Source organism: Brachyhypopomus gauderio, chromosome 9, assembly GCF_052324685.1.
Source record: "Brachyhypopomus gauderio isolate BG-103 chromosome 9, BGAUD_0.2, whole genome shotgun sequence".
Taxonomy (NCBI): Eukaryota; Metazoa; Chordata; class Actinopteri; order Gymnotiformes; family Hypopomidae; genus Brachyhypopomus; species Brachyhypopomus gauderio.
In genome coordinates, this window is record NC_135219.1 from 13,182,262 (window position 1) to 13,429,610 (window position 247,349).

General features: G+C 44.4%; 28 protein-coding genes, 3 long non-coding RNA genes and 1 pseudogene across 43 annotated transcripts; 30 read left to right on the top strand and 2 right to left on the bottom strand.

Moving 5' to 3' along the window:
• Positions 1–7,624: 7,624 nt before the first annotated feature.
• On the top strand, positions 7,625–9,826 carry LOC143522337 (zona pellucida sperm-binding protein 4-like). The gene is made up of 8 exons (XM_077016071.1): positions 7,625–7,943; positions 8,026–8,210; positions 8,296–8,393; positions 8,465–8,622; positions 8,703–8,895; positions 8,964–9,111; positions 9,189–9,268; positions 9,709–9,826. Exons 1-8 carry the CDS (start codon positions 7,634–7,636, stop codon positions 9,824–9,826), a joined length of 1,290 nt encoding a protein of 429 aa, XP_076872186.1. The 5' UTR covers positions 7,625–7,633.
• Positions 9,827–11,551: 1,725 nt separating this feature from the next.
• On the top strand, positions 11,552–13,199 carry LOC143522338 (zona pellucida sperm-binding protein 4-like). The gene is made up of 7 exons (XM_077016072.1): positions 11,552–11,870; positions 11,953–12,137; positions 12,223–12,320; positions 12,392–12,549; positions 12,630–12,822; positions 12,891–13,038; positions 13,116–13,199. The coding sequence occupies exons 1-7, from the start codon at positions 11,561–11,563 to the stop codon at positions 13,197–13,199; spliced, it is 1,176 nt and encodes a 391-aa protein (XP_076872187.1). The 5' UTR covers positions 11,552–11,560.
• Positions 13,200–15,468: 2,269 nt separating this feature from the next.
• On the top strand, positions 15,469–20,167 carry LOC143522339 (zona pellucida sperm-binding protein 4-like). The gene is made up of 11 exons (XM_077016073.1): positions 15,469–15,787; positions 15,870–16,054; positions 16,140–16,237; positions 16,308–16,465; positions 16,546–16,738; positions 16,807–16,954; positions 17,032–17,111; positions 17,552–17,638; positions 19,469–19,632; positions 19,796–19,980; positions 20,066–20,167. Exons 1-11 carry the CDS (start codon positions 15,478–15,480, stop codon positions 20,165–20,167), a joined length of 1,710 nt encoding a protein of 569 aa, XP_076872188.1. The 5' UTR covers positions 15,469–15,477.
• Positions 20,168–20,209: 42 nt separating this feature from the next.
• Positions 20,210–24,094, top strand: LOC143522340 (uncharacterized). The gene is made up of 8 exons (XM_077016074.1): positions 20,210–20,392; positions 20,473–20,665; positions 20,734–20,881; positions 20,959–21,038; positions 21,479–21,565; positions 23,396–23,559; positions 23,723–23,907; positions 23,993–24,094. The coding sequence occupies exons 1-8, from the start codon at positions 20,263–20,265 to the stop codon at positions 24,092–24,094; spliced, it is 1,089 nt and encodes a 362-aa protein (XP_076872189.1). The 5' UTR covers positions 20,210–20,262.
• Positions 24,095–24,136: 42 nt separating this feature from the next.
• On the top strand, positions 24,137–28,021 carry LOC143522341 (uncharacterized). Its single transcript, XM_077016075.1, has 8 exons — positions 24,137–24,319; positions 24,400–24,592; positions 24,661–24,808; positions 24,886–24,965; positions 25,406–25,492; positions 27,323–27,486; positions 27,650–27,834; positions 27,920–28,021. Exons 1-8 carry the CDS (start codon positions 24,190–24,192, stop codon positions 28,019–28,021), a joined length of 1,089 nt encoding a protein of 362 aa, XP_076872190.1. The 5' UTR covers positions 24,137–24,189.
• A 42-nt stretch (positions 28,022–28,063) lies between these two features.
• On the top strand, positions 28,064–31,948 carry LOC143522342 (uncharacterized). Its single transcript, XM_077016076.1, has 8 exons — positions 28,064–28,246; positions 28,327–28,519; positions 28,588–28,735; positions 28,813–28,892; positions 29,333–29,419; positions 31,250–31,413; positions 31,577–31,761; positions 31,847–31,948. Exons 1-8 carry the CDS (start codon positions 28,117–28,119, stop codon positions 31,946–31,948), a joined length of 1,089 nt encoding a protein of 362 aa, XP_076872191.1. The 5' UTR covers positions 28,064–28,116.
• Positions 31,949–31,990: 42 nt separating this feature from the next.
• On the top strand, positions 31,991–33,377 carry LOC143522343 (zona pellucida sperm-binding protein 4-like). Its single transcript, XM_077016077.1, has 5 exons — positions 31,991–32,173; positions 32,254–32,446; positions 32,515–32,662; positions 32,740–32,819; positions 33,260–33,377. Exons 1-5 carry the CDS (start codon positions 32,044–32,046, stop codon positions 33,375–33,377), a joined length of 669 nt encoding a protein of 222 aa, XP_076872192.1. The 5' UTR covers positions 31,991–32,043.
• A 2,540-nt stretch (positions 33,378–35,917) lies between these two features.
• LOC143522345 (zona pellucida sperm-binding protein 4-like) lies at positions 35,918–37,304 on the top strand. The gene is made up of 5 exons (XM_077016078.1): positions 35,918–36,100; positions 36,181–36,373; positions 36,442–36,589; positions 36,667–36,746; positions 37,187–37,304. The coding sequence occupies exons 1-5, from the start codon at positions 35,971–35,973 to the stop codon at positions 37,302–37,304; spliced, it is 669 nt and encodes a 222-aa protein (XP_076872193.1). The 5' UTR covers positions 35,918–35,970.
• Positions 37,305–39,844: 2,540 nt separating this feature from the next.
• Positions 39,845–41,231, top strand: LOC143522346 (zona pellucida sperm-binding protein 4-like). The gene is made up of 5 exons (XM_077016079.1): positions 39,845–40,027; positions 40,108–40,300; positions 40,369–40,516; positions 40,594–40,673; positions 41,114–41,231. The coding sequence occupies exons 1-5, from the start codon at positions 39,898–39,900 to the stop codon at positions 41,229–41,231; spliced, it is 669 nt and encodes a 222-aa protein (XP_076872194.1). The 5' UTR covers positions 39,845–39,897.
• Positions 41,232–43,771: 2,540 nt separating this feature from the next.
• On the top strand, positions 43,772–47,710 carry LOC143522347 (zona pellucida sperm-binding protein 1-like). The gene is made up of 6 exons (XM_077016080.1): positions 43,772–43,954; positions 44,035–44,227; positions 44,296–44,443; positions 44,521–44,596; positions 47,339–47,523; positions 47,609–47,710. The coding sequence occupies exons 1-6, from the start codon at positions 43,825–43,827 to the stop codon at positions 47,708–47,710; spliced, it is 834 nt and encodes a 277-aa protein (XP_076872195.1). The 5' UTR covers positions 43,772–43,824.
• A 42-nt stretch (positions 47,711–47,752) lies between these two features.
• On the top strand, positions 47,753–49,139 carry LOC143522348 (zona pellucida sperm-binding protein 4-like). Its single transcript, XM_077016082.1, has 5 exons — positions 47,753–47,935; positions 48,016–48,208; positions 48,277–48,424; positions 48,502–48,581; positions 49,022–49,139. Exons 1-5 carry the CDS (start codon positions 47,806–47,808, stop codon positions 49,137–49,139), a joined length of 669 nt encoding a protein of 222 aa, XP_076872197.1. The 5' UTR covers positions 47,753–47,805.
• Positions 49,140–51,679: 2,540 nt separating this feature from the next.
• Positions 51,680–53,066, top strand: LOC143522349 (zona pellucida sperm-binding protein 4-like). The gene is made up of 5 exons (XM_077016083.1): positions 51,680–51,862; positions 51,943–52,135; positions 52,204–52,351; positions 52,429–52,508; positions 52,949–53,066. Exons 1-5 carry the CDS (start codon positions 51,733–51,735, stop codon positions 53,064–53,066), a joined length of 669 nt encoding a protein of 222 aa, XP_076872198.1. The 5' UTR covers positions 51,680–51,732.
• A 2,540-nt stretch (positions 53,067–55,606) lies between these two features.
• LOC143522350 (zona pellucida sperm-binding protein 4-like) lies at positions 55,607–56,993 on the top strand. Its single transcript, XM_077016084.1, has 5 exons — positions 55,607–55,789; positions 55,870–56,062; positions 56,131–56,278; positions 56,356–56,435; positions 56,876–56,993. The coding sequence occupies exons 1-5, from the start codon at positions 55,660–55,662 to the stop codon at positions 56,991–56,993; spliced, it is 669 nt and encodes a 222-aa protein (XP_076872199.1). The 5' UTR covers positions 55,607–55,659.
• A 1,725-nt stretch (positions 56,994–58,718) lies between these two features.
• LOC143522351 (zona pellucida sperm-binding protein 4-like) lies at positions 58,719–60,920 on the top strand. The gene is made up of 8 exons (XM_077016085.1): positions 58,719–59,037; positions 59,120–59,304; positions 59,390–59,487; positions 59,559–59,716; positions 59,797–59,989; positions 60,058–60,205; positions 60,283–60,362; positions 60,803–60,920. The coding sequence occupies exons 1-8, from the start codon at positions 58,728–58,730 to the stop codon at positions 60,918–60,920; spliced, it is 1,290 nt and encodes a 429-aa protein (XP_076872200.1). The 5' UTR covers positions 58,719–58,727.
• A 2,334-nt stretch (positions 60,921–63,254) lies between these two features.
• On the top strand, positions 63,255–67,327 carry LOC143522352 (zona pellucida sperm-binding protein 1-like). Its single transcript, XM_077016086.1, has 7 exons — positions 63,255–63,406; positions 63,478–63,635; positions 63,716–63,908; positions 63,977–64,124; positions 64,202–64,277; positions 66,956–67,140; positions 67,226–67,327. Exons 1-7 carry the CDS (start codon positions 63,255–63,257, stop codon positions 67,325–67,327), a joined length of 1,014 nt encoding a protein of 337 aa, XP_076872201.1.
• Positions 67,328–67,369: 42 nt separating this feature from the next.
• Positions 67,370–68,756, top strand: LOC143522353 (zona pellucida sperm-binding protein 4-like). The gene is made up of 5 exons (XM_077016087.1): positions 67,370–67,552; positions 67,633–67,825; positions 67,894–68,041; positions 68,119–68,198; positions 68,639–68,756. The coding sequence occupies exons 1-5, from the start codon at positions 67,423–67,425 to the stop codon at positions 68,754–68,756; spliced, it is 669 nt and encodes a 222-aa protein (XP_076872202.1). The 5' UTR covers positions 67,370–67,422.
• A 2,540-nt stretch (positions 68,757–71,296) lies between these two features.
• Positions 71,297–72,683, top strand: LOC143522354 (zona pellucida sperm-binding protein 4-like). The gene is made up of 5 exons (XM_077016088.1): positions 71,297–71,479; positions 71,560–71,752; positions 71,821–71,968; positions 72,046–72,125; positions 72,566–72,683. The coding sequence occupies exons 1-5, from the start codon at positions 71,350–71,352 to the stop codon at positions 72,681–72,683; spliced, it is 669 nt and encodes a 222-aa protein (XP_076872203.1). The 5' UTR covers positions 71,297–71,349.
• A 2,101-nt stretch (positions 72,684–74,784) lies between these two features.
• Positions 74,785–76,610, top strand: LOC143522355 (zona pellucida sperm-binding protein 4-like; annotated as a pseudogene).
• Positions 76,611–79,150: 2,540 nt separating this feature from the next.
• LOC143522356 (zona pellucida sperm-binding protein 1-like) lies at positions 79,151–83,025 on the top strand. Its single transcript, XM_077016090.1, has 6 exons — positions 79,151–79,333; positions 79,414–79,606; positions 79,675–79,822; positions 79,900–79,975; positions 82,654–82,838; positions 82,924–83,025. Exons 1-6 carry the CDS (start codon positions 79,204–79,206, stop codon positions 83,023–83,025), a joined length of 834 nt encoding a protein of 277 aa, XP_076872205.1. The 5' UTR covers positions 79,151–79,203.
• A 42-nt stretch (positions 83,026–83,067) lies between these two features.
• On the top strand, positions 83,068–84,454 carry LOC143522357 (zona pellucida sperm-binding protein 4-like). Its single transcript, XM_077016091.1, has 5 exons — positions 83,068–83,250; positions 83,331–83,523; positions 83,592–83,739; positions 83,817–83,896; positions 84,337–84,454. The coding sequence occupies exons 1-5, from the start codon at positions 83,121–83,123 to the stop codon at positions 84,452–84,454; spliced, it is 669 nt and encodes a 222-aa protein (XP_076872206.1). The 5' UTR covers positions 83,068–83,120.
• Positions 84,455–86,994: 2,540 nt separating this feature from the next.
• Positions 86,995–90,869, top strand: LOC143522358 (zona pellucida sperm-binding protein 1-like). The gene is made up of 6 exons (XM_077016092.1): positions 86,995–87,177; positions 87,258–87,450; positions 87,519–87,666; positions 87,744–87,819; positions 90,498–90,682; positions 90,768–90,869. Exons 1-6 carry the CDS (start codon positions 87,048–87,050, stop codon positions 90,867–90,869), a joined length of 834 nt encoding a protein of 277 aa, XP_076872207.1. The 5' UTR covers positions 86,995–87,047.
• A 42-nt stretch (positions 90,870–90,911) lies between these two features.
• LOC143522359 (zona pellucida sperm-binding protein 1-like) lies at positions 90,912–94,786 on the top strand. The gene is made up of 6 exons (XM_077016093.1): positions 90,912–91,094; positions 91,175–91,367; positions 91,436–91,583; positions 91,661–91,736; positions 94,415–94,599; positions 94,685–94,786. Exons 1-6 carry the CDS (start codon positions 90,965–90,967, stop codon positions 94,784–94,786), a joined length of 834 nt encoding a protein of 277 aa, XP_076872208.1. The 5' UTR covers positions 90,912–90,964.
• A 42-nt stretch (positions 94,787–94,828) lies between these two features.
• On the top strand, positions 94,829–98,686 carry LOC143522360 (zona pellucida sperm-binding protein 1-like). The gene is made up of 6 exons (XM_077016094.1): positions 94,829–95,011; positions 95,092–95,284; positions 95,353–95,500; positions 95,578–95,653; positions 98,315–98,499; positions 98,585–98,686. The coding sequence occupies exons 1-6, from the start codon at positions 94,882–94,884 to the stop codon at positions 98,684–98,686; spliced, it is 834 nt and encodes a 277-aa protein (XP_076872209.1). The 5' UTR covers positions 94,829–94,881.
• Positions 98,687–98,728: 42 nt separating this feature from the next.
• On the top strand, positions 98,729–102,586 carry LOC143522361 (zona pellucida sperm-binding protein 1-like). Its single transcript, XM_077016095.1, has 6 exons — positions 98,729–98,911; positions 98,992–99,184; positions 99,253–99,400; positions 99,478–99,553; positions 102,215–102,399; positions 102,485–102,586. Exons 1-6 carry the CDS (start codon positions 98,782–98,784, stop codon positions 102,584–102,586), a joined length of 834 nt encoding a protein of 277 aa, XP_076872210.1. The 5' UTR covers positions 98,729–98,781.
• Positions 102,587–102,628: 42 nt separating this feature from the next.
• Positions 102,629–103,461, top strand: LOC143522363 (zona pellucida sperm-binding protein 4-like). Its single transcript, XM_077016096.1, has 4 exons — positions 102,629–102,811; positions 102,892–103,084; positions 103,153–103,300; positions 103,378–103,461. Exons 1-4 carry the CDS (start codon positions 102,682–102,684, stop codon positions 103,459–103,461), a joined length of 555 nt encoding a protein of 184 aa, XP_076872211.1. The 5' UTR covers positions 102,629–102,681.
• A 3,719-nt stretch (positions 103,462–107,180) lies between these two features.
• Positions 107,181–111,974, bottom strand: pex3 (peroxisomal biogenesis factor 3). 3 transcript variants are annotated; one of them, XM_077017305.1, is made up of 12 exons: positions 111,772–111,974; positions 111,005–111,136; positions 110,812–110,893; positions 110,387–110,430; positions 110,180–110,301; positions 110,023–110,089; positions 109,840–109,894; positions 109,531–109,684; positions 108,273–108,343; positions 107,996–108,118; positions 107,816–107,912; positions 107,181–107,671 (listed from the first exon to the last, which is right to left on the bottom strand). In XM_077017305.1, the coding sequence occupies exons 1-12, from the start codon at positions 111,827–111,829 to the stop codon at positions 107,588–107,590; spliced, it is 1,089 nt and encodes a 362-aa protein (XP_076873420.1). In that variant the 5' UTR covers positions 111,830–111,974; the 3' UTR covers positions 107,181–107,587. The 3 variants fall into 3 exon arrangements, with proteins under 3 accessions (XP_076873420.1, XP_076873421.1, XP_076873419.1); XM_077017306.1 differs by lacking the exon at positions 111,772–111,974 and adding an exon at positions 111,521–111,672 and having other exon boundaries at positions 107,996–108,082; XM_077017304.1 differs by lacking the exon at positions 111,772–111,974 and adding an exon at positions 111,521–111,672.
• An 18-nt stretch (positions 111,975–111,992) lies between these two features.
• Positions 111,993–117,613, top strand: adat2 (adenosine deaminase tRNA specific 2). The gene is made up of 6 exons (XM_077017312.1): positions 111,993–112,286; positions 112,385–112,489; positions 112,945–113,095; positions 113,799–113,905; positions 115,952–116,024; positions 116,145–117,613. Exons 1-6 carry the CDS (start codon positions 112,224–112,226, stop codon positions 116,234–116,236), a joined length of 591 nt encoding a protein of 196 aa, XP_076873427.1. The 5' UTR covers positions 111,993–112,223; the 3' UTR covers positions 116,237–117,613.
• A 2,572-nt stretch (positions 117,614–120,185) lies between these two features.
• LOC143523124 (uncharacterized) lies at positions 120,186–122,424 on the top strand. Its single transcript, XR_013133229.1, has 2 exons — positions 120,186–120,544; positions 121,128–122,424. It is a non-coding gene; the product is annotated as an uncharacterized LOC143523124 (long non-coding RNA).
• aig1 (androgen-induced 1 (H. sapiens)) lies at positions 121,934–145,948 on the bottom strand. 6 transcript variants are annotated; one of them, XM_077017307.1, is made up of 6 exons: positions 145,667–145,931; positions 142,895–143,050; positions 140,585–140,686; positions 125,151–125,266; positions 123,915–124,075; positions 121,934–122,551 (listed from the first exon to the last, which is right to left on the bottom strand). In XM_077017307.1, the coding sequence occupies exons 1-6, from the start codon at positions 145,805–145,807 to the stop codon at positions 122,517–122,519; spliced, it is 711 nt and encodes a 236-aa protein (XP_076873422.1). In that variant the 5' UTR covers positions 145,808–145,931; the 3' UTR covers positions 121,934–122,516. The 6 variants fall into 6 exon arrangements, 5 of the variants coding, with proteins under 5 accessions (XP_076873422.1, XP_076873424.1, XP_076873423.1 ...); XM_077017309.1 differs by having other exon boundaries at positions 142,895–143,000; positions 145,667–145,795; XM_077017308.1 differs by lacking the exon at positions 145,667–145,931 and adding an exon at positions 143,097–143,162 and having other exon boundaries at positions 142,895–143,000.
• LOC143523123 (uncharacterized) lies at positions 145,573–153,533 on the top strand. The gene is made up of 3 exons (XR_013133228.1): positions 145,573–146,003; positions 150,847–150,939; positions 153,257–153,533. It is a non-coding gene; the product is annotated as an uncharacterized LOC143523123 (long non-coding RNA).
• Positions 153,534–156,505: 2,972 nt separating this feature from the next.
• Positions 156,506–234,761, top strand: hivep2a (HIVEP zinc finger 2a). 6 transcript variants are annotated; one of them, XM_077017316.1, is made up of 10 exons: positions 156,506–156,912; positions 160,784–160,844; positions 179,054–179,137; positions 209,987–210,152; positions 219,312–224,450; positions 224,702–224,847; positions 227,726–227,901; positions 228,180–228,281; positions 228,686–229,626; positions 232,239–234,761. In XM_077017316.1, exons 5-10 carry the CDS (start codon positions 219,579–219,581, stop codon positions 232,995–232,997), a joined length of 6,996 nt encoding a protein of 2,331 aa, XP_076873431.1. In that variant the 5' UTR covers positions 156,506–156,912; positions 160,784–160,844; positions 179,054–179,137; positions 209,987–210,152; positions 219,312–219,578; the 3' UTR covers positions 232,998–234,761. The 6 variants fall into 6 exon arrangements, with proteins under 6 accessions (XP_076873431.1, XP_076873429.1, XP_076873432.1 ...); XM_077017317.1 differs by lacking the exon at positions 156,506–156,912 and adding an exon at positions 156,930–160,290; XM_077017314.1 differs by lacking the exon at positions 179,054–179,137.
• A 4,030-nt stretch (positions 234,762–238,791) lies between these two features.
• LOC143522843 (uncharacterized) lies at positions 238,792–239,884 on the top strand. The gene is made up of 4 exons (XR_013133144.1): positions 238,792–238,896; positions 239,245–239,301; positions 239,399–239,557; positions 239,852–239,884. It is a non-coding gene; the product is annotated as an uncharacterized LOC143522843 (long non-coding RNA).
• The last annotated feature ends 7,465 nt before the right edge of the window (positions 239,885–247,349 follow it).

Below are 247,349 nucleotides of genomic sequence, written 5' to 3' on the forward strand. Positions count from 1 at the left end.
CCTGGGAGTTTCATGTCCAAATCCGGCCCAAAATTATTTTTCCCTCCCAATCGGCCCAAACTAGAGACTGACATGAGCCGGCCCATCGGGAATCCTCCCGAATCTCCCGATTAGCCACTCCGGCTCTGCCTCAAGGAGTGTATCGACACACTACACAAACTGTGTTGACACAGTATTGACACTGTGTTGGTCACTCAATAGTGACCCCTGCAGTATTTATAATATCATTGCAGGTGAACAAAATGAAAAGTTGAAAAAGCATCCTGAAAACACATCAACTTGTGAAATATTTAATCGACATTTGTTTACTTAAAATATGATCTCATCATTTTATAATTTAATTTGCTCAATTTTTTTTGTCCAGAAGAGTCCAAAATTTGCTTAAAACCTTGTGTAAATGCTCAACCAACTCTGCAAAATATGCAAATTTGTTTAATAAAATTCAGCTAAAATGTGCAACTTGTGTAAGGATTTTCATTAATGAAAAAGAAAAATAATATAAAACACAAAAATGACAAGAAATTCATTAATTAATGTATTTTTATTGAGGAACAAAAGTTTTTGAAGTGTGTTGGCTCCAAGGCGATTTCTCCTCTTAGATACAAGTTCTCCTGCCTTAGAAAAAGTCTTTCACAGGGTACAGACGAAGATGGTGTGCATAAATATCTAAGTGCGATGCAGAGGGGCTGACAGTCTTTGATGATCATGTTGATCACAGCCTCATCCACAGCTTGCTTGTTAGGAACTGTAAGGAAAAAATATTTTGCCTTATTAAAGTACTGACAAGTTTACAAACAATATTACATAGTTACACAAAGCATTTTGTGTGTAATAAACAATTTTAAATTAAAATATTTTAATTTTATTTGAGAATTTTAACACACATGTGGTAGCTATGTGCTGATTCTTCATTGCCATGCCGAACTCTATAATGCCTCAGCAAAGATGAAGTGCTCGTATTGATGTAAGACAGCTCCGTGGAGCAGAGTCGACACTTCACCTACAATAAAATAAAATCAAAAGTGACTTTATCTGAATACAATTAAAAACCCTTACCAGAAAAGAGTACAAACATACATATTTAATAAAAAATAATGTCCAAAGGAGAAACAATACCTTATTTGGCATCAAAAGATCAAAATGATTCCAGACAGTGGAAAATTTCCTGGTTCGATCCGAGGGCAAAAATACAAAATCCAAAAGTAACAGTAAAACTCCATCCAACAAACCCGCGACATGCCGATACAGTTCGTTTCCTTATAAACACAATTTGGCGCGGCACAGCCGAAACACTTCTTGTATCGGTCTCATGGTTTTTGCTTAAAGCAATACACGCACCAATACGGGGTTTCACTCTTGTGCGCTCGGCACAGTGTTGACGCATCAGTATCGTTTGTACCATCACTACCAAGCTGTGGCAGAGAAAGTGGGAAGAGTCCTCAGTGCTTCTGGACGCTCCTTCCACAACGAATTAGCGTCGAGTTCTGGGGTTCTACTGTACTTGGATCCATTGTACATTGCTACTTTTGAAACTTCTAGTGAATGGGTAGGTTGTAGACAGTGTTGGGTAAGTTACTTTGAAAAAGTAATTAGTTACAGTTACAAGTTACCTTGTTTAAAATGTAATTGTAGTGTAACTTTTCTGATTACTTTTGAAAAGTAATGTAACTAATTACTTTTGGATTACTTTTTGATTACTTTACGGTTTAAATGAGTATTGACCCATGATCAACATTTAATTTTTGAGAACTGACAGTGTGAAACTTAAAAGAGTACTAAGCTGAGAGGGAATTGCTGACAGGCAATCACAGGAGGTCCACAAGAAGAGATGCCTGCACCAGACTAACATAAGCAGATTCAGAAACCACTTCTTTCCCACAGCGGTCACCTTATTGAACTCTTCCCAAAGACCATACTTTCCTTCCCCTCTATCCATATCTTACCATCCACACAACATCTGAACAGTGTTCCTCTTCAATCCACATCTGTATAGCCCTATCTACAGTGGTATAGGATAATCTGTATGTTATCTCTGTATGATTCCATCTGTATTTATCACATTTATTTATATCATATATTTTTCTTTGCCCTGTGCATTGCCATACATTACACACACATGCATTTCCCTAGGTAATTTATCTACTCTGCACATATATATTAACCATCTTTACTTACACTAGCTGTAACTAACTGCATTGTATCTCTAAATACTGCATTCTATACAATCTGCACGTGTTGCACTTGATTAGATACCAAACTGCATTTCATTACTTCATACAAATTTAATTTAAATGTATTGCTTGTCGAACTATAGGTCTAAGATAGGTCCAATGATACCAATTGGGTAGGTTAGGTCGTGTCATAGACATCGACAAACGTTTTTCCAACACCAGTCATAAATATCTATTTGATACCGTCTGTCATTGTCTATAATAGTCATGTATGATTTCAACGAATACCTGTTTAGGACTTTAAACAGCTAATTTGGTTAGCCTGTAAATCAAGCTAGCATGCTAAAGGACAAACATATTCAAGTGAATGGTAGTAGCTAGCCCAGCAGGTAGCGAACTATGGAAACCACAGTGTGACGGTCAGCATACCCTGCTGTTAGCTCGCTTACAACCTCAATAGTGGTTGCCTTCTAGGGTTGCCACCAGCCCGGTTTTCCTGGTTTTCACGTCGCTGTCTCGGTTTTCCTTCTTTTTAATATTCGGTCCAGGCAAAAAAAATAATTTAATGTCCCAGTTTTCACTAAGTTAGTTCAAACAACTATTTAGACTGTTTCTGCACACTTTAAATCCATCAGTTTTTTCTCGCTGTGTCCATTTTACGTTCGCCCCCCGTCAACAATTTACGTTCGCGTGTGACAAGAGTGTTCTTGTTTTTTGTCAGACCTAGGTGGCAACCCTTCTGATCGGAAATAAACCTCCAAACTCCGAAATTTACACAAAGGCTTGGCATAATCACAAATAGTTGCCGATGGTGGCACATGGTTCATATTTATTGACAACACGAAAACAAAACAAATGCTCCTTAAATGTCCAGTGCTTGAAGGCGTCTGTCATTATTGCTGCTTGAGCTGAAACTGAACCGCGCGCTTGCTGCTCCAGCACAGAAACAAGCGGAAAACGGCGATATAGGGCGCAAAGCAATAAAAATATCATTAAATATTTCGCAAAGGTTTTTGTTTATACAGTATTTTAAAAATGTAACTAAAATTGTAATTCTTCATTTTTCCAGAAGTAACTGTAACTGAATTATTTCTCATTGTAACTGTAACGAATTACAGTTACACTTTTTTTGTAATTAAATTACGTAACGTCGTTACATGTAATTCGTTACTCCCCAACACTGGTTGTAGAATTGCTTCCCACTGGAGTTCCAGTGTTCCAGTGCAGGCTGGTGTTGACCTGGTGTATTCCAAAGGTGCCCCTACAAGGATGACCGCTACCTGACTCAGTTGGTTCCAGTTGAGGGGTCGTCTGCAGTTCCGTTCCCTACCCATTACAAGCGCTTTGTCCTCAAGATGTTCACCTTTGTGGATCAAACCTCCATGGCTCCCTTGCACAACCAGGTAATGGCTTTAACCTTGTCCCAGCCATTTGTACAATGCCATGTCCGGCCCTTGCTTAGTTGTAATGTTGTTCCCATGTTGCTTATATGGTCTGAACCTTCTCCTTTGCTGCTCACCAGGGAGACATGCGCCAGAAGAATGGGAGGCTCCTCCTGAATCTGCTGTGGTGTCCAGTGGAAGAGTTGTCTTTACAGAAATGGCCTGAAGCTCACCACCTGAGATCAAACCCTAATGCAATAAAGGCTGTGTTCTCAAATGCTTGTTTAGGGGTGGTTATTGCTCTTGCATGTTCTACCTTAGATACTGAAGTGGGCATTCTTCCAGATTATACTTAAACACAGGATAAGATGGTGAAATATCCTATGCCACTCCCATACTCCTCACAAGGCCCTACCGCCCATCTTCTCTCCAACAACCATAACCGTGCATGTTATTAACCAACCAACCACTATTAGAACACTGCAACATCTACAAACTGATACTGGCTCGGCAAGGATCCAGAAGCACAGCGTTGCTTCAACTGCCAAGTACTCAGATCATCACATCAACCTGGACTGACCTTCAAACAAAGCAACAACGACATCCTAAACACACACCAGTTGTTTGAGCAGAACACAACAACAGCTACAATCTGATACTGGCTCGGCAAGGATCCAGAATCACAGCGTACTATGTTCATGGTCACTTGCCTCAACTGCCAAGTACTCAGACCACAACACAGCCCTAGACAGACCTTCACGCAAAGTAACAGCGACGCCCACAACCACTTACAAGCTCTTCACTGGGGTCATCAGGTGGGCAGCTCCCTTCGTTGGTGTTTCATTGATTTGAGCCCACAACACCTCCAGGAGGCTCAACGGTGAGGGCTGGCGTCCCAGCCTCACCCCCCTCAAAGCTTGCTGTTCAACCACCTTTTATGTTACCCATTTCACCTTCCCAACGTCTCACTCATAAGACCGGTCAAGCCACCTTTATGGGACATGCCCCCAAGTAGTCTGTGCCCTCTTAATCCACAGCCATTGGCTAGCTCTTTCAGCTACCACCGACAGCTCCTTCACAGCTGATCTTAACTTTCTCCCTCTAAGGCAGAACTGTGTTAACAACGATGTCATAGATTTAGCCACAAAGCCCCTAGCACCTACTTCTACTGGTCTTATGTGCGCCTGCCATCCGCGTTCTCGCACATTAGCCACAAAGTCAGCGTATTTTAACTTTTTCCTCTCAAAGGTTTCATCAACCGCGTCTTCAAACGGAACCGTTAATTCGATAAAGTAAACAATCCGTTTACTTTCCGAGTACAACACCATATCGGGCCTCAATGAAGTTACTGCTATGCACTCCGGAACCTGTAGTTTTCTCCCTATATCTACTAGAAGTTTCCAATCTCGTGCTTCACCCCACCTACCAACATCAACGGCACAATCGCGTTCTCCTGCACATTGACCCTCCCTCACAAACCTACTTGCGTACCGATTACCAACACTAGTCAATGCATTAACCTCTAAGCACTTCTTATCAAATAAACACGCTAGCACACTTAGAACTTGATTATGCCTCCATGTATATCGCCCCTGTGACAAACTAACATGGCATGCGTTAAATGTGCTTTAACGAGCCAACTCCCATGCACAACTTACATTTAGGATCTTCACCTACCCACTGTGCGAGGTTTTGAGGAGTTGGAAGGACGTCATATGTTGCTCCAAGTAGAAACTTGATGCGCCCCGCGTCCATCGCCCAAATTTCCTGCCAGGTGAGCCGCCTATTTTCTACACTCTGCCATCGAAGCCATTGGACTTGTTTTGCCTGAGACGCTGCTACTGCACGTCGAGCATCTTCTTCCTGTTCTCTTATAAAACTCACTACCATTTGCCTTCTCTCTGGTGACGTGGCCTTATTAAATGTTTTCCATGAGTCACCTGATCCAAAGCCCGCTTTTCCACATTGGACATAGCCTACTATATCGCGCAACACTAACGCGCTTTCGGCCGCTTACGCCGCTACCCGTGAATTCCACTTCCTCCCTACCTTAGCCACTGATGCTGCTGTTCTAATTTAATAACTACATTGCTGGATTATCTAGCAAACAATGACACTTTGCAGGAGCTATGCAGTTGTGATGTGTATAAGGCACATGGATGTCATTAAAGAAATTGGGGAGGGCACTTTACTGGTAGTGTGTGGCACCATCCACTATGTGTACCTAGGTGTCACAGCCAAGCCAATGGCTCTCTGAAGTGGCAGGGGAGGTGTAAGTTCTCGCTACCTTGGATCCGTAAATGGGAGGAAGAAGGGTCAGAGGGTGTGGCTGATGGGAGCATATAGCCTTTTGACCTTGTGGTTGTGGTGTCCTTCAGGTCATACTCTTGCACTGTCTGTTTTTTAGAATGTCCTTTTTGCTTTATACTTTGCATCCTATATGATGGAAGCAATGTCATTCCCTAGCTCTGACATGCACTTGGAACAGCTGACGACCATAGAGGACAGGTTGATTTGAGGTACTAGAATGCAGTTCTCCATAACTGATCGATCAAAAGCCTGAACCCACTGGAGAAAGGGCAACCCAGGTTTTATGATCCATGAGAACCAGAGTTCCTTCACCATGAATTCATCTATCCAGATTTTACTGTTAAATGTTATCGCAGTCCAGAACTATACAGCTAAATATGAAGTGTACACAAGGCTATAATATTTTTGAACTGTAATATTTAGGCCATTTTTGCCAAACCAAGCACAATGTTATCAAGCAAATAAGTAATGTTATTTCCTCTTCTATCAACTATGAAAGCTGCATTCATAAATGATTAAATATTTAATTGCTATCTACATAAATCATGCTACCTTGTCATACTTCAATTATTGTACAGTAGAACCCCGGAACTCGACATTTTCGGAGTTCGAATTTTGAGAAAAGTTCGTCTCGGAGCATCGAACAAAACTTCGGAATCCGACCCGCCTCGCATAACTTTTGTAAACAACATACAGTTTGTGCTTCGGTCACATGCCGTTAGTTGGCCTTGTTGTTCAATGGGTTTTAAACCATTTTGAGGCTGTGCTCCAAGCGTTTGCTGTATTTTTGTTTTTTTGTACTGTTTTAGACAAAAACATGGGAGAAAAGCAGAAGCGGAAATGATAAGAACCAATAAAGTTGAAAAATGCCTTCGTGTGCCGGACTTAGCATTGGAATTCAACTTGATGGTTGAGAACAGATTAATCCGTTTTCAGTTATTTCTTATGGGGAAAATTCATTCGGAACTCGACTGCATCGCTTCTCGACGCTCCTTCCACAACGAATTAGCGTCGAGTTCTGGGGTTCTACTGTACTTGGATCCATTGTACCTAATGCTAATGTCTCAAAACGGCAGATATAGGCCGAAGCCATTCACAGGCAACAGTCATGACACTGACTGTGTAAAGGACATTACAGACGAGACTAACTGTGTAAAGGACATTAAATTAAGTTGCCGTATTGGAAATTAAAGATATTTAATCTAAATGAAAGTGCTTTTACCTTGATGTGTGAACACATAACATTACTACAACAGCCTACTTTCATCAACGCAGGTTGGCTAAGCTAAGGCCTGGCCAATACTATACACAATGTGAGAGATTATATACATGTAACATATACATGTTTTGTCCTCTGTGGTCTGTCAGTCAAACTCTCCACCCTACATTTTCTTAAAATGAAAAACCACACACTCTTTGAAACTCTTTGAGTCGCTGCTTAGCAAAAGTCCAAACCAATGAGAACCTTTCAGAATTTTATGAATAACATGATCAAAACAAAAACGGTAGGTGTCAGTGAGCCAATGTGCCAGCACTGTGAGTGTCCAAATGATTAAAATGTCACATGCATATCACACAACAGTCCTAAACATGTGTCCTAAACATGAGTGTTTAGTAGTCAGCACAGAGTTCATGATTGCACTCGGCTGGCAAATAATTAATAGCTAACAAAATAGGGGGAGGGCTTGGTAACAATTTTTAGCATAGGCAAAATAAAAAGATCACAGAGTGGGATAACAGTTACTTGCAGATCTCTGCAGTTCAGAGGCTATGGCAGGAGAGTTGGTCACTGTTGTGCTTGTGGGTCTTTGTGTCTCCTTGACTTGTTGCACTAGTGAAGCTGCATCTCAATGGAGTTTCCAAGATAATAAACAATTGGCCAGAAACTCTCAGCTCCTGCAGCACCATGTTCCTGAGGTACATGACCAACAGCAACAGATGACCAAAACTGTAGTTTCTGAGAAATGTAATGTAGATGGGTCTGTCAAGATTGCCTGTGGTGAGTCTGGCTTAAATGCTACCCACTGTGAAGCTATAAACTGCTGTTTTGATGGACAACGCTGCTACTATGGAAGAACAGGTAAGGGTTTGAATGTGTTTAGCCTTGCTACTTTTGAAACTGGGAGTTGAACCTGGCCTGCTTTTCTCCCTGATGTTGTCAGTGACTGTCCAGTGCACAAGAGATGGCCAGTTCATATTGGTGGTGGCCAAGGATACAACCCTGCCTAGGCTGAGCCTGGATTCAGTCAGCCTATTGGGAGAAAATGGACCCTGTGGGCCAATTGACTCCAATGCAGCTTTTGCTATCTACCAGTTTCCCGTTGCTGCCTGTGGTACCCGTGTGATGGTTAGTGCTTGGGGCTTCTACATTGGGTTAGATGTGGGCTGTGTTGGAATGTAATTGTACTACCTTGCGACCTCCTTCATTCCAGGAGCTGGGTGACTACTTGGTGTATGAGAACAAGATGACCTCTTCCTATGAAGTTGGATTCGGTCCCCTTGGAGCAATCACAAGAGACAGCTACTATGAGTGAGTTGACCATGATTGCATGGCACAGTTTCATGCAGGGTTTGTGCTCACTTTTGTATTCCTTGTGCAAGACTTTACTTCCAGTGTAGGTATTACGGTATGAGCGTTGCAACACTGCCTATTCAGCACTATGCCAACGAGCCCCCTCTACCTGTAGTTGCTCCTGGACCCCTCAGGGTAGAGCTAAGAATAGCTAATGGTCAGTGCACCACAAAGGGGTGTGTGGAAGGTGAGTATCGTCATTCTGGATGCTAGTATGAGCTTTGTTTATGAAGGGCTTCGAAAACCACTTTGCCTGTCTGCTGACAGCACGGGCAGCCTACACCTCCTACTACACGGATGCTGATTACCCTGTGACCAAGGTGCTGAGAGAGCCGGTCTATGTGGAAGTGCGTATCCTGGACAGGTCTGACCCCAATATTGTCCTGACCCTGGGACGCTGCTGGGCAACCTCTTCCCCTAACCCCTTCAGCCTTCCCGAGTGGGACCTTCTAGTGAATGGGTAGGTTGTAGAATTGCTTCCCACTAGTGTTCCAGTGCAGGCTGGTGTTGACCTGGTGTATTCCAAAGGTGCCCCTACAAGGATGACCGCTACCTGACTCAGTTGGTTCCAGTTGAGGGGTCGTCTGCAGTTCCGTTCCCTACCCATTACAAGCGCTTTGTCCTCAAGATGTTCACCTTTGTGGATCAAACCTCCATGGCTCCCTTGCACAACCAGGTAATGGCTTTAACCTTGTCCCAGCCATTTGTACAATGCCATGTCCGGCCCTTGCTTAGTTGTAACGTTGTTCCCAGGTCTATATCCACTGCAGTACAGCCGTGTGTCATCCAAGTGCAACAGACAGCTGTGAACCAAGCTGTGGCAGAGAAAGTGGGTAGAGTCCTCAGTGCAGGTCCCTTGTTTCCCATGTTGCTTATATGGTCTGAACCTTCTCCTTTGCTGCTCACCAGGGAGACATGCGCCAGAAGAATGGGAGGCTCCTCCTGAATCTGCTGTGGTGTCCAGTGGAAGAGTTGTCTTTACAGAAATGGCCTGAAGCTCACCACCTGAGATCAAACCCTAATGCAATAAAGGCTGTGTTCTCAAATGCTTGTTTGGGGGTGGTTATTGCTCTTGCATGTTCTACCTTAGATACTGGAGTGGGCATTCTTCCATACATTATTTAATAACTACATTGCTGGATTATCTAGCAAACAATGACACTTTGCAGGAGCTATGCAGTTGTGATGTGTATAAGGCACATGGATGTCATTAAAGAAATTGGGGAGGGCACTTTACTGGTAGTGTGTGGCACCATCCACTATGTGTACCTAGGTGTCACAGCCAAGCCAATGGCTCTCTGAAGTGGCAGGGGAGGTGTAAGTTCTCGCTACCTTGGATCCGTAAATGGGAGGAAGAAGGGTCAGAGGGTGTGGCTGATGGGAGCATATAGCCTTTTGACCTTGTGGTTGTGGTGTCCTTCAGGTCATACTCTTGCACTGTCTGTTTTTTAGAATGTCCTTTTTGCTTTATACTTTGCATCCTATATGATGGAAGCAATGTCATTCCCTAGCTCTGACATGCACTTGGAACAGCTGACGACCATAGAGGACAGGTTGATTTGAGGTACTAGAATGCAGTTCTCCATAACTGATCGATCAAAAGCCTGAACCCACTGGAGAAAGGGCAACCCAGGTTTTATGATCCATGAGAACCAGAGTTCCTTCACCATGAATTCATCTATCCAGATTTTACTGTTAAATGTTATCGCAGTCCAGAACTATACAGCTAAATATGAAGTGTACACAAGGCTATAATATTTTTGAACTGTAATATTTAGGCCATTTTTGCCAAACCAAGCACAATGTTATCAAGCAAATAAGTAATGTTATTTCCTCTTCTATCAACTATGAAAGCTGCATTCATAAATGATTAAATATTTAATTGCTATCTACATAAATCATGCTACCTTGTCATACTTCAATTATTGTACAGTAGAACCCCGGAACTCGACATTTTCGGAGTTCGAATTTTGAGAAAAGTTCGTCTCGGAGCATCGAACAAAACTTCGGAATCCGACCCGCCTCGCATAACTTTTGTAAACAACATACAGTTTGTGCTTCGGTCACATGCCGTTAGTTGGCCTTGTTGTTCAATGGGTTTTAAACCATTTTGAGGCTGTGCTCCAAGCGTTTGCTGTATTTTTGTTTTTTTGTACTGTTTTAGACAAAAACATGGGAGAAAAGCAGAAGCGGAAACGATAAGAACCAATAAAGTTGAAAAATGCCTTCGTGTGCCGGACTTAGCATTGGAATTCAACTTGATGGTTGAGAACAGATTAATCCGTTTTCAGTTATTTCTTATGGGGAAAATTCATTCGGAAGTCGACTGCATCGCTTCTCGACGCTCCTTCCACAACGAATTAGCGTCGAGTTCTGGGGTTCTACTGTACTTGGATCCATTGTACCTAATGCTAATGTCTCAAAACGGCAGATATAGGCCGAAGCCATTCACATGCAACAGTCATGACACTGACTGTGTAAAGGACATTACAGACGAGACTAACTGTGTAAAGGACATTAAATTAAGTTGCCGTAATGGAAATTAAAGATATTTAATCTAAATGAAAGTGCTTTTACCTTGATGTGTGAACACATAACATTACTACAACAGCCTACTTTCATCAACGCAGGTTGGCTAAGCTAAGGCCTGGCCAATACTATACACAATGTGAGAGATTATATACATGTAACATATACATGTTTTGTCCTCTGTGGTCTGTCAGTCAAACTCTCCACCCTACATTTTCTTAAAATGAAAAACCACACACTCTTTGAAACTCTTTGAGTCGCTGCTTAGCAAAAGTCCAAACCAATGAGAACCTTTCAGAATTTTATGAATAACATGATCAAAACAAAAACGGTAGGTGTCAGTGAGCCAATGTGCCAGCACTGTGAGTGTCCAAATGATTAAAATGTCACATGCATATCACACAACAGTCCTAAACATGTGTCCTAAACATGAGTGTTTAGTAGTCAGCACAGAGTTCATGATTGCACTCGGCTGGCAAATAATTAATAGCTAACAAAATAGGGGGAGGGCTTGGTAACAATTTTTAGCATAGGCAAAATAAAAAGATCACAGAGTGGGATAACAGTTACTTGCAGATCTCTGCAGTTCAGAGGCTATGGCAGGAGAGTTGGTCACTGTTGTGCTTGTGGGTCTTTGTGTCTCCTTGACTTGTTGCACTAGTGAAGCTGCATCTCAATGGAGTTTCCAAGATAATAAACAATTGGCCAGAAACTCTCAGCTCCTGCAGCACCATGTTCCTGAGGTACATGACCAACAGCAACAGATGACCAAAACTGTAGTTTCTGAGAAATGTAATGTAGATGGGTCTGTCAAGATTGCCTGTGGTGAGTCTGGCTTAAATGCTACCCACTGTGAAGCTATAAACTGCTGTTTTGATGGACAACGCTGCTACTATGGAAGAACAGGTAAGGGTTTGAATGTGTTTAGCCTTGCTACTTTTGAAACTGGGAGTTGAACCTGGCCTGCTTTTCTCCCTGATGTTGTCAGTGACTGTCCAGTGCACAAGAGATGGCCAGTTCATATTGGTGGTGGCCAAGGATACAACCCTGCCTAGGCTGAGCCTGGATTCAGTCAGCCTATTGGGAGAAAATGGACCCTGTGGGCCAATTGACTCCAATGCAGCTTTTGCTATCTACCAGTTTCCCGTTGCTGCCTGTGGTACCCGTGTGATGGTTAGTGCTTGGGGCTTCTACATTGGGTTAGATGTGGGCTGTGTTGGAATGTAATTGTACTACCTTGCGACCTCCTTCATTCCAGGAGCTGGGTGACTACTTGGTGTATGAGAACAAGATGACCTCTTCCTATGAAGTTGGATTCGGTCCCCTTGGAGCAATCACAAGAGACAGCTACTATGAGTGAGTTGACCATGATTGCATGGCACAGTTTCATGCAGGGTTTGTGCTCACTTTTGTATTCCTTGTGCAAGACTTTACTTCCAGTGTAGGTATTACGGTATGAGCGTTGCAACACTGCCTATTCAGCACTATGCCAACGAGCCCCCTCTACCTGTAGTTGCTCCTGGACCCCTCAGGGTAGAGCTAAGAATAGCTAATGGTCAGTGCACCACAAAGGGGTGTGTGGAAGGTGAGTATCGTCATTCTGGATGCTAGTATGAGCTTTGTTTATGAAGGGCTTCGAAAACCACTTTGCCTGTCTGCTGACAGCACGGGCAGCCTACACCTCCTACTACACGGATGCTGATTACCCTGTGACCAAGGTGCTGAGAGAGCCGGTCTATGTGGAAGTGCGTATCCTGGACAGGTCTGACCCCAATATTGTCCTGACCCTGGGACGCTGCTGGGCAACCTCTTCCCCTAACCCCTTCAGCCTTCCCGAGTGGGACCTTCTAGTGAATGGGTAGGTTGTAGAATTGCTTCCCACTAGTGTTCCAGTGCAGGCTGGTGTTGACCTGGTGTATTCCAAAGGTGCCCCTACAAGGATGACCGCTACCTGACTCAGTTGGTTCCAGTTGAGGGGTCGTCTGCAGTTCCGTTCCCTACCCATTACAAGCGCTTTGTCCTCAAGATGTTCACCTTTGTGGATCAAACCTCCATGGCTCCCTTGCACAACCAGGTAATGGCTTTAACCTTGTCCCAGCCATTTGTACAATGCCATGTCCGGCCCTTGCTTAGTTGTAACGTTGTTCCCAGGTCTATATCCACTGCAGTACAGCCGTGTGTCATCCAAGTGCAACAGACAGCTGTGAACCAAGCTGTGGCAGAGAAAGTGGGTAGAGTCCTCAGTGCAGGTCCCTTGTTTCCCATGTTGCTTATATGGTCTGAACCTTCTCCTTTGCTGCTCACCAGGGAGACATGCGCCAGAAGAATGGGAGGCTCCTCCTGAATCTGCTGTGGTGTCCAGTGGAAGAGTTGTCTTTACAGAAATGGCCTGAAGCTCACCACCTGAGATCAAACCCTAATGCAATAAAGGCTGTGTTCTCAAATGCTTGTTTGGGGGTGGTTATTGCTCTTGCATGTTCTACCTTAGATACTGGAGTGGGCATTCTTCCATACATTATTTAATAACTACATTGCTGGATTATCTAGCAAACAATGACACTTTGCAGGAGCTATGCAGTTGTGATGTGTATAAGGCACATGGATGTCATTAAAGAAATTGGGGAGGGCACTTTACTGGTAGTGTGTGGCACCATCCACTAGGTGTCACAGCCAAACCAATGGCTCTCTGAAGTGGCAGGGGAGGTGTAAGTTCTCGCTACCTTGGATCCGTAAATGGGAGGAAGAAGGGTCAGAGGGTGTGGCTGATGGGAGCATATAGCCTTTTGACCTTGTGGTTGTGGTGTCCTTCAGGTCATACTCTTGCACTGTCTGTTTTTTAGAATGTCCTTTTTGCTTTATACTTTGCATCCTATATGATGGAAGCAATGTCATTCCCTAGCTCTGACATGCACTTGGAACAGCTGACGACCATAGAGGACAGGTTGATTTGAGGTACTAGAATGCAGTTCTCCATAACTGATCGATCAAAAGCCTGAACCCACTGGAGAAAGGGCAACCCAGGTTTTATGATCCATGAGAACCAGAGTTCCTTCACCATGAATTCATCTATCCAGATTTTACTGTTAAATGTTATCGCAGTCCAGAACTATACAGCTAAATATGAAGTGTACACAAGGCTATAATATTTTTGAACTGTAATATTTAGGCCATTTTTGCCAAACCAAGCACAATGTTATCAAGCAAATAAGTAATGTTATTTCCTCTTCTATCAACTATGAAAGCTGCATTCATAAATGATTAAATATTTAATTGCTATCTACATAAATCATGCTACCTTGTCATACTTCAATTATTGTACAGTAGAACCCCGGAACTCGACATTTTCGGAGTTCGAATTTTGAGAAAAGTTCGTCTCGGAGCATCGAACAAAACTTCGGAATCCGACCCGCCTCGCATAACTTTTGTAAACAACATACAGTTTGTGCTTCGGTCACATGCCGTTAGTTGGCCTTGTTGTTCAATGGGTTTTAAACCATTTTGAGGCTGTGCTCCAAGCGTTTGCTGTATTTTTGTTTTTTTGTACTGTTTTAGACAAAAACATGGGAGAAAAGCAGAAGCGGAAACGATAAGAACCAATAAAGTTGAAAAATGCCTTCGTGTGCCGGACTTAGCATTGGAATTCAACTTGATGGTTGAGAACAGATTAATCCGTTTTCAGTTATTTCTTATGGGGAAAATTCATTCGGAAGTCGACTGCATCGCTTCTCGACGCTCCTTCCACAACGAATTAGCGTCGAGTTCTGGGGTTCTACTGTACTTGGATCCATTGTACCTAATGCTAATGTCTCAAAACGGCAGATATAGGCCGAAGCCATTCACAGGCAACAGTCATGACACTGACTGTGTAAAGGACATTACAGACGAGACTAACTGTGTAAAGGACATTAAATTAAGTTGCCGTAATGGAAATTAAAGATATTTAATCTAAATGAAAGTGCTTTTACCTTGATGTGTGAACACATAACATTACTACAACAGCCTACTTTCATCAACGCAGGTTGGCTAAGCTAAGGCCTGGCCAATACTATACACAATGTGAGAGATTATATACATGTAACATATACATGTTTTGTCCTCTGTGGTCTGTCAGTCAAACTCTCCACCCTACATTTTCTTAAAATGAAAAACCACACACTCTTTGAAACTCTTTGAGTCGCTGCTTAGCAAAAGTCCAAACCAATGAGAACCTTTCAGAATTTTATGAATAACATGATCAAAACAAAAACGGTAGGTGTCAGTGAGCCAATGTGCCAGCACTGTGAGTGTCCAAATGATTAAAATGTCACATGCATATCACACAACAGTCCTAAACATGTGTCCTAAACATGAGTGTTTAGTAGTCAGCACAGAGTTCATGATTGCACTCGGCTGGCAAATAATTAATAGCTAACAAAATAGGGGGAGGGCTTGGTAACAATTTTTAGCATAGGCAAAATAAAAAGATCACAGAGTGGGATAACAGTTACTTGCAGATCTCTGCAGTTCAGAGGCTATGGCAGGAGAGTTGGTCACTGTTGTGCTTGTGGGTCTTTGTGTCTCCTTGACTTGTTGCACTAGTGAAGCTGCATCTCAATGGAGTTTCCAAGATAATAAACAATTGGCCAGAAACTCTCAGCTCCTGCAGCACCATGTTCCTGAGGTACATGACCAACAGCAACAGATGACCAAAACTGTAGTTTCTGAGAAATGTAATGTAGATGGGTCTGTCAAGATTGCCTGTGGTGAGTCTGGCTTAAATGCTACCCACTGTGAAGCTATAAACTGCTGTTTTGATGGACAACGCTGCTACTATGGAAGAACAGGTAAGGGTTTGAATGTGTTTAGCCTTGCTACTTTTGAAACTGGGAGTTGAACCTGGCCTGCTTTTCTCCCTGATGTTGTCAGTGACTGTCCAGTGCACAAGAGATGGCCAGTTCATATTGGTGGTGGCCAAGGATACAACCCTGCCTAGGCTGAGCCTGGATTCAGTCAGCCTATTGGGAGAAAATGGACCCTGTGGGCCAATTGACTCCAATGCAGCTTTTGCTATCTACCAGTTTCCCGTTGCTGCCTGTGGTACCCGTGTGATGGTTAGTGCTTGGGGCTTCTACATTGGGTTAGATGTGGGCTGTGTTGGAATGTAATTGTACTACCTTGCGACCTCCTTCATTCCAGGAGCTGGGTGACTACTTGGTGTATGAGAACAAGATGACCTCTTCCTATGAAGTTGGATTCGGTCCCCTTGGAGCAATCACAAGAGACAGCTACTATGAGTGAGTTGACCATGATTGCATGGCACAGTTTCATGCAGGGTTTGTGCTCACTTTGTATTCCTTGTGCAAGACTTTACTTCCAGTGTAGGTATTACGGTATGAGCGTTGCAACACTGCCTATTCAGCACTATGCCAACGAGCCCCCTCTACCTGTAGTTGCTCCTGGACCCCTCAGGGTAGAGCTAAGAATAGCTAATGGTCAGTGCACCACAAAGGGGTGTGTGGAAGGTGAGTATCGTCATTCTGGATGCTAGTATGAGCTTTGTTTATGAAGGGCTTCGAAAACCACTTTGCCTGTCTGCTGACAGCACGGGCAGCCTACACCTCCTACTACACGGATGCTGATTACCCTGTGACCAAGGTGCTGAGAGAGCCGGTCTATGTGGAAGTGCGTATCCTGGACAGGTCTGACCCCAATATTGTCCTGACCCTGGGACGCTGCTGGGCAACCTCTTCCCCTAACCCCTTCAGCCTTCCCGAGTGGGACCTTCTAGTGAATGGGTAGGTTGTAGAATTGCTTCCCACTAGTGTTCCAGTGCAGGCTGGTGTTGACCTGGTGTATTCCAAAGGTGCCCCTACAAGGATGACCGCTACCTGACTCAGTTGGTTCCAGTTGAGGGGTCGTCTGCAGTTCCGTTCCCTACCCATTACAAGCGCTTTGTCCTCAAGATGTTCACCTTTGTGGATCGAACCTCCATGGCTCCCTTGCACAACCAGGTAATTGCTTTAACCTTGTCCCAGCCATTTGTACAATGCCATGTCCGGCCCTTGCTTAGTTGTAACGTTGTTCCCAGGTCTATATCCACTGCAGTACAGCCGTGTGTCATCCAAGTGCAACAGACAGCTGTGAACCAAGCTGTGGCAGAGAAAGTGGGTAGAGTCCTCAGTGCAGGTCCCTTGTTTCCCATGTTGCTTATATGGTCTGAACCTTCTCCTTTGCTGCTCACCAGGGAGACATGCGCCAGAAGAATGGGAGGCTCCTCCTGAATCTGCTGTGGTGTCCAGTGGAAGAGTTGTCTTTACAGAAATGGCCTGAAGCTCACCACCTGAGATCAAACCCTAATGCAATAAAGGCTGTGTTCTCAAATGCTTGTTTGGGGGTGGTTATTGCTCTTGCATGTTCTACCTTAGATACTGGAGTGGGCATTCTTCCATACATTATTTAATAACTACATTGCTGGATTATCTAGCAAACAATGACACTTTGCAGGAGCTATGCAGTTGTGATGTGTATAAGGCACATGGATGTCATTAAAGAAATTGGGGAGGGCACTTTACTGGTAGTGTGTGGCACCATCCACTATGTGTACCTAGGTGTCACAGCCAAGCCAATGGCTCTCTGAAGTGGCAGGGGAGGTGTAAGTTCTCGCTACCTTGGATCCGTAAATGGGAGGAAGAAGGGTCAGAGGGTGTGGCTGATGGGAGCATATAGCCTTTTGACCTTGTGGTTGTGGTGTCCTTCAGGTCATACTCTTGCACTGTCTGTTTTTTAGAATGTCCTTTTTGCTTTATACTTTGCATCCTATATGATGGAAGCAATGTCATTCCCTAGCTCTGACATGCACTTGGAACAGCTGACGACCATAGAGGACAGGTTGATTTGAGGTACTAGAATGCAGTTCTCCATAACTGATCGATCAAAAGCCTGAACCCACTGGAGAAAGGGCAACCCAGGTTTTATGATCCATGAGAACCAGAGTTCCTTCACCATGAATTAATCTATCCAGATTTTACTGTTAAATGTTATCGCAGTCCAGAACTATACAGCTAAATATGAAGTGTACACAAGGCTATAATATTTTTGAACTGTAATATTTAGGCCATTTTTGCCAAACCAAGCACAATGTTATCAAGCAAATAAGTAATGTTATTTCCTCTTCTATCAACTATGAAAGCTGCATTCATAAATGATTAAATATTTAATTGCTATCTACATAAATCATGCTACCTTGTCATACTTCCATTATTGTACAGTAGAACCCCGGAACTCGACATTTTCGGAGTTCGAATTTTGAGAAAAGTTCGTCTCGGAGCATCGAACAAAACTTCGGAATCCGACCCGCCTCGCATAACTTTTGTAAACAACATACAGTTTGTGCTTCGGTCACATGCCGTTAGTTGGCCTTGTTGTTCAATGGGTTTTAAACCATTTTGAGGCTGTGCTCCAAGCGTTTGCTGTATTTTTGTTTTTTTGTACTGTTTTAGACAAAAACATGGGAGAAAAGCAGAAGCGGAAACGATAAGAACCAATAAAGTTGAAAAATGCCTTCGTGTGCCGGACTTAGCATTGGAATTCAACTTGATGGTTGAGAACAGATTAATCCGTTTTCAGTTATTTCTTATGGGGAAAATTCATTCGGAACTCGACTGCATCGCTTCTCGACGCTCCTTCCACAACGAATTAGCGTCGAGTTCTGGGGTTCTACTGTACTTGGATCCATTGTACCTAATGCTAATGTCTCAAAACGGCAGATATAGGCCGAAGCCATTCACAGGCAACAGTCATGACACTGACTGTGTAAAGGACATTACAGACGAGACTAACTGTGTAAAGGACATTAAATTAAGTTGCCGTATTGGAAATGAAAGATATTTAATCTAAATGAAAGTGCTTTTACCTTGATGTGTGAACACATAACATTACTACAACAGCCTACTTTCATCAACGCAGGTTGGCTAAGCTAAGGCCTGGCCAATACTATACACAATGTGAGAGATTATATACATGTAACATATACATGTTTTGTCCTCTGTGGTCTGTCAGTCAAACTCTCCACCCTACGTTTTCTTAAAATGAAAAACCACACACTCTTTGAAACTCTTTGAGTCGCTGCTTAGCAAAAGTCCAAACCAATGAGAACCTTTCAGAATTTTATGAATAACATGATCAAAACAAAAACGGTAGGTGTCAGTGAGCCAATGTGCCAGCACTGTGAGTGTCCAAATGATTAAAATGTCACATGCATATCACACAACAGTCCTAAACATGTGTCCTAAACATGAGTGTTTAGTAGTCAGCACAGAGTTCATGATTGCACTCGGCTGGCAAATAATTAATAGCTAACAAAATAGGGGGAGGGCTTGGTAACAATTTTTAGCATAGTCAAAATAAAAAGATCACAGAGTGGGATAACAGTTACTTGCAGATCTCTGCAGTTCAGAGGCTATGGCAGGAGAGTTGGTCACTGTTGTGCTTGTGGGTCTTTGTGTCTCCTTGACTTGTTGCACTAGTGAAGCTGCATCTCAATGGAGTTTCCAAGATAATAAACAATTGGCCAGAAACTCTCAGCTCCTGCAGCACCATGTTCCTGAGGTACATGACCAACAGCAACAGATGACCAAAACTGTAGTTTCTGAGAAATGTAATGTAGATGGGTCTGTCAAGATTGCCTGTGGTGAGTCTGGCTTAAATGCTACCCACTGTGAAGCTATAAACTGCTGTTTTGATGGACAACGCTGCTACTATGGAAGAACAGGTAAGGGTTTGAATGTGTTTAGCCTTGCTACTTTTGAAACTGGGAGTTGAACCTGGCCTGCTTTTCTCCCTGATGTTGTCAGTGACTGTCCAGTGCACAAGAGATGGCCAGTTCATATTGGTGGTGGCCAAGGATACAACCCTGCCTAGGCTGAGCCTGGATTCAGTCAGCCTATTGGGAGAAAATGGACCCTGTGGGCCAATTGACTCCAATGCAGCTTTTGCTATCTACCAGTTTCCCGTTGCTGCCTGTGGTACCCGTGTGATGGTTAGTGCTTGGGGCTTCTACATTGGGTTAGATGTGGGCTGTGTTGGAATGTAATTGTACTACCTTGCGACCTCCTTCATTCCAGGAGCTGGGTGACTACTTGGTGTATGAGAACAAGATGACCTCTTCCTATGAAGTTGGATTCGGTCCCCTTGGAGCAATCACAAGAGACAGCTACTATGAGTGAGTTGACCATGATTGCATGGCACAGTTTCATGCAGGGTTTGTGCTCACTTTTGTATTCCTTGTGCAAGACTTTACTTCCAGTGTAGGTATTACGGTATGAGCGTTGCAACACTGCCTATTCAGCACTATGCCAACGAGCCCCCTCTACCTGTAGTTGCTCCTGGACCCCTCAGGGTAGAGCTAAGAATAGCTAATGGTCAGTGCACCACAAAGGGGTGTGTGGAAGGTGAGTATCGTCATTCTGGATGCTAGTATGAGCTTTGTTTATGAAGGGCTTCGAAAACCACTTTGCCTGTCTGCTGACAGCACGGGCAGCCTACACCTCCTACTACACGGATGCTGATTACCCTGTGACCAAGGTGCTGAGAGAGCCGGTCTATGTGGAAGTGCGTATCCTGGACAGGTCTGACCCCAATATTGTCCTGACCCTGGGACGCTGCTGGGCAACCTCTTCCCCTAACCCCTTCAGCCTTCCCGAGTGGGACCTTCTAGTGAATGGGTAGGTTGTAGAATTGCTTCCCACTAGTGTTCCAGTGCAGGCTGGTGTTGACCTGGTGTATTCCAAAGGTGCCCCTACAAGGATGACCGCTACCTGACTCAGTTGGTTCCAGTTGAGGGGTCGTCTGCAGTTCCGTTCCCTACCCATTACAAGCGCTTTGTCCTCAAGATGTTCACCTTTGTGGATCAAACCTCCATGGCTCCCTTGCACAACCAGGTAATGGCTTTAACCTTGTCCCAGCCATTTGTACAATGCCATGTCCGGCCCTTGCTTAGTTGTAACGTTGTTCCCAGGTCTATATCCACTGCAGTACAGCCGTGTGTCATCCAAGTGCAACAGACAGCTGTGAACCAAGCTGTGGCAGAGAAAGTGGGTAGAGTCCTCAGTGCAGGTCCCTTGTTTCCCATGTTGCTTATATGGTCTGAACCTTCTCCTTTGCTGCTCACCAGGGAGACATGCGCCAGAAGAATGGGAGGCTCCTCCTGAATCTGCTGTGGTGTCCAGTGGAAGAGTTGTCTTTACAGAAATGGCCTGAAGCTCACCACCTGAGATCAAACCCTAATGCAATAAAGGCTGTGTTCTCAAATGCTTGTTTGGGGGTGGTTATTGCTCTTGCATGTTCTACCTTAGATACTGGAGTGGGCATTCTTCCATACATTATTTAATAACTACATTGCTGGATTATCTAGCAAACAATGACACTTTGCAGGAGCTATGCAGTTGTGATGTGTATAAGGCACATGGATGTCATTAAAGAAATTGGGGAGGGCACTTTACTGGTAGTGTGTGGCACCATCCACTATGTGTACCTAGGTGTCACAGCCAAGCCAATGGCTCTCTGAAGTGGCAGGGGAGGTGTAAGTTCTCGCTACCTTGGATCCGTAAATGGGAGGAAGAAGGGTCAGAGGGTGTGGCTGATGGGAGCATATAGCCTTTTGACCTTGTGGTTGTGGTGTCCTTCAGGTCATACTCTTGCACTGTCTGTTTTTTAGAATGTCCTTTTTGCTTTATACTTTGCATCCTATATGATGGAAGCAATGTCATTCCCTAGCTCTGACATGCACTTGGAACAGCTGACGACCATAGAGGACAGGTTGATTTGAGGTACTAGAATGCAGTTCTCCATAACTGATCGATCAAAAGCCTGAACCCACTGGAGAAAGGGCAACCCAGGTTTTATGATCCATGAGAACCAGAGTTCCTTCACCATGAATTCATCTATCCAGATTTTACTGTTAAATGTTATCGCAGTCCAGAACTATACAGCTAAATATGAAGTGTACACAAGGCTATAATATTTTTGAACTGTAATATTTAGGCCATTTTTGCCAAACCAAGCACAATGTTATCAAGCAAATAAGTAATGTTATTTCCTCTTCTATCAACTATGAAAGCTGCATTCATAAATGATTAAATATTTAATTGCTATCTACATAAATCATGCTACCTTGTCATACTTCCATTATTGTACAGTAGAACCCCGGAACTCGACATTTTCGGAGTTCGAATTTTGAGAAAAGTTCGTCTCGGAGCATCGAACAAAACTTCGGAATCCGACCCGCCTCGCATAACTTTTGTAAACAACATACAGTTTGTGCTTCGGTCACATGCCGTTAGTTGGCCTTGTTGTTCAATGGGTTTTAAACCATTTTGAGGCTGTGCTCCAAGCGTTTGCTGTATTTTTGTTTTTTTGTACTGTTTTAGACAAAAACATGGGAGAAAAGCAGAAGCGGAAACGATAAGAACCAATAAAGTTGAAAAATGCCTTCGTGTGCCGGACTTAGCATTGGAATTCAACTTGATGGTTGAGAACAGATTAATCCGTTTTCAGTTATTTCTTATGGGGAAAATTCATTCGGAACTCGACTGCATCGCTTCTCGACGCTCCTTCCACAACGAATTAGCGTCGAGTTCTGGGGTTCTACTGTACTTGGATCCATTGTACCTAATGCTAATGTCTCAAAACGGCAGATATAGGCCGAAGCCATTCACAGGCAACAGTCATGACACTGACTGTGTAAAGGACATTACAGACGAGACTAACTGTGTAAAGGACATTAAATTAAGTTGCCGTATTGGAAATGAAAGATATTTAATCTAAATGAAAGTGCTTTTACCTTGATGTGTGAACACATAACATTACTACAACAGCCTACTTTCATCAACGCAGGTTGGCTAAGCTAAGGCCTGGCCAATACTATACACAATGTGAGAGATTATATACATGTAACATATACATGTTTTGTCCTCTGTGGTCTGTCAGTCAAACTCTCCACCCTACATTTTCTTAAAATGAAAAACCACACACTCTTTGAAACTCTTTGAGTCGCTGCTTAGCAAAAGTCCAAACCAATGAGAACCTTTCAGAATTTTATGAATAACATGATCAAAACAAAAACGGTAGGTGTCAGTGAGCCAATGTGCCAGCACTGTGAGTGTCCAAATGATTAAAATGTCACATGCATATCACACAACAGTCCTAAACATGTGTCCTAAACATGAGTGTTTAGTAGTCAGCACAGAGTTCATGATTGCACTCGGCTGGCAAATAATTAATAGCTAACAAAATAGGGGGAGGGCTTGGTAACAATTTTTAGCATAGGCAAAATAAAAAGATCACAGAGTGGGATAACAGTTACTTGCAGATCTCTGCAGTTCAGAGGCTATGGCAGGAGAGTTGGTCACTGTTGTGCTTGTGGGTCTTTGTGTCTCCTTGACTTGTTGCACTAGTGAAGCTGCATCTCAATGGAGTTTCCAAGATAATAAACAATTGGCCAGAAACTCTCAGCTCCTGCAGCACCATGTTCCTGAGGTACATGACCAACAGCAACAGATGACCAAAACTGTAGTTTCTGAGAAATGTAATGTAGATGGGTCTGTCAAGATTGCCTGTGGTGAGTCTGGCTTAAATGCTACCCACTGTGAAGCTATAAACTGCTGTTTTGATGGACAACGCTGCTACTATGGAAGAACAGGTAAGGGTTTGAATGTGTTTAGCCTTGCTACTTTTGAAACTGGGAGTTGAACCTGGCCTGCTTTTCTCCCTGATGTTGTCAGTGACTGTCCAGTGCACAAGAGATGGCCAGTTCATATTGGTGGTGGCCAAGGATACAACCCTGCCTAGGCTGAGCCTGGATTCAGTCAGCCTATTGGGAGAAAATGGACCCTGTGGGCCAATTGACTCCAATGCAGCTTTTGCTATCTACCAGTTTCCCGTTGCTGCCTGTGGTACCCGTGTGATGGTTAGTGCTTGGGGCTTCTACATTGGGTTAGATGTGGGCTGTGTTGGAATGTAATTGTACTACCTTGCGACCTCCTTCATTCCAGGAGCTGGGTGACTACTTGGTGTATGAGAACAAGATGACCTCTTCCTATGAAGTTGGATTCGGTCCCCTTGGAGCAATCACAAGAGACAGCTACTATGAGTGAGTTGACCATGATTGCATGGCACAGTTTCATGCAGGGTTTGTGCTCACTTTTGTATTCCTTGTGCAAGACTTTACTTCCAGTGTAGGTATTACGGTATGAGCGTTGCAACACTGCCTATTCAGCACTATGCCAACGAGCCCCCTCTACCTGTAGTTGCTCCTGGACCCCTCAGGGTAGAGCTAAGAATAGCTAATGGTCAGTGCACCACAAAGGGGTGTGTGGAAGGTGAGTATCGTCATTCTGGATGCTAGTATGAGCTTTGTTTATGAAGGGCTTCGAAAACCACTTTGCCTGTCTGCTGACAGCACGGGCAGCCTACACCTCCTACTACACGGATGCTGATTACCCTGTGACCAAGGTGCTGAGAGAGCCGGTCTATGTGGAAGTGCGTATCCTGGACAGGTCTGACCCCAATATTGTCCTGACCCTGGGACGCTGCTGGGCAACCTCTTCCCCTAACCCCTTCAGCCTTCCCGAGTGGGACCTTCTAGTGAATGGGTAGGTTGTAGAATTGCTTCCCACTAGTGTTCCAGTGCAGGCTGGTGTTGACCTGGTGTATTCCAAAGGTGCCCCTACAAGGATGACCGCTACCTGACTCAGTTGGTTCCAGTTGAGGGGTCGTCTGCAGTTCCGTTCCCTACCCATTACAAGCGCTTTGTCCTCAAGATGTTCACCTTTGTGGATCAAACCTCCATGGCTCCCTTGCACAACCAGGTAATGGCTTTAACCTTGTCCCAGCCATTTGTACAATGCCATGTCCGGCCCTTGCTTAGTTGTAACGTTGTTCCCAGGTCTATATCCACTGCAGTACAGCCGTGTGTCATCCAAGTGCAACAGACAGCTGTGAACCAAGCTGTGGCAGAGAAAGTGGGTAGAGTCCTCAGTGCAGGTCCCTTGTTTCCCATGTTGCTTATATGGTCTGAACCTTCTCCTTTGCTGCTCACCAGGGAGACATGCGCCAGAAGAATGGGAGGCTCCTCCTGAATCTGCTGTGGTGTCCAGTGGAAGAGTTGTCTTTACAGAAATGGCCTGAAGCTCACCACCTGAGATCAAACCCTAATGCAATAAAGGCTGTGTTCTCAAATGCTTGTTTGGGGGTGGTTATTGCTCTTGCATGTTCTACCTTAGATACTGGAGTGGGCATTCTTCCATACATTATTTAATAACTACATTGCTGGATTATCTAGCAAACAATGACACTTTGCAGGAGCTATGCAGTTGTGATGTGTATAAGGCACATGGATGTCATTAAAGAAATTGGGGAGGGCACTTTACTGGTAGTGTGTGGCACCATCCACTATGTGTACCTAGGTGTCACAGCCAAGCCAATGGCTCTCTGAAGTGGCAGGGGAGGTGTAAGTTCTCGCTACCTTGGATCCGTAAATGGGAGGAAGAAGGGTCAGAGGGTGTGGCTGATGGGAGCATATAGCCTTTTGACCTTGTGGTTGTGGTGTCCTTCAGGTCATACTCTTGCACTGTCTGTTTTTTAGAATGTCCTTTTTGCTTTATACTTTGCATCCTATATGATGGAAGCAATGTCATTCCCTAGCTCTGACATGCACTTGGAACAGCTGACGACCATAGAGGACAGGTTGATTTGAGGTACTAGAATGCAGTTCTCCATAACTGATCGATCAAAAGCCTGAACCCACTGGAGAAAGGGCAACCCAGGTTTTATGATCCATGAGAACCAGAGTTCCTTCACCATGAATTCATCTATCCAGATTTTACTGTTAAATGTTATCGCAGTCCAGAACTATACAGCTAAATATGAAGTGTACACAAGGCTATAATATTTTTGAACTGTAATATTTAGGCCATTTTTGCCAAACCAAGCACAATGTTATCAAGCAAATAAGTAATGTTATTTCCTCTTCTATCAACTATGAAAGCTGCATTCATAAATGATTAAATATTTAATTGCTATCTACATAAATCATGCTACCTTGTCATACTTCAATTATTGTACAGTAGAACCCCGGAACTCGACATTTTCGGAGTTCGAATTTTGAGAAAAGTTCGTCTCGGAGCATCGAACAAAACTTCGGAATCCGACCCGCCTCGCATAACTTTTGTAAACAACATACAGTTTGTGCTTCGGTCACATGCCGTTAGTTGGCCTTGTTGTTCAATGGGTTTTAAACAATTTTGAGGCTGTGCTCCAAGCGTTTGCTGTATTTTTGTTTTTTTGTACTGTTTTAGACAAAAACATGGGAGAAAAGCAGAAGCGGAAACGATAAGAACCAATAAAGTTGAAAAATGCCTTCGTGTGCCGGACTTAGCATTGGAATTCAACTTGATGGTTGAGAACAGATTAATCCGTTTTCAGTTATTTCTTATGGGGAAAATTCATTCGGAACTCGACTGCATCGCTTCTCGACGCTCCTTCCACAACGAATTAGCGTCGAGTTCTGGGGTTCTACTGTACTTGGATCCATTGTACCTAATGCTAATGTCTCAAAACGGCAGATATAGGCCGAAGCCATTCACAGGCAACAGTCATGACACTGACTGTGTAAAGGACATTACAGACGAGACTAACTGTGTAAAGGACATTAAATTAAGTTGCCGTATTGGAAATGAAAGATATTTAATCTAAATGAAAGTGCTTTTACCTTGATGTGTGAACACATAACATTACTACAACAGCCTACTTTCATCAACGCAGGTTGGCTAAGCTAAGGCCTGGCCAATACTATACACAATGTGAGAGATTATATACATGTAACATATACATGTTTTGTCCTCTGTGGTCTGTCAGTCAAACTCTCCACCCTACATTTTCTTAAAATGAAAAACCACACACTCTTTGAAACTCTTTGAGTCGCTGCTTAGCAAAAGTCCAAACCAATGAGAACCTTTCAGAATTTTATGAATAACATGATCAAAACAAAAACGGTAGGTGTCAGTGAGCCAATGTGCCAGCACTGTGAGTGTCCAAATGATTAAAATGTCACATGCATATCACACAACAGTCCTAAACATGTGTCCTAAACATGAGTGTTTAGTAGTCAGCACAGAGTTCATGATTGCACTCGGCTGGCAAATAATTAATAGCTAACAAAATAGGGGGAGGGCTTGGTAACAATTTTTAGCATAGGCAAAATAAAAAGATCACAGAGTGGGATAACAGTTACTTGCAGATCTCTGCAGTTCAGAGGCTATGGCAGGAGAGTTGGTCACTGTTGTGCTTGTGGGTCTTTGTGTCTCCTTGACTTGTTGCACTAGTGAAGCTGCATCTCAATGGAGTTTCCAAGATAATAAACAATTGGCCAGAAACTCTCAGCTCCTGCAGCACCATGTTCCTGAGGTACATGACCAACAGCAACAGATGACCAAAACTGTAGTTTCTGAGAAATGTAATGTAGATGGGTCTGTCAAGATTGCCTGTGGTGAGTCTGGCTTAAATGCTACCCACTGTGAAGCTATAAACTGCTGTTTTGATGGACAACGCTGCTACTATGGAAGAACAGGTAAGGGTTTGAATGTGTTTAGCCTTGCTACTTTTGAAACTGGGAGTTGAACCTGGCCTGCTTTTCTCCCTGATGTTGTCAGTGACTGTCCAGTGCACAAGAGATGGCCAGTTCATATTGGTGGTGGCCAAGGATACAACCCTGCCTAGGCTGAGCCTGGATTCAGTCAGCCTATTGGGAGAAAATGGACCCTGTGGGCCAATTGACTCCAATGCAGCTTTTGCTATCTACCAGTTTCCCGTTGCTGCCTGTGGTACCCGTGTGATGGTTAGTGCTTGGGGCTTCTACATTGGGTTAGATGTGGGCTGTGTTGGAATGTAATTGTACTACCTTGCGACCGCCTTCATTCCAGGAGCTGGGTGACTACTTGGTGTATGAGAACAAGATGACCTCTTCCTATGAAGTTGGATTCGGTCCCCTTGGAGCAATCACAAGAGACAGCTACTATGAGTGAGTTGACCATGATTGCATGGCACAGTTTCATGCAGGGTTTGTGCTCACTTTTGTATTCCTTGTGCAAGACTTTACTTCCAGTGTAGGTATTACGGTATGAGCGTTGCAACACTGCCTATTCAGCACTATGCCAACGAGCCCCCTCTACCTGTAGTTGCTCCTGGACCCCTCAGGGTAGAGCTAAGAATAGCTAATGGTCAGTGCACCACAAAGGGGTGTGTGGAAGGTGAGTATCGTCATTCTGGATGCTAGTATGAGCTTTGTTTATGAAGGGCTTCGAAAACCACTTTGCCTGTCTGCTGACAGCACGGGCAGCCTACACCTCCTACTACACGGATGCTGATTACCCTGTGACCAAGGTGCTGAGAGAGCCGGTCTATGTGGAAGTGCGTATCCTGGACAGGTCTGACCCCAATATTGTCCTGACCCTGGGACGCTGCTGGGCAACCTCTTCCCCTAACCCCTTCAGCCTTCCCGAGTGGGACCTTCTAGTGAATGGGTAGGTTGTAGAATTGCTTCCCACTAGTGTTCCAGTGCAGGCTGGTGTTGACCTGGTGTATTCCAAAGGTGCCCCTACAAGGATGACCGCTACCTGACTCAGTTGGTTCCAGTTGAGGGGTCGTCTGCAGTTCCGTTCCCTACCCATTACAAGCGCTTTGTCCTCAAGATGTTCACCTTTGTGGATCAAACCTCCATGGCTCCCTTGCACAACCAGGTAATGGCTTTAACCTTGTCCCAGCCATTTGTACAATGCCATGTCCGGCCCTTGCTTAGTTGTAACGTTGTTCCCAGGTCTATATCCACTGCAGTACAGCCGTGTGTCATCCAAGTGCAACAGACAGCTGTGAACCAAGCTGTGGCAGAGAAAGTGGGTAGAGTCCTCAGTGCAGGTCCCTTGTTTCCCATGTTGCTTATATGGTCTGAACCTTCTCCTTTGCTGCTCACCAGGGAGACATGCGCCAGAAGAATGGGAGGCTCCTCCTGAATCTGCTGTGGTGTCCAGTGGAAGAGTTGTCTTTACAGAAATGGCCTGAAGCTCACCACCTGAGATCAAACCCTAATGCAATAAAGGCTGTGTTCTCAAATGCTTGTTTGGGGGTGGTTATTGCTCTTGCATGTTCTACCTTAGATACTGGAGTGGGCATTCTTCCATACATTATTTAATAACTACATTGCTGGATTATCTAGCAAACAATGACACTTTGCAGGAGCTATGCAGTTGTGATGTGTATAAGGCACATGGATGTCATTAAAGAAATTGGGGAGGGCACTTTACTGGTAGTGTGTGGCACCATCCACTATGTGTACCTAGGTGTCACAGCCAAGCCAATGGCTCTCTGAAGTGGCAGGGGAGGTGTAAGTTCTCGCTACCTTGGATCCGTAAATGGGAGGAAGAAGGGTCAGAGGGTGTGGCTGATGGGAGCATATAGCCTTTTGACCTTGTGGTTGTGGTGTCCTTCAGGTCATACTCTTGCACTGTCTGTTTTTTAGAATGTCCTTTTTGCTTTATACTTTGCATCCTATATGATGGAAGCAATGTCATTCCCTAGCTCTGACATGCACTTGGAACAGCTGACGACCATAGAGGACAGGTTGATTTGAGGTACTAGAATGCAGTTCTCCATAACTGATCGATCAAAAGCCTGAACCCACTGGAGAAAGGGCAACCCAGGTTTTATGATCCATGAGAACCAGAGTTCCTTCACCATGAATTAATCTATCCAGATTTTACTGTTAAATGTTATCGCAGTCCAGAACTATACAGCTAAATATGAAGTGTACACAAGGCTATAATATTTTTGAACTGTAATATTTAGGCCATTTTTGCCAAACCAAGCACAATGTTATCAAGCAAATAAGTAATGTTATTTCCTCTTCTATCAACTATGAAAGCTGCATTCATAAATGATTAAATATTTAATTGCTATCTACATAAATCATGCTACCTTGTCATACTTCCATTATTGTACAGTAGAACCCCGGAACTCGACATTTTCGGAGTTCGAATTTTGAGAAAAGTTCGTCTCGGAGCATCGAACAAAACTTCGGAATCCGACCCGCCTCGCATAACTTTTGTAAACAACATACAGTTTGTGCTTCGGTCACATGCCGTTAGTTGGCCTTGTTGTTCAATGGGTTTTAAACCATTTTGAGGCTGTGCTCCAAGCGTTTGCTGTATTTTTGTTTTTTTGTACTGTTTTAGACAAAAACATGGGAGAAAAGCAGAAGCGGAAACGATAAGAACCAATAAAGTTGAAAAATGCCTTCGTGTGCCGGACTTAGCATTGGAATTCAACTTGATGGTTGAGAACAGATTAATCCGTTTTCAGTTATTTCTTATGGGGAAAATTCATTCGGAACTCGACTGCATCGCTTCTCGACGCTCCTTCCACAACGAATTAGCGTCGAGTTCTGGGGTTCTACTGTACTTGGATCCATTGTACCTAATGCTAATGTCTCAAAACGGCAGATATAGGCTGAAGCCATTCACAGGCAACAGTCATGACACTGACTGTGTAAAGGACATTACAGACGAGACTAACTGTGTAAAGGACATTAAATTAAGTTGCCGTATTGGAAATGAAAGATATTTAATCTAAATGAAAGTGCTTTTACCTTGATGTGTGAACACATAACATTACTACAACAGCCTACTTTCATCAACGCAGGTTGGCTAAGCTAAGGCCTGGCCAATACTATACACAATGTGAGAGATTATATACATGTAACATATACATGTTTTGTCCTCTGTGGTCTGTCAGTCAAACTCTCCACCCTACATTTTCTTAAAATGAAAAACCACACACTCTTTGAAACTCTTTGAGTCGCTGCTTAGCAAAAGTCCAAACCAATGAGAACCTTTCAGAATTTTATGAATAACATGATCAAAACAAAAACGGTAGGTGTCAGTGAGCCAATGTGCCAGCACTGTGAGTGTCCAAATGATTAAAATGTCACATGCATATCACACAACAGTCCTAAACATGTGTCCTAAACATGAGTGTTTAGTAGTCAGCACAGAGTTCATGATTGCACTCGGCTGGCAAATAATTAATAGCTAACAAAATAGGGGGAGGGCTTGGTAACAATTTTTAGCATAGGCAAAATAAAAAGATCACAGAGTGGGATAACAGTTACTTGCAGATCTCTGCAGTTCAGAGGCTATGGCAGGAGAGTTGGTCACTGTTGTGCTTGTGGGTCTTTGTGTCTCCTTGACTTGTTGCACTAGTGAAGCTGCATCTCAATGGAGTTTCCAAGATAATAAACAATTGGCCAGAAACTCTCAGCTCCTGCAGCACCATGTTCCTGAGGTACATGACCAACAGCAACAGATGACCAAAACTGTAGTTTCTGAGAAATGTAATGTAGATGGGTCTGTCAAGATTGCCTGTGGTGAGTCTGGCTTAAATGCTACCCACTGTGAAGCTATAAACTGCTGTTTTGATGGACAACGCTGCTACTATGGAAGAACAGGTAAGGGTTTGAATGTGTTTAGCCTTGCTACTTTTGAAACTGGGAGTTGAACCTGGCCTGCTTTTCTCCCTGATGTTGTCAGTGACTGTCCAGTGCACAAGAGATGGCCAGTTCATATTGGTGGTGGCCAAGGATACAACCCTGCCTAGGCTGAGCCTGGATTCAGTCAGCCTATTGGGAGAAAATGGACCCTGTGGGCCAATTGACTCCAATGCAGCTTTTGCTATCTACCAGTTTCCCGTTGCTGCCTGTGGTACCCGTGTGATGGTTAGTGCTTGGGGCTTCTACATTGGGTTAGATGTGGGCTGTGTTGGAATGTAATTGTACTACCTTGCGACCTCCTTCATTCCAGGAGCTGGGTGACTACTTGGTGTATGAGAACAAGATGACCTCTTCCTATGAAGTTGGATTCGGTCCCCTTGGAGCAATCACAAGAGACAGCTACTATGAGTGAGTTGACCATGATTGCATGGCACAGTTTCATGCAGGGTTTGTGCTCACTTTTGTATTCCTTGTGCAAGACTTTACTTCCAGTGTAGGTATTACGGTATGAGCGTTGCAACACTGCCTATTCAGCACTATGCCAACGAGCCCCCTCTACCTGTAGTTGCTCCTGGACCCCTCAGGGTAGAGCTAAGAATAGCTAATGGTCAGTGCACCACAAAGGGGTGTGTGGAAGGTGAGTATCGTCATTCTGGATGCTAGTATGAGCTTTGTTTATGAAGGGCTTCGAAAACCACTTTGCCTGTCTGCTGACAGCACGGGCAGCCTACACCTCCTACTACACGGATGCTGATTACCCTGTGACCAAGGTGCTGAGAGAGCCGGTCTATGTGGAAGTGCGTATCCTGGACAGGTCTGACCCCAATATTGTCCTGACCCTGGGACGCTGCTGGGCAACCTCTTCCCCTAACCCCTTCAGCCTTCCCGAGTGGGACCTTCTAGTGAATGGGTAGGTTGTAGAATTGCTTCCCACTAGTGTTCCAGTGCAGGCTGGTGTTGACCTGGTGTATTCCAAAGGTGCCCCTACAAGGATGACCGCTACCTGACTCAGTTGGTTCCAGTTGAGGGGTCGTCTGCAGTTCCGTTCCCTACCCATTACAAGCGCTTTGTCCTCAAGATGTTCACCTTTGTGGATCAAACCTCCATGGCTCCCTTGCACAACCAGGTAATGGCTTTAACCTTGTCCCAGCCATTTGTACAATGCCATGTCCGGCCCTTGCTTAGTTGTAACGTTGTTCCCAGGTCTATATCCACTGCAGTACAGCCGTGTGTCATCCAAGTGCAACAGACAGCTGTGAACCAAGCTGTGGCAGAGAAAGTGGGTAGAGTCCTCAGTGCAGGTCCCTTGTTTCCCATGTTGCTTATATGGTCTGAACCTTCTCCTTTGCTGCTCACCAGGGAGACATGCGCCAGAAGAATGGGAGGCTCCTCCTGAATCTGCTGTGGTGTCCAGTGGAAGAGTTGTCTTTACAGAAATGGCCTGAAGCTCACCACCTGAGATCAAACCCTAATGCAATAAAGGCTGTGTTCTCAAATGCTTGTTTGGGGGTGGTTATTGCTCTTGCATGTTCTACCTTAGATACTGGAGTGGGCATTCTTCCATACATTATTTAATAACTACATTGCTGGATTATCTAGCAAACAATGACACTTTGCAGGAGCTATGCAGTTGTGATGTGTATAAGGCACATGGATGTCATTAAAGAAATTGGGGAGGGCACTTTACTGGTAGTGTGTGGCACCATCCACTATGTGTACCTAGGTGTCACAGCCAAGCCAATGGCTCTCTGAAGTGGCAGGGGAGGTGTAAGTTCTCGCTACCTTGGATCCGTAAATGGGAGGAAGAAGGGTCAGAGGGTGTGGCTGATGGGAGCATATAGCCTTTTGACCTTGTGGTTGTGGTGTCCTTCAGGTCATACTCTTGCACTGTCTGTTTTTTAGAATGTCCTTTTTGCTTTATACTTTGCATCCTATATGATGGAAGCAATGTCATTCCCTAGCTCTGACATGCACTTGGAACAGCTGACGACCATAGAGGACAGGTTGATTTGAGGTACTAGAATGCAGTTCTCCATAACTGATCGATCAAAAGCCTGAACCCACTGGAGAAAGGGCAACCCAGGTTTTATGATCCATGAGAACCAGAGTTCCTTCACCATGAATTCATCTATCCAGATTTTACTGTTAAATGTTATCGCAGTCCAGAACTATACAGCTAAATATGAAGTGTACACAAGGCTATAATATTTTTGAACTGTAATATTTAGGCCATTTTTGCCAAACCAAGCACAATGTTATCAAGCAAATAAGTAATGTTATTTCCTCTTCTATCAACTATGAAAGCTGCATTCATAAATGATTAAATATTTAATTGCTATCTACATAAATCATGCTACCTTGTCATACTTCAATTATTGTACAGTAGAACCCCGGAACTCGACATTTTCGGAGTTCGAATTTTGAGAAAAGTTCGTCTCGGAGCATCGAACAAAACTTCGGAATCCGACCCGCCTCGCATAACTTTTGTAAACAACATACAGTTTGTGCTTCGGTCACATGCCGTTAGTTGGCCTTGTTGTTCAATGGGTTTTAAACAATTTTGAGGCTGTGCTCCAAGCGTTTGCTGTATTTTTGTTTTTTTGTACTGTTTTAGACAAAAACATGGGAGAAAAGCAGAAGCGGAAACGATAAGAACCAATAAAGTTGAAAAATGCCTTCGTGTGCCGGACTTAGCATTGGAATTCAACTTGATGGTTGAGAACAGATTAATCCGTTTTCAGTTATTTCTTATGGGGAAAATTCATTCGGAAGTCGACTGCATCGCTTCTCGACGCTCCTTCCACAACGAATTAGCGTCGAGTTCTGGGGTTCTACTGTACTTGGATCCATTGTACCTAATGCTAATGTCTCAAAACGGCAGATATAGGCCGAAGCCATTCACAGGCAACAGTCATGACACTGACTGTGTAAAGGACATTACAGACGAGACTAACTGTGTAAAGGACATTAAATTAAGTTGCCGTAATGGAAATTAAAGATATTTAATCTAAATGAAAGTGCTTTTACCTTGATGTGTGAACACATAACATTACTACAACAGCCTACTTTCATCAACGCAGGTTGGCTAAGCTAAGGCCTGGCCAATACTATACACAATGTGAGAGATTATATACATGTAACATATACATGTTTTGTCCTCTGTGGTCTGTCAGTCAAACTCTCCACCCTACATTTTCTTAAAATGAAAAACCACACACTCTTTGAAACTCTTTGAGTCGCTGCTTAGCAAAAGTCCAAACCAATGAGAACCTTTCAGAATTTTATGAATAACATGATCAAAACAAAAACGGTAGGTGTCAGTGAGCCAATGTGCCAGCACTGTGAGTGTCCAAATGATTAAAATGTCACATGCATATCACACAACAGTCCTAAACATGTGTCCTAAACATGAGTGTTTAGTAGTCAGCACAGAGTTCATGATTGCACTCGGCTGGCAAATAATTAATAGCTAACAAAATAGGGGGAGGGCTTGGTAACAATTTTTAGCATAGGCAAAATAAAAAGATCACAGAGTGGGATAACAGTTACTTGCAGATCTCTGCAGTTCAGAGGCTATGGCAGGAGAGTTGGTCACTGTTGTGCTTGTGGGTCTTTGTGTCTCCTTGACTTGTTGCACTAGTGAAGCTGCATCTCAATGGAGTTTCCAAGATAATAAACAATTGGCCAGAAACTCTCAGCTCCTGCAGCACCATGTTCCTGAGGTACATGACCAACAGCAACAGATGACCAAAACTGTAGTTTCTGAGAAATGTAATGTAGATGGGTCTGTCAAGATTGCCTGTGGTGAGTCTGGCTTAAATGCTACCCACTGTGAAGCTATAAACTGCTGTTTTGATGGACAACGCTGCTACTATGGAAGAACAGGTAAGGGTTTGAATGTGTTTAGCCTTGCTACTTTTGAAACTGGGAGTTGAACCTGGCCTGCTTTTCTCCCTGATGTTGTCAGTGACTGTCCAGTGCACAAGAGATGGCCAGTTCATATTGGTGGTGGCCAAGGATACAACCCTGCCTAGGCTGAGCCTGGATTCAGTCAGCCTATTGGGAGAAAATGGACCCTGTGGGCCAATTGACTCCAATGCAGCTTTTGCTATCTACCAGTTTCCCGTTGCTGCCTGTGGTACCCGTGTGATGGTTAGTGCTTGGGGCTTCTACATTGGGTTAGATGTGGGCTGTGTTGGAATGTAATTGTACTACCTTGCGACCTCCTTCATTCCAGGAGCTGGGTGACTACTTGGTGTATGAGAACAAGATGACCTCTTCCTATGAAGTTGGATTCGGTCCCCTTGGAGCAATCACAAGAGACAGCTACTATGAGTGAGTTGACCATGATTGCATGGCACAGTTTCATGCAGGGTTTGTGCTCACTTTTGTATTCCTTGTGCAAGACTTTACTTCCAGTGTAGGTATTACGGTATGAGCGTTGCAACACTGCCTATTCAGCACTATGCCAACGAGCCCCCTCTACCTGTAGTTGCTCCTGGACCCCTCAGGGTAGAGCTAAGAATAGCTAATGGTCAGTGCACCACAAAGGGGTGTGTGGAAGGTGAGTATCGTCATTCTGGATGCTAGTATGAGCTTTGTTTATGAAGGGCTTCGAAAACCACTTTGCCTGTCTGCTGACAGCACGGGCAGCCTACACCTCCTACTACACGGATGCTGATTACCCTGTGACCAAGGTGCTGAGAGAGCCGGTCTATGTGGAAGTGCGTATCCTGGACAGGTCTGACCCCAATATTGTCCTGACCCTGGGACGCTGCTGGGCAACCTCTTCCCCTAACCCCTTCAGCCTTCCCGAGTGGGACCTTCTAGTGAATGGGTAGGTTGTAGAATTGCTTCCCACTAGTGTTCCAGTGCAGGCTGGTGTTGACCTGGTGTATTCCAAAGGTGCCCCTACAAGGATGACCGCTACCTGACTCAGTTGGTTCCAGTTGAGGGGTCGTCTGCAGTTCCGTTCCCTACCCATTACAAGCGCTTTGTCCTCAAGATGTTCACCTTTGTGGATCAAACCTCCATGGCTCCCTTGCACAACCAGGTAATGGCTTTAACCTTGTCCCAGCCATTTGTACAATGCCATGTCCGGCCCTTGCTTAGTTGTAACGTTGTTCCCAGGTCTATATCCACTGCAGTACAGCCGTGTGTCATCCAAGTGCAACAGACAGCTGTGAACCAAGCTGTGGCAGAGAAAGTGGGTAGAGTCCTCAGTGCAGGTCCCTTGTTTCCCATGTTGCTTATATGGTCTGAACCTTCTCCTTTGCTGCTCACCAGGGAGACATGCGCCAGAAGAATGGGAGGCTCCTCCTGAATCTGCTGTGGTGTCCAGTGGAAGAGTTGTCTTTACAGAAATGGCCTGAAGCTCACCACCTGAGATCAAACCCTAATGCAATAAAGGCTGTGTTCTCAAATGCTTGTTTGGGGGTGGTTATTGCTCTTGCATGTTCTACCTTAGATACTGGAGTGGGCATTCTTCCATACATTATTTAATAACTACATTGCTGGATTATCTAGCAAACAATGACACTTTGCAGGAGCTATGCAGTTGTGATGTGTATAAGGCACATGGATGTCATTAAAGAAATTGGGGAGGGCACTTTACTGGTAGTGTGTGGCACCATCCACTATGTGTACCTAGGTGTCACAGCCAAGCCAATGGCTCTCTGAAGTGGCAGGGGAGGTGTAAGTTCTCGCTACCTTGGATCCGTAAATGGGAGGAAGAAGGGTCAGAGGGTGTGGCTGATGGGAGCATATAGCCTTTTGACCTTGTGGTTGTGGTGTCCTTCAGGTCATACTCTTGCACTGTCTGTTTTTTAGAATGTCCTTTTTGCTTTATACTTTGCATCCTATATGATGGAAGCAATGTCATTCCCTAGCTCTGACATGCACTTGGAACAGCTGACGACCATAGAGGACAGGTTGATTTGAGGTACTAGAATGCAGTTCTCCATAACTGATCGATCAAAAGCCTGAACCCACTGGAGAAAGGGCAACCCAGGTTTTATGATCCATGAGAACCAGAGTTCCTTCACCATGAATTCATCTATCCAGATTTTACTGTTAAATGTTATCGCAGTCCAGAACTATACAGCTAAATATGAAGTGTACACAAGGCTATAATATTTTTGAACTGTAATATTTAGGCCATTTTTGCCAAACCAAGCACAATGTTATCAAGCAAATAAGTAATGTTATTTCCTCTTCTATCAACTATGAAAGCTGCATTCATAAATGATTAAATATTTAATTGCTATCTACATAAATCATGCTACCTTGTCATACTTCAATTATTGTACAGTAGAACCCCGGAACTCGACATTTTCGGAGTTCGAATTTTGAGAAAAGTTCGTCTCGGAGCATCGAACAAAACTTCGGAATCCGACCCGCCTCGCATAACTTTTGTAAACAACATACAGTTTGTGCTTCGGTCACATGCCGTTAGTTGGCCTTGTTGTTCAATGGGTTTTAAACCATTTTGAGGCTGTGCTCCAAGTGTTTGCTGTATTTTTGTTTTTTTGTACTGTTTTAGACAAAAACATGGGAGAAAAGCAGAAGCGGAAACGATAAGAACCAATAAAGTTGAAAAATGCCTTCGTGTGCCGGACTTAGCATTGGAATTCAACTTGATGGTTGAGAACAGATTAATCCGTTTTCAGTTATTTCTTATGGGGAAAATTCATTCGGAAGTCGACTGCATCGCTTCTCGACGCTCCTTCCACAACGAATTAGCGTCGAGTTCTGGGGTTCTACTGTACTTGGATCCATTGTACCTAATGCTAATGTCTCAAAACGGCAGATATAGGCCGAAGCCATTCACAGGCAACAGTCATGACACTGACTGTGTAAAGGACATTACAGACGAGACTAACTGTGTAAAGGACATTAAATTAAGTTGCCGTAATGGAAATTAAAGATATTTAATCTAAATGAAAGTGCTTTTACCTTGATGTGTGAACACATAACATTACTACAACAGCCTACTTTCATCAACGCAGGTTGGCTAAGCTAAGGCCTGGCCAATACTATACACAATGTGAGAGATTATATACATGTAACATATACACGTTTTGTCCTCTGTGGTCTGTCAGTCAAACTCTCCACCCTACATTTTCTTAAAATGAAAAACCACACACTCTTTGAAACTCTTTGAGTCGCTGCTTAGCAAAAGTCCAAACCAATGAGAACCTTTCAGAATTTTATGAATAACATGATCAAAACAAAAACGGTAGGTGTCAGTGAGCCAATGTGCCAGCACTGTGAGTGTCCAAATGATTAAAATGTCACATGCATATCACACAACAGTCCTAAACATGTGTCCTAAACATGAGTGTTTAGTAGTCAGCACAGAGTTCATGATTGCACTCGGCTGGCAAATAATTAATAGCTAACAAAATAGGGGGAGGGCTTGGTAACAATTTTTAGCATAGGCAAAATAAAAAGATCACAGAGTGGGATAACAGTTACTTGCAGATCTCTGCAGTTCAGAGGCTATGGCAGGAGAATTGGTCACTGTTGTGCTTGTGGGTCTTTGTGTCTCCTTGACTTGTTGCACTAGTGAAGCTGCATCTCAATGGAGTTTCCAAGATAATAAACAATTGGCCAGAAACTCTCAGCTCCTGCAGCACCATGTTCCTGAGGTACATGACCAACAGCAACAGATGACCAAAACTGTAGTTTCTGAGAAATGTAATGTAGATGGGTCTGTCAAGATTGCCTGTGGTGAGTCTGGCTTAAATGCTACCCACTGTGAAGCTATAAACTGCTGTTTTGATGGACAACGCTGCTACTATGGAAGAACAGGTAAGGGTTTGAATGTGTTTAGCCTTGCTACTTTTGAAACTGGGAGTTGAACCTGGCCTGCTTTTCTCCCTGATGTTGTCAGTGACTGTCCAGTGCACAAGAGATGGCCAGTTCATATTGGTGGTGGCCAAGGATACAACCCTGCCTAGGCTGAGCCTGGATTCAGTCAGCCTATTGGGAGAAAATGGACCCTGTGGGCCAATTGACTCCAATGCAGCTTTTGCTATCTACCAGTTTCCCGTTGCTGCCTGTGGTACCCGTGTGATGGTTAGTGCTTGGGGCTTCTACATTGGGTTAGATGTGGGCTGTGTTGGAATGTAATTGTACTACCTTGCGACCTCCTTCATTCCAGGAGCTGGGTGACTACTTGGTGTATGAGAACAAGATGACCTCTTCCTATGAAGTTGGATTCGGTCCCCTTGGAGCAATCACAAGAGACAGCTACTATGAGTGAGTTGACCATGATTGCATGGCACAGTTTCATGCAGGGTTTGTGCTCACTTTTGTATTCCTTGTGCAAGACTTTACTTCCAGTGTAGGTATTACGGTATGAGCGTTGCAACACTGCCTATTCAGCACTATGCCAACGAGCCCCCTCTACCTGTAGTTGCTCCTGGACCCCTCAGGGTAGAGCTAAGAATAGCTAATGGTCAGTGCACCACAAAGGGGTGTGTGGAAGGTGAGTATCGTCATTCTGGATGCTAGTATGAGCTTTGTTTATGAAGGGCTTCGAAAACCACTTTGCCTGTCTGCTGACAGCACGGGCAGCCTACACCTCCTACTACACGGATGCTGATTACCCTGTGACCAAGGTGCTGAGAGAGCCGGTCTATGTGGAAGTGCGTATCCTGGACAGGTCTGACCCCAATATTGTCCTGACCCTGGGACGCTGCTGGGCAACCTCTTCCCCTAACCCCTTCAGCCTTCCCGAGTGGGACCTTCTAGTGAATGGGTAGGTTGTAGAATTGCTTCCCACTAGTGTTCCAGTGCAGGCTGGTGTTGACCTGGTGTATTCCAAAGGTGCCCCTACAAGGATGACCGCTACCTGACTCAGTTGGTTCCAGTTGAGGGGTCGTCTGCAGTTCCGTTCCCTACCCATTACAAGCGCTTTGTCCTCAAGATGTTCACCTTTGTGGATCAAACCTCCATGGCTCCCTTGCACAACCAGGTAATGGCTTTAACCTTGTCCCAGCCATTTGTACAATGCCATGTCCGGCCCTTGCTTAGTTGTAACGTTGTTCCCAGGTCTATATCCACTGCAGTACAGCCGTGTGTCATCCAAGTGCAACAGACAGCTGTGAACCAAGCTGTGGCAGAGAAAGTGGGTAGAGTCCTCAGTGCAGGTCCCTTGTTTCCCATGTTGCTTATATGGTCTGAACCTTCTCCTTTGCTGCTCACCAGGGAGACATGCGCCAGAAGAATGGGAGGCTCCTCCTGAATCTGCTGTGGTGTCCAGTGGAAGAGTTGTCTTTACAGAAATGGCCTGAAGCTCACCACCTGAGATCAAACCCTAATGCAATAAAGGCTGTGTTCTCAAATGCTTGTTTGGGGGTGGTTATTGCTCTTGCATGTTCTACCTTAGATACTGGAGTGGGCATTCTTCCATACATTATTTAATAACTACATTGCTGGATTATCTAGCAAACAATGACACTTTGCAGGAGCTATGCAGTTGTGATGTGTATAAGGCACATGGATGTCATTAAAGAAATTGGGGAGGGCACTTTACTGGTAGTGTGTGGCACCATCCACTATGTGTACCTAGGTGTCACAGCCAAGCCAATGGCTCTCTGAAGTGGCAGGGGAGGTGTAAGTTCTCGCTACCTTGGATCCGTAAATGGGAGGAAGAAGGGTCAGAGGGTGTGGCTGATGGGAGCATATAGCCTTTTGACCTTGTGGTTGTGGTGTCCTTCAGGTCATACTCTTGCACTGTCTGTTTTTTAGAATGTCCTTTTTGCTTTATACTTTGCATCCTATATGATGGAAGCAATGTCATTCCCTAGCTCTGACATGCACTTGGAACAGCTGACGACCATAGAGGACAGGTTGATTTGAGGTACTAGAATGCAGTTCTCCATAACTGATCGATCAAAAGCCTGAACCCACTGGAGAAAGGGCAACCCAGGTTTTATGATCCATGAGAACCAGAGTTCCTTCACCATGAATTCATCTATCCAGATTTTACTGTTAAATGTTATCGCAGTCCAGAACTATACAGCTAAATATGAAGTGTACACAAGGCTATAATATTTTTGAACTGTAATATTTAGGCCATTTTTGCCAAACCAAGCACAATGTTATCAAGCAAATAAGTAATGTTATTTCCTCTTCTATCAACTATGAAAGCTGCATTCATAAATGATTAAATATTTAATTGCTATCTACATAAATCATGCTACCTTGTCATACTTCAATTATTGTACAGTAGAACCCCGGAACTCGACATTTTCGGAGTTCGAATTTTGAGAAAAGTTCGTCTCGGAGCATCGAACAAAACTTCGGAATCCGACCCGCCTCGCATAACTTTTGTAAACAACATACAGTTTGTGCTTCGGTCACATGCCGTTAGTTGGCCTTGTTGTTCAATGGGTTTTAAACCATTTTGAGGCTGTGCTCCAAGCGTTTGCTGTATTTTTGTTTTTTTGTACTGTTTTAGACAAAAACATGGGAGAAAAGCAGAAGCGGAAACGATAAGAACCAATAAAGTTGAAAAATGCCTTCGTGTGCCGGACTTAGCATTGGAATTCAACTTGATGGTTGAGAACAGATTAATCCGTTTTCAGTTATTTCTTATGGGGAAAATTCATTCGGAAGTCGACTGCATCGCTTCTCGACGCTCCTTCCACAACGAATTAGCGTCGAGTTCTGGGGTTCTACTGTACTTGGATCCATTGTACCTAATGCTAATGTCTCAAAACGGCAGATATAGGCCGAAGCCATTCACAGGCAACAGTCATGACACTGACTGTGTAAAGGACATTACAGACGAGACTAACTGTGTAAAGGACATTAAATTAAGTTGCCGTAATGGAAATTAAAGATATTTAATCTAAATGAAAGTGCTTTTACCTTGATGTGTGAACACATAACATTACTACAACAGCCTACTTTCATCAACGCAGGTTGGCTAAGCTAAGGCCTGGCCAATACTATACACAATGTGAGAGATTATATACATGTAACATATACATGTTTTGTCCTCTGTGGTCTGTCAGTCAAACTCTCCACCCTACATTTTCTTAAAATGAAAAACCACACACTCTTTGAAACTCTTTGAGTCGCTGCTTAGCAAAAGTCCAAACCAATGAGAACCTTTCAGAATTTTATGAATAACATGATCAAAACAAAAACGGTAGGTGTCAGTGAGCCAATGTGCCAGCACTGTGAGTGTCCAAATGATTAAAATGTCACATGCATATCACACAACAGTCCTAAACATGTGTCCTAAACATGAGTGTTTAGTAGTCAGCACAGAGTTCATGATTGCACTCGGCTGGCAAATAATTAATAGCTAACAAAATAGGGGGAGGGCTTGGTAACAATTTTTAGCATAGGCAAAATAAAAAGATCACAGAGTGGGATAACAGTTACTTGCAGATCTCTGCAGTTCAGAGGCTATGGCAGGAGAGTTGGTCACTGTTGTGCTTGTGGGTCTTTGTGTCTCCTTGACTTGTTGCACTAGTGAAGCTGCATCTCAATGGAGTTTCCAAGATAATAAACAATTGGCCAGAAACTCTCAGCTCCTGCAGCACCATGTTCCTGAGGTACATGACCAACAGCAACAGATGACCAAAACTGTAGTTTCTGAGAAATGTAATGTAGATGGGTCTGTCAAGATTGCCTGTGGTGAGTCTGGCTTAAATGCTACCCACTGTGAAGCTATAAACTGCTGTTTTGATGGACAACGCTGCTACTATGGAAGAACAGGTAAGGGTTTGAATGTGTTTAGCCTTGCTACTTTTGAAACTGGGAGTTGAACCTGGCCTGCTTTTCTCCCTGATGTTGTCAGTGACTGTCCAGTGCACAAGAGATGGCCAGTTCATATTGGTGGTGGCCAAGGATACAACCCTGCCTAGGCTGAGCCTGGATTCAGTCAGCCTATTGGGAGAAAATGGACCCTGTGGGCCAATTGACTCCAATGCAGCTTTTGCTATCTACCAGTTTCCCGTTGCTGCCTGTGGTACCCGTGTGATGGTTAGTGCTTGGGGCTTCTACATTGGGTTAGATGTGGGCTGTGTTGGAATGTAATTGTACTACCTTGCGACCTCCTTCATTCCAGGAGCTGGGTGACTACTTGGTGTATGAGAACAAGATGACCTCTTCCTATGAAGTTGGATTCGGTCCCCTTGGAGCAATCACAAGAGACAGCTACTATGAGTGAGTTGACCATGATTGCATGGCACAGTTTCATGCAGGGTTTGTGCTCACTTTTGTATTCCTTGTGCAAGACTTTACTTCCAGTGTAGGTATTACGGTATGAGCGTTGCAACACTGCCTATTCAGCACTATGCCAACGAGCCCCCTCTACCTGTAGTTGCTCCTGGACCCCTCAGGGTAGAGCTAAGAATAGCTAATGGTCAGTGCACCACAAAGGGGTGTGTGGAAGGTGAGTATCGTCATTCTGGATGCTAGTATGAGCTTTGTTTATGAAGGGCTTCGAAAACCACTTTGCCTGTCTGCTGACAGCACGGGCAGCCTACACCTCCTACTACACGGATGCTGATTACCCTGTGACCAAGGTGCTGAGAGAGCCGGTCTATGTGGAAGTGCGTATCCTGGACAGGTCTGACCCCAATATTGTCCTGACCCTGGGACGCTGCTGGGCAACCTCTTCCCCTAACCCCTTCAGCCTTCCCGAGTGGGACCTTCTAGTGAATGGGTAGGTTGTAGAATTGCTTCCCACTAGTGTTCCAGTGCAGGCTGGTGTTGACCTGGTGTATTCCAAAGGTGCCCCTACAAGGATGACCGCTACCTGACTCAGTTGGTTCCAGTTGAGGGGTCGTCTGCAGTTCCGTTCCCTACCCATTACAAGCGCTTTGTCCTCAAGATGTTCACCTTTGTGGATCAAACCTCCATGGCTCCCTTGCACAACCAGGTAATGGCTTTAACCTTGTCCCAGCCATTTGTACAATGCCATGTCCGGCCCTTGCTTAGTTGTAACGTTGTTCCCAGGTCTATATCCACTGCAGTACAGCCGTGTGTCATCCAAGTGCAACAGACAGCTGTGAACCAAGCTGTGGCAGAGAAAGTGGGTAGAGTCCTCAGTGCAGGTCCCTTGTTTCCCATGTTGCTTATATGGTCTGAACCTTCTCCTTTGCTGCTCACCAGGGAGACATGCGCCAGAAGAATGGGAGGCTCCTCCTGAATCTGCTGTGGTGTCCAGTGGAAGAGTTGTCTTTACAGAAATGGCCTGAAGCTCACCACCTGAGCTCAAACCCTAATGCAATAAAGGCTGTGTTCTCAAATGCTTGTTTGGGGGTGGTTATTGCTCTTGCATGTTCTACCCTTAGATACTGGAGTGGGCATTCTTCCATACATTATTTAATAACCTACATTGCTGGATTATCTAGCAAACAATGACACTTTGCAGGAGCTATGCAGTTGTGATGTGTATAAGGGCACATGGATGTCATTAAAGAAATTGGGGGGAGGGCACTTTACTGGTAGTGTGTGGCACCATCCACTATGTGTACCTAGGTGTCACAGCCAGCCAATGCGCTCTGAAGTGGCAGGGGAGGTGTAAGTTCTCGCTACCTTGGATCCGTAAATGGGAGGAAGAAGGGTCAGAGGGGTGTGGCTGATGGGAGCATATAGCCTTTTGACCTTGTGGTTGTGGTGTCCTTCAGGTCATCCTCTTGCACTGTCTGTTTTTTAGAATGTCCTTTTTGCTTTTATACTTTGCATCCTATATGATGGAAGCAATGTCATTCCCTAGCTCTGACATGCACTTGGAACAGCTGACGACCATAGAGGACAGGTTGATTTGAGGTACTAGAATGCAGTTCTCCCATAACTGATCGATCAAAAGCCTGAACCCACTGGAGAAAGGGCAACCCAGGTTTTTATGATCCATGAGAACCAGAGTTCCTTCACCATGAATTCATCTATCCAGATTTTACTGTTAAATGTTATCGCAGTCCAGAACTATACAGCTAAATATGAAGTGTACACAAGGCTATAATATTTTTGAACTGTAATATTTAGGCCCATTTTTTTGCCAAACCAAGCACAATGTTATCAAGCAAATAAGTAATGTTATTTCCTCTTCTATCAACTATGAAAGCTGCATTCATAAATGATTAAATATTTAATTGCTATCTACATAAATCATGCTACCTTGCTTACCTTCCATTATTGTACAGTAGAACCCCGGAACTCGACATTTTCGGAGTTCGAATTTTGAGGAAAAGTTCGTCTCGGAGCATCGAACAAAACTTCGGAATCCGACCCGCTCGCATAACTTTTGTAAACAACATACAGTTTGTGCTTCGGTCACATGCCGTTAGTTGGCCTTGTTGTTTCAATGGGTTTTAAACCATTTTGAGGCTGTGCCTCCAAGCGTTTGCTGTATTTTTGTTTTTTTTGTACTGTTTTAGACAAAAACATGGGGAAGAAAAGCAGAAGCGGAAACGATAAGAACCCAATAAAGTTGAAAAATGCCTTCGTGGTGCCGGACTTAGCATTGGAATTCAACTTGATGGTTGAGGAACAGATTAATCGTTTTCAGTTTATTTCTTATGGGGAAAATTCATTCGGAAGTCGACTGCATCGCTTCTCGACGCTCCTTCCACAACGAAATTAGCGTCGAGTTCTGGGGTTCTACTGTACTTGGTTCCATTGTACCTAATGCTAATGTCTCAAAACGGCAGATATAGGCCGAAGCCATTCACAGGCAACAGTCATGACACTGACTGTGTAAAGGACATTACAGGACGAGACTAACTGTGTAAAGGACATTAAATTAAGTTGCCGTATTGGAAATGAAAGATATTTCATCTAAATGAAAGTGCTTTTTACCTTGATGTGTGAACACATAACATTACTACAACAGCCTACTTTCATCAACGCAGGTTGGCTAAGCTAAGGGCCTGGCCAATACTATACACAATGTGAGAGATTATATACATGTAACATATACATGTTTTGTCCTCTGTGGTCTGTCAGTCAAACTCTCCACCCTACATTTTTCTTAAAATGAAAAACCACACACTCTTTGAAACTCTTTGAGTCGCTGCTTAGCAAAAGTCCAAACCAATGAGAACCTTTCAGAATTTTATGAATAACATGATCAAAACAAAAACCGGTAGGTGTCAGTGAGCCAATGTGGCCAGCACTGTGAGTGTCCAAATGATTAAAATGTCACATGCATATCACACAACAGTCCCTAAACATGTGTCCTAAACATGAGTGTTTAGTAGTCAGCACAGAGTTCATGATTGCACTCGGCTGGCAAATAATTAATAGCTAACAAAATAGGGGGAGGGCCTTGGTAACAATTTTTAGCATAGGCAAAATAAAAAGATCACAGGAGTGGGATAACAGTTACTTGCAGATCTCTGCAGTTCAGAGGCTATGGCAGGAGAGGTTGGTCACTGTTGTGCTTGTGGGTCTTTGTGTCTCCTTGACTTGTTGCACTAGTGAAGCTGCATCTCAAGGGAGTTTCCAAGATAATAAACAATTGGCCAGAAACTCTCAGCTCCTGCAGCACCAGGTTCCTGAGGTACATGACCAACAGCAACAGATGACCAAAACTGTAGTTTCTGAGAAATGTAATGTAGATGGGTCTGTCAAGATTGCCTGTGGTGAGTCTGGCTTAAATGCTACCCACTGTGAAGCTATAAACTGCTGTTTTGATGGACAACGCTGCTACTATGGAAGAACAGGTAAGGGTCTACTATGGAAGAACAGGTAAGGGTTTGAATGTGTTTAGCCTTGCTACTTTTGAAACTGGGAGTTGAACCTGGCCTGCTTTTCTCCCTGATGTTGTCAGTGACTGTCCAGTGCACAAGAGATGGCCAGTTCATATTGGTGGTGGCCAAGGATACAACCCTGCCTAGGCTGAGCCTGGATTCAGTCAGCCTATTGGGAGAAAATGGACCCTGTGGGCCAATTGACTCCAATGCAGCTTTTGCTATCTACCAGTTTCCCGTTGCTGCCTGTGGTACCCGTGTGATGGTTAGTGCTTGGGGCTTCTACATTGGGTTAGATGTGGGCTGTGTTGGAATGTAATTGTACTACCTTGCGACCTCCTTCATTCCAGGAGCTGGGTGACTACTTGGTGTATGAGAACAAGATGACCTCTTCCTATGAAGTTGGATTCGGTCCCCTTGGAGCAATCACAAGAGACAGCTACTATGAGTGAGTTGACCATGATTGCATGGCACAGTTTCATGCAGGGTTTGTGCTCACTTTTGTATTCCTTGTGCAAGACTTTACTTCCAGTGTAGGTATTACGGTATGAGCGTTGCAACACTGCCTATTCAGCACTATGCCAACGAGCCCCCTCTACCTGTAGTTGCTCCTGGACCCCTCAGGGTAGAGCTAAGAATAGCTAATGGTCAGTGCACCACAAAGGGGTGTGTGGAAGGTGAGTATCGTCATTCTGGATGCTAGTATGAGCTTTGTTTATGAAGGGCTTCGAAAACCACTTTGCCTGTCTGCTGACAGCACGGGCAGCCTACACCTCCTACTACACGGATGCTGATTACCCTGTGACCAAGGTGCTGAGAGAGCCGGTCTATGTGGAAGTGCGTATCCTGGACAGGTCTGACCCCAATATTGTCCTGACCCTGGGACGCTGCTGGGCAACCTCTTCCCCTAACCCCTTCAGCCTTCCCGAGTGGGACCTTCTAGTGAATGGGTAGGTTGTAGAATTGCTTCCCACTAGTGTTCCAGTGCAGGCTGGTGTTGACCTGGTGTATTCCAAAGGTGCCCCTACAAGGATGACCGCTACCTGACTCAGTTGGTTCCAGTTGAGGGGTCGTCTGCAGTTCCGTTCCCTACCCATTACAAGCGCTTTGTCCTCAAGATGTTCACCTTTGTGGATCAAACCTCCATGGCTCCCTTGCACAACCAGGTAATGGCTTTAACCTTGTCCCAGCCATTTGTACAATGCCATGTCCGGCCCTTGCTTAGTTGTAACGTTGTTCCCAGGTCTATATCCACTGCAGTACAGCCGTGTGTCATCCAAGTGCAACAGACAGCTGTGAACCAAGCTGTGGCAGAGAAAGTGGGTAGAGTCCTCAGTGCAGGTCCCTTGTTTCCCATGTTGCTTATATGGTCTGAACCTTCTCCTTTGCTGCTCACCAGGGAGACATGCGCCAGAAGAATGGGAGGCTCCTCCTGAATCTGCTGTGGTGTCCAGTGGAAGAGTTGTCTTTACAGAAATGGCCTGAAGCTCACCACCTGAGATCAAACCCTAATGCAATAAAGGCTGTGTTCTCAAATGCTTGTTTGGGGGTGGTTATTGCTCTTGCATGTTCTACCTTAGATACTGGAGTGGGCATTCTTCCATACATTATTTAATAACTACATTGCTGGATTATTTAGCAAACAATGACACTTTGCAGGAGCTATGCAGTTGTGATGTGTATAAGGCACATGGATGTCATTAAAGAAATTGGGGAGGGCACTTTACTGGTAGTGTGTGGCACCATCCACTATGTGTACCTAGGTGTCACAGCCAAGCCAATGGCTCTCTGAAGTGGCAGGGGAGGTGTAAGTTCTCGCTACCTTGGATCCGTAAATGGGAGGAAGAAGGGTCAGAGGGTGTGGCTGATGGGAGCATATAGCCTTTTGACCTTGTGGTTGTGGTGTCCTTCAGGTCATACTCTTGCACTGTCTGTTTTTTAGAATGTCCTTTTTGCTTTATACTTTGCATCCTATATGATGGAAGCAATGTCATTCCCTAGCTCTGACATGCACTTGGAACAGCTGACGACCATAGAGGACAGGTTGATTTGAGGTACTAGAATGCAGTTCTCCATAACTGATCGATCAAAAGCCTGAACCCACTGGAGAAAGGGCAACCCAGGTTTTATGATCCATGAGAACCAGAGTTCCTTCACCATGAATTCATCTATCCAGATTTTACTGTTAAATGTTATCGCAGTCCAGAACTATACAGCTAAATATGAAGTGTACACAAGGCTATAATATTTTTGAACTGTAATATTTAGGCCATTTTTGCCAAACCAAGCACAATGTTATCAAGCAAATAAGTAATGTTATTTCCTCTTCTATCAACTATGAAAGCTGCATTCATAAATGATTAAATATTTAATTGCTATCTACATAAATCATGCTACCTTGTCATACTTCAATTATTGTACAGTAGAACCCCGGAACTCGACATTTTCGGAGTTCGAATTTTGAGAAAAGTTCGTCTCGGAGCATCGAACAAAACTTCGGAATCCGACCCGCCTCGCATAACTTTTGTAAACAACATACAGTTTGTGCTTCGGTCACATGCTGTTAGTTGGCCTTGTTGTTCAATGGGTTTTAAACCATTTTGAGGCTGTGCTCCAAGCGTTTGCTGTATTTTTGTTTTTTTGTACTGTTTTAGACAAAAACATGGGAGAAAAGCAGAAGCGGAAACGATAAGAACCAATAAAGTTGAAAAATGCCTTCGTGTGCCGGACTTAGCATTGGAATTCAACTTGATGGTTGAGAACAGATTAATCCGTTTTCAGTTATTTCTTATGGGGAAAATTCATTCGGAAGTCGACTGCATCGCTTCTCGACGCTCCTTCCACAACGAATTAGCGTCGAGTTCTGGGGTTCTACTGTACTTGGATCCATTGTACCTAATGCTAATGTCTCAAAACGGCAGATATAGGCCGAAGCCATTCACAGGCAACAGTCATGACACTGACTGTGTAAAGGACATTACAGACGAGACTAACTGTGTAAAGGACATTAAATTAAGTTGCCGTAATGGAAATTAAAGATATTTAATCTAAATGAAAGTGCTTTTACCTTGATGTGTGAACACATAACATTACTACAACAGCCTACTTTCATCAACGCAGGTTGGCTAAGCTAAGGCCTGGCCAATACTATACACAATGTGAGAGATTATATACATGTAACATATACATGTTTTGTCCTCTGTGGTCTGTCAGTCAAACTCTCCACCCTACATTTTCTTAAAATGAAAAACCACACACTCTTTGAAACTCTTCGAGTCGCTGCTTAGCAAAAGTCCAAACCAATGAGAACCTTTCAGAATTTTATGAATAACATGATCAAAACAAAAACGGTAGGTGTCAGTGAGCCAATGTGCCAGCACTGTGAGTGTCCAAATGATTAAAATGTCACATGCATATCACACAACAGTCCTAAACATGTGTCCTAAACATGAGTGTTTAGTAGTCAGCACAGAGTTCATGATTGCACTCGGCTGGCAAATAATTAATAGCTAACAAAATAGGGGGAGGGCTTGGTAACAATTTTTAGCATAGGCAAAATAAAAAGATCACAGAGTGGGATAACAGTTACTTGCAGATCTCTGCAGTTCAGAGGCTATGGCAGGAGAGTTGGTCACTGTTGTGCTTGTGGGTCTTTGTGTCTCCTTGACTTGTTGCACTAGTGAAGCTGCATCTCAATGGAGTTTCCAAGATAATAAACAATTGGCCAGAAACTCTCAGCTCCTGCAGCACCATGTTCCTGAGGTACATGACCAACAGCAACAGATGACCAAAACTGTAGTTTCTGAGAAATGTAATGTAGATGGGTCTGTCAAGATTGCCTGTGGTGAGTCTGGCTTAAATGCTACCCACTGTGAAGCTATAAACTGCTGTTTTGATGGACAACGCTGCTACTATGGAAGAACAGGTAAGGGTTTAAATGTGTTTAGCCTTGCTACTTTTGAAACTGGGAGTTGAACCTGGCCTGCTTTTCTCCCTGATGTTGTCAGTGACTGTCCAGTGCACAAGAGATGGCCAGTTCATATTGGTGGTGGCCAAAGATACAACCCTGCCTAGGCTGAGCCTGGATTCAGTCAGCCTATTGGGAGAAAATGGACCCTGTGGGCCAATTGACTCCAATGCAGCTTTTGCTATCTACCAGTTTCCCGTTGCTGCCTGTGGTACCCGTGTGATGGTTAGTGCTTGGGGCTTCTACATTGGGTTAGATGTGGGCTGTGTTGGAATGTAATTGTACTACCTTGCGACCTCCTTCATTCCAGGAGCTGGGTGACTACTTGGTGTATGAGAACAAGATGACCTCTTCCTATGAAGTTGGATTCGGTCCCCTTGGAGCAATCACAAGAGACAGCTACTATGAGTGAGTTGACCATGATTGCATGGCACAGTTTCATGCAGGGTTTGTGCTCACTTTTGTATTCCTTGTGCAAGACTTTACTTCCAGTGTAGGTATTACGGTATGAGCGTTGCAACACTGCCTATTCAGCACTATGCCAACGAGCCCCCTCTACCTGTAGTTGCTCCTGGACCCCTCAGGGTAGAGCTAAGAATAGCTAATGGTCAGTGCACCACAAAGGGGTGTGTGGAAGGTGAGTATCGTCATTCTGGATGCTAGTATGAGCTTTGTTTATGAAGGGCTTCGAAAACCACTTTGCCTGTCTGCTGACAGCACGGGCAGCCTACACCTCCTACTACACGGATGCTGATTACCCTGTGACCAAGGTGCTGAGAGAGCCGGTCTATGTGGAAGTGCGTATCCTGGACAGGTCTGACCCCAATATTGTCCTGACCCTGGGACGCTGCTGGGCAACCTCTTCCCCTAACCCCTTCAGCCTTCCCGAGTGGGACCTTCTAGTGAATGGGTAGGTTGTAGAATTGCTTCCCACTAGTGTTCCAGTGCAGGCTGGTGTTGACCTGGTGTATTCCAAAGGTGCCCCTACAAGGATGACCGCTACCTGACTCAGTTGGTTCCAGTTGAGGGGTCGTCTGCAGTTCCGTTCCCTACCCATTACAAGCGCTTTGTCCTCAAGATGTTCACCTTTGTGGATCAAACCTCCATGGCTCCCTTGCACAACCAGGTAATGGCTTTAACCTTGTCCCAGCCATTTGTACAATGCCATGTCCGGCCCTTGCTTAGTTGTAACGTTGTTCCCAGGTCTATATCCACTGCAGTACAGCCGTGTGTCATCCAAGTGCAACAGACAGCTGTGAACCAAGCTGTGGCAGAGAAAGTGGGTAGAGTCCTCAGTGCAGGTCCCTTGTTTCCCATGTTGCTTATATGGTCTGAACCTTCTCCTTTGCTGCTCACCAGGGAGACATGCGCCAGAAGAATGGGAGGCTCCTCCTGAATCTGCTGTGGTGTCCAGTGGAAGAGTTGTCTTTACAGAAATGGCCTGAAGCTCACCACCTGAGATCAAACCCTAATGCAATAAAGGCTGTGTTCTCAAATGCTTGTTTGGGGGTGGTTATTGCTCTTGCATGTTCTACCTTAGATACTGGAGTGGGCATTCTTCCATACATTATTTAATAACTACATTGCTGGATTATCTAGCAAACAATGACACTTTGCAGGAGCTATGCAGTTGTGATGTGTATAAGGCACATGGATGTCATTAAAGAAATTGGGGAGGGCACTTTACTGGTAGTGTGTGGCACCATCCACTATGTGTACCTAGGTGTCACAGCCAAGCCAATGGCTCTCTGAAGTGGCAGGGGAGGTGTAAGTTCTCGCTACCTTGGATCCGTAAATGGGAGGAAGAAGGGTCAGAGGGTGTGGCTGATGGGAGCATATAGCCTTTTGACCTTGTGGTTGTGGTGTCCTTCAGGTCATACTCTTGCACTGTCTGTTTTTTAGAATGTCCTTTTTGCTTTATACTTTGCATCCTATATGATGGAAGCAATGTCATTCCCTAGCTCTGACATGCACTTGGAACAGCTGACGACCATAGAGGACAGGTTGATTTGAGGTACTAGAATGCAGTTCTCCATAACTGATCGATCAAAAGCCTGAACCCACTGGAGAAAGGGCAACCCAGGTTTTATGATCCATGAGAACCAGAGTTCCTTCACCATGAATTCATCTATCCAGATTTTACTGTTAAATGTTATCGCAGTCCAGAACTATACAGCTAAATATGAAGTGTACACAAGGCTATAATATTTTTGAACTGTAATATTTAGGCCATTTTTGCCAAACCAAGCACAATGTTATCAAGCAAATAAGTAATGTTATTTCCTCTTCTATCAACTATGAAAGCTGCATTCATAAATGATTAAATATTTAATTGCTATCTACATAAATCATGCTACCTTGTCATACTTCCATTATTGTACAGTAGAACCCCGGAACTCGACATTTTCGGAGTTCGAATTTTGAGAAAAGTTCGTCTCGGAGCATCGAACAAAACTTCGGAATCCGACCCGCCTCGCATAACTTTTGTAAACAACATACAGTTTGTGCTTCGGTCACATGCCGTTAGTTGGCCTTGTTGTTCAATGGGTTTTAAACCATTTTGAGGCTGTGCTCCAAGCGTTTGCTGTATTTTTGTTTTTTTGTACTGTTTTAGACAAAAACATGGGAGAAAAGCAGAAGCGGAAACGATAAGAACCAATAAAGTTGAAAAATGCCTTCGTGTGCCGGACTTAGCATTGGAATTCAACTTGATGGTTGAGAACAGATTAATCCGTTTTCAGTTATTTCTTATGGGGAAAATTCATTCGGAAGTCGACTGCATCGCTTCTCGACGCTCCTTCCACAACGAATTAGCGTCGAGTTCTGGGGTTCTACTGTACTTGGATCCATTGTACCTAATGCTAATGTCTCAAAACGGCAGATATAGGCCGAAGCCATTCACAGGCAACAGTCATGACACTGACTGTGTAAAGGACATTACAGACGAGACTAACTGTGTAAAGGACATTAAATTAAGTTGCCGTATTGGAAATGAAAGATATTTAATCTAAATGAAAGTGCTTTTACCTTGATGTGTGAACACATAACATTACTACAACAGCCTACTTTCATCAACGCAGGTTGGCTAAGCTAAGGCCTGGCCAATACTATACACAATGTGAGAGATTATATACATGTAACATATACATGTTTTGTCCTCTGTGGTCTGTCAGTCAAACTCTCCACCCTACATTTTCTTAAAATGAAAAACCACACACTCTTTGAAACTCTTTGAGTCGCTGCTTAGCAAAAGTCCAAACCAATGAGAACCTTTCAGAATTTTATGAATAACATGATCAAAACAAAAACGGTAGGTGTCAGTGAGCCAATGTGCCAGCACTGTGAGTGTCCAAATGATTAAAATGTCACATGCATATCACACAACAGTCCTAAACATGTGTCCTAAACATGAGTGTTTAGTAGTCAGCACAGAGTTCATGATTGCACTCGGCTGGCAAATAATTAATAGCTAACAAAATAGGGGGAGGGCTTGGTAACAATTTTTAGCATAGGCAAAATAAAAAGATCACAGAGTGGGATAACAGTTACTTGCAGATCTCTGCAGTTCAGAGGCTATGGCAGGAGAGTTGGTCACTGTTGTGCTTGTGGGTCTTTGTGTCTCCTTGACTTGTTGCACTAGTGAAGCTGCATCTCAATGGAGTTTCCAAGATAATAAACAATTGGCCAGAAACTCTCAGCTCCTGCAGCACCATGTTCCTGAGGTACATGACCAACAGCAACAGATGACCAAAACTGTAGTTTCTGAGAAATGTAATGTAGATGGGTCTGTCAAGATTGCCTGTGGTGAGTCTGGCTTAAATGCTACCCACTGTGAAGCTATAAACTGCTGTTTTGATGGACAACGCTGCTACTATGGAAGAACAGGTAAGGGTTTGAATGTGTTTAGCCTTGCTACTTTTGAAACTGGGAGTTGAACCTGGCCTGCTTTTCTCCCTGATGTTGTCAGTGACTGTCCAGTGCACAAGAGATGGCCAGTTCATATTGGTGGTGGCCAAGGATACAACCCTGCCTAGGCTGAGCCTGGATTCAGTCAGCCTATTGGGAGAAAATGGACCCTGTGGGCCAATTGACTCCAATGCAGCTTTTGCTATCTACCAGTTTCCCGTTGCTGCCTGTGGTACCCGTGTGATGGTTAGTGCTTGGGGCTTCTACATTGGGTTAGATGTGGGCTGTGTTGGAATGTAATTGTACTACCTTGCGACCTCCTTCATTCCAGGAGCTGGGTGACTACTTGGTGTATGAGAACAAGATGACCTCTTCCTATGAAGTTGGATTCGGTCCCCTTGGAGCAATCACAAGAGACAGCTACTATGAGTGAGTTGACCATGATTGCATGGCACAGTTTCATGCAGGGTTTGTGCTCACTTTTGTATTCCTTGTGCAAGACTTTACTTCCAGTGTAGGTATTACGGTATGAGCGTTGCAACACTGCCTATTCAGCACTATGCCAACGAGCCCCCTCTACCTGTAGTTGCTCCTGGACCCCTCAGGGTAGAGCTAAGAATAGCTAATGGTCAGTGCACCACAAAGGGGTGTGTGGAAGGTGAGTATCGTCATTCTGGATGCTAGTATGAGCTTTGTTTATGAAGGGCTTCGAAAACCACTTTGCCTGTCTGCTGACAGCACGGGCAGCCTACACCTCCTACTACACGGATGCTGATTACCCTGTGACCAAGGTGCTGAGAGAGCCGGTCTATGTGGAAGTGCGTATCCTGGACAGGTCTGACCCCAATATTGTCCTGACCCTGGGACGCTGCTGGGCAACCTCTTCCCCTAACCCCTTCAGCCTTCCCGAGTGGGACCTTCTAGTGAATGGGTAGGTTGTAGAATTGCTTCCCACTAGTGTTCCAGTGCAGGCTGGTGTTGACCTGGTGTATTCCAAAGGTGCCCCTACAAGGATGACCGCTACCTGACTCAGTTGGTTCCAGTTGAGGGGTCGTCTGCAGTTCCGTTCCCTACCCATTACAAGCGCTTTGTCCTCAAGATGTTCACCTTTGTGGATCAAACCTCCATGGCTCCCTTGCACAACCAGGTAATGGCTTTAACCTTGTCCCAGCCATTTGTACAATGCCATGTCCGGCCCTTGCTTAGTTGTAACGTTGTTCCCAGGTCTATATCCACTGCAGTACAGCCGTGTGTCATCCAAGTGCAACAGACAGCTGTGAACCAAGCTGTGGCAGAGAAAGTGGGTAGAGTCCTCAGTGCAGGTCCCTTGTTTCCCATGTTGCTTATATGGTCTGAACCTTCTCCTTTGCTGCTCACCAGGGAGACATGCGCCAGAAGAATGGGAGGCTCCTCCTGAATCTGCTGTGGTGTCCAGTGGAAGAGTTGTCTTTACAGAAATGGCCTGAAGCTCACCACCTGAGATCAAACCCTAATGCAATAAAGGCTGTGTTCTCAAATGCTTGTTTGGGGGTGGTTATTGCTCTTGCATGTTCTACCTTAGATACTGGAGTGGGCATTCTTCCATACATTATTTAATAACTACATTGCTGGATTATTTAGCAAACAATGACACTTTGCAGGAGCTATGCAGTTGTGATGTGTATAAGGCACATGGATGTCATTAAAGAAATTGGGGAGGGCACTTTACTGGTAGTGTGTGGCACCATCCACTATGTGTACCTAGGTGTCACAGCCAAGCCAATGGCTCTCTGAAGTGGCAGGGGAGGTGTAAGTTCTCGCTACCTTGGATCCGTAAATGGGAGGAAGAAGGGTCAGAGGGTGTGGCTGATGGGAGCATATAGCCTTTTGACCTTGTGGTTGTGGTGTCCTTCAGGTCATACTCTTGCACTGTCTGTTTTTTAGAATGTCCTTTTTGCTTTATACTTTGCATCCTATATGATGGAAGCAATGTCATTCCCTAGCTCTGACATGCACTTGGAACAGCTGACGACCATAGAGGACAGGTTGATTTGAGGTACTAGAATGCAGTTCTCCATAACTGATCGATCAAAAGCCTGAACCCACTGGAGAAAGGGCAACCCAGGTTTTATGATCCATGAGAACCAGAGTTCCTTCACCATGAATTCATCTATCCAGATTTTACTGTTAAATGTTATCGCAGTCCAGAACTATACAGCTAAATATGAAGTGTACACAAGGCTATAATATTTTTGAACTGTAATATTTAGGCCATTTTTGCCAAACCAAGCACAATGTTATCAAGCAAATAAGTAATGTTATTTCCTCTTCTATCAACTATGAAAGCTGCATTCATAAATGATTAAATATTTAATTGCTATCTACATAAATCATGCTACCTTGTCATACTTCAATTATTGTACAGTAGAACCCCGGAACTCGACATTTTCGGAGTTCGAATTTTGAGAAAAGTTCGTCTCGGAGCATCGAACAAAACTTCGGAATCCGACCCGCCTCGCATAACTTTTGTAAACAACATACAGTTTGTGCTTCGGTCACATGCCGTTAGTTGGCCTTGTTGTTCAATGGGTTTTAAACCATTTTGAGGCTGTGCTCCAAGCGTTTGCTGTATTTTTGTTTTTTTGTACTGTTTTAGACAAAAACATGGGAGAAAAGCAGAAGCGGAAACGATAAGAACCAATAAAGTTGAAAAATGCCTTCGTGTGCCGGACTTAGCATTGGAATTCAACTTGATGGTTGAGAACAGATTAATCCGTTTTCAGTTATTTCTTATGGGGAAAATTCATTCGGAAGTCGACTGCATCGCTTCTCGACGCTCCTTCCACAACGAATTAGCGTCGAGTTCTGGGGTTCTACTGTACTTGGATCCATTGTACCTAATGCTAATGTCTCAAAACGGCAGATATAGGCCGAAGCCATTCACAGGCAACAGTCATGACACTGACTGTGTAAAGGACATTACAGACGAGACTAACTGTGTAAAGGACATTAAATTAAGTTGCCGTAATGGAAATTAAAGATATTTAATCTAAATGAAAGTGCTTTTACCTTGATGTGTGAACACATAACATTACTACAACAGCCTACTTTCATCAACGCAGGTTGGCTAAGCTAAGGCCTGGCCAATACTATACACAATGTGAGAGATTATATACATGTAACATATACATGTTTTGTCCTCTGTGGTCTGTCAGTCAAACTCTCCACCCTACATTTTCTTAAAATGAAAAACCACACACTCTTTGAAACTCTTCGAGTCGCTGCTTAGCAAAAGTCCAAACCAATGAGAACCTTTCAGAATTTTATGAATAACATGATCAAAACAAAAACGGTAGGTGTCAGTGAGCCAATGTGCCAGCACTGTGAGTGTCCAAATGATTAAAATGTCACATGCATATCACACAACAGTCCTAAACATGTGTCCTAAACATGAGTGTTTAGTAGTCAGCACAGAGTTCATGATTGCACTCGGCTGGCAAATAATTAATAGCTAACAAAATAGGGGGAGGGCTTGGTAACAATTTTTAGCATAGGCAAAATAAAAAGATCACAGAGTGGGATAACAGTTACTTGCAGATCTCTGCAGTTCAGAGGCTATGGCAGGAGAGTTGGTCACTGTTGTGCTTGTGGGTCTTTGTGTCTCCTTGACTTGTTGCACTAGTGAAGCTGCATCTCAATGGAGTTTCCAAGATAATAAACAATTGGCCAGAAACTCTCAGCTCCTGCAGCACCATGTTCCTGAGGTACATGACCAACAGCAACAGATGACCAAAACTGTAGTTTCTGAGAAATGTAATGTAGATGGGTCTGTCAATATTGCCTGTGGTGAGTCTGGCTTAAATGCTACCCACTGTGAAGCTATAAACTGCTGTTTTGATGGACAACGCTGCTACTATGGAAGAACAGGTAAGGGTTTGAATGTGTTTAGCCTTGCTACTTTTGAAACTGGGAGTTGAACCTGGCCTGCTTTTCTCCCTGATGTTGTCAGTGACTGTCCAGTGCACAAGAGATGGCCAGTTCATATTGGTGGTGGCCAAGGATACAACCCTGCCTAGGCTGAGCCTGGATTCAGTCAGCCTATTGGGAGAAAATGGACCCTGTGGGCCAATTGACTCCAATGCAGCTTTTGCTATCTACCAGTTTCCCGTTGCTGCCTGTGGTACCCGTGTGATGGTTAGTGCTTGGGGCTTCTACATTGGGTTAGATGTGGGCTGTGTTGGAATGTAATTGTACTACCTTGCGACCTCCTTCATTCCAGGAGCTGGGTGACTACTTGGTGTATGAGAACAAGATGACCTCTTCCTATGAAGTTGGATTCGGTCCCCTTGGAGCAATCACAAGAGACAGCTACTATGAGTGAGTTGACCATGATTGCATGGCACAGTTTCATGCAGGGTTTGTGCTCACTTTTGCATTCCTTGTGCAAGACTTTACTTCCAGTGTAGGTATTACGGTATGAGCGTTGCAACACTGCCTATTCAGCACTATGCCAACGAGCCCCCTCTACCTGTAGTTGCTCCTGGACCCCTCAGGGTAGAGCTAAGAATAGCTAATGGTCAGTGCACCACAAAGGGGTGTGTGGAAGGTGAGTATCGTCATTCTGGATGCTAGTATGAGCTTTGTTTATGAAGGGCTTCGAAAACCACTTTGCCTGTCTGCTGACAGCACGGGCAGCCTACACCTCCTACTACACGGATGCTGATTACCCTGTGACCAAGGTGCTGAGAGAGCCGGTCTATGTGGAAGTGCGTATCCTGGACAGGTCTGACCCCAATATTGTCCTGACCCTGGGACGCTGCTGGGCAACCTCTTCCCCTAACCCCTTCAGCCTTCCCGAGTGGGACCTTCTAGTGAATGGGTAGGTTGTAGAATTGCTTCCCACTAGTGTTCCAGTGCAGGCTGGTGTTGACCTGGTGTATTCCAAAGGTGCCCCTACAAGGATGACCGCTACCTGACTCAGTTGGTTCCAGTTGAGGGGTCGTCTGCAGTTCCGTTCCCTACCCATTACAAGCGCTTTGTCCTCAAGATGTTCACCTTTGTGGATCAAACCTCCATGGCTCCCTTGCACAACCAGGTAATGGCTTTAACCTTGTCCCAGCCATTTGTACAATGCCATGTCCGGCCCTTGCTTAGTTGTAACGTTGTTCCCAGGTCTATATCCACTGCAGTACAGCCGTGTGTCATCCAAGTGCAACAGACAGCTGTGAACCAAGCTGTGGCAGAGAAAGTGGGTAGAGTCCTCAGTGCAGGTCCCTTGTTTCCCATGTTGCTTATATGGTCTGAACCTTCTCCTTTGCTGCTCACCAGGGAGACATGCGCCAGAAGAATGGGAGGCTCCTCCTGAATCTGCTGTGGTGTCCAGTGGAAGAGTTGTCTTTACAGAAATGGCCTGAAGCTCACCACCTGAGATCAAACCCTAATGCAATAAAGGCTGTGTTCTCAAATGCTTGTTTGGGGGTGGTTATTGCTCTTGCATGTTCTACCTTAGATACTGGAGTGGGCATTCTTCCATACATTATTTAATAACTACATTGCTGGATTATTTAGCAAACAATGACACTTTGCAGGAGCTATGCAGTTGTGATGTGTATAAGGCACATGGATGTCATTAAAGAAATTGGGGAGGGCACTTTACTGGTAGTGTGTGGCACCATCCACTATGTGTACCTAGGTGTCACAGCCAAGCCAATGGCTCTCTGAAGTGGCAGGGGAGGTGTAAGTTCTCGCTACCTTGGATCCGTAAATGGGAGGAAGAAGGGTCAGAGGGTGTGGCTGATGGGAGCATATAGCCTTTTGACCTTGTGGTTGTGGTGTCCTTCAGGTCATACTCTTGCACTGTCTGTTTTTTAGAATGTCCTTTTTGCTTTATACTTTGCATCCTATATGATGGAAGCAATGTCATTCCCTAGCTCTGACATGCACTTGGAACAGCTGACGACCATAGAGGACAGGTTGATTTGAGGTACTAGAATGCAGTTCTCCATAACTGATCGATCAAAAGCCTGAACCCACTGGAGAAAGGGCAACCCAGGTTTTATGATCCATGAGAACCAGAGTTCCTTCACCATGAATTCATCTATCCAGATTTTACTGTTAAATGTTATCGCAGTCCAGAACTATACAGCTAAATATGAAGTGTACACAAGGCTATAATATTTTTGAACTGTAATATTTAGGCCATTTTTGCCAAACCAAGCACAATGTTATCAAGCAAATAAGTAATGTTATTTCCTCTTCTATCAACTATGAAAGCTGCATTCATAAATGATTAAATATTTAATTGCTATCTACATAAATCATGCTACCTTGTCATACTTCAATTATTGTACAGTAGAACCCCGGAACTCGACATTTTCGGAGTTCGAATTTTGAGAAAAGTTCGTCTCGGAGCATCGAACAAAACTTCGGAATCCGACCCGCCTCGCATAACTTTTGTAAACAACATACAGTTTGTGCTTCGGTCACATGCCGTTAGTTGGCCTTGTTGTTCAATGGGTTTTAAACCATTTTGAGGCTGTGCTCCAAGCGTTTGCTGTTTTTTTGTACTGTTTTAGACAAAAACATGGGAGAAAAGCAGAAGCGGAAACGATAAGAACCAATAAAGTTGAAAAATGCCTTCGTGTGCCGGACTTAGCATTGGAATTCAACTTGATGGTTGAGAACAGATTAATCCGTTTTCAGTTATTTCTTATGGGGAAAATTCATTCGGAAGTCGACTGCATCGCTTCTCGACGCTCCTTCCACAACGAATTAGCGTCGAGTTCTGGGGTTCTACTGTACTTGGATCCATTGTACCTAATGCTAATGTCTCAAAACGGCAGATATAGGCCGAAGCCATTCACAGGCAACAGTCATGACACTGACTGTGTAAAGGACATTACAGACGAGACTAACTGTGTAAAGGACATTAAATTAAGTTGCCGTAATGGAAATTAAAGATATTTAATCTAAATGAAAGTGCTTTTACCTTGATGTGTGAACACATAACATTACTACAACAGCCTACTTTCATCAACGCAGGTTGGCTAAGCTAAGGCCTGGCCAATACTATACACAATGTGAGAGATTATATACATGTAACATATACATGTTTTGTCCTCTGTGGTCTGTCAGTCAAACTCTCCACCCTACATTTTCTTAAAATGAAAAACCACACACTCTTTGAAACTCTTCGAGTCGCTGCTTAGCAAAAGTCCAAACCAATGAGAACCTTTCAGAATTTTATGAATAACATGATCAAAACAAAAACGGTAGGTGTCAGTGAGCCAATGTGCCAGCACTGTGAGTGTCCAAATGATTAAAATGTCACATGCATATCACACAACAGTCCTAAACATGTGTCCTAAACATGAGTGTTTAGTAGTCAGCACAGAGTTCATGATTGCACTCGGCTGGCAAATAATTAATAGCTAACAAAATAGGGGGAGGGCTTGGTAACAATTTTTAGCATAGGCAAAATAAAAAGATCACAGAGTGGGATAACAGTTACTTGCAGATCTCTGCAGTTCAGAGGCTATGGCAGGAGAGTTGGTCACTGTTGTGCTTGTGGGTCTTTGTGTCTCCTTGACTTGTTGCACTAGTGAAGCTGCATCTCAATGGAGTTTCCAAGATAATAAACAATTGGCCAGAAACTCTCAGCTCCTGCAGCACCATGTTCCTGAGGTACATGACCAACAGCAACAGATGACCAAAACTGTAGTTTCTGAGAAATGTAATGTAGATGGGTCTGTCAATATTGCCTGTGGTGAGTCTGGCTTAAATGCTACCCACTGTGAAGCTATAAACTGCTGTTTTGATGGACAACGCTGCTACTATGGAAGAACAGGTAAGGGTTTGAATGTGTTTAGCCTTGCTACTTTTGAAACTGGGAGTTGAACCTGGCCTGCTTTTCTCCCTGATGTTGTCAGTGACTGTCCAGTGCACAAGAGATGGCCAGTTCATATTGGTGGTGGCCAAGGATACAACCCTGCCTAGGCTGAGCCTGGATTCAGTCAGCCTATTGGGAGAAAATGGACCCTGTGGGCCAATTGACTCCAATGTAGCTTTTGCTATCTACCAGTTTCCCGTTGCTGCCTGTGGTACCCGTGTGATGGTTAGTGCTTGGGGCTTCTACATTGGGTTAGATGTGGGCTGTGTTGGAATGTAATTGTACTACCTTGCGACCTCCTTCATTCCAGGAGCTGGGTGACTACTTGGTGTATGAGAACAAGATGACCTCTTCCTATGAAGTTGGATTCGGTCCCCTTGGAGCAATCACAAGAGACAGCTACTATGAGTGAGTTGACCATGATTGCATGGCACAGTTTCATGCAGGGTTTGTGCTCACTTTTGTATTCCTTGTGCAAGACTTTACTTCCAGTGTAGGTATTACGGTATGAGCGTTGCAACACTGCCTATTCAGCACTATGCCAACGAGCCCCCTCTACCTGTAGTTGCTCCTGGACCCCTCAGGGTAGAGCTAAGAATAGCTAATGGTCAGTGCACCACAAAGGGGTGTGTGGAAGGTGAGTATCGTCATTCTGGATGCTAGTATGAGCTTTGTTTATGAAGGGCTTCGAAAACCACTTTGCCTGTCTGCTGACAGCACGGGCAGCCTACACCTCCTACTACACGGATGCTGATTACCCTGTGACCAAGGTGCTGAGAGAGCCGGTCTATGTGGAAGTGCGTATCCTGGACAGGTCTGACCCCAATATTGTCCTGACCCTGGGACGCTGCTGGGCAACCTCTTCCCCTAACCCCTTCAGCCTTCCCGAGTGGGACCTTCTAGTGAATGGGTAGGTTGTAGAATTGCTTCCCACTAGTGTTCCAGTGCAGGCTGGTGTTGACCTGGTGTATTCCAAAGGTGCCCCTACAAGGATGACCGCTACCTGACTCAGTTGGTTCCAGTTGAGGGGTCGTCTGCAGTTCCGTTCCCTACCCATTACAAGCGCTTTGTCCTCAAGATGTTCACCTTTGTGGATCAAACCTCCATGGCTCCCTTGCACAACCAGGTAATGGCTTTAACCTTGTCCCAGCCATTTGTACAATGCCATGTCCGGCCCTTGCTTAGTTGTAACGTTGTTCCCAGGTCTATATCCACTGCAGTACAGCCGTGTGTCATCCAAGTGCAACAGACAGCTGTGAACCAAGCTGTGGCAGAGAAAGTGGGTAGAGTCCTCAGTGCAGGTCCCTTGTTTCCCATGTTGCTTATATGGTCTGAACCTTCTCCTTTGCTGCTCACCAGGGAGACATGCGCCAGAAGAATGGGAGGCTCCTCCTGAATCTGCTGTGGTGTCCAGTGGAAGAGTTGTCTTTACAGAAATGGCCTGAAGCTCACCACCTGAGATCAAACCCTAATGCAATAAAGGCTGTGTTCTCAAATGCTTGTTTGGGGGTGGTTATTGCTCTTGCATGTTCTACCTTAGATACTGGAGTGGGCATTCTTCCATACATTATTTAATAACTACATTGCTGGATTATCTAGCAAACAATGACACTTTGCAGGAGCTATGCAGTTGTGATGTGTATAAGGCACATGGATGTCATTAAAGAAATTGGGGAGGGCACTTTACTGGTAGTGTGTGGCACCATCCACTAGGTGTCACAGCCAAGCCAATGGCTCTCTGAAGTGGCAGGGGAGGTGTAAGTTCTCGCTACCTTGGATCCGTAAATGGGAGGAAGAAGGGTCAGAGGGTGTGGCTGATGGGAGCATATAGCCTTTTGACCTTGTGGTTGTGGTGTCCTTCAGGTCATACTCTTGCACTGTCTGTTTTTTAGAATGTCCTTTTTGCTTTATACTTTGCATCCTATATGATGGAAGCAATGTCATTCCCTAGCTCTGACATGCACTTGGAACAGCTGACGACCATAGAGGACAGGTTGATTTGAGGTACTAGAATGCAGTTCTCCATAACTGATCGATCAAAAGCCTGAACCCACTGGAGAAAGGGCAACCCAGGTTTTATGATCCATGAGAACCAGAGTTCCTTCACCATGAATTCATCTATCCAGATTTTACTGTTAAATGTTATTGCAGTCCAGAACTATACAGCTAAATATGAAGTGTACACAAGGCTATAATATTTTTGAACTGTAATATTTAGGCCATTTTTGCCAAACCAAGCACAATGTTATCAAGCAAATAAGTAATGTTATTTCCTCTTCTATCAACTATGAAAGCTGCATTCATAAATGATTAAATATTTAATTGCTATCTACATAAATCATGCTACCTTGTCATACTTCAATTATTGTACAGTAGAACCCCGGAACTCGACATTTTCGGAGTTCGAATTTTGAGAAAAGTTCGTCTCGGAGCATCGAACAAAACTTCGGAATCCGACCCGCCTCGCATAACTTTTGTAAACAACATACAGTTTGTGCTTCGGTCACATGCCGTTAGTTGGCCTTGTTGTTCAATGGGTTTTAAACCATTTTGAGGCTGTGCTCCAAGCGTTTGCTGTATTTTTGTTTTTTTGTACTGTTTTAGACAAAAACATGGGAGAAAAGCAGAAGCGGAAACGATAAGAACCAATAAAGTTGAAAAATGCCTTCGTGTGCCGGACTTAGCATTGGAATTCAACTTGATGGTTGAGAACAGATTAATCCGTTTTCAGTTATTTCTTATGGGGAAAATTCATTCGGAAGTCGACTGCATCGCTTCTCGACGCTCCTTCCACAACGAATTAGCGTCGAGTTCTGGGGTTCTACTGTACTTGGATCCATTGTACCTAATGCTAATGTCTCAAAACGGCAGATATAGGCCGAAGCCATTCACAGGCAACAGTCATGACACTGACTGTGTAAAGGACATTACAGACGAGACTAACTGTGTAAAGGACATTAAATTAAGTTGCCGTAATGGAAATTAAAGATATTTAATCTAAATGAAAGTGCTTTTACCTTGATGTGTGAACACATAACATTACTACAACAGCCTACTTTCATCAACGCAGGTTGGCTAAGCTAAGGCCTGGCCAATACTATACACAATGTGAGAGATTATATACATGTAACATATACATGTTTTGTCCTCTGTGGTCTGTCAGTCAAACTCTCCACCCTACATTTTCTTAAAATGAAAAACCACACACTCTTTGAAACTCTTTGAGTCGCTGCTTAGCAAAAGTCCAAACCAATGAGAACCTTTCAGAATTTTATGAATAACATGATCAAAACAAAAACGGTAGGTGTCAGTGAGCCAATGTGCCAGCACTGTGAGTGTCCAAATGATTAAAATGTCACATGCATATCACACAACAGTCCTAAACATGTGTCCTAAACATGAGTGTTTAGTAGTCAGCACAGAGTTCATGATTGCACTCGGCTGGCAAATAATTAATAGCTAACAAAATAGGGGGAGGGCTTGGTAACAATTTTTAGCATAGGCAAAATAAAAAGATCACAGAGTGGGATAACAGTTACTTGCAGATCTCTGCAGTTCAGAGGCTATGGCAGGAGAGTTGGTCACTGTTGTGCTTGTGGGTCTTTGTGTCGCCTTGACTTGTTGCACTAGTGAAGCTGCATCTCAATGGAGTTTCCAAGATAATAAACAATTGGCCAGAAACTCTCAGCTCCTGCAGCACCATGTTCCTGAGGTACATGACCAACAGCAACAGATGACCAAAACTGTAGTTTCTGAGAAATGTAATGTAGATGGGTCTGTCAAGATTGCCTGTGGTGAGTCTGGCTTAAATGCTACCCACTGTGAAGCTATAAACTGCTGTTTTGATGGACAACGCTGCTACTATGGAAGAACAGGTAAGGGTTTGAATGTGTTTAGCCTTGCTACTTTTGAAACTGGGAGTTGAACCTGGCCTGCTTTTCTCCCTGATGTTGTCAGTGACTGTCCAGTGCACAAGAGATGGCCAGTTCATATTGGTGGTGGCCAAGGATACAACCCTGCCTAGGCTGAGCCTGGATTCAGTCAGCCTATTGGGAGAAAATGGACCCTGTGGGCCAATTGACTCCAATGCAGCTTTTGCTATCTACCAGTTTCCCGTTGCTGCCTGTGGTACCCGTGTGATGGTTAGTGCTTGGGGCTTCTACATTGGGTTAGATGTGGGCTGTGTTGGAATGTAATTGTACTACCTTGCGACCTCCTTCATTCCAGGAGCTGGGTGACTACTTGGTGTATGAGAACAAGATGACCTCTTCCTATGAAGTTGGATTCGGTCCCCTTGGAGCAATCACAAGAGACAGCTACTATGAGTGAGTTGACCATGATTGCATGGCACAGTTTCATGCAGGGTTTGTGCTCACTTTTGTATTCCTTGTGCAAGACTTTACTTCCAGTGTAGGTATTACGGTATGAGCGTTGCAACACTGCCTATTCAGCACTATGCCAACGAGCCCCCTCTACCTGTAGTTGCTCCTGGACCCCTCAGGGTAGAGCTAAGAATAGCTAATGGTCAGTGCACCACAAAGGGGTGTGTGGAAGGTGAGTATCGTCATTCTGGATGCTAGTATGAGCTTTGTTTATGAAGGGCTTCGAAAACCACTTTGCCTGTCTGCTGACAGCACGGGCAGCCTACACCTCCTACTACACGGATGCTGATTACCCTGTGACCAAGGTGCTGAGAGAGCCGGTCTATGTGGAAGTGCGTATCCTGGACAGGTCTGACCCCAATATTGTCCTGACCCTGGGACGCTGCTGGGCAACCTCTTCCCCTAACCCCTTCAGCCTTCCCGAGTGGGACCTTCTAGTGAATGGGTAGGTTGTAGAATTGCTTCCCACTAGTGTTCCAGTGCAGGCTGGTGTTGACCTGGTGTATTCCAAAGGTGCCCCTACAAGGATGACCGCTACCTGACTCAGTTGGTTCCAGTTGAGGGGTCGTCTGCAGTTCCGTTCCCTACCCATTACAAGCGCTTTGTCCTCAAGATGTTCACCTTTGTGGATCAAACCTCCATGGCTCCCTTGCACAACCAGGTAATGGCTTTAACCTTGTCCCAGCCATTTGTACAATGCCATGTCCGGCCCTTGCTTAGTTGTAACGTTGTTCCCAGGTCTATATCCACTGCAGTACAGCCGTGTGTCATCCAAGTGCAACAGACAGCTGTGAACCAAGCTGTGGCAGAGAAAGTGGGTAGAGTCCTCAGTGCAGGTCCCTTGTTTCCCATGTTGCTTATATGGTCTGAACCTTCTCCTTTGCTGCTCACCAGGGAGACATGCGCCAGAAGAATGGGAGGCTCCTCCTGAATCTGCTGTGGTGTCCAGTGGAAGAGTTGTCTTTACAGAAATGGCCTGAAGCTCACCACCTGAGATCAAACCCTAATGCAATAAAGGCTGTGTTCTCAAATGCTTGTTTGGGGGTGGTTATTGCTCTTGCATGTTCTACCTTAGATACTGGAGTGGGCATTCTTCCATACATTATTTAATAACTACATTGCTGGATTATCTAGCAAACAATGACACTTTGCAGGAGCTATGCAGTTGTGATGTGTATAAGGCACATGGATGTCATTAAAGAAATTGGGGAGGGCACTTTGCCGGGAATGTGTGGCACCATCCACTATGTGTACCTAGGTGTCACAGCCAAGCCAATGGCTCTCTGAAGTGGCAGGGGAGGTGTAAGTTCTCGCTACCTTGGATCCGTAAATGGGAGGAAGAATGGTCAGAGGGTGTGGCTGATGGGAGCATATAGCCTTTTGACCTTGTGGTTGTGGTGTCCTTCAGGTCATACTCTTGCACTGTCTGTTTTTTAGAATGTCCTTTTTGCTTTATACTTTGCATCCTATATGATGGAAGCAATGTCATTCCCTAGCTCTGACATGCACTTGGAACAGCTGACGACCATAGAGGACAGGTTGATTTGAGGTACTAGAATGCAGTTCTCCATAACTGATCGATCAAAAGCCTGAACCCACTGGAGAAAGGGCAACCCAGGTTTTATGATCCATGAGAACCAGAGTTCCTTCACCATGAATTCATCTATCCAGATTTTACTGTTAAATGTTATCGCAGTCCAGAACTATACAGCTAAATATGAAGTGTACACAAGGCTATAATATTTTTGAACTGTAATATTTAGGCCATTTTTGCCAAACCAAGCACAATGTTATCAAGCAAATAAGTAATGTTATTTCCTCTTCTATCAACTATGAAAGCTGCATTCATAAATGATTAAATATTTAATTGCTATCTACATAAATCATGCTACCTTGTCATACTTCCATTACTGTACAGTAGAACCCCGGAACTCGACATTTTCGGAGTTCGAATTTTGAGAAAAGTTCGTCTCGGAGCATCGAACAAAACTTCGGAATCCGACCCGCCTCGCATAACTTTTGTAAACAACATACAGTTTGTGCTTCGGTCACATGCCGTTAGTTGGCCTTGTTGTTCAATGGGTTTTAAACCATTTTGAGGCTGTGCTCCAAGCGTTTGCTGTATTTTTGTTTTTTTGTACTGTTTTAGACAAAAACATGGGAGAAAAGCAGAAGCGGAAACGATAAGAACCAATAAAGTTGAAAAATGCCTTCGTGTGCCGGACTTAGCATTGGAATTCAACTTGATGGTTGAGAACAGATTAATCCGTTTTCAGTTATTTCTTATGGGGAAAATTCATTCGGAACTCGACTGCATCGCTTCTCGACGCTCCTTCCACAACGAATTAGCGTCGAGTTCTGGGGTTCTACTGTACTTGGATCCATTGTACCTAATGCTAATGTCTCAAAACGGCAGATATAGGCCGAAGCCATTCACAGGCAACAGTCATGACACTGACTGTGTAAAGGACATTACAGACGAGACTAACTGTGTAAAGGACATTAAATTAAGTTGCCGTATTGGAAATGAAAGATATTTAATCTAAATGAAAGTGCTTTTACCTTGATGTGTGAACACATAACATTACTACAACAGCCTACTTTCATCAACGCAGGTTGGCTAAGCTAAGGCCTGGCCAATACTATACACAATGTGAGAGATTATATACATGTAACATATACATGTTTTGTCCTCTGTGGTCTGTCAGTCAAACTCTCCACCCTACATTTTCTTAAAATGAAAAACCACACACTCTTTGAAACTCTTTGAGTCGCTGCTTAGCAAAAGTCCAAACCAATGAGAACCTTTCAGAATTTTATGAATAACATGATCAAAACAAAAACGGTAGGTGTCAGTGAGCCAATGTGCCAGCACTGTGAGTGTCCAAATGATTAAAATGTCACATGCATATCACACAACAGTCCTAAACATGTGTCCTAAACATGAGTGTTTAGTAGTCAGCACAGAGTTCATGATTGCACTCGGCTGGCAAATAATTAATAGCTAACAAAATAGGGGGAGGGCTTAGTAACAATTTTTAGCATAGGCAAAATAAAAAGATCACAGAGTGGGATAACAGTTACTTGCAGATCTCTGCAGTTCAGAGGCTATGGCAGGAGAGTTGGTCACTGTTGTGCTTGTGGGTCTTTGTGTCTCCTTGACTTGTTGCACTAGTGAAGCTGCATCTCAATGGAGTTTCCAAGATAATAAACAATTGGCCAGAAACTCTCAGCTCCTGCAGCACCATGTTCCTGAGGTACATGACCAACAGCAACAGATGACCAAAACTGTAGTTTCTGAGAAATGTAATGTAGATGGGTCTGTCAAGATTGCCTGTGGTGAGTCTGGCTTAAATGCTACCCACTGTGAAGCTATAAACTGCTGTTTTGATGGACAACGCTGCTACTATGGAAGAACAGGTAAGGGTTTGAATGTGTTTAGCCTTGCTACTTTTGAAACTGGGAGTTGAACCTGGCCTGCTTTTCTCCCTGATGTTGTCAGTGACTGTCCAGTGCACAAGAGATGGCCAGTTCATATTGGTGGTGGCCAAGGATACAACCCTGCCTAGGCTGAGCCTGGATTCAGTCAGCCTATTGGGAGAAAATGGACCCTGTGGGCCAATTGACTCCAATGCAGCTTTTGCTATCTACCAGTTTCCCGTTGCTGCCTGTGGTACCCGTGTGATGGTTAGTGCTTGGGGCTTCTACATTGGGTTAGATGTGGGCTGTGTTGGAATGTAATTGTACTACCTTGCGACCTCCTTCATTCCAGGAGCTGGGTGACTACTTGGTGTATGAGAACAAGATGACCTCTTCCTATGAAGTTGGATTCGGTCCCCTTGGAGCAATCACAAGAGACAGCTACTATGAGTGAGTTGACCATGATTGCATGGCACAGTTTCATGCAGGGTTTGTGCTCACTTTTGTATTCCTTGTGCAAGACTTTACTTCCAGTGTAGGTATTACGGTATGAGCGTTGCAACACTGCCTATTCAGCACTATGCCAACGAGCCCCCTCTACCTGTAGTTGCTCCTGGACCCCTCAGGGTAGAGCTAAGAATAGCTAATGGTCAGTGCACCACAAAGGGGTGTGTGGAAGGTGAGTATCGTCATTCTGGATGCTAGTATGAGCTTTGTTTATGAAGGGCTTCGAAAACCACTTTGCCTGTCTGCTGACAGCACGGGCAGCCTACACCTCCTACTACACGGATGCTGATTACCCTGTGACCAAGGTGCTGAGAGAGCCGGTCTATGTGGAAGTGCGTATCCTGGACAGGTCTGACCCCAATATTGTCCTGACCCTGGGACGCTGCTGGGCAACCTCTTCCCCTAACCCCTTCAGCCTTCCCGAGTGGGACCTTCTAGTGAATGGGTAGGTTGTAGAATTGCTTCCCACTAGTGTTCCAGTGCAGGCTGGTGTTGACCTGGTGTATTCCAAAGGTGCCCCTACAAGGATGACCGCTACCTGACTCAGTTGGTTCCAGTTGAGGGGTCGTCTGCAGTTCCGTTCCCTACCCATTACAAGCGCTTTGTCCTCAAGATGTTCACCTTTGTGGATCAAACCTCCATGGCTCCCTTGCACAACCAGGTAATGGCTTTAACCTTGTCCCAGCCATTTGTACAATGCCATGTCCGGCCCTTGCTTAGTTGTAACGTTGTTCCCAGGTCTATATCCACTGCAGTACAGCCGTGTGTCATCCAAGTGCAACAGACAGCTGTGAACCAAGCTGTGGCAGAGAAAGTGGGTAGAGTCCTCAGTGCAGGTCCCTTGTTTCCCATGTTGCTTATATGGTCTGAACCTTCTCCTTTGCTGCTCACCAGGGAGACATGCGCCAGAAGAATGGGAGGCTCCTCCTGAATCTGCTGTGGTGTCCAGTGGAAGAGTTGTCTTTACAGAAATGGCCTGAAGCTCACCACCTGAGATCAAACCCTAATGCAATAAAGGCTGTGTTCTCAAATGCTTGTTTGGGGGTGGTTATTGCTCTTGCATGTTCTACCTTAGATACTGGAGTGGGCATTCTTCCATACATTATTTAATAACTACATTGCTGGATTATCTAGCAAACAATGACACTTTGCAGGAGCTATGCAGTTGTGATGTGTATAAGGCACATGGATGTCATTAAAGAAATTGGGGAGGGCACTTTACTGGTAGTGTGTGGCACCATCCACTATGTGTACCTAGGTGTCACAGCCAAGCCAATGGCTCTCTGAAGTGGCAGGGGAGGTGTAAGTTCTCGCTACCTTGGATCCGTAAATGGGAGGAAGAAGGGTCAGAGGGTGTGGCTGATGGGAGCATATAGCCTTTTGACCTTGTGGTTGTGGTGTCCTTCAGGTCATACTCTTGCACTGTCTGTTTTTTAGAATGTCCTTTTTGCTTTATACTTTGCATCCTATATGATGGAAGCAATGTCATTCCCTAGCTCTGACATGCACTTGGAACAGCTGACGACCATAGAGGACAGGTTGATTTGAGGTACTAGAATGCAGTTCTCCATAACTGATCGATCAAAAGCCTGAACCCACTGGAGAAAGGGCAACCCAGGTTTTATGATCCATGAGAACCAGAGTTCCTTCACCATGAATTCATCTATCCAGATTTTACTGTTAAATGTTATCGCAGTCCAGAACTATACAGCTAAATATGAAGTGTACACAAGGCTATAATATTTTTGAACTGTAATATTTAGGCCATTTTTGCCAAACCAAGCACAATGTTATCAAGCAAATAAGTAATGTTATTTCCTCTTCTATCAACTATGAAAGCTGCATTCATAAATGATTAAATATTTAATTGCTATCTACATAAATCATGCTACCTTGTCATACTTCAATTATTGTACAGTAGAACCCCGGAACTCGACATTTTCGGAGTTCGAATTTTGAGAAAAGTTCGTCTCGGAGCATCGAACAAAACTTCGGAATCCGACCCGCCTCGCATAACTTTTGTAAACAACATACAGTTTGTGCTTCGGTCACATGCCGTTAGTTGGCCTTGTTGTTCAATGGGTTTTAAACCATTTTGAGGCTGTGCTCCAAGTGTTTGCTGTATTTTTGTTTTTTTGTACTGTTTTAGACAAAAACATGGGAGAAAAGCAGAAGCGGAAACGATAAGAACCAATAAAGTTGAAAAATGCCTTCGTGTGCCGGACTTAGCATTGGAATTCAACTTGATGGTTGAGAACAGATTAATCCGTTTTCAGTTATTTCTTATGGGGAAAATTCATTCGGAACTCGACTGCATCGCTTCTTGACGCTCCTTCCACAACGAATTAGCGTCGAGTTCTGGGGTTCTACTGTACTTGGATCCATTGTACCTAATGCTAATGTCTCAAAACGGCAGATATAGGCCGAAGCCATTCACAGGCAACAGTCATGACACTGACTGTGTAAAGGACATTACAGACGAGACTAACTGTGTAAAGGACATTAAATTAAGTTGCCGTAATGGAAATTAAAGATATTTAATCTAAATGAAAGTGCTTTTACCTTGATGTGTGAACACATAACATTACTACAACAGCCTACTTTCATCAACGCAGGTTGGCTAAGCTAAGGCCTGGCCAATACTATACACAATGTGAGAGATTATATACATGTAACATATACACGTTTTGTCCTCTGTGGTCTGTCAGTCAAACTCTCCACCCTACATTTTCTTAAAATGAAAAACCACACACTCTTTGAAACTCTTTGAGTCGCTGCTTAGCAAAAGTCCAAACCAATGAGAACCTTTCAGAATTTTATGAATAACATGATCAAAACAAAAACGGTAGGTGTCAGTGAGCCAATGTGCCAGCACTGTGAGTGTCCAAATGATTAAAATGTCACATGCATATCACACAACAGTCCTAAACATGTGTCCTAAACATGAGTGTTTAGTAGTCAGCACAGAGTTCATGATTGCACTCGGCTGGCAAATAATTAATAGCTAACAAAATAGGGGGAGGGCTTGGTAACAAGTTTTAGCATAGGCAAAATAAAAAGATCACAGAGTGGGATAACAGTTACTTGCAGATCTCTGCAGTTCAGAGGCTATGGCAGGAGAGTTGGTCACTGTTGTGCTTGTGGGTCTTTGTGTCTCCTTGACTTGTTGCACTAGTGAAGCTGCATCTCAATGGAGTTTCCAAGATAATAAACAATTGGCCAGAAACTCTCAGCTCCTGCAGCACCATGTTCCTGAGGTACATGACCAACAGCAACAGATGACCAAAACTGTAGTTTCTGAGAAATGTAATGTAGATGGGTCTGTCAAGATTGCCTGTGGTGAGTCTGGCTTAAATGCTACCCACTGTGAAGCTATAAACTGCTGTTTTGATGGACAACGCTGCTACTATGGAAGAACAGGTAAGGGTTTGAATGTGTTTAGCCTTGCTACTTTTGAAACTGGGAGTTGAACCTGGCCTGCTTTTCTCCCTGATGTTGTCAGTGACTGTCCAGTGCACAAGAGATGGCCAGTTCATATTGGTGGTGGCCAAGGATACAACCCTGCCTAGGCTGAGCCTGGATTCAGTCAGCCTATTGGGAGAAAATGGACCCTGTGGGCCAATTGACTCCAATGCAGCTTTTGCTATCTACCAGTTTCCCGTTGCTGCCTGTGGTACCCGTGTGATGGTTAGTGCTTGGGGCTTCTACATTGGGTTAGATGTGGGCTGTGTTGGAATGTAATTGTACTACCTTGCGACCGCCTTCATTCCAGGAGCTGGGTGACTACTTGGTGTATGAGAACAAGATGACCTCTTCCTATGAAGTTGGATTCGGTCCCCTTGGAGCAATCACAAGAGACAGCTACTATGAGTGAGTTGACCATGATTGCATGGCACAGTTTCATGCAGGGTTTGTGCTCACTTTTGTATTCCTTGTGCAAGACTTTACTTCCAGTGTAGGTATTACGGTATGAGCGTTGCAACACTGCCTATTCAGCACTATGCCAACGAGCCCCCTCTACCTGTAGTTGCTCCTGGACCCCTCAGGGTAGAGCTAAGAATAGCTAATGGTCAGTGCACCACAAAGGGGTGTGTGGAAGGTGAGTATCGTCATTCTGGATGCTAGTATGAGCTTTGTTTATGAAGGGCTTCGAAAACCACTTTGCCTGTCTGCTGACAGCACGGGCAGCCTACACCTCCTACTACACGGATGCTGATTACCCTGTGACCAAGGTGCTGAGAGAGCCGGTCTATGTGGAAGTGCGTATCCTGGACAGGTCTGACCCCAATATTGTCCTGACCCTGGGACGCTGCTGGGCAACCTCTTCCCCTAACCCCTTCAGCCTTCCCGAGTAGGACCTTCTAGTGAATGGGTAGGTTGTAGAATTGCTTCCCACTAGTGTTCCAGTGCAGGCTGGTGTTGACCTGGTGTATTCCAAAGGTGCCCCTACAAGGATGACCGCTACCTGACTCAGTTGGTTCCAGTTGAGGGGTCGTCTGCAGTTCCGTTCCCTACCCATTACAAGCGCTTTGTCCTCAAGATGTTCACCTTTGTGGATCAAACCTCCATGGCTCCCTTGCACAACCAGGTAATGGCTTTAACCTTGTCCCAGCCATTTGTACAATGCCATGTCCGGCCCTTGCTTAGTTGTAACGTTGTTCCCAGGTCTATATCCACTGCAGTACAGCCGTGTGTCATCCAAGTGCAACAGACAGCTGTGAACCAAGCTGTGGCAGAGAAAGTGGGTAGAGTCCTCAGTGCAGGTCCCTTGTTTCCCATGTTGCTTATATGGTCTGAACCTTCTCCTTTGCTGCTCACCAGGGAGACATGCGCCAGAAGAATGGGAGGCTCCTCCTGAATCTGCTGTGGTGTCCAGTGGAAGAGTTGTCTTTACAGAAATGGCCTGAAGCTCACCACCTGAGATCAAACCCTAATGCAATAAAGGCTGTGTTCTCAAATGCTTGTTTGGGGGTGGTTATTGCTCTTGCATGTTCTACCTTAGATACTGGAGTGGGCATTCTTCCATACATTATTTAATAACTACATTGCTGGATTATCTAGCAAACAATGACACTTTGCAGGAGCTATGCAGTTGTGATGTGTATAAGGCACATGGATGTCATTAAAGAAATTGGGGAGGGCACTTTACTGGTAGTGTGTGGCACCATCCACTATGTGTACCTAGGTGTCACAGCCAAGCCAATGGCTCTCTGAAGTGGCAGGGGAGGTGTAAGTTCTCGCTACCTTGGATCCGTAAATGGGAGGAAGAAGGGTCAGAGGGTGTGGCTGATGGGAGCATATAGCCTTTTGACCTTGTGGTTGTGGTGTCCTTCAGGTCATACTCTTGCACTGTCTGTTTTTTAGAATGTCCTTTTTGCTTTATACTTTGCATCCTATATGATGGAAGCAATGTCATTCCCTAGCTCTGACATGCACTTGGAACAGCTGACGACCATAGAGGACAGGTTGATTTGAGGTACTAGAATGCAGTTCTCCATAACTGATCGATCAAAAGCCTGAACCCACTGGAGAAAGGGCAACCCAGGTTTTATGATCCATGAGAACCAGAGTTCCTTCACCATGAATTCATCTATCCAGATTTTACTGTTAAATGTTATCGCAGTCCAGAACTATACAGCTAAATATGAAGTGTACACAAGGCTATAATATTTTTGAACTGTAATATTTAGGCCATTTTTGCCAAACCAAGCACAATGTTATCAAGCAAATAAGTAATGTTATTTCCTCTTCTATCAACTATGAAAGCTGCATTCATAAATGATTAAATATTTAATTGCTATCTACATAAATCATGCTACCTTGTCATACTTCAATTATTGTACAGTAGAACCCCGGAACTCGACATTTTCGGAGTTCGAATTTTGAGAAAAGTTCGTCTCGGAGCATCGAACAAAACTTCGGAATCCGACCCGCCTCGCATAACTTTTGTAAACAACATACAGTTTGTGCTTCGGTCACATGCCGTTAGTTGGCCTTGTTGTTCAATGGGTTTTAAACCATTTTGAGGCTGTGCTCCAAGTGTTTGCTGTATTTTTGTTTTTTTGTACTGTTTTAAACAAAAACATGGGAGAAAAGCAGAAGCGGAAACGATAAGAACCAATAAAGTTGAAAAATGCCTTCGTGTGCCGGACTTAGCATTGGAATTCAACTTGATGGTTGAGAACAGATTAATCCGTTTTCAGTTATTTCTTATGGGGAAAATTCATTCGGAACTCGACTGCATCGCTTCTTGACGCTCCTTCCACAACGAATTAGCGTCGAGTTCTGGGGTTCTACTGTACTTGGATCCATTGTACCTAATGCTAATGTCTCAAAACGGCAGATATAGGCCGAAGCCATTCACAGGCAACAGTCATGACACTGACTGTGTAAAGGACATTACAGACGAGACTAACTGTGTAAAGGACATTAAATTAAGTTGCCGTAATGGAAATTAAAGATATTTAATCTAAATGAAAGTGCTTTTACCTTGATGTGTGAACACATAACATTACTACAACAGCCTACTTTCATCAACGCAGGTTGGCTAAGCTAAGGCCTGGCCAATACTATACACAATGTGAGAGATTATATACATGTAACATATACACGTTTTGTCCTCTGTGGTCTGTCAGTCAAACTCTCCACCCTACATTTTCTTAAAATGAAAAACCACACACTCTTTGAAACTCTTTGAGTCGCTGCTTAGCAAAAGTCCAAACCAATGAGAACCTTTCAGAATTTTATGAATAACATGATCAAAACAAAAACGGTAGGTGTCAGTGAGCCAATGTGCCAGCACTGTGAGTGTCCAAATGATTAAAATGTCACATGCATATCACACAACAGTCCTAAACATGTGTCCTAAACATGAGTGTTTAGTAGTCAGCACAGAGTTCATGATTGCACTCGGCTGGCAAATAATTAATAGCTAACAAAATAGGGGGAGGGCTTGGTAACAAGTTTTAGCATAGGCAAAATAAAAAGATCACAGAGTGGGATAACAGTTACTTGCAGATCTCTGCAGTTCAGAGGCTATGGCAGGAGAGTTGGTCACTGTTGTGCTTGTGGGTCTTTGTGTCTCCTTGACTTGTTGCACTAGTGAAGCTGCATCTCAATGGAGTTTCCAAGATAATAAACAATTGGCCAGAAACTCTCAGCTCCTGCAGCACCATGTTCCTGAGGTACATGACCAACAGCAACAGATGACCAAAACTGTAGTTTCTGAGAAATGTAATGTAGATGGGTCTGTCAAGATTGCCTGTGGTGAGTCTGGCTTAAATGCTACCCACTGTGAAGCTATAAACTGCTGTTTTGATGGACAACGCTGCTACTATGGAAGAACAGGTAAGGGTTTGAATGTGTTTAGCCTTGCTACTTTTGAAACTGGGAGTTGAACCTGGCCTGCTTTTCTCCCTGATGTTGTCAGTGACTGTCCAGTGCACAAGAGATGGCCAGTTCATATTGGTGGTGGCCAAGGATACAACCCTGCCTAGGCTGAGCCTGGATTCAGTCAGCCTATTGGGAGAAAATGGACCCTGTGGGCCAATTGACTCCAATGCAGCTTTTGCTATCTACCAGTTTCCCGTTGCTGCCTGTGGTACCCGTGTGATGGTTAGTGCTTGGGGCTTCTACATTGGGTTAGATGTGGGCTGTGTTGGAATGTAATTGTACTACCTTGCGACCGCCTTCATTCCAGGAGCTGGGTGACTACTTGGTGTATGAGAACAAGATGACCTCTTCCTATGAAGTTGGATTCGGTCCCCTTGGAGCAATCACAAGAGACAGCTACTATGAGTGAGTTGACCATGATTGCATGGCACAGTTTCATGCAGGGTTTGTGCTCACTTTTGTATTCCTTGTGCAAGACTTTACTTCCAGTGTAGGTATTACGGTATGAGCGTTGCAACACTGCCTATTCAGCACTATGCCAACGAGCCCCCTCTACCTGTAGTTGCTCCTGGACCCCTCAGGGTAGAGCTAAGAATAGCTAATGGTCAGTGCACCACAAAGGGGTGTGTGGAAGGTGAGTATCGTCATTCTGGATGCTAGTATGAGCTTTGTTTATGAAGGGCTTCGAAAACCACTTTGCCTGTCTGCTGACAGCACGGGCAGCCTACACCTCCTACTACACGGATGCTGATTACCCTGTGACCAAGGTGCTGAGAGAGCCGGTCTATGTGGAAGTGCGTATCCTGGACAGGTCTGACCCCAATATTGTCCTGACCCTGGGACGCTGCTGGGCAACCTCTTCCCCTAACCCCTTCAGCCTTCCCGAGTGGGACCTTCTAGTGAATGGGTAGGTTGTAGAATTGCTTCCCACTAGTGTTCCAGTGCAGGCTGGTGTTGACCTGGTGTATTCCAAAGGTGCCCCTACAAGGATGACCGCTACCTGACTCAGTTGGTTCCAGTTGAGGGGTCGTCTGCAGTTCCGTTCCCTACCCATTACAAGCGCTTTGTCCTCAAGATGTTCACCTTTGTGGATCAAACCTCCATGGCTCCCTTGCACAACCAGGTAATGGCTTTAACCTTGTCCCAGCCATTTGTACAATGCCATGTCCGGCCCTTGCTTAGTTGTAACGTTGTTCCCAGGTCTATATCCACTGCAGTACAGCCGTGTGTCATCCAAGTGCAACAGACAGCTGTGAACCAAGCTGTGGCAGAGAAAGTGGGTAGAGTCCTCAGTGCAGGTCCCTTGTTTCCCATGTTGCTTATATGGTCTGAACCTTCTCCTTTGCTGCTCACCAGGGAGACATGCGCCAGAAGAATGGGAGGCTCCTCCTGAATCTGCTGTGGTGTCCAGTGGAAGAGTTGTCTTTACAGAAATGGCCTGAAGCTCACCACCTGAGATCAAACCCTAATGCAATAAAGGCTGTGTTCTCAAATGCTTGTTTGGGGGTGGTTATTGCTCTTGCATGTTCTACCTTAGATACTGGAGTGGGCATTCTTCCATACATTATTTAATAACTACATTGCTGGATTATCTAGCAAACAATGACACTTTGCAGGAGCTATGCAGTTGTGATGTGTATAAGGCACATGGATGTCATTAAAGAAATTGGGGAGGGCACTTTACTGGTAGTGTGTGGCACCATCCACTAGGTGTCACAGCCAAGCCAATGGCTCTCTGAAGTGGCAGGGGAGGTGTAAGTTCTCGCTACCTTGGATCCGTAAATGGGAGGAAGAAGGGTCAGAGGGTGTGGCTGATGGGAGCATATAGCCTTTTGACCTTGTGGTTGTGGTGTCCTTCAGGTCATACTCTTGCACTGTCTGTTTTTTAGAATGTCCTTTTTGCTTTATACTTTGCATCCTATATGATGGAAGCAATGTCATTCCCTAGCTCTGACATGCACTTGGAACAGCTGACGACCATAGAGGACAGGTTGATTTGAGGTACTAGAATGCAGTTCTCCATAACTGATCGATCAAAAGCCTGAACCCACTGGAGAAAGGGCAACCCAGGTTTTATGATCCATGAGAACCAGAGTTCCTTCACCATGAATTCATCTATCCAGATTTTACTGTTAAATGTTATTGCAGTCCAGAACTATACAGCTAAATATGAAGTGTACACAAGGCTATAATATTTTTGAACTGTAATATTTAGGCCATTTTTGCCAAACCAAGCACAATGTTATCAAGCAAATAAGTAATGTTATTTCCTCTTCTATCAACTATGAAAGCTGCATTCATAAATGATTAAATATTTAATTGCTATCTACATAAATCATGCTACCTTGTCATACTTCAATTATTGTACAGTAGAACCCCGGAACTCGACATTTTCGGAGTTCGAATTTTGAGAAAAGTTCGTCTCGGAGCATCGAACAAAACTTCGGAATCCGACCCGCCTCGCATAACTTTTGTAAACAACATACAGTTTGTGCTTCGGTCACATGCCGTTAGTTGGCCTTGTTGTTCAATGGGTTTTAAACAATTTTGAGGCTGTGCTCCAAGCGTTTGCTGTATTTTTGTTTTTTTGTACTGTTTTAGACAAAAACATGGGAGAAAAGCAGAAGCGGAAACGATAAGAACCAATAAAGTTGAAAAATGCCTTCGTGTGCCGGACTTAGCATTGGAATTCAACTTGATGGTTGAGAACAGATTAATCCGTTTTCAGTTATTTCTTATGGGGAAAATTCATTCGGAACTCGACTGCATCGCTTCTCGACGCTCCTTCCACAACGAATTAGCGTCGAGTTCTGGGGTTCTACTGTACTTGGATCCATTGTACCTAATGCTAATGTCTCAAAACGGCAGATATAGGCCGAAGCCATTCACAGGCAACAGTCATGACACTGACTGTGTAAAGGACATTACAGACGAGACTAACTGTGTAAAGGACATTAAATTAAGTTGCCGTATTGGAAATGAAAGATATTTAATCTAAATGAAAGTGCTTTTACCTTGATGTGTGAACACATAACATTACTACAACAGCCTACTTTCATCAACGCAGGTTGGCTAAGCTAAGGCCTGGCCAATACTATACACAATGTGAGAGATTATATACATGTAACATATACATGTTTTGTCCTCTGTGGTCTGTCAGTCAAACTCTCCACCCTACATTTTCTTAAAATGAAAAACCACACACTCTTTGAAACTCTTTGAGTCGCTGCTTAGCAAAAGTCCAAACCAATGAGAACCTTTCAGAATTTTATGAATAACATGATCAAAACAAAAACGGTAGGTGTCAGTGAGCCAATGTGCCAGCACTGTGAGTGTCCAAATGATTAAAATGTCACATGCATATCACACAACAGTCCTAAACATGTGTCCTAAACATGAGTGTTTAGTAGTCAGCACAGAGTTCATGATTGCACTCGGCTGGCAAATAATTAATAGCTAACAAAATAGGGGGAGGGCTTGGTAACAATTTTTAGCATAGGCAAAATAAAAAGATCACAGAGTGGGATAACAGTTACTTGCAGATCTCTGCAGTTCAGAGGCTATGGCAGGAGAGTTGGTCACTGTTGTGCTTGTGGGTCTTTGTGTCTCCTTGACTTGTTGCACTAGTGAAGCTGCATCTCAATGGAGTTTCCAAGATAATAAACAATTGGCCAGAAACTCTCAGCTCCTGCAGCACCATGTTCCTGAGGTACATGACCAACAGCAACAGATGACCAAAACTGTAGTTTCTGAGAAATGTAATGTAGATGGGTCTGTCAAGATTGCCTGTGGTGAGTCTGGCTTAAATGCTACCCACTGTGAAGCTATAAACTGCTGTTTTGATGGACAACGCTGCTACTATGGAAGAACAGGTAAGGGTTTGAATGTGTTTAGCCTTGCTACTTTTGAAACTGGGAGTTGAACCTGGCCTGCTTTTCTCCCTGATGTTGTCAGTGACTGTCCAGTGCACAAGAGATGGCCAGTTCATATTGGTGGTGGCCAAGGATACAACCCTGCCTAGGCTGAGCCTGGATTCAGTCAGCCTATTGGGAGAAAATGGACCCTGTGGGCCAATTGACTCCAATGCAGCTTTTGCTATCTACCAGTTTCCCGTTGCTGCCTGTGGTACCCGTGTGATGGTTAGTGCTTGGGGCTTCTACATTGGGTTAGATGTGGGCTGTGTTGGAATGTAATTGTACTACCTTGCGACCTCCTTCATTCCAGGAGCTGGGTGACTACTTGGTGTATGAGAACAAGATGACCTCTTCCTATGAAGTTGGATTCGGTCCCCTTGGAGCAATCACAAGAGACAGCTACTATGAGTGAGTTGACCATGATTGCATGGCACAGTTTCATGCAGGGTTTGTGCTCACTTTTGTATTCCTTGTGCAAGACTTTACTTCCAGTGTAGGTATTACGGTATGAGCGTTGCAACACTGCCTATTCAGCACTATGCCAACGAGCCCCCTCTACCTGTAGTTGCTCCTGGACCCCTCAGGGTAGAGCTAAGAATAGCTAATGGTCAGTGCACCACAAAGGGGTGTGTGGAAGGTGAGTATCGTCATTCTGGATGCTAGTATGAGCTTTGTTTATGAAGGGCTTCGAAAACCACTTTGCCTGTCTGCTGACAGCACGGGCAGCCTACACCTCCTACTACACGGATGCTGATTACCCTGTGACCAAGGTGCTGAGAGAGCCGGTCTATGTGGAAGTGCGTATCCTGGACAGGTCTGACCCCAATATTGTCCTGACCCTGGGACGCTGCTGGGCAACCTCTTCCCCTAACCCCTTCAGCCTTCCCGAGTGGGACCTTCTAGTGAATGGGTAGGTTGTAGAATTGCTTCCCACTAGTGTTCCAGTGCAGGCTGGTGTTGACCTGGTGTATTCCAAAGGTGCCCCTACAAGGATGACCGCTACCTGACTCAGTTGGTTCCAGTTGAGGGGTCGTCTGCAGTTCCGTTCCCTACCCATTACAAGCGCTTTGTCCTCAAGATGTTCACCTTTGTGGATCAAACCTCCATGGCTCCCTTGCACAACCAGGTAATGGCTTTAACCTTGTCCCAGCCATTTGTACAATGCCATGTCCGGCCCTTGCTTAGTTGTAACGTTGTTCCCAGGTCTATATCCACTGCAGTACAGCCGTGTGTCATCCAAGTGCAACAGACAGCTGTGAACCAAGCTGTGGCAGAGAAAGTGGGTAGAGTCCTCAGTGCAGGTCCCTTGTTTCCCATGTTGCTTATATGGTCTGAACCTTCTCCTTTGCTGCTCACCAGGGAGACATGCGCCAGAAGAATGGGAGGCTCCTCCTGAATCTGCTGTGGTGTCCAGTGGAAGAGTTGTCTTTACAGAAATGGCCTGAAGCTCACCACCTGAGATCAAACCCTAATGCAATAAAGGCTGTGTTCTCAAATGCTTGTTTGGGGGTGGTTATTGCTCTTGCATGTTCTACCTTAGATACTGGAGTGGGCATTCTTCCATACATTATTTAATAACTACATTGCTGGATTATCTAGCAAACAATGACACTTTGCAGGAGCTATGCAGTTGTGATGTGTATAAGGCACATGGATGTCATTAAAGAAATTGGGGAGGGCACTTTACTGGTAGTGTGTGGCACCATCCACTATGTGTACCTAGGTGTCACAGCCAAGCCAATGGCTCTCTGAAGTGGCAGGGGAGGTGTAAGTTCTCGCTACCTTGGATCCGTAAATGGGAGGAAGAAGGGTCAGAGGGTGTGGCTGATGGGAGCATATAGCCTTTTGACCTTGTGGTTGTGGTGTCCTTCAGGTCATACTCTTGCACTGTCTGTTTTTTAGAATGTCCTTTTTGCTTTATACTTTGCATCCTATATGATGGAAGCAATGTCATTCCCTAGCTCTGACATGCACTTGGAACAGCTGACGACCATAGAGGACAGGTTGATTTGAGGTACTAGAATGCAGTTCTCCATAACTGATCGATCAAAAGCCTGAACCCACTGGAGAAAGGGCAACCCAGGTTTTATGATCCATGAGAACCAGAGTTCCTTCACCATGAATTCATCTATCCAGATTTTACTGTTAAATGTTATCGCAGTCCAGAACTATACAGCTAAATATGAAGTGTACACAAGGCTATAATATTTTTGAACTGTAATATTTAGGCCATTTTTGCCAAACCAAGCACAATGTTATCAAGCAAATAAGTAATGTTATTTCCTCTTCTATCAACTATGAAAGCTGCATTCATAAATGATTAAATATTTAATTGCTATCTACATAAATCATGCTACCTTGTCATACTTCAATTATTGTACAGTAGAACCCCGGAACTCGACATTTTCGGAGTTCGAATTTTGAGAAAAGTTCGTCTCGGAGCATCGAACAAAACTTCGGAATCCGACCCGCCTCGCATAACTTTTGTAAACAACATACAGTTTGTGCTTCGGTCACATGCCGTTAGTTGGCCTTGTTGTTCAATGGGTTTTAAACCATTTTGAGGCTGTGCTCCAAGTGTTTGCTGTATTTTTGTTTTTTTGTACTGTTTTAGACAAAAACATGGGAGAAAAGCAGAAGCGGAAACGATAAGAACCAATAAAGTTGAAAAATGCCTTCGTGTGCCGGACTTAGCATTGGAATTCAACTTGATGGTTGAGAACAGATTAATCCGTTTTCAGTTATTTCTTATGGGGAAAATTCATTCGGAACTCGACTGCATCGCTTCTTGACGCTCCTTCCACAACGAATTAGCGTCGAGTTCTGGGGTTCTACTGTACTTGGATCCATTGTACCTAATGCTAATGTCTCAAAACGGCAGATATAGGCCGAAGCCATTCACAGGCAACAGTCATGACACTGACTGTGTAAAGGACATTACAGACGAGACTAACTGTGTAAAGGACATTAAATTAAGTTGCCGTAATGGAAATTAAAGATATTTAATCTAAATGAAAGTGCTTTTACCTTGATGTGTGAACACATAACATTACTACAACAGCCTACTTTCATCAACGCAGGTTGGCTAAGCTAAGGCCTGGCCAATACTATACACAATGTGAGAGATTATATACATGTAACATATACACGTTTTGTCCTCTGTGGTCTGTCAGTCAAACTCTCCACCCTACATTTTCTTAAAATGAAAAACCACACACTCTTTGAAACTCTTTGAGTCGCTGCTTAGCAAAAGTCCAAACCAATGAGAACCTTTCAGAATTTTATGAATAACATGATCAAAACAAAAACGGTAGGTGTCAGTGAGCCAATGTGCCAGCACTGTGAGTGTCCAAATGATTAAAATGTCACATGCATATCACACAACAGTCCTAAACATGTGTCCTAAACATGAGTGTTTAGTAGTCAGCACAGAGTTCATGATTGCACTCGGCTGGCAAATAATTAATAGCTAACAAAATAGGGGGAGGGCTTGGTAACAAGTTTTAGCATAGGCAAAATAAAAAGATCACAGAGTGGGATAACAGTTACTTGCAGATCTCTGCAGTTCAGAGGCTATGGCAGGAGAGTTGGTCACTGTTGTGCTTGTGGGTCTTTGTGTCTCCTTGACTTGTTGCACTAGTGAAGCTGCATCTCAATGGAGTTTCCAAGATAATAAACAATTGGCCAGAAACTCTCAGCTCCTGCAGCACCATGTTCCTGAGGTACATGACCAACAGCAACAGATGACCAAAACTGTAGTTTCTGAGAAATGTAATGTAGATGGGTCTGTCAAGATTGCCTGTGGTGAGTCTGGCTTAAATGCTACCCACTGTGAAGCTATAAACTGCTGTTTTGATGGACAACGCTGCTACTATGGAAGAACAGGTAAGGGTTTGAATGTGTTTAGCCTTGCTACTTTTGAAACTGGGAGTTGAACCTGGCCTGCTTTTCTCCCTGATGTTGTCAGTGACTGTCCAGTGCACAAGAGATGGCCAGTTCATATTGGTGGTGGCCAAGGATACAACCCTGCCTAGGCTGAGCCTGGATTCAGTCAGCCTATTGGGAGAAAATGGACCCTGTGGGCCAATTGACTCCAATGCAGCTTTTGCTATCTACCAGTTTCCCGTTGCTGCCTGTGGTACCCGTGTGATGGTTAGTGCTTGGGGCTTCTACATTGGGTTAGATGTGGGCTGTGTTGGAATGTAATTGTACTACCTTGCGACCGCCTTCATTCCAGGAGCTGGGTGACTACTTGGTGTATGAGAACAAGATGACCTCTTCCTATGAAGTTGGATTCGGTCCCCTTGGAGCAATCACAAGAGACAGCTACTATGAGTGAGTTGACCATGATTGCATGGCACAGTTTCATGCAGGGTTTGTGCTCACTTTTGTATTCCTTGTGCAAGACTTTACTTCCAGTGTAGGTATTACGGTATGAGCGTTGCAACACTGCCTATTCAGCACTATGCCAACGAGCCCCCTCTACCTGTAGTTGCTCCTGGACCCCTCAGGGTAGAGCTAAGAATAGCTAATGGTCAGTGCACCACAAAGGGGTGTGTGGAAGGTGAGTATCGTCATTCTGGATGCTAGTATGAGCTTTGTTTATGAAGGGCTTCGAAAACCACTTTGCCTGTCTGCTGACAGCACGGGCAGCCTACACCTCCTACTACACGGATGCTGATTACCCTGTGACCAAGGTGCTGAGAGAGCCGGTCTATGTGGAAGTGCGTATCCTGGACAGGTCTGACCCCAATATTGTCCTGACCCTGGGACGCTGCTGGGCAACCTCTTCCCCTAACCCCTTCAGCCTTCCCGAGTGGGACCTTCTAGTGAATGGGTAGGTTGTAGAATTGCTTCCCACTAGTGTTCCAGTGCAGGCTGGTGTTGACCTGGTGTATTCCAAAGGTGCCCCTACAAGGATGACCGCTACCTGACTCAGTTGGTTCCAGTTGAGGGGTCGTCTGCAGTTCCGTTCCCTACCCATTACAAGCGCTTTGTCCTCAAGATGTTCACCTTTGTGGATCAAACCTCCATGGCTCCCTTGCACAACCAGGTAATGGCTTTAACCTTGTCCCAGCCATTTGTACAATGCCATGTCCGGCCCTTGCTTAGTTGTAACGTTGTTCCCAGGTCTATATCCACTGCAGTACAGCCGTGTGTCATCCAAGTGCAACAGACAGCTGTGAACCAAGCTGTGGCAGAGAAAGTGGGTAGAGTCCTCAGTGCAGGTCCCTTGTTTCCCATGTTGCTTATATGGTCTGAACCTTCTCCTTTGCTGCTCACCAGGGAGACATGCGCCAGAAGAATGGGAGGCTCCTCCTGAATCTGCTGTGGTGTCCAGTGGAAGAGTTGTCTTTACAGAAATGGCCTGAAGCTCACCACCTGAGATCAAACCCTAATGCAATAAAGGCTGTGTTCTCAAATGCTTGTTTGGGGGTGGTTATTGCTCTTGCATGTTCTACCTTAGATACTGGAGTGGGCATTCTTCCATACATTATTTAATAACTACATTGCTGGATTATCTAGCAAACAATGACACTTTGCAGGAGCTATGCAGTTGTGATGTGTATAAGGCACATGGATGTCATTAAAGAAATTGGGGAGGGCACTTTACTGGTAGTGTGTGGCACCATCCACTAGGTGTCACAGCCAAGCCAATGGCTCTCTGAAGTGGCAGGGGAGGTGTAAGTTCTCGCTACCTTGGATCCGTAAATGGGAGGAAGAAGGGTCAGAGGGTGTGGCTGATGGGAGCATATAGCCTTTTGACCTTGTGGTTGTGGTGTCCTTCAGGTCATACTCTTGCACTGTCTGTTTTTTAGAATGTCCTTTTTGCTTTATACTTTGCATCCTATATGATGGAAGCAATGTCATTCCCTAGCTCTGACATGCACTTGGAACAGCTGACGACCATAGAGGACAGGTTGATTTGAGGTACTAGAATGCAGTTCTCCATAACTGATCGATCAAAAGCCTGAACCCACTGGAGAAAGGGCAACCCAGGTTTTATGATCCATGAGAACCAGAGTTCCTTCACCATGAATTCATCTATCCAGATTTTACTGTTAAATGTTATTGCAGTCCAGAACTATACAGCTAAATATGAAGTGTACACAAGGCTATAATATTTTTGAACTGTAATATTTAGGCCATTTTTGCCAAACCAAGCACAATGTTATCAAGCAAATAAGTAATGTTATTTCCTCTTCTATCAACTATGAAAGCTGCATTCATAAATGATTAAATATTTAATTGCTATCTACATAAATCATGCTACCTTGTCATACTTCAATTATTGTACAGTAGAACCCCGGAACTCGACATTTTCGGAGTTCGAATTTTGAGAAAAGTTCGTCTCGGAGCATCGAACAAAACTTCGGAATCCGACCCGCCTCGCATAACTTTTGTAAACAACATACAGTTTGTGCTTCGGTCACATGCCGTTAGTTGGCCTTGTTGTTCAATGGGTTTTAAACCATTTTGAGGCTGTGCTCCAAGCGTTTGCTGTATTTTTGTTTTTTTGTACTGTTTTAGACAAAAACATGGGAGAAAAGCAGAAGCGGAAACGATAAGAACCAATAAAGTTGAAAAATGCCTTCGTGTGCCGGACTTAGCATTGGAATTCAACTTGATGGTTGAGAACAGATTAATCCGTTTTCAGTTATTTCTTATGGGGAAAATTCATTCGGAACTCGACTGCATCGCTTCTCGACGCTCCTTCCACAACGAATTAGCGTCGAGTTCTGGGGTTCTACTGTACTTGGATCCATTGTACCTAATGCTAATGTCTCAAAACGGCAGATATAGGCCGAAGCCATTCACAGGCAACAGTCATGACACTGACTGTGTAAAGGACATTACAGACGAGACTAACTGTGTAAAGGACATTAAATTAAGTTGCCGTATTGGAAATGAAAGATATTTAATCTAAATGAAAGTGCTTTTACCTTGATGTGTGAACACATAACATTACTACAACAGCCTACTTTCATCAACGCAGGTTGGCTAAGCTAAGGCCTGGCCAATACTATACACAATGTGAGAGATTATATACATGTAACATATACATGTTTTGTCCTCTGTGGTCTGTCAGTCAAACTCTCCACCCTACATTTTCTTAAAATGAAAAACCACACACTCTTTGAAACTCTTTGAGTCGCTGCTTAGCAAAAGTCCAAACCAATGAGAACCTTTCAGAATTTTATGAATAACATGATCAAAACAAAAACGGTAGGTGTCAGTGAGCCAATGTGCCAGCACTGTGAGTGTCCAAATGATTAAAATGTCACATGCATATCACACAACAGTCCTAAACATGTGTCCTAAACATGAGTGTTTAGTAGTCAGCACAGAGTTCATGATTGCACTCGGCTGGCAAATAATTAATAGCTAACAAAATAGGGGGAGGGCTTGGTAACAATTTTTAGCATAGGCAAAATAAAAAGATCACAGAGTGGGATAACAGTTACTTGCAGATCTCTGCAGTTCAGAGGCTATGGCAGGAGAGTTGGTCACTGTTGTGCTTGTGGGTCTTTGTGTCTCCTTGACTTGTTGCACTAGTGAAGCTGCATCTCAATGGAGTTTCCAAGATAATAAACAATTGGCCAGAAACTCTCAGCTCCTGCAGCACCATGTTCCTGAGGTACATGACCAACAGCAACAGATGACCAAAACTGTAGTTTCTGAGAAATGTAATGTAGATGGGTCTGTCAAGATTGCCTGTGGTGAGTCTGGCTTAAATGCTACCCACTGTGAAGCTATAAACTGCTGTTTTGATGGACAACGCTGCTACTATGGAAGAACAGGTAAGGGTTTGAATGTGTTTAGCCTTGCTACTTTTGAAACTGGGAGTTGAACCTGGCCTGCTTTTCTCCCTGATGTTGTCAGTGACTGTCCAGTGCACAAGAGATGGCCAGTTCATATTGGTGGTGGCCAAGGATACAACCCTGCCTAGGCTGAGCCTGGATTCAGTCAGCCTATTGGGAGAAAATGGACCCTGTGGGCCAATTGACTCCAATGCAGCTTTTGCTATCTACCAGTTTCCCGTTGCTGCCTGTGGTACCCGTGTGATGGTTAGTGCTTGGGGCTTCTACATTGGGTTAGATGTGGGCTGTGTTGGAATGTAATTGTACTACCTTGCGACCTCCTTCATTCCAGGAGCTGGGTGACTACTTGGTGTATGAGAACAAGATGACCTCTTCCTATGAAGTTGGATTCGGTCCCCTTGGAGCAATCACAAGAGACAGCTACTATGAGTGAGTTGACCATGATTGCATGGCACAGTTTCATGCAGGGTTTGTGCTCACTTTTGTATTCCTTGTGCAAGACTTTACTTCCAGTGTAGGTATTACGGTATGAGCGTTGCAACACTGCCTATTCAGCACTATGCCAACGAGCCCCCTCTACCTGTAGTTGCTCCTGGACCCCTCAGGGTAGAGCTAAGAATAGCTAATGGTCAGTGCACCACAAAGGGGTGTGTGGAAGGTGAGTATCGTCATTCTGGATGCTAGTATGAGCTTTGTTTATGAAGGGCTTCGAAAACCACTTTGCCTGTCTGCTGACAGCACGGGCAGCCTACACCTCCTACTACACGGATGCTGATTACCCTGTGACCAAGGTGCTGAGAGAGCCGGTCTATGTGGAAGTGCGTATCCTGGACAGGTCTGACCCCAATATTGTCCTGACCCTGGGACGCTGCTGGGCAACCTCTTCCCCTAACCCCTTCAGCCTTCCCGAGTGGGACCTTCTAGTGAATGGGTAGGTTGTAGAATTGCTTCCCACTAGTGTTCCAGTGCAGGCTGGTGTTGACCTGGTGTATTCCAAAGGTGCCCCTACAAGGATGACCGCTACCTGACTCAGTTGGTTCCAGTTGAGGGGTCGTCTGCAGTTCCGTTCCCTACCCATTACAAGCGCTTTGTCCTCAAGATGTTCACCTTTGTGGATCAAACCTCCATGGCTCCCTTGCACAACCAGGTAATGGCTTTAACCTTGTCCCAGCCATTTGTACAATGCCATGTCCGGCCCTTGCTTAGTTGTAACGTTGTTCCCAGGTCTATATCCACTGCAGTACAGCCGTGTGTCATCCAAGTGCAACAGACAGCTGTGAACCAAGCTGTGGCAGAGAAAGTGGGTAGAGTCCTCAGTGCAGGTCCCTTGTTTCCCATGTTGCTTATATGGTCTGAACCTTCTCCTTTGCTGCTCACCAGGGAGACATGCGCCAGAAGAATGGGAGGCTCCTCCTGAATCTGCTGTGGTGTCCAGTGGAAGAGTTGTCTTTACAGAAATGGCCTGAAGCTCACCACCTGAGATCAAACCCTAATGCAATAAAGGCTGTGTTCTCAAATGCTTGTTTGGGGGTGGTTATTGCTCTTGCATGTTCTACCTTAGATACTGGAGTGGGCATTCTTCCATACATTATTTAATAACTACATTGCTGGATTATCTAGCAAACAATGACACTTTGCAGGAGCTATGCAGTTGTGATGTGTATAAGGCACATGGATGTCATTAAAGAAATTGGGGAGGGCACTTTACTGGTAGTGTGTGGCACCATCCACTAGGTGTCACAGCCAAGCCAATGGCTCTCTGAAGTGGCAGGGGAGGTGTAAGTTCTCGCTACCTTGGATCCGTAAATGGGAGGAAGAAGGGTCAGAGGGTGTGGCTGATGGGAGCATATAGCCTTTTGACCTTGTGGTTGTGGTGTCCTTCAGGTCATACTCTTGCACTGTCTGTTTTTTAGAATGTCCTTTTTGCTTTATACTTTGCATCCTATATGATGGAAGCAATGTCATTCCCTAGCTCTGACATGCACTTGGAACAGCTGACGACCATAGAGGACAGGTTGATTTGAGGTACTAGAATGCAGTTCTCCATAACTGATCGATCAAAAGCCTGAACCCACTGGAGAAAGGGCAACCCAGGTTTTATGATCCATGAGAACCAGAGTTCCTTCACCATGAATTCATCTATCCAGATTTTACTGTTAAATGTTATCGCAGTCCAGAACTATACAGCTAAATATGAAGTGTACACAAGGCTATAATATTTTTGAACTGTAATATTTAGGCCATTTTTGCCAAACCAAGCACAATGTTATCAAGCAAATAAGTAATGTTATTTCCTCTTCTATCAACTATGAAAGCTGCATTCATAAATGATTAAATATTTAATTGCTATCTACATAAATCATGCTACCTTGTCATACTTCAATTATTGTACAGTAGAACCCCGGAACTCGACATTTTCGGAGTTCGAATTTTGAGAAAAGTTCGTCTCGGAGCATCGAACAAAACTTCGGAATCCGACCCGCCTCGCATAACTTTTGTAAACAACATACAGTTTGTGCTTCGGTCACATGCCGTTAGTTGGCCTTGTTGTTCAATGGGTTTTAAACCATTTTGAGGCTGTGCTCCAAGCGTTTGCTGTATTTTTGTTTTTTTGTACTGTTTTAGACAAAAACATGGGAGAAAAGCAGAAGCGGAAACGATAAGAACCAATAAAGTTGAAAAATGCCTTAGTGTGCCGGACTTAGCATTGGAATTCAACTTGATGGTTGAGAACAGATTAATCCGTTTTCAGTTATTTCTTATGGGGAAAATTCATTCGGAAGTCGACTGCATCGCTTCTCGACGCTCCTTCCACAACGAATTAGCGTCGAGTTCTGGGGTTCTACTGTACTTGGATCCATTGTACCTAATGCTAATGTCTCAAAACGGCAGATAAAGGCCGAAGCCATTCACAGGCAACAGTCATGACACTGACTGTGTAAAGGACATTACAGACGAGACTAACTGTGTAAAGGACATTAAATTAAGTTGCCGTAATGGAAATTAAAGATATTTAATCTAAATGAAAGTGCTTTTACCTTGATGTGTGAACACATAACATTACTACAACAGCCTACTTTCATCAACGCAGGTTGGCTAAGCTAAGGCCTGGCCAATACTATACACAATGTGAGAGATTATATACATGTAACATATACATGTTTTGTCCTCTGTGGTCTGTCAGTCAAACTCTCCACCCTACATTTTCTTAAAATGAAAAACCACACACTCTTTGAAACTCTTTGAGTCGCTGCTTAGCAAAAGTCCAAACCAATGAGAACCTTTCAGAATTTTATGAATAACATGATCAAAACAAAAACGGTAGGTGTCAGTGAGCCAATGTGCCAGCACTGTGAGTGTCCAAATGATTAAAATGTCACATGCATATCACACAACAGTCCTAAACATGTGTCCTAAACATGAGTGTTTAGTAGTCAGCACAGAGTTCATGATTGCACTCGGCTGGCAAATAATTAATAGCTAACAAAATAGGGGGAGGGCTTGGTAACAATTTTTAGCATAGGCAAAATAAAAAGATCACAGAGTGGGATAACAGTTACTTGCAGATCTCTGCAGTTCAGAGGCTATGGCAGGAGAGTTGGTCACTGTTGTGCTTGTGGGTCTTTGTGTCTCCTTGACTTGTTGCACTAGTGAAGCTGCATCTCAATGGAGTTTCCAAGATAATAAACAATTGGCCAGAAACTCTCAGCTCCTGCAGCACCATGTTCCTGAGGTACATGACCAACAGCAACAGATGACCAAAACTGTAGTTTCTGAGAAATGTAATGTAGATGGGTCTGTCAAGATTGCCTGTGGTGAGTCTGGCTTAAATGCTACCCACTGTGAAGCTATAAACTGCTGTTTTGATGGACAACGCTGCTACTATGGAAGAACAGGTAAGGGTTTGAATGTGTTTAGCCTTGCTACTTTTGAAACTGGGAGTTGAACCTGGCCTGCTTTTCTCCCTGATGTTGTCAGTGACTGTCCAGTGCACAAGAGATGGCCAGTTCATATTGGTGGTGGCCAAGGATACAACCCTGCCTAGGCTGAGCCTGGATTCAGTCAGCCTATTGGGAGAAAATGGACCCTGTGGGCCAATTGACTCCAATGCAGCTTTTGCTATCTACCAGTTTCCCGTTGCTGCCTGTGGTACCCGTGTGATGGTTAGTGCTTGGGGCTTCTACATTGGGTTAGATGTGGGCTGTGTTGGAATGTAATTGTACTACCTTGCGACCTCCTTCATTCCAGGAGCTGGGTGACTACTTGGTGTATGAGAACAAGATGACCTCTTCCTATGAAGTTGGATTCGGTCCCCTTGGAGCAATCACAAGAGACAGCTACTATGAGTGAGTTGACCATGATTGCATGGCACAGTTTCATGCAGGGTTTGTGCTCACTTTTGTATTCCTTGTGCAAGACTTTACTTCCAGTGTAGGTATTACGGTATGAGCGTTGCAACACTGCCTATTCAGCACTATGCCAACGAGCCCCCTCTACCTGTAGTTGCTCCTGGACCCCTCAGGGTAGAGCTAAGAATAGCTAATGGTCAGTGCACCACAAAGGGGTGTGTGGAAGGTGAGTATCGTCATTCTGGATGCTAGTATGAGCTTTGTTTATGAAGGGCTTCGAAAACCACTTTGCCTGTCTGCTGACAGCACGGGCAGCCTACACCTCCTACTACACGGATGCTGATTACCCTGTGACCAAGGTGCTGAGAGAGCCGGTCTATGTGGAAGTGCGTATCCTGGACAGGTCTGACCCCAATATTGTCCTGACCCTGGGACGCTGCTGGGCAACCTCTTCCCCTAACCCCTTCAGCCTTCCCGAGTGGGACCTTCTAGTGAATGGGTAGGTTGTAGAATTGCTTCCCACTAGTGTTCCAGTGCAGGCTGGTGTTGACCTGGTGTATTCCAAAGGTGCCCCTACAAGGATGACCGCTACCTGACTCAGTTGGTTCCAGTTGAGGGGTCGTCTGCAGTTCCGTTCCCTACCCATTACAAGCGCTTTGTCCTCAAGATGTTCACCTTTGTGGATCAAACCTCCATGGCTCCCTTGCACAACCAGGTAATGGCTTTAACCTTGTCCCAGCCATTTGTACAATGCCATGTCCGGCCCTTGCTTAGTTGTAACGTTGTTCCCAGGTCTATATCCACTGCAGTACAGCCGTGTGTCATCCAAGTGCAACAGACAGCTGTGAACCAAGCTGTGGCAGAGAAAGTGGGTAGAGTCCTCAGTGCAGGTCCCTTGTTTCCCATGTTGCTTATATGGTCTGAACCTTCTCCTTTGCTGCTCACCAGGGAGACATGCGCCAGAAGAATGGGAGGCTCCTCCTGAATCTGCTGTGGTGTCCAGTGGAAGAGTTGTCTTTACAGAAATGGCCTGAAGCTCACCACCTGAGATCAAACCCTAATGCAATAAAGGCTGTGTTCTCAAATGCTTGTTTGGGGGTGGTTATTGCTCTTGCATGTTCTACCTTAGATACTGGAGTGGGCATTCTTCCATACATTATTTAATAACTACATTGCTGGATTATCTAGCAAACAATGACACTTTGCAGGAGCTATGCAGTTGTGATGTGTATAAGGCACATGGATGTCATTAAAGAAATTGGGGAGGGCACTTTACTGGTAGTGTGTGGCACCATCCACTAGGTGTCACAGCCAAGCCAATGGCTCTCTGAAGTGGCAGGGGAGGTGTAAGTTCTCGCTACCTTGGATCCGTAAATGGGAGGAAGAAGGGTCAGAGGGTGTGGCTGATGGGAGCATATAGCCTTTTGACCTTGTGGTTGTGGTGTCCTTCAGGTCATACTCTTGCACTGTCTGTTTTTTAGAATGTCCTTTTTGCTTTATACTTTGCATCCTATATGATGGAAGCAATGTCATTCCCTAGCTCTGACATGCACTTGGAACAGCTGACGACCATAGAGGACAGGTTGATTTGAGGTACTAGAATGCAGTTCTCCATAACTGATCGATCAAAAGCCTGAACCCACTGGAGAAAGGGCAACCCAGGTTTTATGATCCATGAGAACCAGAGTTCCTTCACCATGAATTCATCTATCCAGATTTTACTGTTAAATGTTATCGCAGTCCAGAACTATACAGCTAAATATGAAGTGTACACAAGGCTATAATATTTTTGAACTGTAATATTTAGGCCATTTTTGCCAAACCAAGCACAATGTTATCAAGCAAATAAGTAATGTTATTTCCTCTTCTATCAACTATGAAAGCTGCATTCATAAATGATTAAATATTTAATTGCTATCTACATAAATCATGCTACCTTGTCATACTTCAATTATTGTACAGTAGAACCCCGGAACTCGACATTTTCGGAGTTCGAATTTTGAGAAAAGTTCGTCTCGGAGCATCGAACAAAACTTCGGAATCCGACCCGCCTCGCATAACTTTTGTAAACAACATACAGTTTGTGCTTCGGTCACATGCCGTTAGTTGGCCTTGTTGTTCAATGGGTTTTAAACCATTTTGAGGCTGTGCTCCAAGCGTTTGCTGTATTTTTGTTTTTTTGTACTGTTTTAGACAAAAACATGGGAGAAAAGCAGAAGCGGAAACGATAAGAACCAATAAAGTTGAAAAATGCCTTCGTGTGCCGGACTTAGCATTGGAATTCAACTTGATGGTTGAGAACAGATTAATCCGTTCGGAAAATTCATTCGGAACTCGACTGCATCGCTTCTCGACGCTCCTTCCACAACGAATTAGCGTCGAGTTCTGGGGTTCTACTGTACTTGGATCCATTGTACCTAATGCTAATGTCTCAAAACGGCAGATATAGGCCGAAGCCATTCACAGGCAACAGTCATGACACTGACTGTGTAAAGGACATTACAGACGAGACTAACTGTGTAAAGGACATTAAATTAAGTTGCCGTATTGGAAATGAAAGATATTTAATCTAAATGAAAGTGCTTTTACCTTGATGTGTGAACACATAACATTACTACAACAGCCTACTTTCATCAACGCAGGTTGGCTAAGCTAAGGCCTGGCCAATACTATACACAATGTGAGAGATTATATACATGTAACATATACATGTTTTGTCCTCTGTGGTCTGTCAGTCAAACTCTCCACCCTACATTTTCTTAAAATGAAAAACCACACACTCTTTGAAACTCTTTGAGTCGCTGCTTAGCAAAAGTCCAAACCAATGAGAACCTTTCAGAATTTTATGAATAACATGATCAAAACAAAAACGGTAGGTGTCAGTGAGCCAATGTGCCAGCACTGTGAGTGTCCAAATGATTAAAATGTCACATGCATATCACACAACAGTCCTAAACATGTGTCCTAAACATGAGTGTTTAGTAGTCAGCACAGAGTTCATGATTGCACTCGGCTGGCAAATAATTAATAGCTAACAAAATAGGGGGAGGGCTTGGTAACAATTTTTAGCATAGGCAAAATAAAAAGATCACAGAGTGGGATAACAGTTACTTGCAGATCTCTGCAGTTCAGAGGCTATGGCAGGAGAGTTGGTCACTGTTGTGCTTGTGGGTCTTTGTGTCTCCTTGACTTGTTGCACTAGTGAAGCTGCATCTCAATGGAGTTTCCAAGATAATAAACAATTGGCCAGAAACTCTCAGCTCCTGCAGCACCATGTTCCTGAGGTACATGACCAACAGCAACAGATGACCAAAACTGTAGTTTCTGAGAAATGTAATGTAGATGGGTCTGTCAAGATTGCCTGTGGTGAGTCTGGCTTAAATGCTACCCACTGTGAAGCTATAAACTGCTGTTTTGATGGACAACGCTGCTACTATGGAAGAACAGGTAAGGGTTTGAATGTGTTTAGCCTTGCTACTTTTGAAACTGGGAGTTGAACCTGGCCTGCTTTTCTCCCTGATGTTGTCAGTGACTGTCCAGTGCACAAGAGATGGCCAGTTCATATTGGTGGTGGCCAAGGATACAACCCTGCCTAGGCTGAGCCTGGATTCAGTCAGCCTATTGGGAGAAAATGGACCCTGTGGGCCAATTGACTCCAATGCAGCTTTTGCTATCTACCAGTTTCCCGTTGCTGCCTGTGGTACCCGTGTGATGGTTAGTGCTTGGGGCTTCTACATTGGGTTAGATGTGGGCTGTGTTGGAATGTAATTGTACTACCTTGCGACCTCCTTCATTCCAGGAGCTGGGTGACTACTTGGTGTATGAGAACAAGATGACCTCTTCCTATGAAGTTGGATTCGGTCCCCTTGGAGCAATCACAAGAGACAGCTACTATGAGTGAGTTGACCATGATTGCATGGCACAGTTTCATGCAGGGTTTGTGCTCACTTTTGTATTCCTTGTGCAAGACTTTACTTCCAGTGTAGGTATTACGGTATGAGCGTTGCAACACTGCCTATTCAGCACTATGCCAACGAGCCCCCTCTACCTGTAGTTGCTCCTGGACCCCTCAGGGTAGAGCTAAGAATAGCTAATGGTCAGTGCACCACAAAGGGGTGTGTGGAAGGTGAGTATCGTCATTCTGGATGCTAGTATGAGCTTTGTTTATGAAGGGCTTCGAAAACCACTTTGCCTGTCTGCTGACAGCACGGGCAGCCTACACCTCCTACTACACGGATGCTGATTACCCTGTGACCAAGGTGCTGAGAGAGCCGGTCTATGTGGAAGTGCGTATCCTGGACAGGTCTGACCCCAATATTGTCCTGACCCTGGGACGCTGCTGGGCAACCTCTTCCCCTAACCCCTTCAGCCTTCCCGAGTGGGACCTTCTAGTGAATGGGTAGGTTGTAGAATTGCTTCCCACTAGTGTTCCAGTGCAGGCTGGTGTTGACCTGGTGTATTCCAAAGGTGCCCCTACAAGGATGACCGCTACCTGACTCAGTTGGTTCCAGTTGAGGGGTCGTCTGCAGTTCCGTTCCCTACCCATTACAAGCGCTTTGTCCTCAAGATGTTCACCTTTGTGGATCAAACCTCCATGGCTCCCTTGCACAACCAGGTAATGGCTTTAACCTTGTCCCAGCCATTTGTACAATGCCATGTCCGGCCCTTGCTTAGTTGTAACGTTGTTCCCAGGTCTATATCCACTGCAGTACAGCCGTGTGTCATCCAAGTGCAACAGACAGCTGTGAACCAAGCTGTGGCAGAGAAAGTGGGTAGAGTCCTCAGTGCAGGTCCCTTGTTTCCCATGTTGCTTATATGGTCTGAACCTTCTCCTTTGCTGCTCACCAGGGAGACATGCGCCAGAAGAATGGGAGGCTCCTCCTGAATCTGCTGTGGTGTCCAGTGGAAGAGTTGTCTTTACAGAAATGGCCTGAAGCTCACCACCTGAGATCAAACCCTAATGCAATAAAGGCTGTGTTCTCAAATGCTTGTTTGGGGGTGGTTATTGCTCTTGCATGTTCTACCTTAGATACTGGAGTGGGCATTCTTCCATACATTATTTAATAACTACATTGCTGGATTATCTAGCAAACAATGACACTTTGCAGGAGCTATGCAGTTGTGATGTGTATAAGGCACATGGATGTCATTAAAGAAATTGGGGAGGGCACTTTACTGGTAGTGTGTGGCACCATCCACTAGGTGTCACAGCCAAGCCAATGGCTCTCTGAAGTGGCAGGGGAGGTGTAAGTTCTCGCTACCTTGGATCCGTAAATGGGAGGAAGAAGGGTCAGAGGGTGTGGCTGATGGGAGCATATAGCCTTTTGACCTTGTGGTTGTGGTGTCCTTCAGGTCATACTCTTGCACTGTCTGTTTTTTAGAATGTCCTTTTTGCTTTATACTTTGCATCCTATATGATGGAAGCAATGTCATTCCCTAGCTCTGACATGCACTTGGAACAGCTGACGACCATAGAGGACAGGTTGATTTGAGGTACTAGAATGCAGTTCTCCATAACTGATCGATCAAAAGCCTGAACCCACTGGAGAAAGGGCAACCCAGGTTTTATGATCCATGAGAACCAGAGTTCCTTCACCATGAATTCATCTATCCAGATTTTACTGTTAAATGTTATCGCAGTCCAGAACTATACAGCTAAATATGAAGTGTACACAAGGCTATAATATTTTTGAACTGTAATATTTAGGCCATTTTTGCCAAACCAAGCACAATGTTATCAAGCAAATAAGTAATGTTATTTCCTCTTCTATCAACTATGAAAGCTGCATTCATAAATGATTAAATATTTAATTGCTATCTACATAAATCATGCTACCTTGTCATACTTCAATTATTGTACAGTAGAACCCCGGAACTCGACATTTTCGGAGTTCGAATTTTGAGAAAAGTTCGTCTCGGAGCATCGAACAAAACTTCGGAATCCGACCCGCCTCGCATAACTTTTGTAAACAACATACAGTTTGTGCTTCGGTCACATGCCGTTAGTTGGCCTTGTTGTTCAATGGGTTTTAAACCATTTTGAGGCTGTGCTCCAAGCGTTTGCTGTATTTTTGTTTTTTTGTACTGTTTTAGACAAAAACATGGGAGAAAAGCAGAAGCGGAAACGATAAGAACCAATAAAGTTGAAAAATGCCTTCGTGTGCCGGACTTAGCATTGGAATTCAACTTGATGGTTGAGAACAGATTAATCCGTTCGGAAAATTCATTCGGAACTCGACTGCATCGCTTCTCGACGCTCCTTCCACAACGAATTAGCGTCGAGTTCTGGGGTTCTACTGTACTTGGATCCATTGTACCTAATGCTAATGTCTCAAAACGGCAGATATAGGCCGAAGCCATTCACAGGCAACAGTCATGACACTGACTGTGTAAAGGACATTACAGACGAGACTAACTGTGTAAAGGACATTAAATTAAGTTGCCGTATTGGAAATGAAAGATATTTAATCTAAATGAAAGTGCTTTTACCTTGATGTGTGAACACATAACATTACTACAACAGCCTACTTTCATCAACGCAGGTTGGCTAAGCTAAGGCCTGGCCAATACTATACACAATGTGAGAGATTATATACATGTAACATATACATGTTTTGTCCTCTGTGGTCTGTCAGTCAAACTCTCCACCCTACATTTTCTTAAAATGAAAAACCACACACTCTTTGAAACTCTTTGAGTCGCTGCTTAGCAAAAGTCCAAACCAATGAGAACCTTTCAGAATTTTATGAATAACATGATCAAAACAAAAACGGTAGGTGTCAGTGAGCCAATGTGCCAGCACTGTGAGTGTCCAAATGATTAAAATGTCACATGCATATCACACAACAGTCCTAAACATGTGTCCTAAACATGAGTGTTTAGTAGTCAGCACAGAGTTCATGATTGCACTCGGCTGGCAAATAATTAATAGCTAACAAAATAGGGGGAGGGCTTGGTAACAATTTTTAGCATAGGCAAAATAAAAAGATCACAGAGTGGGATAACAGTTACTTGCAGATCTCTGCAGTTCAGAGGCTATGGCAGGAGAGTTGGTCACTGTTGTGCTTGTGGGTCTTTGTGTCTCCTTGACTTGTTGCACTAGTGAAGCTGCATCTCAATGGAGTTTCCAAGATAATAAACAATTGGCCAGAAACTCTCAGCTCCTGCAGCACCATGTTCCTGAGGTACATGACCAACAGCAACAGATGACCAAAACTGTAGTTTCTGAGAAATGTAATGTAGATGGGTCTGTCAAGATTGCCTGTGGTGAGTCTGGCTTAAATGCTACCCACTGTGAAGCTATAAACTGCTGTTTTGATGGACAACGCTGCTACTATGGAAGAACAGGTAAGGGTTTGAATGTGTTTAGCCTTGCTACTTTTGAAACTGGGAGTTGAACCTGGCCTGCTTTTCTCCCTGATGTTGTCAGTGACTGTCCAGTGCACAAGAGATGGCCAGTTCATATTGGTGGTGGCCAAGGATACAACCCTGCCTAGGCTGAGCCTGGATTCAGTCAGCCTATTGGGAGAAAATGGACCCTGTGGGCCAATTGACTCCAATGCAGCTTTTGCTATCTACCAGTTTCCCGTTGCTGCCTGTGGTACCCGTGTGATGGTTAGTGCTTGGGGCTTCTACATTGGGTTAGATGTGGGCTGTGTTGGAATGTAATTGTACTACCTTGCGACCTCCTTCATTCCAGGAGCTGGGTGACTACTTGGTGTATGAGAACAAGATGACCTCTTCCTATGAAGTTGGATTCGGTCCCCTTGGAGCAATCACAAGAGACAGCTACTATGAGTGAGTTGACCATGATTGCATGGCACAGTTTCATGCAGGGTTTGTGCTCACTTTTGTATTCCTTGTGCAAGACTTTACTTCCAGTGTAGGTATTACGGTATGAGCGTTGCAACACTGCCTATTCAGCACTATGCCAACGAGCCCCCTCTACCTGTAGTTGCTCCTGGACCCCTCAGGGTAGAGCTAAGAATAGCTAATGGTCAGTGCACCACAAAGGGGTGTGTGGAAGGTGAGTATCGTCATTCTGGATGCTAGTATGAGCTTTGTTTATGAAGGGCTTCGAAAACCACTTTGCCTGTCTGCTGACAGCACGGGCAGCCTACACCTCCTACTACACGGATGCTGATTACCCTGTGACCAAGGTGCTGAGAGAGCCGGTCTATGTGGAAGTGCGTATCCTGGACAGGTCTGACCCCAATATTGTCCTGACCCTGGGACGCTGCTGGGCAACCTCTTCCCCTAACCCCTTCAGCCTTCCCGAGTGGGACCTTCTAGTGAATGGGTAGGTTGTAGAATTGCTTCCCACTAGTGTTCCAGTGCAGGCTGGTGTTGACCTGGTGTATTCCAAAGGTGCCCCTACAAGGATGACCGCTACCTGACTCAGTTGGTTCCAGTTGAGGGGTCGTCTGCAGTTCCGTTCCCTACCCATTACAAGCGCTTTGTCCTCAAGATGTTCACCTTTGTGGATCAAACCTCCATGGCTCCCTTGCACAACCAGGTAATGGCTTTAACCTTGTCCCAGCCATTTGTACAATGCCATGTCCGGCCCTTGCTTAGTTGTAACGTTGTTCCCAGGTCTATATCCACTGCAGTACAGCCGTGTGTCATCCAAGTGCAACAGACAGCTGTGAACCAAGCTGTGGCAGAGAAAGTGGGTAGAGTCCTCAGTGCAGGTCCCTTGTTTCCCATGTTGCTTATATGGTCTGAACCTTCTCCTTTGCTGCTCACCAGGGAGACATGCGCCAGAAGAATGGGAGGCTCCTCCTGAATCTGCTGTGGTGTCCAGTGGAAGAGTTGTCTTTACAGAAATGGCCTGAAGCTCACCACCTGAGATCAAACCCTAATGCAATAAAGGCTGTGTTCTCAAATGCTTGTTTGGGGGTGGTTATTGCTCTTGCATGTTCTACCTTAGATACTGGAGTGGGCATTCTTCCATACATTATTTAATAACTACATTGCTGGATTATCTAGCAAACAATGACACTTTGCAGGAGCTATGCAGTTGTGATGTGTATAAGGCACATGGATGTCATTAAAGAAATTGGGGAGGGCACTTTACTGGTAGTGTGTGGCACCATCCACTAGGTGTCACAGCCAAGCCAATGGCTCTCTGAAGTGGCAGGGGAGGTGTAAGTTCTCGCTACCTTGGATCCGTAAATGGGAGGAAGAAGGGTCAGAGGGTGTGGCTGATGGGAGCATATAGCCTTTTGACCTTGTGGTTGTGGTGTCCTTCAGGTCATACTCTTGCACTGTCTGTTTTTTAGAATGTCCTTTTTGCTTTATACTTTGCATCCTATATGATGGAAGCAATGTCATTCCCTAGCTCTGACATGCACTTGGAACAGCTGACGACCATAGAGGACAGGTTGATTTGAGGTACTAGAATGCAGTTCTCCATAACTGATCGATCAAAAGCCTGAACCCACTGGAGAAAGGGCAACCCAGGTTTTATGATCCATGAGAACCAGAGTTCCTTCACCATGAATTCATCTATCCAGATTTTACTGTTAAATGTTATCGCAGTCCAGAACTATACAGCTAAATATGAAGTGTACACAAGGCTATAATATTTTTGAACTGTAATATTTAGGCCATTTTTGCCAAACCAAGCACAATGTTATCAAGCAAATAAGTAATGTTATTTCCTCTTCTATCAACTATGAAAGCTGCATTCATAAATGATTAAATATTTAATTGCTATCTACATAAATCATGCTACCTTGTCATACTTCCATTATTGTACAGTAGAACCCCGGAACTCGACATTTTCGGAGTTCGAATTTTGAGAAAAGTTCGTCTCGGAGCATCGAACAAAACTTCGGAATCCGACCCGCCTCGCATAACTTTTGTAAACAACATACAGTTTGTGCTTCGGTCACATGCCGTTAGTTGGCCTTGTTGTTCAATGGGTTTTAAACCATTTTGAGGCTGTGCTCCAAGCGTTTGCTGTATTTTTGTTTTTTTGTTTTAGACAAAAACATGGGAGAAAAGCAGAAGCGGAAACGATAAGAACCAATAAAGTTGAAAAATGCCTTCGTGTGCCGGACTTAGCATTGGAATTCAACTTGATGGTTGAGAACAGATTAATCCGTTTTCAGTTATTTCTTATGGGGAAAATTCATTCGGAACTCGACTGCATCGCTTCTCGACGCTCCTTCCACAACGAATTAGCGTCGAGTTCTGGGGTTCTACTGTACTTGGATCCATTGTACCTAATGCTAATGTCTCAAAACGGCAGATATAGGGCTGTAACAATTTATTGTGTATTTATCACCTGAGCATATTACTGGGATGTCTAGTTTTGGTTTTCATTTCTATGCAGACACAAGTAGTAAGGCAATGACCACCCTAGCTAATGCTGATGCTAACTTGAATACTGAGTACTTGTTTGCCCTTAAGAAGAAAGACCAGAACCAAATTGAAAACTAACATGTCAAACATGCATGTTACCATGACAGTATTTGTGCCCTAATCCCTTATACCAATAATGCTCCAACTTTCAGTTTCTTTTAGGTCAAATAAGAATTCTCTTATGTATGAAAATGCAAAACACTGCATACTGTAGCTTTGCTCAGGACTATGCATCTGATTTTGAGTCTGACAGTCTACCAAGAGAAAGCAAGCTAGCAAGAGTAAGCTAACCAGAAAGTACTGGCAGACATGTGTATATGCAGGTTTGAATGAACCCAAGTCTACCTTCTTACACCACTGTGTAGTTCTGGTAAACGAGGCTCTGAGCCTTCAACCATGGCCAGTTACAGATAAAATGCACAGCAGTACTCTACTTCCACTTTCTGGTGGAAGTTCTGAATAGATGACGTCACACGTTTGACATGCACTACTCACAGAAAGTGTTTGGCTTTCAGGTGATATTGATGGATAACGTAAAACGTTCATGCAACAGTAACATCATGAAAGTAGGCCATTTAAGTAGAAACATGCAATTGTGATTTCCTCATCTCCAACAATTTATTGAAACAAAAGCCAACAACAGTGGTGGGCATACCCCAACAAAAAGTGTCAGTTTATAAATAACTTGCCATATGCCCTTGAGCATCAATTATAGCTTGACAGCGTCTCATGCTGTTCACAAGTTGATTTATTGTCTGCTGAGTCATGGCATCCACCTCTTCTTGAAGGGCGGCCCTCGGGTCTTTGAGGTTCTGTGGTACACAGTTACAAGACTCAGCTAATCCTGCAGGGTTTCTATGGGATTCAGGTCTGAAGAAGGTGCAGGCCACTCTGTCTGTGGCACTCCAGCAGCCTAATGATGCGATTTCGATGAGCTGGAGCATTGTCATCCATGAAGATCAAATTTGGCCTGTGTTGTTCATGCAGAGGCACACTGACTGGATTGATGATGTTATTCAAGTAGTATGGGCTTGTCACAAAAGTGTAGGGCGATTCTGTATTGACTAGACACACCTACCCACACTGCAATACGAAGACCATTAAAGGTTTGTCTGGTGACAACAGTGGCTGATGCCTAGCACTCTACTTGACGTCTCAAACATTGTTGACAGCCATGGTTTCTGCTCACAGAGAAGAGGTGAGGTGTTCTGAGACTGCCTGCTAGGTATTTTCACCAAGACTGCCAAAAGCTTGCTGCTCAGACTGCCGTTGATCATGCATTCTCTACTCATTTCATGTGGAAAGACTACACTGTTTATCTGTTAAAATGCAATCTTTATTAGTTTGGTCGGTAAATCACAACTTATTCTGCCTCCTTTACTGAGGACACTAAGGGGCTGGGGCACGTCAATCTCACTGATGCACTGTACAACTAGCCAGACAATTATAAAAGCAAAATATCTCTTTCCCATATTTCCAACACAGTAATTTAAGATCTACAGTGCCTTGTGAAAGTATTTGGGCCCCTTGAACTTTTCAGTTTTTTATTTGTTAAAAGAAGTTTAAAAATATTCAATACATTTCACTTCACGATTGTGTCCCACTTGTTGATTCTTCACAAAAAAAAAAAAAAAAAGATATTTGTTTGAAGCCTGAAATGTGGCAAACGGTTGAAAAGTTCAAGGGGGCCGAATACCTTTGCTTTTATTATTCTTTTTTATATAACGGCATATTACCTATATAGGCTGTGGTAGGGTGTGTTTCACCAGTGAGATCACTCCAACAGCAAAAATTCCTCATGTTCCTTTCTCTTATGGAGTCTGCAAGACTTTGTTTAAATATTTTGGTTATCACTTAATTTGTTCAAGAAGAAATAAAAGAATACTTTGACATGTCATCTATCATTTCAGGTTTGTTAAAAAAAAAAAAAAAAAAAAAAGTAATGTGCACCGCATTGATCATCTGAGAACTAATAAACTAAGACGCTAGCGTAGCGTCTAGACCAGCAACCCACCAACCAACACGACCAAGGAGGAAGCCTAGTTTAATTCAGTCCCTTGATGGTTAAAGGGCATGGAATACTTGCCATCTGGGATAGCTGGAGTATGGAAAGATCAAGTGTGTATATATCTAGAGTCCTCAAGAACACATCTTAGTAGTTTAGACTCAACTATAAGGAAACCTGGGTTTAAAATGACAAGCAACTGGTAAAAGGTCCCACACCTTAACAAGTCTGTACTGTGAACTGCAACCGGGTAAAGCCCAAACCGTTTTTCTGAACCCTGTTCGTCCTATCAGACAGCTATGAGCAGTTCGTGAGACAACACTACCATTCCGATGCTCACGAGTTGACGGTGTGTGAAGATGGGAATGTTGTTGTGCTGTGATGCTCTCTCAGATTCTTCGGGAGCCCACAGTAAACTCAATAGTAGTGTTACTTCTGCAGTTCATGGTCACTGCTAAATGTCTCGTAAACGTTGGCGGCAAACTCTTTTACTTGGTCTATCATCAGGAGATCCTGAAACACAGCAGTGAGAGGAGTCATTAGGGATTACACATTAAAGGCTCAGGATCATTTTGACTCCAGATTTCCAATGGACTGAATATCCAAACATTACGTATATTCATAAGAGAAAGAGTGAAAACAAAAGAGGGAACTTACCTGAACAAAGTGACTTGGAATTTCACTGCATATAGAGTGAACCTGTCCGTTGGCGATAGGAATTATTTTGGCGAGTGGTAGACTTACATGTGAGAGACTATAAGACAGCAAGGGTAAAAATTAATAACAATACAGATGGCCTTAATGAGAAAAACTGGAAATTCATAAATTAAAACCAACCTATCAGGTGAGCTGCAAGGGGTTAAGTCTCCCTGGGGGGGCTGGAAGAATTCTGCCATATTGTCAAGGAAACGGCTGAAACCTCGGCTTAAGCAAGTGTTGAGAACAGTACTGAAATCTGGACTGGAGGAATAATCACCAATAATCAAAATAGACAGCAATCAACAACACAGACACCAACAGAATGGCAGTGCACAGAGTGACCACAGTCATTTTGACTACATAGTTATTTACATATTTAAATGCAGTTACTATTATTATTATTATTATTGTTTACCTATCAAGCATGTCCCTGGTTTCATTCAGGAGCTTTATTGTCGTGATGTCACTTCCTGTGAGACCACATGCCTATAAAACAAATATGTCCAGATTTATGTTCAGTCAATCTGTGTTTTAAAGAGTCAAATGCACATCTATAGTATAGAGTCCAAACCCTAGCCAGCATGAACATCTACACAAGATCTGCCCAGACAAACATCAGGAACTGTACAGGTTTATCTGGTATGTGCAGCTCTAAACGGAGCTCCATTTCAGTGTGAATACTTCATAACATACACTCACCGTCCACTTTATTAGGTACACCTTGCTAGTACCGGGTTGGAAGCCCCTTTGCCTTCAGAACTGCTGTTTTATCAGCCCAAACCAGTCTGGCTATTCTCCTCTGACCTCTGGCATCAACAAGGCATTTGCACCCACTGAACTGCCGCTCACTTGATATTTTCTTTTTTGGACCATTAGAAATGGAAGAAATGACAGTAGATCAACAGTTTCTGAAAAACTCTGACCAGCCCGCCTGGCACCAACAACCATGCCACATTAAAAGTCACTTAAACCACATTTATTCCCCATTCTGATGCTCGGTTTGCACTGCAGCAGATCGTCTTGGCCATGTCTACATGCATTGAGTTGCTGCCATGTGATTGGCTGATTCAACATTTGCATTAATGAACAGTTGGACAGGTGTACCTAATAAAGTGGCTGGTGAGTGTACTTCATAACTGAAGAAGTGCTGAAAACTAACAGTAAGTGCAACAGCATATGAAGAACATGTCAGACAGAAAGTTAAACTACTGCAAGATTACTACATTTGTGCAAATATGTTTTTGCATTTTTGGTGGCGATTCACAATATACAAAGTCATGCATTCTTTGAAATGGACACTGTTGGCCTCTACCAGGTGTTGCTGCCCTTAAATGGAGGAGTGGATGATAACATCTGGCAAGTTAGGAGCCAATGTTCCACTCAGAGCTCTCATGCCCCTTCAGCTGATTAAGGACGAGGGAACCACAGGACACTGATCCTCCCATAGCACATGACTGGCAACTCATACACAAAACTGCAACTCTAAGAATTTGGATTTCTTGGAAACTACAAATTCCCCAATTAGGAATTAAAAGTTGAAGGACTGTAAAAGTGAACTGTTTCTACTCTGAATCTTCTGTCTGTTCCCACTTAGTTATGAGTGCAACACACACAATAAGCTCCAATGTTTACTCACATTCAGGTCACACATTAGTTCTTCAGCCAACAATTACCTGAGCAGCCAGAGTGTTCTCCTCGTCGGGCATCATGTACAAGGAGAGTGGTCTGTGATTGGACGAGCCATGGTTCTCCCCCTCCACCAGCTGTCTGACCTGCAAGACCTGCTGCTCAAGCTCCTGCAGGGACAGACTCTGTTTCAGAGAGACCCTGACAGCAAAGATGGAGAGAGGCTGTAGTTATTGTGCAGAACAGAATAGTACAGACATGGTAATATGCCAGTACATGATTTTACACACACACACACACACACACACACACACACACACACACACACACACACACACACACACACACACACTTACGGTCCTAAAACTTCCTGCACAGCTTTCTTTACCACAGTTATCAGTTCAATAAGTCCTGTAGAAAGAGAAAAAAAATCACACAAGTGTAAACAAAACAAAAACTAGTGTCCACTTTCAAAACCATTTCATTAGCCAAATATAAAAATAAGTAAATAAAAGGATCCTATTGCAACATGCTCTCACCATCTCCCAGAAGGTGCTGAATACTCGACAGGTACTGCTGCTGGACGTCAGGGGGAGCCAGAGGAGTCTAAGTGTCAACATATGAAAAGCTTGAACTCCTGCAGCTGAAAGCAAAAGACGAGTTCATCGGATGACAAACAAAACAAACAGGACTTACTGTTCCATTTTTAGTCACAGAGTTGTCCAGATACAAGTAGCCACCAATGATGTTGAGTTGCACACGAAGCAATACCACCAGCATGCAAGCACTGTAAACCGCCACAATGCTTCGAGTGAAACCTGATGGGAGAAGGACAGCAACTGTACATCAAACCTGTACAAAACCTTAAATCCTGCTGCCGTCCATATGGGTAACAGAACTTACTGATTATTTTAAGATCCTCCCAAATCTCAACCTTGTTTGCTGGCCTATGAAAGACATTCAGGTTAGTCAGAGCATTTCTGGTAAAGGTTCCCGTGTACATCTAGCATTAGTGTTAGTATTAGTGATATGAAAAATTTATGAATGCATGATTAGACTTTTATCGTAATGGTCATCCCTGCTTGTTAGGTAGGAAAAGGAATGTGTTAGGATCAGACTACAGAAGCATTAAAGAGCAAATAACATATTTGGAACTATTGACACACACACTCTCATGAACACCTGTACAGGTGTCTTGTGTATAATGGACAAGTCCCCACATTCTGCCTTGATGAGATTGTGAACTGCCCAGTGTTTTCATAACATGGGCTTGGTTTACAAACAGATCCAAAATGTCAATTCTCATGTGTTTTCCAAGAAAGACTCACTTGGTCTTCAAGAGTGTTGTGAGGCTCTCTGAGTGCAGGTGGTGTATGATGGCCTCTCTCAGGGTAGGGAGCATCGACAACACTGCAAGTATAGACACATTTCTTTTTTAACGGGGAGGGAAATAACCCTACTTCCAAACGTGCAGCCCAATATGTTCGGTGAAGACGTTCAGAACACGTGGAGCTGTCGTACCCGTCATGTTACACGTCCTCTGGTTGCTCTCGAAGTGCAGCTGGCGACGCGCCTGCGCGATGTACGCCGCTGCGTCGCGCTCCTGAAGCTCCTGGAGTTTAGCTTGCGCGTATTTACCAAGCAGGTACACACCTGGAGTATAAACGTTTGACTTTACGTTAGTGTGACAAGCATTATAAATGAGAATCCCAGCAAAGACTATGTAGTTAAAGCCAAACACAGAATGAAAGGCCTTGCTGACACCATCAGCTGAACTGTGCAATGCTGAGAACAGGTTATAAAACGTAGACCTAACAGACCTGCCTTAACTTGTCGCTATAAAACAATTATACCAACAAATCTTATCCGAAATACAACAAACTGAGATCATAACTAATGACGTCCAGAAGTATTCCTGGCTTCACTAGCGGACCTGGTTTAGCTAGAACACGGGTCTGCTAGCTAGCTGAACACAGCCACTAGACTCTTAACACGAGCTGTTAAGTTTGAGATTTAGGCTATTTCAGAGTGTGCTACCTCCAACGAAACAGCCGGTGAATATAAATGTCCTCTTATGGCGTTTAATAAAGTTCCACGCGGAAGACAACATTTTACAACACACTGAGAGACATAAAAATTTTAGAGTGTCATAGATTAATGGCTTGCTGTTCAGACAGAACTAGCAGATATCCGACTACTGTTGTACAGCGTCACCATTTTGGTTGCCAGATGCCGATAAATTCCATTTAACAAATGTGCATTGTTGTCAGAAAGTATAATACAAATACCAATTGTAGTGGCACACTGTTCCGTTGTCAGAAATACAGCTGGAGCATTAAACTGCATGTACCATCAATGGTTTGTGGTATGACTCAAATGTTTTAACTTTGAAAATACAATTTCGTCGTATTCAGGGATATTCTCAGCGAGGAAAGGTTTTCTATGAGTCGCAGGTTTTCGAATCGATAGATCGATGATGTTGTTTCGTTTAACTGGTCTGACTGGTCCCTCTTCTATTATGTCCCCCCACAGTGTGAACACGTTAACCGGTGCGTTCACCAACCAGCCAGCTCTCCAGGAGGACCGAGCATTTTCTTTGCTATCTAGACGCTTGTTCTATCATTAACACGCACCGTTGTCAGGTTTGCCAGTGCTAGTAAGAAGTAACAGTCTATAGTCGCATATTACAGAAAGTACAAGAGATGCCAACGAGTAGATAGTTCCGAAAATGAACTTATAAATGGAGTTTTTGCAGCCTTCAGACAGTGAGATCGGGAGTTGGATGGCAAAAGCATTCGATTTGGTATTGATATTGGTATTGCTATCTATAACAGGAATACTGTAGGCCTAAAGTCTTTTTTCAATAGTTATTTAGTTAAACATGTATAATGTATTTAATAGGCAAAGGATGCTCTTGAAAACGGTGAAGTACCTGTGGGATGTCTTATGGTGTACAACAATGAGGTGTTGGGGAAAGGAAGAAATGAAGTAAATGAAACAAAAAATGTAAGAAAATTTACCTCCCATAGACTAACGCTGCTAAACTCGGGCACATACGAAACTAAAACCAGAGAAGTATATTATACGTGTTCGCTGCAGTTCCATATGATAGATGTACCACATTCTTACTACTACATACACTCAATAACCGTAACATATACGCAATGTTTGAACAGCATCTCAATAGAATAAGATAACTGATGGCAGACCGATAATCTGAATAGAGTTTATTTTCCAACATTATAGTGGCAGGTGCTCCACAATGCCTCCTCTGTGTGATTTCATTGCACGGGCAACCCAGGGATTGACATTGCTTGCAATTATGCTTAGACAAATTAAAAGCATTGGACACAAAATGTTATTTCATAAATGACATATGACACCAGTGTAATTTTGTAAATCCAGCATTGCTCAAAAAAAAAGAAAGACAACAATCTTGAGTCTGTACTCTTTTGACCAAGGCCACTCGCCATGCTGAGATGACCGCACTGGATCAGGTGTTGCAATGGTGCTGTCTCAGACATCTGGAACCGAAGGAGGTCTGTGAGCAGACTGTTCTGTATGTGACTGTGGAGCCCTGCGTGATGTGTGCGGCTGCACTACGCCTCCTACGTATCCTTGATAGTTCTCTTATGATTTATTTTTAAAAAAAGAAAATGTTTATGTTCAGATCGGTCACATCGGTTCAACTCTTTTTATGAGAAGGCCCTTTTTATTTAAGTTCAAGTAAGTTCAATGTATCAAGTCCAGGACGCCTAATGACAATAGTTTGTTTGGTGGATGCAGGCTATGCTTCATGGATTCATGCTGTTGTACGACACATGACTCAGTACTCCCAGAAAGTCTTTGGCAGGAATACCAGAAGAGCCAATCACAAGTTACTGGTGGATAAAACAGTCACTCGAGACTGTAAGACCAGGTAGACCAACCTGTGCTCCGCCTGGATGGAGTAAACGAAAGCCCATGATTCAACCCCATACATGGATCCTTGACCGTTTGAGGCTGTATATCAGCATGAGTCTAACCCTTCATCAAGAACCCAGTGGGCTGTAGAAGACAACCCTAGAGGCTAACTAGGGTCAATCGTGACATCAAGTGTGTCTATGGAATGTGGCAGAATTATAGTTTTAATATTTATTGAGATAAAACAAAATGGAAATGGCTCTAAATGTTTCAAATTTTTCATAAAGTAAAATAAAAAAAACATGTAATGAATGATGTTTTCCCTTTTAGGTAATCGATAGTAACATTTGGAGTTAAGAACAAACACTGCTTCCCAGCAGTCTGAAGCTGTACTCCCTTGACTTAAACACAGACATACCGCTCGTGGTGTATGGGTGTAGGAACGAGCGGTTTGGAGGCTGCGGTTCAGTGTTGGATATTTCCACAGATGATCTGCCACACACTGGAGTGCCCTTCAAGGTAACAGCCATATTCTCATATGTGCTAGTCTTCTCATCTAGGGTTATATAGAACATGTTAATAACACAACAAAGAACAAAACAACCAGTCCTGGCTAGCACAGGTGATAATAATACTAACTCTAACACTCAGGTTTACTTTGGTTTGCTCTGGCCACATCCCCACTGGTTGAAGTGGGCTGACGTTGCCTGATACTGGATGCCACTGCTGGAATTCTTTTGACTGTTGATTTATTCAGTAGCATTTCAGAACCCCAAGATTACAATCTAGAGGCGTGGTTGTCAACCTTATACTGCAAAAAACAAACGTAAAGTTAAGCGAGGCAGTGAGAAGAGAGTTAGAGTAGGATTAGGGTTTAGGGTGTTGGGGGTTAGGGTGCTTAGGGTTATGTTGTGGTAGGGTTAGGTTAGAGTGTTAGGGTGTTTAGGTTTAAGGTGTTGGGTTAGGGTTTGATTAGGATTTGGGTAGGGATGGGTTAGGGTAGGGTTAGGTTTACGGTTAAGGTTACAGGGTAGGGTTAGGTTAGGGTTAGGATACATCAGAGGTGGGGACTCGAGTCACATGACTTGGACTCGAGTCAGACTCGAGTCATTAATATTAAGACTTTTGACTTGACTTGAAAAAATATTCAGAGACTTAGACTTGACTTGGACTTTTACACCAATAACTTGGGACTTGAATTGGACTTGAACCTGTTTACTTGCAAAGACTTGATTTTTTTTTACCCCAAATCTAAATTTTAAAACGCATATTAATATTTATAAAGTGCGCCCCATTAATTTAATTTCCGTCCTTCTGACGCAGACCAGTCCTCTGCTTTTCCACACTCTGTACGTGTGTGTGTGTGCATGAGCTGCAGCACAACCAATCAAATGGGGGGTTGGCGAACGTAAATTTTTACCGGGCGGGGTGTAAAATGGACACAAATTAAGTATTATATCGCGATCGATCGATCGCCAGTGGTTGGTGCCAGAGCGAACTAGTAACTCATTGAATCATAGATGTGGATCAGAGGTAAATAAACTAGATTTTTTTCCGGCGTGAGAAATCGGATGTGTGGCGTGAGAGCGTGTGAAGACGGTCAAATGCGTGTGTCTCACGCTCAATGCGTGAGAGTTGGCAACCCTGGGTTCTGTATCTGAACTCGGGGAAGAGAGCCTCTCTCTGTCACCATCATAATATCCAGTTCTATCTCAGCATGGATTGTGTATTTGAAGACATCTACGTCGAGAAAAAAATATATTGACAAAAGTGGAGCGAGTTTTCAGCTATGGGGACATCATTCATCGTGCACAAATGACATACAGACTTTTGGCCAGCAAATGCAATGCAGAATAGTTTACTGAAATGTCTAAAGTTGCAGATTCCTGTTAATTGTTCAGTTCTTTTATTTGTTTGTCTTGTGTCACTCACACATGTTCTCCAAGAAACCAGATAAGAGAAGAGAGGGAAAATGCTGTTATGGTTCTTTGTATTGTACTGTGAAAATATCAGCACTTTTTATTTGAACATGGAGTTCTACTTATGACTTTTTCACAGAATATTTATTTCTGGAAAATTGTAGTTTAAAGTATGAATATTTTTGCAGCTAAGTTTAACAAATTGAACTGTGCAATAAAGAGGTGTAATCTTAATTTTTTTTATACTTCGTGTTTTCAGTTGCACATGTTTTATCAAGATTTGAGAAAAATACAGATTTAAAAAAGAACGCATGTCTATTATTTACATTTAAAATATACCTGCAACATTGGTAAAAAAAATAAAAAAAAAGACTCGAAAGGACTTGAAATTCCAAGTTTCAGACTTGGGACTTGACTTGACTGTTGCCTGTCTTGACTCGAGACTTGACTTGAGTGTCTTTGCTTGAGACTTGACTCGGGACTTGAGGTATAAAGACTTGGACTTACTTGAGACTTGCAAAACACTGACTTGGTCCCACCTCTGGGATACATACATTTTATATGTAGTGCAGAGATACACTACATATAAACATGTATAAACATCAGCAGCAGTTATAAGGTTCCTTTATGTGCTGTACTAATACAGTGTATCCAAGGACACCGAGCAGAGGAGGCTGTGACAATGCTGAAGACCTTTTACAAGCAAGAGAATCCCAGTGGTGAGTGAACCAGTGAACTGCTAAGCATATTTTTCTAAAAGATTTTGTAACTGTTTAAGGTTTATTGTTTTTTTTTTTTCTTTTTTCCCTTCATCGATTGGCGCATTGTGTATATTTTAGCTCCAAAGCCTAAAGTGCGGAAATATGGAGTCTCACCAGCAGAGGGCTCTGTTGTTATGCGAAAACAAGTCCCTGAGGAAGATGGACTTTAAAATGGCGACTTCACACTGAAGGGGAAAACCTTTTGTCTGTAACTGAAGTTGCACCAGTATCCAGACTGTTGTGACTTTTCATTTTGTTTGTTTTTTTTTAATAGTAATAATCCATATTTTTTGTGCTGGAACGTTTTGCAGCGTCTTGCAGTTTTGTGCAGGTTTTAGTGGGCACTCATCATGATCACACTTGGTAAAACATGATCACACTTGATAAAACATGATCACTCTTGGTAAAACATGATCACACTTGGTAAAACATGATCACACTTGGGTCACACTTTGTCATTTTTGGTAAAAAGATTTTTGCTAGGCTAGCCTCTCCCGTGGCTGTCCCGGGCAGTGGTGAGGCTAGCTGTTAGCTCTTGCTTTGATTGTTAGCAGCATGCAGCACATCTCAGACGCCGGGGGGCGGCCTGCTCCGTGTTAAGGCCTGCATTCCTCTCCAGCCTACCGCATGTCCTCATGTACCCCAAGCCCTGCCCCAGTGCCCTGTGTGAGTGGCGGTGCTGCTGTGGGAGCAGGTGCTGCACCTCGCCCAGAGGGGGGTTTCCCCTTCGTGCGCTAAATGACAGATTCTGTCAGAGTCTCCCCACCTTGCATGTTTTGGTAATGTTATATGTTCGTAAGGCTATATGTCAGTGTCACTTAATATAGCGCCTGGACTACCTCTGCACAGATGCTGATAACCTGCTATAATTACCAAGCCCTTTGTTGGCTTATAGTGGGTGTGCTAGAGGAGGCTGAACTCTAAAACATGCAGGCTGGGGGGAAACCAGGACCAGGCCTGAGAAACGTCTACGTGGTGATGAGAAGGGGCTAAAGCAGACATTCCTGGTCAGCCTGCTGCAGTTGAAGGCTCCTGGGGTATGTTGTGGGGGGTAGAATTCTTTCTTCTGGCTGTGTCATAAAACACAGACTTGCACCAAGTGGTAGGCGACGTTTTTCAGTGAGACAGGTTTCCTTTTGGGTGTGTTTGTGTAAAACGTCTCCGATGTTTAAGTTTTCTGTTCCAAGTTGCATTTTAAGTCTCATGCGTTACACTCATTAGTTTTGCACAAGGGCACGTGTTTTATTAGCTTGTGATGAATGATTTTGCAGTGAGCTGGGTGTCGTTTCTGTTTGGTTAGTGAGCACAGGTTGATTACTAGTTTCAGGGGTTAGCGGTGTGAACACGTGGCTACTCTCCTGTGGTTTAAAGGCTGCCGGGCACACCAGTGCCTGCTCCAGACACTCACAGCTATTGTACCCAGAAGTGAGTCAGCATGGAGAAGGAACACAGCGTCATAAAACAAACCCAAGACACCCACGCTGTTCTAGCTCGCTGTGAGAGACTCAGCAACTGTTTTGCCCATAAATAAAAGTGTTTGTAGGAAACTGAAATGTTTGAGATTTATATACTTTGGCTTTGTGTATAAATAAAAATCTATTTGCAGACTTGTAAGCATGGTGCATTAAAAAAGTTACAAGGTACATGTGCAAAAGTAGGCAAATATTTTGAGCAGACTGACTTCATTAATGACATGACATTTAAATCAGTGATTATTGAGATGATTGAAGGATTTCATTTTTGTTTGTTTTTTGTGCATTTCTGTAAATTATTATGAGGCCAGGCAGCTGACTGCTTTAATGTCATTTCTTACCATTACTCTCTTCATCCTGCTTTGTCGTGCAGTGTGAGAGACGAAGGTGTCGCTCTGCACTGCTGTCACTGAGTCCTCACCTGCGTACCTGCTGAAGCTCGTGTCTGACACTCTGATTTCATGATCATCGACGGAAGGCAGCCTGTCTAGGTGTGCCGGAGCAGTGCTGCAAACTGCTCCTTGGAACATTTCGATTAGACAGCCCTTAAAAAACATTCTTTAACCTCTGCTAGAAGAGTTGGCACAAAGATTCAACATGATTACTGTGCTACTGCAGGATTACTATGCTAATGTAGATAATCTTTGGCATGGGTTCCGCTTGTCACTTCCGTGTAAGGGAATGACACTATTCGTGAGGACAACAGTGTCATTATGCAGCCAATGCACTGATGGAAAAAACAGAATAACATAGAAAAGTTGTACAGTAATGAATGCTCCTGGCATAAAAATAAAATTTTCAGAATACATTTTGAAAGGGCACATGCGAACCAACCATACATACTATAATATCCAGCAGTCTCATCTCAAACCTCTGATTTACATTTCCATAATGACTCTGCATAAGTTTAAATGACTTTTTCGAGTAGGCCACCCAGGACTTTTAATTTGAAAACTTCCTATCTTAAGTCTTTTTTTTTTCAGTATTTTCATATTATTTACCTTCATTGGCAAGAATTCTTCCTACATTTATGTAAAAAGTTATGCTGTCATGAATACTATATTTTCCAGATGAAAGCAGAATTGGTACTTTATGGGTTGTAATTCTAATTAGTACTGTGTTTATATCATTGGAATGTAAATTCATTCTTAACATGATAAACACATTAATATAAATTCACCTATTAAACATTCTTGGTCTATAACCGGGTGAAGATGATCCTGTTTTTCTGGAATTCTTCTGCTATTCAGTAAACAATATTTAGATGTCAGTACCTCATCCAAACAAGAGAATAGAACAATTGAACAAAATAATAGGACGAGAATATAACAACAGAAAAAAACAAGAGAATAGACCGATACATTAATTTCTCCCCCTCCCCACCTCTCTCCCTCTTCCCACCTCTCCTCTCCTCTCTCTCCCTTTAGGTTTAGGGTTGGGTCAGGGTTAGAGTTGGATTCGGATTACGGTTAGGCCAGGATTAGGGTTGGGTCAGGGTTTCCACAAGATGTTTTATAACTTGTCATTTTATGTTTATTACTTTAAAAGTAAAAGGTGCAACTGCTGTTCACTTGTGCATACATTTTCTAGTCTTCTCTGATTAAATATTTTCTGGCTCTACTGGCTAGCTAGTAGTCTGACTCAATCCAGCAGTCGGACTCTGCTTCCTAGCTAAAATTACTTTCTTTTCTCTTTTGAAATATTTATTTTTTAACATTTTGCTTGCTAGATTTGCCCTTCAATTGACAAAATCAAATAAAGCAAATAAGGTGACTGATTTTATTTTGGCAAGCTGGTAAATCGTGTAATTTTAAATTGAGTATTAGTTTTAAATGGTATAGCTGATCCTGACTGTTTATACACACAGTGAAATCACAAGGTTACAGGTTACAGTCTGACACAAACTTTGGGTGCATTTACAATTTTTTAAACAAAAATACATCATATTTTGAGAAACCTGTTATTTATAGAAAACAGGCACACAAAAACTTTGGTTCTATCACATACTCATAACAACTGGGAAATCAATGCAAATCTGTGAGACATTAATTCCACGGAGATGTAGCGGCTTCAGGAATGCGCCCTCTGCTGGTTGCATAGAGCTAATATTTGGTAAAACCAGGGACCGTATAGCCTGTGGCCTGTTTATGTAGGTCAGGCGTACTCAACTAAATTTGTCCGCGGTCCAATTTTGGCAGATACCTGTGACCCGAGGTCCGGTGCGGGCGGGGGTGGCGAACGTAAGTTGTTGAGCGGGGGGTGGCGAACGTATCACTCGTGACGGAGTGTTTTTTCAATAGCCCTGAAATAAATGCTACGGTTTTGTTTTGGTCCGTATCCAGTTAATCAGGAATGAGATTGGGTCCGGACAGGACTGCGTTCGGGTCCGGATCCGGACCGCGGTCCGCCAGTTGAGTACCCCTGATGTAGGTCATTTACATAAGGTTACATACAGGTTTTCTTTCTTTGTAGTAAGGTGTTTGCCGATTCTGGCATGGTATACAGAAATATGACGTTATGACAGCACACTAACTTTATGGCCATTATCTATATATATATATATATATATATATATATATATATATATATATATATATATATATATATATAAAAGGCCTGGTTACTTGGGCCTGGTTATTTGGACACATCCATCCAGACGGGACTGTTCTAGTCTTGCTGAGCTCAGTTCTGTCCTCCTCAGCCATGTGTGTGTTTCTCATTAAGAGAAAGTCCAGTGCTGCACGCAGGGGCTGTTATGCTTGGGCAGTGCCTCCGTCTGCCACAGCAAAAGCAAGAAGGCCAGAAAAAATACGACCCAAACATTAAATCATACCGGCAGCCATTTTTTCCCTTAATTGAATGGCTGGTGTGCTTTTTGCCAGGGAGCTCTGGGGGTTAGGGGGTTATGTGCCTGGCTGAGGAGAGAGGCAGGAAGAGAGAAGCTCTAGCAAAACACCACATTCACAGCCATTTTCATCTGCTCTGGAAAACTCACGTCTCCTGTTGGTAAGACCATCAGTCACCGAGTCTGATGCTGAATTCGATCTCGTTTTTTATTTGCAAATAAACAAGCGTGCATACACATAGGCTGTTACCATGTCCCTGCGTTTAGTCATGTCCCTGTGTTTAGTTGTGTCCCTGTGTTTAGTCATGCCCCTGTGTTTAGTCATGTCCCTGTGTTTAGTCATGCCCGTGTTTAGTCATGCCCGTGTTTAGTCATGTCCCTGTGTTTAGTCGTGTCCCTGTGTTTAATCGTGTCCCTGTGTTTAAATCGTGTCCCTGTGTTTAATCGTGTCCCTGCGTTTAGTCGTGTCCCTGCGTTTAGTCGTGTCCCTGTGTTTAGTCGTGTCCCTGTGTTTAGTTGTGTCCCTGTGTTTAATTATGCCCGTGTGTTTGAAGCATTTGCAGAGAGGAAGAGACTATGAGGATTAAGGTCTCTTCACTATCTAACAAATAATCAATGTGTAGAATTCCTGTTAAAATACTTAAAATTCTTTAATTACTATTACAATACTAAGAAGACATTAGGGTCCTGGTCAGGACGTCATTAGCATCAGACTCATGTTTGTGGGCTTTGCTTTCTGCACAGGAACACATGGATCTTGAACGTTGCCATCTGATGAGGACTGACTCCCTGGGAGTTTGCCGATGTCTCAAGCTGCAAATGTGACTAAGAAACATGTGACTTAGGGCTGAGAAATGTCATACTAATGCTGATTGGCTGATGGCACCAACAGGATCATTGACAACAGCCAGGTTTGGTTATGAGCAGCAGTGGTGATTGGCTGGTGGAGTACAGCTGGTGATTGGCTGGTGGGATTCAGCTGATTAGCTCCACTCACACATGAGCCATACAGCACAAGCCAGAACACAGGAGAAAGACAACAGAGAAATGTGCCTTGATACAAATGATTAAATAATTACTTAAACATAAACAAATTTAGGCTGAAATACAATTTGAAAAGAAAAAAAAATAGAAAGAGCTGCTAATTTGGAATAAAAGTCAATAGAGAAATACGAACACGCACACACACACACACACACACACACACACACACACACATATATATATAGGGGGAAAGGTGTACAGTGAACACCAAACACAGGGGGGAAAGGTGCAGTGAACACCAAACATGGGGTAAGATGTGCAGTGAACACCAAACACAGGGGGCAAGGTGTGCAGTGAACACCAAACGGGGAAAGGTGTGCAGTGAACACCAAACACAGGGGGAAAGGTGTGCAGTGAACACCAAACACAGGGGGAAAGGTGTGCAGTGAACACCAAACGCAGGGGGTAAGGTGTGTGGTGAACACCAATCACAGGGGGAAAGGTGTGCAGTGAACACCAAACACAGGGGGCAAGGTGTGCGGTGAACAAACACAGGGGGAAAGGTGTGCAGTGAAGTCAAAGTCAAATTTATTTATAAAGCGCTTTTTACACCGCATGTCACAAAGCAGCTTTACAAGCGCATGGGTCCAGAACCCTAATGAGCAAGCCAGGGGCGACAGTGGCAAGGAATAACTCCCTAGGTGGGGTTTAGGAAGAAACCTTGGGAGAACCAAAACAACTGGTGAACACCAAACACAGGGGGTAAGGTGTATAGTGAACACCAAACACTACATTAACCCTCTGCAGAGACAGTGATTACTACAGTAATACGTGTGAGGTATTTAGGACATACCCTCCTGGAGAGTCACTGAGCTTGTCTAAAAGAACTGTGCTTTCTTAACCTTGAGTAGCTGGAGGGGACAGTCTGAGGGGCTTGAATAAAACAGGGAAAAGTGAAGAATTGCTGTATGTCCAGTAGCATATTTTATTGTTCGCTGATTATCAATCACCTTTCCTGAGTCAGATACGCTGCTCAGAGTCCAAACAAAGAGAGGGTCTAAGGTGAGAAAACTCCTCACGTCCCCACTCTCACGTTTCCACTCTCACGTTTCCACTCTCACGTTTCCACTGCTCACTGGGGACACACGTTCAGTCCATTTTGTCTTTGTTGGAGTCCATAGCACCTAGGAAGAAAACAGAGAGGAAGCAGATTATTATTATTATTATTATTATTATTATTATTAGTAGTAGTAGTAGTAGTAGTTTGATGATGATTATTATTACTATTGTAATTATTATTATTACTATTATAATTATTTTGGGGGTTATTATTGATGTTAGTATTATTGCTATTATTATTGTTGTTGTCATTATTGTTGTATAAGTGTGTGGGTACTGTGGAGGTGCTGTATAGGTGTTTAGCTGCTGTGTAGGTGCTGTGTAGATGTATGTAGGTGTGTGTAGGTACTGTGTAAGTGTTGTGTAGATATGTGTAGGTACTATGTAGGTGCTGTGTAGGTGTGTGTAGGTACTGTGTAGTATTAAGAGTGCTAGATATCTCGCTTCAGTGTGGAGGAGATGTGATGACATGAACAAGGTTTATTTTACTCATATGGTGGTAGGTTCACAAAATTTGTTTTGAGATGTCTGGACTAGATATTTCCAGCTAGAACTACAAGCAGGTCAAAGTAATGTATTCAACTAACCATATATTAATTATTAACTACATATTAACCATACATGAATTATTAACCACATATGAACTGTATTAATATCACATACTAATATCATACACTCTCTCGCTTTAGGAGTCTTTGAGTCTTCCTTCAAATGCTGTCCTGTGTGGTCCTGGAGTGTGTGTAGGATATCACACTATAATCTCACCCTCCATCCCAGTGGAAGAGGTGAATAAAGGTCACCACACCTTCACATTAAAGCAGTGATTACAAGTGAAATGCATTTCACTTCATCTTGTCATTCATGAAATCACTCCTGAATTTGAGCATATGGGAGTATTTTTATATTGGAATCATAAAGACCAGGGTTTGAGTCAGAGTTACAGCACATCAAAGGCTGATATATATTAAACACACAAGTAAACTCAGAGCAGCAGTAGTGAGTGTGTGTTTAGTTCTGTGAGTGTGTGTATGTTTGTGCGCTTGTGTGGGTTAGTGCTGTGCAGGTGGGAGGCAGAGACTGCCCTGCCTCCCGCTGTAGTCATGCTCCACCTGTTATGCACCGCCCGCTGTAGTCATGCTCCACCTGTTATGCACCGCCTGTGGCAGCACAATGCCCACAACGCTCCACTCCGCCTGTGTGCTCCCAGACTAATGATGCTAATGGACTATAATGTGTGTGGAGGAGTCGGAAGTAGGGGGGGTGGTGTAGCATCCGGGGGAGTGATGTATGCAGAACAGTACACCACGACAGAATGGACAGTAATTACCAGTTTACAGCAACCACTGGGATCCAGTGCCTTATTGTCACCTTACAGCACAAGATACCATGTTGCAGGTGCAATGAAGACAAGCAGACGCACACACTTACTCCTCGAGTCCCAGATGTAGCTGTTTAGAACCTCTCCCAGGACGTAGTAGAGGCTAACGAGTCCGGTGAGGCCGCTGAAGAAGAACAGTCTGGAGCAGGGCCCGGCGTGCTCCAGCAGCGGGTACACCCAGAACCCTGTCACGCTGTGCACCCAGCACATCCTGACACACACGGGCAGAACAGGAGGTCGGCACCACTCATACTCGCACCCACGGTCTGTCTGTGACTGTTTGTCCTTCTGTCTGACCAACATGCCATATGAAGAACTGCAGATGTAGTCAGCGGAGTGGATGTGTCTACCAGACGTTCTTCAGATCTACACACACTGCTCGTATTGTCTCTCTTAAAGATGTTCTTACGCACTGCAATGTTAAAAACAGATGTCTGTACAAAAATGATTTAGATTGTTTTTTTTTTTTTGCTGATTATTGCTGACATTGCAATGTTAATTTCGAGTAGTTCTATCAATCTTTTTTATCTATCTGTTTCTTAGGAGTAGATTTCAATACTTTTGCAGGGAAACTATGAAATGTAAATGTCAAGCAGTCCTCATATCATTAATCTACATAAGGTAGAAGACAATGTTCACTAAAATCCTTTGTGTGTAAAATCTCATCGTAAAAATCACTGCCTCACTTTCACCCACTGAATGTCTAGAGTGAAGTGTGTGGGAGTGTCTGACTGTAAAACACAGATTACAGATTTACACATTATCTGATGTATGCATTTACCATGCTTTGAGTTCTCCCCAAGCTCCCTCTCAGAGAGAACTTAAAGAATGCCTCTCTCTCTCTCTCTCACACACACACACACACACACACACACACACACGCACACACACACACACACACACAGAGTAATGTAAAATGTGTCCTATGGATTTAAGCCCCATTGTGCCAACAGAACCCAGCCTAAGTTCCTGGCGTAATAAAGTATGACTAATCTACTTAAATTAGTGACATAGAAAGTGAGTGAAATACACAACTGCTGTGGGCTGAAGTTAATTCTGAATCTACCTGTATAGCAAGGACCTGTGTACTTACATGCAAATGTATAGGATGTGATTGATTACCTGAACACACCTGCATAGTGTATAGCAGGGGCCTGTATACCTGAATGTAAATGGTTGGATTTACTGCAGTACTGCACACACTCCCACTAGGTGCACAGGTTACAGTACCAACAGGGTGTCAGTCATGCATTAACCCACAGCAATTCTGACCAAAAGATAGTTACCAAAGAATATAGCCAACAGCAAAGCTGCACACAGCCAACAGTCCGCAGAGTCTGGTGGGGTATTGATGGTGTGTCGTTCTCATCTCAATTATGATGAAAGGGAGCACCGTTGTATGCTGGAGAGCAGAAAGAGACAGATTAGTTTCACAAGAAGTAAAATAACAAATCTGTTACATGGCTATTTTGTCTGGTTGGACAGAGTCTTCTTGAAGCTTGCCAGATGGGACAGAGTCTTATTGAATGTTGTCTGGAGGGACAAAGTCTTATTGAATGTTGTCTGCAGAGACATAGTCTTATTGAAGCTTGTCTGGAGGGACAGTCTTATTGAAGCTTGTCTTCTGTTCTGAATACCCTTGCAGATTAACATATTTTAGATGACATACAACCTCTTCAGCTGGGGACTGACTGATTCCATTTGTGCTTGCGGTTACTCATTGGTTGTTCTTGGTGAAGATCCTGGGTGGTTCAGTAACTGGAGAGGTTTCTGGGAAGTCTAATTACTAAGACACCTGTGTTCTCCAACACATTTTGTCAGTTCAAGTATTTTTAAGATGACCATAAATGCCCAATAGTGATTAAACAATGCAAATGAAATGAAAGTGAGACACTAGAAACGAGAAACAGGACAGTTACTCAAATACAGGCCAACAACAGGTTAAAGCTGGTACAATCATAGCAGGGCCCTGGTTCCAAAAGCCTGTGGGCTGAACAGTGGACCTGGCCATGACATTTTCAGAGCTGCTCCGCCATTTGCTAGAGAGTGGGAGTGAAGGAGCGCCCCCTGTGGTGGTTACTGGCATCACAGCATGGACTCCAGTCAAACAATGGCCTTGCTGGTTGAGAAAGCTTTACATAAAGCAGATAACATTTTTTCACAATATTACATCCTGTGTAATGAATGTTGATGTTAATTTTAACATATATGGATTTCATGACTGTACCACTATCTGTTCCCTGTGTTCTTCTAAGAGGGTGAAGGTTTTAGGAGTTGGTCATGTGGATTGGGTGAGACGGGGTATAAATAGGAGTAGAGCAATACACTACGATTATACAGTACACTACACCATTATATAATACGATACATGATGATACAATACACTACATGATTATACAGTACACTATACAATTATACAATACACTACATGATTATACAATACACTACATAATTATACAATACACTACATTATATAATACATTATACAATTACACAATACACTACATGATTATACAATATACTACACAATTATACAATACATTACTCTCAGGTGATTTGTAACTACAAATATTGAACTGTGTAAATGTTTCCTGTCACATTCTAACCTTGCAGAACCAATTAAACATAATTTTTGCTCCTTGTTTTTCCTCAGCTGTATTGGCAAAATACATCAAACTGCACAGATGTAGGCCTAATCTTAATTTGAAGATAACATGCAGTGAGTAAGTCAATTGCAGTTCTCTGATAATCCCTACACATCAGACTCTGTAAGCACCGTATTCTTTGGTCTTTTTAAATAGACCAAAGATGATATAATCTTACTTTATCATTTATCATTTTAATCTTCATTATTCTTCAAGTGAACACACCTGCATAAATGAGCCATGTTCAGCATCCACTCATATCACAGCCTTCATTTATTACATCCTTTTCATCCCCATTTCAACTCTACACATTTATATACCTTTTTTTCAAATAATTTTATTTAAAATCGAATGTGATACAGTATTAGGCCTTATGGACTGGATGGTATGTGGAACCCTAGAGGCATAAGCCAAAAGGTTTAAATACGCCAGCTCTCCAAACCCCTCCAGCTGCTTGTGTTAATGACAGTTTTGGTGCTTACACTGATTAAAAGTCAATTAACATGATGGGAAAATCCCTGTATAAATCAAGAGAAGAATGCCTTCTGGGACTGAGGGATTTGTCTTGACATGCTTGTAACAGTTAAGTGTGCCGCGTTAAGCTTAGACACCCACTCCCTAGACATTGTCTGCCAGTACAGCGTGGGCACACTACTAAATCTACTCTCACTCTTTTCAAAATGGTACTTAACAGCGATGGAGAATTGTCACTATAGAGGAAGCTGTGTGGGATTTGCACTTTTCTACCAAGAGTTCACTATGACATAGAGAAAGATGCTCTGATGTCAGTGGACAAGAGACTGAGGTAAGTGGTCTCTAATGTCCACTAACACAGGACACGCTACGTGCTACAGGTACAGCTCCTAACAGACTTTTTCACTGTTTATAAATGTCTTCCACTGAGACACCAGTTAATGGTAGTTGAATTAGAATTAACTCTCAGAATACGTGCACTTATCTAGGAATTGTTTATCTACATAATCCTTAGGAATATGTTCATACAATCTTGAGGGACCTGTTCCTAAATTAGATTTATTACTCAGAGATGCTTAATTAACAAGGGCAAGTCTTCATGACCTGCCTTAGTCAGATAAGCCAACCTCCCTGTTGTCATGATAATGGTTCTCAATCCATCTGAAATACACCCCACATGAAATCCCAATCTTTCTGAAATACACCACACATAAAACCTCCATCCATCTCAAAAACACCACGCATGAAATACCCATCTGTCTGAAACACACCACACATAAAATCTCGATCTATTGAAACAGACCACACGTAAAATCAAAGCTCTTTCTCATATTTCTGCTATTTCCTAAAGAAAAAATAAAAGCGAAGCTTCTCTGAAACGGAGCTTGGCTAGGCCGACTCCAACGATCCGCTCTGAAACACGGCACCTTCATTCCTCTGGTCTTCTCTGTCAGGAACGACGACCGTGGAATGCTTGCACACATACATTATGACTCTGGATGTGGAAGCGGTCCAGACAGAAAAGGTACACACTGCATGACCAACCCTACTCCATTACCGTGCACTTTATATTCACACACCATATAAAAAGCGAGATCTGCTTATCTTTGGCAAGATTTTATTTTATGCTGTTTGACACACCTACCTATTTTGTGGAGATTGGTAAAGGTTCATTGGCAAGACTGTAGTCCACCACTCAAAACCTTTAGGAGGCCAACATTATCCCCCTCACCACAAACTCTTTGGAATGGTCTTGAATGTGGCATGAGTACAGATTTTATAGCTGGAGTCTGGAAACTGCGGCCCTAGCTACTGCCACACTGGTTTCCATTTTTTTCTGCAGCTGTGTCCGTGAAGTAAGGTCACCCTACCCGTCCATGACCATCACAGGGAAAATAAGCAGTATTCACTGCCCTTGCTACAGTGCTCTAATGTGCCATTCATCTTATAACAGAAGCAGCAGTTTAAGGATGTGGGATTAATATATTACACAACTGTAAATCCCATGTAATCTGCCTCCAAAACTTAATAACCAGAATTTACCCAGGTATGTTTTATGTTGCAGGTGAGAGGGTCGGGGTTAGTAACAGCAACCTAAAACCTAACCCACATACAGATGCTTTGTTTGACAAGGGTTCGTAAGGTCTAGTCTCTTTTCTAGCATATGTGTTCCAACCATCAAGAACATAACCATTGTTACTGAACCAAAATGTATTGAGCTAAAACCATCCATCTGTCCAAGCAGCCCTACAGGTCTGAGACTCACAAAGCTGCTTTCCAACTGCAGCATGGCTAACTAGAACTGGAGTTAATGAGTGAAAGTCATATTTGTGCAATGACATCGCAGTTTTCGTGACTTATCTGTGAAGGGTGGTTTCAGCCTGGTCATAGCCTGGTCTCACCTAGGTTTCAGTTTCAAGGCGGCCTTTGAGCAGACCTTAACCTAGTCTAACCAGCCTAACCAGTCTAAACACTCTGAGTTATGGCCTGCAAATACCAGCAGAATCCGAGCCGTGCCTATGTGTGTTAAGAGTAGGCTTGTTAAGCTGGTAGAAAGGCCCCAGAGGGGATACAGTGTCAGGGAGAGTGTTCCCAAGGTCAGGCATTGTGTTTCCCTCCCTGGCCCCCCCAGACTGACCCTGACACACTGCCACAAAGCCCCAATCAGCAGGGGGACTGCAAGACCCAGCAGCCCCTCTGTCCTGTCACATGACCCCTCTCTCCCTGTCATGTATCCCAGCAGCCCCTCTCTCCTGTCACATGACCCCTCTCTCCCTGTCACATGGCCCAGCAGCCTCTCTCCCTGTCATGTATCCCAGCAGCCCCTCTCTCCCTGTCACGTATCCAAGCAGCTCCTCCTCCTGTCACATGACCCCTCTCTCCCTGTCACATGACCCAGTAGCCCCTCTCTCCTGTCATCAATGAATCTTTGCTAAATACCTCTAGATGGGTTGGGGTTGGGCTGCACAAATGTGCAGCACCATAAGAAGCGCCTGCTCACATCCCCCACTTGGCAAGACCGCTGCGAGAGGTTTGGCCAGCTGGTGAAGTTTGATGTCTTGAAGCAGGCTCAGATATGACCCCTACCCAGGGTTTGCTGTTTTTTAAGTATGCATTTGAGGACTCTGGTCTTAAATGAAAGTGGTAGGTATTTATGTGACCACCAGGCAGAGAAGATCTTGAGGTTTTGGACAGCTCACCAGGGCAAACTGTGGAAAATCCCCTCGTACAAAACAGCACAACTTACAAATATAAGACCATCATTCCACTTTTCACAGTGATGACTGGGAAACATTCACCTCAATAAGGTGATCTGGAAAATGCTGCAGTCCCTTTGCTTTATAAACATGGATGGAGCAGGTGGTATTTAAATGAACAACACACACTGTGCAGAAAATGAGTCAGATACAGAAAATGTAGTTTTGCCTTTTCCTTCTAGACTATAATTGCATCAGCTCGATATAAAACACGTGTTGTGACATCATAGACTCGCTCTGCATCACACTTCACCAGAGCTACATCAGTGTGAATGCAGATGTTACCACGGTTTCCACTGCAATCAAGGAGTTACACGTGTGCATAAGATCCCGTAACTCCAAGCTTGAGAACCAATCACTTTACAGCGACACCAAGTCCAGCTTTAGGAACGATGGACAAAAAAGCCGGCGGAGAAACAGCCCACTGGGTTGGGAAGAGTAAATATTTTCCCAGTTGTCAAGGATGAGCTAGTGGTCCAGCTATGAGTCCATCTTAATGGCAGGTTTGGACACCTAACCCTAGTAACTTTTCCAGGCTCAGCTTAGCAACTCAGTCATGATTGCACAGATGACATTGGACACTGCCAAACACCAGAATACAGATAAATATTAGCACGACACAAAAACGCACCTGCAATATTCAAATTATTGATCTTGTTAAGTTATTCTCCAGCACTCTAATAAAAGCACAGGAAGCAGCTAGGTGGAGAACACTTCACATGGAGAAGACTCTTGTTTTCCTGGGAACTATATAGTTGAACATCCTCTTTTTTCACCATAGTCTGGTTGGGAATTGAGGTTTATTTCTATCTGCTAATCACATTGTTTTCTGCCCTTTGTGAAGAACACATCTGTCTCCCCTGCTCCACATAGAACTAGCCTGAGTCAGGTATAATCACGTCTGTGAGCTGGCTCTGTCCCATTTCTACCCAGTGCTGCACATTTGCACGGCTAAGTGTCCTTCAGGGACCTGAAAAATGAGTGAAGTCTCTGTTTTCACTTAGAAAGGTCAAAGAAAGGCCTGGCTTGCAGTAGACTCAGTGCCAGAGTGCAGCCTTTTGGTAATTAGAAAATCATGTCATGCCAAGAAATGACAAATTATCTCAGAATGTGTGTGTGTGTTGGTCATTAACACTGCAGTCCATGGAACTAGCCTATGAAAAGCCCCCTGGTGGAAGTCCCTGGTATAGGCCCACAGTTGGCATGATGGAGAATATATTGGCAGCCCTCACTGCAAGCAGGTCATGACCCCTGACAGAACAACCAGCACAGTGCTGATGAAAGCTGATCGGGGAGCTTGCGTCCTGTGATTAGCTGAGCAGCTATAAACACCTGTCAGTTGTCACCTGTCACCTGTTACTTGTCCCTGGCTCTCCATAAATGCGGGCTATGTAGTAAGACCTTTGCCAAAAATAAACCAGAATGCCTCACTTACAGCAGCAGTTCACAGCAGTTCACAGTTCAAGTGCCAAGGTGGCTATGGTTCTAGACCAATAACCACTAATTGGCATATATTGTGAATTTCCCCCAATGTGGGACTAAGGATTCTTATCTTATCTTATCTGATCTGATTTTATCTGATCTGATCTTGTCTTGTCATACCTTTTTTCATTATTGACAGTTTCTGATAAAGCGGTGCCTTTAATGCCTCCTGATCTGTCAGTATTTTCTGACAGATAGTAATGGACTATCTCTGTAACAGAGCAGTAACCTTTACCATACATCAAATACAACAACCAGCTGTCTCTTCCAGCTATCGTGCTATATCTATATCTGACCCCTTCTGCACATGAGCCCACACGCATCCCTGATCTGCTAAAACATGCAGTAAACATTCTGACTACCATATTGCTACTTCTGATTTTAATGTTATCGGTTCATAACATTAACTGCTCCCTTTACAAGTCATGCAGGGAGACTTGAAGTGAAATTAGTGTGAACAGAGACACCCTGATTTGCAGACATAAAAGTCTGGCTAGCATGTTCTGTTGTAAATTAGTCGGGGTTACGGTGAGAAGCCCACCGTCCCACTGCTGAAAGATCACACAAGAGTTCATGTTCCTGAGCTCCAGAAACAACATTGTTTCACTACCCCAACACTATTCCAGCAGCACACCATCAGTAGTCTACCACCACAACACAATCCCAGCAAATATCCCAACACTATTCTCTCACTCCAACATAATCCCATGACCACACTATTACTATTCTTCCAGCACCCCTTTCCCAACACTATTTCACCACCCTACACTACACCACTACCCTAGCACCTCCAATCACCAACATTCCAACATATTATTTGAGTTTGAGGGAAAAGCATCTTAACACAAGCGGTTACATCATGCTGAACATGCTGACATATCTGAACCTAAAACCGGTCCTTGAAGTGTGAATCAGCGTCTCCAACATAACAAGTTGTGGAGCTGATGCGATTGCCTTTGTTTTGCAGAAGCTATTATCTAGGAGACAAGCAGTGTGCTAAGGCTGAAGCAAATTGCAGTGAAACAACTGTTCTCAGGCATGTGAAGGGACTTAAATGTTCTTCAGCCAAGGGACTTAAGTGTTCTAACAGTGATGAAAACATAGATGGTCAATTTTACTGGGTCCTGTGCAGCAGCGCTGCAAAAACAAAATCTGAACCTGAAGCAGCTGCCATTTTTGTGATTGAGGATGTGAGGATGTGTTTTCTGCTGGAGTTCAAAGATGAGAAGAAGCTTCTCCAGCATGGCGTCTGCTGGCAGTCTTGGGAGGAGATGATCTCTCGTTATGACAGGCCGGTCTGGCTGCATGTACCTGGCACTGCTGCTGGGCCTCTTTCTGACAGACCGGATACAAGGCAGGGTGTGACACAGAATGGGTCTTTTGTTTCCTGTGCCATGAAATGTGTGTGTGTGGGTGTGTGTGCATGTGTTGAGTGTGAGTGTGTGCATATGTGTGTGTGTTTGTGGGTGGGTGTAATCCAGTTGAGCCAAGCTCTGACCTCTGACCTGTCACGTGTTAAGTACTGCATGACAGCACATCTGAGTGCTAAAGCCAGAGCACATTCCCACAAGCACGCTATCCACAAGGACACCCCAGGACCCAGATTTATCCCTGCCCTCAGTGTTATGAAATCTTCTGCTAAATGATTCACAACCTACCAAACCTTAGACTCAATTGTGAAAGACACCAACACCCCATGATGAGCACTTATTACCTAAGAAAAGGTTATTGACTGTAGGCCTAGAGTGTTTCTGCTGCAAATTTTTACTATGAGTCTCTCTCTAATCATAAGCATTGCAGTACCCTGTGTAAGCATTGCAGTACCTAACCCTAAACCTAAATCCTGACCCTAACCCTGACCATAACCCTGTGTAAGCACTGCAATACCCTGTGTAAGTGTTGCCGTAGCCTGAGTAGTACAGTATGTCCTTTGGGCTGGTGACTTGCCAGCCACAACAATGAGATGCCATCTGTCAGCTGAGCAGTCGAGAGCGAGGAGCTGTTGCCATGCTGACAGATCCCTCGAACACTGATACACCTGACAGAACAAAACAGAAGCCATCCTTCTCTCTTATGAAATAAAGAGCTGTGCGGTTAGCACATATAGGGTAAAGCATGTATTCCTGTTAGCTTGAGGGTCTGTTAGCACATATAGGGTAAAGCATGTATTCCTGTTAGCTTGAGGGTCTGTTAGCACATATAGAGTAAAGCATGTATTCCTGTTAGCTTGAGGGTCTGTTAGCACATATAGGGTAAAACATGTATTCCTGTTAGCTTGAGGGTCTGTTAGCACATATAGGGTAAAGCATGTGTTCCAGTTAGCATGAAGGACGGCAGCTCTGCGTATACAAACAGAAAACTCTCAATGGTAGCGAAAGCTACAATAGAGTGAAAACACACCATTCCAGCACTTCTACAGAGAGGGATCATCCCATTTTACCTCCCGGTTACATATTGCAGGATGTTTAAACACACATTGAAACCTCCATGGCTATAACAGAGGACAACATATAATTTAAACCATTCTGCATCTTACAGGTACCTGGGGAATTACACTGTCTAGTAACACCCAGACCCAATACTGAGATTGGCAGTGACCACCAGGTGGCAGTCTGTCAACAGCCAGATTTATAAGCTATCAGAGCCTCTAAGAACACGCCAAAACATCTAAAATCGTCCTGCCTGGACATATTGTTTTCTCAAGACTGTATGAAATAATACGCTAATGACCTCAACAGTGCCCAGTGGAAATGTCTACTGTGGTGCATAAATGACTGTTCTCGTCAGTCAGCTGGTTTTAGGTTATTAGAAAGCAGACCGGGCTTGTTTGTAATGGAATGGCTGTTAGCATCAGCTTGTGAAGTTAAGCCAGAGCAAGACTTAATTTAAAGTGTGTGTATTATAAAGTCCATATGAGTTTGGATAACAACTGAAATGCACAAACACATCTGGTTCTCATCTTATCAGCATCCTAACAGGAGCCTCGGCTTGCACCACTGTATACATGCACACACAATTCCTCTAGACCCAGTATGGTTCATCTAACAGCACTGGACCAAACATTATTAGCTAGAAACATTTTTTTTTCAAACGAGAACCTGTTTATCACCTCTGTTTGGGGTGCTTGATTTGAACTACATACATCTGTATGAGCACTTAACTGGAGCAGGGCTTCTTCAATGCTCTAAAAAAACTCTGAGCATATTGGAGTCCAGTAAGAGAAGCTCATCCCAAAATGACCTGTGAGGACAGATATGTTCCGCTCTAAACAACAGCCTGACATACAGGAGCAGGAACTGTGAGGAACCAGTACCCACAGGTCAGAGACAGTTTAAGAGCAGGGTTATGAAGCACGTTAATGTGATGAAGCTTTACTAACACACGGAAAACGATGAAGATTGCTACAGGCCAAAGGAAACTATTAGGTTGTTTAATCATTGGAGCCTGTTACAAAATCCTAGGGTGTCTGGTTACAAGAACTGGTTGTGCCAAAATCAGTCCCTCTGCAGAGCTGAAGACTTTTCTGTAAATTGTCATACTAACTTGTACAGTTACGATACCTATATGCAAGCTGTGCTCCAACGTGAGCACTACAAAAGTTCAAAAAGCACCCTATGAGTAAGCACCAGAGAAACAGAGAAGCCCAACGAAGTGAAGGAGCAGAGGACAGGAACACATGCTCTCCTGGTCTCACCCAGGCCCATGAATAGTTGATGGTTGGGGGGGGGGGGGGGGGGGGGGGGGGGTCTGCAGGCGCGGACGGGCTTCTGTACTGGATCACGTTGGTCTCCTCTGTTTCCAGCTCACAGCCCAACAAAGAGCTGTCGGAGAAATAGGGGTTGTTTACCTCAGCTAATCAGTCATAAAAGCCCCTGAACACAATGAGCTCCATGCCATGGCCTGGAGTCATTTAAAGCTCCCCTGAATCGACCTGCTGAATTAAATATGACTGTATCTGACCAAGCTCTCACCAGGAGGAGGCGCTGCCTGGTGTAAATGGGGCGGTGCCCAGAGACAGAGATGTCACTGAACATCCCCTCAGCGGGGAAAGTGACAGCTGTAGTCTGTCCTCTCCTTTTGGGGTTTTGCTGTGGGACACTGTGATGGTGAGCTGGGACGTTTGAGTCGGTCAAACTCTTCAGGGACATGTGAGAAGTTTATTGGTGGTGTGTTCCACCAGTACACTGATTCAAGCATGACCGGCACAGCCGGTCCTGTGCAAAGCAGTTCTGTGAAGCCTGGCTCAGGAGTGACACAGGTACACTGCCTCCTGGGTGCGCTTCCTCCTGGCATTACCATGACAGAAGCCTCTTCAAGTACTGATAAAGAGACTCCACCCTAATTCCAGTACTGCTGAAGAGACATATGCCCTAATTTTACACCCTAACATTGCAGTTTCTAGGCCGATGGCATCTTAAAAATCCACTGATGAAAGGGTCATGCTCCTATTCCCCAATCCACAGTAACATCTTTCAAAAATTTTATTTCAGCTATTGTGGGTCTCGTGATGTTAGGTCTGTACCCTGTGTGACGGCTTTCAAGAAACACAGCTGTCTAATTATTATTCACAAATATTTAAATTAGACCGCATAGATAATTTTGGAAAGCTTGAGAGGGCTTTGCTGTGATGCCCTCCCTCCACATGGGCACCACACTCATCTACAGAAGACCTGCATCCTGGCAAGTCAGATTCAAATAAGATTTTAAAAAGTACAAAAAAGTTCCTCTGCTCTTCAATGTTATGACAACACTTTTCACTTTATGACAACACTGTTCACTTCAGTCAAAATCTCGCAGTTTTCTCAAGAGCAGGCACCTCGCTCTACCGGTGGAGCGGAGAGAAGTAGTTGTGTTGCCCCGTTGTGCAGGTTAGCTCACTGAGCCTGAGGTAAGATTTCTGCAGGCAGAATCCCAGCGATGGCGTGTCGTCACTCTTCTGCCCGGCAGTAACAGCCACTGATTCGTCCTCGGAGCGGACGGTGGGAGCGGAGGACGGTTGCCGTGGAAGTGCTGATCAACAAACAAATGCGGTACCATGGAATGCGGCAAAATATTTACGACGGAGTAACCCTCCAGCGGCCGCTGCGACGCCGACCTCCTCAACTTCGCATATTATTATGATTATGATGATGTTCTCAGCTGTGCCGAACTTCTCACTGCTGGGTTTACCCTGAACAGCCCACTGCAGTGGTGACCACAAGGGCCCGAAGGCTGGCGTCGGTCTGCTTTTGCAGGAGTGGTCATGATTTACACATTTGCTTACATATTCCATTTTGTTTAGAGCCAATTTGTCTGATCCACTCAAGTGAGTGTTGGGTGAAACATAGCAACACATATAGAAAATGCTGACAACGATGTGTATTAAAAATGCACACAACAACGCACTTGCAATGCTGCAGATGTCAATCTGAGGTAACAACCTCTGTGAAGTGAGTCTGACTCTCCCAACACATGGAGAAATTTCCCGGTGGCCTAATTTATCTTTCATGACAAGGATGACAAAAACTCATATATAAAAGTGTCTCATCCACTTAGTAAAACTTCATAATTCCAGCAATTATAAAATTATATGATTTGGCTTTTAACCCAAAGCCTCTGGATTGTTTTGGGATAATATCTGTGGCACAAGGTCCCGAGGCATGGCAAGTGAACTGGGTTAGGCTAATAACATGACCAGTGAACTAGGTTGGGGTTAGGTTAAGGTTAGGGTTAGCATTAGACTTAAGGGTTAGGGTTAGGGTGAACTAGCCTGTGTAGGTAGCAGATGTATTTGAGGGGAAACAATCTTACCAGGATTTTAAGCTTCTTTTGTCTTGGGAGAAAGTAACAAACCTTTCATAAGGATTAGGGTTAGGGCTAAGTGTTATGTTAAGAGTTGGAGTTAAGGATTAGGGTTAGGTTTTTCAAACAATGGGTCTGAAACCTTTAGGTGCACCGGCTCACCAACTCCTTCCCAAAAGGAAGGGTTTGGATTTAAGGTTAGGGTTAAGGATTACAGTTATGGTTAGGCTTGAGGATTAGGTCAAAGGTTTAAGTATAGGGTTAGAGTTAGGGTTAGGCTTGAGGATTAGGTGTTAGGGTTAAGGTTAGGACTAGGCTTAAGGATTTGGATTAAGGTTAGGGTTAAAGATTACAGTTATGGTTAGGCTTGAAGATTAGGTCATAGGTTTAAGTTTAGGGTTAGGAATATGGCTAACACTAATCATAGAACCAGGCACTACTATAGTGAATCACAACTAACTGGTCTGTTACTGTAGCTCATCCATATAGGCTGTCTTCCCTAACCCAAAAGTTAATTATAAGTTAAAATATATACGGCTGAGTAGCATAGTCCATTACTACACCATTGGTATGATATAGCTACTTAGCTTATGAGATGTGAGCTAGCTACTTACATTTGAAAGCAATTAATTTATGATGTTTAAAAATACAACAATGCCTCGTTTATCTTCATTCAACTATAGGACATTTTGGCTAAATAGTGATGTGTTTATGGCACTTTTGCACTTAGCTGAGTGCACCATAGAGGGGACTGTAGGGAGGACCAAAGAGCGGACTGTAGACTTTTGGTGTGAGGACTAAGTAAACCCATACTCTAAACAGCTGTGGTAAGACAGCCCAACATCTGTAGGATTTGGCCAAGAGGAAGCATGTATAATTTTAAAAGAGCAGCCCAAAAATTTAACCCTACGGCACACCATAGGTCACCAGCATTTGTTCAGAAACATTATTTTCTAATTCGACAAAGTCATTTCTGCCTTCCAGATATGAACTGAACCATTTTAAGACTGTTCCTGAGAGCCCAACCCACTTATCATGGCTATTAGCCCCTTCTCCACCAATGGGAAATGGGTTCCTTTCTGGTTCACACACCATTCTGGTTTGTGCTTCTGAGAACCTTGGAGCTATTCAGATAACCAGCCCATGATTTCACAGATTGTTGTTGGAACCAAGGATGCATCATCAGGGTGTGTCAAAGTGCACAAAGAGTATGTCCAAAAGAGCAAGCACAGATCAACTGGTGATTTTAAGATGGATAATAATTATGGATAATGAAATAAAAGATGATGAATAATGTTAATATAATGAATATATCAATATTAAATAGTCATGGAAACACACACACAGGCTAACACACTCATGGAAACTACAGACAGGCTACGCAGTCATCTGGATTGCTGGTCTGTTTCCCAGCGCTTCATCGAGCATATTACCCATCCAGTTCTGCTGTGATGACGTATTCTCTACTACTTGACATGCCCCCACATGTCCTCATGCTTCCTGCACTTCCTGGTCCCAGCTGGGAATGAACTTTGGGGGTTCCAGGACCTATTTCTTTTGATAAAAATACACCAAACGTTTCAAAATGAGGTGGGCGAACCGGAATGTAACCCGCTTCACGTAGGTAGAAAACATGAGAATGTTCTGGCAAATGGTTTGACAATCTGCACTGAGATTAAACAGTACTATAACTGATATTTTCCCAGTGTCTGCATCTAAATAAATGAATTACTTTAATTAGAGAGGTCTCTATACCATTAGTAGGCTGAAACCCTGACACAAATGTGTCTAGAAAGCTATTTGAATATGATTTTCTACATGATTTTTCAAATTAAAGTTTAGAGTGTCAATGGGATTGTAATTGCATAACAGTTATCAAAGTCACTACTATATCTTAAGTGTTTCAGATCTAACTACACTAAGAACACAGCGGAAATCTGTATGTCCTGCCGTGTGTTATATCACTGGACACTAAGGTTACAGTATGTCAGTACTGAGATCAATATGCAATGGTGCTTAGAATGGAATACTACATTGACATAGTTGAATAAGGAGAGTTTGGTACTTCGAACTGACATACTATTAACCTCCAAAACTGATGCACTTTGCTTCCTTCAAATTTAAGTCCCATAAGCAAAACTATAAAGTTAAACAGACCAGTTCCAAAGGTCCTGGACTATCACATAATAGTCTTAACCCATTAATATTCATTCCCCCTACATTTGCATACATCAGCCTATATTCTAGACCAGGCATCATGCTGTTTGACACACACAGCCAAACCTTCAACAGTCCTGCAGGTACTGCAAAGAACAAAACAACAACAATATGCATGTATGTGTGTGTATGTATCTACAAGGGATATCAGTAGTTTTTATACCTTCTCAAGGCACCATAGGCGTTATGTTCCAAGCTACTAAATAGCAGCTAATGACCGCCTAGTGTTTTCACCTGTGTCCAATTCACAGAAGCACTCTATGTTGTCACATACGTCAGCTATGTCATTTTCAAGTAAATTTCTAATTTACATTTCATCAAGACAACTCAGTAGCTGGCTAGCTAGTTCAGCTGCACAGTGATATCCACTCTTAACGTTCAAGATAATAGTAGTTTCTCACTGAAGTGGAAGGGATTATCATGTCACTGGATATCTACTCATTCCGTAAGAGTTTTGTTTGAGAACAGAGATATCCTGAGATGTTCCGAGTTCTCCACAGGCCCCGAGGCAGCTGCGTGTGGCGGTGCTTGTGCACGGGACGTGTTCTTTATGTTTGACTTGTCATTGTCTTTGATCTCACCAGGCATCCTTCAGGTGGGGTGTGTATGTCTGAGGTGTGTGTGTGTGGGGTGTGTGTATGTGTGGGGTGCGCTATGCCTTCTGTGCTATGCCTTATTGTGTGGGTGTATGTGTGTGTGTATATGTGTCAAAAAAGTCTTTACATTCCTTTCTGTGGGTCATATTGGCTTTTTCAATCCATTAAAATGACTAAACCTAGTTGTGATTGGGTAACCGGACAACTGCACTGTCATGCCCTTTATTTGATGCAGGAACTACCAGACATAGACACAGACACAAATATTAATTATCCAAGTCAGTCACCAGAAACCCCCGTAATGAAACTCCCTCTGATGGTGCAAGCATGTGTGCTTTGCTCCACCTGACTGAAATTATTGCACAACCATTTGTTATTGTTTTTACATATCATCAATATAGCCTAAAAGATTGGCGGGTACAAAATGTGCTTTTCACTCTGTACTGCAGAACTTCAGGACCTGTGTAATGTCATTTGGGGGCAGTCATGGCCTGGTGGTTAGGGAACTGGTCTTGTGACCGGAGGGTCGTGGGTTCGATCCCCAGGCTTGATGCCATGACTGAGGTGCCCCTGAGCAAGGCCCTTAACCCTCAATTGCTCACTTGTATAAAAATGAGATAAAAATGTAAGTCGCTCTGGATAAGAGTGTCTGCCAAATGCCGTAAATGTAAATTTGCCTTTCATTTGCCCTTTAGTGCAGTACTTTGGTGGTGTATGTTTGCTCTATGTTAATACACCAGCATTAAGAAGAAAGCAGTCCAGTTCTTACCATTCCGTGATTGAGCCACTGAGGTATGAAACTGTCCAGCAGTCTTGGGTACACCAGGTCTCTGTCATACACGTACAGACTCCAGAACATGGTCACAACAAACTGTAACACAAAAGCCATTTATGGGAATTAAAATATGTTTTTGTTGTCTTTGTCTCAAGGATATGTTTGTTTATGACTGCAGCCAATTGTAAATGACTAAAGTACATGTCTAGTGTATCATGAGGGCACATGAATACTTTATAGTCTTGAGTTTGACTTAATTATGTCTTGGTTAAATTGCTTTCATGTCCTTGCTTATCCACCTATTAAATTCCCATTGTCTGCTGCTGGTTTCATACCTGTTCTTATAATGACAGCAGAGAGGCACATTCTGCCCTGTGCACAGGTAATGCTACAGGTGTGCCTGCTTTTCTCTTACGTTCCCCATTGTGTGTTCCACACTGTATCACGGTGTTCGCCTCTGTGTCTGACGGCGTGTCCCACTGCGATCTGCAGTGACTCCCACAGTGAGTCCTATGGTGTGTTCCATGGTCTTCCATAGTGTTCTGCGGTCTGTCTGGCCGTGTGTCCTGAAGTGTGTCCTCCAGCGTGTCCCGCACCATGTTTGGTCCTGCTCTCTGTCCCACAGTGTGTCTCGGGGTTCCACGGTGAGTCATGCAGTGTGTCCTGCGGTGTGTTCCACACCGTGTCATGTGGTGTGTCTCACAGTGTGTCTTGCCCCTGGCCCTCCTGCTCCCACGGCCAGTGTTTCGGCACAGAGAAACACCCCTGGTCACCTGACTCATGCTCTTACCACCTCCCTTCTCCAGGAAAAGAGTTAGTACTTTACAAAGACTCTGGAAAAAAACAGCCACCAACAGGCTCAGAGCCAGTGTCTTCACATCAGTAGCCACATTTAATCCCCAAGAAGAGGCTTATCACACCACTCATCACACCACCCTTATCCGTCACCATCTTGGAGCTGTAGATGTCTTCTGAAATAAGGACAATGGTAAGCTGAGGGTGAGCTCAAGCGTAGGCCTCGTGAAGAAGAATTCAGGACCTGCTCCTTCATCATCTGAACATGGTGCAGTATCTGTATGGTCTGTTTTGAATTAATGAACGTTATTTATGGGCATTGCTTATCCTGCAGGGACTGGTTGTGATTTTGTTGACTCTTCAGGCTCCTGGTCTCCAGTAAGGCTCAGGTGATGGTCATGTGGTCACATATGATATGTGCAAGAAGAAGTCATCCATGTACATGTGGCCACAGTTTCACAGAGAGCTTACATTTCCTCCACCTTCCCCCTGTGTCATGTGATCCTGAAAAAAAATCTCCAGCCAGCTGACTACAAAGCAAGACATGTGCAGGCGTCATGTAAATATTTCCCATGCAGCTATCTGATGGCCATTATGCCTGCTGTGCATACAAAAGCACGACAAACATGCTGCTTCCTGCTCTGGCCCCTGCACATGTCCTTGCTCCCAGCCAATCGCTACAGAGTTGGGTCATGCCATCCAGAAGACAGATGACGGGAATTTGCAAGGCAAATGGCTCTGTACATTACAGACAATGTGCATCGGTGTCGCTACTCTCAAAGGGGTTTGTGAGACCGAAGCCCAGATCGGCATTGGCCAAAAGAACATACAATGCCTTTCTCTCAGGACAAGTGTGGGAGCCTTCCGTACACTGCTTCCCCCAAATCCTTGACATTAGATGTGTGACATGATTTAGGTTTTGTATAACCACAAAAAATACCCCACACGATTACCAAAAAATACCCCACAGGGCCTGCGGGCTCCATTCACATCTGTCCAAATATATACAACTTTTTTTTTTGCTCTAGGGCACAACTGTTGCCTTTGCTAAGAAGAGTCATGCAGGAAGAACAGTTTAAAGCGATCGTGGAGGACATGAGTCAAACGACAATAGTGTGGTCAGGCTAAAGATGTTTGGCTGGTTGAATCCAGCATGCACATGCTGGATGGCTGCCTGAAATAAGGTTTGAATAGTTGCCACTGTTTTCGTGTCAAACTGTACGGTTTCATAATGTCAGTGACATAAGTGTGGAAGAAAGGAACTCTTGACAATGTGGTTCATTCATGACTGTGTACAGTCTCTTTGCCCCATGTTAACACAGCGACGCCTTACAGTGACTTTAGCACTTAACATAACATAATTCCATTACCATGAGTTATTTCTAATATGAGCTTTTATATAAAGGACCATTAGGGCTCCATTATCAGTTAAACAAAAACATTACTTTCAATCAATCCGAATGACTTAAAAAAAAAACTCTTTTCCATCGTCATGGTGAAGGCACTTACCACTCCCACAGGGAAGGCTAGCACAGCCATCATCCAATCACGCAGGCCAATCAGCTTCCGTAACTGCCTTTCCTGTTCCCTGCTGGCAGCACCTTTGGTCAAGATGCTGGAGAGATCCGTCAGGACACACACACCAAAGAACACAGCCTGTATGAACTGGAGAGACCACAGAGCACCGTTTGGCCATGCAGTGTGTGTTTACCTGCTTAGCGATATTTAAGAAACAGCAACTCTTTTGCTTCTGCTATCTGCATATCTGCAGTACATTCTGGGAAAGAAGAATTGCTAATTAAATTCAAATGTGGTGTAAAAAACATTTGAATGCTCCTAATTTTATGTAAACATAGTTTACATACTTCATTCTGCGTCATGGGAAGTAACTATATTTTAAGTAGCAACGATACAGACATTCACAGCAGTAAGAGAGCAGAAAGCTATTACACAATTGAATTAACACGATCAATTATATACTACTTCATATACAGATAGAACACTTAGACTACTTCATATTATTATATTTGCTTTTAACCTAAGCCATTTTCATTTTCAGTTAACTCAACAGTGATATCAGCAGCGAAATCAGCAGTGATACCAGAAGAGATATCATCGGGAAGAGATTCATAAGCGGTGTGTGCATTATTCACACTCTTTTTTCTCATCCAAAGAAATCCAGTACATGAAAAACTGTTCCTTTGAATCTCGTTAATTCACTGTTTCATTTTTTATTCCTCATTATCCTCCCAGTTGGAAAATTGCTTTCTTACGTTTGAGTTGAGGACTGTCACAGTATACTACTGCTACCGCTGCTACTATTACTACTACTACTACTACTACTACACACACACACACACACACACACACACACACACACACACACACACACTTTTCACTCTTGTCTTCAGTTATGGGATAAGAATCACGTTCTCCTGATGCCAGGAGACTCACTGGTTTGAGCTGCAGGCCCAGTCTATATAACATGCATGACATCATTTACTAGCATGGCATTGTCTTAAAAACGGTTTTGTTTTGAATTTAGAAATAACCATAATGATTTTTGTTTGCACTGAGACACACGCCCCTGTGAGGTCTGTGGATTAAGTGTTGAGAACCTCTGGTCCTTATTAAACAGAAGCCTCTAAAACACACCAGGCAGCTGCACAAAGGATTTTCCATGAGTAAAAGTGCTAGTCATGAATAATACTGGTCAGTTATGCTTTATATAATATATACCTTCAGGTTGCATGGTTTAGCCAGGAATGCTATTTGCTGTGATAATGTCATTATCTCAGATTAGTACATACGAGTCTGAGCACCTGCATGTGTTCAGGGGAACAGCTACGATTTATTGGGGACTCGTGGTCCATACAACAGTGTGTGGCCAAAGGTGTGTAGGGGCCCCATACTGCACCTCGTCCTACGAGTGCCCAATAGGAACTCAGTGAACAAAGCTCCTTCAAAACAAAACTCACAGCCAACAGAATCCCTGTGGACACATAACCCTGTTATTATTATTATTATTATTATTATTAGAAGAAGAAGAAGAAAAAGAGTGGGTAAAGATGACAACTGTGTTGAAGACTTCTAAGAGTCTAGGTACTGCAGCCAGACTCACCCAGATTCCCCAGGGAAAGGGACTGTTTGTCCTAGAAAAGATCACAAGTTGTGCCAAAAAGTGATGTGCTTCTGTGCTAATGCGTCTTCACTGTCTGCTCTAATAATAGTTCACACACAGTGGGAAGACACCAAAGAGAACACATCAAACAGTGACAGTTTCCACAAGTTACTGGGGTCACAATAAATTACCAAATATTCCACACTTATCAAAAGTTATATATTCCTGACAGGTGTAGTGAAGGAACTTCATCAGGTTTTCGTTTGTAGTTCAGTTGATTTAAGCTGTTTTGTTAATGCATGCACGTGTCCATCAGAAAACCTACACCAACTTATGTTAAAAGACTTATGTTAAAAGGCTTTTTTTATTATTATACTCAGAGGTAGATCGTGTAGTCAACTGCTACAGTGCTTTTTAGAAAACTTTACTTTTTGAGAATAACGTGTAATTTGGGGGTGCGCATGTCAACACGCTCACTTATCTACATAGCTCTGTGTGTCTATACACCCGCGCAAGCTTCAAACGCACTCACAAACTACAGAGCCTATAGCACAATACGTGAACGTGTTTTTTTTTAGAATGAAGTGCCAAAATAAGAGAATAACAAAACAACTTTATTGCTGGTTCACATTCAGCGCTATTTCTATTAAAATCACGATTAAACGGGAAGTAAAACGAGCTGTTTACGTGGAAAACGTGACTCAACGGCTCGCAGACGGACAGTACACGCGCCAGTGTGTGTGCGCGCGTGCGCTGGATAAACTACAAGCACCTGATGTGACCCACAGCTGTTTCTACACGCAAGAAACACTGGGAAATGGTTAAGACATATCTCATATTTATCCAAATAACTGGAAAAAGTAAAGACGCGTTGTATTTGTTTAACTTAATATAAACCTTTTACTGTGAGCCATTGGAAATAAGATGTTAAGTTCATTGTGTTGATGATCTTATCACAAAATGATCCAGCATATTATTTTGTGACTCACAGTGGAAGGACAGTTCATATGGTATCAAGAATATTAGTACAGATATTTGCACAAGCTAATTCGTTGTGATTGCGTTTTAGCTGGGGCCTGCCCATGATATCAGGTTGTGACGACAGGCCTACATTTCGCTCTCAAATAAATAATCAGCCGTCGATTGCGATGAACACTTACCAAATTTATGAACGTTAGAAACTTCCAGCTACCACCGTATGTCTGATGCGCGGGCATGTCTATGGCTTTATAATTGCAGATGATGGAGAAATATGACAAGAGTATCGCTACTCTTAGGATCTGGGACGGAATGAGCGCCATTTTCCCCGCTGTGTGTCCGCGAGAGGGAATATCCTGTTATTCTGAGGATGCTGTGTCGGTGGGGAGGAAGAGGTCGAACCGCGCGACGAGATGCTGGAGGAGGTGGCGTAAGAGATGTGCGCGAGAGTGTGGCCAGGAAAGGGGGAGGTTGTTGCCATAGTAACTGCCTCCACAGCGGTCTATTCGTGCCGATTATGTAAGTGTGCGTTATTTTTATGCTGCAAACAGCAAAGGAAAAAAAACAGTAGGGTAGAAGCTAGTTCAGGTTTAAATAAATATCCGGATGAAACGCTAAAAATCATTCCGCTATTGTTTCTAGTTGCGTTTGAATTTACATCATTGTCTATTTTAGTCTATTGAACAAGAAGAGATTGAAAGAATGTAATGACCTCCAGATTGAATCTGGAAAACGTATTTCTTGTCAAATGTCAAAATGTAACAACATTATGTAAGCGTATTGAAACAGTCACACTAATTTACTGATTCTTTAAACATGTAAAATAAAAAAAAATATCTGAAGGAGTGATATGGTCATAGTGAAAATATCAACTGCACAGAGAACATCTATGCAGAGGAAGGTGTTTGTGATTGCCTTTTTCAGTCTTCGCTTGTTGAGAAGTGGCAACAGTCTACACCCATGTCAATCATTACAATCAGTATTAGGTCAAGAAAAGGCCAGATAGGATTATGCTGTGGAAAGTCCCTCCCCACCAGCAGACAGGTGGAGTTGAGTTGCTGTAGTTGGAGGCTGGAGATAAGCACTGGAGCTCCAGCCTGTGATGTATGGTCAGCACAGCCTGTGATGCATGGTCAGCACAGCCTGTGATGTATAGCACAGCCAGTGATGAATGATCAGCACAGCCTGTGATGTATGGTCAGCACAGCCTGTGATGTATGGCCAACACAGCCTGTGATGTATGGTCAACACAGCCTGTGATGTATGGTCAGCACAGCCTGTGATGTATAGCACAGCCAGTGATGTATGGTCAGCACAGCCTGTGATGTATAGCACAGCCTGTGATGTATGGCCAACACAGCCTGTGATGTATGGTCAACACAGCCTGTGATGTATGGTCAGCACAGCCTGTGATGTATAGCACAGCCAGTGATGTATGGTCAGCACAGCCTGTGATGTATAGCACAGCCAGTGATGTACGGTCAGCACAGCCTGTGATGTATGGTCAGAACAGCCTGTGATGTATGGTCAGCACAGCCTGTGATGTATAGCACAGCCAGTGATGTATGGTCAGCACAGCCTGTGATGTATGGTCAGCACAACCTGTGATGTATGGTCAGCACAGCCTGTGATGTATAGCACAGACAGTGATGTACTGTCAGCACAGCCAGTGATATATGGTCAGCACAGCCTGTGATGTATGGTCAGCAAAGCTTGTGATGTATGGTCAGTGGTCAGTGTAGGCTTCACACTGTCTGACTGCATGGCCATCTGCCCTGTGGTGTTTACAGCTGCAACTCAAATAAGTCAAATGATGCTAGTACCATGTGCTGGTTTCCAGTGGGCTGTGTGTGAGTTTCCAGGGCTCAGGTACACCTATATCACACGCAGACACTCACACACACACACACACACACACACACACACACACACACACACACACACACACACACACACACACACACACACACAAATACACACACAAATACACACAAATACTATACATTCAGATGCACACAAATAAATCTATTGTTGTGGGATAAGGCTGAAAACAGTGCATCAACAATGGAATAAGAGGCATTTACACATATGGTGCTTATGCATATTGTCATATGGTCATACTGTGTCATATGGTTCTTATACATGTTGTCATATGGTCAAATGGTGTAATATGGTCATACGGTCATATACACCATATGGTCGTATAGTGTCATGTGTCGTTTGGTGTTATACGTTATACGTGCTATATGGTCATAAGGTGTCATATGCATTGTTGGGAACGTTACTTTAAAAAAGTAATTAGTTATAGTTACTCACTACTTGTTCAAAAAAGTAACTGAGTTAGTAACTGAATTACTCTATAATAAAAGTAACTCATTACCAGGGAAAGCAACTATTTGCTTTCCCTGGTATTACACTGTACACTATTTGTACAGTTAAAAAAAAGTTATATGCCAATGAATAAGGATTTTTTGAAAAAAAAAAAAAGCAAAAGTAAACAGTTACACTATATAAAGTTGTCACGTTGAGGACCCCGGCCCCTCCCTTTTGGGCATGTGTTTACGTTGTCCACGTGCATCATCTGCATCTGTGGATCTACATGATTATGGTTATGTCTTGTGATAATCTGTCTCACCTGTGACTCGTCTCGTAATCACGTGGGGCTAATGTGGTTTGTCTATTTAATGTGCGCTCGCGCAGTGTCCTGTGCTCGTCGTTGTCTAAAGTTTAAAACGTCTCTGTGTGCTGTTTGTGTTCTGAAAATGAAATGAAATGTGCCATATTTTGTCAATTGTGAATTAAATTAAATTATCTCAACCTGAGACAACTGGTTTGTTCACAACAGAAGTAAACTTCACAATAAAACCTCTATTCCTAATTAAATAAATCAAATACCCAGTCTGGTAGACATTCAGGAACTTCAAGTATTTTCTTAAATAATGTTTATATCGCCACCTTGAAAATGCAAATTTTTCTTCAGCTTGCTCTTGACTCACCATTTCTGCCTCTTCTCCATTTGTGTCGTGTGTCACTGGTGTGCTTCGGCACGCGTGTAAAATCACTGGCTCTGATTGGCTACCATAACGCTGCCTTAGCCAATCGCTTACTGACTTGTTAAGTTAAACAGGTGTTACACCGAGAACTGTGACCTATCGAGATCTGTTACTCCTCACTAGCCTGGGCAGCGGTCCGCTCGCATTACTGTTTATATATCAATATATAGTAACGCACCGCTTTTAATGACCAGTAACGTCAACGGCGTTGTAACGAAAAGTAATTAATTATATTATCCCGTTACTGACAAAATTACGCCGTTACCTAACGCCGTTAAAAATAACACTGGTTATTCACAACACTGGTCATATGTAATCAGCTTCACATTGGAGAAATAAGGATAAGGCTTGCTGATTGCTCTGTTGAACACCTTTGGACCACAAGAATTAAGGATCTGCCCAGTGGCAAACTATTTTAATAGTAATGGACATTGTATTAATGATTCTATTTTTTGCAATGTTAGTTGTTGCTATGGGAACATTGAAGTAAAGAAATTTGCATATAAAGAACTGATCTACACTTGGAATTTGAGAAACCCATGGAATGAATGCTATAATTTAAACACCTGCATTTTCATATATAAACTGGGTCTTCCAGCTACGAATTCAGAAGCACTTTGCTGAAATGCATTGCTCTAAAAATCAGGCTTATTTCCATTAAATGATTAGTTCATATTCCTGTTAGGAAAATGCAACCTTCTGGAATTATCTGAATCTGCATAAATGGCTCCTTAAGTCAAAATAATGAAAGCAGTTTTATTTAGTCAATTAAACGTAATAGTTTTTCTTTCTATATTGAATAATAATTTGCTTTCTGAATAATAATTTACTTGATGCAGAAGTATGCCTATACTTACCCTCATTAGGAATCCAAATTCTGTGAATATGAAAACTGGACACACCCAGAATATTAGAAAGTTGCCCACCACCTTTTATACTGGTGTAATAACAGGACAAGTGAATAAGGAGTCGGAGTGGTGTTGTTCAACATTTACTACAGACAGATGTGTCTAATTAGTGTATTTAATTAGCATACATTTTCTCCCTATTTATTGCTAATTATAAGAGTAAATATGCTGGTCAGCAACTTCTCAGAAAGCCAATGAACATCACATTGGGGCCCAGACTAAGACCACTCCCCACAAAACCCAAAGCAAGGCCACAGTGCTCAAGACCCAGATCACCCCCAAAAACTGAAGATCAAGACCTCACCCCAAAACCCATACAAATACCTCACCACAAAACTCATACAAAGATCAAAAGGTTAGTCTAATTAATCAGTCTAATGGCCTCAGTCACAAATGTCCATCAGACCACCCAACAGCGAGGACAACAGTAACCATGGCCACAAGGCAGCATGAAAAACATGTAATGATCATTAATAATGGATCATTAAATATGGCTCATTAATAATGGATCATTAATAATAGATAATTAATAATGGATCATTAACAATAGATCATTAATAATGGATCATTAATAATAGATCATCCTTGCTTAAGGTTTGATTGTTGTTTGTCACTGTTGACTGTAACTGTCCTGAGTGGAAGTCCAAAATGTTTAATAACTTTTCTGAAATATTCTTTAATTTTCATATTTTTTGTTTTCCTCAAACCAGATTATCAGGTTTAAATTGTACTGAACATAAATAATTAGGAAAAAAATTATAACATACATTTCCAAGAATTAATCAATTTGACATGGAAGTAGTCCATGCTAGTGCCCTAGTTACCTCCCCACTCACTAGTGCCCTAGTTACCTCCCTTCTCATTAGTGCACTAGTTACCTCCCCACTCACTAGTGCAATAGATACCTCCCCGCTCACTAATGCCCTAGTTATCTCCTCACTCACTAGTGCTTTAGTTACCTCACTCACTAGTACATTAGTTACCTTCCCACTCACTAGTGCCTTAGTTACCTCCCCTCACAAATCACATACATATATTGCATGCAGGCTGTGTCTGGCTGTGTCTGGTGGTTTCTGGCTGTGTCTGGCTGTGTCTGGATCCTCATTCCAGTGTGGGTTAATAGTCCCAGAGGGCTTTGATGCCTGACTCTGTAGCTCAAACCTGTTTGGAAGCATCAGAGTTTAGATAATCAGTCCAATGATGAGGGAAGAAGGATCCACATTTGGCTGCCTGCTTGTCTGGTGCTTGGCTTGGTCATAATTAGATGTAGACTCGTGAAAAGCTCCCCATGCTAATTTGGTCCAATAATGAGACCCAGTATGTATTCATCCATGGCAATTGCCTCCAGATTTGATCTGGTAGCAAGTAAACTTGAACCATCCCCCACTCTCCATGTCCTAGCTGAAGGCACCACCTGGCATTGAGGAGGGACCCGCTCAGGACAGGGAGCTCTTAGAGAGCATGTGCAGGACTGCACAAACAATTGCAATCGGGGTAAGATATAATCTAAGATATAGTATAATCTCAGATAAGGTATAATCCTAGACAAGACATAACCACTACTGCATTAAAATCTAGGCAGTAACCCTAGCTTTAAAGCCCTTTGCAGCTCTTCTGAATCTGCTGAAATGTCACACAGTATCAGCATTAATCACCAGGTTTGTAAAGTCTTACAGTATCAGTATCAATCACCAAATATGAAAACAATTTCTACTCTCAAGCAAGACCGGTCATAACTGTCTGCTTGTCTGGCTGAGAGCTGAAGTAATGTTGTTGCATGTGGTAAAAGAAACCCTAGACGGTTAATAATCCTGCTGGCACTAACATTCTGCCCTAGCACGCTCTGTACTGATTACCGCTATAACATACTGCCCTAGCACGTTCTGTACTGATTAACGCTATAACATACTGCCCTAGCACGCTCTGTCCTGATTAACGCTATAACATACTGCCCTAGCACGCTCTGTACTGATTACCGCTATAACATACTGCCCTAGCACGTTCTGTACTGATTAACGCTATAACATACTGCCCTAGCACGTTCTGTACTGATTAACGCTATAACATACTGCCCTAGCACGCTCTGTACTGATTACCGCTATAACATACTGCCCTAGCACGTTCTGTACTGATTAACGCTATAACATACTGCCCTAGCACGTTCTGTACTGATTAACGCTATAACAGTGGGGAACCGTCAGGGCCCTCTACGCCCTCTCAGAGGGCCTAAAATATTCTTAAATAATTATCCAATTTTATTTTACCTACTTACAGTTTGACAATCGACATCTAAACAATTACAAGAATATAAGCAAATAAATTATTCAATCGTGTCTATTCAATCTGTGTTGGAAGGTGAGGGGTTAAGTGGAAGCCTGTGAGCCTGTGTCTCCCCCTATCAGGACGCCTGCTGTTCGTTTACAGAGGGCCTGGCAGTTATAATTCAGCGCAATACCAGTTTCAAATGACAGCAAAATTGACCAATCATATCTTCTCTCTTAGTGGGCGGGCTTAACTGTATGATAATTTCCGCCCGCTGTGGTGACGCTAGCTGTCGTTAGCACCACCGCTAGCTAGTTTCGATTCATCCCTTTGACGTCCTCGTGCGCGCTGTTTACATATTCCGCTTCCGAGAACCACGTGAACCTTTTTTTGTTTGGAAACTTATTTTGCTTAAGACGTTATCTAGTACAGATATTATTGTTTATTCCGTTTTTAAAGCTGTACTGTCGTCTGTTTTTCTTTATTCTTTATTGCAGTTTAGTAAGAAAGGAAACAATTTTTTTCGGGGGGGGGGGGGGGGGGGGTAGCGGGCCCAGGTTTAAAGGTCACGGTTCGCTACTGCGCTATAACATACTGCCCTAGCACGCTCTGTACTGATTACCGCTATAACATACTGCCCTAGCACGCTCTGTACTGATTAACGCTATAACATACTGCCCTAGCACGTTCTGTACTGATTAACGCTATAACATACTGCCCTAGCACGCTCTGTACTGATTAACGCTATAACATACTGCCCTAGCACGCTCTGTACTGATTAACGCTGTAACATACTGCCCTAGCACGCTCTGTACTGATTAAAGCTATAACATACTGCCCTAGCACGCTCTGTACTGATTAACGCTGTAACACTCTGCCCTAGCACACTCTGTACTGATTAACGCTGTAACATACTGCCCTAGCACACTGTACTGATTAACGCTATAACACACTGCCCTAGCATGCTCTGTACTGATTAACGCTGTAACATACTGCCCTAGCACACTGTACTGATTAACGCTGTAACACTCTGCCCTAGCACACTCTGTACTGATTAACACTGTAACATCCTGCCCTAGCACACTCCTACTGATTAACGCTGTAACATCCTGCCCTAGCACACACTGTACTGATTAACGCTGTAACATCCTGCCCTAGCACACACTGCATTGACTAAAGCTGTAACAGGTTCTGCCCTAGATCCCATCCTCCATGAAGCATCACGTAGGTTAGCTCATACACACATGCACATGTGTACACACATGCACCATGTGCACATGCACACACACACACACACACACACACACCCACACACCCACACACACACACACACATCCAAGGGCTTGTTCAAAATGACTGAGCATACAGATCATGCTAGGGCACATGCACACACACACACACACACACACACACACACACACACACACACACACACACACACACACACACACACACACACACACACACATCCAAGGGCTTGTTCAAAATGAACAAAATCAGTAGTTATTTATTTAGTAGTCATTTATTTTCTATTCCCTCCATCGATCAGGATGGTATCCAGTTGGGGTCCAGTCATGGGGTCCAGTCATGGGGTCCATTCATTAAGTCCAGTCATGGGGTCCAGTCATGCAGCGAAGAAAGGCTACAGAACATTGAGAACTCCTTCTGCTGTGATACCGGCGTGCTGTGATACCAACATGTGTTGTTATACATTACTGTAAATCACACTGGTGAACTTTTGATGTGATGATGTGAAAGTTCAAGACTTGAAAAGACTTTTGTTAGTTTGACCATTTAGACAGCATAATTTTGCACAATTAGCTTAATTCAGCTGCAGAACATTATTCTGAACTGATTGGTTATGATGTTCACAATAAAATGTGAAATTTGTTAGAATTTGTATTTGTCCATTTCAATACTATACAATGTATGCAATGTTTCATTAATGGAATTACTGGTGCTATGGACAGATTGAACATCTGGACAGCAGACTCGTTGGGTCCATAGATTTCCAGTCTTTCCCTAATATGAATATTTCATGTCATGACAGTTGACATATGAATATGCAAAAACAAGTCTACGGCAGGACCTGCAGGACACTACCTTGTCCACTACCTTGTGCAGGATGTCTACCTCCAGAAGTAGCATTCATCAGCAGGGATCCCCTAGGAGAGGTACCTTCTCTGCAGGAGACTCCCGTGTCAAGAAATGTGTCCATTGTTGCTCTCTGAACTGAGAGCATGCAGTCAGCAGCAATCCCCGCGGAGCCGACAACAGCTGCTTTAATCAACAGATGTGACGTTTAACCTGTCAGCTCTCAGAGACCAAACAACAGGCCCAGCTGAAGGCAGCAGACCTCATCACTGTCACACTGTGTTTCTGCTCTCTGTCACTCGTTCAACTTCAAACACCCCAAATGTTCCCACAGGACATACGAGCTAGCACTTGGGCTTTCAACTCAGGAATATGAAGAGAACTCTGCCTCCACACATCTGCCCCAATATATGAAGGTCATATACACTAAGATAGTTGCCCTGCTCAAGGCCGATAGGATACAGCCTGCCTGATCAATCGTCACAGTGATCCCAGCTAATATGAAAACAATCTAACATTTATTAATTATTTTTTATCAACTCAGATGCTCTTATGAAAAAAATTAACACTGTAATAAAAAAATATTACAATATCAAGAGTTAAACAATACATGAAAGCCAATTCAATACAATCATGTGAATTGATCAACCTGCAATTTCTCAGTCAGGGTTAATCAGTCCTCACAAATATTGTTACGTTGTCGCTGTTCAGCCACTAGAGGGTCTTTGTTCCAGATTTAAATGGAATATAAAACAATACAGGGTAAAGGGGGAGGTGCTTAAAAATATTTGATTCATGCGATGGTCTCTTTCGTTGTGTTGTCCTAAAGATAAATAGGTCAGTCCCAGCTCACCCTTCTGGGACCTATGTCCCACCCACAATACCCTGCGCCCATCCCCAAACCCCCTCACCTTGCCTTGTGTCCCCATGTCTCCATACCCTGCACCAAGCACCCAATCCCATAGCTTTATGCTCCTCCCCCTTTGCCCTCATGCCCCGCCCCCTGTGCCTTTGACCTGAGAGTGACCTCTGTGTCTGTGTCATTTCAGCGCTGGGTATTCAGGTCCTCAGGTGTGTCTCCCTGTCCTCCCTGTCCTTCAGACACAAAAGGCCAGGATTCACCGTCAAGCCTCATTACCTGTCCACCTTATAGCTGAGACAGAACAGTCCTTTAGAACATGCTCTGATGTCATTTCCTGGAAAGAAGCTGAGCGGACAGATCCTGGGATTCCTGACAGTGACGCGGTGGTGAGGGTGAGGTTACTCACAGGCATGTGAGGGCCTTTCACAGACAGCAGATTACTGTGGGGAACAAAAACAAGAACTGGATAAAGCGAAAGGAGTGTCTGCTCTCAATGAGTAAGCAGCGTGTTGTGTGTGTGTGTGTGTGTGTGTGTGTGTGTGTGTGTGTGTGTGTGTGTGTGTGTGTGTGTGTGTGTGTGCGCAAGTGAGATAGAGTAGTGAAAGACCTCTCAGAGTTGAGGCATGGCAGGAAGTGAGCACCAGGGTTGGAGGTACGCTGGTGTGTGTGTTAGTCTGGGCATGCCTTTGATTCCTGATAAGCCTGTGCCTCTACAGAAAGGCGCATATTAAGATCCATGACACTTGAGGAGATTGCTTGTTACTACACGAACAAGGAGTGTATCTTAAATATATGTAACCTTACATGATTCTTTGTGATGTATTCTTGCCAGTAAGACATTAATTCAGATCACTTTGAGTCGTATCCTAATCCAGGTTTGACTAATTGCAGTGATATAGTTCCTCAACTGTGCAGGTACTTCCAGTGCAGATCAGAGTGGCACTTGCACAGTCCATGGTGTGATAACAGCTATCGCCACTGCCAGAGGTCACATTTACTCTGCTGGTGATTACTGGAAAGGGGAGTCTGCCTCTATAGAATACCTGCGTTGTGCTCTAAAGAACAGCCCTAGAGAACAGCCCTAACGTGTGCTCTAGAGAACCACCATGAAGTGGTTGCCCAGTTGATGTGATCATAGACATGTTGCTGGAAACATAAACCACTTTGGCCATAATCCACTTAGTACAATAGACAGTGCAGTTCAAACACACAGGCCTAAGCTCTCCATGAAGCTGCCCTTCAGAATAAAAGCTCATTTAAACATCTTTTCAAACAAACCCTTCCACCTACTTATGCTAAGTGGCTGCTGAGAATGTTAGTTAATCCGTCTTTTGTTGTGCATTTTCTATAAATCATGTTTTTTAATGTGCAGTGTCTTAAAGCAGGAAGGCCCTTTTAATCCAAGAATTCTGTCCTGGTTTGTTTTATTTTTGGAACAGATTGCAGTCTTTGGGGCCGTGTAATCCTGGGCTAAGAACTCTCAAAAAGACAAATCTAAATCTGGAGAAACAAAACGACCATATTTACAAACGAACTTCATGACTGCAGGCATGCATATTAAAAATATGCAGTCATATAATGGCGTCCCTACGGTTAAAGCTGTGGCTCCGAGACTTCAGTCGCGTCTGGCTCTGGTGAACTCCGGCCAGGGAGTTCCCTTCCATCGGGGAGTACTGTAGGTGAGCAGAGGCCGAACGGTCTCGGTTACACCACCCCCCGGGCCGGCCCCGCCCCCCGCCGCCCCCCCTCACCCTGCCCCGCCCCCTCCCACCGCTCGCTGCACGGGATCAGCCTCTCTCTGGGACACGCTGGGGGATCCGATGACGTCACGGGCCAAACACTACACGCTCGCCTTTTACTGTCGCTCTCTCTCTCTCGCGCGCGCTCTCCCTCTCTCTCTCTCTCTCTCTCGCGCGCCGCTTTTCTATTCTGGGAAGTGGTGCCAGGAATAACCCTGTCTGTCCCCCATCGCAAACTCCATGTCTCGCTTCTGCGTTCAGAAGCAGGAACAAGCCGCAACGAACAGGACTATTTACCCTGAACACTCCAGGAACGAGACGCAGAAGCGACGCGCGAGCGCTTTCGTGTCACTTGGTTGACTTTTGCAAACGCGTTATCTCGCGGTGTCATTTTATTCATCTCATCAGACGTCTGACCGGGCGAGGAAGCGATCGTTACTGAGTGAAGAAGACTGACATTCCTCAGGATGTTGTGGACGGGTTTGGATGCCCGAAAGGTTATGTGACACGGTAAGGGACTCCGCGTACGTCCGTCTAACAGGAACCGAAATCGTGCCGTTGTTCTGTGGATCGGGAATTGCGAGCGATGATCTCGTGCTTGCTGACATTTGTGGGGAATACCCAGCTGCCTGCCTGCCGATCGGGAATGTTGCGTAATCTACTGAAGAATCCGCACAGCCCGTGCAGAGCGCGTGATATGTGTACGTTCAATGCACCGTGGCGGCATTTACGGGTTACAGTTATTCCACACGGTTGCGTTCGGTGAAGCTGTCGTATGGTGTGTGAGGTGCCGCGATCCCTGTATCGGTGTAGCTCGCCAGCACCTCTCCGTGCGCGTGTGTGTGTATGTGTGTGTGTGTGTGTGTGTGCGAGGGAGAACGTGGGTGGGACGTTGGCCCGTTCCGGGAATGTTCCATGACGTGTTCTCCGTCACCGGAGGCTCTCTAACAGCGGCGGGCCATGCACGCAGAGTCCTTGCGGAACATGTAATGTTTTGAAACTGAGAACATTGTGTTTTTTTCCCATATAGCTTGTTGTTTACTGTGCAATAGTAAAATATTTATATATATAAACTCGGCTGGTAAAGCATTGTCTACTCTAGTCTAATAAACGACTTAGGTTGTTTGTTAAATCATTCTGAAGTATCCTGGATCCTGACCTTTTTAACGGAAGGACATTATGAGAGAGATATAATGAGGATAATAGTTGAGAAACATAAAAATCTAAATCAACTGCTGAAAATCATCATTTGTTTTTACATATGTGGCCTAAATATTATCGTGAATATTTTATATAAGTTTGTTAAGAATCTACGAACCTGGAACATATTCTGTCAAAATATGCAAGAAATGAAGTGCAGGCGTTTTTAAAGGTTGTTGTCAGATCCGTTAATTTACTATCTTGATTAAACATCTAGACTGCAACCAGGATATCAGCTCAAAACCATTTCTCCAGTGTCGTGTTTACATAAGTGTAGCACCTCTAGGTTAGGCTACATGACAATGACAGTATATGACAGGGGCTGTTCTCTTCTCTGCATTACGGGTATGTGTGCTGTATGGCACAGATAATCCTGATGATGTCATTCTAAAAATGTACAGAGCAGTAGAATACATCAGGGGTGTCCACATGTTATTTAAAGTCCACTTTGTGAATTATTTTGACTCTGGGTAAGAGTTGTGCTGCTGTTCTTAACTGGAGGTATATTTATCTCTGGCATAGCTGGCAAAAACAGCAACACTTCAGAACCACCCATCTAGAAACCACTGAGGTGAAGGGCAGCCCTGATGGGCACCTTTAATACACCAGGCCTGGTGGGCACCTTTTAATACATCAGGTCTGATGGGCACCTTTAATACACCCGGCACAAATCATCATTCAATTGACAAGTAGCATTGGTAGTTTGTCTATAAAAATAACTGATGTTTCTGATGTTTGTGATGGCATTTGTGATGCTTAGTGACCATACAGTTGCACTGTAAATTCAGCAAGACATATAAACAGATCTTCATTAATGTCACTAAGTTAATATCTGTGACACATGAGCTTTTGGCAGCATTGCTGTGAGTTAATTTATCATAAGGCCCAGTTGCGTGACAAAGGGAAGCCTCCTTAGTACTATGCCTTTCCTTCAGGAGACAGAAGTTTCTGTGTAGCACCTCGTAAATATAACACCCTCTCTACATACACGTGGGCTGTCCTGGCTCACTGTCTCCCGGCAATGGGGTGTCCTCACTGGCCAGCGCTGAGGTCTCTTCCTGAGCTCTGGAATGTGATCCAGATACAGTGGGCTTCCCTTTAGTGCCGTGTTAAGTTCTACAGGGCGCCGTCCTGCATGGCGTCCTGCACACAGGCCGGGGTGGCGTCCTGCATGCCGTTCTGCTCCACGGCTCAGTAACACTGATGGATTTGCATTGCACTTTGCATTCTGCTTCTGCTTCTGCATTTGTGTTGGACGTGTTTGTGCGAAGGCTGCACACCCGTCTGCAGAGCAAAACACACCCAGAGTGCCGTGCTGCACCAGTTGTGGTTAACTTTGCTAAACGGTGCAGCAGTGCTGCGTTGACACGAGAGGCTTGGTGAGCTGGAAGCTCTGTATGGCGTCCTGCATACAGGCCAGGGTGGCGTCCTGCATGGCGTCCTGCATACAGGCCAGGGTGGCGTCCTGCATAGCGTCCTGCATACAGGCCAGGGTGACGTCCTGCATGGCGTCCTGCACACAGGCCAGGGTGGCGTCCTGCATACAGGCCAGGGTGGCGTCCTGCATGGCGTCCTGCATACAGGCCAGGGTGACGTCCTGCATGGCGTCCTGCACACAGGCCAGGGTGGCGTCCTGCACACAGGCCAGGGTGGCGTCCTGCATGGCATCCTGCACACAGGCCTGGGTGGCGTCCTGCATTACTTGAGCATACCCGTTGCTGTTTGGAAAGAAAATGTAGTGTATATATGAACGTAGGGTGACCGGTAGAATCCACAAGTAACACAATAACAAATCGAACAGTTAGATCTTGAACAAGTGAACTGATCTTACATTAGTATAGAAACCCATGACACCCAACAACCTTCTCTTTTTTTAATACAGGTATAATAGCACATTGTGAATTCTTATATTTTATACCAAAGCTATTTGAAATCTTGAAACCTTATGCCTAGCTAATCTTAGTTTGAACCACACAGGGAGTCAGGCCGAGCTGACAGAGTAGGTGAACTTGTCCCGCTCTGCGAATGTGTCTGAACTGAGATCTTGCCAGATTGTGCTGTATGTGACGTCTGTGCTTGCCTCAGCTGCACAACAGGAAACACTCGCGGCCTCCCCTTCTTCCTGCTTTCAAAAAGAGGCACTCTCTCTCTCTCTCTCTCTCTCTCTCTCTCTCTCCCCCTCCCTCTCTCACTCAGCCTTCTTTCCTCTCACTCTGCGGCGGCAGGGACAGCTGAGACCTACTTTACTGTCTCTGCTTTTCACTGTAGCCACTGCCTGCCTGCGTTTCCCACGACTGACGCCTCCCCCCACTAACTGGCCAATCGGAGCTTGACTGCTTATGCTGAAGAAACGTGATGATCATCTTTTCCCTCCTCTCGCTGTGCTGCTTTCTCTGAGCATGCGAGGTTATCTGGAGAGAACGAAAGAGAGAGTAAGAGCGTAAGAGGGAGAGAGAGAGAGAGAGAGAGAGAGAGAGGGAGGAGAGAGAAAGGACAGAGAGAGAGGGAGGGCTGCATACAGTAGGTGGGGAATATCTCTCTGTACAGAGCGTGAGGGGATATCGGTCTGGCACTACAGACTTTCGTACGACTGACACAGCAGAGCAGAGATTTGGACCCCTCTGGCCCCCCAGGATCCCCTCACTGGAGCAGGGAGGTGGAGCAGGGAGGTGGAGGATGCTGTGTCAGGTGGGCAGCTGGTCTGGGAAGGGCTGGGTACAGACGTAGCTGAGGAAAAGAAGGAGAGAGGGAGAGGGAGAGAGAGAGAGTGGGCAGAAGGCAGGCTGTCAGGAGACTGGATGACTTTCAATTCTTGTCAGAGCCTCTCTCTCTCTCTCTCTCTCTCTCTCTCCCTGTGGCGTGTCATGGAGCAGGGCTTCAGTGAAGGGGGCTTTCACGTGGGATCAGGGGGGCGGAGGACAGAGGGAGACAGAGCAATGGTGGACGCTCTCATCGTCGCCACCTGAAGGGCTGGGAGTGCTACTGTTGATATGCTGGAACAGGCTCAGGCAGTCACTGCCTCTTCAGTGTTGACAATGTAAAGAACCTAAAGAGAAGCCCATGGCTGCCACTTCCTCTAGAGGTGTATGTGTTGTTTGTTTGTGCATGTGCGCTCGTGTGTGGGTGTGTGTGTTTGTGCTAATTTGTTTAATATAGTCTCTTCCATCTCTCTCACAAACAGGGTGTGTGAGGAGTGTGTCTATCTGGATAAACACACGGACCACTGAGAGAAGAAGGCACAGGTACTGTATCTTATATTATTAGATTATTATCATGTACAGCAGAAGTTCTGGGGCTTTGTTGCACCCTACATTGCCAGTGATGGTGTGACAGTAAGCAGGAATCATGTAAGAACTGGCTCATGGCATCTTCCGTGCCTCTGTTATACTGCGGGTTACACTGTGGTTTCTAAGCTTTGTTAATAGAACTGAATAATTCATAATGAGGTAATTGGTCTAAGGTAATTATTCAAAACGAGAATGATGAATACCACGCCAGCAGCTTGTGTCATGGGCTGGTGTTCCTGCTGGTGAATGGGTGGTTAAAGCAAGATTTCTCTCAGGACTCTAAAACCTTCTCTCAAGACTCAGTTCACTAAGTTCACTTCTAAACATTGTTAGAAATCATTAAACTTTTTTAACAATGCGAGAGGCTCTTGGTGACACAAAATGGAGCAAAATAGTGAGAGACAGGAGAGGGTGTCTGTCTGTGGAGAGAGACAGGAGAGGGTGTCTGTCTGTGGAGAGAGACAGGAGAGGGTGTCTGTCTGTGGAGAGAGACAGGAGAGGGTGTCTGTCTGTGGAGAGAGACAGGAGAGGGTGTCTGTCTGTGGAGAGAGACAGGAGAGGGTGTCTGTCTGTGGAGAGAGACTGGAGAGGGTGTCTGTCTGTGGAGAGAGACAGGAGAGGGTGTCTGTCTGTGGAGAGAGACAGGAGAGGGTGTCTGTCTGTGGAGAGAGACAGGAGAGGGTGTCTGTCTGTGGAGAGAGACAGGAGAGGGTGTCTGTCTGTGGAGAGAGACAGGAGAGGGTGTCTGTCTGTGGAGAGAGACAGGAGAGGGTGTCTGTCTGTGGAGAGAGACTGGAGAGGGTGTCTGTCTGTGGAGAGAGACAGGAGAGGGTGTCTGTCTGTGGAGAGAGACTGGAGAGGGTGTCTGTCTGTGGAGAGAGACAGGAGAGGGTGTCTGTCTGTGGAGAGAGACAGGAGAGGGTGTCTGTCTGTGGAGAGAGACAGGAGAGGGTGTCTGTCTGTGGAGAGAGACAGGAGAGGGTGTCTGTCTGTGGAGAGAGACAGGAGAGGGTGTCTGTCTGTGGAGAGAGACAGGAGAGGGTGTCTGTCTGTGGAGAGAGACAGGAGAGGGTGTCTGTCTGTGGAGAGAGACTGGAGAGGGTGTCTGTCTGTGGAGAGAGACAGGAGAGGGTGTCTGTCTGTGGAGAGAGACTGGAGAGGGTGTCTGTCTGTGGAGAGAGACAGGAGAGGGTGTCTGTCTGTGGAGAGAGACAGGAGAGGGTGTCTGTCTGTGGAGAGAGACAGGAGAGGGTGTCTGTCTGTGGAGAGAGACAGGAGCGTGCGTGTCCCTCTCTGAGGAGCTCTGTGCAGCAGACGTACTGGTGTTCATACCCAGTGCTGAGTCCTCTTCTGTGAGGTTTTGATGAGTGAGGTTTGCAGTGTAGCTGTGTACCAAAATAGACATGCAAATCGCTGATAGCTATCAGGCCCCGAGGGCAAGAATGGCCGAGCACACACACCTGTGAGTGGTTCATCACTACAGAGGAAGTGTCCTCTTTTTCATGAGTGTGTATGCGTTCACACAAATGCATGTGTGCGCCCGCTTGATCATTTCAGAAAGTTAAGCAAGCGTGTGGGGCTGTGCTGTATGGTGGAGGGTGTGTGTTTGTGTGGGACAGACAGAGCTGGTGAGGTGGCTAGTGTCGGCCTGGACAGGAGAGAAGGAGACTTCAAACCCTGAACTGTCTCCGTTGTTCCGGGACGCTCTGTGTTGTTATACCTTCAACACTGACACTGTGCAAACATTCACCGTCTCCTGGAAATGTTACTGAGAGAACAAGTAACTTAATGTTGATCTACAAATCAAGTCTGATTATCTGATTAACATGTAACATGTTTGCTGAGTGCTAAATGGATCCTTCAGCGTTAAGGTTAAGTTATGCCTACACAGGAGACAATAATAATAATAATAATAATAATAATAATAATAATAATAATAATAATAATAATAATGTTAATAATAACCTAATAATGTTATAAAAAATAAGAAAAAGGAGGCAATGTATCTGTGAAGACGCTCTTGTGTTTGTCCTCTGTTGGGTAAGGATGCTACATTTCTTGTGTGCTGCTGGGTTTATCTGAGCCGAGTCATGTACCGTGGAGAACCTTCTGGATATTGTACGGACTGATTTGAACATGAACCTTCTGGACATGTTGTGCCCCTTGCTAAGTGGAGCATTGCTCACCCCTCTGCTGGAAAGGCAACTGTACAACAGTACAACAGTCCGCTGTGGCTGCCAAAGACCTCCTCTGTTCTCTGTGTATATTTGTGTCTGTTAGTGTCTTTGTGTGTGTGTGTGTGTGTGTGTGCGTGTGGACAAGAGCCTGTGTGTATGTGTATGTGTGTGTGTGTGTGTGCATGTATACACAAGCCAGTGGGCCTGTGTGTGTGTGTGTGTGTGTGTGTGTGTGTGTGTGTGTGTGTGTGTGTGTGTGTGTGTGTGTGTGTGTGTGTGACTGTGCATGCACACAATCCTGTGTGTGTCCTTGCCTGCACCAGGGAACACGTGGGGTGTCATGCTTTTGGAGGTTAGAAGTGGTCCAGGCGATGTTCTGGGAGTGTGTGAGTCATATATGGGTCAGCATGGTAGGCCGGATGAGCAGCGGCCCGGCAGCGTATGTCACCGCCCTGCGTCCCACAGCCCCGCTGTGTGCACCAGCCTGTGGAAGACCAGGCCAGTTCCGCAGCACACGCTGACCTGCTGTAGCATTCAGCCCTCAGCACGCTGGATGTGTGGCAGCTATGAAACGGAGGAACTGGTTCAGTGTGCCAGGGTGTCTGAATACGTATTTCAACGAGAGAAAATAGCAACATGTCATAATGCCGCACTTCAACAGAGGAAACACTGGAAAATACAAACAACACAAACAAACAAACAGACAAAGAAATGTAAGAGCAGCCGTTATACAGTTTGTTACCATTCCACTATAGTGGAATGAATATATCCTGTACATTATCTACACTGGAACACGTCCGAGTGCACCATCACTGATCTAGCCCACACTGGTCTGGCTGTGTGGCTTTGTTTGGGGCTGACGTGCAGGATGTGTGTGAGCACAGGGCAGGCTTTGTGTCGCGGTCGTCTCGTGCTGAGCGACACACTGCCTGGCCCTGTCACCCACTCTGACCAGCAGGGCAGGGTCACGCACACCAGTTAAAGGAGCACTTCACCACCCAGCTCCCCCAACGTCTCTCGGGCTCACATCGATAACGAATGCGTCCACTCACCACGCAGTATCGCTGCTAACCCGCCTACTACTGGGCTTCTGGCTTTTTTAGGTGTGTATATTTAGAACTGGGTGATGACTATTGTGGAAGAGAAAGGTGTCCAGAACACCAGAACCTCAGAAATCATTTAGGAAGGTGACCATGTTTGGACAGTTGAGAGTTAGGAATTAGGGGATAGGTAAGGTTAGGTTAGGGTTAAAGGTTAGGGTTAGGGTGGTTAGGATTAGGGTTAGGGATAGATGTGTTCTTGCCAAGAATATTACACACACACACACACACACACACACACACACACACACACACACACACACACACACACACACACACACACACACACACACACACAGTCTCACTTAAACCTTGACCTCTAAAAAGTCTGCAATGTTCAGCTTTAATATTTATGAGTGTTTGTGTATATTGTATTTATATCATGTAAAACCAGTACAGTTCAGATAATACTGCCTCTTGTTCTGGTTATAAATCCCTGAAGGCTTATAAGAGAATTGCTGGTGTTCGATGTTTCCACAGTGAATGGATTCCAGTTATGTAGAAAAGGATGTTCCAAAGACAGTGGTGTCCTTATGGACATACGTGCCTGTGTGTGTGCATGTGTACACATATGTGTGCAGTTGTGGGTATGGGTGTGTGTATGTGTTCGTGCATGTGTGTGTACATTTGATTGCATGAATGTGTATGTTTGCCTTTGATATATAAGGGAAAAGCGGTTGTGGACTCCTGAAATCTCCCGTGATTGTTTGTACCTCTGGATGTGAAAAGTGTGTCTTCCAGCCTTTTTGGTGAGGGTCATAAGCGTGCGTGTGCGTTAGCAGCTTGGCCACACACAGAATGAGGTATTGGAGGAGCCGCCTCAGGTTGATACCAAGTCAGTTAACGAGGTAACTCCTCTACGGCAGGGGCAGCGGGCGAACACCGTCTGAACCGCTGCAGGGATTCCAGAGGCCGTCATTGGACTGAGGGGGGAGCGGGTGATGCGTGCTATTGGTCAGCTCTTGAGGGGGGAGGGGGTGACGCGTGCTATTGGTCAGCTCTTGTCTTTTGTGCAGCCCCACGGTGCAGACAATGCACTAAAACCGCCCTAAAGTAGCAACACATATTCTGTTACTATGGGAACCCTCTTGAAACTGTGCGCTTTGTCCTTGACAGAATCAAATGGAGAATAGAGCTGTACTAGTATAGCAGAGAGGATAGAAAGAGAGAAAAATGAAGGACTGAAGTGAGAGAAAGAAGAGAGAGGGAGAGAGGAGGAGGAGGACTATGGCTGAGGGCAATATCTATATGGTTATAGATGCAGAGGACAAATATTTCTGCATATGGAGTGAGCTGCCATAACACTGTACACTAGACTTCTGGGAACCCAGGGAGAGTGTGGTGTCCTAGGGTCAGGGAGAGGTCATAGGGTCAGGGAGAGGTCTTAGGGTCAGGCAGAGGTCCTAGGGTCAGGGGGAGGTCTTAGGGTCAGGGAGAGCATGATGTCCTAGGGTCAGGGAGAGAGCCTAAGGTCAGGGAGAGATCTGGGAGAGGTCTTAGGGTTAGGGTCAGGCAGAGGTCTTAGGGTTAAGGTCAGGCAGAGGTCTTAGGGCTTGGGTGATGTCCTAGGGTTAGGTTAAGGTCCTAGGGGTAATGTGAGGGTGAGATTTTGGAGGAGGGGGTCTTCAGGTGAGAGTTGGGGTGAGGTCATTCCAGGCCAAAGCACAGATATATTTGTTAATCTACAACAGTTCTGCCTCTCTCGTTTTCCTCTCATTTCTTCTCTTGATTCATCCATATTGATCTCATGTATTTTTGCTCTGTAGCAGGACCATTGACCTGGTTTAGTGCTTCACACAAGTCTGTGGATAATGGCTGCTGCTCACTGACTAATTATCAGCAAAGGCAAAAAGGAAGTGGATGTGGTCAGGGCAGAAAAGGGAAGAGAGTCAGGGGTTGCCGTGGCACACAGTCACCTAGGTGACGGAGGCGGGCAGGGGCCCAGTGGCCCTCATCTCCCCCGCTGAACAGATGCGCTGGCAGGTGAAGTCTGAGAGGGAATATAAGGTGCAACCCTGAGCAAAATGCCTGGTATTGTACACACACACACACACACACACACACACACATGCATGCATACACACACACACACACACACACAAACACACACACACACACACACACACACACACACACACACACGCATGCATACACACTCACACACAAATACATGCGCACACACACACACACACACACACACACACACACACACACACACACACACACACACACACACACACACAAAGACAAACATGCTCATTCATCCATGCCCAAAGGCAACAGCTGAGCAGGTACTGTAACACACATTCTGCCAGTTTTCCTATGCCATCATTGTTCTAGGTCATCATCGGGTTAGGTCATCATTGTGTTAGGTCATCATTGTTTTAGGTCATCGTTGGGTTAGGTCATCATTGTTCTAGATCATCATCGAGTTAGGTCATCATTGTTCTAGATCATCGGGTTAGGTCATCATTGTTCTAGGTCATCATTGTTTTAGGTCATCGTTGGGTTAGGTCCTCATTGTTCTAGATCATCATCGAGTTAGGTCATCATTGTTCTAGATCGGGTTAGGTCATCATTGTTCTAGGTCATCATTGTTTTAGGTCATCGTTGGGTTAGGTCCTCATTGTTCTAGGTAATCATTGGGTCATCATTGTTCTTGTTCATCATCGGGTTAGGTCATCATCGGGTTAGGTCATCGTCAGGTTAGGATATCATTGGGTTAGGTCATCATTGAGTCAGGTCATCACCAGATTAGATCATCGTTGTTCTAGGTCATAATTAAGTTAGGGGATCATTGGATTATGTCATTAGGTTAGGTCATCATTGGGTTCGGGGATCATTGGGTTAGGTAAACATTGGGTTAGGTCATCATTGGGTTAGTTTATCATTGGATTAGGTCCACTCAAATTAGGTTTATCATTGGATTAGGTCCACTTACCACTCAAATGGGTGGTGAACGTAACACTCGTCTGAAAATAAATTCTCCGGTTTAAAATATAGTCTCCCGTTAAAATTTTTTTGGCATTTGGGTCCGTATCCAGTTAATCAGGAATGTGATTGGGTCCGGACAGGACGGCGTTCGGGTCCGGATCCGGACCGCGGTCCGCCATTTGGTGATACCTGTTCTAGATCATCATCGAGTTAGGTCATCATTGTTCTAGATCAGGGGTACTCAACTGGCGGACCGCGGTCCGGATCCGGACCCGAACGCAGTCCTGGCCGGACCCAATCTCATTCCTGATTAACTGGATACGGACTAAAACAAAACCGTAGCATTTATTTCAGGGCTATTGAAAAAACACTCCGTAACGAGTGTTACGTTTGCCACCCCCGCTCAACAACTTACGTTCGCCACCCCCCGCTCAACAACAAGCCTGCCTGGTTGACGCTTCGCGAGCGGCGCGAGGGCCCGCGCGGCGAAAATGACGTAATCGCTGTGGCTCCGCTTGTGCGCGAGTGCCTCGCGCGCTGTCGGTTCGCGAGGTCGTGCACCTCTCGAATTTTGTAACTTCGCGCCGCGCTTCAGCGTAATGAACAAAGTCACGTTTTCAGGGTTCATACACCTTTATAAGGTGGAATTCAAGCACTTGTACGCCACTTTCAAGGTTCATTTCAATATTTCCCAGCATGTTAAACATAATTAAGTTAAAAGTACTTAAACCTAAATTCCAGCACTTTTCAAACCTGAAACATATAGCAACATTAAAATTGGTCAGGTAAATGTTCATTTTTCTGTTTTGAGGGGTGTTTCTACCACATATCGTTTCGGACAAAACGCCTATCGTTTAGGACAAAACGCTCGCGAAAGTATAAACGCCTCCACCGTTCGCGCACCGTTCGACCCCCCCCCCCCCCCCCCCCCCCGTTCGCCACCCCCCGCCGCACCGGACCTCAGGTCACAGGTATCTGCCAAAACTGGACCGCGGAAAAATTTAGTTGAGTACGCCTGTTCTAGATCATCAGGTTAGGTCATCATTGTTCTAGGTCATCATTGCTTTAGGTCATCGTTGGGTTAGGTCCTCATTGTTCTAGATCATCGGGTTAGGTCATCATTGTTCTAGGTCATCATTGTTTTAGGTCATCGTTGGGTTAGGTCCTCAATGTTCTAGGTAATCATTGGGTCATCATTGTTCTTGTTCATCATCCGGTTAGGTCATCATTGGGTTAGGTCATCATTGAGTCAGGTCATCACCAGATTAGATCATCGTTGTTCTAGGTCATAATTAACTTAGGGGATCATTGGATTATGTCATTAGGTTAGGTCATCATTGGGTTCGGGGATCATTGGGTTAGGTAAACATTGGGTTAGGTCATCATTGGGTTAGTTTATCATTGGATTAGGTCATCATTGGGTTAGGTCATCATTGGGTTAGTTTATCATTGGGTTAGGTCATCATTGGGTTAGTTTATCATTGGGTTAGTTTATCATTGGTTTAAGCCATCATTAGGTTAGGTCATCAATAGGTTAGTTTATCATTGGGTTAGTTTATCATTGGGTTAAGTCATCATTAGGTTAGGTCATCATTAGGTTAGTTTATCATTGGGTTAGTTTATCATTGGGTTAGGTCATCATTGGGTTAATTTACCATCGGGCTAGGTCTCTCTCACACACACACACACACACACACACACACACACACACACACACACACACACACACACACACACACACACACACACACCGACACACACACCACTCTCTCTTTCAGTCCTTCTCTTATACTCTCAGTCTCTCTTTCATCCTCATTCGGCCGCTGATAACAGCCGTGTTTGAAAGTGAGAGGCACCGGGTCAGGTAGTATGTGCCCTTCCGGCCGCTGCCCCCAGTAGGCCTGGAGGTGCAGCGTGTGTCTGTAGTCAAAGCACATGGAAAGCAGCGAGGAGAGGTGAGGGAGAGACGCCCAGCCTGAGCAGGAAGTATCTTCTCTCCCAGCACATCTCACTTCCTCCTCTCCGAGCCATGCAAATGACAGCTAGCCAAGAGCAGCTGGGGTACTTCCCGCTGGGGTGAGAGTGTGTGCGTGGGCGTGCACGTGTGCACATGTTGGTGTGTTCAAGTGTGTGTGCATCAATGTGTGCATACATGTGCATGCATGTACAAGCTGTTGCAAGCGTGTGTGTTTGTGTGTGGGTGTGTGGGTGTGTGTGTTCACAGGCTTGCAGGTGTGTCTGTGTGCGCACACACACACACACACACACACACACACACACACACACACACACACACACACACACACACACACATGGAGGCGTTGACTACTGTCTCTAATGGCATGCAGCATCAGACGTAGGAAGACATTTGTCTGAATCATGACTGCAGTCACCTGCACACATGCACAGGGCCCACAGGGCCAACACCTCTCAGAACACACAACCCTGATCAGATGTAGCTTCAGATACATAAAGCAACACTTCCTGTGCTCATTATTCCTTCTTAAGAGGGATCTGAGATTTGTTGTCGCTCTTGTTAGAACGTCATGTTATGTAACGAAACGTTATTCAAATAAATCATCATCAAGGAATGGAATATAACCAACTGGAAATCATTTATGGAGATTTGACATATCATGTCAGGGTATGTAACACAACAGAAAATCATACCACAGAATACAGCTTAAGATAGATGGGATATTGTATCATAGAGTGTTACATAAGGCAGATAGTATATCATATTACAATCATCACACTCCACACGCTCATGTTTACTCTTAACCCCTGATGTGTCAATTAACTGTAGGAAACTTGGTGGAAAAAAAGGCCCTCAGGTAGCAGGAGCGAGGAACTTCTCCCCCTCCCTTCTCTCTCTTTCTCTCTCTCTCTCTCTCTCTCTCTCCCTCTCTCTCTCTCTCTCTCTCTCTCTCTCTTCCTCTCGCTCTCTCTCCTTCCTGTTGCCTGTTTTGGTGGTGGAGCAGGTGGTGTGCTGAGCTGGGGAAGGCGGGCAGCAGTTGCTTGGCGCTTCGTATGTGCTCGAGTCGAGTGGTGAAGGGTTGCTGGCGGGAAGCAGCAGCTGGCGACGAGCCGCTCCTTCCTGCCCACACGCCGCCCCCGCGCCTGGAGAGCTCAGCGGGCCACTCCTGCCTCGCACTCTCACCCCACACAGGTCTGGGGAGAGAATGGAAAAGATTGGTGCAATTTGAACGACTGCAGCATTAAAAAAGACGGTGTGGAAAAGACTCTGTGAATGAAAGGCACCGTTCCGAACGGCAGACACGCTTCCGCACCATCGAGTGCAACTTGAAGAACCCAGAGCATCTTCGTCTCAGCGTTGCCCACATGGTATCAGTTATCTTACTTGACATCACTGCTGCCTACATGACATCATTACTCCAAATGCGATCTCAATGTGTTCAAATTGGTCTCACTACTGCCTACATGACATTACTCCTGCCTACATGACATTACTACTCCAAATATGAACTCAGAATCCTCAAATTGATCTCACTACTGCCTACATGACATCAGAGATCTTGATATGACCTCAGTGTCCTCTGGTTGATCTCAATACTTTCTATGACTATCAGTGATCTCCAAATCAAATCAGAACTATCCACATGGCATCTGTACTTACTACATGACATTAATACTCCACATAACCTCTGGACATGACATCTGTATTCTCAACATGATCTCTGTATTTTCCACATGACAATAACACTCTCCTGTGACTGATTTCTTCAGCCACTGAAGAGCACTGTAAAGCAACTGTAAAGAGCACTGTAAAACGACTGTATAGAGAACTGTAAAGTAACCATAACGAGGGCTGTAAAGTTATTATGAAGAGGACTGTAAAGTGACTGTAAAGAGGACTGTAAAGAGCTCAATAAAGCTACTATAAAGAGGATTGTAAAGCGTATGTAAAGAAGACCGTAAAGTGACTCTAAAGTGACTGTAAAGAGGATTGTAAAGCAACTTTAAAGAGGACTGTAAAATGTCATCAGTCATTTGTCTCATTTCCCAGTCAATATCATTCTTTTCATTTATCATTTGGTTTCATTGCTTTTAAAAGGCAATAAGAAAGCGATTTAGCCATGTTTCACATATTCACATGATTAAGATCCTGTTTGTCCAGCTACATCCCCTCCTGTCAGACATATCAACAGTGTTCATTTGTGTGCATGAACTGCTGTAGGTGTTAAATCAGCCAATACCACTTTCTTTGCTATTAATGAAGATGGTGCCAATGACTGTAGGGATTGATAACCACACCCCCTCTCTGGGAGGCTTGCAGTGACCCCGCCCCATCCCACTGGGAGATCTGCAGTGACCTCAGGTCCTTTCACTGAGGTGCCTGCAATTTATTATAGAGGGGTTATTCCTAGATGGGATGTTTACTAGAGAGGGTGTTTACTAGAGAGGGTTGTTTACTAGAGATGGTGTTTACTGGAGAGGGTTGTTTATTGGAGAGGGTTGTTTACTAGAGATGGTGTTTACTAGAGAGGGTGTTTACTAGAGAGGGGTGGAGTTAGTGAGAGGAAAGCAACACCTTAACTACACCTCTAAATCAAGTCTTCCGCCCTCATGGTGGTGTTTCGTGTATCATAAAGCCTTTAGCCCCTAATGCAGCGTGTTCAGTTACCCTCGTCTTTCATTTATCCATGGCCAGAGGTGGCGGAGTTTGATTGTTGAGGGGATTTTAAGAGGCCTTAGATATCTGTAATGAATGTGAAGGGACAGTCCGGCGTTGTCCGTCCCTGTCTGCTGGAGAGGGGAAGGGCGGCGTGTTTCTGAGCTCTCAGCAGGCTGCTCTGGGATGTTGTTATTAAAGAGTCAGGTGAAGAACGACCTGCCTCATCTGTGCTGGGATTCATCTCCCTGCCAGGATTAATGGTAGGTGAGGGTTAATTATGGCACACATATTAAGCCTCATTGTTCTTGCTGAGCCGCAGAGGAAGGTGGCTACAGGTTCTCTGACATCGTATGTATCAAAGTCTTGGCATGAAGCTTTTCAGCGGAACCAAATGATCCTGGGCTTATTTAAACCTTCCCTTTGTAACTTAAATATTAGAATTATCCTTTAGAAAATATCCGTGAAAATGCTTCAGTTTTGTGATTTCAGGAACATGTTGGAGGGTTATCGTTTTTAGGCAGATGCTCTGAGGGTCACAAACCTCCTCACAGTTTCCCCTTGTTCTTCTCACATGGAGAAGTGGGGGAGGATGTTTTGCCATTGATGTTCATACCATCCTTGGTCAGAGTTTGTACCACGAAAAAACTGTTAGCAAACGTTATTGTATAGCAAACGAATCGATAATCCGTAGTGATTTTAGTTTTGAAAAAAAGTAATGTTAAAGAAGTAAATACATGAACAGTCTGTAAGTAGCAAACAGAGCCAGCTCCGCTCAGTACCATGCTGAGATCTCTTCTCACAGCACTCTGCTGTTGACAAGCAGTCCACTCATTTCTGCTCTCATATGTCTTGGATTCAAGCGCTCGCCCCGCTCAGTCACGGGGGGGCAGAGGGCGGTTGGACTGTGATCTGGTGGACGCTGCTCAATCGTTGAGCTGGTGTTGCTCCATCATGAGGCTCTGACTTGTGCTCCAGCTGCCTCTGTGCTCCTCTGTCTGCCTCTTTATGTCTCTGTCTGCCTCTGTATGTCTCTGTCTGCGTCTGTCTGCCTCTGTATGTCTCTGTCTGCCTCTGTCTGCCTCTTTATGTCCCTGTCTGCCTCTGTATGTCTCTGTCTGCCTCTGTATGTCTCTGTCTGCATCTGTATGTCTCTGTCTGCCTCTGTATGTCTCGGCACATTCATTCCCTCCCACCCTTCACCAACCAAACCGTACAACAGTAAAGCAGACAAGCCCCTGTCATGACGTGTGTCAAAATATACTTTGCCGCACGAGAAACGATGCTTTAAAGAAGACAAAGAGCAGAGGGGGGGAGTGACGGAAAAGAACGAGGCTACGCAGCACGTTTGAACATCCCCGGCTGTGATCGCTAGTTTCCTGCATGCCGCGCGATCACTCAGACACGCCAGGGCCACTGCGGGACAGGAAACCACGCAAACACAGACATCATTTCAGTGACAGTGCGACGGCAGGAGCAGCGGGCTCAGGTGAGGCCTGTCAGTGCTGCTATGGCGATGAAAGCCACCGGTGCCCTCACAGTGGTGAGGTGTCATTCAAGTGTGTTTACTCGTTCTGATCCGTCTGGTCCACTTCACAATGTGACACCATTAGCATGTTTTTGTTTTACGAGCGGCGCTCCTGCCAGTGCCCGTGGCTGTTCGGGGTGGAAGGGCTGTTGGTGCGTCTCTTTCTCAGAAATTATGATATTAAAAAAACCAAAGTGGAATTTCAAAGGGGTTTAAAGGAAAAAATCTGAAATGCTCATCTGGACTCTGAAATGCTAATCTGTGCATGTGAATGGCGCACCCAGATGACTAATGAAAAGGTTGGTTTAGAGGATCGTCTTCATTTCGTGCTGTTTTTCCCCTGATCTTGGTTTCCTCGTGCGAGAGGGCTGCCACCTGCTCACTGTCATGCCGGTACAGTCTCTCCCTTCCTTCACCGTGTGGTGTGATGTGGTGTGATGCCGGGCGACTGAGTGAGAGGAGGTGTTGCTGGTGCTTTTGCTTGTGCATACACACACACTCACACATGCACACATGCGTGTTCGTATACACACACACTCACACTCACACTCACACTTACACACACACACAAACACACACACACACAGAACAGAGAAGGCTGAGGAAGTGTGAGATGCTAGTGTCACTGCTCCCAGCGGCCCACGCTACAGACACTCCGCTTCCTGCCTGAGCCTGCAATCTGCTCTCTGCTGCCATTCCTGGATGGGCATGTGTGTGTGTGTGTGTGTGTGTGTGTGTGTGTGTGTGTGTGTGTGTGTGTGTGTGTGTGTGTGTGTGTGTGTGTGTGTGTGTGTGTGTGTGTGTGTGTGTGTGTGTGTGTTTGTGTGTGTGTGTGCGAGTGAGTGTGCATGTTTGTGAGAGTGTGTCTGTCTGTGTAAGAGCGTCTGTGTGTCCGTGTGTAGATAATAAAGTCATCCAGGTGTGAACTGGCAAACCTTCCTGATGAGAATTTCGGCCTCCTGAAGAGGTGAAGGGGCGAAGGGGTGAAGGGGTGAAGGGCTGAAGAGGTGAAGAGGGGAAGAGGTGGTGTTGGTGGTGTTGGTGGTGGAGTCACAGCAGGGAGGACAGGAGGCCCAGCAGCTCCTTCTCTCCAGCGCTTCTCTTTAGAGAATTTGTAAACCGAAATAACTCCGCCCACATACACTCTCCCCTGTTACACCCTCTGGCCAAAACAGATTGTGCAGCAGTGCGGGACTGTTTCCAGCGTGAGAGAAGCACTAATCCTGAAGGAGAGGCTGCTGGCACCGAGGCGGGACGGAGGGGCGTGTTTTACTTCATCTTAATTCTGTCCCTTTCTTCGTCCCATCTGCGCTGCTGGCTCTGCTCCTCGCCCAGATCACCTTCTAAATTCAGCCCCTCTACCCGCCCAGGGATGACGAGCATATCCGCGCGGCCCATTTCCATGGCGCTCAGGGCTAGCTCTGCTGCGGTTCGCCAGTTTGCGTGCATTGCCAGTGCTCCTCCCCCTGGGGGGCGGAGCTGTACGGCCACCCTGTACGCACAGAGGGGAGGACGGAGCTCCTTCCGTGAGCAGGAGTGACGGAGGTGTGCAGTGTGCTCCGTGAGTGCGCCCGCGTTCTGCTGGAATGAGCTGATACCATTGCTGGTCTTTATCCTAAAGGATAATGGTAGCTTGATAATTGTAATTCTATGGCTGTGTACCAACTATGACTGTGTACACATTATGGCTGTGTACCATCTATGGATGTGTACCAACTATGACTGTGTACGCACTCTTACTGTGTACCCACTATGGCTGTGTACCAACTATGACTGTGTACACATTATGGCTGTGTACCATCTATGGATGTGTACCAACTATGACTGTGTACGCACTCTTACTGTGTACCCACTATGACTGTGTACCAACTATGACTGTGTACCCACTATGACTGTGTACCAACTATGACTGTGTACCAACTATGACTGTGTACCCACTATGACTGTGTACCCACTATGACTGTGTACCAACCGTGTACCATACAAAATAAAACAGCAGGACTGTAGTCCTGTTGTCCTGTAGTCCTGTAGTCCTGCAGTCCTGCAGACATTTGGATCTCTTATTTTTGTTTGATTATTTCAGTAGCAATAATAATGGAAGGCTTGCATTGATTACCACATAGATCTAGTTTCATTCATTAAATTTCATTCCAAAAAGCAAACCAAAAACGTTCACTATGACCCAGTAACTGCCTGGCACTATGACCCAGTAACTGCCTGGCAGTGAGGGCCGGAGAGAGGTGGCTGAAGTGGTCTCTTATGGCAGGAAGCCATCATGGGCCAAGGGATTACACACATGACCATTATTTGAGCTCTAGGGTTAGGCTTCACTTTGCATCCGAGGTGTTCATGTCTCCTAATGTTGTGGACTGTCCCTGTAGGACGTGTCTGTCCTACAGGGGCGGGTGTGCTTTGACACATTAAGTTGGTGTTGTGGCAAATGACATTTGCATGCTTTATTTTCAAACCGTACTTTAAAAATTATCCTTGCAAATTAACTTAATGTTGTTGATCTCTGAGTTTCAGAATTCAAAGCATTTGTTGATGTTTCTATTTGGAAATGTAAGTGTTGCTATGCAGTTATCCTGTACAGTATATTTGTTGTTGAGATGCATCCCACCAGGAGCCAGGGTTCTTCTGGTTGAAGGTTCTAGGTTCTGAGTTCTGGGTTCTGGTTGAAGGTCCTGAGTTTATGGCCCAGGACTCAGAACTGCCTCCAAATTCAAGGGTGTAATTGAAGTCTTTTTGGTTTCTATCGGTGAAGTAGCTATGGGAGTTGGGTGAGAGGGGCAAACACTGAACCAGTGAGTTTCTCTGCGTAAGGCTGTAATCCTGTCACAAACTGCTGACATTTCGTTTTCTCTCTTTTTTGTTTTCAAAGCATGAGTTTATTTATGGCGGCAACTGAGTGCTTGTGGTCAGTATTTAAGCATGTCACAGAGGGCATTGCTGGGAAGGCTGTGCGAGCCAGTTCTCCTACGCGCACACACCCGTACTGACTGGCCAACAGCAGGAGACGTTTGAGTATCATTGGCTTTGTAGATACATAAAACGTTCCTCTCAGAGAACAGAGTTACGTGGATGATGTTTACTATTAAATATGATGTTTGTTTACTGAACTGTCAAATTGGATTGGTTTGGTTGGACTGGACGCAGGAGAGTTGTTGAGGGCTCAGTGGGTGGACTCGGCCACGTCTCCTGCTCCTTGTAGAGTGCTTTATCAGTTCGGCTGATCTGCACAGTGTAAACGTGGACCAGGAGTTCTGGTCCCCCCCCCCCCGCCATGTCCTGCAGAAGTTATTTTGTTTCTATTCCATGGACCTGCATATATTTTTCCCCAGCCACCTAATGTCATATGCTGATATTGGTGAGAGAGTGGAAGGGCTTGTGGAGAGCACACGCCGGGTGAGCACTGGCGTGAGCACCGGCGTGAGCACCGGCGTGAGCACCGGCGTGAGCATTGGCGTGAGCACCGGCGTGAGCACCGGCGTGAGCACCGGCGTGAGCATTGGCGTGAGCACCGGCGTGAGCATTGGCGTGAGCACCGGCGTGAGCACCGGCGTGAGCACCCGGCGTGAGCACCCGGCGTGAGCACCCGGCGTGTGCACCGGCGTGAGCACCTCTGCGCATTACTTCATTAGCTCATCCCCAGGGAGCTGCGCTTGATGGATGTATTATATAATGGGTTTTATAGTTCAGTGCATATTTGATGTGCAGAGCCAGTCATGCTGGGGGGTGGGGGGGGGGGGTGGTTGGCTGGGTATGGCATTCCTAACCTCCAGACCAAGACTGGTACTAAATACAGTAGATCTGGCCTAATTACAGCTTGTATCACCATGACTGTAGTGGCAGTTCACCACAGGATTTCTGCAGAACAGCAAAACACTGTTCTATGTATTTAACTGCCCTTCATCAGTTCATGATGCAGAATGATCACAGTTCAGGACAGTTCGGGACAACACATGCCCTGACCAAGCGCCCTCTGACCCTTGATTATTTGAACAATTACTGGAGCACACAATGAATCAATGAATCAATTATGAGGAGTCCTGTGGAGGAGCAATTGGGGGTGTGGCCTGGTAAGGGGTGTAGCCCGATGAGGGGTGTGGCCAGATGTGGACTGACAGGGACACTTTAGCTGAGAGCTACTGTAGCTTTACTGACAGTGCCTGACCAGTCCCCCCTTCCTCCTGCGCACCATCGTTACACCTTACAGAACTATTAGACCTGGCAGCTGTGCCCCATCTGTGGGTTATAGGCCTCCAAAACTTTAACTGCATAACTGCTGTGACCTTTATGATTTAGGTTTGTGTGTTAAACTATCACTTACCAAGTGACCACAGCAAGTTCTTATAGAGAATATTAAACAGCAAAAATGTTGAGGTGCCATTTTCCACAGATCAGTACATTCTGGATATCCTCATGATGTAGATATGTGTTGTAAATACCATATGACAGTTGTCATACAGGTTTAGAGGCTGAGAACAGGCGTAGCTGCTTCTTTAGGGAACTTTCCAGAACTCTGCTTCTGGAATGATGGGGAAGTCCATGGGGCAGTCCACAGTATTTTTAGAATAGGCCAGACATCGTCCTTCAGCGCTCGGCCAGGACTGGCGGCTTGTCACTACATGTCAATCCCAGAGCACAGTGTCCAGCACAACAAGGGCCAGAGTCATTCTCCACAGAGACATTCTCCACAGAGACATTGTCCACAGAGTCATTCTCCACAGAGACATTGTCCACAGAGTCATTCTCCACAGAGTCATTCTCTGTCATTCACAGAGTCATTCACAGAGTCATTCACAGAGTCATTCACAGAGTCATTCACAGAGACATTATCTGTCATTCTCTGTCATTCACAGAGTCATACTCCACAGAGACATTCTCCACAGAGTCATTCTCCACAGAGTCATTCTCCACAGAGACATTGTCCACAGACTCATTCTCCACAGAGACATTGTCCACAAAGTCATTCTCCACAGAGACATTGTCCAAGAGTCTTTCTCTACAGAGTCTTTCTCTACAGAGTCATTGTCCACAGAATCATTGTCCACAGAGACATTCTCCACAGAGACATTCTCCACAGAGACATTGTCCACAGAGTCATTCTCCACAGAGTCATTCTCTGTCATTCTCTGTCATTCTCTGTCATTCACAGAGTCATTCACAGAGTCATTCACAGAGACATTCTCCACAGAGACATTCTCTGTCATTCTCTGTCATTCACAGAGTTATTCTCCACAGAGTTATTCTCCACAGAGTCATTCTCCACAGAGTCATTTCCACAGAGACATTCTCCACAGAGTCATTCTCCACAGAGTCATTCTCCACAGAGACATTCTCCACAGAGTCATTCTCCACAGACATTCTCCACAGAGTCATTTTCCTCAGTGTATTAGAGCTCAGTGGATTCAGATGTTGAAAGCATGTTTTGTTAATTGTTGAACTTGCATTTCAATAAATAATTATAATATAATTTCTTTTTCTTATTTTTTTTACATTTGATAGTTTCTGCACTAATTGGCAGACAATAAAAGATCACAAATCCCAGATTATGTTAATCTGCTGTAAAATGATATTGCTCAGTGTTAAAGTTCCATTCAGTCGTTTGTGTTCAAGCCTGTGATTCAGTTTCCTTTTGGTTCATACAAGGCTCCAGCATGTTGTCAGACTGACTGAGCTAATTCTGTCCACTAATGGTCTATTTGCTATAATCGCTCGGAAGTGGAAAAATAGAATTTGTCAAATTACAATAAATTATATCTGAATGTCATTTTGATTTTCCCTGACAGATCTGCCACTGTTTGGTACCCTGCTGGGGAGCGTGTGAGCACTGAAGGGGGTCAGCTCGTCCCACGCTGGGCCGCCAGCACCGGGTGAGGGGTTAGGGTTAGACATTAATGGGATGGATGTCTCTTCGGGTTTATGGGACATTAAGGGTGGAGTCGTGTGTTTGGGAAGCCTCGGTTGCTTGTTCCCTGACCTCAGCTGGTAGGACTCAATGCCAGGGCTCAAACTGCCAGTTGCCTGGCTGATGGTTGATTGTCATTGAGTGATGAAACACACTGGGGTGGAGGGGTGGGTTGGGGGGGGGTGGTGGGGCTGTGGTCTGCCAGGCATTGCCCCCACCCCTCTCCTCCTCACCCCTTCGAGCATCCACAGTAACAGGTGCTGCACTGGCACACAGCACAGCATGGAATGATGGGAATGTTTGGGGGTCTGGGGGGAGCACGGAGGGGCAGAATGTTCTTTTGCTTTTTCTTCTCTATTTTTCACACATGTAGCTGGAATGAGGGTCGGCTACGGGCGAGCGGAGGGGGGCAGGCGAAGGGGCCGGAGGCAGCAGGCGAACGTGGCTAACCCGTCGGCTTGGAGAGGGACGCAAGTCTCTTCCTTGTCCTCCGTTTTTGCATTTGTATGCTGTTTGTGCAGTTGTGCATAGAGTGCCATAGAGCCTGGTTGTGTTGGAGTGGCTGATGGGTGTTTTCATCAGTGCTCAGCTGCCTCAGACCCCCTCAGACCCCCCAGGTTTCCCCCTAGGAGGCCAAGCTGTCCATAACGCCAGCCCACATCAGCATCAGTAAATAACAGCAATTACTATCTGCAGATTGAAAACTAATCTTTGTTATTCATCCTGTCATCCACCTCCGCTCTGGCACCGTTGACTGAGAGAGTTAGAGAGTGTGTGCAGGTTCTGTGGTAGGTGGGGCATTCGCTGCTAACTGGATTCAGCTGTATATGAACTCGTTTTACTCATTGCGAGGGTCGCACACGAGCAGTCGTGGGTTCCTCAGTCTGTCGACAAATCCTCCTGTCAGACTGCCATGTGTCTTTGTGTGAGCATGTGCATGTGTGATGATGCAACCATGTGGGCGGAGTCTCGTTTCAGGCACCTGTAGCCCCGCCTCCCGCTGTTGAGTATCAGTACCAGCATGGGCTGGGTCCCGGACGGTTCTGCTCCGTCTCCGTTTTCCTCTCCCTTGCCCTCAGCCTCTGTATTCTCTGCAAGTAATAAATACACAAAATCCAACACAAAGAGCTGTACCAGGATTTATGTGCTTCTGCCATTGATGTATGTGCATTTAAATGCTGGTTTTTCTGCTCACACGACAGCCTCAGTACTACAGGATGAATGACTCCTGTGGGCACTTCCTGGTTGGACACCACTGCACAGAATTGCTTTTAACTTTATTCCCGTCCATTGAAAACACTCACAGTCGTTTTAATGACGACTCCCCAAATAGGTTCAAAAGAATACATTTCCAGCAGTCACATCATGCAAGGACTTCATTACCCAGGAATGTTTAATTATTCAGCATTAATACGAAACCACTTTGATAGAGATATCAGAAGGTTGCTTTTCTTTCCCTTATGCACCTCAGAGGGAATATAATACTTCTAGCAATACTTAAGATTAAATATTGATGCAGCAAAGATGTACTGGAGAGGGATTAAAAGGCCCCAATTAACATCAGGTCTGTTTGCTCCGAGAACTGATAGGTCTGTTACCCTGGACTGAGTGTGAGCACCGACTGGCGAGGCAGTGATGAGGTGAGGTAGTGATGAGGTGAGGTAGTGATGAGGTGAGGCAGTGATGAGGTGAGGTAGTGATGAGGTGAGGTAGTGATGAGGTGAGACAGTGATAAGGTGAGGTAGTGATGAGGTGAGACAGTGATGAGGTGAGACAGTGATAAGGTGAGGTAGTGATGAGGTGAGACAGTGATGAGGTGAGACAGTGATAAGGTGAGGCTGTGATGAGGTGAGGTGAGGTAGTGATGAGGTGAGGTAGTGATGAGGTGAGACAGTGATAAGGTGAGACAGTGATGAGGTGAGACAGTGATAAGGTGAGGTAGTGATGAGGTGAGACAGTGATGAGGTGAGACAGTGATAAGGTGAGGCTGTGATGAGGTGAGGTGAGGTAGTGATGAGGTGAGGTAGTGATGAGGTGAGACAGTGATAAGGTGAGGCTGTGATGAGGTGAGGTGAGGTAGTGATGAGGTGAGGTAGTGATGAGGTGAGGTAGTGATGAGGTGAGGTAGTGATGAGGTGAGACAGTGATAAGGTGAGGTAGTGATGAGGTGAGACAGTGATGAGGTGAGACAGTGATAAGGTGAGGCTGTGATGAGGTGAGGTGAGGTAGTGATGAGGTGAGGTAGTGATGAGGTGAGGTAGTGATGAGGTGAGACAGTGATGAGGTGAGACAGTGATGAGGTGAGACAGTGATAAGGTGAGGTAGTGATGAGGTGAGACAGTGATGAGGTGAGACAGTGATAAGGTGAGGCTGTGATGAGGTGAGGTGAGGTAGTGATGAGGTGAGGTAGTGATGAGGTGAGGTAGTGATGAGGTGAGACAGTGATGAGGTGAGGTAGTGATGAGGTGAGACAGCGATGATGAGGTGAGGCAGTGATGAGGTGAGACAGTGATGATGAGGTGAGGCTGTGATGAGGTGAGGCAGTGATGAGGTGAGGTAGTGATGAGGTGAGGCGTGCTGGGATTAGCGATGATGCTGGAGTGTTCCCTCACACAAGGACTATGTCTTCAGGTCCCACTAATGATCTGTGGTGAAATGTAGCGCAGGAGATTACATTGCTTAGTTATATATTTGAATCCTTCTTTAAAAGGTTCTGGTGAAAGATCCATTTGATCCTCAACTTTCCTCATCGTCGATGCTCATATTCCAGTATGTACGCGTACATGGGAGAGTGGCACACACCTCACAGCAGTTAGAAGCCTGTTAGTCACATTACTGCCGTTAGCAGGATGAGCAGTTATTGTTATGATAATGATACTGTAATGATTCTAATCATTTGTACCCAGGGAAGGGTGAGTGGTAGGGGAGGAGTGAGTGATGGGGTAGGGGAGGGGTGAGTGGAGGGGGAGTGGGAGGAGTGAGTGGTGGGGGAGTGGGAGGAGTGAGTGGTGGGGGAGTGGGAGGAGTGAGTGGTGGGGTAGGGGAGGGGTGAGTGGTGGGGGAGTGGGAGGAGTGAGTGGTGGGGTAGGGGAGGGGTGAGTGGTGGGGTAGGGGAGGGGTGAGTGGTGAGTGATGGGGTAGGGGAGGGGTGAGTGGTGGGGTAGGGAAGGGGTGAGTGGTGGGGGAGTGGGAGGGGTGAGTGGTGAGTGATGGGGTAGGGGAGGGGTGAGTGGTGGGGTAGGGGAGGGGTGAGTGGTGGGGGAGTGGGAGGGGTGAGTGGTGAGTGATGGGGTAGGGGAGGGGTGAGTGGTGGGGGAGTGGGAGGGGTGAGTGGTGAGTGATGGGGTAGGGGAGGGGTGAGTGGTGGGGTAGGGGAGGGGTGAGTGGTGGGGGAGTGGGAGGGGTGAGTGGTGAGTGATGGGGTAGGGGAGGGGTGAGTGGTGGGGTAGGGGAGGGGTGAGTGGTGGGGGAGTGGGAGGGGTGAGTGGTGAGTGATGGGGTAGGGGAGGGGTGAGTGGTGGGGGAGTGGGAGGAGTGAGTGGTGGGGTAGGGGAGGGGTGAGTGATGGGGTAGGGGAAGGGTGAGGGGTGAATGGTGGGGGAGGGGAGGGGTAAGGGGTGAATGGTGGGGGAGGGGAGGGGTGAGGGGTGAATGGTGGGGGAGGGGAGGGGTGAGGGGTGAATGGTGGGGGAGGGGAGGGGTAAGGGGTGAATGGTGGGGGAGGGGAGGGGTGAGGGATGAGTGGTGGGGGAGGGGAGGGGTAAATGGTGGGGTAGGGGGAGGGTAAGGGGTGAATGGTGGGGGAGGGGAGGGGTGAATGGTGGGGTAGGGGAGGGGTAAGGGGTGAATGGTGGGGGAGGGGAGGGGTGAGGGATGAGTGGTGGGGGAGGGGAGGGGTGAGGGGTGAATGGTGGGGTAGGGGAGGGGTAAATGGTGGGGTAGGGGGAGGATCCTTAATTTCCCTTGCTGTCCTTTGAACCACTGCCTGTAAATGTGAGTAGCACTCAGGGTCTGGCATGGGTCCAGGTCCCCCCATTAACATGATCTCATTCAGCTCAGGTACCGGCTGGTAGCACCTTCTTTCCCTGTAGTACTCAGAGCTCTGTGTATTCACGTTGGTCCCAGGGCTCTGTGTCTTCACGTTTGGCTTGGCTACTGAGAACAGCACAAAGGTTTCCAATCACATAAATAAAACACCCCTTTCCATTAAACAGCTCATAACCAGAAGAGGTCTATAGCTGTGGTGATGAATGGGAGCTAGAATATTGTGTGTTGGCAATATACAGTGTTGGCAACAGGAGCAGCAGGAGTCAGGAGGGTTAGGATTAAGGTTAGGGTTAGGATTAGGATTACGGTTAGGGTTATGGTTAGATGCTGTGTGTCTAAATCTCTGTGTGTCTAAATGCCTGGGCCTCAGTCCAGGTGCTCTAATGTTCTGTGTTTGAGTGCGGAAGCAAACAGGTCCATAGTTCCTTGTTGGTGCACAGAGTATAAACATACAGCTGCAGGAGAAACAGTCGACAGCCCATAGAAACATTAATACAATGACCGCTGCTTAGCTTCAAAGTACTGAACACTCAGTTTTATGTACAGTACATGCATTGTTTCTTGGCTTTTGCTTGTGTTTCAGTATAGTTACACAGGCAGGGTATAGTTGGAAGAGTATGTTTGGTTGTATTTGGTTGATAGAATACAGTTGATAGAATGTGGTGGATAGAGTATGGTTCATAGAATATGGTTGGTAGACTATTGTTGGTTGTATTTTATTGATACAGAATGGTTGACGGTGTTGTGTCTTTACTCCAACATAGTAAATATCCATTTTATATACTACAGACAGCGTGTGATAGAGTTGATTGTATGGTTGTATTAGGTTGGTAGAGTGTGATTGGTTGTATTAGGTTTATAGAGTGTGATTGGTTGTATTAGGTTGGTAGAATTTGATTGGTTGTATTAGGTTGGTAGAGTGTGATTGGTTGTATTAGGTTTGTAGAGTGTGATTGGTTGTATTAGGTTGGTAGAGTTTGATTGGTTGTATTAGGTTGGTAGAGTTTGATTGGTTGTATTAGGTTGGTAGAGTATGATTGGTTGTATTAGGTTGGTAGAGTATGATTGGTTGTATTAGGTTGGTAGAGTATGATGGATTGGTTGTATGCGGTTGGTATAACATGGATGGGGCTACCAAATGTTCAAATCACACAGCTACTCTTCTCCATACAGACCCCATGGACCACTGCTCACTGCTCAGCAAGGATCCCCCATGAGACTTGCAACCTTTATGGAGTGTCACATAATAGAAGATGGATGTGTAGAACACTTACATTTAGTTTTCCATTTTCTGAATTGCTGCGTGGATTTATACTGTGAAAATTGTTCTTTTGGAATGCCTAAAACACACAATTGCTGGGTTTCAGGTTAAAAACACATAAATGCTCAGTTTCAGGTTAAAAACACACAAATGCTCAGGTTCAGGTTAAAAACACAACCATCAAAGCATGGAAGCAGTACTGTATGCAGTATGCTCACCAGTACTGATTATTCCTCTTGCAGTGAATGTGAATGACTTTATGCTAACTTCAACAGTGTTTACATATGTATTGATCCTTGTTTTCAAACTCTTTTTCCAGCCCTCCTCCATGGTCTTCTTTAGAAAGCAATAATGCACTGCTAAAATGGCTTCCCTTCTTTTAGAGAGGTCATGTTTCCAACGCCCTTTTCCGAAGCCTATACCATAATAACACGAGGAACCTCCGCACAGATCTCATGCTTGTTTGTAGCGTCCTTTGCCTCAGGGTGTTGTTTACACTAGAGCTTGTTCAGGCAGTGAACCCGAGTCCTACAGGATCAGGTCTCCGTCTGCTGGTTGCCACCCCTCAGGTCTGGTGTGGGAGATTCCGTGGGGAATCACAGCATCTTGGCTGGCATCATTCCACGTTGGTTACGGAGCTCTTTCATGGGGGTCAACGGAAGATGAACTTGTTTAGGAACACAGATTGGCTTGTATGAGAAGGTCAACACCTGTGTAACTGCAAAGCAGGCCTGCGCAGCTGATGGGCAGATAGCAGTGTCTGTCTGCATGTGTCTGCCCGTGTGTGTCTGCAGTGATCTGTGGGGCAGTGCATCTTGTGCAGGGCAGATGTGCAGCTGTCGAGAGTGAGTCAGGGTGACCCTCTGAAATGCTGCAGTCCTGTCAGTCATGACACAACACCACAGTTCAGCGCGTTAGCATATAGGTGCGTTCGTGTCCTCTGCATTAGCATAAAGGTGCGTTCACGTCCTCTGCAGTGAAACGCCGCTAGAACTCTTCACCTTTCTCAGGATCCGCGCATGCAAGCTGTCGCAGTGCTGCACTAACCCAACGTCACTGACCACATCCTGTTTCTTTATTATTTTTTGTGGCAGTAATTCCCTCCCACACACATACACAGAGACGCAAAGACGCATACAAACCTAAGGAGATCCACACGGCTATCATATCACTGCCCAGCCAGACAGGAATAGAAAGAACAACACTCATTTGTGGAGGGATTTTGCAAGAATTAACTCAGTGAGCTATTAATAGCCCTGCCGGGGGTGGGGGCATGGGGGAAGGCTCCATGGAGAATCCCCAGGTCAATGGTGGTCAGGTCAGAGCCCAGTTAAAACACTGCCTGATAACACACTGCCATTAAACACACATGCACGTGCGCGCACACACACACACACACACACACACACACACACACACACACACACACACACACACACACACACACACGCACGCACACACACATGCACAGACACACGCACATACAGACAAACACACACCAAAGGGATAAATACATAAGGTGCAAACACACACGCGCACACACACACAGACACTCACACACATAGACCAAATAATTACTCAAAACACAAAAACAGCCACACAACACTCCCTGACTCACTCAAAAACACACACACATGGAACCTAGACCTACAAACAGACCCACATACCAAAGGCACAATCCTGCAAACCAAAGACACACATGCACACACACACACACACACACACACACACACACACACACACACACACACACACACACACACACACACACACACACACACCAAAGACAGCCTGGTGTGCATTTCACACACTTACTCCTGCCTCACTCCTGACCTTCTATTTGTGGTCATGTCTCGCATCGGAAAACGTAAACTTCATTTGTGAGAGAGCAAGCACAGCCCCAGGGCGCTGAAAGAGCCTCTTCGTGTAGACTGTTGAATAATCCCTTTGGGGGCCCCGGTGCTATTTTTGTTCCTGGATATGCGTCACGACTGGGTATTTTCTCTGGTGACTAGCTTACATCAGTAGGTCTCCTAGCACACTCTATCACTGAGGGTCTACAGATCGATGGGAGTTTCACTGTTTTGGCATTTGTGTTCGTGACCTCCTAGAAATGGACACGGGGACTTGCAGCCCAGAGGAATGCAGTGGGTGACAGAGGAACTGCTGGAGCCAGGTCTGTCTGCAGGTCTGTCTGCAGGTCTGTCTGCAGGTCTGCCTTATCCCTCTATTCTATCCTTTCTGCTGTGTCCTCCCCTCTCCTGTCTGGTTCTTCGTGCCATGCTGCTCTAGGTGCTGTGTGTGTCAGAGAGCTGACAGGCTAGCATGAGAATTCTCAGGGAGCGGCAGAGGTGAAGGGAAGGTGTGTGTGTGTGTGTGTGTGTGTGTGTGTGTGTGTGTGTGTGTGTGTGTGTGTTGTAGACGGTGTCCCTGCTCACCGTCACACTTGCACAGCTATACCCCCGCCGTCCCATGCCTGAGACTCGACTAAGTCCACCGTTGTCTCTCTCTCTCTCTTTCTCTCTGTCTGTCTCTCTCCTTCTCTCCCTCTCTATCCTTCTCTTCCTCTCTCTCTCCCCTTCTCTCCCTCTCTTTTTCTCTCTCTTTCTCTCCCTCTCTCTCCCTCTCCTTTGCTTTCTCTTTCTTCTGTCTCTTTTTTGCCATTCTTCTGTGAAGAGATGGTACAGCTGGTTTTTTGGAGGAGCTGTCAGACTTTAGATTCGCTGTGCTGTGTACCCAGTATACTGGTTAACTCGCCTGCAGTGGGACAGGGGCAGATACTGCTGCGCTACCCAGCCCCCCACGCCACCCCCCCTCCACCCGTAACCCCCAGCCAGCATCAGCCTGAAATAGCTGGTTATATGAGAGGATGGTCCTGTGGAGGATGACCGAGGAAAACACCTCATATTCTGGCCACTGAACCATGTCTCTATCTCTCTGTCTAGATAATGCCAGCCAACAAACACCCCTACTCCCTATACGCGTACACACACACACACACACACACACACACACACATATGTGTATATATATATATATATATATATATATATATATATATATATATATATATACTGGCCACCAGTTCAAAGATGCATATTTTTTTCTTAGAAGCTTATCTTGTCTGCTTATATGTGCAGTTTTTTCTCTCTCTCTCACCCACCCACACACACATGTACACCCTCTGACAACACACACACACACACACACACACACCCTCACGTGCACAGACGCACACACACAGATGTAATCTTTCATGAGTTTGGGGCAGCCCTGGCTCTGAGATTCCAGTGACCTTGAGACCAGCCCCTGGTGCAGATATCAGTAGTGTTTCAATGTTCTGTGACCTCCCCCACCTCCCCCACCCTGTGTGTCTGGGAGAACCAGTGTACTCCTTTTCCTTTTCCATTCACAAATTCACCGCCACTGCTCTGGCACTGTGACTTGGACCACAAGGTTCAAAGGTCAAGTGCACCACATCTCTAAAACGCAGGGGCTGCAGGCTTTTCATCTTTGAGTGTCTTGCTGCTCAGTCTCCTCTGTTTGGGTGAAGCCTTCTGTGGGGCGATGGGGAGAGGATCCCAGTCAGGTGGGGCGGAGCCACTGAGGCTGGGCGGAGCCACTGAGTCTGAGCAGGGTTCCCTGTGTCAGGGCCAGGTCTCTGGGTCAGGGCCAGGTTCCTGAGGTGGGACCAGGTTCATGCTGCATGCTGACCTCCTACCTGGGGTGATGTACAGACTGACCATTAGTGAGATCACCCATGCAGGTCTTGATGTGCCCGGTGAGCTGTAAAGCTGAAAGCACAAGGCCTTACTATGTACACACACACACACACACACACACACACACACACACACACACACACACACAGCAGGACAGAACTGTGAGCAGGTCCACACACAGTCCATGTTGCAGCGCAGTACTTAAAGCAGTAAACAGACTCTAGCACTTACTCACTACTGTTGTCACTGAAGTCCTGACAGCATGTTGTTGTACGTACAGCCCACCATGCAGAACACAGCAGGTGAAGTAGGTGATGCTGCTGAAACTCTCTCATCGTTGCAGATCTAATGCTGGGTGCTTATGAAACCATAAATATTTGGACATGGGTTATAGACCCAGGAGAAATGAGGGAGACAGGAGAGACATGAGGGGTGGGAGAGACGGGAGGGATTAGAAAGACAGGAGAAATGAGAGAGACAGGGATGAGAGAGACAGGAGAAATGGGAGAGACAGGGATGAGAGAGACAGGAGAAATGAAAGAGACAGGGTTGAGAGAGACAGGAGAAATGAGAGAGACAGGGATGAGAGAGACAGGAGAAATGAGAGAGACAGGGATGAGAGAGACAGGAGAACTCGTGCCCATGTGCAGGAACATATCAGTATATCAACATATCAACATATCATTGGCTGAGGAAGAGATAATTAACACATCTTTTTAAAATCAACCTTCTCTGTTTCTCAATACTCTGTCTGTTCCCATGACAGCTGTTCCCATGACAGCTTGTGCTGAGTGACTTTGAGCTCTCAGATCTGAGATCAGAACCCTCATACCTCATGCCATAAGATACAGAGAGCACCAATATGGACAGAGGTATATCTGACACTAGTCCACCTTATTAGCACTGAACAATAACCTTGACCTGGTAATCCTAACCAGATCAATAATGTCCACATTGCATTAATCACCGATCTGCTGTGGTTTAGATATCAGGGAGGTGTGTGGAGGCGTGTGTTGAGGTGTGTTGAGGCATGTGGAGGTGTCTGGCGGTGTGTTGAGGCATGTTGAGGTGTGGGGAGGTGTGTTGAGGCATGTGGAGGTGTGTTGAGGTGTGTGTTGAGATGTGTGTTAAGGCGTGTGGAGGTGTGTTAAGGCGTGTTGAGGCATTTGGAGGTGTGTTGAGGTGTGTGTTAAGGCGTGTTGAGGTGTGTGGAAGTGTGTGGAGGTGTGTTGAGGTATGTTAATGCGTGTTGAGGCATGTGGAGATGTATGGAGGCGTGTTGAGGCGTGTGGAGGTGTGTGGAGGCGTGGGGAAGTGTGTTGAGGCGTGTTGAGCCGTGTTGAGGCGTGTGGAGGTGTGTTAAGGCGTGTTGAGCCGTGTTGAGGCGTGTGGAGGTGTGTTAAGGCGTGTAGAAGTGTGTTGAAGCTTGTTGAGCCATGTTGAGGCGTGTGGAATTGTGTTGAGCCGTGTTGAGGCGTGCGGAGGTCTGTTGAGGTGTGTGGAGGTGTGTTAAGGCGTGTTGAGGCGTGTGGAAGTGTGTTGAGGCGTGTGGAAGTGTGTTGAGGCGTGTTGAGCCGTGTTGAGGCGTGTGGAGGTGTGTTAAGGCGTGTTGAGGCGTGTGGAAGTGTGTTGAGGCGTGTTGAGGCATGTGGAGGTGTGTGGAGGCGTTTGACTGCCTGGACAGCCCTGGTCCCCGTCCCTCTCTCCGTCAGAGGCCGTGTCTGCTGGGCTCAGTCCTTTGCTCCTTCTGTCGAGCCCAGATCTGTGCCAGCGGGCAGGACAGGGAAGTGGGCCGAAGCACCCGAGTGCGCTCATCCCCCTCCAGGCAGGGACAGTGCTGCTGGGTGCAGGAGAGACATCCTGGGTTCATGTGATCGTTCTGTGCAGGTTTGTGATGGGTTACAGTGACTCAGTGAGTGGCAGTGAGTTCTGGAGTTATCAGTGGACTGGCCAGAGGCCCATACACTTTTTGCCTGCGTTGCACTGCTGACGTTGTGTGCAGTATGTGCAGTGATTGTGTTGTGTTCTGTGCTGTCAAGTGTGTGTGTGTGTGTGTGTGTGTGTGTGTGTGTGTGTGTGTGTGTGTGTGTGTGTGTGTGTGTGTGTGTGTGTGTGTGTGTGTGTGAGCGTACATTTGTGTTTGAGTGTGTGTGTGTGCGTTTATGGAGCAGACCCAGAGTGTGTGTGTGTGTGTGTGTTTATGGAGCGAATCCAAAATGTGTGTGTGTGTGTGTGTGTGTGTGTGTGTGTGTGTGTGGGTTTATGGAGCAGACCCAGAGTGTGTGTGTGTGTGTATGTGTGTGTTTATGGAGCAGACCCAGAGTGTGTGCGTGCATGTGTGTGTGTTTATGGAGCAGACCCAGAATGTGTGTGTGCGTGTGTGTGTGTGTGTGTGTTTATGGAGCAGACCCAGAATGTGTGCGTGTGTGTGCGTGTGTGTGCGTGTTCGTGTGTGTGTGTGTGTGTGTGTGTGTGTGTGTGTGTATGTGTGTGTGTGTTTATGGAGCAGACCCAGTGTGCGGGCTGAGCTCAGCTAGTAGGCAGGCAGGCTTGTGGCTTACTGCCACAGGCCCAGGGCTTCTATCACAGATGGCCCAATGACACTGGTCCCAGCTTCAGCTCACTGAGCACTACACAGAGAGAGGGAGGGGGAGAGAAAGAGAGATAGAGAGAGAAAGACAGAGATGAAAAGAAAGAATGAAAAACAGCCTCTTCCCTTGATGAGGTGGAGTCATAGAGGGAGTCGTCTGGCTTCTGCTCAAGTTGGAGGGGTTTCTGCGCACTCTGGCAGCCGCTCGCTCAGAGGAAGATGAGCTGGACTCAGAGAGGTGGACTGCAAGCGATTCCATGCAGAGGTGTGAGAGTTTCCAAGAGCAGCCAGGAGGATGGAAAGCTCTTTCCATGGCGTAACACTTGAACAGGTGAGACCTCCTGTCTCCACTGCTCTGGACCACTCGTGTTTCTGGCAGCCTCCAGACCCCAGAAAACCTGCTCACTACAGTGTAGAGTGAACTACCAGCTCACTACAGTGTAGAGTCAACTACCTGCTCACTACAGTGTAGAGTCAACTACCTGCTCACTACAGTGTAGAGTCAACTACCTGCTCACTACAGTGTAGAGTCAACTACCTGCTCACTACAGTGTAGAGTCAACTACCTGCTCACTACAGTGTAGAGTCAACTACCTGCTCACTACAGCGTAGAGTCAACTACCAGCTCACTACAGTGTAGAGTCAACTACCAGCTCACTACAGTGTAGAGTCAACTACCTGCTCACTACAGCATAGAGTGAACTACCTGCTCACTACAGTGTTCCAGGTTCCAAGTTTCATGTTCAGCTAATCCTACTTAAGACATGAAATTCATTCAACTGCAAAATCACACATGTAGTCACCTGTCAGAAACCCAGAAACAAAGTATAACTTGAAATACATGTTTGATGACGCACCCTGAACGCTCCCTTGCTGTGCATACGCCGCACGTCTGATAGCTGACTGAATGTAGCCTTACACCACAAGCCACTATTGTTTATTTTACTCTCCCACACTCTCACACAACCTCAGACAATCTCACACACTCTCACAAAGACTCAAACACACTCACACACTCTCACACACACTCACACACTCTCACACAGACTCACACACTCACACACTCTCACACAGACTCACACACTCTCACACTGCTCCTTTTTTGGGTTCCCACTCAGCTCCACCTCACCGTCTTAGCATGGCTGGGTTGCCGTCTGCTCCTCACCTATCACAATCTTACCTCCAGAACCTCTGCAGCCAATCACTGAGGATGACCTTGAATCTGGGCGGGGCTTTCTCACCAGGCCGGTGGCCTGTGTTGTAAACCTCGAACACTCTGGGACCACATGACTCCCTCTTCTCACAGTGCTGTCGTAACTCTGTCAGAGCGAGAGACTGTTACCACTGGATCCCACTCCTGCAGCTTGACGGCAATAATTCCGTTTTTTTTTTCTCTCCACAACTTTTTTAATGATTTCTCACCTTCCAGAAGGAGGCAGGAGAGAGACTCGTGCTAGCACCCTGCAGTGGGAGACAGCAGCGTTCACACATGCACATAGAGGATGAGCTGGAATGGCTTCTCACCTCCACATAGCTCCAAACGTAAAGAGGAAGGAGGAAGAGGAGCACTCGGTTGCCTTCAGTACATGCCTGCTACTGGGGTAGCAGGGTGGAGCAGGGTGGAGCAGGGTGGAGCAGGGAGGAGTAGGGAGGAGTAGGGAGGAGTAGGGAGGAGTAGGGAGGAGTAGGGGGGAGTAGGAGCTTGTAGGGTGGGCAGGGTGGAGTAGGGTGGAGTAGGGGGGTCAGGGTGGAGCAGGGGCTGAATATTTTTGTCGCGGTGTGAGGAGTCATTGGCACAAGGGCAGCTGGAACAAAGACTGAGCCAAGATGGAGGGAAGGAGGCAGGACAGGAGCAGAGGAGGAGGAGGAGGGGAGAGGAGCTGAGGTGAAGATTGGTATGCACGGTGAGAGAGAGATGGAGGGTGTAAGTGAGTGGGGGAACAGAGAGGAGGAAACAGGAAACCACCGCTAGCATGGTACTTCTCACTGGTGCCATCCGCTCTGACCACACACACAAACACACACATACACACACACACACACACACACACACACACACACACACACACACACACACACACACACATACACACACATACACACACACATACACACACATACACACACACACACACACACACACACATACACACACATACACACACACACACACACACACACACACACACACACACACACACACACACACACACACACACACACACACAGTGTACACCAGCCTGGCCACATCATGACACTGCGCTTCCTCTCTGGATGAGGAACCACCATATTCCTGGTCTTGAGAGCACCCCAGTGACATCATTCCTCCACAACGCTGGCTATGCACAGACATTCGTTCCCATCCCTGTCACTCAGTCTTCTTACGTTCAAGCTATGTGAGGCCTGTCAGATGGTCCCAGAGATGTAGATCATGGTAAAGGAGTCATTAATAGCCAACTGACATGGGAATCGCTCAGAATCTCCCACTTTCACATGACACAGACACAGTACACAGCATGCACAGCCATTAGAGCAATAATGCTTCTTGAAATTCCAGTTCTGTCACATCACATGATGGTGAACAACACACACATTTCTGTACAGTGTGTTATAGGCTTGCACCTGCTTTCAAATGCATGAGGAGGTGATGAATTGAATTTTAGTCAGCCCCTTAAATACTGACGTGGGATCGTGTTGTATTTAAAGCTGAATCAGAGGCCAGACATACAGTCCCCTCAATCCCAGAGAGTAAACAGGAGTGAGATTATAGACCGTGAGAGAGAGACAGTGAGAGGGAGAGAATGAGAAAGGGAGAGAGAGACAGAAAGAGAGAATGAGAGAGAGAGAGAGACAGAGAGGGGGGGGGGGGTGGGTGGGGAGGTCTGGTGCTCGTCTGTCTGCAGTATCCCAAACACACATGCCAAACAAAGACGGCGCAGGAAGCTGTTTGGCGGCTGCCAGTAACCGGATCTTTATTTGGTTTCCGTGACCGTTTATCACCCGTGGAAACGGCCAAGACCGGCCAGGCTGCATGCAAGACGAGTCACCTCAGAAGAGATGGAGAGTTGTTGGGAGAGATGGGGAGATGGAGATTTGTGGGGCAGCGGTTCTGTCTGGGCCGGGCTGATGCGACAGGCCTCACGTCTGTGCTGACACACATGAGAAAACAGCATTCTGGATGAAGGGGTGTTTTTAGAGGCTGATGAATAAATCATTTTCAGGGCAGCTGATTGTATCTATGCACTCAATACATGAGGAACCTCAGAGAACGTAAGGAGAATGATTTGGATAAACAGCTAACACATGGGGTCCTGCCCTCACTGGGGCTGCCCCTACAGCAAATAATGCCAAGAACAATTTTCATAGGACATATATCCTGATATATAAGCAAAGCCATCAGTGCAGAAAGTCTACACACAGTACTCATGAAAAGCAAACACACATTCACTTTCACACACACATGCACATACACACACAAACACACATGCACATTCATACACACACAAAACACACATGCACATACACACACAAACAAACATGCACATACATATATACTCACAGACACACATATAGATAAAAACACATACACGTATGTACACCATATGCACACACAAGCTTACACACATACATATACACACACACACACACACACACACACAAGCTCACACACATACATGCACACACACACACAGGGTCATACACATACAAGTACACACACACAAAAGCTCACACACATACATGTACACACACACACAAGCTCACACACAGACATGTACACACACAGGCTCACACACATACACGTACACACACACGCACACACAAGCTTACACACTTACATGTACACACACACAGGCTCACACATACACGTACACACACACACACAGGCTCACACACTTACATGTACACACACACACACACACACACACACACACACACACACACATCTTGGTGAGCAGATGTGGGCGTGCATGTCTGGCCCTCCAGCAGTGAGGAATGTGGAACCCTCGTAAGGTTCCTGGGATTTCTGGGATGTTTCCATTCCTGCTGCGCACACGTCCCATTATCAGTTTATATGAACACTGGAACCTCTTTCAGCAGGGCAGCTGCAGGCCCAGGGGCTGCTGGCCCCTCTGTGTGTGTGTGTGTGTGTGTGTGTGTGTGTGTGGCCCCTCTGAGTGTGTGCATGGTCCCTCTATGTGTGTGTGTGTGTGTGTGTGTGTGTGTGTGTGTGTGTGTGTGTGTGTGTGTGTGTGTGTGTGGCCCCTCTGTGTGTGTGTGTGTGTGTGTGTGTGGCCCCTCTGAGTGTGTGCATGGTCCCTCTATATGTGTGTGTGTGTGTGTGTGTGTGTGTGTGTGTGTGTGTGTGTGTGTGTGTGTGTGGCCCCTCTGTGTGTGTGTGTGTGTGTGTGTGTGTGTGTGTGTGTGTGTGTGTGTGGCCCCTATGTGTGTGTGTGTGTGTGTGTGTGTGTGTGTGGCCCCTCTGTGTGTGTGTGTGTGTGTGTGTGTGTGTGTGTGTGTGTGTGTGGCCCCTCTGAGTGTGTGCATGGTCCCTCTGTGTGTGTGTGTGCATAGTCCCTCTGTGTGTGTATGGTGTGTGTGTGTGTGTGTGTGTGTGTGTGTGTGTGTGTGTGTGAGGCCCCTCTGAGTGTGTGCGTGGTCCCTCTGTATGTGTGTGTGTGGCCCCTCTCTGTGTGTGTGGATCCTCTGAGTGTATGCATGGTCCCTCTGTGTATGTGTGTGTGTGTGTGTGTGTGTGTGTGTGTGTGTGTGGCCCCTCTATATGTGTGTGTGGATCCTCTGAGTGTGTGCATGGTCCCTCTGTGTATGTGTGTGTGTGTGTGGCCCCTCTGTGTGTGTGGATCCTCTAAGTGTGTGCATGGTACCTCTGTTTGTGTATGTGGCCCCTTCGTGTCTATATGTGGCCCCTCTGTGTGTGTACAAGGTCCCTCTGTGTGCATAGTTCCTGTGTGTGTGTGTGTGTGTGTGTGTGTCCCCTCTATGTGTGTGTGTAAGTGGCCCCTCTGCACCAGACCGGAAACACCACAATTAAGCACACAGAGTGCTAAACTGGGTTAAAATGGGCTTGAGCTCTGCTCGGCCAAAGTGAGATTATCAGGGATGTTTGAGGAATGTTTAGTTGATCCCTTCTATTTTGAGTTCAAACTCTCTGTGTTTGGTGCAGTCGAGACGGTCCCTACAGAGCAGGTCCCTACAGAGCAGGTCCCCACAGAGCAGGTCCCTACAGAGCAGGTCCCCATAGAGCAGGTCCCTACAGAATTGGTCCACACAGAGCAGGTCCCCACATAGTAGGTCCCCACATCAGAACAGTACAGACCGGGACTCCACAAATGCTGGACGGGGTCTCTGGTGGATATGTAATCAGTCAGTGTGCGGAGTCTCCACCTTCTCATGGAGCAGCTTCACCCATTAATGGAAGCAGTGATGTCAGCTGCCTCCTCCTTCAGAGCACCACAGGCAGCCCTGATTAGTTTCTTCAGGAATGAGTATACAAACAGATGTGTGTTTGCACATAACAACACCCATGTAGAGTGGGAAGAGGGTCTCTATACACATTACATTCATGGTCACTCAAGTTCACACAGTCCATGTGATGCATGCACACATACACACCGAGGTGCAGATGATGCGTGCGCACGCACACACACACACAGACACACACACACTGATTCCCTGTAGACTGTATGCGCCCCTCTGCTCCAGTAAGACAGCACAACAGCTGCTGCAGTTATGTAAGAGCTGTCAAAACACTTAAGCACACTTCTCTGGACACTCTCGCTCTCTCTCTCTCTCTCACACACACACACACACACACACACACACACACACACACACACACACAAACACACACACACAAACACTTATAGCTTAGCAGTATGACCCAGTGTTACTTAGTCCCTCCCTCTTAAAGGAGGTTCCCGTTGTAGAAAACACCCACTAGGGAGGATTCCAGGGTGTTATGTAACAGCTTTTCCTTCTCATGATTTTGCTGGACTGGCCCTGTCATGGTTCCGCTGGCCTTGAGCAGCTGGACGAGAGAATGGATATTAAGGCCTCTGCAAACGCAGCTGCGTCTGTAATCGATGAAGTGTCTGCAGACACTGGAGACTCACTCAAACTCAAAAATGATGGACTGTGTGAAAGCGTAAAACAGCTAAGTGACTTGTGTCAGTGGTGTGATATTAAAACAGCTAAGTACATGTGTGACATGTGTAATACATGTGTGACGTGTGTCAGTGGTGTGATTTTAACCTGCTCCACAGGCAGTTACAGCTCCTTGACTTCTGTGGGTCAGGTTTGAGTGGTGTGTGTATATGTGTTTTTGTGGGTCATGTTTGAGAGGTGTGTTTGTGTGATCGTGGGTCAGGTTTGAGTGGTGTGTGCATGTGTGTGTGTGCATGTGTGTGTGCGCATTATTGTTGGTCAGGTTTGAGCGGTGTGTGTATGTGTGTATGTATTTTGAGGGTCAGGTTTGAGCAGAGTGTGTGTGTGTGTGTGTGTGTGTGTGTGTGTGTTTGTGTGTGTGTGTGTGTGTGTGTGTGTGTGTGTGTGTGTGTGTGTGTTTCTGTGTTGTGTGTGTTTCTGTGGTCCAGGTTTGATTAGTTAGCACAAGGCCTTTTGGTCCACATCACCAGCCAGTCAGTCCCTGACAGAAAAGACTCCAACATGGGCTGTTAGTGCAGAGCCATCGACGACCATGTTAATCAGACACTTCCCAAATCAGACCAGGCACTTCAAAGCCGGCCTGGTTTGATCCCAGCAGTCCACAATCATCATACGCAATTCCAGGGGTCTATAAAAAAAAAAAAAACAGACCGAGACAGGAATACAGCGGCAGTGGAGAATGCACGATGGAAACAAACAGCAGTAGAAGCCGCATCATATGGAAAAACAATTATCCCTGAGGTTCTTATTAAGAGGAATGACGGGTGTGTGGTGTGGTGTGTGGTGTGGTGTGGGGTGTGTTACTGTTTATAAGGCTCAGTAAGACCTGAATGAGAGCTCTGCCCCCTCCTCAAACAAACTCCACTGTCAAGCACTGTCAATTACAATTCAACATGTTGTAAAGTGTGTGTGAAGGACACGTGAAGGACGCATGAAGGATGCATGAAGGACACGTGAAGGATGCATGAAGGACATGTGAAGGATGCATGAAGGACATGTGAAGGACGCATGAAGGACATGTGAAGGACATGTGAAGGACGCATGAAGGACATGTGAAGGATGTATGAAGGACACATGAAGGACACGTGAAGGGGAAAAGCAAATGTGATACCATGGGTATTCTCTGCTTGTGGGGATAGATGGGACAGGTTCATGGTGAGCATGTTGTTGTGAGAACAGAACAGGAATCCGAGCAACTTTCTTCTAGTGGAACCCAGTTTCCAGGCCCGAGGGGCCCAGCTTGTGTTCACTCAAAGCCTGAGTGAGAGATTAGAGGCAGGCGCCTGCTCACAGCCAGGAAACGTTTAGAGATTAGAGCCAGGAAATGTTAGACTGAGAGAACACGAGCTGCTGAGAATGACCCCAGCCAAAGGCACAGGTTAGGGTTAGGGTTAGGATTAGGGTTAGGATTAATGCAAGGAGATGTGAAACTCATGATTAATGCAGTTAGATATGAAACTCTTTAATTATAGAACAAAACCAGCAAATAAGAGAGAACTAAACACTATTCAAATCTAAATGAACACATGAATTTACACTATACAATCTTCCCCCAAAAATAAGTGCAATGCCAATCTTTTGTTCTTTACGGTAACCTGTATTAGCCTGTTATCGTCAGAAACCCAGGTGTTGGTAAGCACTCACTCCGTTCATGGCCACCCTGCCTATGAACATGCACATATTTGCTTTAAGAGAGTGAGACTCTGAGAAGATCTCAATCTTCTCCTCGTGCTTCTTCCCTCCAAGCATGAGTGATCAGACAGCTCTGAGGCCTCTGCCTCTACCATCCTGCTGCCTTTGCCGTGTTTCCCAGCATGCAATATTCTGCCACACATACTCATTCTGGGAGTTTAATAAACTCCAGCCGTGCCTCAAACTCTGATGCAGAGGGCAGGTGGTGAATCAGTGCTCTGGCTGTCGGCATTAGACACAGCATCAGCAGAGGAAGACCTTCACTGTGGCCCGTTGGAGCTTTTCTCCACAGTTTCGGTTAACAGCCTGTTCCTTTCCAGCTCCCTAGGCCAGCAGTGTCTCGGAGGTCCAAGGCCATGTGGGACGAGTGGCCTTCCATGTGCTTGAGGTTGTTTCCAGACAGATTTAGATAAGAAGACAGAGTTATTGTATTGTTGTCTGCGACCCCCTCGCTCACATCTCAAATATTGTTGCAGCTGCTCTGTGGAAAGATGTTATTAGAATTATTTCAACTAGCACATTAACCCCTTCAGAGCCCTTGGAACAGAACTTGGAAATGACAGCAAGACATCAGTCAGGCTTACATGTATATGGAGTTGGGGTAGAGGTGGTGGGGGAGGGTTATGTTGCTTTATGTAGATTTATGTTGTGCATTAGTGCAGACTCCTGGCAGTGGGGGGGTGGGGGGGGGTGTTACAGAAGCCACCATCTTTGACTAAATCTCTTAAGCGCGGTTCAGACCTGTACATTAACATGGAATGTGTACAGGAGGGAGACTTGTTAAAGGCGTAGCTGAGTTAGTGACCTGGAACACACACACACACACCCACACACCCACACACACACATACTCTCTCTCTAGTATAGGAATGTCTTGTTGCACAGTAGTGTAGGTCATTCAGGGATAGTGACAGCTCTGCAGTAATATTTGGCACCTCAAGCAGACGTAGAAGACCAGGGTTCCAGGAAGCACTGTCCAAACGCTCTTAAAAGTCCTGTTAAATGAGTGGCTGTTAAACTAATCAGTTTGCGTAGAAGGCCATGCTCAAATAAAGAATTACTGTACTCAGGCTAATTGCCTTTGGATTGCCCTATAACTGTGGTCTTATTGGGACACCGACTGACTGATTCAGCTACTCATGTGATAAAACATAACACTGTGATTATGATCCCTGGGAAGGTTGGCGCTTGACCAGCGTGCTGAGCTGTGATTGGGCGGTTATTGCCATTCTGGGGACAGTGACTGCTTTATAAGCTCTTCCCACAGCCGTGTCGCAAAGAGAGGCCCTTGTCCTGTCTCCTGTCCTAAAACCCCTGATACAGCAAAGTGCTTTTGTTGGCAGAGGTAGTAACTTGACCTCCGGATAAACCTTACCTCCGTATTACCCTGACCAATGAATCAAACGTGTAATAGATTATTAGAATTATTGAGGGCTTCCTCTCTCTCTCTCTCTCTCTCTCTCTCTCTCTTTATCTCTCTATCTCTGTCTGACTCCCATTGTTTCACTGTCTCTCTTTCTGTCTGTCTCTGGCTGACACTCATTCCCCCTTTCTCTCTTTCTCTCTCTCTCTCTCTCTCTCTCTCTCTCTCTCTCTCTCTCTCTCTCTCTCTCTCTCTCTCTCTTTGAGCACTGCTGATATAAAGTCTGGCCACCGGGCTGGTCTGAAGTGGGTCACTTTGGCCATGTGCTTTAATGCTCTTGCATTAGGAGGTGTCTGGAGACATTGTTATTATCCTCAGAGCATGATCGTCTCCTGCCGAGTGGCGGTTGAAGGTACAGGGCGACACGCAGCGGAATGTGTCGAGGTGCCGCTGTTGACCCTGAAGGTTTACACACCTCGCCTTCCCTCCAGGGTTAGTGGCAGTGAGTGGCGTTCAGTTAAAAATCAAAATCTAGCATGTTAAAGGAGGGTGTTTCACTGTGCATCCGTGTACCACATATGAAAATGTGCCGGTTGTCTTTAAAGAGGGTGCATGGGCTTGAGGCTGTTTGAGGAGTTTGCAGCACTGTGCGTGCCAGCGGCCTACGTCTGCTCAGAACACAGAACCCCTACAGCACCCCTGCAGCAGTGTGTCACTGCCAGTGTGTCAGCGTGTCAGCATGTGTCAGTATGTCTGTCAGTGGTTGTCATTGTGTCAGTGTGTCAGTATGTCTGTGTGTGTCAGTGGTTGTTAGTGTGTCAGTGCATGTCAGTGTGTCAGTATGTCTGTGAGTGTCAGTGGTTGTTAGTGTGTCAGTGTGTGTCAGTATGTCTGTGTGTGTCAGTGGTTGTCAGTGTGTCATGTGCTATTCATTATAGCTGAGAAAAGCAGAGAATTGTTGGTAAAAGTCATGCTGACTAATGTTGTTTTGTCTCTTGGAGTCACCATGACCTTTGACCTTGTGATACCATGTGACAGACACATAAGTTCTGTGTCTCTCTGTGTTCTTGTTTTTGCTGTGTTTACACGAGGACTCCTGACACCAGACGTGATGCAGGCTATTCCTTAGGATTTCTTTAATTAACCCCTGTTTGTACAAGGTTGAACAACTCTAGGCAAAACTGACTTATTCTGTTCATATGAACCACTGATGTGACACACTCTGATGTGACACACTCAAAGGTGAGATACTCTGATGTGACACTCTAGTGACACTCTCTAATGGGAAACTCTGATGTGACACACTCAAATGTGAGATACTCTGATGTGACACTAGTGACACTTTCTAATAGGACACTCTCATGTGACACTCTAATGTGACACTAGTTACACTCTTAATATGACACTCTGATGTGACACTTTAATATGATGCTCTGCTGTGACACTGATGTGACAATCTTTAATAAGACATGTCTATCTGTGACATTTTCAGCAGTCACACCTGTTTCCTGTTCAGAGAACGCGAGGTCACACTCCCACGCTTAGAGCGCCACACCTGTAGCCCCACCCGAGCAGCACCTGTCTGCTATATCACAGTATGACCGCAGTATGACCACTGTATGACCACTGTATGACCACCATAAGACCACTGCACCATGACTGCATGAGTAGTAAATGTTGAATGAACTCAATATTTTATTTTATTTTATTTTTTATTAAGAGATTGGAGACATAATTAGTTGCTGACACCACAGCACAATGGACGCATGACTGTCTAATACTCTTTTTACTGAGTGCCATTTTGCTTTGTGCTAATTTCAGGACATTTCATCATAAATCAGGTTTATGAAGACATACTGGGATACAATGTGTGGTCCTTTATTACTGTACTGAAATACAGGAAGTGGTGATAGGCTATGAGACTGAGACTGAGGGTTGTTGTTCTGATCAGTAACGAGCTGGTGAAGGTCCTGAACTGTCCTGAACTGTCCATGCGCAGAGTCCTGCTTTTAGCTCACAACCTTAGTGCAATTTAACGAGGAACCTTATGGCAATCGCAAATATTTATTCCAAAAAAAGAACTGCATCTTGTCCGACACTGATTGAAACTGTCCAGTTGGATATTCTGTATTCACACACCCATCGTTTTCGAGTTTTGAAAGACTGAAATATTGGAATTTGTGTCTGTGTGGCGTGATGTCCATCCTGATTGGGTGTTAATTTATGGTCGTGGTGCCACTCCTGAATGGGTGCTAATTAAAGAGGCATGGTGCAATTCCTGATTTGGTGTTAATAAATGGGTGTGGTGCCATTCCTGATTGGGTGTTAATATATGGGCGTGGTGCCATTCCTGATTGGGTGTTAATATATGGGCGTGGTGCCATTCCTGATTGGGTGTTATTGTAATATATGGGTGTGGTGCCACTCCTGAATTGGTGTTAATTAAAGGAGCACAGTGCCATTTCTGATTGGGTGTTAATAAATGGGTGTGGTGCCACTCCTGATTGGGTGTTAATAAATGGGCGTGGTGCCACTCCTGATTGGGTGTTATTAAATGGGTGTGGTGCCACTCCTGATTGGGTGTTAATAAATGGGCGTGGTGCCACTCCTGATTGGGTGTTAATAAATGGGCGTGGTGCCACTCCTGATTGGGTGTTAATAAATAGGCGTGGTGCCACTCCTGATTGGGTGTTAATAAATAGTCGTGGTGCCACTCCTGATTGGGTGTTAATAAATAGGCACGGTGCCACTCCTGATTGGGTGTTAATAAATGGGCGTGGTGCCATTCCTGATTGGGTGTTAATAAATGGGCGGGGTGCCACTCCTGATTGGGTGTTAATAAATAGGCACGGTGCCACTCCTGATTGGGTGTTAATAAATAGGCGTGGTGCCACTCCTGATTGGGTGTTAATAAATGGGCGTGGTGCCACTCCTGATTGGGTGTTATTAAATGGGTGTGGTGCCACTCCTGATTGGGTGTTAATAAATAGGCACGGTGCCACTCCTGTTTAATAAATGGCCATGTGTAATGTTTCCGTGCTTCCTCCAGCCTCACTGTCATTTAGCATGTTTCCGGAGGGACCCTATAAAAAGGAGCACTCGTCTCCTACAGGATATGGCAGTGTTGCCGCTGGGATGCCTTGGCCTGTCAATTACACTGCCATAAAGCTCTCATTTCCAGCTGCAGAGCTCCGGCACGGATCTGTCAGGATGTCAGTGAAGCGCCTGGCCGCTCCTACAGCCCTGCTGTAAAAGAGCACTATGTAAAAAAGAAGAAATTGGGAAGGGGGCATATTAGAGAGCAAAGCAGTGGAAACTGAACAGACGGATGTCTTTTACACACTGACTCACAGAGCTGCACACTGCCAGGTCCTTTGCCTTGTATAATAGCCTGAGATTGGCACGGGTGGCGTAGTCTTGACTCACAGTGCTATCATGCAGAGTCTGGTCTTGTTTTTATGCAGAGGAGGTAAGAGAGGAGGAGTGGGAGGAGGTGTGGGAGGACCCACACGGCTAAAGCAGTGAACTTCATGACCTCGGGAAAACTCTTCAAGATGAGGATCTGGTGAACAACAGTGTGAACAACAGGGGCGATACAGACGCTGCGCTGGCCATTCTTACATTAGGGCGGAGCCATATCAAAGCTCCGCCCTTTGATCATGGGGTGTCCTTGACCAGAATTTCACTTAAGTCAACTGCCTTAACCACTTGGGAAAATGACAAATCTCTTGAGAAAAGGATTCAACCTTTAGCAAAAGGATTCAGTGTTTAGGAAAAGGATTCACCACTTGGGAACAACTCCAGTACATCCTGGTCTGTAGGCTGGGAGACATGTGAAGAAAAGTGTTGATTCTGAGCAGTGATGGGCCAGAACGGATCGGATCCTCACCCCCTGACGCACATGATACTCCCCCTTCAGTCTGGCTCGTGGGCCCGAGCTGCAGTGGCAGAAGTGATAGAGGGGGTGGGGGGTGTGAGAAGATGACACTGATTAGCTCGCCCGGGTGGAGGCCCAACAGGCCTTGCTCAGAGCCGGCGCCGCCCTCTGAGATGAATGCCCATTAAACACCATGTGGCTCCAATTTGTCACAGGCCAAATCCTGTTTCCCAGTGTGCTGATTACAGAGCACTCGCCCCGATCTCCACACCTGCTGGACACAAACGATCCGCGTCTGCCCTGCGTGGTCATGTAGCATCACTGCCGTTTGTGAGGACAGTGTGAATTAGAGCGCTTCCCCACAAAAAGCCCTGCATCTGTGTGTGTTCAGACTCTGATACGACCTTCTTCAAAAGTACATTATATCATTTTTTATATCATATATTTTTGTCTTTGTATAATGATTTTTTTCATGTGACCTGTTAGACCATAAAATACACTTTATAGTGAGTAGGCAAAGCCACCATGACTATCAGATCTGTTGTATTTCTGTGCTTTGATTTAACACAAATGTGGATTGTACAGACTAGAGCAGGGGTACTCAACTCGCGGACCACGGTCCGGATCCGGACCCGAACGCAGTCCTGTCCGGACCCAATCTCATTCCTGATTAACTGGATACGGACCAAAACAAAACCGTAGCATATATTTCAGGGCTATTGGAAAAACACTCCGTCACGAGTGTTACGTTCGCCATCCCGCTCAACAACTTACGTTCGCCACCCCCGCCGCACCGGACCTCAGGTCACAGGTATCTGCCAAAATTGGACCGCGGACAAATTTAGTTGAGTACGCCTGGACTAGAGCATCCTGCTCTGTAATACCTGCAGACAGTGTCCTGCTCTGAAAGAGCAGGGATTATATCAAATGGGATTATATCAAGTGGGATTATATGAGGTTATATTTGTATGGAGTCGAAGATTCCAAAGTAGGTGAATCTGGATTATTTTCTGATAGGGATTTGCTCTCTTCTGTCAGGGGGAGTGGGATCCCATCCCATCTTTTTGGAAGATCACATGAATTCTCCTACTGATCCTGATATTTTATTTTGATTTAAAAAAAACAGCCAGTGCCATCAAGAGATCCATTTAACCTGTCACCATGGGTAATGAGACAGGGAACACCGGCCAACAGGGGAAATCTCACCCCAGTAACAATGTAATATGGTCATGTGATGTAACACACCCCTCAGAGGAGTGAGAGAGCTTCCTCCCCTCAGAGGAGTGAGAGAGCTGTCACACCTCAGGAGTGAGAAAGCTGTCACCCCTCATAGGAGTGAGAGAACAGTCACCCCTCATAGGAGTGAGAGAGCTGTCACACCTCAGGAGTGAGAAAACTGTCACCCCTCAGAGGAGTGAGAGAGCAGTCACCCCCCAGAGAAAAGTGAGAGAGCTACAACCCCTCAGAGGAGTGAGAGGGCTGTCATGTCTGGGCTATGCCTCAGAGACAGAGGAGTGAAACTGGCATCGGCCAGAGGAGGATGGGTTCCCCCCCTGAGTCTTGGTTCCTCTCAAGGTTTCTTCATCATGCCCTTAGGGAGATTTTCCTTGCCACTGTCGCCCTTGGATTGCTCACTGGGGGCTTGGACTGGGACACTTGTAAAGCTGCTTTGTGACAACAACTGTAAAAAGCGCTATATAAATAAAATTTGATTGATTGATTGAGTGAGAGAGCTCTGACCCCTCAGAGAAGTGAGAGAGCTGTCACCCCATTGCTCAAATGCACTATTCAGTTTCCCTTCATAAAAGTTTCAGTCGGCCCATTAAATGTGAGGTAATTGTCTCTGTAGAATGCCTGAAGCTGTGACCCTTATTAAAGAGCCACAGAGAGTTTTAGAGTATTTATTAAGAAGACTTATATTAATTATGAAGAAGAAGGAGGGGGTGAAATGAAGGATAATAACAGGACAGCGCTGGGCTGGTGGGGGGAGTCAGTCTAGGGGGATCACAGAACACCTGATCCACACAAGCTTTGTTCATTTAGACCTTTTAGGTTAAATTTGTAATGTTGTTAGCATTATCGGCTGTTCTGCATTATCTCTCACTAGCATGTTCATGATCATTCATGTTAGCCTCATTGGAAGACAAATGTTTGAGGAACACAAAACAACTGTAGCAGAAGAAACAGGGAGGTAAAAGTGAGGGAGGGAGAGAGAGAGAGAGAGAGAGAGAAAAAGAGACAGAAAGCAAACAGAGAGACAGACAGACAAACAGAGACAGACAGAGAGAAAGAGACAGACAGAGAAAAACAGAGAGACAGAGGGGGGCAGAAAGCATGAGAGGGAGAGACAGACTGACAGAGAGAAAAAGTCAGAGAGAGACAGATATACAGAGAGAGGGAAAGACAGAGAGAGAGAAAGAGAGAAAGCATCAGAGGGAGAGACAGACTGACAGAGACAGACAGAGAGAAAGAGATAGACAGAGATACAGACAGAGAATGAGATAGACAGAGAGTGAGACAGGTAGATAATGAAGCAGACAGAGAAAGACGCCATTGCGAGGGCGTTGGAGGTGTAAAGCGGGAGCAGGTGCACCTGACGAGCCACGCTCCGTTCCCATGGTAGCAGCAGTAGGGGGAGACAGGGTGATGACAGGGCAGCTCGCCCCGGGGGTCTTCCTGCTCCGTGATACATTTAGCTTCTGAATACCACCTCAAATGATCTCACTAACTTTCCTGTATCACTTCCCATGAAACTTTTATCAGTCTGAATAATGCTGTGGACAAGAGACAACGTTAGCACCTTGATAAATTTCAGCATCACAACGACTTGACTGACAGTCTGACCACATTTAGTGTCTTTAAAATAGCAGATGCAGTATTTTAAGTCAAGTGTTTGTCAGTCAAGTGTCCTTGACAGCTCACTACACATTACAACGTAAGGACTATCGCCCCAGGTGATGGTGCTTCCTGATGGTTTTACACCACGGCTGGATTTGCTCAGAATAGAAATTGTGTTTGTTACAGAAAAGTAAAAAGGAAGAAATGAAGGTGCTAACATAATAAAAAATCATAATTTTGACGGAGGGTAAAATCTTCTTCAGCCCCAAAGAGTGAGAGATTGATGGAGTGAGAGAACAAGAGTGAGATATTAAAAGAGTGAGAGATGTGTAATTAAGTGAAGGGATTCGACAGATGCAGCGCGTTCGTCTCGGACTGCCGCTCACACACTGTGGGAGTATATAAGTTCCTGAGAAATGTTTTTCAGAAATAAGCCAGATCGTCAGAACGGAAAAAAACCCCTTGCATTCATCCGTCATCTCTTAACGTTTCAATCTCCCAGACCAATCCCACCGCACGTCGTGCAAGAGAGCTTTTAACAAAATGTGCCACATGTCCTCAAGTATTTCGAAATCGCAGTTCCGAGCGTGCGGCGCAGGCGTGTGTAATTACGCAGTTATTTATACCGCTCATATCTCTTCATCATCCGGCAAACGGTCCAGCACTGCGCCTGCGTGCGGGGCTGCTGAGCGAGGTTTGGCAGGGATGAACCCCTTCCTTCCTTCTGGGATGCGGGTGGTAAGAACAACTCCTGCTGAAACTCGCCCACAAAGCGTCAGTCATCTGAACACCCCGCTTCAGATCCCACTTCAGACCCTCACCACGGGACTCCACGGTTGAAGAGCACATGGGGTCCTCACAGAAGACGGACCGTCACGACTCAATGTGGCTCAACACAGGAAAAAAAAATCAGCGAGTTTCATTCTGTCTTTTTGAATTAATTCACATAATTGAAATCAGGCAGAGACTCGTTAATTCACATAATTGAAATCAGGCAGAGACTCGTTAATTCACATAATTGAAATCAGACAGGGACTCGTTAGTTCACATAATTGAAATCAGACAGAGACTCGTTAATTCACAAAACTGAAAACAGGTGGAGACTCGTTAATTCACATAATTGAAATCAGGCTGAGACTCTTTAATTCACATAATTGAAATCAGGCGGATACTCTTTAATTCACATAATTGAAATCAGGCAGAGACTCACTTATGTGGTACTCCGCTTCTTCATGGGCGTTTATACATCAAATCAGATCCATGCCAACTGTAGAAAAAAAGGTTGTGTTAAATTAATTTTTATGTAGTTCACAGACACATGTTGAGCTGTGGTCCAGACATGCTTGAGTTGTGGTCCAGGCATGTGGTCCAGGCATGTTTGAGCTGTGGTCCAGACATGTTTGAGCTATAGTCTAGGCCTGTTTGAGCTGTGGTTCATGTTTGACCCGTTCATACGGCCTTTCAGCCTGTGCTATATGAGAAGTGAGGCGTAAGATTTTTGCGCGCTTGATAAATCCATTTCCCGTGTTTACATTTGGTAAGCGCTGGCACAGATTGTGATGCAACTCCACAGTAATATCTTGTTTTTCTGGGTTAGCTGTGCTGGCCTGATGGTGCTCATAAGATCTCGGGCGCATGGACGGGCTGTTCTCAGTGCCCCAGAGCTGAGCTTCAGATGGGTCCAGGCTTTCGGCCCGCTGGGCGTGTGTACAACAGCTCTCTGGAGCTCTCAGCTCTCGAAAGGTTTAGAGCCCAACTAAATGACCAATATCGGTGGTCCACCTCAGTGACTAAACTCACTGTCTCACCTCACTGTCTCACCTCACTGTCTCACCTCACTGTCCCCCTCACTGTCCCCCTACACTTCCCTCACTTCACTGTGGGGAAGTTATTTACATGCACTGTTGACTGCAGGCTATTTGGAAACCACCTATCCTGTCATTTTTCTTTCAGCCATCTCAGTTCAGTCTTTCAGTGCCATGAAGTTCACTTCCCTTTGGTATTAAATCAGGAGAAGGTCCCTATTTTCCCTCCTCTCCCATCTTCCCACGTTCCTGCGTCCCAGACAGCAGTGTGGACCTCAGAGCCCCCCGTCTCTGTGGCTCCAAGGTTCAGTGCCACATTCTTTAAAATTGTATTTAATATCTGTGATTTGTCAGCAAGGCCTATGGATCAGGTGTAGTTTTTCACCCTGTCCTGCAAATGAAAAGGGAAATGTTATTCTGTTAAGAGCTCCCCTAATTAGGTTTTGAACTACCATGAGGAGGATTAGATCAGGAGGAGGATTTTGAGAAGGAGGATTATGAGGAGGAGGATTAGATCAGGGGGAGGACTAAATCAGGAAGAGGATTATGAGGAGGAGGATTAGATCAGGGGGAGGACTAAATCAGGAAGAGGATTATGAGGAGGAGGATTATCAGGAAGTGGATTATATCAAGAGGAGGATTTTGAGAAGGATTAAGAGGAGGATGATTATCAGGAGGAGGATTAGATCAGGAAGTGGATTATATCAAGAGGAGGATTTTGAGAAGGATTAAGAGGAAGATGATTATCAGGAGGAGGATTAGATCAGGATGAGGATTAGATCAGGATGAGGATTCTCATGAGGAGGATTATCAGGAGGATTATGAGGATGAGGATTATCAGGAGGAGCATTAGATACATTTCTCAGATACTGTCAGCCTCAGGAAACACAGTGAGGGAATTTAGATTACAGAACAAAGGGGAAAGATCATCAGGAGGAAAAGTGTGTGTCCAGGTGTACCTGAACTCCAGGTGTACCTGAGCTCTAATAAGGAGGAAATTTGTCTCAGGATACTGTAGATGACTTCCCAGTATTATACATGGACATCACATTTATTTCTCTTAGATGTACACTTACCCCATTTTGGAAAAATATTTCTTCTGTGCCATGTTTGAGCCTGAGGAAATGATCTCCACCACAGGCCTCTCACGTGTCCCCACAAGCCTCTCACGTGTTCCCACAGGCCTCTCACGTGTCCCCCTGCAGAAGGGCTCCTCACTGCAGCCATGGGTGATGCCTAAGGCAGGATGAGATCAGGACCCTCAGTGCTCAGTTCAAGTTCATGTCATCCACACCAAGTGCTCTGGCATCACACAGAGCCTCTTGTAACCAGACCAAAAGAATACTGCTCCTCCTTTATACTAACCCTTCATACTTCTATAATACTCCTCTTTTATAACTCCTATAATATGTCTCCTTTTCTCCTCTCTCTTCACAGTGGTCTGCGTAGACTCAGCACCCTGGCTGGGGGGACCCTCTGAACACATCGCCGGGCCCTGTTCCTCCGTCTGACCTGGCTGTGGAGAGGAGGTTCAGAGCTGAGCATCTACCACCCAGATCTTCATCATCTTCATCATCTTCATCATCGTCATCATCATCGCTGGGTGAGTCCAAGCTACTGCTCCTCACACAAGCCCACATGGCCACCCTGCCTGCACCCACAGTCTACAGTGGTGTAGATCAAGGCTTGCGCTCTGGTCTGGGTGGTTGCGAGACAGGGGTGAGGGAGGGGCGGGAGTGAGGGGCAGTCGCAAGATAAAAGGGCATCACTGATGATGTCTGATTTACTGTTACTAATAAAACTGCTGATCAGGTTGCCATCAGTCTACTTTAAATAATCCCTATCTGCAGTGTGGATCTACATTTAATAATCCCTCACTGCAGTGTAGATCTACATTTAATAATCCCTATCTGCAGTGTGGATCTACATTTAATAATCCCTCACTGCATTGCGGATCTACATTTAATAATCCCTCACTGCAGTGTTCATTACTGCCCATCCAGATGGCCTCATATCTGCATATCCTCTCATACTCTCTTTGGTCATTTTGTTTTTGTCTCTCCGGAGGGAAGGATGGTGTGATGGAGGCCGTCACTTAGGGTTGTGCCAGGGAGCTCTTGGGTCTGTTGGTCAAAGCTCCTGTTTACCTCCTTTCGAACCTGGGTTTGACTCCTGGTTATGGTGGTTGCCTTCATTACAGTTTTATTTCATGCTTGTTTTTCACATTTTAACAGAAGAAAGTCTTGAATCTTGAATCTAGGAATTGTTTAATGGCAGTAGTTAGAATTTCTTGGGTTTTGTTGAATTATCAGGATGTGTGTATGAGGCTGTACATTTATGTACAGTTGCTTAGTACTGTCACTTTGTTTTGAAGACTTAACAATCCCATTACAAGATTACTTAGTAAGCCATCTTTCAGTCAGATTCAGTATCTTGGTGAACTGCCCAGAATCTGTTTTATTGGATGTAATTTTAATGTCTGAGTTTCATCTGCATACGAGCTCTCGCCTTCCAGCATACATTTCTGCCTCATTTGAAGTATATGCTACCAATGTGAGTGTTGTGGCATCAAAGCTAGAGATGAAAGAGGTGGAGGACTCTTATTTCGCCTGATGTTTTGTCCAGAAATTATGTGCATTATTTGAATCTTGGCTGTTCTGTGCTGCAGAGGTGTGCACCTCTATTTTGCCACTGAATGCCACTGAATGCAGCGACAGTGGTCCAAATCAGACTCTTATTTTGCCTACCCCTCTGTGCAGCAATGGTGTGCAGCACTGGGCTTTTATTTTGCCTGATGCACCGAGCAGTGTTGGCAGCTGCTGTGCTCTCATCTGCTTGCCAGCCAGATCTGAGCTGTTAACCTTGGACTATGACTAGAGCCATTTATTTGGTCTACTCCGGGAAGCCAGGCCACGCCGCTGGCAGATGCTCCAGGTCTTTCAGTCAGGATCATGGCCCACACACGGGTTCCCTCTTCCCAGCTGAGGGAGTTATGAGGGATTCTGAATCAGCGTGTTTTGGCTGCGTTGCAGTGTGGCCTTTGTCTCTGAGGATGATGGCATTCTGGACTCCAGAGGAGTAAAAATGGAGATGAATGCGGGATTATAGACTGACTGTAAGAATGGAGATGAGTACGGGATTATAGACTGACTGTAAGAATGGAGATGAGTGTGGGATTATAGACTGACTGTAAGAATGGAGATGAGTGTGGGATTACAGACTGCCTCTTAGAATGGAGATGAGTGTGGGATTATAGACTGTAAGAATGGAGATGAGTGTGGGATTATAGACTGACTGTAAAAATGGAGATGAGTGTGGGATTACAGACTGACTGTAAGAATGGAGATGAGTACGGGATTATAGACTGGCTGTAAGAATGGAGAAGAGTGCAGGATTACGGACTGACTGTGTTCAAAGAAGGAACAGCTAAGTTATCCCTCTGAGACTTTTCGCCCCTTTACAACTAGTTTGCAACTGGTCAGAGGTTTAAACTATATAAGGAGTTCGACTCACCTCCAGACCTGGTTACTAGGTAAGAAGGAAAAACCCAGGATCCAGAAAGATAATGAATCTATGTCTACAGCTGCTTCCTGACATTTCTGCAAAATGTTGTGGAAAATGTAATGAAGGCTAGCTTCGTAATGGTTCCAAGCTTACCCAGTGGAAAATATGACAGTCTTTCCGTAGACAATTAAGACCAACACGAAGCCCCTTTTTCCTGGAGTTTTTCTCCTTCATTCCTCATCCTTCCTTTAGTATGGTGATGCTGTGTGCTTAAGGGGACCATGTACACTAAATAGGGTTTAAGGGAGCGTGTTCACTAAAAATTCGAAAACATGTACACTAAGCAGGAACTAAGGGAGCCTGTACACTAGACAGGAATTAAGGGGAGCATTTACACTAAATGGGGCTTAAGGGGAGCATGTTAACTAAAACACTCAAACATGTACACTAAACAGGGATTAAGGGGAACATGTACACTAAACAGCTACAGATTACCACACTGCCACAAGGCCAGTGTTGCTCGTTCATCACACTGCAGAATAATCTGATAATAATAAAAACAATAATCTGAAGTGCACTGAGTGTGTGTGCCTGTTTTAAAGTCACCACCTACAGGACACGGTCATGAACATCCTCCCTCCAAACCAATGAGACATTCCGGTTGCGAGATACGAAAAAGAGAGAGATAGGGGGAGAGAGAGGAGAAGAAGAATGGAGGGAAAGATGGGAGACAGGACAAAACAAACACTCAAAGAGGAGAGAGAGGTTAACAAACACTCGAAGAGGAGACAGAGCTTAACAAAAACTCAAAGAGGAGGTTAACACTCAAAGTGCAGACAGGAGAGAGAGGTTAACAAATGCTCTGAGGAACTTCATTGTTTCTTCTTGCATGGGTTGAACCACCAACCTCATGGCCCCACGTTTGTGACACTAACCCCCAGGCCACCTAGAAAAAGAATGGTGGTTCTTTGAGCTACAGGCTCTGTGCAGCTGTGGTTAATGTATTATCTAATGTGTAATGTTATGGCTGAGTTGAATTTTAGCACGCAGCAGTCTATTGAAGGAACTGTACAGTTAGTTGTCATTATTCAAAACATTCTCCACTGATATAGTTATGGTGACAGGTGAATGGTTAATGTGATCCTGCTCTGCTTTGTCTGCACACTAATTACAGCGAATACATCTCTCTACTTCTCCTTCCGTGGGAATAGACTGACGTAGAGTCTTCAGGAAAGCAACTGCCTGTCATTTGCCTGCTGATGGGACGCTTTTTCCGGCACATTCACTCCCTCTGCCTCCTTCCAATAACGGGCATTGCAGCTGCGGGATAATTGCGTGTTGGGCTGTGCGTGTCGGAGGGGACGGTGGGGCGCGTCTGCTCGTGTGCAGTGGCTGTCCTGCTCAGACCTCCAGCAGCACTGCACTGAGTCACCCGCACCCCCTTCCCCAGAACACGGTTCCACGGCTCCATAACCCTGCATGGCTCTGCCATCGTCTGTCTCACATTGTCTCTCTCTCCCGTCATCTCTCTTCCTCTCTCTCTCTTCCATTCTCTCTCTCTTTCTCTCTCCTGTCTCTCTCTCTCTCTCTCTCTCTCTCTCTCTCACGTCCCACGCTGGACCTGTCACCCACGCTCCTCACCCTGTCTCAGGATGGCTGTGGCTGCTTCCCACGCATGCTTTCTCTTTCCAGCACTTGTACATCAGCCACACACACACACACCACACACACACACACACACACACACACACACACACACACACACACACACACACACACACTCAACCTCTCCTGTCCATAGCGTTAAAAATACCTCTGCTCTTATTTAATTGCTTCCTCTCTGCTCCAGATATTTTTTATTTTTTTGCGTCTGCTTCTTTGTGTGAGAGGAAAGAGCACTGTGAGTGTGGCACGCTCACCTTCGCCTGTGTTCGGGCTGTCATGTGGAAGCCTTGGGCCACTGGAATGCATAATATAAATATAAAGCTGCCTGTGTCTTCCTCTGCTGACCATATGGACGTGACCGGAGCCGCCTCGACACGCCGCTCCGGCCTCTCAGCTGCCGTGAGAGCTGAGATCAGCCACTGGGCCGGGCTGTGCTCCATCATGGGCGCCTAATGAGGAGGCAGCAGGACCCTCCAGGGGGGTGATACATCCCCCAGACCTGCTAACGCAGGCCAAAAAGAAGGGGGGAAAAACACACTATGGAAAGTTGCTGGGTGAGCAAAAAAAAAGAGAGAGAGAGAGATAGAGAGAGGAATCGTTTGGCAGGAGGAAAAGCCGAACTGCGAAGAAAGTTCTGAGTAAAACAGAAGAAGGAGGTGATATAAGGATAATGTGAATGGGTCATTACTCAGGGTCTCAGAAATGTCCTGAGGACCGATGCCTCTCCTCTGTACAGCTACTGGAGATGAAATGATAGTTATTGAGCTTGCATTGTTTTTACAGAATGTACTTGAATGATTGGTGGTGAGAGCAGCAGGCCAGCTGCATGTGAGAACACCGCACTGCACTGTGGGATTTATCCCCCTGTCGGCTTCTCAGTCTTCTCTGTGCCAGTTGATAAAACCAGTTGGAGTTGTAAAATTTCCCTCTATCACTAATGAGCTGGAATAGTTGGAGCATGAATGTAGGAAAATCCACATAGCACAACCTCCCTGTCCATCCATGTCCTGAAAACACACTTAGAGTAGCATTTTTCAACTTGAAGCTAAGAAACAAACAAACAAAAAAAAAGCTTAGATCAACAAACAACTGCAAGAGGAACAACAACAAGAATGTGTTCTCCTGAGGTAAGGTATGATGACCACGGTAAGACCATGATGAATCCCAAAGGGAACTCTGTTACGATAAACTTTGGAATTACTGAATGGAAACAATTAGCAAATGGTTGAATTATTCAGGGTCTGCCATGCAAAAGGCAACAGAACAAAAATGTTTTGGCTCTGCTCAGAGTACACGTCCCTTTTATCATGGCTTGACGTCATTTAGAGAGCAGAGAAAAGATGCAACCCGATATCTGGAACCTGCGCATCAAGAAGTACTTCATCTCCATCCATGACCTAGTAACACCATCGTTAGCCTCTGACTCTGTTTGAGCACTCATGCAAATCCTCAGTTCACGGAGTCCTGATTCTGCTCTCTGGAGGGGCATAAAACCAGATGCCCAGGTGTGTTGGGTCCATAGCTGCATGTCACAACACTCCACTTTTTTGAATAGCAACAACAGCTCTTTAAACATGGAAAGAGCTACAAACAGAAGGCTTGATTGAATGACCTTTATTTATTTGCAGTTATGGCTGTTGCACTTTGGCCAGGTACCAGGTTAATAGGAGTGTGATTTTAAAATAGTGTGATTCCGCAGTCGTGGCCTGGCGGTTAGGGAACTGGTCTTGTGACCGGAGGGTCGTGGGTTCGATTCCCAGACAGGCCATGACTGAGGTGCCCTTGAGCAAGGCACCTAACCCCAACTGCTCCCCGGGCGCCGGGCTAGGGCTGCCCACCGCTCTGGGCACGTGTGATCCACAGCCCCCTAGTAATCACTAGTGTGTGTGTGTGTTCTGACTGCACAGATGGGTTAAAAGCGGAGGACTAATTTCGATTGGGGTGTAAAAATCACAATTGACAAAAATATGGCACATTTCATTTCATTTAAAATACCTCAGGAATATGCTTTAGCAAAAGTGTTAGATATGTTTGTTTAGTTCCTTATATAAAGGTTTATTAATTTAAAAGTGAAAGCAAAAATTTTCAGTCCTGTGTTTGGTGCAGATGGTACAGAATGTGATATTATTCCTGTCATAAACCCCTTTATACCTGTCATAAATCCCTTTAGGGGTGGTGCCACATTCATTGTCATATAGACCCAAGGTTAGGGTTAGGAGAACCTTCATCTCCTCACAAGGCTCACCAAGTCAGCGTGTCAAATGCCTCAGCTCCATATGAGGTTAGGAAGAGTGTTTTATGAGGTCAGGAAGAGTGTTTTTATGAAGTCATGAATGGTGTTTTTATGAGTTTAGGAATAGTGTTTTTATGAGGTCCGGAAGGGTGTTTTTATGAGGTTAGGAAGGGTGTTTTTATGAGGTTAGGACTGGTGTTTTTATGAGGTTAGAAAGTGTTTTTATGAGGTTAGGAAGGGTGTTTTTATGAGGTTAGGAAGGTGTTCCTGGCCGTATAAGGCCGTATAAGGGTGTTTTTATGAGGTTAGGAAGGGTGTTTTTATGAGGTTAGGAAGGTGTTCCTGGCCGTATAAGGCCGTATAAGGGTGTTTTTATGAGGTTAGGGAGGGTGTTTTTATGAGGTTAGGATTAGTGTTTTTATGAGGTTAGGAAGGGTGTTTTTATGAGGTTTGGAGTGGTGTTTTTATGAGGTCATGAAAGGTGTTTTTATGAGGTTAGGAAGGGTGTTTTTATGAGGCCAGGAAGGGTGTTTTTATGAGGTCATGAAGGGTGTTATTATGAGGTTAGAAAGTGTGTTTTTATGAGGTCAGGAAGGGTGTTTTTATGAGGTTAGGAATGGTGTTTTTATGAAGTCAGGAAGGGTGTTTTTATGAGGTCATGAAGGGTGTTATTATGAGGTCAGGAAGGGTGTTTTTATGAGGTTAGGACTGGTGTTTTTATGAGGTTAGGAAGGGTGCTTAACATGAGGTTAGGAATGGTGTGTTAATTAGGTCAGGAAAGGTGTTTTTATGAGGTTAGGAATGGTGTTTTTATGAGGTTAGTAATAGTGTTTTTATGAGGTTAGGAATGGTGTTTTTATGAGGTCAGGAAAGGTGTTTTTACATTGGCTTTGGAGCTGTTGTGAGAACGTTGTTCTTTTCCCCAATCACTAAGGTGGTGTATGTGATGATGGTGCTGGTAATGCCTCATACACTGGAGACGCAAAGTGGTGTGTGGATGCACAGTGGTGTGTGGATGCAGTGTCTCCCTGATATTGTCCACATATATGGACATATATGGAGATAACAGGAACAGACTGAAATGTGTTTTGGAGGATGTATCTGTGTATGCATGCATGTGTGTGTGTGTGTGTGTGTGTGTGTGTGTGTGTGTATCTGTGTGTGCGATGTGTGTGTGACAGGTCCCCAGCATGATATAAAGACCACATGATATATATGAGATTTTTTTATTTATTCCTCTTTGGTTTATGTAATTGGACTTAGTCATTGTTTCAATGTGGAGTGAATGAAGACTGTGTGGGATGACTGCTCGTGTTGACAGTGTGTGTATATTTCACTCACACAGACTCATCCGGATAATACATCCTTTCATAAAAAGTGTGTCCCAAATATATTTTTGTCCTGCCTTGAAGAGAAAAAAACAAATGTTTTCTTATTTCTGTAGAAAAGATTATGTGTTAAAAATCTCTATTGAATCACAGTTGATGTGGGTGGTGCTGCAGGGCCTTGCGTGAGAGTCTTCAGGAATTTGACGTCGCATCTTTCATTTCAATGGAGATGGGGTCAAGGGTCAGTCTTGATCAGGGTCAAGAGTTCATCGCCCAGCCTTGACCTGACAATGGCCACACTAAGAAAGTCGCCTGGCTTGGTGTGTGTGATGTACGAAACTGCCCAGTATCACACATCACCTTCCTGTGTGCCATGGAGCCTCTCAGACACCGTCACTCCTAGTGTCACTGCTGACCTTTGATTCATTGATGAAAAGCATCAGAAGGATGAACAAAAAGGGCAGGATGATACAGCAGAAAACCTTAGACACACACACACACACACACACACACACACACACACACACACACACACACACACACACACACACACACACACACACACACAAGACTATCTGGACTGTCTGTTTAGAGTTTAGAGTAGAATGTTCATATTTTAAAATGAGAGCCTATATTTTGTAGATTTCAATTAATTCCCCCATATTCTAACCACTGTGACATTAGACATAAGCATAAAGTACAGAATGACATTATGAAGAAACCTATGGGGATCTGTCTATTCACACCCTATGTTATGGTATTATAAACTATTCTGTTTCTTTCGCATGAATGAATGTGAACATGAATGTAGCTTTCTACTTCGAAAGGTAACTAAATAATATTTTATCTATATGACGTGTTTATTTACAGTTTTAAAATATTCTGAATCTGTTAATGACAAACACGGTTGACTGTGCGAGCAGTGCTTAGCAAAACATGTAACACTATGGCAAACACTTTGGACTCACAAAAACGAACACGGGACAAGACTAACTCACACAATATATACTTAACACATAACGAGCACTGCATGTAACACATTGGACTAACGAGATGGGTGAACACATACACAAACTGCCACACCCACAGGAAGTACATATATAGACACGGACTAGACATACACACATAGGGGTCAGGGGCTGTAATGTGACAAACAGCTTTGTCCGATATGCCTCAGATTCTTATGACGTTAAACCCTTTTACATGAAAATTATTTGTCTTGGTTTGTGCATGTTTTCCTGTGGAACAAAATGAAATCAAAATGAACCAAAAGTGAATGTCTCAGGTGCTATAAACACCAGCGGTGTTTCTGCTGTTTTTAGATTTCACACTGCCTTCCACACATCAGCATCACAGTTTCCTCACTGAGGCAACATCGTCGATTGCAATCAGGTCTGAGATCAGGAAATACTTTACACAGAATTTTACCATCAGGTCGGAGATCAGACAGTATATTACACGGAGGATATGTTCACAATCTTACCATCACAGACACTAAATCTACAGTCTTTTGGTTCCATACAGTGTCAAGGCTTTATAGTAGACTCAACCACATATGTATTTCGCATCTTTTAGTGTTGATGCATTTAACAGCAGAACGATACACAGGAAAGAAAAAAAGTCAATAGTTTCTTCATAGCCCTTTACACGCCCACACACGTGTGACGTGTAGTTTCTTCATAGCCCTTTACACACCCACATACATATGACGTTGAATGCCACTTGCGTTCCACATGCTATTTTTACACATCTATGTCTTTTTAGGAACTGAGTGGGTTTGGTTGCTACTGGTGATTCATGGGCTGAGAGAGGCTGCTACCTCCTCTGCTTCAGTTCATTGAAAAGTCTTGACATGCTCTCTGGACTATGAAATACTTCTCTTTGTTTTTTAACATTTATATAATACACTAGGTTTATCATTTTTTTCCAAAACATTTAAATGTTTTGTATTTGAAACATAATCCTTTTTAAATGCTGAGGTCAACTAAAAATTGTTAATCTAAAATTGTTCTCATTGTATCTTTTTTTATAGATAACAAGGGGATACAGGGGGATTAAAGAGAAGAAAAAAGTGGATGAAACAAGGGTCTGATGAACAGAACCATGCCAAGAGGAAAGCACATGCACTAATAATTACTGAAATATTTTGGAAATTCAAATGTGGAGCAACTCTTAAAAAATGGAAAGTGAGGACTTTTTGTTTAGATGTCATTGTTAGTCGTTGACCTGGCATGACTATATACTTGAATGCAATTTAATAAACAGCACCTTGAGAAAACCCATTTGAAAAATAGGAAAAATGGAGTCACGTGGAACAGCTGCTGGTCCAAGATGCAGTAAAGAACCACGTGAGAAGAACCCTTTACAAAGAAAGTGGGTCTCTGAGCCCTCTGCTGGTACAAAAAGAAGCACTTATGTTGAACCAGAAGGTAAAAGACATTTGCATCACGAAGGCCCACAGAGTGCTGTCAGTGGGACAGGTATTGCAGGCTCTGGAAAGATGCTTTTAAGTGGTGCGTCTCCGTCATCTCAAGAAAGTCAGTTCTTTCCTCGGTCATATCCCTACCAGTTACCACATTCATACCCACAGCAACCCATGCAAAAGCCTTTTTTGACTGGTACAAAGCCACAACCTGGCTTGGAGGCCCATGCCTGGACTTTCCCAGGGCAACTACAGTCTCTGCCACCTGATGATATGTTTCCTGTTCACGCCCGCTCTCATGGAGTTTTTCCCCGCCAGAAATCTCCAAGTTTACCCAGTGGATTTGGCCACTATTCCCAGTCAGGCTCTGAACAGCAGGAAGAAGGACATAAGAAGGAACAGAAACCCAAGAAGCCAGGGAAGTACATTTGCCAGTACTGTGGAAGGGCATGTGCTAAGCCCAGTGTGCTTAAAAAGCACATCCGGTCTCACACAGGGGAGCGTCCCTATCCCTGTGGCCCATGTGGCTTTTCTTTCAAAACCAAGAGCAATTTATATAAGCATAGAAAATCTCATGCTCATGCTATTAAAGCAGGACTTGTTCCATTCTCTGAACTGGCTACTCGTGCAGACATCGATCAGGCATCTTCAGTTGGTGAAGCAGAGGTACACTCTGATGGAGAGCAAAGTACAGATACTGATGAAGAAACTGCTGAAGGCGCAATGTACCCTGAAAAGAGTAGTCCTGTACCCCAAATATCATTTGAATCTGACAAAGGCACAATGGAAAAGGGTAGAGAGCCTGCATATGCAGATTCAGCAGAAGAACTGGCCATGGCATCTATGAAAGTGCCTATCTTAATTGTCCCAAAACAGGGACTTCCATCAGCAGCCATAGAGTGTACGCAGTTCACTGAAATCAAAGGATCTCATATCGGAGGACAAATGGTACGAGGAGATGAGTCACATACTATCAAACAGAGACTCGCTTTAAGACTCACTGAGAAAAAGGGACAGGACTCAGAGCAGTCTCTAAATCTGCTGAGTCCTCATAGCAAAGGCAGCACTGACTCTGGGTATTTTTCCCGCTCAGAGAGTGCTGAACAACAGATTAGCCCGCCTAACACCAATGCAAAGTCGTATGAGGAGATCATGTTTGGAAGAACGTGGTACTACAGGCCGAACTCCAGATCTCGACAGCCTGTTACAGTTGGTATGGCTCTTACCGCCAGTCAAGACCCTCACATTAAGTCTGGTGCCATGATAGAATTGGACATGAGAAAGATATCAGATGATCATATATTTTTCAGAGAGGGTTCTGCAGATTCCCAAATGGTTTCAGGGTGTGACCCCAAGCAGTATCCCGGAGGCCCTTGCCAAAGCAATTCTGGGCTCCTGGAAGCTCCTTCTGAATCTGGGCCTCTCATAAGAAGTAACTCAATGCCTACACCTTCCCCAGCTAGTCTGAATGTTCCACCAGGTCTTAGAGGGAGTCACTCGTTTGATGAGATGATGTCTCCAGATGATGTGTTTTATCCCGGAGCTGCTGGACTGAGGAGACTGAGGAGACAAGCTGCTTTTGAGCATGGGGAATCTGAGAGCTATGGGAAGATAACAGGTTCAACAATGAAACCAGCTGAGAGAGGACAATTGATGCCTGAGTTTAAAGGTTCAGGATCAGAGCTTGCTTGTCCTGAAATACGCACAGCATATGGACCCTACTGTACCAAAGTTGGAATGTCAGAGATGACCACAAGGAAGCGTCGCAAAGAAAAGAGTGTTGGTGATGAGGAGGACTGCCCTGGACAGTATGATGACACTCGAAGTGGCTCTGTTGAGACAGCTGGGGACTATGATCTAAAACAAGGAAGTCAGGAATCTTCAAGATCCACTCCCACTGGTAAAGGATCTATGTTTAGCTGTTATAGTCCATCCGAAAGTTTTGATAAAGGTCCAGAAGATGTGGTTCTCGTTCAAGATGCCGACAGAAAGGCAGCTGGCAATGTAATATCTGTTATTCAACATACTAACTCACTTAGTAGACCAAGCTCATTTGAGAAGTCAGAATCAATTGAACATCAATCTTATCAGCCAGAAAAAGTTACTGGTCAACTGTCTGAACAATCTGACACAGAGAACATTGATGACCTGCAGAGTCCTGACTCTCTTTTTAGGTCTGAAAGCATGGAACACCAGCAGCAGAGTGACAGTGAAGCAGCATCTATTTCACCCGGCCAGCAATATCAAATGCCCCACAAACTTGTACGGCAACCTAACATTCAAGTGCCTGAAATCAGGGTAACAGAAGAACCTGATAAACCAGAAAAAGAACCAGAGGTGCCAGCTAAAGACCCAGAAAAACATGTGGAGGAATTCCAGTGGCCACAGAGGAGTGAGACTTTGTCCCAACTCCCAGCAGAAAAACTGCCCCCAAAGAAAAAGCGTCTGCGTCTAGCAGACATGGAGCACTCATCCGGAGAATCAAGTTTCGAATCGACCTGCACAAGCCTTTCAAGGAGCCCAAGTCAAGAGAGCAATCTGTCCCATAGCTCAAGTTTCTCAATGTCATTTGATAGAGAAGAGAGCATGAAATCAGTGTCACCAACTAAGCAAGATGAGTTTAGCAAACAATCAGAGTTTCTAACTGTCCCAGGGAGTGGTCATTCTCTGTCCATACCAGGTCATCACCACAAAGAGATGCGCCGCTCCTCATCAGAACAAGCACCTTGTGCTTTACCTACTGAGGTTCCAGAAATTCGTAGCAAGTCATTTGACTATGGCAGCCTTTCAACATCTTCAAGACAAGGGGAGGTTTATGCCAGTGCTTCATCCATGAAAGAGCGTAGGCGTGGATACCTGGTTAGACAGGCATCCTTAAGTGTCTACCCTGAAGCTGTGCTTCAAGAGCAAAGCTCTGAGTTGAACATCAAGCAAGAATATTCTGACCAACATGGTACCAATTCAGTTTGGCAAGCATCCTCAGCTCTAACAGGTGCATCTCATTCTGTGTGTAACAGTGATGTAATAAGACCCAAAAGAGCACAGCCAGTTCCTGGATCACATCGCTTGCTTCAGCAGAGCATCAGTGAAGACAGCCAATCAGAAGACTTACTGCAGAGGTCACCTCGCTTGCCAGGTCAGCTTTCCACAGACAGTGAGGCTTCAGTACATGAGCACATGAGCCAGGATGCAGTGCAACTTTCCTCACTTCAGAGCAGTCTAGCATCGTCTGCATTTTTGCCATTCCAGTCAGTCCTCTGGCATCCTGAAGCCTCACAACTACCCAAACAGCAACCAGCTTTCCAAACAAATCAGCTGCAGAAACAGCATATCAGGCAGCCAAATGTACAGCCTATGCTGCAAAAATCACACCACCCTCTTCATCAAATCCAGGGACAAAGTGACTCAAAGACTGATGGGGCAGGACACAATTATCCATATCCCTCAAGAGCTTCTACACAGAATATTGGCACCTCGAAGGTGGTCACTACAAGTTCGGTTTTCTTACAACAAGTTCAGCCAGTTTTTGCCACTCAGGCTGTTGGTTCACAGCCATCTCTCCCTGGAATGCTTGTCCCTGTTAGGATACAAACCAATGTGCCATCGTATGGTAGTGTTATGTACACAAGCGTTTCACAAATTCTAGCTACTCATGCTCAGAGCACTACATCTATACGACTAATATGCTCAGACAATGTACCTACTAATTCACTTACAGGAATGTCCTCAAAACACCCAATAGGATTCAGTTTATCCAAGATATTAGGTAACCAAGAAGGATCTTTCCAGTATCCTCTTTGGAAAATTCCAGAACCATTACCTGGACGACTGAATACAGGCATTCCCTTGTCTTTAACATCAGGAACCATCTCAACAACAGATGCATCCTCTAGCATCGGAGGTAGTAAGAGAATGTTGTCTCCAGCCAGTAGCCTTGAGCTCTTTATTGAAACCAAACAGCAGAAACGGGTCAAGGAGGAAAAGATGTATGGCCAAATAGTGAAAGAGCTTAGTGCAGTTGAGCTGAGTAACTCAAGTGCACCAAAAGATACTGACACATCGCCACAGCCTGAACTTTTAAAGAGAGATGACTCAGCAGATGATCAGGAAAGGATGTCCTCATCCCCACCTGCTAATTTTCCAGCATCAAAGTTCTCTGTACGTCCCTCTGCATCTCACTTACCTGATGTGCCACCTGCAGACAGCTTTACCCCTCCTCTACAAATTGTTACCAACACTTCTAAAAGAACAGACTCCCCAGAGGAGCTTGACATAGATGATTCTACTCCTGAAACCACCTCAAGCCCACAGTCAATGGTCTCCTCAGGTGATACTCAAGAAGAACTAAAACAGACCATGGGCAGTAAGATACCTGTTAACATGCTGGTGCAACTTGCTGCCAGTCAGAGTGGTGGTGTGGTTGGGAACACTCTCCTGCTCACCGACTTGGCAGATGTTCAACAGTTCTTTCAGTTCCCTAGTCTTCGCACAACAACGAGCGTCAGCTGGTGCTTCTTAAATTACACAAAGCCAAACTACGGTCAGACAACTCCCTCAACCTCTGTTTATGGCTCTTGGTGTGTCAGTTCCTACAATCCCAACCCCCTTAGCCTCAGCACCCGGGCATCCTTGGCTCTGCTTTGCTCCAAACAGAGGAAGAACACAGAAACGTATACAATGGCTGCTATGTATCAGCCAGGGACTGGAAAACTTGTGTCATCCCTCTTGTGGAAGCAGAAGTTTGAGCAGGTAATACAACTAGCTCACAAAGTAAATACAAATCAAAAGCAAAGCAAAATACACCTAATGGCTAAGATCCCATCTATTAATGTATTCTTTCCAGAATTAATATGTACAAGTTAATAGTTATTAGTTAACTATTAATATTTAATAGTTCATCTAGTTCATCTGTCATAGAGTTCATACCTATTTCACTTATGTTCTCTCATGTTTACAATTCAGCATATCACAATATATTTTCTTTTTTATTATTATTTTAGATTAAACCTGAACTCATGCAGCTGGATGTTGGCAAGTTTGGGAAGAAAATGAAGGGGGTAAACTCACGAGGGAAAGAGGACCATGGAGACAAGGAAGCTTCCTCAAAGCAGACTGAGCCTACCCGCATTAAAATATTCGAAGGAGGGTATGTAAAGATATATGTAATTATTTATGTATCTACACTGAATTCTTGACTGAAAACTGTTGGATTGTGTTTGACTCCCATTTTGAAGGAATTTCTAATGTGGTGAAACTCATATTTAAGGAGAGCAAGACTGGTCCTTTTAAGCATACTATACATAATACATAAAAATATATGGAATTGCAGTTTGATTTTGAAGAGCTTGAAAGTATAAAACCTTAAAAAGGCAACATAGTCAAAATGGATTTAAAACTGTAAGGCTCTTTTGTCATTTTATACATATTTTGTCTGTGCATTTCAAGTCACTAATGTGAATACTGAATAACAACCTGTACAGTGTTAGCAATTATTTGAATCAGTAGCCTTGCAGGTAATAGCCTACATGATATCTCATACAGTAAGTCATAAAAAAGAAATGAAAAACTTAAATAGGCTCAGCTGGGTAAATATTTTCCTTCAAAATAGTGTGTTCAAATGAGTTTGGCATGAGAGTCATAATCCCTTGAAGCAAGACATGTACTTAATGAAAGAGCAGCCTTTATATATATATATGAGAGAGAGAGAGAGAGAGAGAGAGAGAGAGAGAGAGATAGAGAGAGAAATGATGTTAAGACAATGTCCATTAGTATTAAAATGCCTTGACACTTGACACTGGAATTGACATCTTTAATCCTGATGGTCCAAAGGTGTTCAGCAAACCGATCAGCAAGTCTTCTCTTGGTTTCTCCAATGTAATGCTGATTACATCTCTTTCAAGAAATGCAATAGACAACTCCTGCTGTGGTGCATGAGAATGAATGAGTGATAATTGTTCCTTTTGTGCCAGTTATTTTATCTGAATGGTTAATTAAATCATTCTTGACGAGCATGTCTTTAATGTCCTCGCCTCGTCTTTAAGAAATGAGTGGAGGATCCTTAAAAAGGGGGATGTAGTCTGTACCTCATCCTGGAGGATCTTGAAGTGTCTATATTATTAGTCACTGTTTTGTTTGTGGAATGATAAGTCAGCACCAAAGGAATTACAACAATTTTTAATATCTCTACTTATCTTACCTAAGTACACAGCAGTCACTTACCTGCTAATCTTCTTTTACCTTTTACCCTCTACTTATATACTGTGTGTATATATATATATATATACACACACATACACACACAGTAGGGAAAATAAGTATTTAGTATTTAGTCAGTCACCAATTGTGCAAGTTCTCCCACTTAAAAAGATGAGAGAGCCCGGTAATTGACATCATAGGTAGACCTCAACTATGAGAGACAAAATGTGAAAAAAAAAATTGAGAAAATCATTTTGTCTGACTTTTAAAGAATTTATTTGCAAATAATGGTGGAAAATAAGTATTTGGTCAATAACAAAAGTTCATCTGAATACTTTGTTGTATATCGTCTGTTGGCAATGAGAGGTCAAACGTTTTCTGTAAGTCTTCACAAGGTTGGCACACACTGTTGCTGGTATGTTGGCCCATTCCTCCATGCAGATCTCCTCTAGAGCAGTGATGTTTTGGGGCTGTCCGCAGGCAACACAGACTTTTAACTCCCTCCAAAGGTTTTCGATGGGGTTGAGATCGGGAGACTGGCTAGGCCACTCCAGGACTTTGAAATGTTTCTTACGAAGCCACTCCTTTGTTGCCCTGGCAGTGTGCTTGGGATCATTATCATGCTGAAAGACCCAGCCACGTTTCATCTTAATTGCCCTTGCTGATGGAAGGAGGTTTGCACCCAAAATCTCACAATACATGGCCCCATTCATTCTTTCATGTACACGGACCAGTCGTCCTGGTCCCTTTGCAGAGAAACAGCCCCAAAGCATGATGTTGCCACCCCCATGCTTCACAGTTGGTATGGTGTTCTTTGGATGCAACTCAGCATTCACTGTCCTCCAAACACGACGAGTTGTGTTTTTACCAAATAGTTCTACTTTGGTTTCATCTGACCATATGACATTCTCCCAATACTCTTCTGGAACATCCAAATGCTCTCTAGCAAACTTCAGACGTGCCTGGATATGGACTGGCTTAAGCAGGGGGATACGTCTGGCACTGCAAGATTTGAGTCCCTGGCGTCGTAGTGTGTTGCTGATGGTAGCCTTTGTAATGTTGGTCCCAGCTTTCTGCAGGTCATTCACTAGATCCCCCCTTGTGGTTCTGGGATTTTTCCTCACCGTTCTTGTGATCATTTTGACCCCACGGGCTGAGATCTTGCGTGGAGCCCCAGATCGAGGGAGATTAGTAGTGGTCTTGTAGGTCTTCCATTTTCTGATTATTGCTCCCACAATAGATTTCTTCACACCAAGCTGCTTGCCTATTGCAGATTCAGTCTTCCCAGCCTGGTGCAGGTCTACAATTCGGTTTCTGGTGTCCTCTGACAGCTCTTTCGTGTTCACCATAGTGGAGTTTGGAGTGTGACTGTTTGAGGTTGTGGGCAGGTGTCTTTTATACTGTTAACGACTTCAAACAGGTGCCATTAATACAGGTAATGAGTGGGGGAAAGAGAAGCCTCTTAAAAAAGAAGTTACAGGTCTGTGACAGCCAGAAATCTTGCTTGTTTGTAGGTGACCAAATACTTATTTTCCACCATTATTTGCAAATAAATTCTTTAAAAGTCAGACAAAATGATTTTCTCAATTTTTTTTTCACATTTGTTTCATAGTTGAGGTCTACCTATGATGTCAATTACAGGCCTCTCTCATCTTTTTAAGTGGGAGAACTTGCACAATTGGTGTCCGACTAAATACTTATTTTCCCCACTGTATATATATACATATATATATATATATATATATATATATATATATATATAGAACATTCACCTACATATATTAAAACCTTCCCAGTTAATATGTTCAGTATGTGTATTTTCATTCCAGGTACAAGTCCAATGAGGACTATGTGTATGTGCGGGGTCGTGGCCGGGGAAAGTACATCTGTGAGGAGTGTGGGATACGCTGCAAGAAACCAAGCATGCTGAAGAAACACATCCGCACGCACACTGACGTTAGGCCATACGTGTGCAAGATCTGCAACTTTGCTTTTAAAACAAAAGGTTGGCTGATCCGTTTCGTCTTCGAGAACCACGTACATGCTGATATCTTATTACAGGCTTTAAAAATGCACAGAATAGAAAGACAATAATCACATTATTGTGTGTTTATATTGAGTTAGAAATTATAGACATTATAGACAAACCTAATGAACATATAAATAGACATTAAAGACAAAGCTAAGTGAACTTTTGGTACTACTAAGTGATGATAAATTGACTAGCCAGACTCCATGCCTATTTGAAGACACACCTTTAAAACTCTTCAACTCTGGTTTCAGGAAACTTAACAAAACACATGAAGTCTAAAGCCCACATGAAGAAATGCTTGGAACTTGGGGTATCTGTGACATCTGTGGAGGACACCGAGGCAGAAGAAGCCGGTATTAATCAGACTCTACGCTCATTGTGTTGACAGAAGCCAATAATGTAATAAATATTAGGTCCCGTGTATGGACCTGATGTGACACGGTTATCTTAACAAAAAAGAAGAGTATGGCCTTTAGCAGGTTTCTTAGAACACGGCCGAATTTAACTCTACAATAAAGATCCTCCTATTTGGATCAAAGGCAGTGGCAAAGAAACCCAGAGACATATTTTGTTGATTTGATTGTATGAGTTCAATATGAGAGTAGTGCAAAATATGAGTAAAACATAATTACGCAACATTACTTTGTCAAGACACACCAAGACATGCATCAGCCTTATTATTATTATTGAATATGATAATGTTGTTTTTTGTCCAAGGGAGAAAATATATCCGCAAATATATCTTTATTTTTTCCAGACACTGCTGATGAGATTCAAATGGATTCTGGGAAGTTTGGCATATTAGAAACGATGGCAGAACACCAGTTCTCTGACGCTGATGATTCCGATGGAGCTGAAGAAGACTGCGATGAGGTCGATGAGGATGAAGATGATGATGAGGATTATGATGGTGATTCAACACCAAAGACTCGTTCTCGAAGCACCAGCCCACTGCCCTACGTCATCCCCTCACACTCCGTCACTGCGGTTGCTGCCTCTCAGGAGTGTTCCCCTGAGCTCCTGGGCCCAGCCTCAGCACCCAAGCAGCCCCTCTTCAGCTATTACACTAGTCTGCCCAGTATTCAAATCACTCAGCTTCTGGGGCCTGGGGAGAGGCCTGCAGAGTCCCAGATGGCAGAATATCAGAAACTCCTACAAGGCGCTCTGGGCGAAGACTACAAAAACAGACTGGAAGTGCCCAGCTCCATGGATGAAGATCTTGGCTTGTCTCCAGAGCATAGCTCATCCTCCTTTGATTTCTCCCCCTCTCGTCTGTCTTCACCAGGCTGTGACTCCTCACCCTTTCGAGAGACTTCACCCACCTGTAAGAGGTACTTGTCTCCAAGACGAGACCTCTCCCCGCGGGGACATTTGTCACCAAGACGAGAGGCGTCCCCTCTAAGGCCTCTTTCCCCAAGGAGAGAGGTCTATCGACAGGATCTGTCCCCAAGGAGGGATCTGTCCCCAAGAGGCCATCTTTCACCCATCTCCCATGTAGGTCGGCCCACGTCTCCAGGAAGGGACCTTGCCAGCAGACGTGAATTGTCTCCCAGGAGCCGTCACAAGGGCATAATAAGACCATTGTCCCCAAGAAGGGCACTTCACCATCACAGTGGTCCTTGGACTGTCAACCAGCATCCATCTGGTGATATAGGTTCAGCAAATCAGAAGGGCAGGAGCCATTCAGTAGTGGACATGGTAAGTCGCTGTTTTCTTTTCATGCTTTGTAATCAAGACATGATGTGACTCATGACTTTCATAGAGAAGTTTTGGATTCTACTTAATTAGAAAAAGTGATTGTCAGGAAAAGTAGTTCACTGTTTGCTATTACAGTACTGAATGAGACATTCTGCTTGTGCTCTGGTTGTTTAAGAACCTTTAAGAGAAAAACATACTACACATTATTTCATTCACTCATAAATTAATTTTGTAGACTTTCATACTGTCATAGAGGGATTTATCAGACCACTGAGAACAGTGGAAAACGCACATTCACTGTAAATAATAACAAGATAATAATAAATGTTATTTATTTAATGACCATTAAAATAAATAATAAATTAATAATAAATTAATACAACAAAAACAAATGATAAAATTGATCAAGAGAAGTACATTACACACAGATCACACTGTTATACACACAGATCACACTGTTATATACACAGATCACACTGTTATACACATGGGTCTCACCCTTCAAGTTATTAGAACTGTTGTGTATTGGCTTACTGGAAGATCTGACCTAATAGGGCGTGAAAACACTTTCTCACCAAAATCTATATATCTGTATATATATAAAATAAGGAAATCATTGCCTTGTGCATTTTTCATTTGTTTAATAGAAAGTAGATTCACAATACAGGTGCAGCCTGTTGCAGTAAAGAAAAATACAGTAACGGTTGCTTCCATCGTATACATAGAAATGGCAAACCAGCTTCACAGTAAAGGTTACAGTAACAAGGTTACAGTCTTCTGTAGGACCATGAAGGTTCTGACACTGATATGTGGCATTTCCCACTACGAAATTTAACTTTTTTAACATCATTACTTGCCCTGAGTTAGCTAGTTAGCATCATTACCTGTCCTGAGGTAGCTATTTAACATCATTAGCTGCCATGAGTTAGCTAGTTAGCATCATTACCTGTAAGTCAATTTGAGGCAGCTGACCAGCATTAGCTACACATATTTTATTCAAAGCATTGTTTTACTTAGCTTTCTAAGTGATTTATTGACTTGATTTGTTATATAAAGTTTGTCAATTAAACAGTTCAACACTTTATAGGCTACAGATCACGTTTACATGCCAGTCCTGGAGGAACATCACTTAATTCTGATTCCAGCTTCATCCCCTTTGCATGTAATGATTCTTTCCATTTTGGAAAAAGCACTTCCAACATTTACTCTGGTTTGATTTTCTGTGTTGTCATGAATTTGTTTTTTGGCAGTACAGCTGTTTGTTTTTGTTTTTGATCACTGTATAATACCCTAGATATGCAGGGTTCTTCCTTGATTCTGTTATGTTTGTAGATGGATGTGTGTAATGGGGCCGTAAACACAAAACAATATTCCATTCTGGAATACAAAATCCAGTAGGTTTTGTCAGGGTACCTATTACAATCCTAATAATATATTTTTACATTTTTTAATTATTTAATTTTTTATTATTTTATTTGAATTAGTATGAGGAAATCAACTAATGCATATTTAAAATATTTACTGAAACCAAAACTGTCAGCTCCATGACAACAGGAAAACAACTGTCAGCTCCATGACAACTGGAAAACAACTGTCAGTTCCTTGACAACTGGAAAACAACACACTTTTTTTGCTTTATCATTCAGAAGTCAATCTGTCAGTCTGTAAATGTTCTGTGGCCTGTTTCATGTAGAGACATAAGAATACATAATATGGGCACATCTGCAGAGAAATGTCATGGTCAATGATGTCAAAAGCTTTTGATAGATATATAAAGAGCAACACAATGTTGATTTTTTTTTTCCCCAAGAGCACCAACAATATCATTAACTAGAACAGCTACTGCAACAATGCTCGGGGCAAGAGCTGATTGAAAAGTACTTTTAAAAATAAGCTACACAACTGCATTTATACAAGACTCCAAACATTTTGCAAGACAAGGCATCTTAGAAATTGGTGTGCAGTTGTTCAAATCATGAATGTCTCCCCTGTAATCATGAGACATAATAAAAGCTAATGTTTAGACTCTAGGGATGATTCCAGCATTTAAGGTATATATGTAAGGTATATTAGAGTGAGAAAATGATAATAATGATGGTACTGCAGACTGCAAACAATCTAGATGTGCTACATGTCAAACTATTAACACAGTCACTTAAATAACACTTAAGTACAAAAGGTTCTGTTGTTTTTACTGATTCACCCTTATGCACTTTGGAAGTTATCTAGTGTATTACTTGCAAGAGACATCCTTCTTGTGGCAGTATGCTGATTTACTGTATTTATTAAATCTGTAACAATTAAAATAAAATAGATTTATCTGTATTTTTAGATTAATACATCTTGATTTAAGTGTTAATTGAGTTAAATTTAAATCTACACACATCTCTTTAAAATATTCAGTTTTCTGCAAAAGTCATATTAAGATGAAATCACCAAGTACCATAGTTTCCAGTCAAGCTAATTCATAAAAGCATGTTTCTAGTCAAACATCAAGTAAATTCATAATGTTATAGCATATGAAATAGAAGATTATATTTATTGGTATGTTTCTAGAATGCCTGGAAAAATTATTATTATTTGGTCATAACTTGTTCACCTGAATCTTTTAGGGTCAGAGGAAGAACAGTCATCACCCAGGAGACGTTCACCCCACTGAGTCTTCCTGTGTCCACCAGGGTCTGTTCAGCCATCTACCGCTGCACTCTCAGCAGCAAATACGCACACCGCTGCCCATGATCCCAATCGGTGGCATCCAGATGGTGCACGCTGTCACGGGCCTGGTCCATCCCACCCATCTTCCTCTCCAGAAGAGCACTTCTGAGGAGTCCAGTACCAGCGAGGCGTCCCTCCATTACCCAGAAGGCCATGGGGCGAGCATAAACAGTGAAGGTGCAGAGTCTTCGGGTCGACCTCCAGCTAAGACCACGCCCCCCAGCACCGTGACCCTGCCACTCTCGCCACCCTCTCAGACGCCTGGACAGGACGGCCAGGACGCGTGCAGCAAAGACAGCAAACAGGAGGAAAGCGTCCTGACGTGCACTAAAGCCATCGCATCTCTACGCATCGCTTCAGAGGAGTCACGAGAACAGCTGTGTGCTCCCATCGAGCAGGTCCATCAACACACACTGTCTCACTCTCCAGCAGCCCAGCAAGACAGTCTGCCAAGCAGGATCCAGCACTTTAATAGCTCAGAGGTCAGGCTTCCTGTGCTCTCCAGCACAGACAGTGGTGTGTCTGCCACCCCAAAGACAGGACAACCTTCCCCTTACGGCCCAGGGGCTGCTGAAGGATCACATGACCAGCACAGTGGTGAGAAGAAACTCAAAGAGTCAGCAAAGGACAACAAAGGACAAACTGACAACAGGTAAACAATATCAAAAATGAGGGCAGCGGATTACACTGATACACACAAACAAACACACACACACACACACACACACACACACACACACACACACACACACACACACACACACACACACAAGCAGTCTTTAAACTTATTAAATTTTCAATGGTTTTAATGTACAGTGTAGCATGCCTTTTATAACCTGGTTTGCTATTTCAACTATGATTACAACTTTCTTATTTAAAATTTCAGAGAATATACATATATGTTTAACTTATACCTGTATATGAGCCTGACCAAAATTGCTTATGGACTCTTGATTGGTACTTTTAAATGTACAGATGTGTGTGCCTTTTCTTTTTGCTTATATTCTTATAAGCATATGAGACAGGAAAATATGTAAATATATCAGGTTTGTGTATCAGCTTTGTATTAAATGCAATTTACCATCTGAATGATGTGAAGTATCAATATATGTAAGGTTGCACTAAAACATATTTTTATATGAGTGAAATTAAATTGCTTTTGTGTACAGCAGCAATTCTATAATACTATTTATTGTATCATGTTTCATAAATTGTAAATTTTTTTCTTAATGTGGTGGATGCTTTTCTATGTCAGCATGGGATTTACTATTGCATAATTAGAGCAAAATTATGTATACTGTAAAATGGCTTTATATTAGAAATATGTTAATATGTTATCATATACTTCTAAGGAAACCAATTTTACTTGGAAATACATACATTTAATTTAAGTAAACATATAAGTTTAAATTCTATTTAGTATAAATGGAATATATATATATATATATATATATATATATATATATATATATATATATATATATATATATATATATATATATATATATATATATATCATATATAAATGTATGTATGTTGTGTGTGTGTGTGTGTGCACTTCTGTTTTAGACCGACACCCAGATATTGTACGGTGCTCGGTTCTCAGTGCTCTAAGCGCTTGTGCCCTTCTCTTCCCAGTTGACTAAATAGGCTGCAGTAGTTGTGACTTCACTGTTCTTTACTGTCAAGCATTAAGTGCGTCTGCTTGTCCACTTGTGCATTTCCTCCATACTGAAGTAGTCGTGAAATATTAAAGGTATTTTGAGCTTCTGAGAATCATGTTGTTTGAGATATTTGATTAATTGATTAGTGTGGAGAACATTCCAGCAGGTGTAAATACTGAATACCCATAATTTTGTGTGCTCATATTCATACATTTATACATGGAAGGAATTCATTATGGACAACGCCATCAGTGCACAAAAACTTTTTATAAAGGCTTGTAATTTGGTAAACTCCAATATTAAGAACTATTAAAATGCACCTTATATTTCTTAAAATTTCAGAAAAAATCCCATGCTATATCAGTTTTGAATGTGGGATCTGAAATGTAGATGCTTTTCAAATCTCTATGTGTTGAAACAGCTGAGCTGGCGTGCAGAGGTGAAGGCCTCTCGTGTGTATATCTGTCATTTGTACTGCATATGTATGATCTGTGTACTTTACCCCTCGGACTGGTTTTGTCAGTAGTCCCTGGTATTAACTCTAACTGTATTAACATGTTGTTCAAACCTAAGGTATCAAAAGCACAAATTATTGTAAGGAAAGAAAAAAAAAACATAAAAATGATTTTAAAAATTGGTAACTGTGATGTCCAGTGAAAAATACAATATCATATTCAATTTTGACACTTAAGAATGAATAAAAAAAAAAAAAAAAACATGCGGATTGTTGTTTTCAAATAAATACAACTATGAGAACTTTGCATGTCCTTGATGCTTTAATCTTTTCCAAAATAATCAGACATGTTGCTATTTCTAGAAAAATATTACGTGTTGGTAATAAACATACACATAATTATTTCTAGTGAAGAATTGTGTGTTGGTAATCAATTGTAATAATATAAATGATCAAAATATTACCAAATATTTGTTTTGGTTAGTAAAATACTTTTGGACAGAAGACCTGTTTGCAGACACTTGGAGGGGTCATATACTCTCTTACTGTTTTAGATTAAACAATGGCACATGATATATTCATCTCATCTGACAAACAGATGAATGTGATTCCTTTGTGAATTTAAGCTCATATTTACATTTCATATTGTTTGTTTTATTATTCTCTGGTGTTTGTGTTATTATTCACTATTATTCACCATTCACTATTATTCACTGTTTGTATGAGTCACTCTTTAATCGTCTACAGTCCACCAGTACATTTAAAGATACGCTCACCCACTCTCACTCTCACTGGTTTGTGCAGTCCAGCCAGATTAGGTGTTTTTTTATCTGTTGAAACACATAATTACTTGTGACACAATTGACATAAGTGAGCATTTAAGTACCAAACACCAGACAAAAATGCCGCCCCAACTGGCTCTAGATTTAGTAGAAATACCTCCCTTCTGATTATCAGTGTAATGCTGTTATGATCAGCCCCTCACACCCCCACCACCCTGACACTGGATATGACTTCTCTCTTTCTCTTCTGTAGAACTATCCTGAGGGTAAGCAAGGTTGTTATCATGCTGAATTTGTTAACACATCTTACAACACGGGTTTCATAATGCTTTCATGAAAGTATTATTCTTACCATGGTAAGCCCATTGTCACAGTTCCACTTACCTATTAACAATACAAACCCAATCAATCAACGTTTCTCCGTTAACAATACAGACCCAATCAATCAACGTTTCCCCCATTAACAATACAGACCCAATCATTCAACATGTTTCCATGTCATAAGCAAAAAGACGAAAAGCGAAATATATAATCTTCCTCTTTTTTTTGCCGTTCAGCGTGACAGGCTAATAGAGACTAAACACTGTTTAATGTTTGAACGATTACTGTGAAATTTGATACAGTACCTGAGGATTCCTCTCTGTCTCACTCCACCCATCCTGCTACATGTGAGAAGTATGACTGAGCCAGTCTGCAGTTTCACGGGGCAAGTAGGAACTCGCTTAGAGTACACATATCACACACAAATATATAAATAATATGGGCAATTACTAGAGAAGCCAACTGCAAAGACGTATCCCAAACACTGTACTTTACAGAGTGTGGTGTGTGATGTGTGGTGTATGGTATGTGATGTGTGGTGTGAGATGTGTGATGTTGTGTATGGTGTGTGTGATGTGTGTTGTGGTGTATGGTGTGTGACATGTGATGTATGGTGTATGTGGTGTGGTTGAGAGGGAGATCTCATGGTATATCCAGGCCAAAGTATTCTTCAGGTACCATCCAACAATGTTTTTACATTGTAAATATTGTATCAAAAGGTTTGTGTTGCCTGCAAAATGTGTGTGTGTGTGTGTGTGTGTGTGTGTGTGTGTGTGTGTGTGTGTGTGTGTGTGTGTGTGTGTGTGTGTGTGTGTGTGTGTGACTGGAGGTTCTAGTCCATCTGAACAGGGGCGGGAGCAGACTGGGACCAGTAGCTTTGTTAGAAGGGTTGATTGCTTACCTTTTGGTGCTGACATTTAAGAAGCAAAAGTAGATATTCAATATTAATCAACATTTTTATGCAGTTTTCTGTTATAAAAAGATTAATAAATGATCACTATTCAGTGCTTTTATTTGCTTATATTATCGGTTATAATAATGAATCGATTATCAATATTATTATTCTTGCAAACAGTCTTCTTGCTTGTTTATGCATGAATTGTAAATCCCCCCTCTTTGTAAGTCACCTTTTTACAATTGTGGAATCCAGGTGCTGAGTCAAATACTGAGTGTTTGGGGAGGATTGAAGTGTCTGCATGCACAGCAATATGCAGAGAAGGAATGTTTTTGAATATTCTAGCAAGGGTGGATATTGTACCTGTTCGACATAACTGAATTCTCTCGCTCTAACTGACTTTCTGCATGAGTTATTATTATTATTATTATTATTATTAATAATAAGAAGTGCGCTATAATCAAATTTTCTCTTCATTTTTGGAAAGAACTATAGAGCAAAAACGTGTCACACTGTGTTGGGATTTCTGCGTTAGCCATATAGCTAACTAGCTAACTAGTTACTTGCAGCTAGCTATAAAGTGCAGCACATTCTCAAACTCACTAGCCTAGATGGTTGCCAACTCTTCACTAAGGAAAGGAGCCGTTAGCTGTCCTAAAAGCAGCTGAAAGTTGCTAAATGATATAATGCTCTGAAAGACTAGCTAGAGAGGTCTGAATACTCTCTAAATTTAGCGACAAAGTGGCTAAGTTGGCAATAGTGGTGCCACTTTATCGCCATTCACAAATTCTCCCGCCTCATTTAGGGGCCTTAGAGGGTCCAAGGATGTTGTGACAATGGCACTGAACCCCACCTCCCAGAACCGCCACTGGTGTGTGTGCATGTTTGTGTGTGTGTGTGTGTGTGTGCAGGACCAACTGTTAGTGCTGCAGCTTTCTTCGCAGCAGTGTCTGGATGAACGTATGTTCCACTCTACTTTGCTGCCATTATGTTTCTGGCCAGGAAGAGAAAATAAAAGAGCAGCCATGTTGTCCACATGCTGTAAATGTTCCTACATGTTCCTACGTGTTCATTCATGTTTATACATGTTCATTCATGTTTATACATGTTCCTATGTGTTCATACATGTTCATTCATGTGCATACATGTTCCTATGTGTTCATACATGTTCATTCATGTGCATACATGTTCCTATGTGTTCATACATGTTCATTCATGTTTATACATGTTCATACATGTTCATTCATGTTTATACATGTTCCTACGTGTTCATACATGTTCATTCATGTTCATACATGGTCTACATGTTCATACATGTTACAACATGTTCCTACGTGTTCCTACATGTTCCTACATGGTCATGTTCCTACGTGTTCCTATATGGTCAGCATGGTCCTACGTGGTCCCACATGGATGTTGTGCCATCACTGAGAAAGGGGACTGTGTGTGAAGACAAGAGAAAGATTATGGGGACTACCTTTAGGTAAAAAAACTAAATAAAATAAACACAAAACTAACCAACATGTAATAATGTCCCCCGTCAGTATTTGAATTATCCATCATCAGTATGGGAGTTATCCATCATCAGTATGAGTTATCCATCATCAGTTTGAGTTATACATCATAAGTATGAGTTATCCATCATCAGTATTTGAGTTATCATCAGTATTTGTTATCCATCATCAGTTTGAGATTATTGCAAATTTTATGTTTAATATGTTGAATTCTTTCTTATTTTGCATATGTTATAATTATTCCTATACCTTTTTGTCATTCTATAAAACTTGTGAATTTATTAATTAATATTCTACTCAGCTGCATTGGAAATTAGGGTTACCTTCAATGTGCTCAGAGAGGTTTTGTTCTGTTTTAAGTTGCATTAATGATGCCGGATAGAATGGAATGTTTATTTTTATAAACGCATGCTGCCATCTATTGGTGTCTTCATTTGTATGAAAACATGTCATTTACTTATTACTTAACTTGCAGTGGTACTATAACACTGAAAGAAAGATTAACTTTAACAAATACAAATCACATTTATTTTCATTATTATAGAGAGATCAAATCCAAAAATCATTGTAATTTATTAATCTATCAATCTACATCTGAGTGTATCAAATCTGGAATAGAAGCACTGTATTAGAAGAATTTAGGAAGATTTGATCTAGAAAAATCATTGTGCATCTAATAAATCCTCCAGGTCTTATTTTGTACATAGTGTTAGGGTCATTGTTAAATTTAGGGTTAGTGTTAGGGTTAGGTGGAATATAATATGATTTCAGATGGAATAAAATTTTCCATAACACAAGGTGTTCTGTTTCATTAGCCAGTCCTGGATGGACCTACAAGTCTTGTACATGCAGAGAGGTCTACGCACATATGGTCTACACACGGTCTACCCACACATGATCATAATAGAAACCAGATGCCGTGGGGGTAGGGACGGTTTCAGAGTCTGACTAATGACTTTGTTTACTGACATCCTTTTCCAGTTTTCTTTGAGGTGTATAGTCCAAGACTATAAGACATACTTCAGACATAATGCTAATATGAAACTTTATTAAATAAATTGTGCTGAATAACATTATAGGATGTTTATGAATTTTCTTATGCTTATTCTGATCTACACAAGAGCTTTAAAAACAACAGAGTCAACAATACAATTTGAGTCCAGCAGTTTGGGTCATTCCTTCTTTTCTGAATATAAAAGTCATTCTGTGTCAGATGAAGTGTCCAGTTTGCATGTTTATAGTCCTTTTCGGAATGATTGAACCCTTGATGCAGGTACGGTGGGCACAACTCACCAAGTTCAGCCTCAACGCTGGAGTGCACACTGTTCAGGTCAGATGGTTCTAAATTGTGAACCTTGAAGAGATTTATTTGAAAATGTTATGACGATAGAGCAACATTAATTTTGTTTTGATGGTCTGTGGAAAAGGCCAAAGGTATGCGGATACAAAGAAAGGTTACTCCCCATCAGCTGAGCCCAGGATGTGAGCTGGAACCAGTATCAGGACAACACTGGGAGAGGGGACGTCAGGTGAACACAGCCATCTGGATCACTTCACCTGCCCAAGTGTCATCTGATCACAGCAGGGTAAACATCAAACACAGTTTAGAGATATACAGATACATTAGAGACCCCTACATATATAAGAGATATATCCAAAAAATACCACATCTACTCTTACTAGACCTAGTCTTATTAGATTTGAAAGATATTGGCATTGTTATCATTTACACATTAGCATAAATTCTTAACATATTTTAGGACAGGTATTGGAGTGAATAGAGGCATTTAATATATAATGAAGAGACAGTCTCAGAGTAGATGGAGACCCAGCAAGACCGATTCAACATATGGTGAAAAATCTGTTCCTTCTCTCTTCAGAGAACTGTCAGCCTGGAGGTGTTCTCAGCAAGCCATAGCACATGGTGTGTGCAGGCGGCCGTGTGCTGACGCAGGTTCGACCAGGGGAGCACCGTGCTTCTGGCCTCTCACACTGACCTGTATAATTAGAAAGTGTTTCAGTCATCAGACCCACAGTGATGATATTCCAAATGTCAAGACCCAGAACATTCTGGGAGGTGGCCATGACTAGCTGTGCATCACAGGCTGAGCTATAATTTTAGAAGCATTTTATAATAATTACTAAATAATATTAATGGAGTAAACATTACGATAAGCGACAATACAGTGAATACAACAATCACACCATAATGTTACTATTTTACATTGTTTTCTAAAATATATTTTAGTCAAACAATAAAGGATATATGGATCCCTCTGTAGAAAAAAAAATAGATATTTTAAAATATTTAATTTTTATATTTATAGTCATTGAAGATAGTCATTGAAGAAACTCCAAACATGACATCACTCTGGAGACTGTTAGTGTGTGCAGCTTTGGATTTTTGGTCATTGCTGATGAGGGGCTTATCTAAGGGACAGCTGCCGTAGGACAGCTACGAGACTAGCTAAGCTACGGGACTCCAAGGGAGCACTTGTATAGGCACTTGTATAGGACCCCACAGGTCTTGCACAGTTAGCATGATCTGGTTAGTGAGGTTGAACATACAATTTAATCTTAGTATTGGAAGAAGAGCCTGAGGTCAGATGGAACCATATAGTAAAGCTGGAGGAATATTAGAATATTAGAAGACATTAAAGGTTAATGAACAGAGTCTCAGTTACACATAAGCCAATAATCGCAGAGCATGAGTAATGTTCACTAGATCTTTTAAAAAAATTTCTCATTAGCTGTGTTCACTGAAAAAAACAGGTTTTTAAAGGCTCTAAAATCACATCAATCACATTTTTAAGATTTAAACCTTATTAGACTGAAGTTTATTTGAGTCGATATGGTGCTTCATACATTCTTTTTTTTTTCTGGAGCATTTTTAAATGAAATATTTTGACTCTGTTGTTAAGCCAATATTTCTTCATATCTGACCCATTTTGTTAAAATATATAAACAACAAATCATTACTCTCATGACAATCCTAATTTTTTTAACTTTTAAAACTATCCAATATCCATGTCTCATGAATATTCATCTAGAATTAATGGAACATATTTTACACAGAACTGAGGTCTGCTCTACATGGTCACTGCTCTACATGGTCACTGCACTACATGGTAGCTACTGTAACTTCACTACTAGCATTTGTCACTATTTTATGTTTTTTTACTAACTATACTCTGACTACAGAAGTATATCATGTGTCGTGCATTACAGTATCTCTTCATTCCTTAGTTTGAGCACCCTCTAGTGGCCAATCATAAGCTCACAGCTGAACTAGAGGAACAGGATAAAAAAATGTATAAATTTTGTTAGAACGTGTGGTTTCATGCTAGGAAAATATATAAATATAGCAGCTGGAGGCTGGGATAAACTTTTATCTTTGTAGGAATGGTTACAGGTTGGTTATGTCTGGAGGTAAATGAGAACTTTACAACATTGAAATCAACAATGTTAAAGTTAAAAAGAACTTCAACTTAAACCTCTCATTTTGTACAGATCAGAGAAAGTGATATTCTTAGATGACTAGAGGTCCCTGCTCCATACCCCAACACCTTAAGCACCCTGTTCCACCTTTGTAAAACAGCAGTGTTTCTGGCTATTCCAACACCTGGTTTGAGTGCAAGTCCAGCACCTTACCTGAGTCTGAGTGTAATGCTGCCCCCTGCTGGTAGTCTCTATTATGCAATGGCTTGGTGCAAGTGTTTGTTTATGTTCCATCTTGTGTTACACATGTTCTTTGTTATGATGTCTCCCCACACCTCCCTCAGGTGGTATGTGCTTGGACCTCATTCAAACCACCTGGGGGTTGTTATGGCTTCATGTTCTGCTCTTTATACACCCTTTGTGTTTTGTGACAGTTTGCTAGTCACTGAAAATGCTATGTTGTCTCTCCTTTGTTCTGGTAGGTGCACTATTATGTTCATTTAGCAACTCAGTTGGAGACTCGAGACACGTTTCCTGCTTTTTCCTGTACACTTTCTGCCCATGATATTGATTAAAACTACATGATTTCCACTGCTATGCAGGAATTGTGTCTTGGTCGTAGAATGAGCAACAGTCTCTAACTGAGGTGTTTTTAATCATTAAAAATGAAATACATCATACCAGATCTCTGCGACTGTCAGAATATCCCACTGAAATACAACATCACTGTCATCATCAATATATCCCACTAATAGAAGCTATAAAAAGACCATAGTCTTTTGGTCCCAAGGGATCAATAAAGCTCTATCTATCTATCTAGTCAACTTTACCTACAACTCATTCACTTTAAACTCCCTTTAAAATCTAATCACAATAGTACAATGTCTAATAATTCTACAATGTCACTTCCAAAGGAAAAAAAGTATAAATACATATATGCACATTCAATTCCATCTACTGCATGTCTTTAAAAATATTGTATATCCAATGCGTAAATTAAATGTGTGATTTAGCCTTAAATAGCAGTAAAATGAAATGTTTTATCATGAACATGGCCGGAGTAGGCCACTTTTTCAGCCCGGGAGTTTCATGCGCAAATCCGGCCCAAAATTATTTTTCCATCCCAATTGACCCAAACTAGAGATTGACATGAGCCGGCCCATCGGGAATCCTCCCGAATCTTCCGATTAGCCACTCCGGCTCTGATCATGAATGCAAATTTTTAGCTTTACTTAAAAAAAAAAAAAGGTTACACACCCTGGCACCCCTACAAACACCTAACCTACCACCACTACACACCCTGCCACCCCTACAAACACCTACCCTCCCTATAAACACCTACCCTACCACTATTACACACCCTGCCACCCCTACAAACACCTACCCTATCACCACTACACACTCTGCCACCCCTACAAACACCCACCCTACCACCACTACACACCCTGCCACCCCTACAAACACCTACCGTACCACCACTACACACCCTGCAACCCCTACAAACACCTACCGTACCACCACTACACACCCTGCCACCCCTACAAACACCTGACCTACGACCATTACACACCTTGCCACCCCTACAAACACCTACCTTATCACCACTACACATCCTGCCACCCGTACAAACACCTACCCTATCACCACTACACACCCTGCCACTCCTACAAACACCTACCCTACCACTCCTAAAACACCTACCCTCCCCATAAACACCCTACCACCACTACAAACACCTACCCTCCCACCACTACACACCCTGCCACCCCTACAAACACCTACCGTACCACCACTACACACCCTGCCACCCCTACAAACACCTAACCTACCACCACTACACACCCTGCCGCCCCTACAAACACCTACCCTCCCTATAAAAACCTACCCTACCACTATTACACACCTTGCCACCCCTACAAACACCTATCGTACCACCACTACACACCCTGCCACCCCTACAAACACCTGACCTATGACCATTACTCACCCTGCCACCCCTACAAACACCTACCCTATCACCACTACACAACCTGCAACCCCTACAAACACCTACCCTACCACCACTACACACCCTGCAACCCCTACAAACACCTACCGTACCACCACTACATACCCTGCCACCCCTACAAACACCTGACCTACGACCATTACACACCTTGCCACCCCTACAAACACCTACCCTATCACCACTACACATCCTGCCACCCCTACAAACACCTACCCTACCACCACTACACATCCTGCCACCCCTACAAACACCTACCCTACCACCACTCCACACCCTGCAACCCCTACAAACACCTACCGTACCACCACCACACACCCTGCCACCCCTACAAACACCTACCCTATCACCACTACACATCCTGCCACCCCTACAAACACCCACCCTACCACCACTACACACCCTGCCACCCCTACAAACACCTACCGTACCACCACTACACACCCTGCAACCCCTACAAACACCTACCATACCACCACTACACACCCTGCCACCCCTACAAACACCTGACCTACGACCATTACACACCTTGCCACCCCTACAAACACCTACCTTATCACCACTACACATCCTGCCACCCGTACAAACACCTACCCTATCACCACTACACACCCTGCCACTCCTACAAACACCTACCCTACCACTCCTAAAACACCTACCCTCCCCATAAACACCCTACCACCACTACAAACACCTACCCTCCCACCACTACACACCCTGCCACCCCTACAAACACCTACCGTACCACCACTACACACCCTGCCACCCCTACAAACACCTAACCTACCACCACTACACACCCTGCCGCCCCTACAAACACCTACCCTCCCTATAAAAACCTACCCTACCACTATTACACACCTTGCCACCCCTACAAACACCTACCGTACCACCACTACACACCCTGCCACCCCTACAAACACCTGACCTATGACCATTACTCACCCTGCCACCCCTACAAACACCTACCCTATCACCACTACACAACCTGCAACCCCTACAAACACCTACCCTACCACCACTACACACCCTGCAACCCCTACAAACACCTACCGTACCACCACTACATACCCTGCCACCCCTACAAACACCTGACCTACGACCATTACACACCTTGCCACCCCTACAAACACCTACCCTATCACCACTACACATCCTGCCACCCCTACAAACACCTACCCTACCACCACTACACATCCTGCCACCCCTACAAACACCTACCCTACCACCACTCCATACCCTGCAACCCCTACAAACACCTACCGTACCACCACCACACACCCTGCCACCCCTACAAACACCTACCCTATCACCACTACACATCCTGCCACCCCTACAAACACCTACCCTATCACCACTACACACCTTGCCACTCCTACAAACACCTACCCTACCACTCCTAAAAACACCTACCCTCCCCATAAACACCCTACCACCACTACAAACACCTACCCTCCCACCACTACACACCCTGCCACCCCTACAAACACCTACCGTACCACCACTACACACCCTGCCACCCCTACAAACACCTGACCTACGACCATTACACACCTTGCCACCCCTACAAACACCTACCTTATCACCACTACACATCCTGCCACCCGTACAAACACCTACCCTATCACCACTACACACCCTGCCACTCCTACAAACACCTACCCTACCACTCCTAAAACACCTACCCTCCCCATAAACACCCTACCACCACTACAAACACCTACCCTCCCACCACTACACACCCTGCCACTCCTACAAACACCTACCGTACCACCACCACACACCCTGCCACCCCTACAAACACCTACCCTATCACCACTACACATCCTGCCACCCCTACAAACACCTACCCTATCACCACTACACACCCTGCCACTCCTACAAACACCTACCCTACCACTCCTAAAAACACCTACCCTCCCCATAAACACCCTACCACCACTACAAACATCTACCCTCCCACCACTACACACCCTGCCACCCCTACAAACACCTACCGTACCACCACTACACACCCTGCCACCCCTACAAACACCTAACCTACCACCACTACACATCCTGCCACCCCTACAAACACCTACCCTCCCTATAAACACCTACCCTACCACTATTACACACCTTGCCACCCCTACAAACACCTACCGTACCACCACTACACACCCTGCCACCCCTACAAACACCTGACCTACGACCATTACACACCCTGCCACTCCTACAAACACCTACCCTACCACCACTACACACCCCGCCACTCCTACAATCACCTACCCTACCACTACACACCCTGCCACTCCTACAATCACCTACTCTACCACCACTACACACCCTGCCACTCCTACAAACACTATAAACACCTCCCTATGAACACCTACCCTACCACCACTACACACCCTGCCACCCCTACAAACACCTACCCTCCCTATAAACACCTACCCTACCACCACTACACACCCTTCCACTCCTACAAACACCTATCCTCCCAATAAACACCTACCCTACCACCACTACACACCCTGCCACCCCTACAAACACCTACCGTACCACCAATACACACCCTGCCACACCTAAAAACACCTACCCTATCACCACTACACGACCTGTCACCCCTACAAACACCTATCCTACCACACACCGTTTACCACAAAGCACTTACAATATATCTTAAAATATCCTAAGAAATCCCTTGCCTTGCAGAATTCTAAAGCCTTTTAAGTCTAAATCTTAATTCAATTTATTATAATGGATTACAGGTCTGATTTGATGTGAGCATGTATATAACAATGATATTGTAAATCCTGTCTGTTTTATAATCGATTACAGCACTGATGTGATGTGAACATGTATAAACCACTGATACTGTCAGCTCTGCAAACTAAATGGTGTTGTAGAAGGTAATGTAATTATGAGGATTTATCACTAGGTGGAGACTGCTAGATTTAGAGGAATTGCATTGATTTGCTAAGCCTTCAAATAACAATAACAAAACATTAGTATGGAATCAATGTTAGTAGAGTGTTTAACATCTGAATCCATGTTAATAGAGTGTTTAAAATCTGTTGCCTTATGAGCTGTTTGTATGTGCTAGGCTTTGGCATCAGGTGTTTTTAATGTAGGTAACTATAGTAACATGCATCCAGAAATGTTAACAACTGATTAAAAAAAATATATTATTAATCAATGCATAAGTGTAAAATGGCAACCCACGGGTTACAGTTTTTTAGATTATAATAGATCATAATATTGCACTTGAGTAACACTTCATTTACAGTCAAAATGGTTTATATAGGTACTTCATGGACTGATGTACTACCCTGGCTTTGAATATGGCTATGAATACCATGACAGTAGAAATCTAACATAGTAGCACTACTAATCTTAGGTGAGGTATTTGTTCCTGTATTGAATTCCACTTCTTATTTGTAAAGTAATAAACATCATTTTTTGTTGATAGTCTCTTATGTGTAACAAATAAATGATGTGGTTGTAAAGAGTCCATGATGGGAAAAGATTATGTGGAGAATACATAAAGATGAAATGTTAAATATATGAGGTGTCATTCCATCAATGCCAACTAGTGTACGACAGTATTTTACTGTTACTGTTTTACTGTTATTTTACTGTTACTAAATATTTTGACATCAACAGGAACATCTAAAAATGACTAGTCATACCACTTCTAGTTTCAAAACCATTCAAACGAATTCAAGGATTCAAAACAACTAAAAGCAGTTTCTGACTCCCCTTTATGCGCTTATATATGTTTTCTTTATGAGGAACAGAGGAACAGCTTGTCTTCACTTTAGTATGAAGGTGAAATTACACGAAGCTTTTACACAGAGCACTTGTTTCCTGTTGATCTCAGGAGTCTGAACAAGTAGCCATTTTCACCAGCAGCCTCTCACACATGAGCCTCTGTCATTAAACCCACGGATGAA

Coding starts and splice junctions, on each gene's coding strand:
- LOC143522337 (XM_077016071.1), top strand. CDS start 7,634: ATGGCAGGAGAGTTGGTCACTGTTGTGCTTGTGGGTCTTTGTGTCTCC. Junction 7,944..8,025: donor CTGCTACTATGGAAGAACAG/GTAAGGGTTTGA, acceptor TGATGTTGTCAG/TGACTGTCCAGTGCACAAGA. Junction 9,112..9,188: donor TGGCTCCCTTGCACAACCAG/GTAATGGCTTTA, acceptor CGTTGTTCCCAG/GTCTATATCCACTGCAGTAC.
- LOC143522338 (XM_077016072.1), top strand. CDS start 11,561: ATGGCAGGAGAGTTGGTCACTGTTGTGCTTGTGGGTCTTTGTGTCTCC. Junction 11,871..11,952: donor CTGCTACTATGGAAGAACAG/GTAAGGGTTTGA, acceptor TGATGTTGTCAG/TGACTGTCCAGTGCACAAGA. Junction 12,823..12,890: donor TGGGACCTTCTAGTGAATGG/GTAGGTTGTAGA, acceptor TGTATTCCAAAG/GTGCCCCTACAAGGATGACC.
- LOC143522339 (XM_077016073.1), top strand. CDS start 15,478: ATGGCAGGAGAGTTGGTCACTGTTGTGCTTGTGGGTCTTTGTGTCTCC. Junction 16,055..16,139: donor CCTGTGGTACCCGTGTGATG/GTTAGTGCTTGG, acceptor CCTTCATTCCAG/GAGCTGGGTGACTACTTGGT. Junction 17,639..19,468: donor CGTAAATGGGAGGAAGAAGG/GTCAGAGGGTGT, acceptor TTGTTGCACTAG/TGAAGCTGCATCTCAATGGA.
- LOC143522340 (XM_077016074.1), top strand. CDS start 20,263: ATGAGCGTTGCAACACTGCCTATTCAGCACTATGCCAACGAGCCCCCT. Junction 23,560..23,722: donor GTCTGTCAAGATTGCCTGTG/GTGAGTCTGGCT, acceptor TGATGTTGTCAG/TGACTGTCCAGTGCACAAGA. Junction 23,908..23,992: donor CCTGTGGTACCCGTGTGATG/GTTAGTGCTTGG, acceptor CCTTCATTCCAG/GAGCTGGGTGACTACTTGGT.
- LOC143522341 (XM_077016075.1), top strand. CDS start 24,190: ATGAGCGTTGCAACACTGCCTATTCAGCACTATGCCAACGAGCCCCCT. Junction 25,493..27,322: donor CGTAAATGGGAGGAAGAAGG/GTCAGAGGGTGT, acceptor TTGTTGCACTAG/TGAAGCTGCATCTCAATGGA. Junction 27,487..27,649: donor GTCTGTCAAGATTGCCTGTG/GTGAGTCTGGCT, acceptor TGATGTTGTCAG/TGACTGTCCAGTGCACAAGA.
- LOC143522342 (XM_077016076.1), top strand. CDS start 28,117: ATGAGCGTTGCAACACTGCCTATTCAGCACTATGCCAACGAGCCCCCT. Junction 29,420..31,249: donor CGTAAATGGGAGGAAGAAGG/GTCAGAGGGTGT, acceptor TTGTTGCACTAG/TGAAGCTGCATCTCAATGGA. Junction 31,762..31,846: donor CCTGTGGTACCCGTGTGATG/GTTAGTGCTTGG, acceptor CCTTCATTCCAG/GAGCTGGGTGACTACTTGGT.
- LOC143522343 (XM_077016077.1), top strand. CDS start 32,044: ATGAGCGTTGCAACACTGCCTATTCAGCACTATGCCAACGAGCCCCCT. Junction 32,447..32,514: donor TGGGACCTTCTAGTGAATGG/GTAGGTTGTAGA, acceptor TGTATTCCAAAG/GTGCCCCTACAAGGATGACC. Junction 32,820..33,259: donor AGCTGTGGCAGAGAAAGTGG/GTAGAGTCCTCA, acceptor ATGTGTACCTAG/GTGTCACAGCCAAGCCAATG.
- LOC143522345 (XM_077016078.1), top strand. CDS start 35,971: ATGAGCGTTGCAACACTGCCTATTCAGCACTATGCCAACGAGCCCCCT. Junction 36,374..36,441: donor TGGGACCTTCTAGTGAATGG/GTAGGTTGTAGA, acceptor TGTATTCCAAAG/GTGCCCCTACAAGGATGACC. Junction 36,747..37,186: donor AGCTGTGGCAGAGAAAGTGG/GTAGAGTCCTCA, acceptor ATGTGTACCTAG/GTGTCACAGCCAAGCCAATG.
- LOC143522346 (XM_077016079.1), top strand. CDS start 39,898: ATGAGCGTTGCAACACTGCCTATTCAGCACTATGCCAACGAGCCCCCT. Junction 40,301..40,368: donor TGGGACCTTCTAGTGAATGG/GTAGGTTGTAGA, acceptor TGTATTCCAAAG/GTGCCCCTACAAGGATGACC. Junction 40,674..41,113: donor AGCTGTGGCAGAGAAAGTGG/GTAGAGTCCTCA, acceptor ATGTGTACCTAG/GTGTCACAGCCAAGCCAATG.
- LOC143522347 (XM_077016080.1), top strand. CDS start 43,825: ATGAGCGTTGCAACACTGCCTATTCAGCACTATGCCAACGAGCCCCCT. Junction 44,444..44,520: donor TGGCTCCCTTGCACAACCAG/GTAATGGCTTTA, acceptor CGTTGTTCCCAG/GTCTATATCCACTGCAGTAC. Junction 44,597..47,338: donor ACCAAGCTGTGGCAGAGAAA/GTGGGTAGAGTC, acceptor TGATGTTGTCAG/TGACTGTCCAGTGCACAAGA.
- LOC143522348 (XM_077016082.1), top strand. CDS start 47,806: ATGAGCGTTGCAACACTGCCTATTCAGCACTATGCCAACGAGCCCCCT. Junction 48,425..48,501: donor TGGCTCCCTTGCACAACCAG/GTAATGGCTTTA, acceptor CGTTGTTCCCAG/GTCTATATCCACTGCAGTAC. Junction 48,582..49,021: donor AGCTGTGGCAGAGAAAGTGG/GTAGAGTCCTCA, acceptor ATGTGTACCTAG/GTGTCACAGCCAAGCCAATG.
- LOC143522349 (XM_077016083.1), top strand. CDS start 51,733: ATGAGCGTTGCAACACTGCCTATTCAGCACTATGCCAACGAGCCCCCT. Junction 52,352..52,428: donor TGGCTCCCTTGCACAACCAG/GTAATGGCTTTA, acceptor CGTTGTTCCCAG/GTCTATATCCACTGCAGTAC. Junction 52,509..52,948: donor AGCTGTGGCAGAGAAAGTGG/GTAGAGTCCTCA, acceptor ATGTGTACCTAG/GTGTCACAGCCAAGCCAATG.
- LOC143522350 (XM_077016084.1), top strand. CDS start 55,660: ATGAGCGTTGCAACACTGCCTATTCAGCACTATGCCAACGAGCCCCCT. Junction 56,279..56,355: donor TGGCTCCCTTGCACAACCAG/GTAATGGCTTTA, acceptor CGTTGTTCCCAG/GTCTATATCCACTGCAGTAC. Junction 56,436..56,875: donor AGCTGTGGCAGAGAAAGTGG/GTAGAGTCCTCA, acceptor ATGTGTACCTAG/GTGTCACAGCCAAGCCAATG.
- LOC143522351 (XM_077016085.1), top strand. CDS start 58,728: ATGGCAGGAGAGTTGGTCACTGTTGTGCTTGTGGGTCTTTGTGTCTCC. Junction 59,038..59,119: donor CTGCTACTATGGAAGAACAG/GTAAGGGTTTGA, acceptor TGATGTTGTCAG/TGACTGTCCAGTGCACAAGA. Junction 59,488..59,558: donor ACAAGAGACAGCTACTATGA/GTGAGTTGACCA, acceptor TCCTTGTGCAAG/ACTTTACTTCCAGTGTAGGT.
- LOC143522352 (XM_077016086.1), top strand. CDS start 63,255: ATGTGGGCTGTGTTGGAATGTAATTGTACTACCTTGCGACCTCCTTCA. Junction 63,407..63,477: donor ACAAGAGACAGCTACTATGA/GTGAGTTGACCA, acceptor TCCTTGTGCAAG/ACTTTACTTCCAGTGTAGGT. Junction 63,636..63,715: donor CACAAAGGGGTGTGTGGAAG/GTGAGTATCGTC, acceptor GTCTGCTGACAG/CACGGGCAGCCTACACCTCC.
- LOC143522353 (XM_077016087.1), top strand. CDS start 67,423: ATGAGCGTTGCAACACTGCCTATTCAGCACTATGCCAACGAGCCCCCT. Junction 67,553..67,632: donor CACAAAGGGGTGTGTGGAAG/GTGAGTATCGTC, acceptor GTCTGCTGACAG/CACGGGCAGCCTACACCTCC. Junction 67,826..67,893: donor TGGGACCTTCTAGTGAATGG/GTAGGTTGTAGA, acceptor TGTATTCCAAAG/GTGCCCCTACAAGGATGACC.
- LOC143522354 (XM_077016088.1), top strand. CDS start 71,350: ATGAGCGTTGCAACACTGCCTATTCAGCACTATGCCAACGAGCCCCCT. Junction 71,480..71,559: donor CACAAAGGGGTGTGTGGAAG/GTGAGTATCGTC, acceptor GTCTGCTGACAG/CACGGGCAGCCTACACCTCC. Junction 71,753..71,820: donor TGGGACCTTCTAGTGAATGG/GTAGGTTGTAGA, acceptor TGTATTCCAAAG/GTGCCCCTACAAGGATGACC.
- LOC143522356 (XM_077016090.1), top strand. CDS start 79,204: ATGAGCGTTGCAACACTGCCTATTCAGCACTATGCCAACGAGCCCCCT. Junction 79,607..79,674: donor TGGGACCTTCTAGTGAATGG/GTAGGTTGTAGA, acceptor TGTATTCCAAAG/GTGCCCCTACAAGGATGACC. Junction 82,839..82,923: donor CCTGTGGTACCCGTGTGATG/GTTAGTGCTTGG, acceptor CCTTCATTCCAG/GAGCTGGGTGACTACTTGGT.
- LOC143522357 (XM_077016091.1), top strand. CDS start 83,121: ATGAGCGTTGCAACACTGCCTATTCAGCACTATGCCAACGAGCCCCCT. Junction 83,251..83,330: donor CACAAAGGGGTGTGTGGAAG/GTGAGTATCGTC, acceptor GTCTGCTGACAG/CACGGGCAGCCTACACCTCC. Junction 83,897..84,336: donor AGCTGTGGCAGAGAAAGTGG/GTAGAGTCCTCA, acceptor ATGTGTACCTAG/GTGTCACAGCCAAGCCAATG.
- LOC143522358 (XM_077016092.1), top strand. CDS start 87,048: ATGAGCGTTGCAACACTGCCTATTCAGCACTATGCCAACGAGCCCCCT. Junction 87,178..87,257: donor CACAAAGGGGTGTGTGGAAG/GTGAGTATCGTC, acceptor GTCTGCTGACAG/CACGGGCAGCCTACACCTCC. Junction 90,683..90,767: donor CCTGTGGTACCCGTGTGATG/GTTAGTGCTTGG, acceptor CCTTCATTCCAG/GAGCTGGGTGACTACTTGGT.
- LOC143522359 (XM_077016093.1), top strand. CDS start 90,965: ATGAGCGTTGCAACACTGCCTATTCAGCACTATGCCAACGAGCCCCCT. Junction 91,368..91,435: donor TGGGACCTTCTAGTGAATGG/GTAGGTTGTAGA, acceptor TGTATTCCAAAG/GTGCCCCTACAAGGATGACC. Junction 91,584..91,660: donor TGGCTCCCTTGCACAACCAG/GTAATGGCTTTA, acceptor CGTTGTTCCCAG/GTCTATATCCACTGCAGTAC.
- LOC143522360 (XM_077016094.1), top strand. CDS start 94,882: ATGAGCGTTGCAACACTGCCTATTCAGCACTATGCCAACGAGCCCCCT. Junction 95,012..95,091: donor CACAAAGGGGTGTGTGGAAG/GTGAGTATCGTC, acceptor GTCTGCTGACAG/CACGGGCAGCCTACACCTCC. Junction 95,501..95,577: donor TGGCTCCCTTGCACAACCAG/GTAATGGCTTTA, acceptor CGTTGTTCCCAG/GTCTATATCCACTGCAGTAC.
- LOC143522361 (XM_077016095.1), top strand. CDS start 98,782: ATGAGCGTTGCAACACTGCCTATTCAGCACTATGCCAACGAGCCCCCT. Junction 98,912..98,991: donor CACAAAGGGGTGTGTGGAAG/GTGAGTATCGTC, acceptor GTCTGCTGACAG/CACGGGCAGCCTACACCTCC. Junction 99,185..99,252: donor TGGGACCTTCTAGTGAATGG/GTAGGTTGTAGA, acceptor TGTATTCCAAAG/GTGCCCCTACAAGGATGACC.
- LOC143522363 (XM_077016096.1), top strand. CDS start 102,682: ATGAGCGTTGCAACACTGCCTATTCAGCACTATGCCAACGAGCCCCCT. Junction 102,812..102,891: donor CACAAAGGGGTGTGTGGAAG/GTGAGTATCGTC, acceptor GTCTGCTGACAG/CACGGGCAGCCTACACCTCC. Junction 103,085..103,152: donor TGGGACCTTCTAGTGAATGG/GTAGGTTGTAGA, acceptor TGTATTCCAAAG/GTGCCCCTACAAGGATGACC.
- pex3 (XM_077017304.1), bottom strand. CDS start 111,593: ATGTTGTCTTCCGCGTGGAACTTTATTAAACGCCATAAGAGGACATTT. Junction 109,895..110,022: donor TCAGCACCTTCTGGGAGATG/GTGAGAGCATGT, acceptor CTCTTTCTACAG/GACTTATTGAACTGATAACT. Junction 108,344..109,530: donor AGAACACTCTGGCTGCTCAG/GTAATTGTTGGC, acceptor TTTGTTTTATAG/GCATGTGGTCTCACAGGAAG.
- adat2 (XM_077017312.1), top strand. CDS start 112,224: ATGGAGTTTTTGCAGCCTTCAGACAGTGAGATCGGGAGTTGGATGGCA. Junction 112,490..112,944: donor AAGTAAATGAAACAAAAAAT/GTAAGAAAATTT, acceptor CTTTTGACCAAG/GCCACTCGCCATGCTGAGAT. Junction 113,906..115,951: donor ACACTGGAGTGCCCTTCAAG/GTAACAGCCATA, acceptor GTACTAATACAG/TGTATCCAAGGACACCGAGC.
- aig1 (XM_077017307.1), bottom strand. CDS start 145,807: ATGGCGCTCATTCCGTCCCAGATCCTAAGAGTAGCGATACTCTTGTCA. Junction 140,687..142,894: donor TAGCCTTCCCTGTGGGAGTG/GTAAGTGCCTTC, acceptor TTTGTGTTACAG/TTTGTTGTGACCATGTTCTG. Junction 125,267..140,584: donor AGTGGCTCAATCACGGAATG/GTAAGAACTGGA, acceptor TCTGCTCTCCAG/CATACAACGGTGCTCCCTTT.
- hivep2a (XM_077017316.1), top strand. CDS start 219,579: ATGGAGTCACGTGGAACAGCTGCTGGTCCAAGATGCAGTAAAGAACCA. Junction 224,451..224,701: donor GGAAGCAGAAGTTTGAGCAG/GTAATACAACTA, acceptor TTATTATTTTAG/ATTAAACCTGAACTCATGCA. Junction 227,902..228,179: donor CTTTGCTTTTAAAACAAAAG/GTTGGCTGATCC, acceptor CTCTGGTTTCAG/GAAACTTAACAAAACACATG.